Source organism: Ambystoma mexicanum, chromosome 1p (assembly GCF_040938575.1).
Source record: "Ambystoma mexicanum isolate Mex_15411 chromosome 1p, UKY_AmexF1_1, whole genome shotgun sequence".
Lineage (NCBI taxonomy): Eukaryota > Metazoa > Chordata > Amphibia > Caudata > Ambystomatidae > Ambystoma > Ambystoma mexicanum.
In genome coordinates, this window is record NC_090921.1 from 334,289,300 (window position 1) to 334,577,657 (window position 288,358).

A 288,358-nucleotide genomic window follows, 5' to 3' on the forward strand; every position below is an offset into this window, starting at 1 on the left:
ACAGCTGCCATAGCAGCAGTTTCTGATGATGAGGAGGATGATCAGCTGCATGTTGCAACTCCCGCCACAGGCCCCCTGCATTCCCCACAACTGTCCCCATGCAGCATGCATGACAGCAGAATGCACGGGCTGTCTCCGGTTCATTCATGGCCTGCAACTCCCAGCACCACGCCAACTGTGTCCGAGGAACATAGCATGTCGGTAACCCCTCCAACATCCACCGCAGCCCCAACCACCCAAGAGGGGATCCGGGATATTCAGAGGCGCCACGAGGAGCTCACAGGCCTGTTGACGCAGCATATAAACGGAATGTGGGAGGGCAAGGGATGACAGTCGGGAATGTGCTGCATCCTTGAAATCAGCTATTGAGTCATCCTCGAAGGACATTTGTGCCGAATTGGCAGCAGTGCGGTACGTCCTCTCTGAAATGGTGGCAGCAATGTAGACCATGCGTCCACCACAGTTGCCAGAACAACCGGGAACATCTTCGACTGCTAGTTCAACCAGGAACAGCCACGTGCGTAGGTCTGGCAGGAACCTGCGCAGATCGGACAGGGGTGCACCTGGTGCTGGAAGAGGGGGAGGGCAGTAGGCACAGCCATGCATACTGGTGCCATGTGGACTACTGGTGCACGCTACTGCACACCATGTGTGGGGAAGTCAAGGGGTGAGGGGGGAGAGGGTGTTTGTGGGAGTTGAGGGGGAGGGAGGAGAGGGTGTGTGGGGGAGTTGAGTGGGGAGGGGGGACAGGGTGTGTGGGGGAGTTGAGGGGGGAGGGGCGAGAGGGTGTGTGGGATGGAGAGCTTGTTCACTTTGTTATAATTCTTTAATACACATTTTGGTAACTTGCTTGTTGCGTACGTGTGTTTTATTGGTGAACAGTCTACAGTGTCCATGTCCCTGACACACCCAGTGCCCCGAGTGCCACCTCCATGTCACACTCCCCGTACATGTGTGCTAGAAACATTGGTTGATCAGAGTCTGACGCATGGCACGTCCCTCCTGTGCATCGCTGCCTCCCTGAGGTGCTGCCCCATCCCCACCCTCCTCATCCTCATCATCAGGTGGTTGCAGTTCAGCGTCAGGGGGCAGGGGCACATTCCGTCTGATGCACATATTGTGTAGCATGACACATGCCATGACGATCTTAGCCACCTTCTCATGGCGGTACAGGAGTGCCCCACCAGACCTGCTGAGGCAGCGAAACTGTGCCTTCAAGAGGCCAAATGTCTGCTCAATCACCACACGGGTACGTGTATGTGCACGATTGTAGTCCTCCTCGTGCCTGTTCTGTGGGTTCCGGACTGTGGTAAGGAGCCACCTCTTCAAGGGATAGCCTGCATCACCTGCATGTGGGCAACAATGTATATGTGTAAGTCATCACATCATATGGGACCTCGATCAATGACACCATAGCATGGTGATTGCAACCTCATTCCCATGCATGAATGGAGACACACGATGTGACTGCTATGTGTGTATTCCTGTTATGGACTGGTGTGCGTGCCATCAACTAGTGGGCGCAGGGGGGTCCAGTTCCTTGTGAGTGCTCATGCACTGTGTTAGTCCACGCCGGTTGTTTCCATGATCTGGCTGATGTCCAGTAATTTGTATGCTTTCATTCTGGCACCGTTGATGTCAGCCTCATGATGATCTCACAATACACAAAATATGGTGACATGCAATTTTGTTGGACCTCTGTGTCAGTGTAGTGGTGTATTAATGTATTTGGCCCTCATGTGACTCCTTTGTACACAGTAATGGGGGACTGTCCTTTCAGCTGATGGTATTTGGTGCTGTGTATTGACCATAGTAATTGCTTGTAGCTGCATTGTGTTGAGGGGGATACGGTCTGATTAGGTGCAGTGCACATGTAGATGGCTATGGAATGGTTGTGACACTGCATCATTTACATGGTAGGGCAGGTTTCATCTTGCATTATGTGGTCAGGTGTCAGGTCCAGTCTGGGCTGCTTTGGGGTATGAGCATGGTCCATTCTCTCAGGCACTCACAGCCAGGTGAAGTATGCATTCCCCCCCCATCTCAGCCAGGTGAAGTATGCATCTCTCTCCCCCATCTCAGCCAGGTGAAGTATGCATCTCTCCCCCCCATCTCAGCCAGGTGAAGTATGCATCTCCCCCCCCATCTCAGCCAGGTGAAGTATGCATCTCTCCCCCCCCATCTCAGCCAGGTGAAGTATGCATCTCCCCCTCCCATCTCAGCCAGGTGAAGTATGCATCTCTCCCCCCACCATCTCAGCCAGGTGAAGTATGCATCCCCCCCCATCTCAGCCAGGTGAAGTATGCATCCCCCCCCCCCATCTCAGCCAGCTGAAGTATGCATCTCTCCCCCATCTCAGCCAGGTGAAGTATGCATCTCTACCCCAATCACCTACCCACATCACATTTCCATGAGCCTAACACGCGACTCACCGAGAAGCCAGGATCTCTGCCCTGCATGTCGCTCCATGTAGCGTGGTATCGTGGAGTTCCGCAGGACCATTGAATCATGGGTTGATCCGGGGTATCGGGCACAGCAATGTGTGATGATCTTGTTTGAGTCACATACCATTTGCACGTTGATTGAGTGGTATAGCTTACGGTTGCGGTACGCTACATCCATGGCATGTGGGACCACCAATTCCACATGGGTGCAGTCGATTGCGCCAATGCACCAGGGATGCCGGTCAGTGAATGGAAACCAACTTTGGTGTTTGAGATCTCCTGGGCAGACTGTGGTAAGGAAATGTGGTCGCCTGTGTGCTTCAGGAGGGCATCAAGCACTTGGTTCAGCGTACGTGAGAATAATGTTTGTGATATGCCATGTGTGTGCCCCACTGTGTGCTGGTAGGTGCCTGTGGCCAGGAAGTGGAGCACAGACACTACCTTCAGTAGGGGTGGGATGGCGGTGCGTGATTCAATCAGGCTGACAATGTCGTCCTGGATCATATCCACAATGGTGGTGATGGTGTCCCGGTCCAGACGGTACAGGGTGTGGATCTGCTCAGGGGTTAGGTTGAATGGACTGGCTCTGATGCAAGGGATTGTGGGCTGCCTGCGTGGTGCCACTGGCTGCACTGGTGGGGCATGCTGGCACTGCCTCACCCTCCTTCTCCTCCTGCGTCTCCTCTGTGCTGCCTGTTGTTGTTGCTGTTGTTGTTGTTGTTGCAGCAGTTCCACTGCAATAATGTCCTCCTGCCCCAGCATTGCTAGTAGTATTGGAATCATTGTGGAGTGTGACTGGGTGTGGGAAGGGGTGGGGTGTGCTCCTTTTGTGCTGGCCCAGTCTGTATTGTCTCCACCTGTGCTGATTGTGTGCACCTGTGGCAGTTGGGAACACTGCACATGGCCGTTTACAGGTGGTCCGCGATGCCGGAATTAGCTCCATGCCGGTAAGGTACTTTTCGGCCTTCAGTAGGGCGTTATTTGCATGTCCGCCTGACTTGTGATGATCCCCTGTTTGCGCCATGCCGGTATTGGCGGCATGGATGGTCGCGTGCCCGCGCTCCTGGCGCTATTAACGGCACCATTAATTACGGTGCCGCTGATAGCGGGTTATCGTGTCCTAATCGGCCGGAGCGGTAAGCTATGCCAGTAATCCTTCACCGGCATCGTTATTCACTTACCGCCCGGGTCGTAATGAGGCCCCACACCACCCAGTGCTGCTGACTTAAGCCTCCATTGTGGTCGGATAGGCTCTTGGTCTAGTCGAAAAGACCACAACATCGGGGAATGATCAGAGAGCGTTCTGGGAAGCATCACACCGTCCTCTGTCCGTGCATGAGGTATTGGCAGGCAAGGATATAATCCAACCGGGATGCGGTATTATGGGCTGTGGAATGGTGCGAGAATTCTACCCCCTCTGGCCTTAAAAGCCTCCACACATCACCTCAGCAGCCTTGGATCTTCTCCTCCCTCCCCCCTCTAGTCTGTCCCTTCTCGGGTCCAAGACCACGTTGAGGTTCCCCGGCCAAGACAATGTTGGTATCTGCATACTTCTGGCTAATTCGCGTTACACTACGGAAGAAATTGGGGTCGTCAACGTTCGGGCCATACAGGTAGACGAATGAAAATGGTGCATTCCCCCAACATCCAGAGAGTATAACATACCTCCCCTTTGGGTCAATATGCGTGCTTTTAGTTCGAAACTCCAGTGATTTATGCACTAATGTCATCACACCTGCTGAGTAGGCGGAGTAAAAAGTGTAGTATCTGCTGCCCCCCCAGCTTTTTGCGACTTCCTCATTCCCTTTACGCAGAAGATGAGTTTCCTGCAGCATGACAACCTTTGCCCCATGCCGGTCACAATATTGCACCACCTTTCAGGATTTTCGCGGGTTGTTAAGCTCCCGCACATTCCAGCTGATGACCCTATGTGCCATTTCTAAGGTGTGATCTATATTCAGGGGCGGCATCTTCCTGCCAAACTGATTTACAGGATGACCATCTTTCTGTCTCTTCCACAAGGTACGAATCGTTTTGGTATAACTGGAACTTGAAACCCCAACTTGTCCCCCCCCTTCTCCACCATCAAGTAACAAATCCCCATTTCTCTCATCCCCCCTCGCATCTCCCACACTGTCCTCCCGCAACCTGCATTGATCGGATCCCCCCATTTACCATTGACAGGGGAGGCAGGACACCGCTGCCAAGGTGACCACGCCCGCTCCCCACTACCGGGAGGACTTAAACATCTTAACTAAACATACATTAAGCAGCTGGTACTATTTGTTACATTACTGGCCATGGATTACCACTGCCCATCTGGGGTACCTTGCAAAGTTTGCATAAATTGCTAGGGGCTACCCTATAATGAGTCTCAGGTGCCTGTAGCGACTGCTACTCCCCCACTGATCTCCGTCTGGTTTAAACACGGGGAGCCACCTGTCTTACTTCTGCAGGGCTTCCAGGAAGTCATGAACTGCTCCAGGGTCTGTGAAGAAGTGGGTCTGGCCGTTGTGTTGTACTGTTAGTTTGGAGGGGTATTGCATGGAGTATTTTATCTCATAGTCCCCGAGTGCCCTCTTCGCTGCCGTGAAGGACATGCAGGCCTTCTGGACTGCTAGGGTGAAGTCCAGGTAAAAGGACACTCTTGTGTTCTCGTAGGTAAGATCCCAGAGTATGGCATCTCGACCTAGATAATTTAGGACGCGAGCGATGATCGGGCATGGGTTTTGACCCGGTCTCGGTGCAACCTGCAATATCCGGTGTGCCCTTTCCACCAGGAATTGTGATGAAAGAGAGGGACCCTGCAACACTTCCTTGATGAAGTTCTCCATGAAGACCTCCATGTTTCTCTGTGCAGCTGTTTCTGGTACCCCCACTACCCTCGAGGTCCTCATTGTTGTCTCTGATGGATTTCACTTCCCTCCGGAGCTCTCCGATTGCCTGCTTCATGTCATTGCTGGTGTCCTCAGGCGCACTGACTCGGGATTCGACCTCCGTCACCCTGCTGCTCTCCTTATCAATATGCTCCTGCATTCTGTCCACCTTATACGTCAGATCTCATTTGCAGTAGCACTTGGCTTAGTTCCGATGGGGGTTCTGATGTGCTCCCGCAAGTCTCCTCTGCAAGCTGTGGCTCCATGATCTGTCCCCCATGTGCTCCTTGGGGTTCTGTGAACTTGTTAGTGCTCTTACTAAGCCCCTCCTTTGGGTAAATTGCAGGCGCAATTGCCCCTTGTTCCTCTTCACCATGTAGCTTATAGCTGGGCCTGTAGAAGCCACTCCCTTTCTCGGGGGTCTGGTTGCAGGCTATGTCGCCTACACAGTTGTCCGTGTTGCTACTGAGTACTGCCCTGGCTGTACTGCTGGTCTGCTCCCCCTGAGGAGGAACTGCTATGGGTATATATAACTATCGCACCTTCATACGCTAGTGTAACTCCAGCAGGGGGCTACTGCATGCCCCTGGCAGCGGGCTTGATCAGGCGTGTATTCTCCTGAGGTGTCTCAGCCCTCCTTCCCTTCCAGCTCCCCTGTTCGCCAGTCGTTGTTATGTTGTGCGAACTGGTATGCCCTCGTGCAGCTCTGCTATTCACTCAACTGTGCCCGCCTTTGTCGTCAACCGAGCTCGTGGTGATGGGCTGCCTGCGTTGACAAGTGTCCAGGGTTTCCCCCCTCTCACATCCAGGGGATGATGTAATCCGATGTGCTACCTTGATGTTGCCAGACCCCCTTCTCCAGAATCTTATGCTTCACTTGCCCAGCCTTTGGGATCTTAGTAAGTGTCCAGAAACGTGCCTTCTTATGCCTGCAAGCACTCAGTGACCTGGAGGCTGGAGCAGTGTGGAGCCATCTGCAAGTCTATGGGCCGTATATCTGCCTCCGCACTGGTGTAGGGGCCCCGCCAGCACATGTCTAAAAATAAGAATGTTTTTTTCACAAAAAAACACTTTTTGATTTCACTCTGCATTCATAAAGAAATTATTTCTGTAATAGAAATAATTTCTTTATGAAGGCAGAGTGACTACAAAAAGAAACTTTCTTTTTGAAGACCGAGGGCTGTGCCCTTCCCATGGCATAGAAGACCCTAGGCTGGAGGCCTCCATGTCATGGGGTGGGGGGAGCCCTATGACTTCAAAAAGAAATAGTTTATTTTTGAAGTCACTCTGCCTTCACAAAGAAATTATTTCCATTATGATTCGGTCCTTAACGGAAATGATTTCTTTATGAAGTCAGAGTGACTTCAAAAAGAAACAATGGGCCTCATTACAGGTTTGGCGGTAACCGGGCCAGTGCAACCAGCAGGTTGCCGCCGGACCTGTAATGATTTACTGGCACCGACTTTGCGGTCACACCGTCACACCGGGGAATTACAACCCCGGCGGTCTGGGAAGTTAGGCGCCAGCAAATGCTAAGTGACCATTTCCATAAAGTCCTATCAGACTCTATGGGAATGGGGACCACAGAAGCACTGGCACCGTTAATAACGGTACCAGTGCTTCTGTGAAAACTATGTGGGTGGGTTCAGGTCTGACCTGCCGGGCAGCACGGCATCCGCCCGCAGAGCTGTAATATGCCGGCCTGGAAACAACGGTGCCAGTAAGCTTACCAGCACCGTTGCTTCCATTCCAGCATAGTTATAATGAGGCCCAATTTCTTTTTGAAGTGTTAGGGCTCCCCTTGACCCCATGATGTGTGTGAGTGTATGTTGAAAGGTGCACACTTAAATGTATAGGTGGCTGCCTGTATGAGTGTATGGTGAAAGGGTGCACACTTTAATGTACGGGTGGTGGCCTGGGTGTGCCTGTATGGTGAAAGGGTGCACAGGTTAATGTATAGGTGGCTGCCTGGTTGTGCCAGCATGGTGAAAGAATGCACACTTAAATGTATGGATGGCTGGGTGTGTGTATATGGTGAATGGTGTGTGTGCTTGCGTTCAGGGGCGCAACAAAACCTACATTTCAGGGGCTAACCCTTCAAATGTTGGGAGAGGCGTCAACTTCATGGGCAGTGGGGAAGGGGCGCACTTATTTGTTTGGGCCAGCCAATTTCTTTACGCATTTTAATGAGACTATTTCTACTGCACCTTCAATGTTACAAGCAGTTAACTCTCGCCTTTAAGGTTGAAAGCACCCACTTATGGACTGCTGCGAGAATGAGTAGTCTCCTGTTCCCTCTCTACCCTTCCAATCACTCCCATGGCATACAAGTATTAAACCCACATCACAATTTCAATTGCCTAAAAAGTTTGGCATTTGAATGCAGGTAATAACAGTGAGATGCTTTATGTTAGTAATTGCTGGCTTCTTGTTAACACCAAAACCCAGGTACTGTTTAACATCTGTGTCCTGTTCTGTCTGGCAACTGCTCTGAAGGTCAGCCAGGTCGAGTCAACATAGCCCAACATTTCAGGGGGCCGGAAGGAGTGCTGAATCCCAGTCAATTCAATGGTGTTGCACCAATACTGTTTAATGCCTGGATTACTTGTTGGTAATCTTCATTACTTCTAGCCCTATCCTTCCTCGTCCCAGTGTGCATGAGACAGTACTTGTGTTTAAGGCACTCTGCCTCACAAACAAGTACTGGGATGAGGTAGAGGTACATGGAGATAATACCTGACTTAGCTACTGGTAATCTTCATTACTCCTAGTCCCACTCTTCCTCATCCCAGTACTTACGTATCTCCTGATCCCAGTACTTACGTATGAGGCAAGGAACCTCAACCGTAAGCTCTGGGGCAAGGAAGAGGGATGTGGAGGTGAATCTAGGCCAAGAAGCTGATTTTGGAGGTTGGGGTGGGAGGGAGAGAGGATGTGTGTGGGGGCAGGATTGTACGACAAATCATAATGGCTGTCCATGTCCAGGCTAAGCAGGCATGATATGTGGTATTAGTGGCTAGAGAGGCTTTTGGTGCAGCCCGTCTAGTCATTCCTCAGTTTGGTATGAATTTCTTTTAACTGGCATTTCTGATAAAGCAGTCCTGCTAAGTGAATTAACTGGCTAGACTGGTATTTGGGTGCTTCCAGTCTAGCCGTTTCTTACTGCGGCATTGTATATTTTTCTGGGCATCTGTGATCAAATGATATGATATAAGTCATTTATAACGCGCCTGCACACAAGTGTTTCTAGGCGCGACAAGACAAGGGAGGGAAGATAGAGGGAGGACAAGACAAGCGATCTTACTAGGCCTTGTGTCATTCATATCGTGCAAGTGCGAGAACGAGAGGTGCAAGGGGAAAGGGAGAGGAGAAGTTCAAAGGAGAGGGGAGGGAAAAACAGTCACAATGCTCTGAGTAAGTGCAGCCAGGGCAGCGCAGCTCTGGGTAGTGCAAGGAGAACAAGGGACTGTAGGGTTACAGTTACAGCCCCTAAGTGGATGGTAGGCCCAGAGGCAGTGCAAGGGTGACTGATCAAGAAAGAGCCTGGACTCAGTGACACTCTGAGTGTAGCCAAGCAACCAGTCTGTACAGCAGACAGGTAGGTCAGGTAGGGCAGCGGGGGAGGGAGAGAGAGAAAGCAGAGGAGAAGAGGAAGGTTTAGTGCTGCTTCCAGAATTTCAGGTGGTCCAGCTCAAGTTTGAGAGGGGCAGGGAAGCTATTCCAGAGGGGGGGCACCTGCAGAGGAGAGAGATCTACTCCAGACTCTCTGCCTGGAGAAGTGTCTAACCCTTAGAGAGTTGTAGGTAGCTGAGCGAAGGGCTCGAGAAAGAAGATATTTTGGGAGAGAGTGTTGGATGTAGGGCGGGCCCTGGGCTCAGAAAGCCTTGTGGACAATGCAAAGGGTCTTGAACTTGATACTTGCAGCAACTGGGAGTCAATGGAGAGATTTCAGGTTTGGGGAGATATGATCCCTGGGCTTGAGGCCAAGGATAAGTCTCTCAGTCCTGTTCTGGGTTAATTGCAGAGGCTGGAGAGTAGAGGAAGACAGATTGAGAAAGAGGATGTTGCAGTAGTCCAGACTAGAGAGAACCAGGGCTCTCGAGACACTGAACTTCTGGGGGAAAGTGAGAAAGGGAAGAGCCCCTTTGAGGAGGAGTAGCTGGTAGTGGGACTTCATGGTGATGTCCGAGATGTGAGGAGAGAAAGAGAGAGTGGAGTGAAAGATGACAGGGTTGTTTGCCTCACAGGAAGGCAAAGGAAGAGGACCCAAGGTGGGCAGCCAGAGTGAGAGAGGGAAAGCAGGGGCAGGAGTCCAAATGAGAAGGATCTCCATCTCACTGACATTAAAGCAGAGATCATTGGAGGCACACCAATCCTGAATTGCGGATGGACAGTTGGGAATGAGCGAGAGAGGAGAGGAGCCTGAGGGGAGCCTGAAGGAAAATGGAGTGTCGTCCACATAACACGGAACGTTAGAGGGGAATGTAGAGATCAGGTGGGCCAAAGAGGCCATGTAGAGTTTGAAAAACCAGAGTGAGAGGATGGAGCAGAGAGAAAGGGACCAAGTTGGACCTGGGAGGGGCAGTCCAAGAGGAAGGAGGTCAGCCACTCAAGGGCTTGATCCGTGATGCCCAGATTCTCATGGAGTCGATTGATCAGAATGGCATGGTTGACCGTGTCGAAAGCAGAGGAAAGATCAAGTAGGATGAGGACAGAAGGAATGCTGTAATCAAGGTTAGAGAGCATATCTTCACAGGTGTTCAGGACAGCAGTTTCTGTGCCTCTGGCAGCTCGGAAGCCAGACTGATGGTCATGGAGAAAACCAACAGCTCCGTGTGGAGAGTAAACTGGGAGATAGCCAGCTTTTCCAACAGTTTTCCCAGGAAAGGGGTGATGTAGTTTGGGTGATAGTTTGCCAGGCAGGCAGGATTGGCAGACGGCTTCTTGAGGAGTGGGTGCATAAGGGAGTGCTTAACGGGAGAGGGGAACGTTCCAGCGGCGAAAGAGTGATTACGGAAATCGGTCAAGGCTAGAGCGAGGGTGTCAATATGGTTCTTGATGGTTCTGGTGGAGCAGGAGAGCACATGTTTGGATGACACTTTCATAGATCGGACTTGTCCAGAAACCTCGTCAGGTGTTGTCAGAGAGAAAGAGGAGAAAGGAGGAAGAGAGGTAGAGATGGCCAAAGGGGGGCCGAGAGAGGAAGAGGGAGAGGAAGAGGAGATGGAGGACAGGATGTCCTGAGATTTAGCAAAGAAGTGAGATGACAGAGCCATGCAGAGGGCCTGGGAGGGAACAGGAGAGGTAAAGACCGCAACAGGATTTATCAGTTCATTTCAGATTTTAAAGAGTTTGGACGTGTTGTTAGAGGCCACAGAGACACAGGCGTGAATGTGTGTTCTCATCTTGAAGAGTGTTGGACATGTTTTCATTGTGGCAAAGCATTAATGTCCGTTTGTACTGTTGGTGACTTGCATCTATTGGATTGGTGGTACCCTACAAAACAATTGCAAACACTCTGGCTTTTGAGCCAATTTTTCTCAGAAAGTGTGCTCTATATTATATTAAAACACATATTTATATCTTTCTCCTAGTGCAGTGTGCGGCATATCCCTTCAGAAGCATGTTTGTGGTATTGCGCAAGTGTGATAATCTAGGCCGGCCCAGAGTGTGGCGCGACTCTTGATTTGTTGCCAAGTTTGGGGAGCCCCTTCAGCTTGGCTCGGAGGGGGGCACCCGCATTTTGTGTTATGCCACTGCACCTCCGAGTTCTTCCACTCCTCCCTCCCAGTTATTCCAGTGTATGTACGCCTACGTCTGGGGTGGTTATGATCTGTAGTGGGGCGGCTCGGATGTCACAGTGGTCGGTTATCACTGCCGTCAGGGTGCCGAGTGCTTCATCTCTGCTGATGGCCCTTGGGTCCCCAGTGCACTATTGACCTCACAGGTTGTTTGCGGGCCGGCCTCATGCCCGTATCTTTAGGGCTGGGGGCCCCGGCGGCTGGATTCAGGGCCTCCTCCTCACCTGCTTCAGAGTCGGTCACTCGTCACTGCACCACTGCCCTGGTCCATACGCCAGCAGGCCTTCTGACCTGGGCGCCTCCTGGGTCAGGGCTATCTTCTCACTGCTCCAGTCGTGTTGCCGGGTACTGCAGCAGTGCTCCAGGGTCTGGCAACAGCTTGAGGGTGCGGGACTCCTCTTCTCAGCTCTCCGGTCGAGTCCTGCTGTTGGTAGCCCCTTGTCCGGCAGCGCACAGGCACTCACGCAGTTTAGCCGCAAGCTGCGCTCCCGGACCCATGCCCTCATGGCATTGCAGGCTCGTTCGGTCAGGGAGGAGTCCCAGTGCACTCGCCAAGTCCCGGTCCTGGGGTCCTCTCTCCTCACCTCCCCCTCTCAGGGTGTGCACGGATACTCAAGGGTTTCCCGCCACTGGTTCCTCGCTCTGGGTGTCGGTGCCGTGGCATAACAGGGCACCTAGCCATTTTCTCGAGTCTCCGGTACCGAATCGCCTCCGAAAAGCATCCCTCAGTCGCTGATGTTGCTCACTCAGCTGACAGCATTAGGCTCAGATGGGCCCCGATGGGTTGCTAGTTTGCCACCCTGCAGGTGGAATCTACGTGGAACTCAGGACTTTGCGGCCATTTTAGTCGCGGGCTCTCGAGCGCCCCCCAATTCCTCACATGTTGTGGGCCCAGGTGGACCGAGCAAAAGAAATCTGGAATCAAAGATAGGCTTGTCTCATTACTTAGACAGGGTGCCAGCACCAGTGTGGCACAATTCAGGAAATAGAAAACAGTAAGGGTAAGAGTCTAGAGCTTAGCGGGCTCCGAATCAAAATCCAAAATACTATCCCTCGGACAGTGCATGCATCAGGGATTTCAATTCACTAGCATCGCAGGGAAAGGGGCGGTGGCCTTACATCGCCAATGACAACACAGGACCTTTGGCACCAATAATGTCACAGGAACGGATATTACATGATCTTTGGCCCTGCTGATATCACAGGGATCACTGGAGTTATATAGATTAGATTTGGCGTCATCACTGCCGCGCCCTGAGTTCAATTCCTGCTCAGTGAGTATTTCTTTAGTGTTCATGCGTTTTATCTGGGTATTTTATCACTATCAGAAATAGCACAGTAGAGAGTAATGAGTTAGCGTGTGGAGGTACACCATTCTCATGACAGCTCACGTGCTATTCATTTCTGTCACTGAGATATTCAGACCTGTAAATCTTACTTTCAATGTTTCATGTTTTGTTCTGATAATTTAGATGTCCTCACCTGCAAGAATGTGTTAAAACTTAAATTATGTCGAGTGCAATACTATTTGATTTATCTTTTAATGTCATACTAATAGTTAACACTAGCCAAGAATTGTTTGAGGATACACCATGAAGTGGAAATAACAATAAGTGCCACAAACAATTGGGGAAATAAATGGATATCACTTGGATGGAGAGGGGGGAGGGAACTAAAGAGCAAGATTGGATTCAATTCAGTGTGGAACAGATTTTTAGAAATATGTAAGAGACTGTTTACAGGTGAATTAGAAGGCAAGACTGATACTGCTGTTTTGGGGGAGCAATTGTGGTGAATAATTGCTGCTGCAGTGACGCTTGTGTGTGAAAGCACATTCATGTGGTTGTGCACTGAAGAGATCAAGTAATTATCGCACACAATAAAATTGTTTTGGTCGTTTATTGTTCATAACCACATATAAAAGGAAAGCAGTGTCATTTTTTTTTTTGAGAGGTGGCTTTTCTGGCGCCAGTGTTTGCAACATAACTGGTGGTATAAAAGCACAAACACACAATTGAAATTTGACGCAAAAAGAACACTATTGTATAATCATCGCACAGTTCGTCAACGTTGAGTGATTATTAAGAGTGATGACAATGTCTGCCAAAGGACAGAGTGGACATCTAATGAATCACGTGATGCTTAGATGGCGGCAGTACGGACAGAGGAATTGCACACGCGTTGGACCAATGAAAGGCTGTGTAGGTGGAGGGAGATGAGGGGGGATTTAGAATTAAGGGAGATCAGGAAGGAAGGAATGGACGCCTGCTAAGGCTGCTTTTCCTTCTCGCCTCCAAAAACAAAGTGTGATTACACCCAAAAAAGTGGTCGTCGTGATTCTCTTCCCAAGTAAACTAAGTGACCCGGAGGAGGTAATTGTGCAGGCTTCCCCACACGAAATGTGTTCTTCCCATTGCCAGTGAGCGCCGGGCAGGGCAGTTTCAAGAAAATGTGGTGCCCAGGGCAAACAACAAATATTGCAATTTGCAACCCCCTCATGCGTTTGCGGCTCACCCTTAACACAACGAAAAACATAATTTGGAAGGTGCTAATTGGCAAATGGGCATCCATACACATCAGTCGTGTGCCATTATTGTCTCCTCTTATATGTTTCGGGCTTTGTGATCTACTGAACAAATGGATAGTCTGTGTGTACATTAGTTGCAATTGGTTGCCTGCGCTGGCAGTCTAATGAAGAGCTCTAGATGTCCAAGGCTTGGCAGACTAGGGTTTGTTTAGCTCCACTTTTTTTGTTTGACGATTGTGCCTGTTTTGTGTTAAAAATGATAAATGTGTGTTTTCACTTGGTAATAGTGTAAGCATTGTTGCTGTGCTTTAGTAATCACTTAAAGGTTATTGTTTTTTTTTGTTTGATTTAACTGAATGTTATCTGGTAACGCACTCCTGATGCATAACTGAGAGTTTAGCTGAGCAGGATCTGCCTATGCCAACAGTAAAATCGGTTCAGAGTGTAATACTTGTTGTTGGAAGGGTTGTATTAGTAAGCAGTGCTTTAGTGAACACAAAGCACTCAATAAATGAAAATATTAATGATAAAGTCCATCTTGCAGGTGGGTATCTATACCAGGAAAATTATATCTTTAGTGGGGCATTTGAGGGTTGGTGTAGCATATGTTGGCAGCACCTGGACATGTGGCGTTATGCCTTTAATATGGGGACTATGCAAACCTTGTGCTGGCATTAAGACATTAGAGGCTGGCATTAGCCCATGATGGCACCTTCTGTGAAGGTACACATTACGTATGGGGACCTACTACGCCATGTTAAGACCTTACTGGGGAGTTCAAGGCTGCACTTTGCATTGTGATGTCAGATGCAAAGGTGGGGTTATACCATAGACTATGGTGGCATTATTTAGGGAGTTTGAGGCTGCACGTGACCCATGTCCGACAAAGCCTATTGACTTTGCATTAGCTTGTTTTGTTGATGCTGTGCACAACTCCAATATCCACACTTGCACACTTGCATAAAGCAGGGCCAGCTTTGGTTTTAAAAGTGGTGTTAACCATCCAGTCCAGAGATGCGCCACACGCCATGTAAACTACCTGTATGGTTACATTAAGCAAATTAAACAGGGGTTTGCAGCCTGTGGCTCTCCGGATGCTTTTGATGGCAACTCCCATGAGCCATCACCATTCACTATGCTGGCTAGCTGATGGGATTTGAAGTCCAGAGCTAAAGCAGTTTTGTAAAAAAGGAAACTCTCGACAGTCAAGGTGGCGGAACCCTGAATTATAAATAATGATTAATAATAATGTGAATTGTTTTATATAGCGCTTTAATCTAAAGCGCTTTACATAGGACATATATACATGCATTATTATTATTACCCAATTGAAATTGGTACTCAACTATTGACCTTGGAAGGATGAGAGGCTGAGTTGGCCTTGTTGGGATTTGAAACTGCGACCTGCAGATCAAAAACAGATCACAGCAACAAGTGTTTAACCCTCTGAGCCATCTTCCACCTTTTGATTATTTGCAGGGGTTTGTATGATCACAACAGCACACCACCATGGTGTGTCGTGACCTGGCAGGCTCCAGAGGTTCAACATTAAGGCTTGCGTACTGCCCACTCTCTATTAAAGCACAAGAGACCTACTCTAAAGCTGCATAACGCAGCACCTTGCGTCATCGGGGCTCTTCCACTAGTACTCGTCACAGGGTCTCTAGAAACAACTGTCTGCTAACAGTGGCAAATGCAAGGACGTCACTGTAAGCCCACAAGATCTACAGTAATTAAACCCATCAGTAAAGTGTTGGAAAGGTGACAGTCCTCCCACACCTCCAAGCGCTTCAGAATAAAACAAAGACCGTGGAAGGTAATGTAAGAGACCAGGGGAGAGGTGGGTACCCCTTAAGGGCTTCTATACAATCATATTATATCATGCTTTATGAATGTAGTGCATATGCGGGAACAAACACCATCTTAGATATTAGCAGCCATATTGGAATATAAAGTCTAAATGCAGCGCAGCAGCCAGCATCCCGGGCACGATTGAGAAAGGAAGGTGAGTAGATCTGACTTGCAGTGCGCTAGGTGTCCTCAAATGGGGTAAGACTTGCTGCAACACCAGACCTATGAGGCTCCACTCACAACCTCAGACAGACACACATACAAACAGATTTGGGTATAGGTATGATTGGTTGTGCTAGCCTATGATATACATTGACACACTTCACTTGTGTTTTGCCTATGATCAATTCAAATGTCCAAGACTGCTTGGTGAGTAATAATTTAATCGTAGAGAATGTTTCCTTCATTTTTCAGCCTACACGTGTTTCGACACACAGGTGTCTTTATAAAGGCAAGATGTTTTCCAGGTGATATCCTGTTTGATAGGACTAGTGACTCTCATAACATGACAGGTAGTAATCTTAAATAAGCAATTTGATCAGTAGTTCGATAAATTCAGGGCAGTGGCAGAGAAGTAGTCTTGTTATTGCAAGCTCAGTGGCTCTTTCTCGTTATATAACCCTTAATAGGGCATCGACAGCCGCATTCACCATTTGTTTGCCGCTGTTGTCCCGACAGGGACGCAGACAGAGAGTTGGGGGGAGATGAATGGGACGCTGTGGATGAGATTGAGGATGATGAAAGGGATACACAAGGTGCCAGAAGTTAAGCTGCGTTGGAAAGTTTGGGGGACCACGTTTAAGGAATAGGTTGGGCCGGGTGGCACTTGCAAGGAAAAAGGGAAGTGCTTAACGTAAAGAAGGGAGGAACACAGGCACCCTGATGCCGCTATTGCATAGAGCTCTAGGCAGGATGCACTATGTGCCTTGGGCACAAATGGATAAAAATGTAAGCTGCTCCTGCCCCTTACTTCCGGGCTGGAAAATGGATTTATGCTTTTGAAAAACAGACAGCCGGCATTTCCTTAGCCATGGGGGCCATGAAAAGCTTGCTTGTCGCAATTGTGGGGGATCAGGGTCAAGATGTGTGGGTTAGAGCAGGATATCCAGGAGTAAAATTGGATGATGACGCACACAATGGCGCGCTCTTTAACAATATCAGGGTGCTGGTGTGGGACGTGCTGCAGCAAACATACCCCGACACACCAGGCCTGCAGTTTATCATACAGTATACCATGGTGGCGATGAAGACCCTGCGCAATACATTATTCAGGTTCAGTAGCTGCGGCAAATAGAGAATAGGGACCAGTGGGGACCGATCAGTTCCTCCTTTTATTTCATTATTAAAAGGGGTTTACCAAAGGAAATGCAGAAGGCACTTGACAAAATAGTGGGCATTGAAAAATACGGGTGGGCTGAGATTCAAACCATAATAATAAACCATTGTAAGAGAACAAAGAAGTGAGAGAAGGAAATGGCCCAAAGGCTGAAGGCTGAGGAAGCAAAACTTTCACAGAAAAAAATAGCAAAGTAGCAGTTGAAGGGACAGTATCCTCAAATGTGCTTCAAACGGAGGTGGCAGAGCAGACCTCAGCACCTCCGGATGTGAGAATTTGGCCAGTAGGGGGGCAAGGACAGTTGGGAGGTAGACCATAGCACCCCTACCCAGAGTGGCAACAAGGAGGTCAGCCACGCAGGGTGGGTTCAGAGGGGGATTTGAAGGTAGGGAGCAGGCATGCGTCCCTCACACTGCTGGAGCTGTGGGAAGTAGGGATACTTTGCAAGAGAGTGAAGGAGCAGGCTGGGGTGGGATACAACCCATATAGCAACTACTGCCCACTGCTCCAACCCCAACCACAGGTACAAACACTGAGGCCAACTTCCATACCCTATGAAATATATCAGTCCTACATTCATCTACCACCACAGCCCCAGGTGCGCATGGGCAGAACCCCCAGATTGTTAGTCCCAAATCTGGGCTACTGAGAATAATCGAAGACACACCAGTCACGAAACAAATATATAACAATAGTTTATTATTATTGCTTAAGCGGACCCATATTCATCCATGTCTGTGTACAGCCATAGAGAAGATGGGCCAAAGTATGGGGGAGCACACATGTCTTATACATTTTCGGAACCTTTCAAATTTGTTCCAGTTCATTTTGTGCTCATAGCTCATGGTCTGTGAAACATGGGCACTTTGCTATGGCACCATGTGCTGCAGCGCTCTGCTTCATCCCTCAGATAATTTACTGTCTGGGAGCAGAGCACAGTGGGGTGTAGGGGAATATCTTGTCCCTAGCACAAGGTAACATTCCTCGCGCTCCATTATCTTTATGTTATTCTTAACTAAAAGGTCATTCCGCATTTCAACTCAGTAGTTTAGGCTTTCAGAAATACTCATGGCAAGAATATTGCTCCTTTTAATCATCTAGTCGCACAATTGGCCACAGAGTCTCAGGAGACAGGAAGACAGGAAGGCATGTAAACTACCGATTATCTACGTTCGTGCCAGCTCTTCAAGGTCCTAAATTAAAGACAAACAATGTGCTCAGCATTTTTTGCATTTCTGTGCAGGGACATGTAAAAGAGCTTTCTGAGTGGTGAATCTGTGAACTTTTACTGCATGTGGAATGAAAACCCAGGAAAGTGAGCAAAATGGCCAAGACGAAGTTCGAATGGTGCGATTCAATGTGTGCGCTAAGGCCAACATAATACAGACCGAATGTACTTTTACAAACCCTCCTTTTGGCCTAAGCCAACACATTGAGGTAATACATCATCATCAGAATCATCTGAGTCATATACATTGATAGCCATAAATTGTTTGATCGCAACATCCTGCATGATCAAGGCATTAGTCATATTAACAGGAGGATGAGGACCAGGTTTCAATTTCATCAAAGATCTAGAACCGCAATTACCTAGCACAGAACCTAGAACAGGCAAACAATGTATACAGCAACAGCAGAATAGCATTGGCCCAATGATAATAGCGAGTCCGGAGAACATTTTCCATCCCCAAGTTCTAAGTATTTTCCAATCCATGTTCAGGGACGTGAACTACACAGCGCAGCGTATGTAACCTTTTGACAGCCTGAAACACAGTAGAGGAGCAGTCAGGTACGTACACGTAACACGCAAACCCAACCATTTTGCATATACCACAACGCTCAGCTAACATGATGTCTAAAACCATTCTATTCTGAAGAGCTACTAATCTAATGGTTCTTTGTTCTAATGTAATGTTAAACAGTATGTCAGTTGTTTCATTGATATGTTCTCCAACATTCTAGCCAATCAAGTAATATCTCTAAAGTTCATTTTTCACCCCAAAAAGGAACCATGGATTTTGCTATATCCTCTAATACCTGAAGAGGTGTGTCATCATTGATCCCCCTCCTAGGGCGATGTTTCAGTATTTCTGCAGTGGACGTGACACATACACCTAGCAATAGTATCCCCAGATAACAAGTTCCTTTCGAATCTTTAGGTAACCATGGATAAGCTTCCTTGCCACAGATAAAGTAAATAGATCCCCCAATGTATAAGGGCATATTCTCGTTTACCAAAACTACAGTATTCACACATTTGTCATACAAGCCAATATTCCGGGAACCGTCTTTACGTAAGCAGAATGGTACTTTGTCAGGATCATGATTAATGGTGTAGGATGCTGGAATCACTTCCCTATTTCCTACTGGTGACATTCGGAATGAGATCATAGATTGCTAAGGTCTAGAATTCTTAACAGTATTTTTGGTCTAGCTTTTATTTGAAAAGACAGAACACCCTACATGTAACAGGACTAGTCAGTCAAATTCATTAATGTTTGTCCCATCAAAATTACCGGTGGCACTATCATTCCATTTCCCAAAAAATAGAGGTCTATAATGCATAGCAAGAAGTTGATAGTGGAAGTGGATATATGTACCAGCCTATACCTTTCTCACCGTGTTTTAGTAGATGAGAACATATCCAGCAGTTTGTTTCATTCAAAAATCGCCATGAGTGGTATTCATGATCTGTAGGAGTGTGTTGTTATGATATCCTTCTCTCTGTTCGAGATCCAGAGGGCAAAGAGTATGCAAGTGTACATAGAAAGGAGACAAAGTGGTTATACTGACGGTAGGCAGTAATATACTTAGTGGATGTGAACTCTCCAAATACCATAACACAGTTATTAATGTGATTGCTACACATGCAATAATTGCTATTATTATAAACTTGTCCCTAGTGGACCATATCCCTTTAGATACAGGCTGTCCAGTGTTAATGCTTTCCATGTTCTCGTTTCTATGTGTCCCAAATATAGGCATAGTTTTCAGTGTCCATTAAGAAGCCTCACTGAAACAGAAGTTCATCTGTGTGTGGCACTTGACCATGTGGCCGATCTTGCTTGTAGTCTTCTTCTTAACCTGCCCCCCTCTGCAACTCCTTGATGCGCTTTTAGGTGGATTGGAGGAAAGGCCGTTGGTTTCTTGTGGGTGCAGTAATCATACTACACTTTCCTATTCTATGAAATGTAATTCCCTAGCTATTTCCGTGGTCAAAGATTGTACCTTGTTGCTCCAGGCATGCAGTAGTCCGTCAACAAAGGATCAGTATCTGAAGAAAGTGATGAATTCTCAAGTTGTTTGGGCTCAGAATTATGCTCCGGATCAGAATGGGTGCCCTCACTGAAAGGCACACACTTGGTTTCAAGATCATCAACCCCTTCCTTAGCCAACTTGTCATAGGGCAAAGGCAAGGGCACTCATTTCAGGTGCGCCTTATGTATCCAGTGTTTCTTTCCTTCTACTCGAACAGCCGTCTGAGTGGCCAGCAGTACCTGATAGGGACCTTTCCAGTGAGCTGCAAGATTTGATTTCCTGTCAAGATCCTTGATCAGCACAAAGTCACCAGGTCGAATGCGGTGACCAGGTCCCTCATATTTTTCGGGCAAAGCTGTTCAAACCTGTTGATGAATCAAATGTAGGTTTTGAGTCAATTGGTCACAATAATCAGTTAATAGCGGGTACTCAATGTCAGATATCTTTCTAGGTCTAGGTGCATTCCATATATTAGCAGGTCTCCCCATTAATATTTCATAGGAAGAAAGCCCCGTTCTTGTCTGGGCCGCAGTTCTCATACACAGTAATGCTAATGACAAGGCTACAGGTTATTTCAGTTTGCTATGTGCACACACCTTAGCTAGTTTGTTCTTAAGGATACAGTTATGGCGTTCCACCAAACCGGCACTCTGAGGATGTCTCACGGAATTAAACCGTTAATCAATCTGTAGGGCCTCGCATACCTGTAGTATGACGGCAGCTATGTGAGGTCCATTTTCTGACTAAATTACTCTAGGTAATCGAATCTAGGGAAGTACTCTTTCAGCATGACTTCTGCAGTGGATATGGCAGTGTTATCCTTCAAAGGGAAAGGCTCAACCCATTTACTACTAACACATATCTGTAGTAATCGCATCGCTCCATCTTTATGAAGTCAAAGTGAATCACTTCAAACGGCATGGAAGGAGGTCTGAAACTAACCTTGGGTGCTGGTGTTCCCTTATCAATGTTGTGTCGTAAACAAATCATACAATCATACAGTTCTGAACAAGTCGTTCTGCGATTTTTGGAATGTTGTCATTATTCCATACTGGGTCTAAATGTTTACAAATACTCTTTGCACTGATGTGGGCTGGCCCATAAGCCACAGTAACTACAGCGGTTACATATGAGTTGAGCAGCATCCACCTTAGTTTCTCATGGTAAAATCATTAACCCTCACTATCCAATCCTGCAGGTCTTCTCTGCGTCTGTCGCTGCTGTTCACGACACAAAATAACTTGATATCAAAACAGGAGGAAAGATGGTGCATGCACCTCTGTTGTATTGAGAGCTCCCCAAAAAATGTGTTGGGGCGATACCTGTTCAGAAAATTGAATATGGCTGTCTCCTTCAAAGACCCACGGAATAGTGTGTGCCACCCTAGGCATGTATACCATAAGGGTGATGATTATAATACATGCAAGGGGAGGAGAGGCAGTGGTCTGCGGTATTCCTGCCAAACCCAATTTGTTTGTGTATGGCATGATAGTGCTTCCAGTGGCAGTGCTCCAGATTGGCAAGGCTTGTTGCCGAGTGCCATCTGACTTCATTTTTCAGCCTGTGTTAACACCCGAATTGGTGGCAGGAACAAATACTGTCCCTGGACTTACAGGGCCTGGTGGTGTCAGCTAAAAGAATTGTTGTAATTGGGACCGACTCAGAAGGGTGCGAATAGTGCACAGTGTTGTGTATTGACTCTACAGTGCCTCCCAGAGAAATTACTGAGGATCGACCAGATGATGGCGAGATTGTTCTAGCGATTATTTATCCCTTGTACATTATAGTGCAGTATCGAAAATCGCAATGTCCCTTGATGGCTCTTGTAGCCCTACCCCCTTTTACTGAGACAGACTTAGAGCAGGTCCTTGAAAGGCTCTGGACTACAAATGCCCATGACATAGGGTTCCTACAAGGAGTGACCCCAGTATGAATAACACTCAAGCCAGGCGCCATGCTGCCCCGGGTAAGAGAGCACCCTTTATCAAGAGAGGCAGAGGAGGGGATACGAAACACTATTGTTGCCCTACTAAATCAGGGGATAATTATGCCATCCACCTTCCCATGCAACACGGCTATATGCCCGATAAAGAAAGTAAAAGGATGGAGCTGAAGAATGGTTGAGGATTTGCAAAGACAGAATTTCCAGTGGTCCCAAACCCTACAATAAGGCTTTGTAACATCCCAAAAGAATCTACCCACTTTACAGTGGTAGATCTTAAAAACGCCTTCTTCTCTGTTCCCGTGCACACCGACTCACAATACCTCACTACATTTACTCATGGGGGATGTGCTTTGAATACACAAGATTGCCTCAAGGGTACTGTGAAAGCCCCAGCATCTTCAACAGGATATTACACACCGATTTAGGAAATGTTCAGCTGACTAGCACAATTATTCAGTATGTGGATGATTTACTAGTGTGCAGTGTCAGCAAGCACCAGTGCAGGAAGGACTCCATAACACTCCATCAGCTCTTGACCCACAAGGGATACAAGGTTGATAAGGCCAAATTACAATATTGCCTCCAGGAGGAACTGTACTTGGGTCAGTTGATTTCAGTGAATTGCAAAAGAATAATCTTTTTTATTTATTTTTTATTGGTATTGTGTAGTTAAATTAATAACCTTTTAATATATCTCATATAAAAATAAAAAGGAGAACATTCACCGAGATCCATATATCACATTGCACAGTTGGTTCATGCTTCAATTGCTGCTATTATCTCACAAATGTTGTGGCATAACCTAGAAAATAGAATTATACATCCCTCGTGTTTTCCAGACATGTATAAATCCCAGAGCTCATTGGGATTTACTATCATCATAAGTCCAGAGGCCATGATTGCTTTCCGCCGAAGGGCCACCATTGCACGACAATCAAAAAGTAGGTGTCACAAAGATTGTATGATCGGTTCGCCACAAAACCGACAAAGTCTAAGATTCCTTTCAAGTTTGTTCCAGCGGCCAGTAATCTCAAGTGTTTTCACTGCATTGAATTTAATATGTAGATAGACCCATACCAGATGGTTTCCAATACAGTTCTGGATGTAGTTTGGAATTAACTGTCTTTCCAGTATGTATGGAAAAAAGCACTCGGCAGTAGATTTCGAGGCCAAGTCAACTATCATCTTGTCTCGGATATGTACGTCCAACATCATACTCATAGTTCTTATATATTGGCCAAGATTCATCAAGTGGGTCCATTCTTAGTCTCCGAAACCATAACTCAGACAGACGTTTAAGAGTTCCCAATAATGAATATTTCCTGTAATCCAGTTTGGTATGGTACACCTTGTACAGCAAACCCATGAGTATTACTCGCAGCATGGGCAAGCTTCCAGTAGAAGATTAAACTCACCTACATGATACGTTTGCTTAGAGGCATTAGGCCAAATTCCAATAGGAGCATTTCAACTGGACGGCGGTAATAATAGCCATTTGAGGGTCATCGACTTAATTCTATAAGTCACCTCCATTGACTCAATAGCCCATGTCTCAGCAGCATACCAAATGATAGGTGCAATCTTCAAGGAGTACAATTTGACAACAGATCCCACTGAGTATCACCCGCCCTTGGAAGCAAGTGCATGAATGACACCTAAAGTTTGAGCACTGCAAACTTTAAGCTTACTCAAATGGGAGGAACCCACTAATTTAGCATCAAATACAATGCCCAAATAGGTGTCAGGATCCACCCATGGAAGCTATGGCAGAAGTGGAGGATTACGCTGCGGAGAACCTTCTGCTAGCGGGCCAGTCCTCATCCAACATGGCCGCCATCATTATTTAAGCAAGCCACACCCCCTCTCGGCGCGTTGTATCTGTGTTATTCCTTCGTGATACCAGCGCTCGACTAACTCTGTTTATCCAACTCCTGTGCCTTCTGCAGTACTCTCCCTCGCCCGCGTACCCTTGCGCTTGCTGGCTTTGCTTTCAACCCCTTTCCCTTTCACAGCGCTAGTCCGTTTCACTTTCTTTAACTTTTCTTTGCTCTGCGTCTTGTCATTCACACTAGCGGCCAGCCGCCATTCTCGCGTTTCTACGTGTTCCTCCCTGTGCATTTCGTGGATCTTGCCGTATCTGGTAAGTGGGGACTTTTCAGCTTTCTTCCTATCTGTACCATTTCTTCTGGGTGCGGAACGTTTCCCCGTTCTGGAGTTACCCCTCTTCACTTTTCTCACGAAGCTCCTCTCATTATCTGCTTACCTTACGTCCTGCCTATTATCCCACGGATCGGATCCTGCCTCCTTTCCTCAAGCCGTATCCATATTGGAGGACGATCAGTCTTACCTGATCCACGATTTCCTGGTTCACTCCGGATCACGAACAGCCACATCCACCATTGGAGAGCATAATATTCGCCACGATCTCCGGAAGACTACACAGGGTTTTTTACTGTCCATCAGTCTTTTCCCTGTTGCGGGACCTTGGCTCCTCGGGGCCCCCCCGAGACAGGTCCCACTCCGTGTCAAGGTGGCCTCCGAGGGAGCCAGGCCCTACTTGCACGACAGAAAGTCCAGAGACAAGCCCGCAAATGAAGACACCAGGAGTCCCTGAAGGCCTTCCAAGCACTCCAAGGATAAACAAGAGGAAGCCACAGGTGAGGAGAAGGGTGGTGAGGTTCAACAGTCTGACAGAATACAACGCCCAGACAGACACATGGCTTCCCTTGAGCAGTATCAAGAGCTGGTTGCAGCATTACAGGGACCAACCCTAGAAGTCCAATCCTTGAAGACCGAAAACGCAGCTTTGCGCCAGCAAGTGGTCCTAAACAGGGACGACCAAGGAGACCTACCACCCATGCCTCTATCTTTTGGAAAATATGATGGCTACCCGGGCGGACTAAAGGAGTATTTAGACGCCTGCCACGTATATTTCGCCTTTCGCCCTCACGCCTTCGAAACTGCCAGAGCCAAGGTGGGGTTCCTCATAGCCAATCTCACAGGGAATGCCTTGGCCTGGGCCACCCCATTGGTGACAAGAAACGATCCAGCACTGGCTAATTATGACTTATTTGTGGACCTTTTCAAGAGCAGATTCGATCGACCTGAAGTTCTGTACACCTCTTTTGAAGCAATACTAGACGTCAAACAGGGAAACACAGATGTACAGACCTATATATCTCGCTTCCTAAGACTAGCGGCGAAGACCGACTGGCCGGAATTTGCGAAACAGACGATATTCCAGAGGGGACTTCAGGATGAATTGAAGGACGAATTAGCCAGGGTTGCTCGACCTTCGTCATTTCAGGATCTCATGTCTCTCACTCTACAGTTAGAATACCGTCTCAACGAGCGTCGCCAGGAAAGGAGAAGACCTTGTCCCAGTCAATCCTCATCCAGCCTGACTCCTCACCCTACCAGGGAACATTCCACCCAAGAGGAACCAATGCAGATTGGGGCAGCCCCAGGCCCTCTCACGCCTGCGGAACGCAAAAGACGCAGGGATTCGGGTCTCTGCATGTATTGCGGCTCTTCAAAACACCTCCTCAGAGACTGCCCTGAAGTTCCTCCAAGAAGGAAGGAAAACTTCCACCCTCGGTCCTTTGCAAGGGAGGTCTCGGGGGAACAAGACACAGTCCTTGCAACCTTACCAGACCAACAGAACTAAAAGAAGATAACAGCTTGATGGTGTTTAGAGTCAAACTTTGGACGACTGGAACCTCATGTGTAGAGGTGTTTGCCATGCTGGATTGCGGTGCCGCAGGGACTTTTATGGATGAAGGATGGGCTCGAGAGCGACAGATCCCTTTTAGGCAAAAGGAAAGGCCCATTCCGGTTGAAGGAGTCGATGGTACCCCCCCTGTCCTCAGGCCCGATCCTATCTGAAACGTTGCCCGTACGTTTGGATCTGGGAGAACATCAGGAACTACTGGTATTCAACCTCATAAGAGCAGACCACTTTCCCTTGGTGATAGGGATACCCTGGCTTAGAAGACACAATCCGCAGATAAACTGGTCTACCAACTGCGTGCGTTTTGATTCTCCCTACTGTGAACAACATTGCAGATCGACCCATCAAGTCAAAGAAGACAAGGACAAAGGAACCCCCCTCCTCAAGGTGGTCTTGTCGGTTCCCCGTCAGTACCAAGAATATGCCGAGGTCTTCAAAGACACTACACCCAAACTCCTGCCTCCTCATCGACCAGAGGATTGCGCCATAGAACTGACCCCAGAGTCCACTATTCCATTTGGCAGGATGTTTCCTCTGTCCCTTTCTGAAAGACAGGGCTTGAGAAGATATCTGGATGACAACCTGCAGAATGGTCTTATACAGGAATCAAGGTCTTCAGGGGGGGCTTCTCTGTTTTTCATTCCAAAAAAGGACACCGCCAAGCTACGTCCTTGTATAGACTACAGAGGACTAAATCGGATTACTGTCCGCGATCGCTACCCCATGCCACTCATAAGGGACATCCTAGAAGCCGTCAGAGGGGCTTCTTATTTCACTAAACTGAACCTAGAGGGGCCTACCATCTCCTCAGGGTGAGGAGGGGAGACGAGTGGAAGACCGCATTTCGGACCCCCTTCGGCTTGTACGAATACAGGGTTATGCCCTTCGGCCGGGTAAACGCTCCTGCTGTCTTTCAGAGGTTCATTGACAAAATCTTCTCAGACATGCTGTTTGTTTCAGTGGTCGTTTACCTAGACGACATATTGATCTATTCTCAAGAGCTACGGGACCATTGTGAACAAGTCAAAAGAGTATTACATCGACTCCGAGCAAACCATCTCCTGGTAAAACCAGAGAAATGCCAATTTGAAGTGACCTCAGTCTCTTATCTAGGTTATGTCCTCTCGAAGGAAGGGATCAAGATGGAACCAGGAAAGATAAAGGCTATTCTGGACTGCAAGGAGCCAAGAAGTGTTAAAGAGGTCCAGTCTTTCCTCGGGCTGGCTAACTTCTATCGCCAGTTCATCCCCAACTTCTCTAACTTGATGTTACCCGTCACAGGTCTCCTTAAGAAGGGGGTTCAGTACTCCTTTGGTCCGGAACAAAGAAGAGCCTTCTTACAGCTCAAGGAGCTGTTTACTTCCGCTCCCATATTGGTACAGCCGGATCAAGCTAAGCGTTCCTTATGGAAACGGATGCCTCAGGGGGAGCAGTGGGAGCCATTCTTTTGCAAGAAGCAGAAGACGGTCTCACACATCCCGTGGCGTATTATTCCAAAACCCTGACCAAAAGCGAGCAGAATTACTCCGTTCTTGAAAGAGAACTACTAGCCATCAAATTGGCATGTCAAGAGTGGAGACACTTGTTACAAGGAGCAGCACACCCATTTCAGGTACGAACGGATCACCGCAACCTTAGAGTGTTACAACAGATGGAGTGTACCAACGCCCGACATGCCAGATGGGCATACTTCTTCTCTCAATATGAATTTCACATCTCTTATATACCAGGATCAGAGAACAGGATGGCAGATGCTCTCTCCAGATGTCAAGGAGAAGAAGCCAACCATAATCGAGATCACGATCTCTTGTTTCCCAACCTTAAGATCATGGCAGGTGTCTCACTCTTTTTACAAGAACTCACCACCCAATACGGTTCGCTAGCTACCGTGCCACCCACAGTCAATCTGGCCAATGATGGTTTGTACTACCATGGTACTGGGTTGTTTCTCCCGTCTAAAGGACTTCAGGAACAGATCCTCTCCTGGTGTCATGATGCCCCCCTCGCTGGACACCCCGGTATCAAGAAGACACAGGACCTCATAAGCCGAATATTCTGGTAGCCAGAACTCCACAAGGACGTTAAGAGATATGTTTCAGCCTGTCCGATTTGTGCCACCAACAAATACCAAACAGGCAAACCATTAGGTAAATTACAACAACCCATCCTACCCACCCAGCCTTGGGAACACGTGTCCACAGATTTCATTGTTGACCTACCGAAGTCAGAGGGAATGACCGCAATCATGGTAACCATTGATTCACATAGTAAACTGGCCCATTTCTCTGCATTGGAGGGACTTCTGTCAGCTCCAAAAACGGCTTCTGTCTTCCTCCGGGATATAGTATGCTTGCATGGACTGCCTCGAACTATAGTTTCTGACAGAGGTACCCAATTTACCTCCAGGTTCTGGACTTCGTTGTGTCAACAGTTGGGAATACATCGAGCACTGTCGTCCGGCTTTCACCCCCAAAGCAACGGTCAGACAGAGAGACTCAATGCCGGTCTTGAGCAGTACTTAAGATGTTTTTGCAGCAACAGACAAGAGAGCTGGTCTTCCTATCTCGCACAGGCTGAATTCGCCTACAACAACAACTACCACACCTCCACGAGAATGAGTCCTTTCTATTGCACTTATGGGTACCATCCTCAGCAGATGCCTTGGTCCGGAATACAACCCACCAAATCCCCCGCCATAGATGACCGGTTATCAGAACTAAAGAAGGTACATAAGTTGGCGAGAGAAGCATTAGAGGACAGCCAACGTTCACAAAAGAAGTGGGCCGACAGGAGTAGAAGACCCAATCCCGAATGGAAGCCCGGACAAAGGGTCTGGTTATCCACAAGATATTTACCCAAATGGATACACACCGGCAAGTTTGCACCACAATATCTGGGTCCTTACCCTATCCTAAGACAAATAAACCCAGTTGCCTACGAAATTCACCTGCCTAAGCACCTCCAGAGGGTTCACCCAGTTTTTCACACCTCACTACTAAAAGAGTATAAGGAGGATCCCTTCTCACGGAAGCTCCGGAAGACCAAGAGTCCGACCACGGTAGAACCACAGGAGTATGAGGTGGAATACCTGGTGGATTCCCGATATCGCCAGGGCAGTCTACAGTATCTCGTCCATTGGAGGGGTTTATCCTCTGAAGAAAGAACCTGGGAACCCAGGCACCATCTGCATGCCCCAAGATTACTGAGAGAATTCCACCTGAGATATCCGGGAAAACCAGGGGGTTTTCGGAGAGGGAAGGGTTATACTGTCAGGATCCACCCATGGAAGCTATGGCAGAAGTGGAAGATTACGCCGCAGAGAACCTTCTGCTAGCGGGCCAGTCCTCATCCAACATGACCGCCTTCATTATTTAAGCAAGCCACGCCCCCCTCTCGGCGCGTTGTATCTGTGTTATTCCTTCGTGATACCAGCGCTCGACTAACTCTATCCAACTCCTGTGCCTTCTGCAGTACTCTCCCTCGCCCGCGTACCCTTGCGCTTGCTGGCTTTGCTTTCAACCCCTTTCCCTTTCACGGCGCTCGTCCGTTTCACTTTCTTTAACTTTTCTTCACTCGGCGTCTTGTCATTCACACTAGCGGCCAGCCGCCATTCTCGCGTTTCTACGCGTTCCTCCCTGTGCATTTCGTGGATCTTGCCGTATCTGGTAAGTGGGGACTTTTCAGCTTTCTTCCTATCTGTACCATTTCTTCTGGGTTCGGAACGTTTCCCCGTTCCGGGGTTACCCCTCTTCTCTTTTCTCACGAAGCTCCTCTCATTATCTGCTTACCTTACGTCCTGCCTATTATCCCACGGATCGGATCCTGCCTCCTTTCCTCAAGCCGTATCCATATTGGAGGACGATCAGTCTTACCTGATCCACGGTTTCCTGGTTCACTCCGGATCACGGACAGCCACATCCACCATTGGAGAGCATAATATTCGCTACGATCTCCGGAAGACTACACAGGGTTTTTTACTGTCCATCAGTCTTTTCCCTGTTGCGGGACCTTGGCTCCTCGGGGCCCCCCGAGACAGGTCCCACTCCCTGTCGAGGTGGCCTCCGAGGGAGCCAGGCCCTACTTGCACGACAGGAAGTCCAGAGACAAGCCCGCAAAGAAAGACACCAGGAGTCCCCGAAGGCCTTCCAAGCACTCCAAGGATAAACAAGAGGAAGCCACAGGTGAGGAGAAGGGTGGTGAGGTTCAACAGTCTGACAATAGGTGTATTCATTCACAACTTCAATAGAGGCCCCTTTAAGGTTCCAAGCAACATATACCACTTTTTGTGTGATGGCTTAAACACCATCATTTTAGTTTTTGTGGTGTTTATTCTTAGGGAGTTGGCTTCAGAGAAGGAAGGGAGGTTGTGTAATGCAAGTCGTAAGCCACAGGGTGTAAGATCGAGGACGACGATATTGTCAGCATAGCCAAACCACTGTACTTCTTGGTTACACAAACAACATGGTAGACATTTGGAGTTAGTTAGTGCTTGCCCCAAGCTGTAGAGATATAGGTTGAATAGCAGAGCAGCCAATGTACAGCCCTGTTTCAGTCCCAGTTTTGTGTTTATCCAACAATATGTGCCACCATTGCTCTCGAGCAGCACTGTAACTTTCATAATTATTTTCAGTAGGCCTGAGGGGATCCCCCAAATAGACAGCTTTCCCCATAGTCTTCCATGGTCGACTGTGTCAAAAGCGGCACTGTAATCAACAAATGCCACATATATTGGGCTGCTCTGAATTTGCCAAGCCTGTTGAATTATAGTTGAGAGTGCTAGTACCTTGACTGAGGTGGAGCATCCTTCGCGGAACCCGGTTTGGATCCATGGTATCATTGCAGTCATCTCAGCCCAGGTAGTCAGTTTTTCAAGCAAAATGTTTGCAAATATTTTAAAAGGGACACCCAACATAACCAGGAGTCCATAGCTACGTGTATCAGTGTGCAAGTCCTTCTTTAATACTGGGATCAAGATACTGTCTCACCATGATTGCTGGAGCGATTGAGTAGTAGCAATGCTGGAAAATAGTTGATGCAGGACATTGGTCCACAGTTCAACATCATTTTTATCAAGAGGTTGCACAGCCCATTGGGGCCCGGAGCCTGTGAAGATTTACTCTGGCTAATCAATCTGGCCACTTCTTGTTTGCTTTAACTAAATTGCCACATTCCAGACTGTGCTGGAATTATTGATTGATCCATGTTGTTTCCTCTGAGCATGTCATTGATATAAGCAATCCAGCCAGCCTCCGGAACACCATTAATTGTGGATGAGCTGTGCTGAATCTTTTTGTTGATGATTGTCCTGAATTTTCTAGAGTTGTTGGTTTGTACACTTTAAACTAGGTGCTTCCATTTTTCGCATTCTCATGTCAGACGATGTTGACGTAACTACTTGGTATAATTTGCCCTTATTGATCTCTGATCAGGGGCATATTCATTGTGTTTAGCTTTGTGTATAGCCAAGCTACACAGCTCTCTGTGCATGGCTTTTCTTTTATCACTAATTAGGTAGCAATACTTATGGTTTTTCCCCAATGCCAGAGGCCCGTCTCTTGTTACTCGCTTTTTTGGGGAAGATTGCCTGGTTTATGGCTCGAACACACTCCTCATATTTGGGCACTAAAAAAATTGCCATTTGGCACTTCAGAATCTCGTTGCTTGATAGTACTAAATTGGCTGAATATTTTTAATGTGCTAGCACTGAGGCAGCTTAAAGTTTAGTGGAGGACCATTTTATGCTAGTCATGGCATTGTTAAAAGTGACTGGGCCTCATTACAAGTTCGACGGTAGCCTTGCCGGTAAAACCAGCAAGCTGCCGCCGAACTTGCAAATTTCACTGGCGTCCGGAAATGGGCAATTACCGGGTCATTAAGGCCCAGTCAGACGTGGTATTTGTCCATTCCGAACGGTTCTGGTGCATCCGACATGCTCTGCTCGTGGGTACAGGGCCTCCCGCCAAGTCCAACCTGGCAGGCGAAAAGGCACCCGCGAGCAGAACTCATAGATTGCCGGTCCGGTAACTACAATACTGGTAAGCTTACCGGTACCATAGTTAATGAACCGACAAACTTGGAATGAGGCCCACTGTCCCTGTGATTCCATTGACAATTTTATGTTGTTCTATGTTGAGGCTCAGCACGATGGGCAGATGATCGCTCTCATGGCATTGGATTATAGCCAGATCTATAATCCCTAATGAAGTATTTGTAGCAAAAACATAGTCAATGATACTAGAGCTAGTAGCAGTAGACCTCGTGAACTGCGGGGAGGAATCAGACGGTCATGCTCCATTCATCATAGTGAAACCTCAAGAGTCTAACTAACAGGGTTGCCCAATCAATACCAGGGGGACATATATGTTTGAGCCTGGTTCTTCCCACCGGACCAGAGAAAGGTAGTTCATTTGACATCTCATCTTGGTAATCATGACTCGGGATACGAGAGTTAAAGTCATCACACAAGATTATGAGGTGGTAATAGTGGCAACTTCAATCCATTCATCGAGCTCTTTAAGGACTGCTACATGGACTGCAGGGTACGGAGGATCATGTATTATAATTATGTAAATTTCTTTCTGCTCAGCAGCATTCGTGAGAGTCATCTTACTGACCAAGATATATTCAAAGAAAGGCAATGAACTTCCATAAACAAATGTTTTTTTTGTTTTTGTTTTACACCAATTAGTAGGCCGCCCCTTCCCATTATCCCTTTAGAGGCTGGTTTTTGAATAATAGTCCAGCCATCCATAAATAATATATAAACCATCCATGTGTCCTGCAGTGCTATTTTATGAAACCCATCAACATGGTCAAACAGTCCAGCCTGATCATACAGATGGGTATGGCCCTGGTGTTCCAGCTCAACGTAAGAAAGATATTATTACATTGTTGGTACCGCTGCTGTATCAGACCAGCAAGCCACTCCCAGCGATCTGTGTCGTTACCAGGGCCATGGGCAACTCCCCCCAGGCCGCTGGGTTCCTAGTGATAGCCTCGACATCCAAAACATCGAATACAAAAGCCTGGAAAAGAAATGCATCAAAAAAATGAATTAAAAAAAAAAAAAAAGAATGTAAAACGGGGGGGACGCCCCAACCCCTGTTTTTTACCCCTTAAACCCCATTTTAATAAAACAAAAAAAAAACTTTACCTACTAAAAAAAATGCATTTTTTTGAGGCTTTTGCATTTGATGCTTTTGCATTTGATGCTTTGTATTCGAGGGAATCACTGGATACCTTCAGAAGTTGTTAGCAGCAGGAACTGCCTGAGCCCTTGAAGAATAATCCCTGATCGCGCCGCCTCTGTGCGTGCCAGCCCACAGCCCAAAACAGTGAAAGAAATGCAAACATTCTTGGGACTCTGCAATTATTGCAGGGCATGGATACTTAACCAAGCATCATACACCAGGCCCCTTTTACAGGCCCTCAAGGAAGCACACAAGTGGGACAACAAAATAGAGTGGATGGGGGACATGCTCACAAATTTCAATGACCTTAATGAGGTCATATCGACAGCACCAGTGCTAGCAATCCCAGACTACACACAAGAGGTCTATTTATTTTTCTACTCCAAGGGGCAACTGATGAATGCTGTGCTCTCACAGATGAGCACCATGGGCCGCAAGCCATTGGCCTATTACAGTGGTATACTAGACTTGGTAATTCAGGGGCAATTTGAATGTGAACAAGCACTTGCTGCTGCGATACTCGCCATTGAGAAGAGTTCTACTATCATTATGGGATGCTCTGTAATGTTGTAGGTCAAACATGCAGTTTTTGCAATTTTAGAGTGCTCGAAATCCACACCGATGATGCAGCGTGCATCTACATACAAGATTATTTTGTCAAGCACAAACAGTCACATTGTACGATGCAAAACAGTCAACCCTGCTACCCTTCTGACAGAAATGTGCTCTGATGAAGATATAGCAAACCACTACTGTGTGACTTTTGAGGAAGATGGTATTCCAAAAGTACATGATAGATCACTTGAGGGGAGGGTCCTCTTCGTTGATGGCACAGCAACAATTGACCAGGACAGAGGCTTGCAGCACACTGATGCAGCAGTGGTCCGCATAGTGGATGGGGAATGTGAAACACTAGTGCAGAAGAGATTACATTTTTCATCACAAGTAACAGAACTTGTAGCGCTTATTGAAGCACTACAAGCATCCCATGGGTGCCACATAATGATTTACTCACTGCATACATCACCACCAGAGTGCATGCAGGCCTCGCACAATGGAAGAGGAGAGGGTTCAGGAGAGCTAATGGGTCTCCCATTGAACATGCTGCATTATTGGATAAACTCATTCACACACTGACCCAATCATCTGTCGTGGCAGTCATAAAATGCACCGCCCACACTTATAACACAGATGAGGTCTCACTTGGTTACGCTGCTGCGTATGCAGTGGCAGAAATGGCAGAATAATTGTAGTTTTTTTGGACCTTCCAGTGCCACAGGTCTCAGAATATCCTGTATTGGCATACAGCACCAAACAGTTGCCAACACCGTACAATGCATTACTAATTGCACAGATAGATAATTAGTTAAGAGTTACAGGGACAAACACCACAAGAGGAAAAAAACTTTGGGTGAAAAGAGGATGTTAACAGTCCCCAATCGATCTGTGTGGAGGTAAGAGATATCCAGGAAAGCGATTATGCCACATGAGTTATTACTGGTCGCATTCGAGCAGTTACATCATTCATCACACGATTATAAGCGGCATATTGCAGCAGACATACAGGAGGACTGATTTGTCCCCAAACTAAAGGAGAACTTCACTAAGGTGGCCATACATTGCACCATGTGTCAAAGTTACAATACTGGGCTCACATTAACAACTATCAGAGGCACATTGCCCTGCCCTACTGTGCCCTTCTGCGAATTGCATAATGATTATGCAGACATGGGGAAAGGTGCAATGGATCTTGTTACCTCATTGTGGTCATGTGTCCCTTCTCACGATGGGTGGAGGCAGGACCTTGTGCACATCCATTTGCCAAGTGCACGGCTAAACTTTTAGTGCACGATTTTTCCTCAATGAGGCGTGTGCGATGTATTAAGGTCAGATAATGGCACGCATTTCTTCAAGGAACATTTCAATGATGTTTCGTATTACTGGGTATCAACCATCGAATGTGCACCATTTACAACCCACAGGCCAACAGAGTTGTGGAATGGAATCAATGGCCTGTTGACAAGCAAGCTGTTGAAACTGTGCACCATAGCAAAGAAAAACTGGCTGCACTGTTTGCCACTCGCCTTATTCAGTTTGCACACACAGCCCTGCAAAGACCACAATGTATTACCCCACGAGGTGGTAACTGGGGGCGCCATATGCATACACACTATCTCCTGTTAGGCAAGCGTCAGACGCTCACAGGGCAGCATCCATCTTGGGGGAGGGATTTAGCAGCTATATATTCTCCCTAAGGAAGGCCATAAAAATGTGTCTCCCAACAGATTGTGCCACTCGGGCAGAAGAAGCAACTAGCACTGCAACAGCCACGCCAGAAACCTCACCCCCTCTGCAGTTGTTCCCAGGTAACTGCATATACATTAAGAAAACGTTGCCTGCCGGTGGTCAGTGCCCAGATATAACAACCTATTCCAAGTGATATACATCACTCCCCTTGTGGTTAAGGAACTACTTCAGGGATGGTGGGGTCAAAGCAGTGGTGAATGCCGAGGATACATGAAGCAGCAGGGGACAGACACTGACGCCTCAGATGTCCAGGCTTTTTCCCACGCAAATGCAGCCCCCAACTACCTGGGAGCAACTGTCATGGCATGCAGTCGTCAGTGGCATGAGTTCACAGTGCCAACCACTTGTTATGTTAAGAGTTCTTTATACTGCACCAGTCACCACATCGAGTCCCGACAGCATTGAGGCATGTCTGGAGACTGGTGTATTTTGCTTCCACCAGGGGTATGCAGATCATGGTCTGAGCAAGAGGGGAAAAGGCTGAGAATACAAGATGTGTAAGGCTACTAAAGGGAATGAGGAGTAAGAGTGGAGTTTGTTATAGTCTGCATGCCTGTCGAGTCTCTGTCGAATTATCGAAACAGCGCTGCCAGAGAAGCGCAACTTCCTAATGTTCTGGCAAACGGGCACATACCCATGAATATACACCCTCACTCAGTGTTGGACTGGGGCATAAAATTGACTCGGGCACCAATGAAAAAGTGGCCCACAGTTGCAAATGGTAATTCATTCCTTTGGTGACAAACTGTTTGAGTAGTGGGGTGTTTTATGATAAACTGTGATTCAAATTGTGCATTTTAAAGAATATTTATTCAGTAACACTAGCCGCATGCTGCAGTAAATTATAAAACTGGCCCAAAAAAGTGACCCACTTTGACCAATAAAACTGGCCCACACCAGCATTTGTGTTTTTGGTTGGGTATTGCCCTATTGGCCAGTCTGAGGCTGCCCTCTCTAGCTCATACTTTACTAGACCCAATTATTGGGATGCAGACATCACAATATAACACCTACTAGAAGTTCAAACTTTCACTAATGCGGACATGGCAATTAATCCTGGATCGTGGGCAAGGAAGCTTGCAGTCTAATTGGTTTGGACTATTGCCATCATCTTTGGCTCGTACATGCTCCTTTCTTAAAAGTCCACTCTTAATGCAAATGTGACAGGCAGCAGAATCTAGGGCAGGCCCAGGACCTTGCACCTGGGTCGTTTAATGGGGATGGCAAACATACCCAGTGTGCACAGGCCTCCATAGTGTTAAGGGGAATGCTTGAGAACATCTCTAGTTCATTACACATCCATGCATTCACTACCTTCAATAGTAATTAGAGCTGCCACTTTACCAATATGCTCCGGTGGGTATCGAGTGGTTTTGTCGACCATAGTTGTGAGTGGACATTTAGTTTGATGCAAAAATGATATGTATGTATATGTAGAAGAGTATAGGAGTGGGCCTATAGAGGATGATGGGGGACACCTCCCCCCCATTTATAAAAAGGGGAAAACAGTATCGACCTAGCAACAACAGGTAAAACTAAATTTTCACTCACAAACTGTGTACGACAAAACCACATAGAACCACTCCAATGTATATCAGTGCTAGTCTCTCCATACCACTCTGACTTCCTCTTTCTTCAGCCAGCACTTCACGCAACTCGACGCATGCACACCCAAGTGAACACTGCCACATCTTCCTTCTTTCCCCAATGAATTCCCATGTGTTGTGTACAGAAACCCCTCAACGCTCACACCAGAAAAAAATACAACCACTAGGGAAAAAAGGCCCAGCACACCTCTTGCAAGGAGAACTAAGTTTTAATTCCACAAAAAAAAGAAATGCGCCAGCAAAGAGCTCGCTGCCACAGAACGTTCTGCCAGAATTGGTACAAGCAACACTAAAGCGTCATCAGTGACATTATATACAGTACTGTTAAGATGGATTTCTGAACTCTGACTTGGTGGGTAGAGGTTCAGAAGGCCTAGTTTCTTGTAACAGGGTAACTTTCTGGACAAGCCAGACCAATCACGGTAGCATTGGAGACGGTCAAGACTAGGTCTCAAGAGGGGTGAGGGTGATCGAAAGCCCACAATGAGCACATACAGTAAACGAAACAACAAATTACTCTCAGTCAGGTGTATATAAAAAATATATATACATTTATTAAAGGCCTTTTAAGTCAAACATTAAGTAAATATTCAGCAGTAATAACAAAACAAACACAACACTAATCTAGCAAACATATATACATTAACCAATGGCGTAAAGGAATAGCACACAATATTGATCCACAACCTGCAAAGAAAGGGGTCACACAGTGTGAATATCATTTAGGCCTATCTTCACAATTCAAACCATAACTAAGAGGCAGTCCAGTCCCTAAGATGAGTGGAGCCTTGAGCTCGAAAGTACTTTTGGTGCTGGTGCACGCGATTGTGCGGTTGGAGTCAAAACAGGGTCTCCTCAAGGGGTTGTAGCGACTCAGGAAGGTGGGTGAGGTAGTGAAGAATAAGTTCTCACTATTCGAGGAGGGTTTCCCCAAGAGGGCAGAACAGGTTCCAAGAATTGGGAATAGATTGGTAGCACAGGCTACCTTGATAAAGAAGAGTGGCCCACAGGGGACACTGGTCCGTAAAAATGGATGGATGGATGGATGGATGGATGGATGGATGGATGGATGGATGGATGGATGGATGGATGCGCCATGGGCCACCGGTAAGGGTTGCAAGTACTCACCAACCCTCAGCGCACTTCGGACCAAACTTTGGCAGTCGAGTCCACTTCGGTCGCAGGTTCAAATCCTGCAGTTGCTTGGCTCTGAGGCTTTCGGGGCTGTGTTCCAGGGATGATTCTGTGGCAGGACAGTGGCGAGTTCTCCACTCCTGATAAAGGATCAGACAAATTCCACTGCAGTGAATCTGAGGACACGGGGGGGGGGGGGACAGCAGCAAGGCACCCATGAAGTACGTCACCACGGCTGGGCGACACAGTGACCGCGTATGCTTGGGTTCAGGCGTACTCTCCTAATTCCAGACCTAGGCATGCTAGGTGTATCGTACTCAGCAGGAGAGTGCCTTATAACCAGAGCTTACAGCCTCCAAAGTCTCAAGTGTCACCTCGAGACGGCAAGGGTTCCAGGACAAAGTTCCCGTACAAGCTGGTCAGTTCACTGGGCGGTCCAGGAACACTTCCGAAAAGGCTCGCTTACAGGTTACCTTGGAGGTGCGGAGAATAGTTGGTCCCACTATGCCAATGCACTGGCGGGCCTTCTATGTTTGATCAGAAACAGGGGGTCCAATGGGACAACAGCGGGCTCAGGGTGCCAAACCTTCCAGCGGGCCACCAGCGGTTCCATGGATAGGCTTCATTGATCCGGGATACTTGGCTCCTTTACTAAGTTTAGTGTGAACTCTATCGACTTGGAAGGGGTGTAAAATGCCTTCCGTTATCCAAAATCCCAAAACAAAGAAAGCAATGAAAGATCTGCTTACATACAGGCATCCCAGACGTGGACCAATCATGGACCACAGTGGTCCCAGTCATCCCAGCACAACAGACATCCTGTCACCCACATCCTGGAGGTGCACACACACAAGGCCTGCCAAAGGTTCGGTTTGCGCGGGGGTCTGCATGACCAAATAAGGAATTGCCCGGGTCTCGACCTTGGGAAGGCAAAGGGACAAGATGGCTAAAGGACAGAACAAAGGACCTTGTGGCCTGGCACTGGCCACTGTCCATGGCCAGATGCAGTAAAGGCGGTATGGACCAGTGAAAAGAGTTGAAAATACACAAAAAGTAACAGCTGACACCAGCTCTGTCCAAGGCAGATCTGTACATTCACAGAAATAATCCTTTGAGGGTATCTAGGGCCTTGGAAAAGGGACCCCAGCGCACTGTACTGGAAGGTACATTATGCACTGATAAAATGTTGCTAAGAACTAGCAACACAAGTCTCCCAGTACTAACTGCCTTAAGGGCATGCCAATTTCCCCATAACAAAATGAGTAAAAGCCCAGCGGAGTACAGCAAAAGGTTGGGCTCCACAGGCAAAAGTCAAACAACAGCAAAATGTTGGGGGTGTTCACAACTGGGGGGAAAATTACCCACAACTGGAAATCTTTACTAATAATTACAATCCCAAATGGCTGGTTGGCGCAACCCTATACTTAGTCTACCTGCTCCATGCTAGACCATTGGTCCCAGTCCCATCTGGGGTCCTCCTCACACGTCAGCAGGCATGAAGTTACAATTAATTGCTCGTTAGGCAAAGGAAAACAATGCATTCTCTATCTCTAACCGAATCTGCACCTGGTACTGCAGACATGGGCTTAGAAGAGATCTTGAGGCCATTGCTTGTAGGGCGCATTTGTTCTGGGATAACAAATGTTAGCAAAATGAGACAATGGAGGGTCCATGAATCTCTGCAGCTCTGGCCTTGCTCACAAGTGCCCGATTAACAAACCTATTTCTGCATGCATCTGTTTTATTTCTATGTGTCTGACTCTGGCCTGCAGCCCTGGCTTTAGCACAGAACTCGGCCTCAATTCCACTATGGCTGCTACTGTCCAAGATGGCGTTGGGTTCCCCATTATACCAAAGTAAAATGTACACCCTCCTCCCCACATAATAGCCCCTAACAATTCCCCCCAGCCCCTGTACCCTCCCCAAACCCCCACTGCACACAACCAGGCCTCTGCCTCATCCAAAAGCACTGGAGGGCCTGGGACGAGCGTCTATCCTTCCCAGCATTCCAATACTACATTAACAAAACTCCCATGTAAGTCTGTTGCCCTTTTTACCCCTACTTTCCCTTTCCAATCTTTCAGCTTCGAAATATAGAGGTGATCATTCCTTTGGTACCCATGCCCTGCACGCCTTTCGCAAACTCTTCCCTACTTGTGCATATTTCTCAGGAGTACATGTCATGTAAATACACCCTCCAATATAGCCAATACTCTGTGTAATGCATGGGGTCCGGTGGGGAAATGTAGTGGTGCCTGCGGGAGTCAAGGGGTTGTTCTACAGCGACCATGCACAGCATGTTTGGGTCATCCATTTGTACCCCGAGGTGCCTCTTTTACCCCATTTGAGACCATCATTATTGCCATGCCATGCACTGATTTGGTACAACATCGAAGTCCCAGCTGGCAGGTGTGGAATATGACCAATATGAACATGAGCACATGAACTAACATCTACGCCAGTCAGCCTGCTTCTGTTTGCATGTGAATGCCGAGGACGTGCAGGGTCCTTATTATGTTTTCAAGGGGCCATTTTCTGCAGGAGGTACATAGTGAATCACCAATCTTCTTGCAGATCACAACCTCCCTTTTTTGTGAAGAGGTCCAGCACATAACGATTCTGCAAGGTCATCAACTGGGTTACACACATTTCCATCTTGATTGCATGGAGTCCTTGTTCTGTGTCATTGGCCAGCTGAATCACATCCCAGCGCACGATGTTCAACCAGTTTGCATTCACAGCTGCCTGCACCTCTGGTAGCAATGTGATGCAAAAACATCTGTTCCTTGCTGTAAAGTTTATACTCGTCTGGCATTTCTTTTAGTAGTTCTGAGGAATACTTTGATAGATAGTTTGATCTTCTCTTCCTCCGCAATTTTTATTTCTTCCCCTTCTCAGCTAGGATGCAGAGTATATTCTTTTTCGGTAGCACTGTGGTGATGCTGTCGGGCCTTAGTGTAGTTGTTGGAGCGGCCAACCCTCCTGGTATCACTATCAATTGTTCTTCAGGGACCACCAGGAGCGCTGAGGTCAACGAGGCCCGCAAGCAGGTGCCTCTCCATGATGGTGGGAGGTGCAGACACTCCTGCTGGCTGCACACCCAGTAATTATCCATCACGTTAGCTGTCACTTTCTTGAGATCCGGGTTGTATAAAGTCTTGTTGCACCTACCATTGGCCCCACAGGGATGCTTCCTTCATTGTAAAAGTACAGTACATATTCTTCCTGCTTTTGCACTTTCACTGGTTTCCCTAGCGCTTCTAACCATGCGTGTTTTGCTACTTGCTCATTCCAGTACATGCTGTTCATTTAGCCTATTACTACTTCTCCGAATCCTACCAATCCTTCTGCCATGCAGCTCATTGTGGTTTCTTGCCATCTGTTTGCCACCTTCCAGCTGTAGATCTGTCCTTTGCAGGCACTGCACACTCTTGGGGTTTTGGGCACATTTGATCAGGGTCTGCCACTTCTAGTCGCACGCTTTGTGCCTGGAAAGTGCTTTGCAGCCTACACAATGTCAGATGCAGTAAGCGTTGTTTCTCCACAATAGGGAATTCCTGTGGCATTAATACCTTGGGGCTCCCGACACGTGTGTAATCAAGGAACAGACATAACAAATTCCATTAACTATTGTTTTTCCCATTGAACTCAGACCTGTGCACCACGGGTTACTCAAATCTGGATGGTGCACATCTTCTACCATATCTAACCCAAGTCCTTTATACATATATCAATATTTTCTGATTTGTCTTTTAAAAGTTTTGACCCAACAAAATGTAAAATCCCAGGTAATGAGGTGTCATTTGCAGCAGCGTTAGAAAACAAACTAGGAAAGAATGAAAAGATAAGCATATTTGTAAACTTCCCTGCATGTTTGTGTAAGAAGGGTATCATAAACAGAAGCATCGGGCTGTGCATCAACAAGTGAATCATGTGTTGTGGCCGCAGTATTATTTGTTTCAGTTACATTTGCAGTCAAATTTGCACCATTGTTATAGCTAAAAAATTCTCATGAGCCATTAGTAAGTGATCTGCTACTACTTGTTTAATTTCCCATCCCCCCTTTTATATCGCTACTCACTATTTTGAGAATAGTGTATGTGTATATCATTCCTATTGATCACTGGCTATTGATTAATTTGTGTGACTGATTAGATGATCTAGCATTTACATTTTGCAAATGTATGATATTTTAAATTTGGTATCTTATATTTTATATTATTCTGATGAAATGTATAATTGGATGTCTTTAATATTCATGTAATGTGAAAGGTTTACTTGTAAAACACTTTAAATAAATAATAATATCACTACTCCATATAAAACTGCACCCTAAATAAATCCCTAAATATAGCAAAGACCTTCTACACAGTGCATAACACAAGTGTACATGAAGGAATACACTGTTATGAGACAATACTCATACCACTGAGAGGTTTTTTTTACAAACGGAGTTGTTTCACCCCTGCATTTTCATTGTAAAAAGGAGAAAAAAAGAGAAAGAGAGCAGTCTTTTTGTGTAAACAGTAAATAGCAGATTTGTATTAGTTACTGAGGTAGTTTGTTTGTTGACGTTTTCTTCTTATGGGCAAAAATCAGGAAGGCAGTAAGTGCAGTATTTAACGTGCACAGGCAATATTTCACTGAGCTTGGGCATTAGGTATAGCCTGGGGTGCCTTGCGAACATCAGATAGATGCATCTACTATCGTAATTCACAAACTTTCACTGCAAGAAGAGTAGCATAGACAACCTCAAAGGGGCCATTGAATCGAGGCTCATTCCACCAGTGCACAAAATATTTGACAAAAATAAAAAAATTAAAATTGACTGCGAACAGCTGGAGATGGGGTGATGTGAGCTGAGCATCAGGTGCAGCACTGGTCAGTTCCTAAGTCCTTGGCAGTGCAATCTATTGGGAGATGCATTTTATTGATTTTGTCAAGGCATGCAAATAACTTCCAAATTCTTCCCCCAAAAAAGACGCAGCACTTTGAACATCAGATGCTCTTCTGAGTTGATATATGGGAGTGTGCATTCACCGCTCCGTTATCACCTAGTCAGGTGATAAATGATGATCCTTACAGGGTTGCGTACACATGCTGAACAGATCATGGGGCAAGCAGTGCACCCAGTTCTTCTTCAACGTGGTGCAAAGCTTGGACAATTTGCTTTTGAGGAGTCCATTGATCCTCTCCACAGCCCTGTTGGCATGAGAGTGGTAGATTACCACATTATAAGGCATCAGATGTGTACAATCACTTTAAAGAGCTCATTAAAAAAGTGCGTGCCGTTGAAAGCTTTGCACACACCCCATTGAGGAAAAACCTCCCTGACCAGAAATGTGGCTGCACGTTTGCATCAGGGTGCGCACAAGGATCAGCCTCCACCCACTGTGAGTAGGGACACACAACAACTATCAAGTATCGTGAACCATTACACCTTTTGTCCATGGTCGCTTAGTCAATATGCAACTTACAGAATGGCCCAGTAAGGTGGGGCAGTGTGCCTCAAATTGTTCTTAAGGTGAGACTAGTACTATAATGTGATACAGCCATCAATCATTTTAGTTATCACCTCCTTTAGGTTTGGAACAAATCAGTCCTCCTGTATATATGCAGCAATATGCGGTTTGGACACACGAGATTGATGATGCAGTTGGTCGAAAGCGACCTTGTAGTAATGTTTGCGAATTAACTGCATTGCCAGATGTTTCTTGTCACCAATGTAGGTCTGTAGGGTACTGCTTGCACCCCCTTTTTAACTACAAGTATTTTTGCTCATGTGGATTCTGTGCCTGCAATTCAATTTGTTGTGCAATAGGTAAAAAAGTGTATGAATCTGGCAGTTCTTTGCTCTGTGCGACCACCGGGTATTCGGAGACACTCGGCATTAGTAGGTATGCTGCTCGTTTGGCTGCCACGTCTACTGCAGCCTTACCGAATAAGACCCAGTCTGTATCGTTGGTGTGGCAAGTGCATTTTGCCACTGCTGTCAGGGAGGGCTGCAAGAGTGTGTCAAGGAGTTGGTCTAACAGCAAAGCATGTTGTACAGGGGACCCATCTGCTCTCCTAAATCCCCTCCTCTTCCATCATGCCAGAACCGCGTGCACCGTAGGGGTGATGAAAGTAGAATCAGAATAAATGGTGGAATGACACCCTTGAGACACCGGAAGCGCCTTGATGAGGGCTATACATTCTGCTGTTTAGGCCGAATAGTGCATGGGTAATCTTTTTTTCACTAATAACTCATGCACCCCATCTACTAGGCAGACCTCTGCTGCCCTAGTATGCCTAAAACCTGTGCTCTGGTCGATAGATGCTGACCCATCAACAAAATGTACCTCTCCCCCCTCGAGAGGGCGGTCTTTAGACTTTGGGATGTCATCGTTCATGCCTTCAAATGTTACACAACTGTGTGCTGCAAGGTCTTCCTTTGTACACTGTTCAGTCAAGAATGTGGCAGGATTTACAGTTTTAACCTTACAATATGGATGTTTGGGCTGGACAGAATGTGGACACCCGGTGTGTGTGGCAGGGTGAAATTAAATATCTGATACTCAGGTAAGGGAAGTGAACTTCTTTACTAAGTTCCATTGACAAGGTATATATACACATCAGGTATGTTGCAGGGTAAGTAAAAAGGAAAGTACACAGGAGACATCCACCGGCTTCCTCTATCACAGGCTGCTTCCCTCAAACTGACCTTCATGGAGCTTTCAGGGGTACTCACACCACAACATTCCATAGGCATACGATTCCATCAGGCATTCTCTCAAGCAAGCATTCATGCACGACCAAGGCAGGGAACACAAGACACAACAGTGTGTTGTCATTTTTCATTTGGAATGCTCTAAAATGGCAAACACTGCATGCTTCACATACAATGTTATGGAGCACCCCATGATAATTGTGGAGGATTCGCAATCGTAAATGTAGCTGCAGCAAGTGCTTGTTCACAAGCAAACTGGCCTTGCATCACAGAATCTAGCAGTCCGCTGTAGTATGCCAATGACGTGTGGCCCATAGTGATTTTTTATGTTACTACAACAGTCATCAATTGCCCATTGGAATGTGAAAAAAATATATATCTCTTGGGTGGCTAACACGTCGGCATTGGAAATGACCTCTTTCAAATCATTTAAGCTTTTGAGCACGTCTTCAGTCCATGTGAGCGTGTGGTTTTTTTCTTAAACTCCCTGAGGCCTTGCAATAGGGGCTTCGTGTATGCAGTGTAATCTAAGTTCCACACTCGACAGTAGTTACACAACCCTAGAAACAACTGCATCTCTTTGACATTTTTTAGACTGGAGGGTGCTGCGCACTAAGGCGGCACGATCGGTATGGTTTTCTTCCTGCGGACGGACATCAACTGGGGCCAAATTGAGCACTTCTTGAAGGCAATATTGCAGCTTCACCTCATCCACCTTTTACCTCTTGTAGGACAGTAGTTGCAGGAGGATGATGGAATCCTTCCTGCACTGCTGTTCACTACCACTACACACTAGCGAATTGTCAACATACTGAATGATGGTACTGGGCGCTTGGATATTCCCAAAGTCAGCATGTAAAATTCTGTTGAAGATGCTGGGGGACTCGCATTACCCCTGAGGCAATCGTGTGTGCTCAAAACAAATTCCCCCATGCATAAATACAGTGAGGTACTGAGAATCGGGATGCATCAGTGTTAAAAAAAGATTTCCCCTGGGTACAATTTTCCATCCATTTGTGAACCCCCCCCAAACATTTTGCTTTTGTTTAGCTTACATAACCTGACTTTTTCCAGTGGAGCACAGCCTTCAGCTGCACCCCTCTGGGCTTTCGCTCATTTGTTATGGGGAAACTGACACGTTCTTCTGGCTGTCAGTACTAGGAAACTAGGTTTCCCTTAGTCTTCGACTATGTTGCCATTTCTTGGTAACATTTTATCTATGTGCCAAGTACCAGTGGCGTAACAAAAGATCTGGGGGCCCCCCCAACTCGGCAACAAATCACGAGTCGCGCCACTCTCTGGGATGGCCTAGATACCACGCTTGCGCAATACTCACAAACGTGTTGCTGAAGGGGTATGCCACACACTGCACTAGGAGAAAGATTAAATGTGTGTTTTAATGCAATATACAACACACTTTATGAGATACATGGGCTGAAAAGCACAACGCTATTGTTGTGTAGGGTAACACCAATCCAATACATGCAAGTCACCAACAGTGCACATGGACATTAATGCTTTGCTATTAAAAACACCAGGCCAAAATGAAAACATGTCCAACTGGCTGCACAATGTAGACCAGTGTAGACACATAATAACATTACAGTAAAGCATGCCAGGCCACATTAGGACATACCTAGACTGGTTGCACCAAAATGCCAGTCGAAGCAATGAGACTCCTCAAGAAGAGAGCACACATTCATGCCTGTGTCTCTGCGGCCTCTAACAAAACAGCCAAACTCTTTGAAATCTGCAAGGAACTGGCCAATCCTGTTGTGTTTCTAACTCTCCTGTTTCCTCAACAGGCCCTCTGTACTTTGGCCTCTCGCTTCTCCGTTAAAACTCAGGACATCCTGTCCACTATTTCCTAATCCTCTCCCTCTCTCGGCCCACTTTGGCCATCTCTCCCTCTCCTCCTCCTTTCTCCTCTTTCTCTCTAGCACCTGACAAGGTTTCTAGGCAAGGCCCATCTATGGAAGTGTCTTTGATTAGGTGCTCGCCTGCGCCTCCAGAACCATCAAGGACCACATTGACACCCTTGATCCAGCCTTGGCTGATTTCTGTAATCATTCTTTTGCCACTGGAACTTCCCTTCTCCCAAACTCTTGGAAAAGCTGGCCAACTGCCATCTGAATCTGTTGGTTGTCTCCATGACCATTAGTCTGGCTTAAGAGCTGCCAGAGGCACGGAAACTGCTCTCCTAAATACCTCTGAAGATCTGATCTCTAACCTTGATTCCAGCATTCCTTCTGTCCTCATCCTCATGGAACTTTCCTCTGCTTTCGACACGGTCAACCACACCATCTTGATCAATTGACTCTGTGAGAACCTGGGCATCCTGGATCAGGCACTGGAGTGGCTGACCTCCTTCCTCTTGGACCGCCCCTCCCAGGTCCAACTTGGTCCCTTTCACTCTGCCACCTCTCTCTACATGTGCTGTTCACCAGGACTCTATATTCTTACCGTGGTTTTTCAACCACCTACTTTGCCTCTTTGGCCCACCTGATATCTACCTTTTCCTCTAATTTACGGTGTTATGCGGATGACACTCAGCTTTCCTTCAGGCTCCCCTCAGCCTACTCTCCTCTCTCGTTCATTCCTGGTGTCATCTTCAACTCCACTCTCGCTTTCTCTCCTCACATCTCAGACGTTGCCAAGAAGTCCCACTACCAGCTGTACCGCCTTAAAGGGACTCTTCCTTTTCTTACTTTCCCCCAGAAGCTCACTGTCTCCAGAGCTCTGGTTCTCTCTATGCTGGAGTACTGCAACAGCCACTTTCTCAATCTGCCTTCCTCTACTCTCTGCCCTCTGAAACTAATCCAGAACAGGACTGCAAGACTTTTCCTTGGCCTCAAGCCCAGGGACCATAACTCTCCAGCCATGAAATCTCTCCACTGGCTCTCGGTAGCTGCAAGGATCAAGTTCAAGACCCTTTACATTGTTCACAAGGCTTTCTGGGGCTGGGATCCGCACTACATCCAATGCTCTCTTCCGAAATACTTTCCTTCTCGAGCCTGAAGGGTTAGATGCTTCTCCAGGCAGAGAGTGGCGGGAATATCCTTCTCCCCTGCAGATGCTTCCCTCGAGAATGGCCTCCCTGCCCCTCCAAAACTTGAACCGGACCACCTGATGTTCCGGAAGCAGCTCAAAATGTTTCTCTTCTCCTCTGCTTGCTCTCTCTCTCCCTCCCCTGCTGACCTACCTGTCCGCTGTACCATCTGGTTGCTTGGCTACCCTCAGTCTCACTGAGTCCAGGCTCTTTCTTGATCAGTCACCCTTGCACTGCCTACGGGCCAACCACGCAGTCAGGGGATGTAACTTTAACCCTACAGTCCCTTGTTCTCCTTGCACTACCCAGAGCCGTGCTGCCCTGGCTGCACTTACTCAGAGCATTGCTGCCCTGTTTTCCCCTCCCTCTCCCTTGCACTCCTCCCCTCCCTTTCCCCTTGCATTTCTCGTTCTCGCACTTGCACGATCTGATTGACACAAGGCTTAGTAAGATCATGCGTCTTGTCCTCCCTCTGTTTTCCTTCCATTGTCTTGTCGTGCCTAAAAACACTTGTGTACAGGTGCGTTATATATGACTTATCATATCATATATCATATCATAATATTTCATCACAGATGCCCAGAAAAATATACATTGCCGCAGTAAGAAATTGCTAGACTGGCAGAACCCAACTGGCAGTCTAGCCAGGTAATTACACTTAGCAGGACTGCTTTATCAGAAATGCCCAATTAAAAAAAAGTCATTCCAAACTGAGGAATGTCTGCACCAAAATGCCTCTCTAGCCACTAATACCACATATCATGCCTGCTTAGCATGGACATGGACGACCATTATGATTTATTGCACATCCCTACATCCCTTCCCCCTCCCATTCCATACCCCAACCTCCAAAATCAGCTAATTGGCCCAGAATTACCTCCACGTCCCTCTTCCTTTTCCTAGTGCTTCCGTATGAGGTTCCTTGGCTCACTGGTAAGTACTGGGATGAGGAAGAGTGGGACTAGGAGTAATGATGTTTGCATGTAGTTAACTCAGGCATTACCTTCATGTACCTCTACCTTATCCCAGTACTTGTGTATGAGGCAAAGTGCCTCATACACAAGTACTGCCTCATACACAAGTACTGGAATGAGAAAGAATAGGGCTAGGTGTAATGAGGATTACCAATAAGCAATCAAGCATTAAACACAAGTAGTGGTGCAACACCATTGAGCTGACTGGGCTTCAGCACTCCTTCCTCACCCCCACTGAAATTGTGGGCTATGTTGACTTGGCCTGGCTGACCTACAGAGCAGTTGCCCACAGAAAAGGACACAGATGTTAAACAGCACCTGGGTTTCGTTGTTAACAAGGGTCAGGCCCAGCAATTACTAATTTACAGCATTTCACTGTTAGTACCTACATTCAAATGCCCAATTTTTTAAGCAATTGGAATTGTGATGTGGGTTTAGTACTTGCATGCCAGGGGAGTAATTGGAAGGGTAGAGAGGGAACAGGCGTCCAATCATTCTCACAGCAGTCCATAAGTGGGTGCTTTCAGACTTAAAGGAGAGAGTTGCTTGTAACATTGAAGCAGCACTAGCATAGTCTCATTAAAATACCTAAAGAAGTTAGATGCCCCCAGACAAATAAGTTCGCTCCTCCCCACCACAGGTGAAGTTAGCGCCTCTCCCAACCTTTGAAGGGTTAGCCCCCTGAAAAGTAGGTTTTGTTGCGCCCCTGAACACAAGCACACACACACACCATTCACCATATATACACACGCACACCCAGCCATCCATATATTTAATAGTGCACCCTTTCACCATACAGGCACACCCAGCCACCTATACATTTGTGTGTACCCTATCACCATACACTCACGCAGGCAGCCACCTATACATTTAAGTGTGCACCCTTTCACCATACCCTCACACAGTCACCTACACATTTAAGCGTGGACACTTTCACCATACAGGCACACCCAGGCAGCCACCCATACATTTAGGTGTGCATCCTTTCACCGTACACGCACAAACGCATACCCAGCCACCCATACATTTGTGTGCACTCTTTCACCATACACTCACACACGCACACGTCATGGGGTTGAGGGGAGCCATAATATTCCAAAAATAAATTGTTTCTTTTTGTAGTCACTCTGACTACATAAATAAATTCTTTCCGTTAAGGACTGAACCATAGCGGAAATAATTTCTTTATGAAGGCAGAGTGACCTTAAAAATAAGCTATTTATTTTTGAAGCCATAGGGCTTCCCCCACCCCATGACATGGAGGCCTCCAGCCTAGGGTCTTCATGTCATGGGTTGGGGGTAGCCCCCGGACTTCAAAAAGACATTTTCTTTTTGTATTTACTCTTCCTTCATAAAGAAATTATTTCTGTTACAGAAATAATTTCTTATAAATGCAGAGTGAATTCAAAAAGAAAATGTAAAAAAATAAAAAGTTGAAAAAAATAAAATCTTTTTTTTTTTACTCTTAGTGGGACCACCTCCCAGAACATGTGTTTGTGGGGCCCCCCACACCGCAGGGGCTGCGGGGGCCCCTGTTACACCAGTGCCAAGTACCTTACAGTACCGTGCATAGGGGTCCTTTTTGTTTTATGGTTCTAGTCACTGTGGGAAACCTGAGGGCGCGCTAAAGAAAGGAACGGAAAAGAAAGCGGCAGCCATTTTGGAAATCACGATCCACCACAAATCACAGCCCCTGGAAGCCACCTGCACCCGAAAATGCCTCAGGAGCATGTCAGGGGCAAGCCTGCCCTGGACAGGGTGCGTAAACTCAGGTTTTCAGACTCTGAACTGGGAATACTGGTGGAGGAGGTAATTGCCCACCAGGATGAGCTCTATGCCCATAGCAGAAAGAGACGGGCTCACAGTGGTGCACCCAGATCTGGACATCCATCAGGCAGAAGGTGACAGCGGCGGTCCATGTCCCCATGGATGGGGAGGACATCTGCAAGCGCTTCAAGGACCTGCGGGTCCGTGTCCAGGGACTCCTGGCCCAGCACAGGAGTGAGTCCATGGCAACTGGCCGAGGGCCACCACCACGGGAGTTGACACCATGGGAGGAGCAAAGCACTACCCTCATCGACATGGCTTCGATTGAGTGAGTGGGAGGAGCGGAGGCAGGTACTGACACCCAGGAGGTTGCGCATGAGTCCCCCTGCACGTGAGTCTCCCCATCTTCCAAATTGCACTGTGACTGGTCCACCCGTCCATTCCCGGTGTGAATGTCTGACATCCGGACACTGATTGGGAGCAGTGCGTGTGGCATACCACAGCCACCCACGACTGGACCCTTGTACCAGTGCACCCAAGCAACCCCAGGTATCCAGACTAATCAGTAGCGCGTCCAATTTACAAATGTAAGCACCATGGCACACACATCCATGGCCTGGGCACAGCAACCTCAGGTGTGCATATGTATTACCAACCACCCCTCACTGACAGCATCATGCCAGATGTGCATTCACATCAGACAAAAATTTCATCCCAAAAAGTCAGAACTGTGTTCCCCCCCACGTAGTATGCTCCGGAAATCCCAACATTGTGAATACCAAACAGGTTATGTTGAAGCATGATAGAAACTGTCCAATCACTCCCAGTAAACCATGAAATGCATGAAACTAATTTTAGTTGCCATGGCCTCATACCATACCTTATGTACCCCACAGGCACGCAGGCATCATCGGAAGGCAATGTGGATGATGGCAGACCATCATGAAATCCACCCAGATGCGCCTCCACCAGCACCACCAACCCGCGATGGGCCGGGCACGATACGCCAAGGCGGAGGACACACCCCACCGAAGCACTGTCTCACTACCTCAACGGCCCCAAGCCACCAGAAGGTCACCATTGCAATGGCCCCAAGCCACCACAGGTTCCCCACCGCAATGGCCCCAAGCCACCACAGGGTCACAGGTTGCCACCAGTGCAACCACTCCAGAGGACAGCAACTCATCCTGTGAGGAACAGCATGGTGTACCTGTGTTGTCACCAATTTACAGTCTGGGCACCAAATGGCCATACCCTAAGGGACCCCGGAGCACGTGCTTAGTCCAAGCCACAATCCGTAGGTTTCGTATGTTTCTACATGGCGCTGTCACGTCCACACACCAGTGGCGGATGAGGACACACCATCGTATGGGTCAGCTGCTGGCAGCCCTGCATCCATGGCAGCCCTACCAGACAGGCCACCATGACAAGCAACAGCACCCCCACCAACCTGCGTACACCTGCCAGGCAGATCAGCCCGACACGTAACAGAGCCACAGTTCTGGACACAGCAGTCATGGCATGTCTGGACGTGATTGATGCACGTCAGATGCGTATTAAGGGCATGGCGGTAGAACACAACGGCCACATCAAGGCAATCAGTGCTGTAATTTGGGGGGGGCAGCAAAAACCATGCAACGAGACAAAGCCTGCACCCGCAAAGTGGTGGAGGCATGTACTGCAGCTCTCACAGGGTTTGGGCAGAGAGTCTGTGAACTATGCAAGGTGCAATATGTGCATGCAGAGCAAATGCATGAGAAAACCTCCTCCACAAGCAGCTGCAGTTGGCTGCATTGCTGCCATCAACCTCTACATCCCCCACCGAGGGATCCCTACAGGGTTCACCCAGGCGTTGTTCCCTGCACCTTTTCCAATGGCGCTCACGTGAGGGCGGAGAACGTGGAAAGCAACAACGTCCTTCCTAGATCGACTTTGCACTGCTGGCCTGAGTGCCGGGCACATGGACCCATATGCACTGTGTTGGGCAGGGGAAATGTGTGCTGGGGAGTTGGTGGGGTGAGGAGGGGTGTGCGGGGGAGTTGTTGGGGGGTTCATTCCACATTAATTAAAGCCCGTTGAGATAGACAGAAAGCTTGGACATTCATGATTGTGTTCAAGTGCAGTTTATTTGACAAGTGATCTTCGTGACACGTAACCATCCACCAGATCAAAAGAAATTGTCGATCAACGCCTGTCTGGCCAGCCTCCCCTCCCTCACCCCATCTCTGTGTCCACTGGCCATGGCAGAGTGCACATGGCCATCGTCACTCCCATCCCCTGCCTGTTAGGCTTCAGCATCAGGGGGCAGTACAATTTTCCCAACTTTATCTGGAGCTTACATCAGTGCCCCTCTGGTACAGTGTAGGCACCGAAAACGTGCTTTCAACACATATGTGGGTACGACTGTAGGCATTGTTATATAACAGCTCTACAGGACTTTGTGGATTCCAAACAGGGATCATCAGCCATGTGAAATGCGGGTATCCAGAATCACCTGCAAGGGATGATATGTGTCCATTAGGCCAAGGTTGATTCAGTGGGTGTGCAAAGGATACGCAACAATTCACTATGCACTATGGTTATCTATGTGTGCATTGGGTACATGCTACGTCATTCGTATATTGGTATACATCCATCATCTTTATGCACATGAATGATCAGAACCCGACATGCAGTCTGAGTCCATGAGTAAGGTGTTCTGTGGCCGGTTACATTTGCATGCACTTGGCCTGAACGGACTTGCAGCAGTGTATGATGGAATATGTGTATGGAGATGTGTGTAACATTAATGCTGAACACGTAACATCATGTTTCCACTTGGACTTGGATTGTGGTGTCTTCATGTGCCCCATGTTTACTTTGTAATGTGCATCATGCCCTTTGTGGACATCTATCAACATGCTTGTTTGATTGGCACAGTGCTGCATCCATGGCTTCAGGATCAGGCTCTCGTCATGTCTGCCTGTTCACAGACAATGTTTATTGCTAATGGGTTGTGGCTGTCTCTGTGGCTGGTGTGGCGTTTGCAACAGGGCACATTATATTGGATGTAGCATGCATGAAAATGGACATTCAGAGATCATTCTAACTTGGATGTTCATGGACGTGTACTTTCCAGCACATCTACAGTGGTTTTTCGGATGGATTTTGCATTGATCTTACTTAGCATTCCTGTGTGGTGCACTGGGTGCGGTTGCTCTTGGATGTCCAGGTGAGAAGCAGCACTGCAACACAGACAAGTTGCATTGTGGTTGTTGTGTTTCCATATGTAATGGTGAATCCACAAGTCTGTGCCCATCACCTTCTGTGGGTTCTGGTATGTGGGACGTATGCAGGTGTCCACAAAGGAGCATATTTACCCCAGATTATGCTTGAAAGAAACTACTTTGTTCAAAAGAATTTATTTAATGTACATATTTAATTCAACTTGTGTATGGTGTCCAATAATACACAAATTTGATTTATTGAAAAATTGAAAGACTGCATCTTTTTGAGTTATTTAATTGAATTGGAATATTCTGTAAATTGAGAGAAGTGATTGCAATATATATTGTCTGTTGCTGTGCCCCAGTTTATTCACTGTGATTTTACAGTGAATCTTTCCAGCTCACATATTTTTCAGTAAAGATAGCACTTTACTTTCTGGGAGCACCTTAAGTAGTTATTTAATAATCATTTATCTTTCTATTGATTGCTAATCGAACACACTGGAATTATATAACAGGAGTGCATCTCTACGGTATCCAGTCATAATTTCGAATACAATATATTCGAAAGTAAAAATGTCGAAAATATTTAGTGGAAAAACAAAAATGTCGAAAAAGGAAAATGTCGACTTTTTTCGATTTTATGTGTTAATAATAAATATTTTATTAAACTTTTTTTTAGAAATAATTAAAGGTATTTCCATGGGGGGTGGGGGTGATGGGGAGGATGGGGGGGGGGGTTGGGGATAGGGGTTTGGGATGGTTTTTTAAATAATTAATTATTTAATATTATATTAAAGATTTTTTTTAAATAATTAAAGGTATATCTATGGGGGGTGGGGGGGTGGAGAGGAGGGGGGGTTGGGGTAGGGGTTTGGGATGGGGGGACCCCCCCCATAATAAATGTTACTATCTGGGTAAAAAAAAAAAAGTGTTTTGGGTTTTCGATTTTTTTTGACATTTTTTTTTTCGAAATTATGACTTTTCCTATTATATGTATGTTTTTTCGACTTTTTTACATTCGACATTTTTTTTCGACATTTTTGCTATTCGACATTATGTTTTCGACTTTTTGACTATAAACCTATCTCTACCCCTTCCCTTTCGGTTATATCTCTTGTTGCTATATCTACTCTAGAGATTGCACCCGAACGAACACAAGGTATGTCATTCTCAAAAATTGGTTCGACAACCACAAATAGAGCTGAAACACTAGCTTTTTCTGAGGAAGAAGCTTCAAAGATTCTAAAATTAATCAAAGACACTGAACATGATTTGGGTGCTACAGCCAAACCTGAGGAACTAATATACCAACTGGAGCGATTACTCAGGTGAGAAATTAGTCAAAGACTTCATGCTACCACATTATCACAATATTACAAATCCCAACGTATACCTCGAGGACTCAGAATAGACTTGGAACCAACTCTCTGCAAAGAGAACCCCGAATTTGTGAAAAGGTGGAGACTTATTTTAAATAAGTGTTCATTAGATCTCATCATTTTGACTATAGAGGAATTATCCAAATCCCTCACAACTATTGAGGGCGACCTAGAAAACACCAAAAAATCCTTGGCAACGTTGATGACTAAAGACAAACTCACATCATTACTGGCAGAAGTGGATAATAAACTTGATACATATAAAAGGGAAATTGAATCAAAAAAGATTAGAAAATTCAGAAGGGACACGTTAGATTATAAATTAGATATAATCTATACGTGGAAAGCTTATTATCAAGAAAAAGATAATCAAAGAGGATCTAGACCAGCCTGGCACAAGAATAAGAAACCACCAAACGCAGGGTCAGCACCGACATCATCAGACGCCTCGAGTGGCGAAACGGATACCCCTGAAGTGCCAACAGAAGTTGAGCCAGAAAAGAGAAGAGAAGAAAGAAGAGATATGAGAGGAACAAGCCAGATTCCAAGTGGCTCAAAAACTCCAATTGAACCAACCCCTATTACATACTCTTTTTTAGACAGAATAAGACACCAAGAGGGAAAAAGAAAAAAAATCCAGCGAGAAAAGTAAATCATCCAGCCAAGAAAACTTAGTAGTTAACATCTCAGCATACAGATTATCAGCATTTGAGTGTGAAACATTGCAGAAAGGTATCTCATTTGTACCTCAATACAATTCTACTCTGTTGAAAGAAAAAATAGCGTTTTTCAAATTGATGAGAAAATGAAATTGAAACTGTTCTTTGATGTTATTGAGATTCCAGAGAACACCCAAAGCTCGACATACTTGGAAATTAAACCAAAAAGTACATTCATACCACCTGTACAGAATTCCACTTTAGAAGCTTTCCAAAAATTGGTGCTTAAAGTCTTAAAGAAACTTAAATTTCAGAACAGACGGAAAGGCAATTTAACTCACAGAAAGAAACAAATATTGGAACAACTGTGGCAAAATCCTGATATCATTCTTAACCCAGCAGATAAAGGGGGTGCCCTTGTTATTATGGACACCGTGAAATACAAGATCGAAGTACTAAGACAATTGGAAGATCATGACACTTACCTTGAAGTATTTGGGGATCCAACAGAAATTGTCAGAACAATAATCAACAAAACTTTGGACGAAGCATTAGACTCTGATATTATTTCAGAAAAAATGAAAAGATTTTTGAACAATTTATATCCAGTCATGCCGGTAATTTATATATTACCCAAGATTCGCAAGAATCTGATGAATCCGCCTGGCCGGCCCATTATAGCAGCAAACAACAGCCTGCTGGAACCCATAGCACAGTACGTAGACAAGATTATCCAGCCATTGGCACGGAACTGTAGCACGTACATTCAAGATACCTATGACTTCTTAAGAAGATTGAATACCATCACTTTCAATCCTGAAACAGACTTACTATTTACCATGGATGTAACTAGCTTATACACCAACATCGTACATCATGCAGGACTGGAGGCCATGGAATGGATGTTATTGAAAAGTGGAGAATTGGTGAAGAGTGATCCTTTGTTTATTCTCACGTTACTGAGTATTGTATTAGAGAATAATTTCTTTTCCTTTGAAGACAGATACTTTATTCAAATCTCTGGCACCTAAATGGGTGCAGCGATGGCCCCAGGTTGTGCCAATATATATATGGCATACCTTGAGGAAACAAGAGTCATAAAAAACCCAAGATGGAGGGACAAGTTGAAATGCCTTATGAGGTTCATTGATGATCTATTCGGAGTTTGGCAAGAGACCAAAGAGGAAATCTTAGAGTTCTTTGAATATATGAACACATTAGCACCAAGGATAAAGTTTACTCACAAGATCAGCAAGACAGACATTGACTTCTTGGATGTCAAAGTATATTGGAAGACTGAATGATTGGCAACGACAGTGTATACGAAGGAGACAGACAGAAATAGTTTATTTTTAGCCACAAGCTTTCATCCAAGGAAAACTATTACGAGCATACCTCTGAGTCAATTCTTACGATATAAGAGGATTATATCTGAAGAAGAGGAAATTGTCACTAAATCAAGTGAATTGAAAGGTAAATTCATTAAGAGAGGATACAGTGAACAAGTTTTGTCTGAATATTACTTGACAGTGAGAGATATTCCCAGATCAGAGGCATTGAAACCAAAAGTCAAATCTAAAGAAGAAGAGATGGTATATGTTACCACGTATTCCCAACAGAGTAGCAAAATCAAAAATATAATTAAGAAAAATTGGGAAGTATTAGCATTGGACCCGACATTAGAGAAACTATTTCCAAACCCTCCACTGTTTGCTTACAGCAAAAGCAGGTTGTTGAAAGATTTCCTAATCAAATCTGATTTTACAAAAAAACACAGATGAAAAAGGTACACTTACATGTAACAATTGCAATTGTTGCAATAATGTATTGAAAGGAGACTTTATATACCATCCACACAATGGCAAAAAAATCCCGTTATTGCATACTTCAACTTGTGACACAAAAAATGTGATATATGGCATAAAATGCCCTTGTGGCATATATTATGTAGGATTTACCAGCGGTAAAGCCAAAGTTAGATGGGGGGAACATAAGTCAAATATCAGGAATCTCCCCATAAAATCACCTGTTGCGCAAAATTTTATTGCAGAAAGACACACTATTGCACAAATGAAATTTGTCATTCTTGAATCTGTCAAACTTCCCAGAAGGGGTGGTAATCTTATAAAACTGTTACAGCAGAGAGAGATCTATTGGATCGAAAAATTGGACACTATGTATCCTCGGGGAATGAATCTTGAGTGGGATTTGAATTGTTTTTTATGAAATGTATTGTTTAAAATGTGACAGTCAATGTGAGTTGGTTAGAAACTTGTTTATATGAAATGTGATTCTAATTTTGAAACAACTATGATGGTATTGTTCACTTATCTATACAAGGTCTATTTATGTTTAATTTCTGAGTATACATCAAATGAAGGAGTGACTTTTTATGTCATGTAATCAACACCGAGTTACCCACAATCAGTATCCTTGCGAGTATAACTTAATGCATTGCACAGCAGGACACGTGTATTGTTGTGATATAGGACAAAGTTTTTAATGAACAGTAACATGCATTAGTATTCAGACATCGTATCAATGTCAGAGATATCAGTACAAAAACAAAGGAGCAATTAAAACAATTTTCTTGCTGTATACTGTACCAAATAGAGATCATCAGTCGCACGATTGACTTTGTGATTACGACAAAAAGAACATATTGAATACAAGATATTCGAGCGTTAGTCATTGAGCTCTAATACAGAACGAGATTTATTTACCATCTACAATAGCGACTTAGGCCAATCTAAGATGGCGCCCACGGTGGAGGCAGCACGAACACAATAGAAGGACTAATAGGAGCTAGTGATCTCGCGTTAAATCACCTGTGATAGTGGAGAAAGTTTGACGGAGTAAGGGCTTTTTCGAGCAGTGTGGAGATTGTAGACAGGATTTCAGGTAAATCCGCCGTAGGGACATTACAGCATTAGAGTTATTATCTATAGGATAGACACACATCTGAATCATTTTGATTATTTAACAGAAATCTGACTGTCAACACGCTTGTTAGCGGGTTATCGACTGTCAATTGAAAAGGCTTCGGATACAACATATGCAGAAGTTAACCGGTCACCACAGGTAGGCAGCCGCATTATGAACAAGGAATATAGTGGATATTATTTAGCTTTAGTTTTGACCTAATTATACGCTCAACATATTGTTTGCAGGACAGCACCGCCATAACTTGTCCAGAAGACGTGAACTGACTGGTTACTTGTCATTGACTCGTATAGTGTTACAACCATCACGTATTTTTTAGGCAAGCATAGATGTTTTTCGGTGGCTAGGAATAAGACCCAATGAAACTTGTGTGGCTGCAGGAGGACCCAGCACTATGATCTGGCGCTTGCTCCCCCTGAGCCACACTTTCTATTTCGTTTGATTGACATTTGATGCCTATACATATATTTTTTAGGGATTACCTTATCAATCTGAAAACTCAGATCCGGACTACACTCCAAGTCCGACATAAAGGTTAGTGCTATATAGTACCTGAATGTTGTTTCGTAATTGAATTCGATGACATAAACTCCTAAATACTTATCTAAGTTTTTCTTTATAATTAAATTGCAGGTGAATTAGAAAGGACAGTCACCCAATATTCAAAACCTGAAGAAGGGCGTTAAACGCCCGAACGCGTAGTTAAGAAGAGGGCACTACAATAACATTAACATCCTACAACTTGTGTCAAATATTGGGACTTATTTAGGAATATTGACAATCCCATATGGTTATTGGAAATGTTGTATACACAAATGAGCATATTTACCCCAGATTATGCTTGAAATAAACTACTTTGTTCAAAAGAATTTATTTAATGTACATAATTAATTCAACTTGTGTATGGTGTTCAATAATACACAAATTTGATGTATTGAAAAATAGAAAGACTGCATCTTTTTGAGTTATTTAATTGAATTGGAATATTCTGTAAATTGAGAGAAGTGATTGCAATATATATTGCCTGGTGCTGTGCCCCAGTTTATTCACCGTGATTTTACAGTGAATCTTTCCAGCACACATATTTTTCAGTAAAGGTAGCACTTTACTTTCTGGGAGCACCTCAAGGAGTTATTTAATAATCATTTATCTTTCTATTGATTGCTAATCGAACACACTGGAATTATATAACAGGAGTGCATCTCTACCCCTTCCCTTTCAGGTGCCCATGTGTGCCACACATGCAAGGGACTTGTGCTGTGATGGTGCTGACTGTGTCTCCTATGTGGCATGCAAGGATTCCTGTGTGTCTGCCCCCCCTCTACATTTGGTGTGCTTTGGCATGCATTTCTGGCAGGATTTGTACTCACCCACTAGCCATGTGCGGGGCCTCGGTGCTCAGTACCATAGAGTCATAGGTGGATCCAGGTTAGCGGGCACAGCAGTGGGTGATAGTCAGGTCATCTGCACATTGAGAGAATGGAAATGCTTCCGATTCCTCTAGGCTGCCTCATGGTCCCGGTGTGCTACCAGTGCAACTTGTGTGCAGTCTAGGGCTGCAATCACATTCGGGACTTGAGCAATGGCATAAAACTTTGATTTCAAGTCGTTCACCTGTGCCTGGGTGGCGGGCAGTGCTATGTGTTCATTCACATGGCGCAGCAGTGCATCCAGCATATGTCCCAGCATGGCACTGAATGTGGACTGGGCCATACCATGCATCAAGGCAACTGTGTGTTGGAAGCTGCCAGTTCCGAGGTATTGTAGGACTGACACAAGCTTCACGAGTGTGGGCACAGCGGTGCTGATGGCAATCCCGCTAGCTTTGTCACCTTGGATTGAGTCCAGCAACTGGGTGATGGTTGCCCTGTCCAGCCTGTACTCAGATATCAACTGACCATCAATCAATCGGGGCTCCTGGCGCAGCGTGTAGTCGTCCACATCAAGGCTCCTGGCTCCAAATGGCAACCTGGTGTTGGGAAGGGTGTTTGGGGCATGGGTGGGTCTTTTGTAGGCCTCGTGTGTGCGTTATTTCCACCTGGGGCATTGTTAATGTCACATGTGGTCTTTTACCTCCAGCATTTGGCCGGGGTTAGTTGCAGCGGTATTAGCGCTGGTTATCCGGCGCTAATAGCGCCAACCCTGTACTTGTGATAGGTCTACAATATCGCATTTGTTTGTCAGCGCTATTACAGCCGGTGCCATTACAGCTGGCTTTAATAGCGCTCGACTGTAATAGCGCGGCTGGATTACAGTCGTGATCCGGTGGACCAGTATTGTCGGCACTAATACCATTACGCCCGGTTTTAAGGGCTACTGCCCAACTCATGATGCGGCTCTAAGATATTAAGAAAGTAAGAAAAGACATAGTGAACCCAAAGGAGGGAGGCTAACGTCTGAAAGAATCCTGCATGGTGAAATCTGTATATGAACTCCGCTCCGTAAATTTTGGCAAGAGTGAACCCGGCAGATGGATGCTAACAAGAAGGGGCGAAGTCTAAAGTCCCATAAAGAACTGTTGGTAAAGGCTGGCAAGAGTGAACCCGGCAGAGTGAAGCCGACAACCAGAATAGTGGTTGAAGGAAGTGAACCTGACCACGGGGTTTGCACAGTGAACTGTCTGTAAATGTTGGCGAGATTGAACAGAGAAGAGAGAAGCCGACAACCAGGGACAAATATTGATGAACTGTTTAAAAAGACATTAATAATGCAAGAGAAGCCATTTGTGAACCCGAAGGCAGGAGGCTAACATTTGAAATGGGGTCCGAATCCAAATCCAAAAAAAAGAGGGAGATCTAGGGGTGGAAAGTCATCACCCAAAGTTCATTGAGAAAGGTACTGATCAATTGATTTGTTGAATACGACTGGTAAAGGGTCTGCACTCAGAAGAGGGGGGCCCAGGGGAGAGGCTGTCACCCAAAGTACATGTGGAACCAAACTTTGTGTTTGTTGAATGTATCAGGCCCTCGAAGGAAAGACTTTTCTTGAAAAGAGGCAACCATCGAATAACCTGACAACTACACTAGAACTGTTTCCTCGTGCTGGGAAAGATCGAGAGTGCGCTGTGCCCAGGAGATCCACCTTGTCCTGTGCTCAAAACGTGGGGAAGGGAGACCAGTGGCAATCACATCCTGACTTATTATTTGTGGACAATTCTTTCTTTATTGAAAACCCTATCCCACACTCTTTCTGTAATTAGTTGTAAGGAATTGGCAATATGCTAAAAACCTTGGTGTCATCTTCGACTCCACCCTCTCCTCACATCTCTGACAAGTCAAACTATCAGCTGCATCTCTTCAGAGATATTATTCCTTTTCTCGCTTTACCCCAGATGCTCACTGCCTCTCTAGGCTGGACTATTGCAATAGCCTCTTTCTAAATATTCCTGCCTCTACTCTTTGACCTTTACAACTAATCCAGAACAGGACTGTGAGACTTGTCCTTGGCCTAAAGCCTAAGGGTCGTATCTCTCCAGCTCTGAAATATCTTCACTGGCTCCCCGTGGCTACAAGGATCAATTTCAAGACCATCTGCATTGTCCTCAAGATTTTTGGGGCCTGAGACCGCTCTACCTCCAACTTTCTCTTCCAAAACATCTTCCTTCTCGAGCTCTCCGCCCATCCACCTCCAACTCTCTGAGGGTCAGACGCTTCTCCAAGCAGAGAGTTGGGGACAGATCTATCTCCTCGGCTGGGGCCTCCCTCTGGAAATGTCTCCCTGCCTCTCTCAAACTTGAGCAGAACCACCTCTGGTTCTGGAACCAACTCAAGACCTTCCTTTTCGCTTCTGCTTTCTCTCTTCCTCTCCCCTGCTGATGCACCGGACTCTACGCGCGCCGGTCACCTGCTCACCCTCTGAACACGGGCCCAGGCTCCTGCATGTCCAGTTGCCCTTGCACTGCCTCCGGGCTCCCCAACAGTTAAGGGTCTGAATCGGCAACCCTACAGTCCCTACTCTCTGCACTTGTGAGACACTCGCTGGCTGCACTTGTGAGTTAACTGCACTTCCCCCTTCCCCTCCCCACTGGCGCTTTTCCCCTTCCCTCTTACCCACACTTGCACGATCTGAATGATACAAGGTCTAATAAAATAACAAGGGGTATAGAGAAGAAGGCATGTTTAAGGTCTACCACAGTGAAGTGGGTCGCCTACTTGGGTATGCTACATAGTATCATTGCAGGATTTGGTACAACAGGAAATTCTGCCTGGACAATGTCATTTAGAGGATCAAGGTCCTGGATCTTCCTCCAACTCCCCTCTTTTGCCTTTTTTATCATATGAATCACTGTGTTGCATAGGGATGTGGGGGGGGGGGGAACTATTACTCCCCGATTCAGGATGGCCACAATGGTGTCCCCTGTGCCCTCCTCTGCCTCTTTGGACAATGGGTACGGTTTAGCTCACAGTAACACTGTGCATGGTTGGAGTGTTCCCTGTAAGAGTCCTACATCATGAGCATTAGTTATCCATGATCTCTCTGGGACCTGCTCTAAATCTGTTTCAGTGAAAGGGGGCAGGCCACAAGGGCCATCAAAGAACATTGCACTTTGCGGTATTGTACCATAATCTCACTGGGGATACAAATGGCTAACACAACCTCCCCATCGTCAACCCGATCTTCAAACAAGTCTGCATCTGAGACCTCTTTAAGGGGCACTGTTAGTTCAATGCACAGTACAGTATGCCACTCAAATCCATCAGATGCTGTGCCCACTAGAACGATCCTTTTATCTGACACAACCAGGCCCTGTAACTCTAGTGAGAATATCGTGCCTGCCACAAGTTCTGGGGTCACCAATCACCAAAAGATAAAATCAGATGATACTTACATGCCTTATCAATTTGGGGCACAGCGTCAAGCAATATTGTAATCCCAAACGGGAACATGACAAGGTCCATGGGGATGGCACAAACCACCACCTCCCTTCCTCAGGCCTGTATGATCACAATTGCCCTGAAGTCACACATGGCGGGGGTGACGCTTACTAGCCCACTGTCCGTGAAAGAAATGGTCATGTTCGGTTTGCTCAACAAGTCACGTCCCAACAAATTTACCAGGGAGGACTCAGAATACAGTAGGGGTGCACACACCACTCTTCCTCCTATTTTAATAGATAACTCTTTCGTGTAGGGAACCATTGTGACAGCCCAAGACAATCCCTGCGTGTCAAGATCACCCGATTCTGGAACGTCTCCCTCACTAATGCATGATTTAGTGGCACCTGTGTCGACGATAAAGATGAACTGCTTATTACCCATCTCAGCCCTCACCAAGGGTTCCTCGTCAGGGTGGGTAGTCATAGATGGAGCTGGGCATGCAAGAGCTTTCTGTGGGTTGTCCTAATCAGGGTAGGTATTGATGCATGGGAACGTGTAGCATTGGGCTTGCATTGGTGTACAGAATGCAAGCCATAGAATGCTAGCTGGCCTGGAACACTGTCAACTCAAGGTTCCAGGAGTGATGGTTGGGACACACAGGATGGGAGATGAACATAGAAGAATGTATTTACCATAGCTCTTACCTCCCTTCTTACTAAAGCCCTGTAACTTAATAAAGACCATTCATATTTGTACTTACCGGCTTCCAGAGTCTTTCCTGCTTATATGTGTGAACTTCAGATACTACAGAACATGAAAGGGTTTCCTCCCATAACACTGACCAATCGATAATGAGCTACCATCCCATTTGGTATTGCATTGGATGCAGGCATTGCTCCTCTTCACAAAGTATTCTGCTGGGCAGCTTGTGGCTGTGTGTTAGGTGGTGCTTGTGTCTGCATGTGATGCGGTCCTGGTGACAATTGGGTGTCGGGCTGATGTATTTCAGGGTTGGGAAGGTACCTGGCTGTGGTGGGGCAGGAGGATGTTGGCTTTACGGGTTATGGCCCGTCCCCTGCCTACTTCTACAATCCCTTGCAAAATGGCCACACTTCCCCCAGCTCCAGCACTGGGACAGCCCCATACTACCACAGGGTCTTATTCCCCCAAACCCCCCGTCCCTGAACCCACCTCTTCCCTGCTGCCGACCTCCTTGGTGCCATTCACTGTATTGTTGGGGAGGTCCTGTCGAAAGAGAAAGTATATCGTGACTCCTATTGTAATAAATATATTAATATTGGCCTACGCCAAGCTGCTCGAAAGTCGCTTGCGAAAGAAATCCGTGTTGCAAGGTCCTGAACTTAAATCCATGTAAGCCGCCATTTTAGGTGAAACCGCCATTTTAGGCTTCGCCTTGTAAAAGTCACCCTGTGAGTTAAAATGGTGGAGGATGTCATTCCAGAATACAACACGGCCGTCTTGACCTCTGTACATAGCTAATGTGTAACTTGCCTGCAGGCCACTTGTTGATGTCGTGAAGTGAGACCTTGTTTTTCGTTGACCCATGTGTAGAAGGATTACTTGTGCAATGAAACTAATCCACGAGCACATGTTTAGACAATGTATTCAAATACTGAACGAAGAACATCTGTTTAACTACATTGTATTAAAGTTTGAGAAGGCCTGCATGGAAAATCTAAGAATACACAGTTATTGCATAGGCTTGTTGATACATGTATTAAAGGCAAACCAGTTATATGCGGTTGTTTGAGACTTGGCACGGCCCTAGGTCGGTGATGTATTAAAAGAAATATTAACCCGGAGTGGGGCTGGACATCGTGCCCACCAAATGTATAAAAAGCAAATGCATTCTAATGTACAACGTTTCTCACTGAACACACTGAACCACGCTGGAGTTCGTTGTGTTGTACTGAGGGCCGATAGCTACCTGATTTTGCTCTGTTTATGTAACTGGATTCAGTATAAAATAAAGTACTTTGTATGTTCCTTTGTAACCCGTGTTCGGCGTATTTCCTTTTGGGGTACTCAGCCTCGATATTTTGATTATGTTTTCACAGTTGGCGCCCGAATAGGGACCCTCAAGATTGATGCCGGATTGTTGAAGGTCGATGCACGCTATCGGATCGGACGGTGTGACATAAGGGGCCCCCTGAACGAGGTGTAACACCTCAGCAGCACTGCACTGCAGAGGAAAGTGATACAGGTAATGGTAGAGGACCTGCAGGATGAGTGTTTAAAAAGGAAGATTAGTTGTCCCACAGAGTTATTGAGCATTTATAAGAGAGCTTTTTTACTTGACACTTCTTCGACTGCTTTAGCGCTCGACTTGGCTCTGTTGCTTAGTAAGCGTTCGGAGTCACCTACTTCTCAGTTGCCTATGAGAGAGGTTCCTCCGACATTTGTCCCAAAGGTTGAGATTGCGGCCGATGTTGCACGGAATATAGTCGCTGTGGACATTCCTGCGCATTATGTTTCGCAGTTTGTTCACGTCCCGTTCTCAAGACAGGAAGTGAATACTATTAGGCAATCTATTCCTGATATTAGGAAAAATTCGAAAGGTTCTATAAAGAGATAGAATCCGTTTTGCAGTCCTCAGTGTTCACCCTAGGTGACATTGATTTGTTGTTTCCTGTACTCCTGCCCGTAGATTTATGGAAACAAGTTACTATTGACGACGTACCCAGGTTGGGAGATACATGGGTGAATATAACTAGACTCGATGGGGAAAGGCCAGCTGGCGAAAGAGCGCCTCAGGTGATATTAACTTTGCCTGACAGAATCGTTGCTAAATTAAAAACCATAATTCCCGGATAGAGAATTATTTGGGACAAGCTTACGGCCTGTGTCCAAGGAAAGTCGGAGGGTGCTACCGAGTTCTTTAATCGGTTCGAACAGGTATTCTCGGATTTCAGTGGACAAGACTTACGCAGGGATACTGGGAAACGATTATTTGTGGACAAATTTGCACGTGGATTGCTTCCTGACATCCAGTCACAAATGATGTCTTCTGAGCGCACTTGGCAGGCAAAATCACAATCAGAAGTACTGCACATGGCTCAGTACTACGGGACCGTGTCAATAATGAAAAATATAGAATTGAAAAACGGAAAGGCGATTTAAAAACTAAAGTGCTATTGCAGCAAATGGTTAGGGGCACCAGAGGGGGTAGTTCTCAAGTTAGAGGTCAGCATGTCCCGCAGGGGAATGTGCCCTTGGGTCCTGTGAACATTAACCAGTGCGCTTATTGTCGTCAAGAGGGTCATTGGCAAGCACAATGCCCCGTCCTTCAACAAAGGTCAAATAATACATTTGGTAATATGGGTAGGCGATCCAGAGTTCACCCGGGTGCAGGGGCCTTGCTAGAGGTCAGTTTACACAGGACCCTCAGCAACCTTTCTCGCAGGACAATCAGGCTCTGAATGTGGACACCAGGACATATTTGATCATCCTTCCGCTGCATATTCATCTGAAGAGCTTCCTTTTGATGATATTCGGTTTCGTTAGGATTGCCTGAAGCAGGGTTTGGAACCTACACCTATTCCCGTCAACCAGAAAGGTCCCTACGTTGAAATGGTGGTGGGAAATAGGAAACATCCGTTTTTGATAGACACTGGAGCACAGAAGTGTTCCATTGATCATTCACAGGTTCCAAACATTCCAATGTTTCTGTAGGGTTTTCTGGTACACTAGTTGTTTGTCCGGTTTCTATGCCGGTACCTATTTCTTTGGGTCCCTTTATGGACCATTGTCCATTTCTGTTGACTTCGGATTGCGGAGAGAACTTGCTGGGGTTGAATCTGTTAAAAGAATTAAATGCAGTGATTTATTGTTCTTCTGATGGAGTGCGTTTGACGATTTCACCACTGCAATTTTCTGCCTCGCAATACTTGACTAGACCTTTTCCTCCAGAATTAATTAATGTACTAGAGAGCTTGTGGGCTGTCGACGACAATGATGTCAGTGTTTTACAGATTGAGCCTGTCAAGATAGTTTTGAAACATGGAATTGAGCTGCCACACATTCCCCAGTATAAGATTTCGGTTGAGGGCGAGCGAGCTTTGAAATGTATTGTTTCCGATTTTGTGCATCGTGGGGTGACTGAAGAAATTTCATGAAGTTTGTGTAACAGTCCGATTTTACCTGTGTACAAGAAAGGCGATAATGCAATTCCATTCCGTTTCATAATTGATTTACGTGCCATTAATAAAGTTGTGGCACCACAATTTCCAATTGTGCCTGATGTAACGACAATCCTAACCATGATTCCAGCTACAGCTACTTACTTTAGTGTTGTGGACCTGAAGAATGCTTTCTTTAGTATTCCTATACACAAGGATAGTAGATATTTGTTTGCGTTCACCTTAGGGGGACGCTCGTTCACATTTACTCGTGCACCTCAAGGGTACACAGAGAGTCCTAGCATTTACAGTAGGGTTTTGAAAGAACAGCTTGATACCCTTGAATTGCCCTCTACCTGTACTTTGCTTCAGTACGTTGACGATTTGCTTCTAGCTGCTGACTGTGTGCCTGTAAGGAGGGCACTGTGTCATTACTTATTCATCTAGCTAAGCATGGTCACAAAGCTTTGCTTAAAAAATGTCAATACTGTTGTCAGGAGGTCGCCTATTTAGGCTATCTCCTGTCAAAGGAGGGAAGAAGATTGACACCTGAAAGAATAAAACACATTTCTGTCATGTCTGTCCCAAATACTCAGAAGGAAGTTAGGGCCTTGATAGTTATGGCTTCTTACTGTAGGTTGTGGATCCCGAATTCTTCACTAGTGATCAAACCGATGTTGGCTTTGACGAAGAAGGGCATTTCTTCGCCATTGCCATGGAACGCGGTACACCAGCAGTCGTTTGACTTGCTTAAGACTGCATTATGCTCTGCACCAGTTTTGGGCACACCAAACTATGAAAAGGCCTTTGTGTTGTTTGTGCATGAATGTGATGGATGTGCTTTGGCTGTATTAACGCAGGAACATGGAGGGAAGAATAAGCTGTGCGGTTACTTTTCTTCCGCCCTTGATCCTGTAGCATGCGCTTTGCCAAGATATTTGCGAGCTGTCGCTGCTGCTGCCGCGTCTGTAAAACAGTGAGGGAATGGTCCTAGGCCATGATCTAACCCTGATGGTGCCTCACTCTGTAGATGTTCTACTGAACCGAACTCAAACGCAACACCTCACATCTGCACGGTTGACAAGATATGAATTGATCTTGTTTGCTCCTCACATTCAAATTAAGAGGTGTTGTGTTCTTAATCCGGCTGAACTCCTTCCTTTCCCGCAAGATACTACTTGCGGCGATGAAGTGCCACATGATTGTCTGTATACGACCAAACAAGAGACAAAGGGTAGAATTGATTTGAAGGATACTCCCTTGGATAATCCGCAAGGAGAGCTGTTTTGTGACGGCTCCTGCTTCAAACTTCCGGATGGTACATCCACAGCTGTTTATACGATCACTACATTGAGCATGGTTGTGGAAACTAAGAGAATCACGCATAATTCTGCGCAGACCGCAGAGATTATAGCATTGACCCAAGCTATGAACTTTCCGAAGGGCTTGCAGTAGATATATATACTGATAGTCAGTATGCCTTTGGGGTGGTCCACAACTTTGGGAGACTGGTCAGAGAGAGGGTTCCTAACTTCGCATGGCACCAAAATTCAACATGGCTCCCTAATAGTACAACTACTCTCAGCGCTTGCGCTCCCTACTCAGTTAGCAGTTATGAAATGTGCAGCACATCGAATGATTACAGATGATATAGGGAAAGGGAATGCTTTCGCTGATCAGATAGCTAGGCAAACTGCTGCTGATCTCCTTACGGAGATGTATGTTTCAAGGGAATCTGTAGATGCTTATGCAATAGATGAGGGTGTTGGGTCTGTACGGGATATCCAAGCTGATGCCACGTTAGAAGAATCCAAAAGGTGGGCTGAAGGCTTGGGGAAACTTGATGATGATGGGTGTTGGGTGGACATAGTAGAAGGGAAATGGCTATTCCCTGATGCATACGTCATGAAGATGGTCATCATGGCTCATGGTCCTACGCATGTATGTGCCCAGAAAATTACAAAAATGTTAGAGTAAGTTTGGGTAAATGACAAAATTTCAAAAATTGCCCAGCGTTACGTCCGGGAGTGCATGATTTGCCTGCAACACAACGTGGGAAAGCTGACAGTAACTCCAAGGGGTCGTTTTGGGCCACCCTCTGTCCACTTTGAAGTGATCCACTTGATTTCATTGAAATGGAACGATGCGATAATAAGAAATATGTACTGGTGGTTATCTGTGCTTTTAGTAAATGGGTTGAGGCTTTCCCCGTTAAAGATGCTACAGCTATGACTACTGCAAAAAACATGTTAAAAGAATACTTCCCGCGGTTCGGTTTGCCAAGAGTTATCTGGTCGGACAATGGTCCACATTTTGTCGCCGCTGTAATTCTGCAGATATGTACAGCATTACGAATTGACAAACGGTTCCATTCGGCCAGACATGCTCAGAGTGCCGGACTAGTAGAAAGACACAACCAGTATCATCAAGAACAAGCTTGCTAAAACGTGTGCCGGCACCAAACTAAAATGGCCGGACGCCTTACCGATCGTGTTGTTATCCATTCGCACAACCCCTCAAACTAAAACTGGGCTCTCTCCATTTGAGGTGGTAATGGGGACACCTGCCAATATTTGGAACCTTCCTAAATGTAACTCGTTAAGAAATGTTGAAAATGTACTACTTTCAGATTATTGTAGCCAATTGACTAAAAACCTGTATTTGATTTATCACCAGGTACGAGAAGCTTTACCTGTACGATACGAGGGCCCGGGCCACAGCATACGGCCTGGAAGTTGGGTGCTCGTCAAATCCTTTGAACGCTCCTCTTGTCTTGCGCCTCGCTGGCGTGGGCCATTCCAAGTGCTGTTGGTCACCCAGACAGCAGTGCGGGTCGCTGGGAGAAAGAACTGATACACGCGTCCCACATCAAGAAACTTCCTCACCCTGTGCCACACGTTACAGAAGAAACAGAACCCCTTGCTGACACTGCAACCAATGATCCCAAAGCAGTAAGTGTCACTGAGAGTGTGTCTGAGAATTTCTCCGAGGCTTGGGGAAGCTGCCATTTTGTCTCCACACTCTCCACAAATTTTGCATCCGGAAAACTGCTATTTCGAATTCAGTACCTTCACTTGCTTCCGACACGTTGCTTCCAGCAGGAAGTGATGACATCTTGTTTCCGGATCAATCAGTACCGGGAAAAGTACGATATAATCTACGACCACGAAGATAGACTTACGGCACGGTTTTGCTGTGCAATTGATAGAGTTACGGCACAGTTCGGCTGTGCATTCAGAGAAGGAAAAGAGCCATCGAGGGCTTGCTTTTTGCCCGAATTTGAGAAAGGGGATTCTCTTGGCTAGGGTTGTGGAAGGACTAAGAAGTCGCTCGACCGGGAGGTCGCCAGCAACAAACTTTGGATTATCCGTTTGAAGACTACGATGCCCGCCACCGCTACTGCTCGTATGGGACTTGTAAATAAGGGGGTGACCAACCAGGACAATGGACAAAATGCCTGGGCCCCGAAAATGTACTGCTGTATTTTTATAATGATATTTGGGTTTTTAATAGTCGCTGCCTTAGGATTGTGGTACCTCGAGGAAACTCACTCTTTAGAACTTTTGTTGCTTACTGAAAGTGCACCTATTGTTCCTACTCCCTTTGTACATTTGCATACTCTATGCCCTAGGGATTCTCAGCACAGACAAAGGTACCACAATAACACTTTACTGCTTATCATGAATGCTACACATGCCATTTTGAATAAATCTAACTGTTGGGTCTGCTCACATTTACCGCAACACGGGGATAACGGGCTAGGTTGGTATATTCATCCTTTACCGTTGACAACTGCTTGCTATGCTTCTCTTAGAGCACTGTTCTTTGGCCGATGGAATGATAGCATCTCAGGGAACTTTGATGGCACCAATTTGAATAGTTTTGAGAAACGTGTTTTGACTCTCCTGGGATGCTCACTTTTGCAAATAGGAGTAAACCGAATGTTGCTTCTATTAGGCCTTCTGATAAACTGTCTTGTCCTTTCCAATCTTTGATTTCCTTTAAGATGGCGCCAATAGGCAATAAGGATGCCATGCCTCCTTCTTACACTGTTAACCATAGCCCCGATTCAGTTTCTTTTTGTATACAGAGAAATGGAACTCGGTCAAATGGGAAATTTTCTAGGTTGTGCCAACGTTGCAAATTTGACCTGGAAAAACAGACCTTTGTATGTAGGCGAACCTGTCTACTTTGTCTGCGGTAACGTAGCATTCCCATGGTTGCCCAGGGATTGGCAGGGAACCTGTTATTTAGGGATCCTGTTAGCTAGGGTGTTTATAGCTAGTACAAAAGAAGTTTCGAAGGCTCATCTATGGCGGGACGAGAATGGTGACACCCCAGCACAAATCTTGGGAGATATAGCTAAATCAGTTGTGCCATTTTGGGGGAAGATAGCGAATTCAGAAGATATCAGAAAACTAGCGAGAGTACTGGAGAGAACCTTCAACCGGACCACGGACATACTCTATAATATGACGTTAGAACAAAAGGTGATAAGATTAGTAGCACTTAGATGTCATTCTAGCTGAGCATGGTGGAGTGTGCAAATTAGTGGGGTCCGCTTGCTGTGTTTTTGTACCAGATTCCTCCCCAACTATCTTCAGGGCAATACAGAATCTGCACACCCTTAGTTCCAAAGTGCATGTTCCAGAGGGAAATTGGGATCTAAACGCTTGGTTCTGGGACTTCTTTTGCGATCTTGGGGTTGGAAGGTACTTTCGGTCTTACTAATTATTACAATCCCTTGCAAAATGGCCACACTTCCCCCAGCTCCAGCACCGAGACAGCCCCATACTACCACAGGGTCTTATTCCCCCAAATCCCCCGTCCCTGAACCTGCCTCTTCCCTGCTGCCGACCTTCTTGGTGCCATTCACGGTATTGTTGGGGAGGTCCTGTCGAAAGAGAAAGTATATCGTGCCTCCTATTGTAATAAATATATTAATATTGGCCTACGCCAAGTTGCTCGAAAGTCGCTTGCGAAAGAAATCTGTGTTGCAAGGTCCTGACCTTAAATCCATATAAGCCGCCATTTTAGGTCAAACCGCCATTTTAGGCTTCGCTTTGTAAAAGTCACCCTGTGAGTTAAAATGGTGGATGATGTCATTCCAGAATACAACATGGCCGTCTTGACCTCTGTACATAGCTAATGTGTAACTTGCCTGCAGACCACTTGTTGAGGTTGTGAACTGAGACCTTGTTTTTCGTTGACCTATGTGTAGAAGGATTACTCGTGCAATGAAACTAATCCACGAGCATATGTTGAGACAATGTATTCAAATACTGAACGAAGAACATCTGTTTAACTACATTGTATTAATGTTTGAGAAGGCATGCATGGAAAATCTTAGAATACACAGTTATTGCATAGGCTTGTTGATACATGTATTAAAGGCAAACCAAGTATATGCGGTTGTTTGAGACTTGGCACGAACCCTAGATCGGTGATGTATTAAAAGGAATATTAACCCGAAGTGGGGCTGGACATCATGCCCACCAAATGTATAAAAAGCGAATGCATTCTAATGTACAACGTCTCTCACTGAACACACTAAACCACGCTGGAGTTCGTTGTGTTGTACTGAGGGCCGATAGCTATCTGATTTTGCTCTGTTTTTGTAACTGGATTCAGTATAAAATAAAGTAATTTGTATGTTCCTTTGTAACCCGTGTTCGGTGTATTTCCTTTTGGGGTACTCAGCCTTTTGATTCTGTTTTCACAGTCCGCAGCCCCACTGCTCCTGTCCTCCTCCTGGCAAAAACCCTTCTATCCTGACATATGCAAGTGTGACTGCCTGTTCTGCCGAATCAGTCTCTATGGCTGCTGTTACTGCCCCTACAAGTGCTATTTCTGCAAAGTTTTTATGCACCAGTTTCACTTCCTCAGCTTGCAACCTCTCTGCCGTTTCCATTTCTTGTTATTTAAAACTTTTACACTGGTGTAGAATGATGGTTTGAATTTCGGCCACTGCTACGTCTCCACTCCCACTATCTGGTTGAGTGCTTTCTGAACTTCCTTAGGTAATCCCCTTTTCAAAACAAAATAGAAAAGAGAAACTGATCAGTCCCACTGGTCAACCAACTCCGCTCTCCACTTCTCCTGAACTTTTAAAATTTATCTCACAGAATCTTCATCGTCCCCCATAGTGTACTGCATTATGGACTGCAAATCCGGTGTATTGGGGTATGCCTGTCGAAGTGCAGCCCACGCTGGTGTCCTAATATTGTTAATAAGGGGCCCGTCATGTGCATCATCATCTAACTTCACCCCTGGGCCCCCGGCCTTAACCGACACGCCACCCTGATCTCCCACAATTGCGACAAGTAAACTTTTCATGTCTCCCACTGCCAAAGGTATTCCAACTGTCTGTTTCTCAAATGCATATATCCACTTTCCAGCCCTGGTACTAAGAGGTGGTAGTGTTTTAATCAAATGATTGTTATCTATCTGTGCCCATGTCATATAATGTGACCTTCGGGGTCCCTTGGGCAATAACTGCAGTTGTGTGCTCACTCCACACCTTGCCTTTCGTCCATCACGTCCCTTTTTCCTTGCTACTGCTACCTGCCCAAACTTGCTCCTCAATCGCTCGCCCCACAAATGTTCTATCCTTGTCATAATCTCTGGAGCCCCCTATGCCTCACCTTCTTTGTCCTCGAATTATTCCACACTATCCCAGGCTGCATCCTGCACCCCTTGGCGTGCCACCCTGTCCAGCATCACTGTCCCATAACCTGCACTTTCTGCCACTCTATCTCCATACCATGCTTCTTGACCCGCACATTCTGATGGTCGTGCTATCCAATCCAAACAAAATGTTCTCACCCCTCCACTCATCGAAATCACAACCTGGTTTGCCCTCCCCTCTTTTTATTGCCCTCAAATGGGCCAATTAGGTTTGTGTTGCCACTAATGCCTGCTCCAACTCTTTCTGTGATTTGGTCTCCTGCTGTATAATGCTGGTTGGGGTTGGTCGATATGGGGGGGGCGGCAGTGGCTGTGTGGGCACATAGGTCAGGTTAGTGTATGCTGTGGCCGGCCGGACAGCGAGTGGGTAAAGCCGCTCCCTAGGCACGGACTGCAGTGCTTTGTTTGGAGCTGTCGAATTAACTTTATTTTTTAGCGGGGTCACTATTTTCACGCCTATGTGGTCACCCAACAGTATCCTCTGCGTCTTCTATAATTTTCCACAAATCAAAAATCTCATTTAGTTTCTGAAGCCGTTTATCTTTATATTTAGCTGTTAGGAACGTGCTCAAGTGCTCTAATATCTCTCTGTTGTGCGTGCCCTGTTCTGGCCATGGGGGGGGCATCCCCCCTTGAGTCTCTGTCACTCACTGCTTGTGATAATTCTGTATCTTCTCCTTGTACAACAGTAACTTAATATACATGTACTCCAGAGGAGTCCTTACCCCCATATTGACACTAGTTATGTTTTCCCCAAAAACCTTTTAATTATGCATTGCACACAATGCTGTTATGCTTATCACTATCAGTGCAGGGTACCGTCCTGCCCGTCGACCCCTGTCCACAACCCTACCCTCGCACACTCTATGCCCTCTCGCACACCCCCTCTGGTCCCTTACCTACCACACAACAAATAACCACAATAAAACAAACTTAAACAACAAGCCAAAATAACAACCACTGCTTTTCCTCCTCCCCCATCTGAAAGATATTGGTCACAGGATCCGAGCTCTCCAATTATACAGAGCTCCTCCTACTTCTTGTATCCTCCTTGTCACAATAACAAATGGCACCACCTTCTCCCCTCACTCTGGGAGGTCCCCACACTCTTGTTTTCCTCCTTAATAAGAGTATTATTATTAAAAACTACAAAATATGCCATGTGGCCTTTCATGCTCTGCCATTACACACACACGCACACACTGTGTTGTTGCTCATGAGATATGTACTTACATATGCATGTTCACCCGAGCTCCTCCGTCACGGAGTCTCAACAACGACATGCGCCCTCCTAGGAGCTGCGCCCCGCTTCAAAGAGCGGAGAGGAATTATCTAATAATGGCCTCTGTACACCACTGCGGGTTGCACGCTTGGGACTGGTCATTGTAGGTGGGTGCGGCCCCTCTAGAGGTATTGTCTTGAAGATGGCACCACCTGGAAAACTGACCTAGCACCAGGGCATTTGATAGATTGCCATTTGCCAGGGATTGTTAATACCTATACATAAGTGCAAGGAACAGATAAAATCAAGTGGCTGAAAGCACACTGGGTTAAGATATTGTTATACACAAGTAGCCGATTTTACAGCTGCAATTCTGTAACCACAAAACTTCTTAACGCCTCAAGGCCCTTCCTATTGCCAGATAGCTCCCCGAAGATCGCTCGCGCTGTGGTGGGCGCTAGATTAGACTATTGTAATGCTCCATTTGCCGGCAACTCATCCTACAATCTAAAAAAAAAAACTGCAAGTCATACAAAATAATGCCCTAAGAGCTGCCCTCAACCTCCCCAAAACCAAACACATAGCTGCCCGCAGGAAGGTACACTGGCTCCCTATCTGGGAAAGAATTCTCTTCAAGACCCTAACCATTACCCATAGATGCATATCCAAGTCAGCGGCACCCTACCTGTCCCAAAGATTCTCCAAACCGCAATCAACCAGACCCATCAGAAGCCCCTATGCACAAAAGGCTAGTTCAACCCACCTTCAAACGTGCCAAATCCTAGGGGCGCAAGCTTCCCTCTCATTGCAGCCACGCAATGGAACTCCCTCCCACTCAATCTCAGATCAGAAGGCTTATACTGGGCTTCCCGTAAAGGCCTCAAACCCTGGCTCTTCAGCTAACTCGAAGGTCTTTGGCCTCCCACCTTTTCCAGACCCTTGCAGCAATATCTATGCACTGTTTATAGCTTAGATGTCTTTATGCAACAATATAACCAATACTTTTTTTTTCTTCCTTTTTATTGAATGTTATTGTTTATTACAAACTTTTTCACTCAAAGAACATGTTTCTTACAAAGTTTACACGGTCAGCAGAAAAAGAAGAGAAAGAGAAAAGGGGCAAAAGGAACAGATCCTAAAGTTCGAATGACACCTTGGTGTTACACATGCATCCTTCGATAGACAGTTTGTTGTCAGAGACTGGCGTTACTTCATATCAGTTGTTGTGATTCAATGTTCAGAAGTTCCCAGAATCGTATGATCATAATTGTTAGTTCCTTGTCCTTTCAACTCAGGATTTGCGCCCATCTTTCAGCTGTATCTAGTGAGGGGGGTGGAGACAACCATCTTGCGCTGAGCAAGTTTCTTTGATCTTGGAGTGCAATACACTCCATGATCAGATAATATAATGTTTCTGGTTGCATGGGGTCTTCACAGAATCGGCAAAATGTTAGTTCATTGGATAATTTCATGGTGATTCCTAGGCGCTGGCGTGTTGGCAAGAGATTAAGCCGTAGCCTCAGAAAGGTATCTCTAATCGTAACCAATACACCAATGTAACCTGTAACCGCCTTCTGGCCTGAGTGGCCTCATGTAACCTGTTTATTCACAATGCCCTGATGCCTGAGAGCTTGCGCGTGCTATACAAAATGCAAAAATAAATAAACTAATAGAGTAGGCCGTTAACTCTCAGCAGATTGCTTAGCAATAACATTGGTAGAGCAAATTCTGATGATACTGCTTTGAAAGCGCTAACCCAAAAAGATCCCAGGAGGCTGTTTTTTTTGGGGCATGAAGGGACAGGTATTGGCTGGGAATATAGGAATTAGCATGGCCATGGACAGCCAGTGGGTGGGTAACTAACCAAAAACAAAACACAAACTGTGTGTCTGTTTTCACAAACTATCTCCCTATTAACTGCTCCAATGCAAAAGTTTTGGTTTGTAGGTACTTCTTAAGCACCATGCATCTTATGGCCAAAACTATAAGCATGGTTTCAAAGAGGGTTCCAGACCACCTGCTACAAGACACGTCATAATAAAAAGGATACATATCCTTGGACCCCACCAACTAAAGTGAAAAGTGGTAAACTGTAGGGGGCCTACTTCCCGCCCAGACAGGTTACCTTACATTTCTCAATGTCGCCAGAGATTTAAAGGGTTCTGAGGGTACCACGGCCAATCCTCCTTGAACAAATAACAGGCAGTGCATGATAAAAGCTGCATGAAACCTGTTCTCGTGCAGCTACAAGTTTGGGCGAACCCAGTCTCCCCCACCCCTCTCTTTCCATCTGTGTTTGCTTCTCTACCATTTAAGAATGTCCCTTTTCCTCGTCCACATTTGTTACATGTATATTACTTCTCGTTTCCTTTACTCGCACGTAAACTTCAAATTCGATGTGAGAGAAATCCACAAAGATCTGCTTTTCTCGGAATTCTGGGACTTGTAGTTTTGTCTGTATTAAATGTAGCATTACAAATCCTAAAAATCCATGAAAAAACAGGCTGGTGGTTCTCACACGTGGAATTGGGAATAGCGCGAGTTCTGCTTCAAGCTTACCAATGTCTCCTTCTACTGCGCATTATCTGGTGCCATCCTTTTCGTGTCCGTCTCCTTTCTCCGGTTCTCCCCTCGGTATTGTACCCTATTAGTACGCATGTTAACGTCCTCTTTCCCATCTACTATTCCTCTGTTTTCTCTCCCTGATCTCCTACTCTCTCTTTTGTTCTAATGGTCTCCTCTTTAGCGCTAAGAGGACGACACAAACAGAAGATGCGCTATCCAAGATAACTTTACATTTCAACCTCGGCTATCCGCGCTCCCTTCGCCCCTTCTTTCTCTCGTCTTCTCGGTGTGTCCCCAAGTTCCCCTTTGTTTCCTCTCTATGCACCTTTCGTTAATCGTCCTATTGCCTCCCCCTCTGATCCCGTTCACCCGCCTCCGTGTTGCCGTCTTCTCATTTGTTCCGTCCTCCCTTCCCTTTTGCCACGACACCTCCCGTGTAGCCCCCTCCCTCCACTTTCTCCCCATCCTCTCCCTTGTCTCCTCCCTCTGTTTCTCACATTCCCTTCATCTCTGCTCCTTCCTCTCTGCATTGCCCGGTTTGGCAGGACCTCTCCTCCCTCACACATTCGCTACTTTCCCCTACAGCACACCTCCTCCCCTCTCGTATTACCTCCCTCCCCTCCACTCCCCTTTCTCACCTCAGCCTGCTATTTCCCAGGCACAGTTCGCCTCCCCTTCGCCCGTACTTCCTTTACCTCCTGCCTTTCTTCCCTCCTCATATATACCCGTTCTCCCCTCCCTCGCTTTCTTCTTTTCCTCTTCTCACTCCCTCCTCCCCTGGGGTGGTACCGGGGGGCGGGCCGAGGGCTGGGTTCGGTTCTCCCGGGCTCTCCCCTTCAGTCCGTCCGGAAGAACAAGTTCCACCGGTCCTGGAGCCTCCAGCAGCCGAGAGCTGCAGAAGGAGCGGGGGAGGCGAGCTGGGGAGAGGCCGGGGGGGAGCGAGGGGGCCGGGGAGCGCGACCAGCGGGTGCACTAGGGCGAGAGGAGAAGGGTAACGGGGGAAGAGAAGCCGCGGAGAGAGAACAGTGGACCCTGAGAACTCACTAAAAGAAGCCAGAGTAGAGAACCGCCTTGCAGGTAAAATATCACGTTCCCGGGGCACCTAGGGGTGAGATGCTCGAGTGACCACGTCCAGGTGAGACGGCGCTGGCCAGCATAACCGGGGCACTATAGCAAAACAGAGCACCCAGCGAAGGGTACCCCGGCCACAGCGCCCGAAGGACCGATCCTGCACCCGTGCTCCAAGAGTGAGATCTCCCCCCCCCCCCCAGCCGTCGGAGGAGGGAGCACCCAAAGAAGAGACCCGTTCCACAGAGCACCCTGGGGAAGAGTCTCTGCCAGTGATGGGGATGAGCCCCCAGGTGGACAGCCCCCCAGGCGGCGTGATATGATCCCGGGAGTGGACAGGCTGTGACAATCTGAGGACTGTGGAAAACTGGCCAAGGACACTTTCGGCTAACATCGAGGTACTCTCCCGCAAAAGGATCTCCCGGTATGATCAGAGGAGCCATGATGTTGGAGAAGAGGAAAGTGTTTGTGCTGCTGGACGTCCTCTGTGTGGTGATCGGTGAGTTTCCTGAGCTCCTGTTCTCTCCTGCCCTACTCCTACACTCTTTTGAACGCACCAGACCATACCCTGTTGGTTCTTTTGCCTACTCTGTCCTGCAGGGTTTCCTGTTCGATTCTACCCTGTCATTTCTTCCGTCTGAGTCTCTTCTGTTGGATTTCTTGTCTCGCTCTGCCTTGTAGGTTTTTCTGCGCACCTCTGCCCTATCGGTTCTTGTGCACGGCTCGATCCTGTTGGATTTCCTGTCTGTCTCTACCCTGTCAGTACTTCTGCCGGAGTTTACCCTGCTCGTGCTTCTGTCTGACTGTACCCTGTCGCCTCCCTTGCCTGACTGTACTCTGCCCTGTCTGTTCCTCGTTCCCCGCCTGCTCTTCCTATCTGACTGTACTCTCCAGATGGATTTGGCTCGACCAACCAACCCTCTTTCCATTCTGATATATTAAGCTCCTAGCTGAGCACCCCCTTTTCCCATCTACCATCACCTCTGTGCTGCTTCCTGAAGTCTTTGCTCTCTTCAGCTTCGGCGGTTGTAAGAGGATTGGGGCTTCCACGCCCTGTCACTTAAGATTGCTCTTCTGCCATCTTTGTGCATTTGTCAAAACTCCCTGGGAACCCCAGCTACTCTGTCTCGTATTCTCCAAGTACCTCCTAAGGGAATGTCCGTACCACCCAATATTGTGTTATTGTTTTATTTGTTTTAGGAAATTGACACGTGTGTTTCTGTTTTGGCCCTGGGCCTCCCATTAGCCGCACCTGGGCTCTGGCATCCCCAGGTCATTGGGGCTACGATTGCTGCTATCAACTTCAATAAACGCTATACCCTTAGTGCATGGCAAGTGCTAAAACTTTAGGCATTTGGTAGCCACCAGGAGTGGCCCAGATGATCTCCAATTGTTTGAAGCATTGTTTCTCCCTGTAACGTTAGTCTAAAAAATAAAGCACCTTCGATAACAGCAATAGCATCGAAATACACCCCTGTTGGGGATTGTGTTCTCTACAAACGAACCCGGTGTTCTATGATATATAGAATCCAATGGTTAACCCAGAATCACAACGTATCGTTGAGAGCTTAGAGGGGGAACCTAAAGCTGAAGATGATTACATTGGGGAAATGTGAGTGAACCTGGCAAAATGACCTCTGACCCACTGCATTTTCCCTCACTCCAAACCCAGACACCATGCACCTGACCTTCATGGTGTGTATGGAGGGGACGTTTCCCACTAACAACACAAACGATATCTGTAGAAGTCTGGATTCCCTGAAACAGAGAAAATTGTTCTCGCCCAAGATGGCAGCCTGGTTCTACTTTTTCTTCAATATGTCTAAACTAGGGAGTAGGTTGAACGGTTGTTGGAAGCAATCTTCTCTGGTGCATCGTAGATAAAGTCACTTTAGCTTTGGGCCTTCCATAAAGCTTTGCCGGGAAGATATTCCAGGTGGCACCAGCCACCAGCAGCTGTGCAGTGTAGCTACATAAAGTCTCGGGCGGCTGCTGCCACCTGTAGGCAAGGAACTGCACTGGGGCAAGAAGTGTGAGAATGCGTGCCGTGCCTGAACTTCATACTTCCTGGTTAGAGAAACACAAAGTTGTGTGGCAGGCAACTGTAGAATATACCACGTAAAAAGGCAGAGTCGTGTGTACAGTGTTCCCTACCAGTCGAGGCACATGTCACAATGGCAATCGTTTTCCCCTGCAGCGCTTCCATTGGCTACCTAAGCATACATGCCAGTGTTATCCATTTTATTGGGGAAGAACTTGCCTAGTCCTGATTTTGACCTTGAATTCTGGGACTTGAAGTCTTACTTGTTCACTGCCAGCACATCTTTCAATGTACACCACTGCTTTATAGAAACCATACCTGCTTCTGCTCTCCCTCCCTCCAACCCCCTCAGTCCTGTGTGCCGTCATTGGCTCAGACGCCTCTGCCTGCGTACCTAAGGCCTTGTTATGAAGAGTATTTCACTAGTTCCTCCCTGTCCGTCCATGCTCCTGGCTCCCTGTTCTCTACTGTTCCCTGCCCTCTTTGTTCTTATTTTGAGTGGTTTTCCCTCTGTATTCTCATTGGGTCCATTTCCACCTCCAATGGGATTTTGCGTTCATGCCTCTTCTACACCAACCACCTCCCTACCCCACCCGTGTTTCTGATTCCTCTCTTTCACGCTCTGATCTCTATCGCCAGACTATCCTGGCCTGCATCCCAAATTCTACTGTATTCTGATATTCCTTCCCTTCCGCCTAACCATCCTGCCCTGCTCTCTCAGCTAAGGTTTCTTTGGGCCTTTTTCATGGAACGTTTTCCTATGAGATTGCGCCATTATAAAACAATCCATGAATCAGGCCCTTTGTCTCCTTAAACTCTGTTTTATCTTTCCAAACTGCGTGTTTTTTTTTATGGGTTTACCTTTCAGTTTGCTCCTCTGTCTTATGTGTTTATTGGCACCCTTCTGGCCTCCTTCCGCTCTGCTCTTTGCACCCCGAGTAACTCTCATTGGCACCCTTCTGGCCTCCTCCCGCTCTGCTCTTTGCATCCCGAGTAACCCTCATTGGCACCCTTCTGGCCTCCTCCCACTCTGCTCTTTGCATCCCGAGTAACCCTCATTGGCATCCTTCTGGCCTCCTCCCGCTCTGCTCTTTGCACCTTAAGTAACGCTCCTTTCCATGGGGTTACTGTCTTTCACTCGTTTCTTCTGTTATCAATGTGCTCCCTAGCAGTCTTCGTCCCTCTCTCTAAAGTTCTGCTTCTTTCTACTCCTAAATCATTGTTCTGTGCTGTCTTTGGCTATCCTGTCCCTGCCCCGCATTTTGGTGTTGCGTTTTCATATACCTACTATAGCAGAAGAAAGGTAACCACCGAAATGTAACATCGGAGTGTTGGTGGTAAATATGGTTCCATGTGATAATATCGCCGCAAAAATATCGCCATACAAAAATTTCGCCATATTTTTTTTGCAGCGATATTACCCCATGGAACCTGCAGGGGACACCCCCGCAACCCCCCCATCCATTTACCCCATAAATTATCCACACCAAAAATATTGCCTATGGCCGTTCCCTACGACCATATGTACGGGGATAATATTACCTGATACCGTAAATATCTAGTGGTCATTGCTCTTCATCCTAAATGGGCAAGTGTTAGACAGGAATTTGGTGCATAATGGGCCCTCCTACCGAGACATCACCACCACACCAGATGAGGGAGGGGGGCACATTTCCCACCAAGTCCTCCATTAATCTGCTTGCACTAACATTCTCTGCCTCTATACCTACCAACTGAGCCACTCGCACACAGCAATTGAATAGCCCTTCCAAAAGGCGTCAAAAAACCCCTCTACAATTATTGAAGATCACAGACCCGGCCAAATACCCAAACCCCATGGTAACATGGTGCTCGCCTCTGGACATACATGCTTTTGTGACGCGCAGAAACCCACCCACGCCCAGAGCTCGGGCTACATCCGGTCTCCACGGATTGGCGCAGTTGCAAGGCGATCTTGCATTTTCCCTCCCTCCCAATTAGCCTAGCCGCAAGCCCCTTTCAGATTGGATGGTGCACCATGGGGCTGTTCAAATGGCAGCCGTTGCGCTGTAGAATCCCTGTAGCGTAACACTAGATAGTAGGGGGCGTGTCGAGATTTCAAAGGAGATGCAAGCTCTGCCTCTGCTTGTAAGGCATTGGCCTGACCCACTTTAATGCATCTCTGGTAGCCATTCCACCACTGATATCAGGATGGGTAAGGCCACGTGTTCCAATTGAGGCCTGCTCTTGGTTCTCCACGTGGAGTCGGAGCGGGTGTGGCAGGCGCGCTGCTCGTGGGTGTTTGGAGGATTGCATTAGAGGAGTAGCTGGGCGGGAACCCTACCCACGTGCGAGAGTCAGAGATTTGGGTCAGGATGTGGGTGGTGACTCATGGATGGATAAACAGATGCAGGTGGAGGGAGTGAGCGCCTTCCTGGTTGGCGTACACCCCGCTGCCCATCCTATTTGTAGGAGGCAGCGCCACCCCCAGCTGTGGTTGTCCACTAACCACAACAGCAAAGGGCAGAGTACCAGACCTGTCCTGCCAGTTGGTGCACCACCCATACACCCCCATCCTGTTCCAGAGCTCAGCAAAGTTCAGGCCCCGTGTGGATTGCAGGACTGGGCTTCATGGGTGCCTTTGCCATTTTTGTTACAAAAACAATGTCTAAATCTCTTCTTGGGGTGTATAGCAGGGGTATAAACTTCCAGTTGCAAGCTACTAGCGAGGTATCAAAAACACACCATTCTCCACATGAGCCCAACATGCCATTTCTTCTTACTCGCCAAGGATCCATTATCGCCCACTAAGTGTGTAGGTTCCTTCTGGTCTTGCGGCGATGCTGCTGCGAGAGATTACGCCATAGAGTGCGCTCTTTCCTGGGGCAGCTGTGGTGTGTGGTGTGTAGGTTGGGTTGCGCTCGTGCTCTTGCAAGCGTCGGGGTGTGCTGGTAGGATGAGTTCTGGGTGTCCTAAATGATGGCTCGGTTCTCCCAGACAGGTGTTGTTGCATGTGCTCGGGTTGAGGTGTCCCCCGAGGCATGGTTTTTGTGTTTGTCCAGACACCTGGCCTGTGAGTGTTTTGGTTGTGAGATGTAGCTGGGTGGTGTTGGGTGTGCTGATGGTGGTCAGGGTTGGACTGGGATATAGAATCGGTCCAGGCACCAATGAAAAGTGGCACACGATTACACTTTACAATTCGTTACTTTTTAGAACAGACCGAGTACTACCCAATGGCAAATGATGCATATGAAGGCATATTTGTTTGGTAGCATTGTTTAAAATGTGTAGTGATTTCTTAAACTGGCCCTCTGGCCAATAAAGTAGCCCACTCTGGTCAAAATAAGTGCCCCATGCTAGAATCATGGGCTGGCATTCGGGCATTGCCCCGTAGGGCAGTCCGAGCCTTGTGGTGATGTGTATATGGTAACTTATGGAAGGTATGCCCCTTCCCCCTTCAACACCGGGACAATGGAAACTAATGGAAAAAAACGAGGTTGGGACTGAAGGGATGAATTTAACAAACTTATAATAGAGGTATTCTGATTTTTAGAAAGTTTAGGATGCTCAACAAGCTATGCTGGTAAAAGATAAATCGCCCAAAAAGTACATATACGAGAAATGTACACAATATATCCTCTTCAAAAAATGTATTATTTTTTTTTGCACAATATATACAGTACAAAATTGGAACTAACACATTAGTAAAATAATGCGACGCATAAAGTGCTTGGTGCGTAATAACATCCCCCTTTAAACATCCCAAAAGCGCAAACCATTCTGAAGTGCAAAAAATGCAAGAGAATTCTATCGCAACAATTGAGGTTGTTGTACACAGACATTGTTGCCCACAAGCGTGCATGCACTTTAATGTCATCGGTTGTAGCTGACGACTTCCTGTTTGGTTGATCAACCATTTAATTCCATGTCTGACGTAACAGAACCGCGTCGCAGGTCTGGCGTCCCAGACGCATGGGTTTTTGTATGTTCCTGGCACAGGGGCGTGCAGGTGTTTTGACAGTGATGTTTAGCTAGGTGGTGTTGGACGTGCTGATGGTGATGTCTCTTAAGTAGTGGCCATGGGCATGCTGACGGTTAGATGTGACTTAGATGGGCTTTTTGGTTTGCTGAATGTGATATGGTTTAGTATAGGTGCATGCGTGTGTTGGTGGGAACCGTGGCGTGGCCTGGAGTGGCACGTGTAACCCCTGGAATCTAATTGGCCACCCCATTATCCTAAACTGTGATCATTAAACTCTAACCACAGGAATGTAAGACACTAATGTTTGTAATTAAAGTAGATATGGGTAGTGGAGACAAGTGGTAGAATGCTATTCAGTCAGACATGTGTGTGTGCACTCGTACTTATGCCACCCCTGCATAAGTCAGTGCGCCACTTGGGCCACCCCAATCAAGAGTGCTGGGGAGAGGCCGGGGGGGAGCGAGGGGGCCGGGCAGCGCGACCAGCAGGTGCACTAGGGCGAGAGGAGAAATGCCACCGGGTGGGAAGGTGAATCCATGTGCAGTACCCAGTGGGGTCCGTGTCGGTCCCGTGCCACTGCAGGATCCTGTGAGGAGGGTGCTGGCCCAGCAAACTCTGTACATGGATTCACAAAAGGAAACTCAATCCGGGGTCACGTGTCCATAATGCCACCCAGCACTGGCCCTCGGTTGCGCTGCTACTGCTTTATGCAGCGGCCTAGCTCCTAACCCTGTCTTGGCATTCCAGAAGCGCTTCAGAATCCAGATGCGCATGAAAGTAACCATAAGCGGGGAAAGTGAACCTTAACAAAGAAATCCATGAAAAACATCGGCATTTCTGGAAAATGTCTCTCCAAAGGGTGGAAGTACATCTGGATCTTATGGAAGAAGAGCTCTGATTTCTTGCACCTAATGGTATATGGTTACTTATTAGGTGGCCCTCCAGGTGTTTTAGACTGCAACTCCCATGATCCGTGACCACTGACTGTGCAGACTAGAGAGAGTGGGAGTTGAGGGCCCCATAATGAGTGGAGTAACCATGCTTGGTCAATCACAAATCTGCAATGCGTTTCTCCTCTGTCATCTATAAAGTCCCCCAAGTCTCCCATATTCCCTGCCCCGCCTTCCTCCCCTCCACTGACTGGTCATCTTCAGAGGAGATGGACCACCTGGTGCGCCACTTCCCATATTTCGCCCCAGCTTCCACGGCCAATTTGGTTAGAGGTTTCCAGGGTTCTGTATAACCTTCGAGACCGGCGTATCTCAGATCCTCATCTGGGGTCTCTACTAATCTGTCCACGTGAAAGTATTTGGAATTTCCATAGATTGCCACCATGCTCGCAGCATTGCAAGTCAACGTAAGCGCTACATTGTTAGCTGTGCATTGCCTACACAACAGCACCGAATTTAATGGTGTTTCCACTCTCCAATTTCTCAGCCAGTCCAACTCCACACCCCTTCTCTCTGCCTTCCCGTAGATGTCTCTAAATCCTCCTTCTTGACTTGCACTGATAATATATTCTTTTTATTAATCTACATGAATTGGTGCCCGCCATTTAAAAAAAAAAAACCTGGGTTCGCACAGACTACAAAAACAGTGCACTTTTTTGGGGAAAATATGTACATGTCGATTAAACTATTTGTCATCTGACCCTCTATATTAATTAACTCTCAAATACCATAAAGTGGCTTTTTAAAGGTGGAAATACTTTTCGTCGCAGACAGAATAAAAAAGAAAGACTACTCTCGATTTTTGGGGGGGGGTCGTTTTTATAATCTCTGGATTTTCTGTTTGTTTTGCGTTCGTTTGTTCCCAACGGAAAATAAAGTGGAATCCGCCTGCGTGTATCTATCTTTCATTGCTCTGCCGCAGATATTTCCCGTAGGCCTGTTCGACGTTAAACTCGTGCGATGGAAGAGTCTCGGTCTCCCGACGCGCTCTGCAATGCGCGCGCACTCCAGCTCTTTTCAGTCAAAACAACTTTTTCCCCAGCCCTTAAAATAACACTTAAAAAAAATAAAAAGGAAAAATAGACGAACGTTTTGATCCTGGCTGAGCCCAAAAGCCAATGGGGTGACCTGAATATGCCCAGAACCTGCCCGGAGGAGGCCTCCCACCGCCTCCTTTCTATTAGGCTGACTGGCTACCGTTGCCATTTTAATCCTCTGTGGCTGGCGCGAGCGCGGCAGGTGGGTTTGTGTGGTCGCGAGCTCCACATCCGGACCCAAAAAAAGAAATCGGAAAAAAGAAATAAGAAAAAAAAAAAGACTGCGTGTTCGACGCATTTATATACTGGCAAGGAAGCGTGTGTGGGGAAAGGCTGTGGTTTGTGCCTGGGCGGGACTCTGTGGGGTTTGGATCCTAGCCAAAAGAAGCTGGGACTTTGGACCTTTTGATACCTGAAACCTGCACGGATAATGGGACAGAGTGGGGACTCTGTATAGACGCAGTGCTGCTAAGTGATACATTGTCATGTGCGACCCCCATCAACCACCTGAAGATTTTTATCCAACACCACTTTGCTTCCTGGGATTTGTAGTTTTGCTTTCTCTATTCTTTGTATGTCCATATACAGCCCAGAATGCAACCAGGGCTGGTTTTACAGCACGGGCAATTCTATGATGCTGGCTAGGGTGCCATCACCTTGGAGTAGCATTGGGAATTGCCCCTACACACATCAGATCTGGGCCCATTGCAATGGAGGGGGTGCGCCACAATGGCTCTTGGGTTAATCACACATCCTTGTACCAGCCATGCAGGTAGTGAGCTGCTGGTTAACAGGCCAGGTGTAGCTGAAGGTGTTGCTGATAATATTCGACTACCTGGCAGCTGTGTAGATCCAGCTGCGGGAAGGCTGTCTAGCTTTCTGAAAGCTTAACGGCATAGTATGAGATTTAGTGGAGATCGAGTCTGTCATGTGCCCAACTCTATCCAACAACACTCCTAAGGCTACATACAACCATGTGATGTTTCTGTTTGCCAGGCACCTCTGCATAGTTGTCTGGCAGCCGGGCAATCTGTTGCAGGATCCAAGCCTCTGGCACCCTGCCTGCTCACACACGTCCGAACCATACCTTCTCTTCAGTACATGTCTCTGGGTGTTGCTGCTCCCTTATTTCTGTTCCGTGCCTGGTGTTATATTATCAGTTTATTCCCCCCTCTCCCACCTCCTCCTCATCTTACTGGGGACACCCAAGTTAATGCACTCGTCATGATCACCATGAAAGCCTTATGCTGCTCCTCAGCCTCTCTTCTCTAGCCACTGCAAGTCCTATTTCTATGCAGAGTTGACTGTACAGTGAAGCCGGTTACCCGAGAGATCCTCTGATGTTACCAGAGGAAATGTCCCCCTTTGCACTCTTTATTTATTTTCTAATGCAAATCTCCACCAATCTGGGTTGTTGTTAAATTTGGAAAAGATCCGGGACTGTGTTAATGTCAGGATTTTCAGGACTCTGGGCTAGCTAGCCTTTTGGTTGTAGCGCCAAACCCGTCGGTATCTGGGTGCTGGAAAACAGGTAACCAGGGCTACAACCAAAAGACCAGGGGCTATAGCCCACCACAGGCCCCCGTAACCCTGTGTGCCAAGGGAGCCTGCCCCAACCCATGATCAAGTCCTCGCAAACACACTTCATCATATCTTAAATGAGTTTCAACTTGGTTGTTTCTGCAGGCTTTGTTCAGCGCTGAGCTTGTATAGACAGTTCGCTGGAGGGCTGAGGACGATTTGCAAAGACCTCCTGTACACAAAGCTTGTGAGAGCCTCAGGAAATCTGCATGCACACACAGCATGGACATTCCATGGGGCCTCCTCTGCAATGAAAACTGTCCGGTTGGACTAGTTCTCGCTTTTCTGGCAGAAGGAGAAGTCCAGGCAGGGGGAAGGAGGGCAGAGGAGGAGTCCAGGCTTTAAACTGGGTTATTTGGCTAGTGCTGTATGAGGGCCGACTTTTATTTTGACAGTGTAGCTTCAGTAGGGAACCAGATGAATGGTTGAGTTGCTGGAAAAAGAGAAACTTTTCAAATTTGAAGATTTTTTTAGAAATCGCCATAGCTCCTATTTTATTTATTTTCATTGAATTTGTGCTCAGCGGCGCTCATCGGTGAGGGTCTCGAAGCACCGTGCAAGATGGTTCGAGGTGAAACAGAATTTAAACATGTTTTCATCATAGGGTGAGAAGGATTGAGATAAAAAAGGATAGGATGTAGCGGGGGCACTGGAGTGGCTGGACTGGATGTGGGGAGGCAGGTGTGTTTTGAGGCTCTTTCTGGAAGCAGGGCTGGAGGGTGCCATGCAGATGTGAAGAGGTTGGGCGTTCCATGCTCTGGGTGACTGCTTGCTTTTGTGGGCCTGTTGATTTGCAGAGTGGAAAGCTTAGAAGGTGCTGCCTCGCTCGTCTGGTGTTTGTGATGGGGTTCAGTTTGTTGTGTAGGTGAAATGGGGTTGGAGGCGGATGGCTTTGAATACAATGCAGACTCCTTGGAAAGCAATTCTCTGTGTTATGGGCAGACAGTGGGGCTGGGTGAGTGCTGGGGTTACGTATGAATAGTTTGGTACATGGATTGTTGCTGCATTTTGTGTGACTTGCAGGTTGGCATGGTTCCAGTTGGGGATTTTAGTGAGGAGAGCTTTACCGTAGTCCAGTAAGGATTGAACCAGAGCTTGGACTGCAGTGCGGAAGTCATTGTGGGGGACGTGGAAGGTCTTGTGTTGTGTAGGAGGTGTCGTTTTTCCAGACAATCGGAAAGTGTCCATCACTGGAAGAGCTGAAATAAAGGGGTGGGTTTCCCAATGTTGGAACAAGACATTCTTTTGTAAAATGTTTTTTCAAATCTATTTAAGAATTAAAAGAATTCTTCTCATGATTTATCCCCTCCAAACTCCCATTTTAGTTTTTTTTTAATCGTCAGCCTTTTCTGAGTTGGCCCAAACCCGTTCTGGCAGGAAACGGTTGTCATGCATCTGATCTCTGTCCTCCGGTTTATAGTCATAAAGTCGAATGAAATAATATCGAAAGTCATAATGTCTAAATCAAAAAGTCAAGAAAAAAAATGTCTAATTTTTTTTTTTTGTTCGCAATGGGGGGGTTCCCCCTCAACCCCCCTTTTTTTAAAATGTTTTGTTTTACCCCTTTTTTTTACCCCTGGAACCCAAAAAAACCATGTAAAATAAAAAATTCGACATTGTTTAGACATTTTTGCAATTCGATATTATTTTTTCGACATTATGACTGCACACCCTGTCCTCCATAGTTGGACTGATCAAGGCGTTGCGGGCCTGCTGGGAAACCCATCACTCTGAGTCCTGCCCTCCCATGCTTGTTTGGGCCCTCCCTGCACATTCCCCATTTTCTGGCCCCCTCCCTGCATATTCTCCATATTCTCTCGTGAAGTGACCGACCCACGCCTTTTCTTGTTTTGTCCTAGCGAGAGTTGACCCAGGCTATGCCGCATCATGGGGATATTGGTATGCTGGGTTTGATGACTGACCAGAATTTTCGGTGTCTTCTGTTTTTGTTGTTTAAGCAGCAAAACAGGTTTTGGAATCCCCATGTATTTGCCTGGTCTTTCCAGCTTGGTCAGTTCAGTTTCTGCCCTCCAGCAGCGGCAGAAAGTGGAGCAGCCTCTTATGAGGAACCAGTACCTGAAGCATAACGAAGGACCTGCAAGTCCATTAATAAGGAAGGTTCTTTAACTATTACAATTTTAAGAAAATCATTCCAGAAGGCCAAAGAATCCACACCAACTAACTAGTCGTGCCAAGCTGCCTTTCATCAAAGGATCCAGATTCATTTATGTTTTTTCATTTTTATAGCACGCAAAACCCGTAGGCATCGAGGCTCTGTACAATGGTTACAGAGAACACATACAGTAGGCATAAAGAGGACATTGTTGGTCTAGGTAAAGAGGCAGGTTTTTAAACCTTTGTGGAATGACCAGTACGATTGTTCTGCTCTCAGGTTGGGCGGTAGGGTGTTCCACAGTTTAGCTGCAGTGACCGGGAAGCTGGAGCCTCTAGCTTTGGTCAACCTAAATTACGGTAGAGTCAGACGGTTGGTATAGGCAGTTCGGGTTGGTTGGTTGTGGTTGTTCTGGATGCTTGGGTTCTGGAGAACTTGTGGTCTAGATAGTGGGGCAGAGGCAGTCTTGGAGAGGCGTTTGTGGGTGATGGCCAGTGTCTTGAAATTGATCCGTCTTGAATGGGCAGCCAGTGTGCTGCTCTCCTTGTGGCGTAGATTTGCTCCCATTTGGGGTGCTGGCAAATAGAGCGTTGCAGTCTAGCCTTGCTCCTATTACTGATCATGCAATGGTGAGGCGGCTGTCAGTGGAGAGGAAGAGGCTGCAAGCAGTGATCCGTTTGATGGGGTTTGTAGCAGAGGAGGAGTTTGCATGAATTTGGTGGGTGAGAGTGACTGACTGACTGACTGACTGACTGACTGAGACACTCTTGGCGTCTTTACAGATTGTGAGACTGTGATGGTGATGCCCTCTATGGACAAGGAGGTGTATTGGGTGTCCAGTTTTTTGTTTAAGGATTGAAGGTAAGCCGACTATTAGTTCAGTCTTGTCGACCTTTAGACATGGTTTTTTTTTTATTTATTTTTACATTTGTAAAGCGCCACACAGCCCAGAGGCATCGGGGCGCTGTTGCACGAAAATGACTTAGTTGCAGGGAGGGGTAGATCGAGGTTGTTACAGCGAGATCGTGTCTACCCCTAGCCTGGAAAAAAAAGGTTGTTTGCCTTTACAGAGGTTATACAGTTGACAGGGCCCAGGTGGGGTTTATACAAACAGCATAGATTTTATTGCTTTCCTGAAGCCCAGGTGGGATTCGATGCCTCTGATCTTGGCGGGTAATAGGTTCCAGTTGGTGGCAGCGAGGACAGGGAAGCTAGCGCCCCCTGCTCAGGTTCTAATGCTTTTTGGTATTGCTAGGCGGTTAGTGGGGCTCGACCTAGTTGGTCTGTTAGAGGGGGGACCAGAGAATCTCTGAGCAAGGTAGCATGGTGCTGTGTCGTGTCGACATTTGTAGGCGAGTACCAGTTTGAAAATAATCCAAGAGGCTGCACGCATCAACTTACTGCGCCACAACAAATTTTGAGAGAATTTGAGTTGTTGCCAAAAATGTCAAGATTTATTTATTAATAGCCCCTTATTTGATGACACGTGTTTCGGCACGATTCATGTGCCTTCCTCAGATCAGGGCAATATCCATCAACTTATTTCTCAGCTACACATTAACGTAGTTTTCAAATGAGTCCCATCAGACTCTATTCTTCTTCTGAAAGTGTCAGAATTCCCGCATCACGACACTCCGACGCGTGATGCGGGAATTCTGACACTTTAAGAAGAAGAATAGAGTCTGATGGGACTCACTTGAAAACTACGTTAATGTGTAGCTGAGAAATAAGTTGATGGATATTGCCCTGATCTGAGGAAGGCACATGGATCGTGCCGAAACACGTGTCATCAAATAAGGGGCTATTAATAAATAAATCTTGACATTTTTGGCAACAACTCAAATTCTCTCAAAATTTGTTGTGGCGCAGTAAGTTGATGCGTGCAGCCTCTTGGATTATTGTTACAATCGGAGTGGGGGAACTCAGTGTCTCCGGTTTTCCTGCACGCACCATTGCGACACCACCTGAATGGTGATCAGAACTTCAGTCGCGGAGGTCCAAGAGTGATTTGTTTCAAAAAGTTCCCTGTATTTTTATATTACCAGTTTGAAAAGGATCAATTCCTTGACCGGAAGCCAGTGGACAGATTTTCTGGTGGCTGAGATGTGGTCTCTTTTCGAGATTCCTGTGGCTGCTCTGAGGGCATTGTTCTGCAACGTTTGAAGTTTTTTTAATGTTTTTGGCTGAAGCGCCTAGTAGGAGTGCATTGCAGTAGTCTAGGCGGGAGCCGATGATGGCTCTTGCGATGGTGAGGGAGTTTTTACTGTGAGAGGAAGGGCCTTGCAGCAGTGATGAGTTTTGAGTGGTAGGCTGCTGCTAAAGAGATTGCGTTGACCTGTGAATCCCGGAATTACCAGGGCATTACGACCCTGGTGTCCCGGGAATTCAGGAGGCGGAATACGGTAAATCCCCATTCCCATTGAGTCCTATAGGACTCAATGGGGAAGTGGAAACCCCTGCACCATCTCGTGATGGTGCTGGTGTTTCCACGTCCGCCTGCAGGCGGGCGGTGTTAAACCCAACAGGTCAGACCTGGCGGGAACGCCACCTCCCGCCTGCAGGACTCGAGATCGGGCGGTCCAGAATTAACAGTGGCGGCCGGTTTGCCGCCGCTGTTATTTCTGGACCGCCCAACCTGTAATGAGGCCCATGGTTTCATATACTTAAGAATGTCTAGAAACAAAACAATAACCTTTTTAGATAAGCCCTCGGCGGTTTGCTCCACTGTTGTTGGGGCTCAAGGGCATCAGCGGTGATGGGTCCTCCAACATCTGCTGGTGGAGGCTTGTCACTAGAATATATTCACTATATTAACTGGCTGCAAGACCTCCACTAAACGTGTTTGGACCCAGATCTGCAACATTCCATGAAGGACAGCAATTGATGTCAGTGCCCTCACCAAGCACCTCTCCGCTTTAAGAGCAGACTCTCTGCAACTCGTCTAGTTAGCGCATTGAAATGAAGCAACATTTCATCCAGATGGACGACCCATTCACACATCCCATGTGTGGCCCCAATGTATGTATCGCGGTAAAGGACTCTACAGCAAAGTCCATTGGAAGCAGGGTGCACCCCATTCTGAATAGTATTTAGCAGCCCAGCGAGGCGCCTGATGTGATGGGAACAGCTCTGCAACAGCAAGGGGTACACCTTCGAAGCTACGCTAGGCAGCTCAGCTGGTTCGGCTCCAATCTGAAAAAGTGCTTGTGATCATCTCAAGTCTGCTTTGTAATTGGTTATGTATGACGCGCTTAAAACCCAGAGGTTTCTAAGCGTGGAACCGGAAATCTAACCTGTGTTGGTCTGCGTTGTTTTGCATCCTCTGCGAGCGCGTTGCCCCTAAGCTATCCTCCCGAGACTATCCTCTTGTGTGCCAACCGGTGCCATTCGGCACCAAAACCTTGCTGGCTGAGACTTGCTCCGAGCCCACAGTCCCTGCTACTAAGGATGGCTCGGAGAAGCAGGTGATGTGTCTTCCACGTGGAATAAGAGGAGCTCGCTTAACATGTGCACTTAGGCAAAAGTGGAGATCATTTCCCAAGTGGGTCCTCACTGGCGGGAACTGTTTCTTATGAACCCAGCCTGTCCTGACGCATCCATTATAGCCTTGAATCTATCTGCCATTCGTACGGGGTGGGCGCTGTGGACATTGTGGTCAGCTTGAAGACGGGGAAGGAATTTGGCCAGGACAAGACGGGGCTGCGCTCCATCAACAATTGTCTTGTGGGAGCACCATTCAATGTAGACCCGAGGCCCAAACCCCAGAACCCCCAAATGAGGAAGCTCTCTGTGCCCGACTGCCGCAAATCTCATAAACGCTGTGCGTGTGGAGACGCCATGCGAGTGGCGATATGTAACTGACTTCGCAAACTATATCTGAAAGTCGTCCTTTGCTCACCAGGACAGCCCAAACTCAAACAATGAAACCTTCCAAAGCCGTATTATATGCAGGGCTCGATCCCCCCCAGGGGTATTTTAGAGGCCATGTGTAAAACAAGACACTTTGACTGTCTTTTTTGAAATTATGAGGTTAAGTGCGGACTGTGGTCACCGGGTTAATAGGTTGGGCACTTCACCACTACACCATATAACCTGGTGAAAAACAACGAGCGACTAAGGGTTAGAGGTCACATGCACTCCCCAGGGAAAACTTTGTCAAGGATTCCTGGGCTTTGAAACGTGAATACTGTTTAACATTTTCAAATCCTATTGGAAGAAAATATCCTCACTTGTTGTTTTGTGTGGTTGATTTTTATTAAAGGCAAATACTTGTCCTGTGAAATTTGTGTGATTACGCAAAGCCAATTGAATGAAATTTGCATATTTCGCCAACATATGCTACTTTCTGGTGACGTCACATCCCATCTGGTATGTTAAGGTTTCCCATTTTTTTTGGACTTGACCCCAGGTATATGCCTCATGCTTTGCACACATTTTACTGTCATGGTGACTATTCTGATAGACGAAATCTGCATCTTACAAAGTGTGCATTGCATGCTAAGAAGGAATTCACATTTGAATTACTATCACAGCCATATTTTGATTGGTGGTGATTTTTATGTTCCCAAAATGCACTTTGGTTTTATGTAAAGCAGCCCGCATCCTATATTCAGAGCACCCACATTTCACACCCAGCTCTGCCCCTCCGTCCTGCCCACACTGTTCATAATCCACCTGACGCCTTCCCTCCCCAACACTCCACACAGGACGGGTGGGTGGGAATGGAGTTCTCCCAGTACATTTTCTCCATTTCCACCACTCCCTAGAGAGGACTGAATTGTGGTTTATCTTGTCTGCGGGGCCTTTACACATTAGTGGGATGCATAGTATGAAAGTCTGCCTATGCAACAATCGGTGAGAGTTTGCTTTTCTGCGCTTGCTGTGGGAGTCGCTCAGTTTGGGAATGATCTAATGCCAAAGTATGATGTTTACTTTGGGTGGGGAGAGTGGGCTTGTAGTCGCATGAAGTATCCTGTTCACCGTGTGTGTCTGTCTGGTTTTGTAGCCTCATGTGGAGTCTCCCAGCAGTTTGGACTCAGCTGCCCTTTTTGGGGTGAGATCAAGCCTGGTGTGCATGTGATGTGGTCTTTCTGATTCTGTAATGGCTTGCCGGGCTTAAAAACATTGGCCGGCTCTAGTGGGTTGCCCAGAGCAATGCCTGAGGTTCTAATTAATTTAAAACCTTCCAGCTGCTGCACTTCTTTTAGTCTCGTGTACACTGCTTTAAGTGGGATGATAAATCGAGGGGTGGCTGTAACCAGGGAGTGTGACCTAAGTGGGCGTTGCTGGACGCTTGCTGGGCATGTGGGTGCAAGGTGTGGAAGCTCTTCGAGCTCCTCCCTTAGGGTCAGTTGTTTTTCAAAGAAATGAGCTGGGGGTAGATCTTTGTCATCGGCTGGGGCCTCCCTCTGGAACAGCCTCCTTGTCTCTGAAACTTGAGGAAAACCACTGTCTGTTCCGGAAGCACCTTAAGACCTTCCTCTTTACTTCTGCCTTCACCCCTTCTCTCCCCTGCTGATCTGCTCTTCTGGCACTGTGCACCTGGCCTACCTTGTGATTTCTGAGCCCAGGTACCAGCTCGCCGTGCCACCCACCCTGCCTCCGGGCAATCCCTTGCACTGGGGCCTGTATCTGTAACCATACAGCCCGCCCTCCTCCCCCCTTATTTTCCTTCAGCACTTACCAGACTCACCCTGTCTGTTGCCTTTAACCAGCACTTGCCACCTGTTGGCTGCACTTCCAATGTTTGTTGCTTGTTATTTATTATTTATTTATTTATTGTTTACTATTTGTTTTTCGTTTGCACTGCACTTTCCACTGCTCTCCCCCATTCCTTTGCACTTCTCCCCTTTTCCCTTTCCCATGCACTTGCACGTTCTCAATGTCACTGGGCCTAGTAGTTTGTTGTTTTGTTTCTCCCTTGTACCCCTCCCTTGCCTTGTCGCGCTCTGGAAAACATGTGTATGAGCGCAATATAAATTCAATTCGTTGCTAAAACATCATTTAAAAATGTTTTTAGTGTCTTTTAAACGGGCGGCACTGAGCTCAGGCAAACATGACACCATGTTTATCCCTAAGGCCTCTCTTCATGCCGCAGCTCAGTGCTGTCTTTAAATCTGGCAGGGCTCGGGTTCCAAGAAGCCTGCTACTGGTAGTCCATGACTAATCCTTACCCTGTAACAACTAACAAAATACTTTAAGAAGAAAGATGGATTTGGGCACTAGGTCATTTGTCTTCAATGTTTTTGTTTCTCTTGTGTGGTGCCGCTGTCCTGTGACTCGCGGGGAGTATCTGTGCTTCGCCCCTTTCAATGCTTGTAAATTATCTTCGCTCACATTTTCAGGATCCTATGGCGTGAAGGCGGATCATTAAGCAACATCTTTAGGGGCGGTTAGGAGTCTGAAAGTGTGAAAGATGATCATTTACAAGCCGCTTTTACTGCTTGTAAATGACCCTCCTTCGTACTTTCAGACTCTGGAGCACATGGGTGGAAATTGCCTGGGATGGTTCTTGTGGTGGGAGGCCTGGCAGAGCCCCAGCCCCGGAGAAGTTTTTGGAGCCAGTCCAGGCTGTGCGCTGGCCCTCTTAAAGCCCTCCTCATGTACACCAGGATTGTGGGGCTTTGTAGCCTCGGGTGAAGTCTAGTGCATATGTGGACGTTGAGTTCGTGTGGTCACTTATGGAGCCTCCAGTACAATTTGAGGGTGCAATGTTTTCTCCTCACAGAGAGCGTCATGTACACCTTAAGGGTGAAGTATATTCTGATCTCGCATGGAGTCACATGTACAGCATGAGGGTGATGCGTTGGAGCCTAGACTGAGGCCCCATGATATGATATGATATGATAAGGCATTTATAACACGCCTATACACAAGTGTATCAAGAGGCTTGGGGGAGGGAGTTTTGTGATGATTGAACTTCACACAGTCTCGTGTAAATCATGAAGGGAGTGTGTTCTCTTCCTCAGAGGGTCTCCTTTACATCATGAGGGTGTGGTGCTGGTACTTCAGGTGGAGTCTCATTAGCTCATCGAGGTTGAAGTCTTGCTGTGCTGTGGGCACCGCTGACACCTCGTGCACACCTGGAGGGTGAGATATATGTGCATAGATGGAGTCTGATGTCCTTAATTAGGATGGGGCATAGCCTGACATCCTTCGTGAGGTTTGGGTATTGGAGCACAGATGGTGCATGTCCCTCATTGGGGCAAGGGGGTGTTGTAGCACAGATGGAGTCTTAGGATCCTTGTGAGATTTGGGTGTTCTAGCACAGGTGGGGGTCTCACGCAGGGGCGTTGCTAGGGGGGGCTAAGGGGGCTATAGCCCCGGATAGAATCTCAGGAGCTACAGCCAAAAGACTAGCTAGCCCCCAGTCCCAACAGTTCCGACATCAGCTTAGCCCCGGGTCTTTTCCAGACCTAGCAACTCCCCTGATCTCACGTCCATCATGAGGGTGGGTATTGCTGCACCTTATGTTGTTGGTGATTTCAATAGTGCTCCATTCCGTTCTCCTCTAGCTTCTACCGGGCATCGCACCCATGTTGCATGGCATCGTCCTGTTCCCAAGGAGAGCACACTGTCCCCCGAGCTTTCCTTCGAGCATCGCACTGCAATCTAAGAAGGGGCCAGTAATATTACGGCAGGCGCAGTCGGCTTTTACACAAGGCCCCCTATCTAGGGCCCATACCTGTTTTGGCCTGTCGGGCATGGAAGGCACCCATCCACTATGCACCACCTCTCCCATGTCCTCTAACTCGCTCCAGATCCCACACTACCTCACCAACGTCAAATTTTTTTTTTCGAGATTTTTTTTCGACCTTATTGTCATTCGAGATTTTTTTTTCGAGATTTTTTTTCAACCTTATTGTCATTCGAGATTTTTTTTTCGAGATTTTTTTTCGACCTTATTGTCATTCGAGATTTTGACCGACCTCCCTCACCAACGTATCTAAACCTGGACCCAGTCCTTCTGCACCATCAACTGGCCTCATCACCGTTCCAACTTGACTCTGCATGAACACTGCTCACCACCTGCAACATACTGCCTCGGGTAAGCGCTCTGCTGCCTTGGCTTGCTGCAGAATGCAATGTTTGCACACACCCAGAAGCCCATCAACCTGCCCCCCACACATTTCCTACCCCAGTCTCCTATTTAACCACCGACCTGTCCCTGGTAAGCACTAGCTATGCTCTCTGTGCGCCCCAACTAAATTCCAGCAATTGGCCTGGAGATGGCACACGCTGTCCACCGGCTACCGACTTCCTCCCGACTTCCTCCCCACCACTATTCCACACCCCCACTAAATCCCTAGCAGCCATAGTCCTATCCAAAATCATGTGATCTGCTAGCCACACTATCCAGTATCCTCCCACATCAGCCAAACCAGTCCTTGGCACTAAAGCGGACAAAAACAAAAGCATACGCTAGATGCCCGCCACCTTTCAAACCTTACACCACTCTGAATCTTCTGCCATTGACCCTACAGGACAGTTTAGCTAGTGAATTGCCATAACATACTAGAGCAATTAGCCACTGCATCACACACCGCACAACCCTGCCAGTTATTCCTCCATCCCCCCCCACCAATCATCAGAAACAAGTTCCTTCGTATTCACACCTGCACAACCCTCACTACCCCCCAAGACTCAAACTGCCATGGCATCACACACCCCACCCACAACCACCACCACAATCTGAAACACACAGTGAACACACCATCCTGTCGCCCAACCCACCACTTGCATGCGCTTTGGTCAATACCAGATCTATCCTACCTCATGCTACAGACATCAACCTAATCACTACCAACAACCTTGACTTACTTGCAATCACAGAAACCTGGCTCCATCCGGCAGCAGGTACCGTACTATGGATCCAAATCCCCCCCTGGCTATTCTGTCCTCTCCAACAACAATAACAACAACAAAGGAGGAGGAGGGGTAGCCCTAATCTACAAAGATACCATTGCCATCAGAGCGACTGACACAGGCCCGCCATCAAATAGTGAGATTTTTGTGGATAATAGCTCACAATCTCCCAATGCAACCATTAGACTCCATCTCATCTACCGGCCTCCAGGTCCTCTCTACCCCCACTCCTTTGGAGATGACCTCCTATAACTCCTAACACAGAAACTCGCCCCAAAATTCAAATGCCTGCTCCTAGGAGACCACAACCTTGGCCTAAAAGACCCTGCAGACCAGAACTCCACAGACCTAGCCCCGGCCCTCATCCACCTAGGCTTCGCACACAGAATATCTGCACCCACTCGCATCCTCAGACTAACCATAGATTGGTTAGCCGATCTAAATTGCTGCACCTCCATTCCAACAGTCGCTCCTCACCCAGGACTGATCATTAGTTCATCACCTTTACCATCACTATATTCAAACACCATGCCACCACCCCACGCAGCTCTACCTGAAGCCTTCTCCCGCTGCACATAAAATATCAACACCACCTCCTACCACTGCTCTCTGTTCTCATGAAAACACCTAGACCGGCATCTGATCCAGATACCCATGTGGACACCTACAACAGCGCAATCTTAGAAGCAATAAACATCCCAGCTCCCCTTAAACTACGTAAAGGCAAACCATCGACTCTTGTATAAACCTTTTGGTTCAGCCCCGACCACCTCATCCGCACTAAAATGCACCGCAGAAGCAACGTAACTAAAAACACCATCGGACGCAAACAAATAACTCTTCGCAATCTGGGCTAAAGACTTTTGAAAGGCAATACATGCAGCCACTAACAACTCCAGAATAGCGTACGCCAAATCTGATACATGAAACCTTTTGACCATCCTTGAGAAATAGAATCTCCATCCTCACCCCCCGTTGACCTCTCAAAAGACGATGCCTGGTGCACCGAGGTACAGGAATCCCTGTCCCTCATTGATATTTCAAAAGATGATGCTTGGTGCACTGAGGTACAAGAAGCCTTGTGTAGAAAAATCAACACTGCAGATTGAAATCTGTGCCCTACAACTCGCCCTTCTCTTCAAACCGAAGTACACCACCTGCCCTCTACCTGAACCACCTTCTCACCACACTTTCCCCTCATTGAACTCCCACCCAGTAAATGTGCAGGAAGCAACCAACATAATAAAAAGCGTAAAACCCTTGCGCTGCAAGGGAGACTCCTGCCCCATGCCTGTTATCAAAGATTGCGCTGAAGCACTCGCGCCCCTCTTCGTCACAATCATCAATACTTCATTTCCACAAGTCGAGTTCTGGCCAGCCTGAAAGATGCCTGGATCCTCCCACTGCTCAAGAAACCCTCTCTAGACCCAGCCAACTACTGCCACCTCACCACTGTGCCTTTCATCTTAAAAGTCTTAGACCGAGCCGCCTACCTCCAGATCCAACACTACTTAGAAGAAAACCTTTTCCTTTTACTCCAACTATCAGGCTTCCACCCAAAACATGGACCAGAAACTGTGCGGTTTGACCTAAAAAACAGGTTGATGTTATCGGGGACTCCCTAAAACTATCTCTCCTCCTCATGCTGGACCTCTCTGCGGCCTTTGACCGCATCAACCACCAAATCCTCTAACACCTAACCACAACCGCCAACTTTTCACATGCTGCCACCAACTGGGTCGCCTCCTTCCTTGCTGAAAGAACCACCTTCATCTTCACCGATGTCCATGCAGCCCCTCATCCTTGCAGTTTATGGTGTTTCGTAAGGATCCTGCACATCCCGCTCTCTACAACATATGCACTAAATACCCTCTTTGACACCTTGATACTCTTGGCATATCATTCACAAACTACACGAATGACACCCAATTCCTCCTCCCACTCTCGGGCAACTACCAACAAGACTCCATAACTATCAATTCCATCTATGAAATCATACAAGAATGAATGTCTTCTCAATGTTGACGAGACAGAAATCCTCCTTGTCGGCACACAGGCCACTATCCACAGATTTGATCCAGCCTACAAAGCCTACACCATTGGCGGGAACTCTATCCCAATCTCAGCCACTGTCAAACCATGGGCATCTACCGAGATGCTACCCTGAACATGTCATGCCAAATCAATGCCATTGTCTCCTCTGCCGAACAGCCTACCAAACTCCTAAATGCCAGTAAACCCTTCCTTTCCATGGACTTCACCTCACTACAGCCAGAGCCGTCATTGCAGCGAACTTGCAATGCTTTCTTAGCAGACCCCTCCGAACGTAACCTTTGCAAACTCCAAATCATCCAAAATAATGCCCTCTGCTCTGTTCTAGGGCTATCCAAATACTACCACATCTCTGAAGCTAGAAATTTGCACTGCCTGCAATCCGCAATTGAATCAAATGTAAGACTCTCTCCATCGTCCACCATTGTCTCACCAACACGGCACCAGCCTACCCATCTCCACGCATTGAAAAATACCACCCCTTTCGCATCACGCGGTCTTCGAATGCACACGTCATCCAAATGCCTTGCTTCAAACGCACTAGAGCCGGAGGCACCAGTTTCCCCAGTCACAGCCATTAAACTCTGGAATGATCTTCCCCCCCCTGACGATCAGAAATGAACCCTCATACTAGGCATTGAGAGAGACCCTAAAAGCCTGGCTCTTGGCCTAAGGCATTTCTGATTCTATTGACTTTTGAGCATCCGCTTACTGTCCTCAATTACCTTGCAACCGGCGCCTAGATGCCTGTGAACTTAGTGGGCCGTTTGTAAATGCAAAAATAAATAAATAAATCAGGTGGCACCCAGAGGCGTAGACAGGGTAGGGCCTGAGAGGGCAAGGCCCACCCAAAATGTATAAATGCCCAATCAGCAGCACTGTGTGGGCATTTACAGATGTCATAGTCACTGCGGTGGGCCCAACTATATCGGCTTCAGGCCCCCCTTGTTAGACAATCCTGACTACGCCTCTGGTGGCACCCCCTCGGGGACTGGGCATTGTCCCCTCCGATGGTGACATGAACATCACGAAGCGTGGGATATGCTATATCATCCTCTGGTGGCCTCTCATACTTCTGAGAGTGGGCACGCACGGTACAGGATCAGGTGGTGGCCCTTACCTTTGTCCCTGCAGCTTTCTCAGCGGGTTGGGTGTCTTGCCTCCAGGTTTTTTATGGCAGGCTGAATGGACTCTGGGATCTGCGCCTGCCACGGGTGCCTGACCGAGGGAGGCCCAGAGGCTTCTCCCACTTTGTGTAGAGAGGGAGGGTCCGCGCTTCAGAGCACCCATTGTCCCCTGGCTTGCGCAGTTCCAACACAAAGCGGGTGTGTTTGCTTCCAATGTGGCCGGGAGACAAAAGGCCCGAGAGCGAGGAGAGTGGGGTGGATTAAGGTGGTGCTGGAGTGGGGTGGGGCAGGCTGTTTACTCACCGACAAACGTGTTTTCTGACTGCCTTCTACTATTAACCGCCAAGTGGCCCCATGTCATGTGACGCCTCCCGGCAATGCTGAGTTTGCACGTTGAATGCCGGGACTTGCAGGCAGTGCTTTAAGTGGCGTAAGAAATTGAGGGGCTGGGGGGGGGGCTCATTCGGGGGCGTAGCTTGCCTGATGGGAATAGCCTAAAACTTAAGGATGTGGCCTAAAGTGCATGTAAAAATGAACAGGGGTGGTCTCGTCTACATAACTAAGCGCATACTGCAACACTGCTGGTACAACCAAAACGTGTGCTCTTAGGCAAATCATTTAATTGCACTGTTGAGGGTGAGGCTTTTTAAAAAGAGAACGTTGACTGCTTTTAATATAAAATACAAGCAGTCCTTGCATTCGGGGAGGGGGGGTCTACCAACAACTTTTTTACTGGGAGGTGGGGGGGGGGCTCGACATAAACAAGTTTGTATACCACTGCCATAGCCCAATGCGGCCAGCGCATGGTTGCAGAGCCCAGCTCCTGCACGCGGGTGTGCTGTGACAGGGTAAAGCTGACAGGTGGACGATGTTGGCTACGAAAGTTCTTTCTTTCTTTTTTTTCTTTCTTTCTCCTCTGCCTCTCATTCCCTCCTCCGTTCACTTGAGTGAACTCCTCTGCCTCCTCAGATGGCCTCCCCGCATTCCCTCACCCCTCACTCCAGCCTGTACTTATTTTGATATCTGTCACTGTCCCCCTAACCGACTCTACTCCACAGCTGCCTCCACTGAAGCCACATCCGGTGAAATGTCAGTGCAGTGGGCGAAGTGGGCTGGAGCTGCTCAACTTTTTTTAAAAATTTTGTTTGACTGTTCCCATACTTTTATAAAAACGAACCGTTCCCTTGCATGCACATTTGTTTGGGGGTTTGTATAATGCACAGTCGGGGTGGGGCGTGGCAATGCAGTTTGTGGGGAGTGGAGCAGGTCAGCGGGGAGCATAGTTCCACTACTTCTTTGCATACACTTGGACCACTGGTTGGGTGAAGCGACTTGAGAGTATTGCTCTCTGCAGCACCACAGCAGCGAACTGAGCAACGAGGTGTAAAAAACAAAAGGCCATTTTGCATTGCAGCGCTGTGGTGCAAATGGCCTCTCGTAATATCCGGGGCATGCGCTTTCTAGGTTGTAAAACAATTAGATTAAATAGCTAGAGCTGTCGCACTTACCCTGGCCTACACCGTGTATTTCTTCCTCACTCCTGGCCTACTCTAAGCTCTTCCAATGCTAGCCTTTAGATTGCCTCTCTTCCAGGACTGGCACCACCGCCGGGCTCTTAACATGCTCCTCAATGAAGGCCTGCATTACACCATGGCCAGTGTGCATCCGTTGATTTGACAGGTGCTATGCCATTCCAGCCGGATGCAACCAAAGAGATCATTCAGAGCACCTAAGACTTTACCTGATGAGTGCACTGCTAATGCAACCCCAGAGTTGATGGATTCCCAGAGGTCTCGCAGTGCCCCACCAAATCCACCTGGTGTGTGTGTGCACTGCCATCCGAGCTCTGATACAGCCACAGTGGTCTCGCAATGCACCAATAACCGCACCTGCTGTGTGAATAGCCCCCGGTCTAGGTATCCGGGTCACTTTGCTACTAAGTATAGCGCGATGATGGGTCAAGGGTTTCTGGAATGTCGTGTGAACAGCAAGTGGGAGACGTGTAGAGTTTGGATGGCGTGCAGAGGGGGAAGAGGGTTGCACTAGCTGGTGTCACCTGTGGTTTGTGAGCGGCTAGTTCATCTGTGTGGTATGAGGTGGACGGTAAAATGCTGTGAGGGCCACCATCAATTAGCTCCATGTAGCAAAGCATGAAAAGACACAGCACAACGAGGCATGAAAAGGCACAGGACACAGGCATGGAACGACACAGCACGAAAAGGCTTGGAAAGACGGAGCACAACAAGGCATGAAAAGAAACGGCACAACAAGGCATGAAAAAACAAAGCACAACAAGACATGAAAAGACACTAGACAAAAAGGCATGAAAAGATACCTCATGGCGAGGCATGAAAGCTACGTCATGGCAAGGCACGGAAAGACACAGCATGATTAGCCTGGGTGTCCAGGTGGCTAACTATGCGGACGATACTCAGGTGATCGTAAAACTCTCTGGTTCATACATTGAGGACGCAGCTAATCTGAACATCATTTATAAGTCCATCCACTTGTGGATGGCAGTCAACTCCCTGGCTCTCAATGCCAGTAAAAAGGAGGTTTCAATTGTAGCTTCCACCATCAAGTTGCGGTCACCCCCAGCAGAGTATTAACATGTTTCACTTCTGGGCACGTTGATCCCGGTGGCCGAGAAGGTAACGGCTCTGGGGGTGGACCTGGACGCTGAATTGTCCATGTCTCATCATGTGGCCCTCATCGGATCTTCCTGTGGGTTGATCTCTAAGCTCCTGTGTAATATTCGTCATTTCGGATCTTGCTAAACGAGCCCATGTCACGGCGGCCAGGTGGGGCTTATAGTGGCTGCCTGGTGAACTTAGAATCGGGCATAAAATCTTAACCCTCTCACACAAATGTGTGGCGAACACGGCACCCCAGTATCTTATATTGCGCCTTCAACCTCATGCTTCATCCCGCTCTCCTAGACCCCAACACCGCCATAAACTGGTTAAATCCTGATTTAGGTTAGTGAAGTCCGGTGGGCACACTTTCAGTGTGCAAGTCCCCAATTTCTGGAACCTGTTAGCTCTGAACTTTAGAGCTGTCGAGACAACAGCTTAGTTGAAAAAAGAGCTAAAGACGCTTCTCTTCAATCTTCCGTTTGATTAGGACGTTTCAACATTATGAGTTTTCATCTGGATTCTGAGTTTCGCCCCTGGTTTTTCACCTCGCAACGCCTCTAATGATTTTTGTGCGGATCGTTCGTCCTGTGGTCTTATGTGTGCGCGCTCTGAGGGCCATGGGCATGTGGCGAGATGTTATAAGAATTTTTAATAAATAATAAATAAAAGTCATGGCGTACAGCATTACCCAAAGGCAGGTAATGTCGAGGGATATGGCAGACACGACCGCCTTGGCCCAGAGAAAGAGCTGCCTTGCAGCTCATTTCCCCTTCCTTTGTAGATTGGTTGGCAGGCTGAGAGCCCTCTCAAAGCTCACACTCATACTTGGGTGTCTGATGGAACTTGTGCCCGCCATGGAAATGCCCATCTGGTGAAGCACAGTGTTGCATCAGGTGATGGGCACATGGGTCAGAAACCCTTGTCGTTTCTCTCGGAACCCTACACAAGTGTCTCTGAATAGACCCCAGTCACAGGCCTGAACGCATGGGCGTAATTTTAGGGGGTTTTGGGGGGGAGGGGGGTATGGATGGCATTGCAGTATGCGGATGCTGGTGTCTATGCCGGCTGTCATGTGTGAGGGCCAGTGATTTGCTCTGATGCCATAGTTGCATTTATGTTGCACCTTCTTATGCACACACATGTAGCGGGTCTAGTGCGGGAAGTGGGCAGTAAGGGCATGCAGCATAGTTCGCTCACGTAGGTGCATGGGTGGGAGGGTGTGATGTGTCATGCACGGTTCCGCTCATGGCGCTGCTTTCGTGTCGCTGTGTTCTAAACATGCCTCCATTGGCAACAGTTTGGACTTTGGTGTGCCTTAGGATGGGCATTTGCTAGGCACTGCCAACCAGGACTGTATGCCCATTAGACGGCAACAGCTGGAACATGGAGTGATTACATGGGCAGATGATAGCAGTTCCAAGTAAACGCTGATTCAATGTCTGTATACAAGCCAAAACATTTGCCTTTGTCAATACTTGTTTGAAATTTTATTCAAGTACCATCAAACGGCCTGACCATACGCTGTTAAAATATTTTTTATTACACCAGTAGCTGCTTTACAGCTGCAATTAAACCATTAAATCTCAGCAGACTGTTTAGAAATTACACTGTTAATCCACAGTTTGATGTTACTGCGTGATTGAGCTAGCTCAAATAGATTCCAGGAGGATGAATGTTGGTCTGGGAGGGACAGGTAGTATGTGGGACTGGCCATAGGGATTGACATGGCCATGGGCAGTTAAATGGGTAAATGATCAATTAGCACCCACACTCCGTGCCCATTCTCGCATGTCTTCTCCCTCCTAGCTGTACTCCAGTTTAATACTGTCAGCTGTCGGTGGCGCTTAAGCACCACACCAGAGGTAAAACTAAAGAACATGGTGTTCTGGGACTGCTGTCCAGTTCTTTTCAGTTAAGATGTAACAACTATGAGAGATTTGGGGTGGAGAGGGTCCTGCTGCAAATGATTGGCATTCTTAAGAAAGAACAGAGGAGACAGCCACTTATATTTTACTTTAACTACAAATCCTTGTGAGACGTTATTTATTTATTTCATTTGTGGAGCGCACCTACAGCCCGGAGGCATCGTGGCGCTTGTTACAAGAATTTTTACATGCAGTTTTAATAGGCCAGGATACATGTGACCGCGAGGTCTTTTGGTTCCAGTTAGTCTTCATACATTACTCATTACAAGATTGGCATTACTACTAATACAGTTTATGTATCACAGGAGAAACGGCTGATTAGTTAGATGGATAGTTGTGTTTTGAGTGCTTTACGGAAGGCTGTATGGGATTGAATCATTCTTAGGTTCGGTGGGAGGGCATTCCATGGTGTGGCAGCAATCGTGGGGAAGCTGGATCCTCCTGCACAAGCCTTTTTGGTTTTGGGCACAAGGATAAGGTTGGAGTAGCCTTCCCTAAGAGGTCTTGTGGCAGTGTGTTTGACAATCCTCTGTACAAGGTACGGAGGGGCACCATCATGGAGGCATTTGTGTGCCAAGGAGAGAGTTTTAAAAATGATTCTCTGTTTAACCGGGAGCCAGTGGACCTGTCTCCTGATATCGGAGATGTGCTCTTTCCTAGAGGTCCCCGTGGTTGCTCTCAGGGCATTATTTTGCGCTAGTTGTAGTTTTGAGTAGTTCTTGCATGACGTCCCGCATAGTAAGGCGTTGCAATAGTCTAGTCTGGAGCCTATAATGGCTCTGGCTATGGTGAGACGGGAGTGGAATGGTGTAGAAGCATTAATGATTTTGGCGTAGTAGGCTGAGGAGGTGGAGATGGCATTCCATTGTCTGTCCATGGTGAGGTTCGAGTCCAGGTATACGCCAAGTGTTTTGATATAGTCAGATACTTAGATGGGTGTGTTGTCGATAGTGAAGGAAGAGTATTCCTGACTGAGGTTACCCAGAGTGGTGGGTGAACCGATAAGTAGGAGTTCCGTTTTTCACTGTTTAAACAAAGCCAGTTGTCAGCCATCCAGGATTGGATGGTTGAGTAAATGGCAGAGAGTTTAGACATGTCAGTTTTGTAGTTACCTGTGAGTGGGATTAACACCTGCTTATCATCCGCATAATTGGTGTATGAGATGCCCAAGGAATCCAGGATGCTAAACAGTGGCCTGGTGAAGAGGTTCGAAAGTGTTGGTGCAATGCAGGATCCTTGTGGGACTCCACATTTGGGGATGTTGGGGGTGGCGGAGGCTAATTCAGAAAAGACTTTCATAGCCCTGTCTTGTAGAAAGGAGGTAATCCAGTCCCATGCTTTAGGGGAGAAGTTGGCTGCAGAGGCAAGGTGACGGCACAGGATGTTGTGGTCAACCAGGTCGAAAGCTGCTGATAGGTCAAGGAGCAGGAGGAGTGCAGGTTTGTCTACATCTCTCATGCCATCCATTTGGTTTTTTTAAATCGAGGAGGGCTGATTCCGTGCCATGTCGTGGGCGGAAGCCTGATTGCCGTAGGCCTAAGAGTTGGTTTTCTTCCAGGTACTTTTGTACTTGCACATATGCAGCCTTGTCGAGAATTTTCAACAGGAATGGGACCGTGGTGATGGGCCTGTAGTTCCCGGGAGTGGTGGGATCGAGAGAGGGCTTTTTTATTAATGGGTGTACCCAGGCTTCTTTGAGATCTTTGGGAACAAGACCTGTCCTGAAGGAGGCGTTAATAAAGGCAGTGAGAAAAGGAGCCAATGTAGGTGCAGAGTCTTTGATGAGTTGGGCTGGACGGGCATCACCTTTGCAGTTGGAGGGTTTGATGGATTTGAGCAGGGTGATGACTTTCGATTCCGTGATGTCTTTGAATTCGAAGGGGGGAGGGGGATTCTGCGCCGGTGGTGTGGGCGATTCGCTGTGTTGGCTAGCTATTAGTTTTTCAAGCACTTTTTGGTGGCCAGTGATTTTTGGATTGAAGTGTGTTTAGCTTGTCTAGCATAGCTGACTGAATGCTGTTGCACCAGTCTGCATCCTTAATGAGGGTTTTTCCAATTCTCTGAAGATGCAGAATATTTCTTTGTTGTACAACAGCCCTGCACCTTTCATTTTGCAGTCGTTTCAAGAAAAGTGGTGCAACAGGACCATTTTGTTTTCCCAAAAATTGAATTCAGGAGGAGGGAGCTTCTGGGCTTTTTAAAGGAGCAGAATAATCCCCTCAAATGTGTCCCTCTTCTATATTGGAGATGCTGGGGACGACCCCAACCGAGCCCGGATGTAGCCGTGTTTCTAGGAGCATCGCCCAACCCAGCCCTGGTGTAGCCGTGTTTCTAGGAGCATCGCCCAACCCAGCCCTGGTGTAGCCGTGTTACTAGGAGCATCACCCAACCCAGCCCTGATGTAGCCGTGTTTCTAGGAGCATCGCCCAACCCAGCCCTGGTGTAGCCGTGTTTCTAGGAGCATCACCCAACCCAGCTCTGGTGTAGCCGTGTTTCTAGGAGCATCACCCAACCCAGCCCGGATGTAGCCGTGTTTCTAGGAGCATCGCCACCTGTGTGTCCGCGTGAAAGGAAAAGGTCACATATGAATACCAATGGGATGCAGAGATGATGGAAACGCACTTTTCTTTTCGTTTGACCATCGCGTAGCTTTTGAATAGAAAAACAAATTCATAACGTGGTGACTATGTGCTTCTCCACTTACACCACGCACCTCTCCAAAGAGGAGCATTTGGGCAGCTCAAGCTCCCCCATCAGTCCCCACTGTTATTCACCCAGGCGCCAGATGGCAGTAAAAAGGGTCTTGCATATTGTTTTGCTGCTTATCAGCCAAGCATGAGCCCGAGGGCCGTGGATAGCTTCCAAGGGCTTGTCAAGCTAAAGGAGGTGTTATGCTTTCCTGCCAAAAGAAAATGAAATTCTGGAACTGTAAGCGTAGCTGTGAAAGGTATCAGAATGATTATCAGTAACAAATAAAAGTAGTGGAACTCGGTTCCTGACAGTCCCCACTCCCTTCGACCTCTGACTATGAAGAAAAATTTGAGTCCTGCTGAATGGTTTTTTCTTACCAGCTCTTGTAATAGTTCTCCTGTTGGATATAGAGCGTCTCACTCGCTAGCTTGCATCTTTTCTGAAAAAATAGGAGGATCTGATGTCCAATTCCTTTTTCCCCGCTGCTATCCCCTTAACATGCATTGGCAAAGCCAATGAACTCCAAAGATGCCCAGGCCTCCTCCTGTGTCCCAGGCACAGAGATGAAACGGGAGGCCTGCATGGCCAAAGAAGCACTGCCACAGGAGCGCAGTGCGACGTCGCCCGCCTCCATGTTGCCTTTCTGTGTGCACCCTCTGTTGCATGCCAAAAATGCACACCTCTATGAAAATACCCTGGCTCTGTCATCCTGGTGCAAAAGCAAAACCCAGGAGCTGCATCTCATGGTGACTCGGGAGTGTCACTTGTCAGCCAATATTATGTAACCACACTAGGTGACGCATCTGTGCCGTAACTGAGCCAAAATGAGTAGTATAGCTAACGGGCCACCAATGTGCCCAGCATATATGCCCACTGCTTACAGGAAAGGAGGCATCAGTACTTTGCCAGAAGCTTAAGTATTTCCAAGCAGAAAGACTTCACCGAGCAGACAGTAAGGTACTAATACTCAGCCAATCGTCCAAACCCCCCCTCCCCCCCACCGAGTGTTCCCAGTTCTTCACATCTATAGAATTGCTAAATGGAAATGCAAAGTTTACCATTCTGCAGCCCACTTTTAAACTTCATCTAATAAGTCCTTCTGTGCCTTCTAGTTCGGATGTTTCTCCTCACATGTGTGCCTTTTTCTAGAAGCCAGGGTATCTGCGTTTCTTTTGTAATTGCCCCACCCCCTAAGTCTTTTACAACAAAAACCCTCTATCTTCAGCTGCTCATAACATATTCACGATTGTGATGTTTTTAATGAATGTGAACGCCATTAGCTGTGCAGACTTAAGTGGACACTCGTGGATGGGAGCAACGTCAAATGGCCTGTTACAAACGATACCAGTACCTTTAACCGAACGTGAAGGGGTGGGCTGACTGTGCAAACCTACTCTGCCGTGTCCTGTGTCCCGCCTCACTGGCCCAGGAAGTCTGGCCTCCGAGCGTGCCGGGCCGGAGAAGGGATGTCCTGCCATGAGAATTGATACATTGGCACTGGACTTATAGAATGAGCGGAGGCAAGGTCTAACCACATATCGCTGAGTGGGGCGGGGGGAGTATTGGGCCCCTAGCTCTAGGTGTGACTCGCAGGTGCAGGGTTCGAAATAACTGGGAGCCCTTTAGCTCTTGCTTCTAGCCTCGGAGATCCGGTTAGCTTGACACCAGCAGCTATCATGGGCCACTTTTAGCTCCACAGTCCAACTGTTGCCAATCAAACAGAGCTGTATTGAAAATCTCTCGTGTATTTGGGAACGTTTATACATCGGCATTAGGTCGCAACTAATGCATATTTAAAAGCACAAAGGACAACCTGTCTACACTTGCTTCTCTTGGATTTGCAGCGCTTCTCCTGGGACACTTGGATTTGCAGCGCTTCTCCTGGGACACTTGGATTTGCAGCGCTTCTCCTGGGACACTTGGAATTGCAGCGCTTCTCCTGGGACACTTGGAATTGCAGCGCTTCTCCTGGGACACTTGGAATTGCAGCGCTTCTCCTGGGACACTTGGATCTGCAGCGCTTCTCCTGGGACACTTGGATCTGCAGCGCTTCTCCTGGGACACTTGGATCTGCAGCGCTTCTCCTGGGACACTTGGAATTGCAGCGCTTCTCCTGGGACACTTGGAATTGCAGCGTTTCTCCTGGGACACTTGGAATTGCAGCGCTTCTCCTGGGACACTTGGATCTGCAGCGCTTCTCCTGGGACACTTGGATCTGCAGCGCTTCTCCTGGGACACTTGGATCTTCAGCGCTTCTCCTGGGACACTTGGATCTTCAGCGCTTCTCCTGGGACACTTGGATCTTCAGCGCTTCTCCTGGGACACTGGTTTTAGCTCCTGCTCATCAAATCTCAATGTCGAGCCCTCCGGCTAGGAGAGGGGATGACTATAGACCCCTGGGGTGACTGGTACACAAGTCGTTAAGTGTGTCATACTTGGACACTCGCACAGCATCTCATAGGCTGTTTGCTTCAAAAGGGGAGGGCATGTGGTGCAGCCTTCGTGGCCAGAGGAGCTATCTAGTCATTCTATCCAAAGGAAAGAACATTGTGGGGGGGGGAGGGTGATATGATCCCCCGGCAGAGATATGTGTCCAAGTACAGGTCGTGTTTCCAAAATCCATATGTTCAGACCCTGCCATCCATGCAGGATCGATAAAAAGGAGTACTGTTGAGCTGGGTAATGGTGCCACCTATTAGCACAGTGTTACGACATCATGGGTAGGCATTTTATTATTTTTGGCAGTGTGTGTAGAACTCCCTGCTGCCCTGCAGTGCACTGTCGAGTGCAATATGGTGTGCATAATTGTACTGGCAGGTCTGTGGTCCAGTTTGCTGAGCAGATAATCTGGCCCGGGCATCAGTGTCGCCCGCATGCCAATGGCCTGGGCGTGCAGCCAATCTTGCCCCTGGAGCAGCCTATTACTGTGCACGAGGCAACGCTGATTCGCCTCCCCGCCCCCTCCGTATCTTCTCGGTATTTTATAAATGACCTTGTTCCTCCCGAGTCAGTCCATGCACTTTTTCGGAATCTTCTAGGCTGGGGGATGGGAATATTATGGGGAGCGGGGTCTCTATCTGCTATTCGCCATATTTGAAAGAAGTGTAGATATAGAAACGGTACACTTGGGATTAGAAATGAAATCTTGCCAGTATCTAGAAACCGGCCCCGTGCGCGAGCCCCTGCTATTGGATTAATGGTTGGAATTGCCGGGGTCTCCATAGAGCTCGGCAGCTTCAGAGGGCCGCTTCTGGCGGGACATGAATTACGTTTTTCCAATAAAGCTACATGAAGAGGGTCATTCTTGGAGACCATTCTCTATTTACAAAACTTGGAATTGATGGTAATTTGTTGCGCGTGCCATTTGCCATTACCAACAGACCCGCTGTCAACCTCCAATAGAACCTCTGAAGGTCTTCCAGGAAACTCTCCTGTTGGAAAAACCTGCCATTTCCTACTTGCTTTTTAATAAATGTTTTGTATTAGTTACGGAGAATGGATCTTCATCTTAAATACTCTGAAATGTAATCAGTTGTCAATTGTGGTTTTTGCTAATCAGCCGTGCATTCATCCCCAAGATTTAGTGTTCGTCTCGGGAGGATAGCTCCGGGGCAACGCGCTTGCCTTGGAAGCAAGATGATGCCGAACAACACAGGTTCGATTCCCTGGGTCCGCGCTTAGAAACCTCTGGGTATTAAGTGTGTTATTAATAACCAATCGATCAATCAATCCATAGCCAAATCTGAATCGATGCCATGTTGGTGATGTGCATGCGGCTTGCGCCATTGCAAAGTCGCTTTGCAGCGCGACAAAGGACCAGGAAGGCGGGACGATGGCATAGTAATTATGCCAGAAATGTTGCAACCATTACTTCCAGTGAGAAGGTAAGGGGAGAGGGGGGTGGGGAGAGAGTACAATATGCTGCACAGCACAGATGGCAGTAATCGATGATGGCCTCCTAGCCAGTCAGAATGCTTTGAATGCAGTCAATCTTCCCTGGTATTGACCAGAGACCATTGTACTGCTCTCAAACAACTCCGATACCTAAAAGGCTATTACCACAATGTGCCTTATAGACCTGTGGAGGGGTCATTACCAATATGGATGATTTCCCTGCTCCAATATATGGCTCGGGGCTTTGCTTCTGACTAAAACCTGGAGAGGGGCAGCTAGTCCGCAATAATGAACGCTCCATCAGTTCATTGTGCTTGCTATTTAGTATAGATTTCCGTAATTAGATTTTAAAATTGTTGGGTTCCTGCTCTTTTCACTCAACTTGTATTTTTTGGTCACACATGGCCCTGTGACGTTTTTATATTGAATTGTATGCACACCTATATCCTGTGTATTTAACTTGCACTGTTTAGTCGCCCAGAACCCTCTTGAACACTCCCATAACGATTCCCCATTGCCCCATACCTACCACGCTCCGGTCAATCCTCCTCCTTATTGGTCTTTCCCTTTCTCTCTCTCCTAAGGCCTCAGCCCACCCTTGGCTTCCCTCCACTGCCCCAGCCCCCACCTCCCATCCTTGACTATCCTCCCAGATGCCGTTCAGGCTTCTCCTCTCCCTCCCATCCCATCCACTCCCACCTCATCTACCCTACCAACCGTCTTCAGCAACTGACTCCTCTGCCCAAATCCCCTGCAAAATAACTCTATTTTCAACAATCATTTTTATTTTCATCACCACAGACGTTCGATGATGTCTTTCACTGACAGCTGGAGCCAACCTGCGACACTGACACGCTGGCATCCCTTAAAACTGAGTTTGCATGTTTCTCTCACTCCGCCCATCTCTTCAAAAAAGGCCGTTGCATAGATCTTATGATCAATAAACGTACACCATTGACACTGCTTCTCCTCCATCCTTTGCCTCCCTCCTCCTTTAAGCATCTCTGTCAAGCACTTCGCTCCCCCCACTCACACTATGCTCCTGATATACCACCCAGTGGGCACCCCCAACCTCTTCTCTTGGCCCCTTTCTCGAAAAGCTCCCAGCTGATGTCACTGCTGCAGTATTGGGGAAACCTCAAACTCTTCAATTGCACTCCAGAGCTGCATGGACTTAAATCTCTTTGACAACTCTGACAACTCACTTATCAACCTATATATCCTTCCAACTGTTTTATGGTAATTTCATCTAAAACCATTGCATCTAATGCCATTCCATCGAATGTTTCCATCTAAAAATGTTCCATCTAATGCATTTTTGTTCGTTTTTGAATATTTTTTTTACTTTTTGGGATTGGGCCCCCCCCCAAACCCTGTTTTTTACCATTTAAAATGCACCTGAACACAAATTAACCATTTACCCCCAAATATATGCATTAGATGGACATTTTTTTAGATGCAAACATTTCGATGGAATGGTATTAGATGGAATGGGTTTAGATGAATTGACTAGATACCCTAGGACTATAACCCCCTTTTTCTCGGCTCAACGAACGACAACCTGAACAGACTGCAGATACTCCAAAACAACGCCCGTAGATGCGCCCTGAATCTCCCGTGTAAGGCCCACATCTCTGCCTCCAGGAAAGAACATCACTGGCTCCCCACCCGTGACAGAATTAAACTTCAAGCATTAGTCATCGCACACAAATGCCTTTTTCCTTACAGCCCCACCTATCTAGCAGAGAAATTTACAAGGCCGAACTCTACTAGACCCACCAGATCTCCTTACCTACACCAACTCACCATCCCCAGGTTCAACCTAAAATCAGCAGGGGGAGCTAGCTTCCCTGTGCTAGCAGCTAAAGCCTGGAATGCATTACCGATGACCATCAGAGCAGACACTTCGTTCTAGTCTTTCCGATCCAAGGCAAAGGATCAACTCACTTCCCAGCCATAGACTATCGATGATACCTAGCACGACATCTGTCTTACCTACCTCGTATGTTGCCTGTGTATCAATAGATGTAACTAACTTATGCCTCCACAAGGACCAACTTGTAACCTGGTTGCTCACACTATCCGTATATTCGTCTTCTGCCTCCACATTGTTAGTGCAACCTTCTGTAACTAATGTTTGATCATAATTATAAAGTGCCCAGTTACCCCATGGTTCGGCAGCGCTATACAAATAAACAAACTAAACTAAACCCTTCCAAACCCCACCCAAGGCAACTCTCTTGCTCTCATATTTCCATTTCACACCCTTGACACATCTGCTTTCCCAATTAACCCCTCTTCTTCCCACACTCATTCACTTCACCATCTCTCTTCTTCGCCCCCCTTTACCCGAGCCATCTCCTGGATCTTGAATGCAAACTCGGTTCCTTAATCGCCTACAAAGACCAAGCCAGCCTCCCGCTCCAAGTTATCACTGCTTTGAACTTCCCTTTTACCAAATTCAACTCGGCACTGACACCCCCTTCAATGATCACTATCCTGTCTGCTCCTTCGTCCCCTCTACCCACATGTTCACCTCTGCATCTCGCCAGTCATCCAGCTGATGAGAACAACCATGAGACGCTGCTTACACTGCTGGTGCAACAACCAGTTAAACAAAGAAAATGTATCTCCACCACCCTCCACTCTCCTCCTTGCCTAAAATACTCTGTAACAATCGTAACCACAGCTCTCAACATAGCCATAATACTCCTGTTACAATAATCCTTTCTCTTTCCACTCTCACCCTCACAAACTACCCAAGACCCTCCAGACCATGCTCCCCACTTCCCCAAGAACCCTCCATTCTCTCTGTTGATGACCTTTCATCCTACATCTCCACTAGAATCACCAAAATATGGCACACCCTGTCCACCTTTCTATCTCTCCCATCCTACGCTCCTCCCATCTTGATTGCCCTCTCCTGAACTCTTATTGGCTCCTTTACCCTACAACTTGAGTAACTTGCACCTGTCATCCCTGCTCACTCTGTTTCCTTATTCCACCTTTCTCTCTCAATGGGTCACTTTCCAGCCGATTACAAAAGAGCCAACTTTCCATACCGCTCCTAAAGAAACCAGGTGTTGGCCCAGACAAGCCCTGATTCTAATTTTCCATGTCGCTCCTAAAGAAACCGGGTGTTGGCCCAGACAAGCCCTGATTCTAATTTTCCACACCGCTCCTAAAGAAACCAGGTGCTGGCCCAGACGAGCCCTGATTCTAATTTTCCACACCGCTCCTAAATAAACCAGGTGTTGGCCCAGACAAGACCTAATTCTACGGGCCTGTCTTTCTCCTTCCATACCCCTCTAAAGTCTTCAAGAGGGTTATCCTTTAACTGCATAATCAACTAAAGTGTTTCTCTTTTGTTACCCCCTCCACTTACTATGCCAATCAAAACACTTCACTTATCTACGTTGCCAATTATCTTACCAGTGCCCCTCACTGTCACCATTTCCCCCATCTGCATGCTTGTAGATTTTTGCCCCTGCATTTCACACTGTGGATCATCCCGCACTACTTCAAACTCTTTCCTTACTGGACATCGAAGATGCTGTACTTGCCTGTGTGTCCTAACTCCCTGACTGTTCTCTCTCCATCCCATGGGACTAAAGCACATCTTCAATGACACCCCTCCCTGCTGACATTTCGCAAGGACCAGTTCTAGGCCCAAACTTCTTTACCCTCCACACATCAGGCCTGGGTATACTGATTTTCCCCCTTTTGGCTAGAACAATCCCCACTTTGCTGAATGTACTATGATCTTCTTCGCCTTCTCCCTTCTTCATCCCTTCTATCACCAACTGCATAACTGCCTTCTATCACTGAATGGCAGTGGCCAACTCTTCAAAGATGTGTGTCCTCTCTCTTCCTACCTCAAATCTCCCCCATATATCCCCTAACCTCTTCACACATGGCTCGCAACCATGGGCTGCTCTTTGACAGTGGCCTGAAATGCTTACAGTTCATCATGGACCCCTAGAACCACAGCCCGACTCAAACTCCTAAACAGGAATATCTACCCACACCTCACACGCCACTCATCTAAAACACTTCTCTCGTCTCCAGGGTTCTGCAAACTGGACACTGTGTGAGCTTACTTCTTGTACCAACTCTTCACTCTTTTTTCCCCCCTCAACAAAGTCCTCAACTTTGTGACACACATCCTTTTCAACCTACTCTGACCCTCCCCTGTCACAATGTTGGATGGCTCTCCATGCATAATAACTCTCTTTAAATTCCTGCTACTCTTGTAAAAATCCACCCATTATCTTGTCCCCCATTACCTTACTGACTGCCTCCCACTGTCCTCTCCCTGTAACAAATCCATTTCTGGGGCACCAGTGGTGCAGGGATGAATATCTGTTTCTAAACCATCAATCAGCCCCACACCTCTAGTACATCAGCAGGGATCCGAACAGATTGGAAACGCAAGCAAATTATAAACCTCCTTATCCTATTTTGGCAACGTGGAGGGAACGGCAGTCTCATCTCCACAAGGTCGTAGATCATTGTTTAGTTGTAACACAGCAAAAATACAATTGTGCTCGAGCACCTTGAAGCATCTCTTGTGCTGGATGGGATTACCAATAAAGATCTCAGACCACATAACTGGACAGACTCAAAGAATATGGCAAAATACTACTTTAATCTTCGTTTAATAAAGCAGGGCAAACTGGCAGACAACGGACTGATGCGTGCACACTCACACACAAACTTGATTATAATAGGGGTTTTATACCCCAATATGTGTCCTCTATTGAGTCATTCTACGTGGCAAATGATGCACCCTATTGAGGGGAGGGCATGGTTGGGGGAACATATGGACCTATAGTCTACATAGGTGTTAGTACCTCTTTGGCCGCCTCTTAACTGTAAGGCACACCTCAAACTACCTCTAAATATGTATAAGATTGATTATAGCAGAGAAAATGGCAGCGGATTGGTCTATGCAACATTGTACAGCAGTTTGCCCCTTATACCCTCTGATTGGTTGGCATTCTTACCCAACCTTGGACTTTTTGGCTCGTTAGCAGCATGTAAGTGAAACAAAACCCAGGTGCTTGAGTCACGTCAGATTACTCCCCACTTTCCCCTATTAATCCATCATCTCTCATCAATCTGGCCATGAGCCAAAGTCGTGTCTGTAGTTGACCTTGTAGCCTGCTCACTGTTCTAGAAAATTTAAGGGAGTGTAACACATCACTATCTTCATCCACAGCTTAATGAATAGCCCTTGTCTTCGGCTTCTAACTCGCATGTTAGGAGGCCACCAATGTGTCAATTTCGACCTTCTATTTACTGCTATTTAAAAGTGCTAAAGATGGGTATGCACATCCTTTTTGAATAGACTTGATTAATGCTCAGAAGTTAAGAAGTTAATTATACAATGGATCTTGCTCCTCTTGGCCTCTAGAGACTTGCTCACTCCCTCTTGTATATACTTCATACACTTTTAATTGTCCAATACTTGGCTCTTGCAGTGTTTTCTTCTTCGAAATATGTCTCCGTTCATAGCCTATCCATCTGCCTCCCCTTGTGCCTTGCAATTATTCTTCAAAATAGCCTCATTGATCCCAGGCCAACATGGACGACTCTTCGTTTTGCACACAAAACTATTCTTCACCGTTTCCTGTTTTCTGCAGCCTTGGTCTGTCTCTAAGGTAGCCGGGCTGAAGTTGACACGAGCCGATGTCATGGCCGTCCTTGCCACTCTTTCTCCATAGCATATGGTTCTTCATATGGTTCTTCTACCATGTGTTACTGCGCATCTATATTTATTGGTCAGCAAGTTACTGTATCTTCTTTGTATATACACTTCCTTTATCCTTAAAGTACCTGTTTCTCTTGTTGCTTCGGTTACATCTGCCCTCTTAAAGATTTTCATATTGTTTCGGTATGTCTTCATATATCCTCTTTATAACATCGCTCTACTCTCTTCAGATTTCATTTAATGCTCCATAATGTCCAATGGGCATGCTGACCTACTTCTATACAACATCCTTCCACTCTTTCAGTGCAAGGGTACATTCTATATGGTTATCTGAGTGCATATCGAACACTGGATGAAAGAAAACTGGATGTGCTTAAATGGCTCTAAGACTGAGCTCATGATCTTCGGATCCCCACAAGCCAGAAAGAAATTGAGCCCTGCCTTTAACTCATTCACCATCAAAAACATCCAGATTCCAATATCAGCAAAAGTAAAGACCCTAGGTGTGTATCTTCAAGCTTCTCTTGGCGCTGAAGCACACACAAGCTACCTTAAAAAAAACTGCCAGTACCACCAAATCCTCCTTAAAAAGATCAGGCCACTGTTAGACCAAAAGAACAGCACCATCATTGCTAGGGCCACTATATTATCCAGATTGGACTACGGAAACTCCCTACTCTTGGGAGCCAACAGCAAGTGCCTGAAAAGATGCCAAACCATCCAAAACAACGCCATCAGAACGATCACTGGAAAATCATGGAGAGAACACATCTCCGGAGAAAGGAAAGCCCTCCACTGGTTGGCTATGGAGGAGAGAATCTCTTTGAAGTCTCTCACCATAGTACATCGTTGTCTTTATGGCACAGCCCCGGCCTACCTTATGAAACAGTTTAAATGGTACAAACCATCCAGGAGCCTCAGATCATCAAATATAGGCAATTTACAAACCATTACCACTAAAAAACATGGTCTCGGCAAGGCTTTCCCGACAATAGTCATCGGTAAATGGAATGACCTACCCACTTCACTAAAACTTGAACCTAACTATCTCATCTTCAGGAAAAAACTGAAAACCTTACTTTTTAAGTAAATCCTGGAAACACACTGTACCACGTTGAATTAATCCAGGTCTCTTCCGCCTAGTCCAGTCTTCAATCTTTGTTGTCCTGTCTATATGTAAGCGTTCTGATGCCCGTGGGCTTTAACGCTATATAAACAAATAAATAAATAAATATCGTCTCTCAAACACTCCATGTGGTATAGGGACAATACACGGGGTCCCATTTACAACTCTGCTCCTGCTGTTGCAATATGACAGCGTGAGGGGGTGGGAGCTAGGAAAAACACATCCATCTGCTTCTCTACATAATTATTACCCAATGATAAAAAGGACTGTCCAGTAAAAGTTGTATACAAATATCTACTTTACTATGAAATACAACCCACCCTGTAAAGGAATGCAGTGGACAGACAGTGTCGAAGAAGAAAAAGGGATGCACTCTGCATACTTACAGAAGGGTGAGTCGGTATAATAATTAATCGCAAAAGTTCAAAGATACTTGGCTTCAACACAAAGGGAACAATGTATCGTAAAATGCCACTAGGGGCCTTCGTAGAAAGGACCAAGGGAGGAGGACTACAATGTACCTTGTGCTTGTTGGTGCTCACATGTGTAGAGTCTGTTTCAGGGTGCTTTGCATCTTCTGTGACAGAGTTCAAGATGGGGGGAAAGCTGCATGCATCAGGTGGCAGGCAGTTTGGCGAGCGAAGCTGGATGGGCGGCTGCAGTTTGGCCTACACAGCGGGTCGCAGTCGGGAATCTTTTTCTCAGTGCCGGTTGGCGGTTCTGAAGCACTGGTTGAGTCGTCTGGGATGGCTTTAGCAACTGTGGCATGCAAGTCTGTGACGCAGTCGGTTGCAACTCGAAGGGGCTCGACTGGCTCAAAAATGTCCTTTAACGGGGACGTTGGTAGATGCATGTTGATGCACTCTTAGCTTCTTCGCTGGGCTTGCGTCATCCTTTTTTAGGCAGATGGCCCAAAGCTGCCTTGTCCTTGGTTTGGTTTGGTTCAGAGACTCTCTGGCACTTCCCACCTACGAAGCCTGCTGCAGAGCCTAGCAGGGCACACTCTGTGCTGGCTGGGTACCGGTTCTGGAGCTGCTGTAGGGTCCTCTGGATTCAGTATCTCTCTCTGTTCCATGGGAGATGTTTAGGGGAGGGATCTTGCTTCCCTCTTGGATGCCCTGGCCTTCCTTCACTGGTGGAATATGTAAGCTAGACTGTACCTTCAGCCAGGGTCAAACGCAGAGTTCTTCTTGTTACTACTTGCAAAGTCTTCAGATGATCTGCCCAAAAGAGGGGCGCAGCCCTCTTTTAAAGCCAAATGGGCCCCCGTGATTGGTGTAGGCTAAGCCTACCTTGATGAACAAATCTTGGGTCCCCACGACCGATCTCCTGTATGCATGAGGTCATAACCATAGTGATTTTCAACAGAAAAGGTAAAGGCGAAAAAGTATGTAATACTAAGTCCTACCCATCTTTCTCTTTTGTGGATCAAAGGGTCTCTCTGGTTACTTGAACTCTCTGTGGTTCCTGATTAAAGCAGCAGGGCAGTGAGACCAGATTTTCTGGCTGCTGCAAACCACATTCAGCAGCCCGAATGGGGTCCCGCTGTGGGGATGACTACTGTAAACAGATGTCCCAGACATGATAGGTTACTACCCTTGATACTGAGAGGTGGGAGCTGACTTCAGGTTAACACAGTGCATATCAAAGGCTGTTGTGGTTTCCCATCTCCTTTGGCTCCAAGGCTCTACTACTGAACACAGGTTCGATTATAAATGATGACTGGTGTCAGAAGACTCAGCTTCACCAAGACCGCATCAGAGAAAAGATTGAATCTCAAGGTCTAACTGAGGCACCACTACCTCCGCTTCTGGAACTACAAGATCAAGGGATAAAACCTTTTTCATTCACTAGAATGACAGAAGAAGAGATTTTGGTGATCATCGAAGGACTTATCCCCCTTACATGAAGTGGGTTTATCTTCCCCACTAAGAATTTGCTAACACTCTTACACAGTGGGTTACAGAACTCCTTAATCATTAGTTTTGGTGATGCAATTGTTCCTATTAGCATGCAGGAGGCATGGATTACTCCACTATTAAAGAAGGATAATCTTGACCCCCTGATGCCTGAGAATTATCATCCTATTATTAACATTCCATTTATACTTAAAATATTGGACAAGATAGCCTATATACAGCTACAAAACCTTGTTGAAACCAATAATATTTTGGCTAAGGAACAGTCCGGTTTCATAACTAACCATGGAACCGAGACGGCTCTTAGATTTGAAGGCCAGAGTAACTGAAATCATTGAAGAAGGAAATTCTGCTCTTCTACTCTTGTTGGACCTTTCCTCTGCGTTCGTCTAGGTCGATCATAATCTTTTAGCAGAGACACTTTAGAAAATTGGCCTGTCCTCCCCAAAGCAGTCCTATGGCTTAAATCATTTCTTGTCCCTAGTAGTGCCTGTGTTGCCAAGAGATCCTCAAAGTCTCTGAAAGTTCCTGTCACATGTGGTGTCCCTCAGTGATCATGTTTGTCTCCCTTACTCTTCAACATATATATGAAATGTCTATGCGACTTGCTAAAATCTATGGGCATACAATTTGCCAACTATGCCGATGACACCCAGATAGTTCTTAAACTATCTGGGGTCTATAAAAATGATTTAGCTGCTATAAATTAGATCTATGAGGCAATCCGGAAGTGGATGGCCGTTAACTCCCTCGCTCTTAATAATAAAAAAAACGGAGTTGCTGGTCATCAACACACCTCATAGGATAAAAAACCTGGACTCGTGCTATAAGGCCTTTGTAATAGGTGGCAATAATATTCCAGTACCTGATTATGTGAAGACTTTGGGGGTGTTCTTCGATGCCCATCTAACATTTCAGAAATGTGTGTCCTACCTTAAATCGTCATGCAGCTTCTTTACTTTCCTTCTATGGCAAATAAGTCCCTATCTGTCAGAAGCTAATAGAGTGTCTATTGCAGCGGCAATAGGTAATACCAAATTAGACTACTGCAATACCCTCCTTATAGGTACCTCTAAAGGGAACATCAGAAGTCTTCAAACCATACGAAATGGAGCCGTTCGGGCAGTTTGTGGACTGAGTTGCCAATCTCACATCACTGAACACCATAGAAAATGACACGGGCTCTCTATTGAGCAGCGGCTGGAATTTAAAAGGTTAGTAATAGTCTTCAAATGTCTTTCAGGTAAAGCCCCAGAATATTTGAAATCTAGGACCCAAATAGCCACACCAAAGCATGCATTGCGCTCCAACAGTTTGATGCTATTGGTTCAACCACGCACTTCTTTGAAGAAACTAGGTGAAGCAAGCTTCGCTGCCTGGGCCCCAAAAAGTTGGAGTATGATTCCGCTCTATCTTAAACAATGTACAACATTACAACAGTTTAGGATACGTCTCAAGCCATTTCTTTTTGATGCCTAAAGTCATTCACTAACATATGATAACCCAGCTATTCTTTTTCAGGATTCCGTTAGTCGCTATTTCAAGTGACATCGTCTCTCTCTTACTGAGCTTATTTATTATTCCTGTGTGTTTGTCCTTGTGAGCGCCCTGAGGCCTTTGGGTGAGTGTTGCGCTATATAAAAAATAATTTAGTTCGTTTGTTAGCCTCTGCAGCCAGGCCCCATGTGTGTCTGTTTGAAGTCTTATCTAGTATTATGTTATCACTGACCCCCTTCTCCAGGGCTCAACAAAAGGACCGGGCGGATCTAAGGAGCCTTTGATAGTTCATTATGCTGGCCATGGCAGGAGGAAGGTTTTGCCCTCCCCTTTCTGAGATGACACAGTGGTCTCTTGACTGTCATATCCCAACTAAATGTGATGTACGATGCTTGTAGCCTGTGTATGTCGTGCAGTGAGCTTAGGAAAATGTGTGCCGATTAGCCCCACACGTTTTCCGGAGGTTTTTCTAACATCATTTAATTTCTTATGAAATTATTTTAAAAAACCAGGCAAGCGCACACCCATCGTGCGGATTGTCGAACTCCTCACACTCCTCCCCTTCAAAGTCTCTGCTCCTCTTCTATTCCCAATCTATTAATGGCCTTAACCCCCTCTCTACTCCTTGCCCCATTCAACTAGAATTCTCCCTCCCTGCCCATCAAAACCATCTCTTGAATGGAATTCTTCAGAAAGAAACACAAACTCCATTTGCTAGCAATGGACGGAGATTCCCCAATCTCGTCCACCCTCCTATCCAAACTAACCGCCGACCCACCTATATGGCTACTCAAAATTAATGGCTTCATGCTGTCTGTCCTCCAGTCTCTGTGTCTGGTATGATTCCACTCTTGCCCCTCCCCCCCTCCCGCCCCTCAGTATACCTCATTCAATTCCACAATGCTCTTATGTAAAGGTATTTTGCCCTAGGACTGTCTCTGCTCTCCTTCCTTATGACTCATTTCTGTTGAAAGTGACACCTTGCTATTCAATGAATATGAATACAACTCTTATATGGGACGACTTCTAAAGAATTAAACTTTGCCTTACTGACTGTCATTCATTTTCACAAGTATTCCCTTGGCCAAAGTGCAATACAAGGTGCAGCTTTGAAAGGAACATGTGGCTTATAAAATTCATCTTAGAAAAACATACTGTACTCCTAGGAAATGCACCTAGGGTATCCGTATACCAAAGAAGTGGCCCGTCTTTATTTTAGAAATGTGCGTTTACGTGATCTAGCACAAGTTTTAGATTTCTTTTAAAAACATTTTTAGGGTGGTTAAATATATAGTTTGATGCACCGTCAGATGGATTTTTTAATTGTAATATTTTAGATTGTCTGCCTTTTTAATATGTAATATTTTTAATTGTACATTCATGTTTATTTTAATTTTAAAAAGAGCACCTCTGTGGTACCCTCCAGAACATATCCCATGTCTTAAAGGTGTCTCCCCATCTACTCTACTCTACTCAATCTGAGAAATACTTGTTTAATTGATACATTTCTGAGCATCCACACTACCCTTTGATCCACATCTTTGTATTTCCCCAGTTTTTCCCCTGTCTTTGATCCTCATTCTGTCTCTCCCTGGGACTCCTTTTGTCTTTTATCTGAATCTGACTTCCTAACCTTTTATTATCAGGTCTGAACGACACTTCTTACATTACTGATCTTCTTCCTCTCATCTGTTAAAATCTGTTCCGCTCTTGCTCTCTTCTGTTTGGCTCCCGCTGATTAATGGCTCGTTTGCTAAGAGTTTTCTCTGATTCTTTGAACTGTGGCCAAGTACTCCCCTTGTTGAAGAAAATGGGTAATGATCCAAAGGACTTTGCGAATTACCGTCCCATCACCAATCTTCCCACTCATTTTTGGGGAGTATTAATCAGGCTTCTATCTTTGATGTAGCACTGAGACAGCTATCCTTCACTGGATAATGCTGTGTGTGTGCTGGATTCCGGAGTTGTCCGATCTCTCTGCGGCATTTGACACACAAGGTTTTGATTAATATCTCATGCACACAAATGTATTTGAGTGGTTCTGTTCGGCATGGTTCCCCCCTCCTTTTTATTATACCATACTCAGTTTGTACAAGTGACCTCATCAAGAACAGTCCCCTTACCCCTCTGTTGTGGAGTTCCTCAGGGTTCTATCCAGTCACTAATGTTGTTCAACCTCTACATGGAACCACTGGGTTATCTGTAGACCACCATTGATATCACGCCGACGGCAGTCAATGATATCTAAAAGTGTTGTGTCTGTGTGATATCCTTGCATTATGGACGGCATGAGTGCCTTTGAGGATTGGATGTCCTTGCGTCCTTTCAAACGGTCTGTCTTGAATTATGTGTTTCTTGTGGTTTCTTCCTCTTCTTCACCGGCACTTTTTCGAGAGTGACTTGCTCCACTCCCTTCTTTAGGTATCACCCTCACACAGGAGCCCCCTGTTAAATCTTTTTATTCTAATCTAAATTTAAAAGACCTATATCCTGCCTAGCGCAGTCTTATTTTTGTTCAGTTATTTCTGCTTCATGAACTAAAATAATTAGTTCATGCCTTTGGATTTCCACACAGCCGTTGTGTCTTGGTTATTTGTTCACCTGAATGGTGGAAAGGCTGTCCTTGCTGGCCTCCCAGCACCCGCCTTGGCCTCACCTGAAGGCAGTCTGCCATATATCCACCCATCCCATTACCTGCGTCCGTTAATTCGATCATATTGACCATATTCTGAGTTCTCTACCTTCTCTTCCTCTTCACTGTTGTGCTCTTTCCAAGATTCGCTGCTTTATTTACCAGGCAGTGGACCTGGGCATGGGGCAGTCCCCTTAACACGCTGTGCGTTTACCGGGGTCTGAGAGACCAGGATTACTGATATTTTGTGTTTGGAAAAGTCACTTTTCAAGGATTACTGTTATCGGCTCAAGCTTTATTATCTGATGCTCCTCGAGCTTTGAATTCTGTGCCCTTACAAATCCATGTGCCTTCTCTCCTAGAGTTCAGAAAAGCTCTCAACATCTAGCTGTTTAAATCTGTTTATTTTTAAATTTCAGTCTCTCCATAACTTGAGTTAAGTAAAGATGTTGCCGTTTTATACAGTGATTTGTGTTCTATTGTGAACTATTTACTACCAGTTTATATTACCGCGCTTTTCTGACGTCTGATTATGGTATTGGCGCTTTATAAATTCAAAAAGAAATACGTTACTCCCTATACATTTGCGTATTTCTGTAGAGGATCGGAATTTCACAAGATCTAATTTCTTTTTTATTTTTATTTTGTTATTTGAATACTCTGGCTTAATCCATCTCCAAGAGCCTAGGCCTCGGTGTATGTGACATATTTCAGATTAAGAACAAAATGGCGGCTAAAGTCCTGCACGCTCGGCGGTACCTGCCCAAGGCGGCTCGCGCTCGGATAATGAGGAGCTTCTCAGCCAGCACTGAGTGGGAGGACGCCTATTTCAGTTAGAACCACAAAGCTATAAAGAGCTGGTTAGCTTCCATAAATGCCCTAACATTTTGAAAGAAGCCGAGACAAGGAGGCTGTGGTCAGGAAAAGTATGTACTTTTCTCACTACGTTGCTTTTTTTGTGTGTAAAAATATAACACTGGGCGCGACCATGTCTCCTTTTAGCAACAGGTAGGTGCAAGTCCTTATTAACGTATATCCGCTGAGGATGTGGATAACGTGTGTGTTTATGCAGCCCTAGGAACGTTATAGCTACCAAAACTCATTCTTAACCCCTCTCCCCCCAACCCCCACAACTCCTTTACAGCCGCGGGTTCCTCTAGTAACGGCTGATAGTGGTGCTGTTTGACCTACCTGTCTTGAGAGCATAGTAATAACACGCTACCAATGGGGAAATGCAACACTGGCCCCGGGTTGGACTGGAATAAAGCAATAGTGCTTGGCAGCACACAAAAAAAGTCTGTCCCATATATTTTTTTAGGACGGCGAGTTCTTTCTGAGAGTGGCATTTTTTGTAAAGATTCGTGGCAAATGGTGCTTTTTGGAGCATCTTGGTGTTGTAATATTTAAAACTACGAGCTGCACTGGCATCAGGTTTTGGAATTGCCTTGTTGCCCTATGGGCCAGTTGGAGCCTGCACCGAACTCCACAGACTCGTGTACTGTTCTTCAATTGAACCACTCAAAAGGCCTCTAGGTAGGGTGACCAGATTAAAAAAGTGAAAAACCGGGACAGGGCAACTAACATAAAAGTAGGACTAACTCTTGAAAGTGGTTGTCAAGGCACTACACTTCAGCAGCGGTTGGAGAGAAGGGGGTTTAAGTGTTAGTGTCCAAATAAACACATATTATAATTAATTTATCACAAACTAACACTATCTTAAATTGTAAAATGCAGCATTTCTTCTGTGCGAGATTGTGCATTCATTCATGCATGTTTGTCAGCTATGAAGAGCAACTACCAAAAAACCGGGACCACTGCAATTTGCAATGGAAACATAATCTTGAGAAAGGGGACAGAGCAGCAAAAACTGGGACAGTCCCGGGAAAACCGGGACGTCTGGTCACCCTACCTCTAGGTAGAGATGCCTGTGGTCCATCCTCGCACACTGACTGTCTCGGCACTTTTTTGAATCCTTTATTGGCCACTTCATTCGGACCAAGTATTTGCTGCATTCTTGTTCGGCCTCCGGGCCTGTGGTTGGTATTCAGTGATTTTAATAATTGCTATGAAGACCAGGTTATCCCGGCCATCGCTAATCTCGGAAGCCACCGTAATATGATTAATCTCCGTCAACATGACTCGTGCCCAACGCCTATACGCAAGCACACATTGGACCTTATTTGCTCTGCTTCTGATTCTGAAACTGTTAATGATGGAGCACTCCTCCTCAGCGACCATTCATAAAGCTCTCCTCCGTGACCCTTCATAAAGCGGCTTGTCTTGACTCGTTCAGTAACGTACTCCTGACTACCTCCAGGAACTTGGGCGTCAACATTCCTCCTCTGCACAAGTTGTGGCTTGTGTATAGGTACCAGATAAGCATTTGCCAGGGACTGCTGTCATATGCCCAGGTACTCCCACCATTTTCCGGCTGATGACATCTTCTGGCTTGATAGTACTATTATGGCAGTGCCTGATATATGCGTACACAAAAGCCAAAGCGGTTGGCTTTGCTGATGCGTCTTGTTTCTCTGACAAAATTATCAAAATGTATACACCGATTGCTGCTAACACATTCCGTTCTAATTCCAACTCGGAGGAAAAAGCAAAAGTTGCGCCACTGCTTTAGAGTCTGTACCTCTGGCCCGATTCCCGTGAATGCCCTCTTCCTAGGGCCAGATAAGTAGTGGCCCTGGTGACAGTTGGGTGTGGGTGGGCATCAATTTGGAAGTTTTAATATTGAGTGCTGTGATCTGTGCCTGCTCTCTCATAATGCCACCCCTAGTGACGGGTGCCTTTGAGGATTGATGTACTGATGTAATTCCTTTATTTTATTTATGTATTTATTTAATTTATTTATTGATGGCTGTGGTTTGCAAACCTACGTATGGGCACTACCATCATTCACCATCCGCCTGCTTACTGATATATTACTTTTGAATTTTCTTCATTATTTTTCCTTTTTTAGACACATTTTTTAATTGATTAAACAAAAGACATTGACTTGTCAATTCAAGTTAACACATTTTATTATTCAAACCAATAGCCTTAGAAAAGGGTGATGAGTTACCTGAAAGGGGACGAGAGAGAGAAAGAGAGCAAAAGACACATATTCTAATTGTGAAATGAAAATCTGTTCCTCTGAGCAATAGCAAATGTTCCTACATTGGCGGATCCCTGGATCCTCTGTTGGTGGTTGCAGATGTCCTTCAGATGGTGCTCTCTTGGCAGAGGCGTTGCTAGGGGGGGGTGGGTAAGGGGGCTATAGCCCCTGGTCTTTTGGTTGTAGCCCCGGATAGAATCTCGGGAGCTACAACCAAAAGGCTAGCTAGCCCCCAGTCCCGACAGTTCTGACATCAGCGTAGCCCCGGGTCTTTGTCTGACCTAGTAACACCCCTGTCTCTTGGTCTTCCTCAGATAGGTAAACAATTCACCAAAGGAATGCAGCATGTCTGGCCCACCTTGTTGTTCAGCATTTGCCTGGCCCCTGTGCTTATGCTGATGACGGATGAGCCAGGGGGCTGTAGGGTAAATCTCTGGTTGGTCTAATCCCAAAATTAAGGCTCATAGCTGGTCCTCGCTCCTTCACTTGGCAAAAAGATTTCCCAAAAGGATTTCTCCACACAGGAAATCTGATACAGGCTTCTGGTTGCTCTTGCAGTGAAGCTTTTCTCCTGTACGATATGATAAGTCATATATAGCACCCCTTTACACAAGTGTTTCTAGGTGCAACAAGAAAAGGGGAGGGGGGGGACAAGGGCGGGCAAAACAACGATCTTACTAGGCCTTGTGCCATTCAGATCATGCAAGTGTAAGGAGGTGAGAGGGGGAGAAGTGCCGGGGGGAATAGATCTAGCCCCACTCTGCTTAGAGAAGCATCTGACCCTCAGAGAGTTGGAGGTGGGTGAGTGGATGGCTCGAGAAGGATGATGTTTAGGAAGAGAAAGTTGGTGGTAGTGTCACGACCCTCACCCCGAAGCTCCCCTGGCCTACCCATGGGCCAGGTGAAGCCTTGACCCCAGTCCCCACTAAATCCCAACCTAGGCCTTCTTGGGGCCAGTCCTGGTGCCTTTGGCGCCAGGCTCATAATTAATGAGTTTGTGCTTGGGAACTACTTTTTGTTACTGTCATTCAATGTGGAAGCATCCACAGAATCCGGCTTCTTGGAACCTGGCTTGCAGAAGGATGGTTTGGGTGTGGCACCTTGGAACTCTTTTTACCTGGAGTTCTTTCTTGAAGCTATTTAAACCACGCCGACTGGACTGACACGCTTCGCGTTAGTTTGCAATTCTGCAACGTGACGCTCACTGCGTTCAGCTTCAGCCACGAACCTCGGATGAACAGCATCTGCAGAAAAAGAAGGAAGACATCGTTAGAAAAGGTTGCAGCTTACCCGAATTCCATCATTAGCGGTCCTCAGCTCTTCCGACCGGCATCCTGGAACCAGCGCTTCTTCGGATCGACGGACCTGCAGAAAGGGAAAGACAAGGCATTAGACATTGTGCACAATTAACGAACTCCGCCAAAAGGCTTACCTTGCCGCTTGCACTTCATTCAGCAACATCTCCGGAATTCTACACTCCAGCGGAGCACCGCGACCTGTGAAGACAAAAGATAACAGGTTAGCAAAGGCAAGGCACCTTAGCGCTGTGTTAAGCAGCGCCTACTCGCCGCGTCTAGGCGCTCCAAAAAACGCTAATACTTACCAGCGACCCCCGAATCCAATCTTCGCCACTAATTGGACTTCCACGTACCTAAGGAATAGAAAAAAGACATTGTAAATTCCAGAAAGGCATGCTAGGACAGCAAAACACCATAGCAATAAGACCTACCTGAAAGACTCTCGTCGGGCCGGCATCAGTGAAGTAACTCGACCGCCATAGCCCGCAAAGCACCACGCACCCCTGCCGAGACAGCAGGACGGACAACCCGCCAACATCAAGAACAAGGATTCTTCCGCTGGTCACTACTGGGCATCGCAGGGAGGGATACCTGGACACCGACTGCTGGGTGGCGCCCCCGTGGAACCAGGTGAGCGTAACAGGTAGTGTGGTCCCTGTCCCCAGGAAGTCTTGTGGATGATGCAAAGGGTCTTCAGCTTCATCCTTGTAGCCACAGGGAGCCAGTGGAGAGATTTCAGAGCTGGAGAGATATAATTCCTGGGCTTGAAGCCAAGGACAAGTCTTGAAGTCCTGTTCTGGATAAATTGTAAAGTTCGAAGAGTAGAGACGGGTAGATTTAGAAAGAGGCTGTTGCAATAGTCTAGCCTAGAGAGGACCATGGCTCTGGAGACAGTGAGCTCCTGGGGGAAAGTGAGAAAAAGCAGAATACCTCTGAGGAGGTGCAGCTGATAGTGTGACTTCTTGGAGATGTACGAGATGTGAAGAGAGAATGAGAGGGTGGAGTCGAAGATGACACCAAGATTCTTAACCTCACAGGAAGGAGGAGGAAGAGGGCCCAGAGTGGGCGGTCAGAGAGAGAGAGGAAAGGAGGGCACAGGTGCCCCCAATGGGGAGGATCTCAGTCCCACTGGGATTAAGGCAGAGATCCTTGGCGGCACACCATTCCTGAATTGTGGCTAGACCGTTTGGTAGGAGTGAAGGAGCAAAGGTGGCTAAGGGGAGCCTGAAGGGGAGCTGGGTGTCATCTGCATAACATGGAAAGTTAGAGTAGAATGTAGCGATGCAGTGGGCAAGTGGTGCCAGGTAGTGTTTGAAAAGCCAGGGAGAAAGGTTATACCGCTGATGAACACCACAAGTAGAAATAGAGATCGAAGAGAGGAAAGACCCAAGTTGGACCTGGGAGGGTCAGTCAGTGTGAAAGGAGGTCAACCAGGCAAGGGCTTGACCAGAGATACCCAGGTTGTCGTGGAGGCGATTGAGCAGGATGGCGTGGTTTACCATGTTGAAAGCACACGATAGATCGAGCAGAAGGAGTACAGAAGGAAGGTTATAGTCAAGATTAGTGAGCAAGTCTTCACAGGTGTTCAGGAGAGCAGTTGCTGTGCTTCTGGATGCTCTGAAGCCAGACTGGTGGTCGTGGAGACAACCAACAGATTCAGTGTGAAGATTAAGCTGGAAGATGGCCAGCTTTCCCAGGCGTTTGACCAGAAAAGGAGTGATGGAGATTGGTGATAGTTTGTCAGACAGGAAGGATCGGCAGAGGGCTTCTTTGGAAGGGAGTGTACAATGGGGTGCTGAAGGGGGACGGGAAGGTCCCAGTGGCAAAAGAGCGATTGTAGAAATCGGCCAACGCTGGAGCAAGAGTGTCGATGTGGTCCTTGATGGTTCTGGATGAGCAGGGGAAAACTTGTTTTGGCAAGACTTTCATAGCTCAGACTTGTCTACAAATATCATCAGGGGTGAACAAAGGAAAGGTGGAGAAAGTAGGAGGAGAAACAGCCGAAGAGTGGCAAGGTGTGGTAGAGGAGGAAGAGGAAAGGTAGAGAAAGAGAGAGTGGACAGGATGTTTTGCATTTTATTGGTGAAATGAGATGAGAAGCCAGAGCCATGCAGAGGGCCTGGGAGGAAACAGGAGCGGTAGAGCCTGCAACAGGGTTGGCCAGCTCCTTGAAGATTTTGAAAAGTTCGGCTGAGTTGTTAGAGGCCACAGAGATGCGGGCTTTGATGTAGGCTCTGTTCTTGGAGAGGACAGAGAGCCTGTACTGCCTTTGGAACCGGCGGCAGGCCAGTTTGTCAGAGGGTACGCTTGACTCCCTCCACTTACTCTCAATTGTCCTACACTTGCATTTAAGGGTGGCAAGGTCAGAATTGTACCAAGTGTTGCACTTGGCTACGGGCTTTGAACGGATCCTCATGACAGGGGCAAGGACGTCAAGAGTGTTGGCGATAGAGAGATGAAGGTTAGAGAGGGTTGTGTAAGAGTGTAAGTCGGCCAAAGGTGTAGGAGGAGGAGAGAAAGTAGCGGCGAAAGCCTCAACTGACACACGCTTCATGGGACAGATGACCGACAAGGTGGGTGATGTTGCTCCAGGTGATTGTGGTACTGCTATCTTACTGCAGCTGAATGATGTTCTTGAGCCATAATCGGTGCCCCACGTAAATCAAATGCTTATATTGGACCCATCAAAGGCCTTAAGTCACGATCTGCACCTTCAGGGAACCTTGAAACCATTGATATCACTTAAATGTGACACCAAACAAGGTTGGTTTCTGTGAAGTGTGAAAGGGCAGAGGGTGTTCAACTACCAAGACCCCAGGGATCCCTTAGTCAGGTGGCCAGGGCATGGCCATCACCTTTGGATCCAGGTCCTGGGGGTGGACATGTTTGGGAGGATCATCTGAGTGATGGGTCCTCGGGGAGTGGTGGAAGAGACACCCGATGGTGAGATGCAGTATGCCCCTTTTCCAATACTCTTAGCGAATCCTATTTTATAGGATATTCCAACTTCCCAAACCCCCCCACTTTCCTAAACAAACACAGTGCTGAGGAAAAGGAGGTGTAAGGCTGAAAGGATTACCACCCATGCAATACGATGGACATGTCCCTCTAACGTGATCAGGCAGGGTCAGGCACTTGACTTTAATCACGCACAACTAATACCGATTAACTCTCCCTATATGGTTAAAAGGTGGAACTTTGAGACATACTTTGAGCAAGGTGATGCACGAGAAGGTGCAATTCTTCCAGGGCTATGGCAAACCAGGGGAAGGAGAGAAAAAAACTGAACCAAAGGGGCAAGAATCCAGAGCAGCAAGAGATTATTTCTCAAAGGCCGTGAGGATTGCGCACAACAGCCCAGCTGGAAGGGAGAAAGAGTCTTCCAAGTGCGACAAAGTTACCAGCCACCCTCCTGCGTGAACGGCAGAGTTTGGGAGGCACAGAAGCGGCAGTGGTCTTAGACGGAAAGCATCTTAACATGACCGGTGAGTTGAGGGAAGCAAAGATAGCCCGGTCTGTGTTTAATTGAAATGCTTGTGACTGTATTTGTGGTTATGCGAGCGCCAATAAACTGCAAGAGAATGTGAATCCATTGTTCAGAACTAGAAATACAAACTAATGAGATTGCCCAATCGAAAGTCTCTGTGAAATGTTTTAAAGGCAGTGGGAAGCCAGAGAAAGAAAGTAACCACAAAACTGCATGAAAGAAAAGTTTGAAAGACTTGATCTAGGAGAATGTATATGAAAGCAAGTCATACGTAGCATGTACATTTTCCAAGAGACATTGGAACGGAACGAAAATATGTAAAATCGAAGTAAAGAAAGAAAAGAGGGTCCGAGCACGGCTGAGGGAGACCTGTGGGAGAAGTCAAAGTTAAAGGTTTGAGCCCGAATAAGGTGAACCTATAGTGAACTGCGACCAAATACTATACTTAGAAACATTTTGTAGAAACTGTGAAGAAGCTTGAAGGGTTGACCTGGACTTGGGTGATGGGAACCTGAGAGGTTAAACCTGTGAACTTGTGACTCCGACTTGAACAGCCAAGAAGGTTCTGGAGGGCAGATCCACCCTCCTAATTGTGTTTGCAAGCCACAGTGTGTTCATCCATCAAGTGTTCCATTTAACCCTGTGCTGTATAACATGGGGACGAGAATTAATACTGATTTATATTGCCATTCTGACATTTCGTTTGGCCACTGATTATTTTCCTTTTTTTTTAGATACATATTGCTATGTCACATTAGTTTGCATTAGAGTGAGGGCAGATATTGAGTTTTTGTTAGTAAAGGTCTTTGTGTGAATAAGTCTGACTAGGACTTTTTCTTTATTATTTGATGGTCGAGATTACTCCCATTTTAGTTATAGGGTCAGATAGAATTTCCAACCCCCTTCAATCGTACAAATAAAAGTTTTAAAACGTACAACTCTTGTGTCGGTGTCTACTTGTGATACCATGCCTCCCTTACATAAGTGTATACTCTAGTCTGTCTTGATCCCAGGCCTGCAGTGAAAGAGCGGACACATTTTAGAAAAGGAGCAAAGGCCAGGGGTGCTTCTAGGAACAGAAGGTCCTTGACGGGGTGTAGGTGACCCTCTCCCCACCGTAACCCCAAGGCATGCAAAAACTATGCCGCTGGTTGCCCACTCTGCAGGTCACCATCACACAGTGCAAAATGCAGGACCCATTGGCAGAGAAGTCAGTAGAACAAGGTGGGTAAAGCTTACCAGTGAGTGAACCACACAATTACGCATGAGGGTTGCTGAATTCCAGAACCGCACCATCCAGGTCACCTAGCCACACTGGCTTTTGGGTTTATAGTCCATAAATAGGGGTGAATGGCTCCTTCCACACCAAGGTCAAAAGGACACCAAAAAAGGAACACACCTGGGCGTACCTGGCAGGAAGATGGATTTCTCAATTATTGTTTCGGTTAAGGAACAAGCGGGTAATGCCGTGACTCACAGCAAGTACCAGCTGACACTTAGTAGAGTCCTGATAACCGAGATTGGGTGCTGTGCAGTTGCTTCCTTGTTTAGGTGCCAAAGTCCGGCGATGAGGCTGTGGTGTGGGCAAGGCCTCTGGGGAATCATTTTATGGCTGCAATTTTCTGCATGATGCTGTAGTTGGCGAGATATGTGGTTAAAGTTTGATAGACATGGGTTATCTTTTACCAGAGTATATGGCCCTGATCACATGTTCTGGGAGCCCACCTGGACCTGGAGCGCACATGACCTTGCAAGAAGCAGAAGGCACTATATTGTGCATGCCTGCACGATCATCGGCAGAATCTTGGGCAGTGCCATGCTGGACGACTGGAAAAAATGGACATTATATTGGCCCTAAAACCAGCAAATGTGACCCCCGTTTCCAGGGAATCGATGGTGCCACAATGTTCGATTGTGTAGAGCCCAAAAACACTTGCACTAGCCCTGTGGCCCCCCGGGGTTTAGATGTCCCCAGGTTTAGGAGCCCATGATATGATATAGGTCATTAATAATGCACCTGTACACAAGTGGTTCTAGGCGCGAGAAGACAAATGATCTTACTAGGCCTTGTGTCATTCACATCGTGCAAGTGCGACAACGCCAAGTGCAGGGGCAAGAAGGAAGTACAATCAGGGCAGCAATGCTGTAAGTGCAGCCGGGTCAGCGCGGCTTTGGGTAAGTGCAGGAGGAATGAGGTAGTGTATGGAGGGGCCATGTATGGAGTTCCTTCTGGTACGGGTGTTTGCTGTGTTGCTGGGACCTGCGGACTGAAGAAGCCTAAGAAATGTAGGAGTGCGTAGGACCATAGACCACGAGTTGTAGGAGCCTGCAAGACGTAGGCCTACACGGAGTTATAGGAACTAGCTGGGTGTAGGAAGCGGGGGGTGGGGGTGTGTGTGTGTGTGTGTGTGTGTAGGTAGGTAGGTAGATAGGTAGCCGAGTATCGGAGGATGTTGTGTATAAGAGCTTGCAAAATACTGGAGCAGTGTTATAGGAGCCTGCGAGATGCAGGAGCCTACAGATCATAGAATGCCATGTGGGTAGGAGCCTGCACGGGCCTGAGGGTAATAATAGGCCAGGAGGGTAGGAGCCCGCAGGGCTGCAGGGGCCTCAGGGCAATAAAATGCCATGTAGGTAGGAGCCCGGAGTCCATAGGGCTGCAGAGACCTACAGGTAGCAATAGCCCACAGCTACTGGATGCCAGGGTGTTGTTGGTGCCCGCGGGTTACAGGAACCTGGGGGAAGTCGTAGGTCACAGCTGTTGGGACCCAGGGGATGCAGGGACCCGAGGGCAGTAGTAGCACACAGCTGCCTTAGTCCTAGGGACTGAAGAAACCCGTAGGGCTTCCAGAGCCTGAGGGCAGTAGTAGTCCACAGCTGTCGGTGCCCAGTGCACAGCTGCTGGAGTCATGGGTGCTTTGGATAAACCCCCACACAGCTGTTGGGGGGCCGGGAGCCTGTGGGATACGAGTGTAGCAGAACTCCAGTAGAAGGAACATGCAGGTGAATGCCCTGTCTAGTGAGAGCCGTGTCCGGATTCGAACCCAGGTCGCGCAGTTGAGAGACATGAAATGTAGGCGCGAGACAGGAAACTGTCCTATGACACTTCTATTGACTTTTTGCTGTACAGGATTTTGGATGACAAAATGCGGGCACCTTTTCTATTTAGCAAGCGATGTTTTAAGAAAACATGTTATCTTGGCAAAAATGCAAATTTCGTTCACTGACTGTGACGTCACGTCCCACTCTGTACGTCCCCCCACTTATTTGTCTTTTCAGGGCTCGAGCCCTGGAGTGCAGCAACGTGTACCATTGCCTTCATGCACTCTCGGGATGACCGTGTCCTGCCCATTCTTGGGGCAGGCACAGACCCCGCCCTGCTCCATCGTGACGGCGGTGAGATTTTCACTTGGTGTTCATATGCAAACGACAGCTTTCACACACTGATTACAAAATGCTGCTCGAACTGAAACCACGTGTGTGTGTCAGGAATGCCTTCCTTCTCCCGAGCTCTCCAAACACTGAGGCCTCGCAAACGCAATAGTCCTTGTGTGCCTCTCTTGTAGACACAGAGCGGGGTGCCGATGAGGTATGGGGTAGTGGTATTGATGTGTGCAATAAAGCTGTGTAAACATCGAAACTCGCGTCTGTTCTGCTGGGGAGTGCAAGATGGTGTGGTCAGGGCAATGATGGTTTTAACGGCCTAAATATGCTGCTTCTGTTTTGGTGTTATAAGGAGGTTCTTCTAGTGGGGGTTGCCTCTAATTTGAGGTTATGCTGAAATGTATCTTTGGGAGGTTGCTTCTGTTCTGGAAATATGCCGAGGTTCATCTTGTGGAGGCTGCTTCTGTTCTAGAGTTATGGTGTGGTTTATCTTGTTAGCTTCAGTTCTGGAATTATGCCAAGGTGTATCTTGCGGAGTCATATTATGCCTCCATTCCTCCTTGTGTTTGTAGCATCTATTTCCCTCTTTCCCATGCACTTATCTTACCCTCGCTCATTTTCTCCAGCAGGCTAAGGTCTTAATGCGTCTGACGAATCAACTTCCGGGGCACCAGTAGTCCAGGGATGAATATCGGTTTCTAAACCATCAATCAACCCCACACCTCCAGTACACCAGAATGGATCCAAATAGATTGGAATACAAGTAAATTATAAGACCTCCATGTCCAATTATGGTAATGTGGACGGAATGGCAGGCTTATCGCTGCAAGGTCGTGGATCGTTGGTTAGTTGCAACACAGCGAAAATACAATTATTACCCAATGATTAAAGGGACTGTCCAGTAGTGGTTGTATAAAAATATCTACTATAACAGACAGTTCTAGCACACTACAATTACAACCCCCATTGTAAATGAACACAGAGGGCAGGCAGTTTCACAAAGGAAATGGATGCACCCTGGATACTGATGGTAGAGTAGTTGGTAAAGTAATCCGTATTATAGTTCAAGATTATTTGGTTTCAACACCTAAGGGGCAAAGGGTCGTAACTGTCTCTAGGGGCCTTCAGAGAAGGACCAGAAGGGCAGATCCACAATATACCTGGTGCTGAAGAAGTTCTTGGCACTCGTCAGCGTCGAGGCGGTTCCAGGGTGCTTCTCAGCTAGTGAGACAATTAGAATTGGCAGCGGGAGACAGCTGCAGGTACCAGGCAGCAAGCAGTTCTGCAAGCAAGGCTGGGCGGACATCTGCAGGCTGTCCGGTGCGGCAGCTTACGGCCAAAAATCGTTTTTTCTGTGCTGGTTGGCGGATCTGGAATGCTGGTCGAGGCGCCTCGGATGGCTCTGGCGACTGTGATGTGACAACAGTCAGCAGTGCAGCCGCATGTGGTTCGGGGACTGGACTGTCGTCCTTAAAAAGATGGACGTTGGATGATGCTTGTGTGGCACACCTCCTAGCTTCTTCGCAGGGTTCAGGTCCTTTCAAGGCGGACGACCCAAAGCTTTGCAGGGTGTAGCAGGCACCGCCCTTGTCCTTTGCCCAGATACTCTCTGGCACTTCCCACCTAGGAAGCTTGCTGTTGGAACCTAGCAGAGCACGCGGTGTGCTGGCTGGATACCGGTTCTGGAGCTGCTGGATGGGTCCTCGGAGTCCGGTATCTCCCTCTGCTTAATGGGAGATTTTAGGGGATGGAATATTGCTTCCCTGTTGGAACTCCTGGTCATCATTCACTGGCAGAAGAAGTAAGGTAGACTACCTTCTGCTTGGGTTCAAATGAGGAGTCCTCCTTCAGATGATCGGATCAGTGAGGGGCTCAGCCCCCTTTTAAAGCCAAATGGGCCCCATTGATTGGTGCAGGCTAAACCCACATTAGTGAACCAATCCTGGGTACCCACCAACAATCTTCAGTGATGCTTCAGGTCAGAATCGGAGCACTTGGCAACAGACAGGGGAAGGATGACAACATATACTTCTAGTCCCAGCCATCTTCCTGTCTGCTGTACATCAAAGGCTCTCTCTAAATAACTGAGCCCTATGCTGCGCTTGTTCACAACATGGGCCTCCTTTGAAGTAGGGGGTTGCAGGCAGACCTTCTCCTACAATTCACTTACTTCCCTGCTCCTGCTCTCAAAGTTGTGGTTCCAGACAGGACATTCACTGCCCTTTCATGCCAAGGGGTGTTGGTACCAAGTTAACACATTTCATTACAAAGAAGTGTTGGTCTCGGATCTCCATTGTCACTTCCTGCACCCAGGCCTCCGTGAGGTCTGCTAATTAACATTCTTCAGTATTCGCCACCACCAGCAAGGTGTAACAATGGAGATGCAAATCCATGGGGCCTTGAATGCTAATCAGGCTGACCACAGCCAGAGGCTTTTGATGTACCCATAGTTGTCAGATGTCAGCTACACATGACAGTGGAGGGCAGCGCTGGTAAGATGTGTCCTCCCAGAGTACATGACTATTTTTCTGCTCTGTGGTGAGTGTGGAAAATATGTGCGGGAATGGCCGCACATATTTTCCAGAGGGTTATCTCCCATCCTTCATTCTTTTAAAGTAAACAAAAATCAAAATGCTCAGGCAAGCGCACACTCCCTGTGAGGATGGTCGAATTCCTCACAGGGACACAGTACGCCCCACCAAGGACAAGCCTAGGTGCTCTGATACTACTGTGGTGGTGATTTGGCACAGTATAAAGCAGTTCAACATAACATATGCTGGTGCATCTTGTTGGCAGGGGGGCAGCATTTCTATTCTGAAGTCCTACTTTTGTGTGATATGGGAGGCTGCTTCTGGAGGCTGATTCTGCTCTGGAGTCTTGTTGAGACATTTTCTTCGGGTGGCTTCTTCTGCTTGGGAGCCATGTTGAGACCTGCTTGGGGAGGCTGCCTCTGTTCTCTAGTCATGTCACCTGGGAGACTGCCTTTGATCTGGACTCCTGCTAAGATCTAACTTGGGCTGCTGATCCTATTCTGGAGTCCTTCCGAATCATGTTGTGTGGGTGGCAGGACGGGGGGGACAGCTCTTATTCTGCAGTCCTGCTGAGCTATGACTAAGGAGCTGCTGATTTCTCCGGTAATGCCTAGTTGTTTTGTTGGAGGTCAGTTCTTTTCTGTATGATATTCTCATGTTAAGTGTATTGGGGAGGGAGCCTTTGTTCTGGGTCCACAGAGTCTTGCTCTCCTGAGTAGCCCGGCCCCTCTTGGCCTCCTCCCATAATAGTTCCTTTCCACCAGTCCTTGTCTTTTAGCTGATGGCACTCTGCCAGACTGGACTGGTAGGTCCACAATTATTATGGAAGAAGTTAAACTACTAGACCCAGTATCTAAAGCGTGGTAGTCTAAAAATCCAGGGTGGGTGTATTTTCTGTATTGCAGGCAGTTTAACTTTTGTACAGTGGGTGCTCCTGCTATTCTGTTGTATATTGAAGCATGTCCATCAGTGCATATTCCTATTCTGGACTCTCCTGAAGATTTGTCCTTTGTTGACTGCTTCAGTTCTGGAGCAATGTCATCTTCTGTAGTGGTGGTGTGCTCTAGCACCTTGTTTCTTGTGCTGGGTGGGATTACCAATAAAGATTTAAGACCAAATAACTGGACTGACTCAAAGAATATGGCAAAATACCACTTTATTCTTTAGTTTAATAAAGCGGGGCAAACTGGCAGAAATCAGACTGATGCTTGCACACTCGCACACAAACTTGATTATACAGGGGTTGTATACCCCAATATGCATCATCTATGATGTAATTCTACATGGCAAATTATAAAACCTATTGAGGGGAGGGATTGGTTAAGGGAACATATGTACCGATGGTATACATCGAGGATAGTACACCATTGGCTGCCTCTTATCTGTAGGGTATGCCTCGAACTACCTCTAAATACTTGATTATAGCAGAGAAAGTGGCAGCGGATTGGTCTATGCAACATTGTATAGCAGGTTGCCCCATAGACCCTCTTCTGATTGGTTAGCATTCTCACCCAACCGTGGTACCATAATGAGGCTTGCAGTGTGGTTGGTGGTCATTCTTGCTCTGGTACCATAAGGAAGCTTGCTGTGTGGTGGTCCATTCTGCTCCAGTACCATAATGAAAATTGCAGTATGGTGGTTGTCTCTGCTATGGTACCATAATGAAGCTTGTCCGTGGTAGCAGTTTCTGTACCAGAATCCCATTCAAGCTTGTTAAGCTGTGCCAGCTTCTGTTCTGGTCCTGCAGTGCTACTCGCCCATTGGTTTCTGCTTCTGTTCTGGATCCCTGCTATGCCCTTTCCTGCATTGGCCTCTTAAAATATATTATAACTTCGCTCTCCCTGGATGAATCCTCACCAAACTTTGCAAAAAAAGTATTTGGGTCACTCTGAATTTTTTTGCGTTTGGTGAGGGTTCGTCCAGGGGGGCAAAGTTATAGGGGGGGTCCCAAAACTTTTTTTTTCCCATAGACATAATGGGGAAAAAACTTTGCTCACTCCTACAGCCCAAACCGCTGGGCGGATTTGCTCCAAATTTGCAGCAGGAGCGGCGGCTTGGTCACGAAAGCGTGCTTTGATTTATTTGGTGTAAATCCGTCCAGTAGTTTTTAAAAAAAATGACAAAATGTAAGTGGAACAAATTAGTGATATCTGTGTTCGCTTCGCGGACACACTTCCTTGTTCGCTCCGCGGACAGGACGGTGATTGGGCAAGCAGCTTGCGTGATGTCCGCGGACATCTGACGTGCTCTCTCATTGAATGCGTGAAAGCGTGCAGTGCGTCTGGCTTCAGAGATGCCTGCCATCTTTGTTCCTTGCATGAGAGGCTTTGTATCCCGCCTGCACAGTAGGTCCCCCACCCCCGCTCATGCCCGTGTCTGTCTCCTGTTCCTCCCACTCCCCTGCTCATGCCCCGTGTGTCCTTCTTGTCACCCCTACTCATGCTCCGTGTCTTCCCTTTTCCTCCAGCCCCCCCGTCCACGCCATCGACACACAGTGGCCAGCGGAGGGCCGAGGAGCAGAATCTGCCACCTGCACACGAACGCTGTGTGTCTTCCTCCCGCCCACCCCACAAGCTCATGTCCATGTGTCTTTCTCCCTCCTGCCCACCCCCCGTTCAGGTCCGTGTGTCTTTCTCCCTCCCGCCCACCCCCCACTCATGCCCTGCTCGTCTCTCCCACCCGCCCACCCCCCGCTCATGTCCCGTGTGTCTCTCACCCTCCGTGTGTCTCTCCCACCCCCCGCTTATGTCTGTGCGTCTCTCCCCACCCGCCGCCCAACCCCCGCTCATGTCCGTGCGTCTCTCCCCACTCGCCGCCCACCCCCGCTCATGCCCCGTGTCTCTCCCCCTCCCGCCCACCCCCCGCTCATGCCCCGTGTCTGTCTCCTGTTCCCCCCACTCATTCCCCGTGTCTCTCACCTGTTGCCCCCCACCCCCCGCTCATGCCCCGTGTCTCTCTCATTTTGCACCCCCCCCGCTCTCATGCCCCGTGTCTGTCTCCTGTTGCCCCCCACCCCCCGCTCATGCCCCGTGTCTGTTCTCCCCACCCCCCGCTCATGCCCCATGTCTGTTGTTCCCCCACCACCCCTCATGCCCTGTGTCTGTCTCCTGTTGCCCCCACCCCACCGCTCATGCCCGGTGTCTGTTCTCCCCACCCCCGCTCAGGCCCCATGTCTGTTGTTCCCCCACCCCCCCTCATGCCCCGTGTCTTTCTCCTATTGCCCCCCACCCCCTGCTCATGCCCCGTGTCTCTCCTGTTGCACCCCACCCCCTGCTCATGCCCCGTGTCTGTCTCCTGTTGCCCCCCACCCCCCGCTCATGCCCCGTGTCTGTTCTCCCCACCCCCTGCTCATGCCCCGTGTCTGTTCTCCCCACCCCCCATGTCTGTTGTTCCCCCACCCCCCTCATGCCCTGTGTCTGTCTCCTGTTGCCCCCCACCCCACCGCTCATGCCCCGTGTCTGTCTCCTGTACCCCCCACACCCCGCTCATGCCCCGTGTCTCTCTCATTTTGCCTCCCACCCCCCGCTCATGCCCCGTGTCTGTTGTTCCCCCACCCCCCTCATGCCCCGTGTCTGTCTCCTGTTGCCCCCCACTCCACCGCTCATGCCCGTGTCTCTCTCCTGTGCCCCCCACCCCCCGCTCATGCCACGTGTCTGCCTACTGTTGCCCCCCGCTCATGCCCCGTGTCTGTCTCCTGTACCACCCACCCCCCGCTCATGCCCCGTGTCTGTCTCCTATACCCCCACCCCCGCTCATGCCACATGTCTGTCTACTGTTGCCCCCCCGCTCATGCCCTGTGTCTCTCCTGTTACCCCCCACCCCCCGCTCATGCCCCATGTCTGTCTCCTGTACCCCCCAATCCCTGCTCATGCCCCGTGTTGTCTCCTGTACCCCCACCCCCGCTCATGCCCAGTGTCTCTCTCCTGTTGCCCCCCCACTCCCCCGCTCATGCCCCGTGTCTCCCTCGTGTTCTCCCCACCCCCCGCTCATGCCCCGTGTTTCCCTCGTGTCCCCCCACCGCCCGCTCATGCCCCTTGTCTCTCTCCTTTCCCCCCCACCCCCGCTCATGTCCCGTGTGTGCCCTGTACCCCCCCGCTCATGCCCCGTGTCTCCCTCGTGTTCCTCCCCACCCCCGCTCATACCCCGTGTCTCCCTCGTGTTCCTCCCCACCCGCTGCTCTTGCCCCGTGTCTCTCTCGTGTTCCCCCCACCACCGCTCATGCCCCGTGTTTCCTTCCTTTCCCCCACCCCCTGCTCATGCCCCGTTTGTACCCTGTTCCCCTCTCACCCCCGCTCATGCCCATGTGTCTCCCCTGTTCCCCCCCCCAACCCCCTGCTCATGCCCTGTTGTGTTCTTTATGCACCCCGCCTTCCCTTTCCATGGTGGCCATCTTGGTAAAAGATTTTCCTTCCTACACCGGGACGCCTGCGGAAGGAAAATCTTTTAATTTTTATTTTTTTTTACCACCCGGTGTTCCCACTTTGAGGACATAAGATGTTAGTGGTCTTCATCTATTGAAAAGGATGTTATGGTGACGTTGCTCTAATAAAAACCTTTAAAATTTAGTAAAAACAAACATTTTTTTACAGGGACGTATGGTTAAGTTGCACTAATAAAAACCTATGAAATTTAATGAAAAAACTTTGTTAAAGGGACGTTATGACATTTGTGATGTCATCTTTGATGTCCTGGGTGTTAGTCTTAGCAGTGCACGGTGGTGGTGCGAGTTATGGTTGCTTAGCTTACCATAACTGGCGAATTTCAAGGGTTTTTCGGTTTTACTTTGCACCATAACGTCCCTTTGACAACATTTTTTCACTGAAATATATAAATATATATATATATGGCCCAAAAGTACCTCTAGCACTTGCAGCATCCACAACCAAAAGAGGAACAGATGGCGGTATTCTTCTGGAGTGCCACCTCAAAGAAAGGATACATTGTTTACATTGTTCATGATTTTTATAATTATTGTCAAAAAGATTGTTATTCCAATCTGTCGGTGCTTAGTTTTCCTATAACGCACAACATTTCCTGGTGTATAGACGAAATGCTTTATATGTTCCATCGATCAATCGTTGTACAAGTCCTTTATCGGGATCTTGTATTCCATATTACAAAATCAAAACCTAAGGTTCCTTTATCAACCACTATCAAAAGACCATTTGCATAATGTTATCTCACCTTACCCTAAACTAAGTAACCAGATAATGAAGATTATCTGCTGTAATATGAAGATATTAACTAATGACTGCAAAATCCCTAAATCTGTTTCGGGCAACATGGGAATTGGTATATCGTCAACGTCTAGTATTCTACATTTCTGGTGAAGGCTGACCGCTCATTAAAAACAAGGTAGCTAGAACATTACCATACCTGACCTGCAATACCAATATCAAACAAACTACATTAACCATCTATACAATAGCAGATGCATTCCCTTGATCCAGTTTGCAATCTGTACCTCTCTGTTGCATAAAATGCCCACGTAGCTTGAGCATGCAGGAAACACTTAGCAATTTCAGTGGCATGACACCACTCAAGCGCCCGTAAACCATGATCTCCTGGCAAGGCTCCTCCAATGGAAAATACACAGGGTTTCTTAATTGTAATATGAAATCCTGGAAGCTGTCCACCTCTAATCCCCAGGGAGGCAACCACAGACGCGCATTTGCAACTTGAAGCTTTTTAGATGGAGAGGCTGAGTGCTTTGGCGTCTGTCTGGATCAACGAGGAACTAGATTTCACTTCTTGTTATGGTTAGGTGGCATCGAAGTGTATTAAGGAACGCGGGAAGTGTGGCTCCAGAATCTTCGAGCACTGGGCGAAAATGGTTTCCAAGACACACAAACTGCAATGGATGTCAGAGAAACATAAATGATTTTGGAAGACCGTTCAAAGCCACCTTTTTGTGTAATGAGAAGATCTTTGCAGGGGTTTGACGTGTCCTGTGATGTTCATTGTGCATGTCTTCCTCACTGCAAGTGTTCTGTCCTTGCAGACATCTAAGACGGCCAGCTTTGGAGCCATGCAGCACAGGATGCTTTTAAAACAGGAGCTGCTAGAGCACGTGTCAATGACTCTTTCTGAGTGATGTACCCCCCTCTACCTACGTAAAGGAAAATCTTTTGGCAAGCACTGCATGCTTCCCATCCACTATCTCCCTCAGGAGCGAGATTTGACAGTACAAGCTCATGTGAACTGAACTGAATTGCAAGGGTTGCACTTTGAGACAATCAAATCGCCTCAGAATGTCTTTTAAATTATTGGTAGGTACTAAACAAAAAGAATGATCAGGTCAAGCTCGAATACATTAAGACTCCAGAAAAAACGTTTTAAATGAGTTTTACTAGTAGATTAGTTAGAAAATGGACATCACAATTCAATATGTCATCTTAGTGTGTAAGGTATACATTTAACAATGGTATAAACCAAATGTGTCACAGGACAGAGAAAATTAATAATAGAAACCAAAAATCCATTGTTGACCTAGTGTAATTGAACATGTAAGGACACAATTATAAACCTATATCATTGCAATAGTAGGAGGGTCCCATTACATTCATTGGGAACCACCGGTCATTCTATTTGCTGAGAAAAACAGCTTCGTAAACAGTATGAACAATCAATACTGTGTGGGGAAAAGTCAACACAGTTGTGTTTCGGCCTCATGAAGCAGTTTAAAGATGCTGCTAGCAGGTCGGCCTTCATCAGGACGGAAAAAATGATGGATGATCAATTAATGGAAATTCCTGTGTGTATCGTGCACTAAACACACGCCCCAGCTACTCCCAGCCACATAATCAATCCCCTCATGTCACGGCAGCGAATGCGCTGAGGAGGGAGCCACATGCTGTCAGACATGGCTTTCCCCCGGGAAGGGAACTGATAAACAACAAATCTTGGTATTTGCTAGGATCACAAGCAAACCTGGCTTTGCGCAGACAGCAGGAGCAGGCACATACACTGAGTCTGATTTTGAGGCGTAGTGAAAACGTACAGTAACTTAAGTTAACATTATGACATTATGACATGGCGGTGGAGGTGTTGGATCCTCTTGGAGGACTCTCGAACTGCTGGCGGTGGCGCCCCTAGAGACTGGCACGTCAGGCAGCCGCCTGCACTGCCTGATGCAAAGACTGGCTCTGGACACACATGTGCATCTACTTCTTACTCTGCAAAGGCTTCCTGCAAAATCTAAACTTTTATTTTTGGAGGAATGTTCATATTGCTTTTTACAAACAAGATGAGCATTGTAGTATCACAATGTGAGGTCTTTTTTCTTTATTTTCATTAATTTACTGCTGACTCTTCACTATGGTAATCCTACTTTTAGCTATCCCTCATATGTTGAACACATATCACTGTCCTATTTTAATTCAAAAGTTATGGATTATTTAATTTCTGTTGTTTGATGCTTAGAAACTTCAAACATGGTGACCGTCTACACAGCATGGATTGTTGCAAATTGTTTTCCTAATTACTTCTTTCGTTGCCATTTCATGAGGTTATACTACAACTATGGGGTTCATTTCTCCGCGAGACGTCCTGGTTTTAAACTTCTTTTTTCTTGCTTTGGCAGTTATTGCTACACTGTAAATAATAGAAATGTAATGTTTACTGTTAGTTTTCTTAATATTTGTATGATCTTGAAAAAAGTTTGTTTTGATTTTGTTATACAGATACATGCAACCGATGAAGGGTTCAGCCTGAAATATGCATGGCAATTCTTTCATGAAATATGAAGTGCAATTCATTTATTTTAGAAGTATAACATGCATGTATAGCAGATACATTGCTACATTCCTTAAGTTATCTGAAAATGTATTCATTTCAACGGTATCGGCTCGCCTTTTGGTTTAAAATAATCTTCTAGCCATTAAACAATTTTGATTCACATGAAAAAGTGAAGCTATTACTGAAGGGTATTGATGGTGACTGCATGGGTGGACTATATTAGATTTTAGAACAAGAAGCTCTGCCACGCTACCCTATAGGGTACGTGTGGATGTCCTGGAAGCAGTGAATGCTGGGTATCCTAAGGCACGCAGCCTCTACCTAGTGTGCCGGAGCTTAAAAGGAAAGTAGAGCAGAAACCAGTGGAGGATCCCTGCGCACCAGCAACGGTATTTGTATTTATGACATGCTAGTCTCCTAGTGTCTTTCCATGCCCCTATTTATGGGTATCGTTTTTATTTTAAATTGCTGTTGGTGATGGGACAATAAAGCAGATGGAGCCCACACGTGTTTCGCACTTCACGCAAGCTTCGTCAAGACTTGATTTGCTCCTGCAGGGATTCCCGAAGGCCCAGGGTAGCTTAACGAGAGTGGTTTCTGTTACCAAGTGGCTCCTGATGAGTTTCGTAGCTTGAATTGCGAAACACGTTTCAGCCGCACCTGCTTCATTGTCATGTGGAAAACGCCAACAAAAACACTGTACCCGAGATATGGCCATGGAAATACTCAATATGATTAAAGCTTGCAGTTTTCTGTTTTTACTGATTTGTACACATAAATACAGACTATCAGTCTGCTTTCTGTCTGTATATGTTCATAAAAATGTAGAATAAAACTGAAACACGGATTTCTATCTGGTTCTCTATGATGTCACTCATACATTGCAGGCCAATCACATTCCAGATTAGCAGTTTGGAGAGTGTAAAAGTTGTATAAACATAGCATTAAAGTTCTTCAAATTGCTGATGGCATATATCTTAAGGCAGCAGCAGTCAAAGGAGCAACCGTTAGTTATGGAAAAAAATTGAGCTAGCATTTCTTTCACATATGGCTGCATGTGAGCATTAAAAATGCATTTTTAAAATTACAATAAACGCAGAAAAATACTGGTTTCGAATTATCTTTTTATATGACAAAAAAAATGTCGATAAATACAGACAAAAAATGGCAGAAAATGAAATACCATAAAAACAAAACATTTAAATATGATTAACGTGTCATAAATTGAAAAACCTCATCTGCGGGCGTATGTGCCCTCTGCTGGGTATGCTCTCTACTTTCAAGCCCACAATATTCTACCACAATATTTCTTAATCATATTCTAGTCTGATGTCGTATTGATGCTCTTCCAGTGGTGACTGATACTTGTCTGACATCGGTGTTGAGTTTTGCCTAGAGGAGGGCTGTTCTGGGCTTGCATTGGCTCCTGTGTAGCAGCATCCATGGATGAGTTTTGGGAAAAAGTAAGAATTTTTGATACTGGGCAATTTATGCTATACTATGGGCAAACTATCCGTACCATCCGGTTGGTGTCATGTTTAGATAGCTTGGCCAAACTGACCTGATCAAGATGCATTTTGGGCAGGACTAGTCAATGCAAAGTAAAGGGAATGAGGCTGGTTACAAACTATAACATTTCTTCATCCGAGACATGAATCCCTGTTTGCTGTTCTGGATAGCTTTATCCCATGAGCACCGCCTAAACAGAACTTGCCAGTCCTCCTCTGCAGTTTACAGAACCATTCAGGAGCGATTGTCCAATAACACATTTTGAAATAATATCGGCATACATTTGGCGGCCGACAACCTGTGCGTCTATTGTCGGTGCGTCCTGATATGAGTGCCTTAACACTGTGGACTTCTAGTATAAGTTATTAACTCGCATAGTTTTTGTAAGGACCTTGCCGGGAACCCGCCACTACTGCTTATGCATCTGATGTTTAATTGAAAAGATATTTTGGATGTAAACTGTCAACAATACACAACTGGATTGGAACCTGTGTCTCTTAAACCTCACTTGCTGGAGCTCTTCCAAACACGCCAGTGATCTTGGCCCCTTGGACAACTCTCCACAAATGTTTCCCCGTTTCCTTTTCCAAACCCTGCGAGTGACTTGGAGACATGATGAATTGCTGCACTAATCAACTTGATAACCAATGCAGTGCCCGCTCAGACTAGATGGTCTGTGTTGTAAAAAAGCTTTAGGTTTCCCAACCCCAGTGCTCCTCAATTGATAAACTTCACAAGAATGAGAGTCGAGTCCACTCTGTTGAGATGCAAGCCTGGATTTGCAGGCTGCACACAGATCTCTGAAGTGTGGTAGCAAACTATTTCATTTTGTTCATTTTTGGCAACACTTTTGTCTATGGAGAGAACGTGCACATTTGCAATCCATGACAGTCATTCAGGACTAGCTCACATTGGAAGTGTAGGGTTTGTCGTCCAATGGAAGCGGGACTTCTGGCTTGTGGGTTCAGCTCGCGGCTGCAGGTAGATCTTCGCATCTGGTAAATGAAGCCGGCCTGGAATGGGGAGGTGGAAGGGGGGTTTGTTCGCATCAGATTAGATTGGTACACAACAAGCATATTCTAATTTGTCAACCCACGTTCCATACTATGTTGATCCATGAATACCTTCCAAAACCAAGTGTGCAGAATTGCACCATTTCAAGCATGTGTTTTTTAGCTGCACACATCCCTCTTCAATTCACAACACCCCCAAGGCGCCCTACTTACCACGCTCTTTTTGCTTTTGTGGGCTTTTTTCAAGTCTGTCCTTAATGTGTTATCTACTATTGCAATTTCTTTTTCTTTTACCTTTTTTAAGATGATAAAGATGTGCTATTTTTGGGATGCAGTATTGAACTCCTAGTCTTCGGTACACGCCAATCAATGAGTTTGCTGCAAAAACCCAGAGAAGTTTGCAATGCTGGGTGCTTGTATGATGCTTGCTTATTCCTTGCATGTTGCTTTTCTATTGTTTGTTGGTTGGTGCTTGCTGGTTGCTTGCATGGCGCTTACTTATTGCTTAAATGTTGCTTTTCTATTGTTTGTTGGTTGGTGCTTGCTGGTTGCTTGTATGGTGCGTACTATTCGCTGGAAGGGTGCTTGCTTGTATAGTGCTTATTCTCCCTCAAAAGCTTTAGAAGAAGAGAAGAAAGGGAATAATTGGTGTTCTGTTGGCAACTATACATAGGATTGATGAAGGTGTGCTGGGAGGATTGTATTTTATTGTGCTGGTGGCATTTTGAGGATCTGTTGGGGAGGGTCAAATGATGGAAATGAGTTTCAGTATGAGTGATTGCTGTTGATGGTATGATGGACAGTTTGGCAAGATGGTAATCTGTTGTTAGCAGTATGAGGGTCTGTTAGTGTCAGCGTGAGGGTTTGTTGATGTCCGTAAGGGGGAACTGTGCGCAGATGTACTGCAGAGTAGTTGGCATAGCTGGTGGTAATACAGGGGTGTTCTCTGGGCTAAACCAGGGTCTGTATAGTCTGAACTCTGCATGAGGGTTATTTTGTATTGATGTGGGGGCCTGTTCTGGGCTACGTGACATTAGATTGGTGGTGGTTGGATATCTTGGAAGCAAGGGTCTGTTGTGAACTTTATGTGGGTATGTTGGGCTATGCAAAGGCCCTTTTGTAGTTCTGTAAGAATCTGTTGGTGGCATTGCCAGGTCTGTTCAGGGTTATGAGGGTCTTTAGGTGGTAGCATATTGAAGGCCTATTCACGCAGTATGACCGTGTGCTGGAGGGTGTGTAAGACTCTCTTGGAAACTAAGGAGATTCTGTGCCAGGCGATGGGCTGTTTGAAGTTATTTGAGGGTCTATTGCGATGTTTGTAGTGCAGAAGCTGGGATCAGAACCCAGATCTCATGAATCCTAAATCAGTAACTTCTCCACTAAATCTCGTCTCCTCTAGCGAGTTGAGTTTGTGATAAAGATGCATGCTGGTGGTCAAAGATGGAGCCTCCCACACTCCTATAGCCTTCCCGATGAAGCTCCTAGCAGGCCTCAAGTACTCCCAGGAAAACTTGGCAAGAGCTTTGCCCCCAGAGAAGCTGCACATCGGAGCCTGTCATCGTGAGGATGCCCATACTACCAACAGAGGGAACCAAAAGTGGCACTCAAAGTATTGCAATGTGCGATAAAGTACATACCGTTTAAGTATTGTTTGTGGGGGCTTCTCCTACAAAAACATTTGAAAAAATGTCTTCAGAAGAGTACATTTGTTCCTATATAGGGATATGAAGAGTAGTTAAACAAACAAGATAACTAGTATATAACATTTTTAAGAGTGAGGAACAACTGACTGGAAGCTTTATGAGAAATGATTCACTTCAAGGCAATAATGTAAATGATTATTTATAACGCGCCTAATACATTTCTAAGCGCAGACCCGGGGATCGAACCTGTGTTGCTCCTGTTGTTTTGCTCCCTAGGCGAGCGTGCTGCCCCTGAGCTATCATCGTGTGTGGGAGGCTGATGAGGAGAAGAAGGAGAAGGACGAGAGACTCTGGTTCCTGCGGCCCACTGGGAAATCACTGGAGTTCCCTGTAGGCCCGCCCATCTCTGACTACCACCCAGCTTTCCTGCCTTTGGAGCTGGACCTTTTGGGGTCTAGAAAGTGAGTCTAGGGGTAATTAACTTTCCCTGCTGGCTGCCCTTCTGGGGTCTGGTAATGCCAGAGCTGGCATGAGGCTACTGGCTCGGTAAGGTTAGGAGAGATCGCACGTTCAGTTGTGGTGAGACTGCCAGCACTGTCGAAGTGCTCCACACACTTACGACGCACGCACTTGTATACGCTCGTACACTTCTACAACGCATGCAGCCGTGTGCAGCGTGGCCTTGATGTACTTCTTTCTTATGCATTTCTCCACTGTTGCCCAATAAGATTAAGCCTGGTCGCTAGGGCGCGTTATGTTGCGCTGTGCAAATATGCGGTAAAATGCCATGCTTTTATTGCTATGCTATATTATGCCTCGTTTTTTTTTTGCTGTGCTAGGTTTGGTATTCTGTGTCATGCAATGGTACGAGTGTGCATTTGTCTCGTGCTATGTTGTGTGTGGTTATGAGATGCTAGTTAACGTTCTGTGGTGTTTAGTATGAATTGTATGCCAGTGAGCAACGTATTTATGCACTACCATTTCTTAATGCATTATTGGATTAGGCCCCACCGGAAATGCAGAATTCTGCAACACTGCACACCCAGACAGCCAACCAATAGCAGACGGGCCCTTTGCAGTGATGGCTGAAAGTAACATCCCCAAGCCAAAAAGGGGCCACCATCCTGGTTGCATGTTGGGGCATGACCTGTGAAGCTCTGTTGTGTGGCTGCTGGGCCTTCTGCTACGAATAATATGCATTTTGTCCATGATCGTGTTGCTGTGTTGGTTCTTTCCTGAGCAGGCTGACTGTCTTATAATGGATATATTTGGAATTCTGTCCTCTCTGTTGTCAGTGCTGCCAGGTAGCTCAAAGGCATGCTCGAGGGCTCCTATAGCCATTCTCCTTAAGCCAATCGCCCTTGATATTCTGGGACTGGCCCTCTAGTAAGATGTTCCCATTATAAAAATGGGCCTACACGCGCATGCATGCTAATGGCTGTTGGAAAAAAAAGCAGGATACGAAAAAGATTTCAAATAAGACCTGCGGATACGTAGTCCCTGCTTTCTCAACTGTCATTTCCTGTGGACCCACCCATATAACTGACCCCCCCTCGACCACACACCCCAGAGCTGAATGGTCTTGCAGCCCCCCTTCAGCTTTGGAATTTATTTTATACATTTATTCATTTATATTTCGCCTTAGGCTCGGGTGCAAACAGGCGCATACACATATTTCGCCTTAGGCTAACGTGCAAATGGGCGCAAATACATATTTCGCCTTAGGCTCGCGTGCAAACGGGCGCAGATACATATTTCGCCTTAGGCTCGCGTGCAAACGGGCGCAGATACATATTTCGCCTTAGGCTCGCATGCAAACGGGCGCAGATACATATTTTGCCTTAGGCTCACGTGCAAACGGGCGCAGATACATATTTTGCCTTAGGCTCACGTGCAAACGGGCGCAGATACATATTTTGCCTTAGGCTCACATGCAAACTGGCGCAGATACATATTTCGCCTTAGGCTCACGTGCAAACGGGCGCAGATACATATTTCGCCTTAGGCTCGCGTGCAAATGGGCGCAAATACATATTTCGCCTTAGGCTCGGGTGCAAACTGGCGCAGATACATATTTTGCCTTAGACTCACGTGCAAACAGGCGCAGATACATATTTCGCCTTGGGCTCACGTGCAAATGGGCGCAAATACATATTTTGCCTTAGGCTCGCGTGCAAACGGGCGCAGATACAGACAGAAACAGACTAAAAACACTCAGACCAACTTGAAAGGAAAAATGAAAAAAAAAGCTAAAAGTAGAATTTAAAAAAAAGCTAAAAGTAGAATAAAAGCATCAACTAAAAAAATAAACAATTTAGTAAAAAAGAAATTAAACTTAAGTGCGAATAAAAACAGTAGCAAATTTAGGACCAGGCAGACGCTAAAAAGGTCAACTGAAGTATAATGGAACGTCCTCAGGGCTTTCTTCAATGATACAAGAGAAGTATCCAGTCTTAGAATGGGTGGCAATCCATTCCAGAGGGGAGGGGCAATAAAGTCAAAGGAGCACTTACCTGCCCTCCACAGCGTTATCCGGGGCACGGTAAGTAGGTACTGTTTCAGAGGTAATGTGCGCTCTCTGCTTGAGGCGTCCCACAATCCTCACAGCACTGTTCTGCGGCACTTGAAGTTTGGCTATATTCCTCTGTGCTGTGCCCACGAGCAGACTGCCACAATTATCTATTTTAGCACCAATTATTGTCCTAGCAAGCGTGGCACAGTTAACATCAGAAAATGTATGGTCTAGTCCGACTTAACAACTTGGGGTAGTTGGCTGGCTAGTAAATAACCGCATTAACTTGAGTGTCCATGGAAAGTGTGGAGTCAGGATAAACAGCATGAGTTGTAACCTTTGGCAGGACATCAATGGCACAGCCCGCAATAATGAAACCGAGGAGAAAGTTTAGCAAGCCTTTGATGTGTCCCAACCAGAAGAAGTTCTGGATTCATTCAAAAGGAGGCCATTGTGAGTCATCCAACTTTGAACAATTTCAAAGATGCTGTCAATTCTGGCATTATCAGTTTCGTAGTTGCCTGTTGTAACAATTGTAAGGGTGCAGAAGTAAGCCTTGGACACAAACGTGACATTGTTTTGGTCATAAACATTTATTAACCAGTAAAAGGGTTGGAAAAAAGACCTCTCTATCCCTAAAGCCAAGAGGAGTTTCCTTGCCTCATCTATGGAAAATGTCAGGATGTCAAATAAATAGTCTGTCACTGTTGTGTCCAAAAGCCCTCATTCGGACCCCAACGCTATTCATTCTATATAATGTGCAAGGATGCTATATCCTCAATTAACAGGGGTGATGAATCTTCTTTGCCACCGAAAAGTTCCCAATGTCTCAGGATTGTCAATAACCAAAGCAAATGCTCCTTTTCCACAATACAATATTGCAATGAACAGGGATTAGCTCCTTTTCCCTGCATTCCTTCTTGTTCTACTTCACAAGTTAGGAGCTCATCTGCTCCTCAGGAACTTTCCTTGACTTTGCAAAGTAACACAACAGAAAACGTCCTTCAGCCAGTGGATGTGTTTTTCAGACTCTGGCTACTTTTAGGCCTTCACATGTTACAGCACAATGTTCACTCAGTCCGGGGACTTGTCTCCATTTCCCTGGACTTTCCACACTCTACCAATGATGCACAATAAAGGTTTCCAAATTTCCTGTGAACCCCTTTCCTTTGTTTACAGAGGGATTATCCCTGGTTCACTCTCTTGCCAAACATAACCCAGGGACTTATAACTGATAGTCTCTGCAAATCTCTTACTTTTTTCGCCTTGGGTCCCAGACCGCTTTCTTTCTTGAATGAGCTTCACCTTATTCTTAGAATTTCCTGTGGGTGCGGGTCCCAGACTTGCAGTGATGGATTATACCAGCTTGGTGTACTCTCCTGCCAAGCATATGTTTTTTTCTTGACTGTCTCTTTTGATCTCAGGAACCCAGGCCCTCTTATTCTCTGGCTCTCGCATATGTGTGGTCCCAAACTCGCAATGCGTAATTACAACAGCTTGGTTTACTCTCCTGCCAAGCATGTGTTTCTTTTTTGTCGATCTCTTTTACTCTCAGGGTCTCAGAACCTCTTGTTCTCTGGCCGTCGAGGTCCCAGACCCTCTCTTTCTGCTCTTTGCACTTGTTCCCTGGCTTTCCCAGACCTCTAGCCCCTCTCTGTCCTCCTGCATACCTTTTGTGTTTGGTTTGCGTCTTCCGAGCAGCGGGACGTCGGCGTAAGGCTCCAGTAGCGATGGGGGGGTCTCAACTCATCGGTCGTGGCTCTGCTGACTTCAGCGCTTCTCTCGGGGTGGCTTTCCTCTGTGCCGCAGTTCCCGTGATCCTGGGATGCCCAGAGGGTTGATGGGCAGTGAGCCGCGCAGTCCACACACCCTGGACTATGCTCTATCATTCGCCCTCCTCTGTGCACAGGGTTCATCTTTACCACTCTGCGGTAGTCGCTTTGGCGTACCTGACGGTTCCTCTGTGAAGGGTGGATCGCCTTCACCTGGTTTCCCTCCTCCATTTTGTATTGCTTTGGTCCATTTGAATACAGCGGAAAGCTAGACTCACAACAGCTCCCTACAGTAAGAGGCCCGAAATGATGCTTTCTCGAACATTGAAATTGCAGGAACAAGTATAGATGCACATGTCTATAACTTTCGAGACCTCCCTAAAAGAGAAGAGAGGTATCGTAGATGCAGATGTCCATGAGCTAACCGTCGCCACACATAACCACTTGCTCGCAATAGCCTTATTAAGTGTAAAAGGGCCTGTTGTATGTTCACGCACCAATACTGGTCTTTAACAGGCTCTAGAGATTTAACATTGGGCTTTTCGAGCTCTCTCAAAGTATTAAAAAGTTATTTTGAGTTAAAGCTGGCAAGGCTAATACGTAAAACATAATATTCCTTCTTCCCAAGATCAATAGAATTCTTGTACTGTTTAGCTATTGAGTGATTCACATCTTTATCAGAAGGAAGCAAAGAATTTTGCCAGACCATATAGACTTTATTTTTTTGGGCCCGCAAGCTCTGTAGGTCCTCAGTAAAGCAAGACAGCATAGTAGTCTCTGCGTTAATAGATTTGCAGGTCCTGGGCGGAGCAATCTTTTCAATTGCTAAAGATAAATTCAGGTGGTAACATATCGCCACGTCCTCGGGAGAGGCCTGAGTGGGCAGATTGGGCAAGGGCTCCAGAAACGGTGAGAGGGAAAGTTGGGTAATTTAATGTAGACTACGCTTCACTACAGTGACCATCTATGGATAAACAGTTTGGGTCTATTTGACCTAAAACATTTGCTCGAATTTATTTCACCTTTTTTTTCGGTCTAAAATGACCACCTGCAACCTCCCCCACTTCCTCTCAACCTAATGTATACCCTTACCCACCCCATATATATATTTAATTAAATTTGACCCCAAAAAATAGGTCAAAGAAATTCGATCACATTTTTGGGTGAAATGTTTTAGGTCAATTATGCTAATACCGCGATAAACACGTGGCTGTAAGTTAAGGATGGGCAAAGAAAAAAGAATGAAAAAGTGATCAGACCACGGACAGGCAAGATTTCTGGTGAACCCACTGGAATACCCAACGTACAAAGCCAGTCCAAAGTATGGCCATCCGTATGAATAGGAGCACAGATAACCTGCTCAAACCCACCCCAGATCAGACAAGGTCTGATTAACAGAGAGCTAAAATGCCTTGCGGCTCGTCTAACCGAAAGTTGAAATCTCCAACAATCATGTATGAAGATGGTTTCATACGAGTGAAGCAGGGTTATGGTATAAAAATGTTCTGCCATACATTTTCCAGAAATCTACCATCACAATTGGTGCACCCACTAGCGATCTCTGCGGAGAGTCCAAGGATAGAATGGGTGTAGTGCCTGAGTAGCTTTACTGCACAGTGATGGGCAGCGTGAGACTCTGGCGGGCAGTGTAAGGAGCTTGCACTGGAATGCAGGGTTAATGGGTGGCACTGAGAGGTAGTGTGACTCTTTCCTATCCCAAAGGGGTGATGTGTATTCTCCAGCTCCATAGACCAAGGTCTAGTGCCAAGGGGCTCCAAAACCTGTCTTCACGACCAAAATCCACTCCATGTTTTTAGGGAAATTAATGTTTTGACGTCTTTGAATCCAAGTGGGAGCTTTGTACATAGTCGGCGGTTATCCTGAAAAAACGGGTGTGTGGGTCTCATGAGGATCGCATTTGGATGCGCTTAGTGTGGCCCTATTGTGAGTGGGTGAATGTACCATGAAGGCGCTATGAGCTAAGGGATGTGTCCATGTTTGGGGACATTAGGGACACTGGGAGGATGGATTTTCCATGGTAAGGCCTTAGTTCTGCAAAGGGATTTAAGCCATTGGAGCAGGGCCAGCTGAAGAGGTGTGGGGGTCCTGAGGGATCATTTCAACATCCTGGCAGGATGCTCACTTGGCTACAGCTGGGGCAAACCGTCTCAGGCACTCATGGAGGGGTCAGATTTTCATGGAGACGTAGGAATGCGGGGTGGGGGTTAATCGCATCAGATGAGAACAGGGCAGGCAGCCAGTTAGGAGCTGAAACACTTAACGTCTAAAAGCTATTAGAGGCAACAATGTGATGACAATGGTGTAGGGTACTGCAAGGCCGGAGTGAGGTGAAAGGCCAGAGGGATGGACGGACCTGAGGCCGCCGGCAAGGGCGGCGTGTAACATGATTGATTCAAAGCGCACATTTAATGTCCTGAATTAAAACTGTTTTGCCCCTAGAGGCTCGAGGCCAATTTAAATAGAAAAATTTGAGGGGCTCATTTAAACTTAAAAAAAAGTCTGAAAGGCCCAGACGACGCCCTGAATGGGAGAATTACTTAGCAAGACACTTGTACTAGGAGTTCATTAAGAAAATATGTGGAGGCTTATGTGGGAGCACCTTTTAACAGCCATTCATCATATGAACACCACCTGTTTTCCCTGACCGTTCCCTTTGGAGCACGCCAACCTGAGTGCCAGAAACTCGCACTGGCGGGCAGTGTGAAAAGCAGTAACAGGTATGCACTATAAATCCTGCTTCTGTGCGGCAGCATGGGTGGGCAGTGTAGGAAGTGGGCACGTTTTGGCTGCCCGAGGACGGGTCCTCGGTGGAGTTTCTGAATGGGTCCATGGTCGGCCGTGTCAGAAGCTCATACTGGTGGGCAGTATGATTACCGTGGCCATTTGGAAGTGTGATAAGTTGACAGTGAGCAGTGCTTTAAGTGGTGTAAGAAATCGAGGGTGGCTGTTACAAGGAGGTGTGGCCAAAATGATGGGCGTGGCTTGAAGCGCACTGTGCAAGGTGTAAAATGCGAACAATATTTTTAAACCTTTGAATACTCGCACATGCACATGAATAAAATACACACTAACAAAATACTGTATGTTCTAAGATATTTTGAAAAATTGAAAGCAAATGAGTTGATGCCCAAATTCATCTACTTAATGGATTTGGGCATTCCTTTCTTTTAATTGCTTTCTATCTCTTTTCTGTTTATGCTTTCGTCCCACCGATCCACTGCCCCTTCCCCCCCAGCCCAACTCCCACCACTTTAATTGTGCCTTATTCGTGTTTTCAGACTCTTAATGACCCCAAAGCAACGCATTTAAGGGTTGTAGGGGGCCTTACAGGCGGCACAGGGTTTATTCGGCAATTGTATTTAGGGCCAGTTAGGAGTCTGAAAGCACGAACGAGGTACGTTTACAAGAAGTGAGAGCACGTGTATTTCACTGCTTCTAAACATTCCTCGTTCGTGCTACATCTGCTGTGATGATTATTGGGTGGTGGGAGCTGAGGGAACCCCGGCAGCCCCACCTGCTGGAGGAAGAGTTTGGGGACCGGACGGGCAGTGAGAGTAGTCTGAGAAGAAGACCTTTGAGAGTAGAATGAAGCCACGCCCCGCTGGGGCGGCGTTAGGTTCCGCCCGTGTCAATCCAGCACCCATGTTTCCCTGAACGCGTTTGCAGTGTGCGCGCTCTACACACATCCTCGCTCCCGCCATCCTTGCAGTGAACCCTCCTTCTCTGTGCTGTAATACACCATTCACAACACTGGAAAGCGTTCCCATCGTGCCGTGCGTTTAAGTATCAACAAATAGGTCATTTCCGGACGAGACCATCTTGTGAACATATGGAGGGCTTATAAAATGTCTGGGCTAAGCTGGCGGGCATGGATTGTCGGTGCTGAGCATTGCCATGCAGGGTTACTGACTTAAACTCACCTTAACGTTTGAGGTCTGTGCTACATGGTCCCTAGGGGGGAGGGGACAGCAAACTGTAAAATGTCACCAAGTACTAAAAAAATCCTTTTGAAAGCATGTTTGCACCACGACAAACATTTAACTGGTGCAAAAATACATTGAAGCATTTTTTTCCCCACTGTGGCAGGCAGTGGCGTAACACAAAATGTGGGGGCCCCCCTGCGAGCCATGCTGAGGGGGCCCCCCAACTCGGCAACAAATCCATGTTGCGCCACACTCTGGGCCGGCCTAGACTGTCACGCTTGCACAATACGCATGAACGTGCTGCTGAAGGGGTATGCCGCACACTGCACTAGGAAAAAGATATAAATATGTGTTTTAATGCAATATACAGCACACTTTCTGAGATAAATTGTCTATAAAGCCAGAGTGTTTGCAATTGTTTTGTAGGGTAACACAATCCAATACATGCAAGTCACCAACAGTGCACAGGAACATTAATGCTTCCAACTGGCTGCACAATGTAGACCAGTGTAAACACGTAATAACATTATAGTACAGAATGGCAGGCCACATTTAGACATACCTAGACTGTTTTCAGCAAAATGCCAGTCAAAGCAATAACACTCATCAAGAGAGCACACAATAAAGCATGTGTCTCCATGGCCTCGCACAACACGGCCAAACTCTTTAAAATCTGCAAGGAACTGGTCAATCCTGTTGTGGTCTATACCTCTTCTGTTCCCTCCCATGGCCTCTACAGCTCTGGCCTCTCATTTCTCTGCTAAATCTCAGGACATCCTGTCCTCTATGTCCTCTTCCTCTCTCGGCCCATTTTGGCCATCTCTTCTCTCCTCCTCCTTTTTCCTCTTTCTCTCTGACAACACCTGACGAGGTTTCTAGACAAGTCCGATCTATGAAAGTGTCGTCCAAACAGGTGCTCCGCTGCTCCTCCAGAACCATCAAAGCCCATATTGACACCCTCGCTCCAGCCTTGGCCGATTTCTGTAATCACTCTTTCGCCACTGCAATGTTCCCCTCTCCCTTTGAGCACTCCCTTGTGCACCCACTCCTCAAGAAGCAGTCTGCTGATCCTACCTGCTGGAAAACTATCGCTCAATCTCCACCTTTCCTGAGCAAACTCTTGGAAAAGCTTGCCATCTCCCAGCTTACTCTCCACACTGAGTCTGTTGGTTGTCTCCATGACCATCAGTCTGGCTTCAGAGCTGCCAGAGGCATGGAAACTGCTCTCCATAACACCTGTGCTGCTCTCTAACCTTGATTCCAGCATTCCTTCTATTCTCATCCTTCATCTTTCCTCTGCTTTCGACAGGGTCAACATCGCCATCCTGATCAATCGACTCTGTGAGAACCTGGGCATCACAGATCAGACCCTAGAGGGACTGACCTACTTCCACTTGGACCGCCACTCCGCTCCCAGGTCGATCGTGGTCCCATTCTCTCCGCCACCTCGCTCTACCTGTGGCATTCCCCAGGGCTCTATCCTCTCACGCTGGTTTTTCAACCTCTACTTGGCCACTTTGGCCTCCCTGATCTCTACCTTATCCTCTAACTTTCAGTGTTGTGCGGATGATTCAGCTTTCCTTCAGGCTCCCCTCATCCTCCTCTCCTCTCTTGCTCATTCCTGACTGTCTATCCACGATTCAGGATTGGTGCGCCTCCAACAATCTCTGCCTTAATGCCAGTAAAACAGAGATCCTTCTCATTGGGACCCTTGCCACTGTGTTTCCTCTCTCACTATAGCAGACCACCTTGGGCCCTCTTCCTTTGCCTTCCTGCGAGGCAAAAAACCTTGGTGTCATCTTCAATGCCACACTCTCTTTCTCTCCTAACATCTCGGACATCACCAAGAAGTCCCACTACCAGCTGCTCCTCCTCAAAGGGACTCTTCCCTTTCTCACTCTCCACCAGAAGCTCACTGTCTCTAAGCTGGACTACTGCAACAGCCACTTTCTCAATCTGTCTTCCTCTAGTCTCCTTCATATGCAAATAATCCAGAACAGGACTGCAAGACTTAGCCTTGGCCTCAAGCCCTGGGATTGTATTTCTCCAGCCCTGAAATCTCTCCACTGGCTGCAAGGATCAAGTTCAAGAACCTTTGCATTGCCCACAAGGCTTTCTGAGGCCAGTGCCAACACTAAATCCAATGCCCTCTTCCAAAAAACCTTCTTTCTCTAACCCTTCACTCAGCTACCTCCAACTCTCTAAGGCTTAGACATTTCTCCAGGCAGAGAGTGGGGGTAGACCTCTCTCCTCTGCTGGTGCCTCCAACTGGAATGGCCTCCCTGCCCCTCTCAAACTTGAGGCGGACAACCTGAAGTTTCGGAAGCAGCTAAAAGCTTTACTCTTCTCTGCTGCTTTCGCTCTCTCTCCCCCCCCTGCTGACCTACCTGACCTACATGTCTGCTGTACTGACTGGCTGCTTGGCTACCCTCAGAGTCTCTCTGAGTCCAGGCTCTTTCTTGATTGGTCACCCTTGCACTGCCTCCGGGCCTACCATGCACCTGCAGTCCATTGTTCTCCTTGCACAACCAATAGCTGCTCTGCCCTGGTTGCACTTACTGAGAGCATTGCTGCCCTGTTTTCCCCTCCCCTCTCACTTGCACTTCCCTGCTCCCTTTTCCCTTGCACTTCTCGTTCTCACAATGACACAAGGCCTAATGAGATTGTTTGACGTGTCCTCCCTCTATCATCCCTCCCTTGTGTACACTTGTGTACAGGCGCATTATAAATGACTTCAATCACATCATATCATTTTATCACAGATGCCCAGAAAAATATACAATGCCGCAGTAAGAAATGGCTAGACTGGCAGCACCCAAATGCCAATCTAGCCAGGTAATTAAAGTTAGCAGGACTACTTTATCAGAAATGTCCAGTTAAAAGAAAGTCATACCAAACTGGGGAATGACTAGACTGGCTAAATCAAAATGCCTCTCTAGCCACTAATACCACATATCATGCCTGCTTAGCCTGGACATGGACAACCATTATGATTTATCACACAATCCTGCCCCCCCACACATCCACTCTCCCTCCCACCCACCACCCCAACCTCCACAATCAGCTCCTTGGCCCAGAATTACCTCTGCGTCCCTCTTCCTTGTCCCAGAGCTTTCGTATGAGGCTCCTTGCCTCATAGGTAAGTACTGGGATGAGGAACAGTGGGACTAGGAGTGATGAAGATTACAGGTAGCTAAATCAGGCATTACCTCCATGTACCTCTACCTCTTCCCAGTACTTTTGTATGAGGCAGAGTGCCTCGAACACACGTACTGCCTCGTATATAAGTACTGGGACGAGGAAGAATAGGGCTAGGAGTAAGCAAGGCATTAAACACAAGTAGTAGCGCAACACCATTGAGTTGACTGGGCTTCAGCACTACCCCCCTGACATTTTGGGCTATATTGACTCAACTTGGCTAACCTTTAGAGCAGTTGCCAGACCGAACAGGACACAGATTTTAAACGGCACCTGGTTTTTGCTGTTAACAAGAACCCAGCAATTACCAACGTAAAGCATTTCACTGTTAGTACCTGCATTCAAATTCCACATTGTTTAGGCGATTGAAATCGTGATGTGGGTTTAGTACTTGCATGCCAGGGGAGTGATTGGAAGGGTAGAGAGGGAACAGGAGACTTATAGGAGAGAGTTAACTGCTTGTAACATTGAATCTGCACTAGAATAGTCTCATTAAAATGCGTAAATAATTTGGATGCGCCCACACAAATAAGTTTCCCCCTCCCCACCGCATGTGAAGTTAGCACCTCTCCCAACATTTGAAGGGTTAGCCCCCCCCGAAATGAAGGTTTTCTTGTGCCCCTGTACACAAGCACACACACCATTCACCTTATACACACCCAGTCATCCACACATTTAAGTGTGCACCCTTTCACCATACACTCACACAGGTAGCCACCTATACATTTATGTGTGCACCCTTTCACCATGCAGGCACACCCCCACAGCCACCCATACATTTAAGTGTGCACCCTTTCACCATAGACTCATAAACGCACACCTCATGGAGTTGAGGGGGGGCCCTATTACTTAAAAAAGAAATTGGGGCTCATTACGGGTCCAGCGGTAACCGTGCCGGTGCTACCGGCGGGTTGCCGCCAGACCCATAAAAAATTATTTCGTTAAATTTCGTTAAACCCCAGACTCCACGGGAATGGGGACACAGAAGCACCTGCCCCATTGTTAACGGTGCCGGTGCTTCCGTGACAGGTCTGCCTACCGTGGCTGCTGTGCCTGGCAGGGTCAGACCTGTCGGGCACGGCAGCCCCACCAGGCAGACCTGTAATATGCCGGTCCGGAAAAAACAGTGCCTGTAATCTTACCAGCACCGTTGTTTCCGGACCGGCATGGTCAGAATGAGCCCCATTGTTTCTTTTTTAAGTCACTATAACTTCATTAAGAAATTATTTCAGTTAAGGACCGAACCATAATCAAAATAATTTCTTTATGATGGCTGAGTGGCTACAAAAACAAACAATTTCTTTTTGAAGGCATAGGGTTCCCCACCCCCCCCACCCCATGACATGGAGGCCTCCAGCCTAGGGTCTTCCATGTCATGGGGTACGGGGGCCCTCAGACTTCAAAAAGAAAGTTTCTTTTTGTAGTCATTCTGCCTTCATAAAGAAATTATTTCTGTTACAGAAATGTTCTTTATGAATGCAGAGTGAATTTCAAAAGAAACTTTTTTTTTTTTAGAAAAAAATATTTTTTTTTTATTTTATTTTTTTTTTTTTTTACTTGGGCCCCCTCCCAGCCATGTGCTGGTGGGGCCCCCGCACCGCGGGGGCTGCGGGGGCCCCTGTTACGCCAGTGGTTGCAGGGCAATGCATACTTTGGCACTCCAGATGTTTTTGACTGCAACTCCCATGAGCCCTAGTTAGCATGGTCTATGGTGAAGGTTCATGGGAGTTGTAGTCCAAAACACCTGGAGCTCCACAAGTTGCAGACTCTAGCACTAGGGCAATTATCATATTAGTACACAGCGGGAATGTGATTGCAGCCTCCCAGCCAATCGTGAGGCTCACAACAGGTTTTTACCACCTGCTTTTTTCGTCGGTGGAGGCTCGAGGAGAAGCCTTGAGCCGGCACCACCTCCCCGGTGAACCGTGAGCTGCAGGAGCAGCATTTTGCTGCATATCTCAACGAAGGTAGGCCCAGTGGGGCTTAGTTGCTGGCTGGGGAGGGCAAAATTCCTAATTATGTATTCTTTCTGGCGAGCGTACATCATACTCTGAAATGCATCAGAAGTCGCATTATTGTGGCAAAACATAGCGCTAGCGTTGTGAGGCAATTTGTGAAGGGATTTTCTTTTGTGGGATTTTGCAATGCACCAGCATTGTTCACCTGCATCTTCACAACACCTCCAAGATGGCCACCACCACATATGGGCTCTGAGCCTTTGTCTGCCTTGTTGCTGCCCCCAGCGGGATTGTTTGCCCTTTTCCCTACAACAACCAGTGAGAGGCGCCAGCAGGCGGAAGCCGGCCCCTCCAGCTAAGGGCGAGTCTGAGCCTATCTTGGCCGACGAGGGCCTGGAGGTCACTCTCCTTCTTGCCCCCCTTCTCAAACTATGATTCAGCCTCAATACTTATATACTGCTACTCCATGTTCTTGGACCCATGGATCCTGCAGATCTGCCAGTGAGTGATGGCTGAACTCTCCCATTGCCTCCTCCTCTAACTGTCTGACCCTAGTATGCTCTGCCTTTCTTGCCTCAACTAACCTACTTCTTCTCTGACTGCATTTGTGCCACTATTTTAGAAAATCGAATACAGGTGTGTGTGCCTTTACATCTGTGCACCTCTTTCACCGCTTTGCATTGCATTTGTACCCCTTGTTTTATTGACATTCTATTTCATTTCATTTTGTGACTACTCGGCACCTGGTGAGTTTAGTTAGAACTGTGCTGTGCAGCCACCCTTCTTTCCTCTATTAACCTCTGCCGCCCCTATGGCTCTCACTATCCCACCCATCTTCTCTAACTGCTACGCTATCACCTTTCCGCCCTCTCGCACGAAATCCAGAAGGAAAAAGAACAAAAAAGACATCCTGAGTGCAAAACCTAGCCTTCCCATTGCAGACACCTATGTCAGCGCCTCTTCCAGAGATGTATTCACTGTTATCCTCTTCTCTGTCCTCTCTCCAGATCAATGGACCCCTCATCTTGTCTCTACTCTCTCTCTTCTTCCACAGCCTCTCCCATTAACGGTGGTACCAAGTCCTCTTAGCCGGCTTTTCATCTTCACGTTGCTTCATTAATATCTACCAGGCAGGCATTATATTGGTCCGGGGTTCTCAACCCAAACTCCTTCTCATTGACTGGATCCTGCCGTCTCTCATTAACTTCCTTCCTTCTCCTGCCTCCACTCGCTATCCCTCCCCTTCCTACAGGTGTACCACGCCCCTGTAGCCCACCTCAGAAAACGTTCAAAGGCAGAGACTTCCTTCATCTAACGACTATTGACGTCTGCTCAGCCAACAAACACTCCGCCATTGACCTCAATATTCTTGCTCTTACTGAGACCTGGTTTAATGCCTGCTCAGTCATTGCTTTTGATTCCCTCCTCCCTGATGGCTTCAAGATCATTTCCAAGCCTCAACCTCACAGTGCTGGGGGTGAGGTTGCCTTAATCCTCCTTGAGTGGGTTCATTCTTCCATCTTACCCACCCAGCCCCCTACTCTTCCCTGAAGCGCCTTGTGTACAGCCTTGTCTGCAAGTTGGTCATCTCGCCCTCCTCCACCCTGACCATTGCTACCATTTACCAGCCTCCGGGCACTACCACCCTGCTCCTATCTGAATGGGAGGATTTCTGGAGGTGGATGAAAGTAAGGAAGAACAGTCTCCTCCGGGGTAATTTCAACATCCTACTGGACTCCTCTGTCACAGCATCCACTCTTTTCATTGACCTCTGCACCTCTCTATCCCTCTCCATTCTTTCTCCCAGTCCAATCCACTCAGCTGGATTCTCTTTCTTTCTCTTTCTCCCTCGTCATCCCTCTCTCTTGGTCAGACCATTTTCTCCTCACCTTGGTCCCTTTGGCCTTCTGACCGAACCCCCAAAAGCCCTGTCAACCTTGTTGGCTATCATCCTCCTGATAAAACGAGTGCCACCTGCTGCCTTTGCTTCCACCTTCACCCCTCTTTACCCCCACCTCAGATTCTGACTCTGCTCACAGCAACCTCCACTTGTCCATCACCAATACTCTTGACATTCTTACCCCAGTCATGAGGATCCGCCTGAAACTTGCCTCCAAGCATAACACCTGGTACAACTCCAAACATGCGGCCCTGAAACAATAGTGCAGAGCAGGGAACAGAAGTGGCAAACCTTAGGCTCATCCTCTAACAAACTGGCCTGCCACCTGCTCCAAAGGCAATACAGACTCTCCACCTGTGCCAAGAAACGAGCCCACATACATGTACAGGTTTCTGGTGTATCCAACAACATGACTGAACTTTTCAAGATCTGCAGGGAACTAGCCAACCCTTCTGCACTCTACTCCTTCCCTTCCCAGGCCCTCTGCAACACACTGGCCACTCACTTCACCACCAAAACTTGTGACATCCTGGACACCCTTGTATTGTAACTCATCTTCCCAACCCATTCCACCCCAGCTGGCCTCCCTTGCCCCCTCGCCCTCTTCCATCCTCCCTCTCCCCTGTCGCACCTGAAGACTTCCCCTTCTGAAGTGCAGAGTAGTCTGCTCCATGAAGGTCTCTTCTAAATAGGATTCCCCCTTCCTCATCCAGAACCATCAAGGACAACATTGGCTCTCCCTGCAATAGGCAGACTTTCTTTTGCCACTGGATCTTTTCCCCTTCCTCTCTCAAGCACTCCCTTGTGCGTCCCTACTGAAAAAACCTTCAGCAGACCCTACCTGTCCCGCCAATTACCACCCTATTTCCATCCCCCACTTCCTGGAGAAACTGCTGGAGAAGTTGGCCTTATCCCAACCCAACTTGCATCCAGAGGCACAGAAACTGCACTTCTGAACACCTGTGAAGAGCTGGTTGCATCTCTGGACTCGAACTCCCCAGCTATCCTCATCCTACTTGGTCACTCCTCTGCCTTTTACACGGTCAACCATTGCATCCTCATACAAAGTTTCTATGATGCCCTTGGTATCTTGGAATGGGCACTGGACTGGCTGACATCCTTCCACTCATCAAAAGTCAACCCGGGCACTTTCTCCTCTCCTACTTCCTTCTCCACCTGTGGTGTCCCCCAGGGTTCTATTTTCTCCCCTTGGTTCTTTAACATCTACCTTGCTCAGCTGGCATGCCTCACCTCCTCCTTTTCCCCCCAACTTCCAATGTTATGCAGATGACGCACTCTTTTTCAAACTTCCTGGTGACCCTCTTGCACCTTCCTTCATCCCTGACTGCCTATCTGTCATCCAGACCTGGTGCACCTCTAAGCGATCTCTGCCGCAACGCCTGTAAAATTGAGCTACTTCCCATCGAGACCCTTGCTCCTTCCTTCTTCCCTTAACTCTGGCCTTCCTCCATGGGCTCTCCCCTTACTCCTTCCTTTGAAGCCAGAAACCTTTCAGTCATCCTCGACTCCTGTCTCCTTCCTCCCTCATACTCAGGACATTGCAAAAAGTCCCACTTTCAGCTCTTCCTTCTCAAAGGAATTCTCCCTTTTCTCAATTTCCCCCAGAGGCTCAATGTTACCCAAGCTCTGGTTCTCTCTAGACATGACTATTGCAATAGCCTCCTCCTGAATCTTCCTTCGTCCACTCTGCGACCCCCTCCAGCTAATCCAGAATAGGGCAGCGAGATTTAACCTTGGCCGTAAGCCCAGCGACCGCATCTCTCCTGCCTAAAAAGCCTCTGCTGGCTTCCAGTTGCTGCACAGATTCAATTCAAATCCCTGTGCATCCCACAAGGCTGTCTGAGCCCTTCACCACACTATCTTCAACTTTATATCACTAAAAACTCTCCCTCTAGACCTCTACGTTCCTCTGCCACCAACTATTTGTGTGTGAAGTGTTTTGCCAAACCAAGGGTAGGAAGGGTGAATCACTTTCCTCAACTGGCTCCCTGCTCTGGAACAGCCTCCTTCTCCCTCTGTGCCTTGAGCAGGACTTTCTTAAATTCCAGAAGCTCTTCAAGAGTTTCCACTTTACCTCCTCCTTCCCTTCTTTTCTCCTCTGCTAATTTCATGGTTGCTGTGATTGGTGCCTTGGGCCCTTATGCATTCTCTGGGCCCCTGACCTCCAGCACCCAATCACCCCAGCTCGTGCTTGCCATCAGCACTTTCCGTGGCCCACCCTCTGCCTTGCAGGCTCGCACTTACATTCACCACGACCACAGGCTGTGTAGCACTCAGCATACCATGCACTTCAACCATGCACTTCATCTCTGACTCACCCACGAGCACGGACACTCCATCACTTACCCCCTCTGCACTCTTTATTGCTGCACTTGCGCATTCTGAATACTCACAAGGCATAGTATGCTCGTACTTCTTTCCTTTTCCCTCCACTGTTTTTAATATTTTTGTGTGTTTTTAATGTGTTGTCTCCCTTGTTCCCTCCCTTTGCCCTGTGGGCGCTTTGAAACAGTATTTACTTGCTGTACAAGCATCTAACAAGCAATCAATAAATAAATCCACTTAACCGAGGTAAGTGTGCCTGTGCGCCCCTTTATCCCCTTCCCCTAGCCCCATTTTCCACCCATTTACCTGGCCCGTTAATGCCCCTGCCTGGAATTTATTGCTGATGTGTTTAATGAAGTGGCTCATGTGGACATTTTCTGTAATACCGTCAGCGCTTGTCACTGGACTGGAATTATCTGGGTCAGAGATGCAGCAAAAAATGTCTCTCCGTGTTTCCGACCCAGTAAAAGTATTTGTGCCCATTGCTGTAAATGAATCCCTGTTTGTTCCAGAGACCAGGATTCAAACTCTGATCATGTGACTTAAGCACTATTCTACCGGTACTTCTGAAAAGACCGCATGTGAATATCCCTGTCAGGATTGTACTCTGCAGAAAATACTTAAGAGAAACATTGTACATCTAAAAGATGTGCATCTTTTCTAGTTTACTTGCAACATTATTAATGAATCCCCTGAAACATAAATGTGATATGATAAGTCATTTAAAACGCGCCTGTACACAAGTGTTTGTAGGCGTGTCAAGACTAGGGTGGGTACAGGGAGGACAAAACGGTGATCTTACTAGGCCTTGTGTCATTTAGATTTCTCATGCGCGTGGAGGAGGAAGGGATAGAAGTGCCAGAGGTGGGGGATGGAGAGAAGTGCAGGTAACTCAATAAGTGCTGCCAGAGGGTGGCTCATAAATGCAGAGAGACAGGGGACTGTAGGGTTGCAGATGCAGGTTCTCCTGATAAGGAGGAGATCAGTCTTACTGGCATTAAGGCAGAGATCATTGGCGGCACACCATTCATGAATTGCGGCCAGACAGTCTGGTATGAGAGAAGGAGCAGAGGTGGCTGAGGGGAGCCTGAAGGAGAGCTGGGCGTCATCCGCATAACACTGAAGGTGAGAGCAGAATGTAGCGATGCGGTGGGCAAGATGTGCCAGGTAGTGGTTGAAAAGACATGGAGAAAGGTTAGACCCCTGGGGACTCCACTATTAGTAAGAGAGAGAGAGAGAACAGAGGAATGACTCAAGTTGGACCTTAGAGGGTCAGTGAGGAAAGAGGTCAACCAGGCCAGGACGTGATCAGAGATTCACAGGTTGTCTTGGAGTTGATTGAGCAGAATGGCATGGTTGACCATGTCAGTCATAAGCAGAGGATAGATCGAGGAGAATGAGGACAGAGGGCAGGTTAGAGTCAAGATTAGAGAGCACATTTTCAGAGGTGTTAAGGAGAGTTTCCGTGCTCTGGCAGCTCTGAAGCCAGATTGGTAGTTGGGGAGACAACCAACAGATTCAGTATGTAGATTTAGCTGGGAGATGGCCAGTTTTTCGATCAGGAAAGGAGTGATGGAGATCGGGCGATAATTTGCCGGAGAGGAAGGATTAGGCAGGGGGCTTCTAAAGAAGAGGGTGCACAAGGGAGTGCTTAATGGGGGAAGGGAATGTTCCAGTGGCAAAAGAGTGATTATGGAAATCGGCCAAGGCTGGAGCAACGGTGTCGATCTGCTCCTTAATGGTACCGGATGAGCAGGAGGGGAATCTGCTTTGACAAGACTTTCATAGATCGGACTTGTCTAGAAACATCATCAGGGACGAACAGGGGAAATGAGGAGAAATGAGGAGGAGAAACGGCCAAAGAGTGGGCCAGGAAGTTTATTCATGGGGAGTGCTTAGAACAATGGTGTGCGGTTCTCTTACAACTCCCCCCATGTGCGTGCTCCTAAACAACCCCTACACTCTGCATACCCATCCTCGTTCCAACCCCCACCCCGTTGCTGGTGTGTTCCCACAGTTAATAATTGCCAATTCCAGCACTGAATACCGCCCATGGTGATGACCAGTGACACCTCCGCACTCGCTAGCCATTACAACATTGCTGTTTCTGTTACCCCTCGGTGTAGACCACAGGAAAGTATGTGTGGAGATTTCTTGTGTATGTGTAATGCCCACAGAGGCAAATGATGGATCCACAGGGCATGGTTCTCCTGCGTTTTTATTTATGTACCCACGTGTCAAGAGGGCCACAAAATGGCAGCCATTGCAACATCTTAGATCATATACACAACATATAGTGAAGCACACCTGGGTGGTCCAGAGTTGTGGGAGCTAAAATCCATCACCATTGCTCCAAAACTGACTGACTTTCTAACATCCAGGCACTGGATTACATTTCAAAATGTATCTTAAAATCCAACACCACTCTTGTGCCCTTCGAATAACAAAACTCCACCATGCTCCAACACACAGATCCTCGCCCAGGGTGGAAAAGCTCTAACACGGCCCAGCTCCTGGGAGGCACCATGATCCAACACACAGACCTGCGCTCCACATATCAAATCTCAACCTATGTTAAAACACCAAAAACCAACCTGTTCCTATACCCAGTTCTGGTGTTAAGTGTCAACACTCATCCTATTTTACGCTTCAGTTCCCAAACATTGCATGAAATTCCAAACATGGTAAAACACCACAAAACCTGGACCTGACATCAAACACCAATACTCAGCCTGTGCTGCAACAGCCAGACCTTAGTCTAAACACAATCGACCCAGACTGTGACAACCAAAACTTGCTTCAAATCCCACAACTAGACATAACCCAACACTGAGGTGCTCACCGCACTCTAAAGTCTAACGCGCAACCGAACACTCAAACCTTAATTCAAATGGCAAGGTGCACTCCACCAAAACTGAAGTCTAATACAAGCAATCATCGGATGCTCCAAACGCGCAGGCCCATTTTGAAATGTTAACCATTACCAACACTCCAGTACTCCAACCGAGCTTCAAATACTAAAGTTCAGTCTACGCGCCAACACCAGATGGTAAGTCCAATACCAACCACCCTCCAACCCAAATGCTATAAGGGAGCCTACAAACAAATGCATCGAACGTCCTGCCGAAACCAAAACTCAACTACATTCCAGCAATTCTAAATCCTGTGCAAGCCGCAATACTTTTGGAACCTAATGTTGACCAAGAATTGGAAAAAATGCATTGTGACTTAATCTCACTATTATAATTTAGAAAATCATCCAGGAAACACCAGTTTCTCAATGTTATATCAGTGTCTGGGGTCTCCTTGGGTGTCTGTGAGCAGTTAATGCTCGGGGATATATTGAAATATGAAGTGGTCTCGGATCGCATAAGTCTGCCACCGTGGTGACCTCGCTGCGCGTGGCCTCGCAAGAACAGAGGGCTTGGGCTTGTTAATGGGATCGAGGTGAGGAAGAAGCAGATGTGACCTTGACGTTTGCAGACCGGAAGTACCGAGCCCCCACGGAAGATGTGACGCTAGGTGGTAGGTAGTGGCTGAAAGGGCTACTGAGAATGGGGACAGCATGGCCTACTCGCCCGTGGCCTTCTATGCTGGAAGAGTATTTGACCTTCTATTTTGCAAACTTCTATACCACACCTATCGTGGTTTCAAAGATTGGCCTCACCTGTCAGGGGCCTCCATCTGATGGGTAGCATGTTTCTGTGGCAGCATAATGATTTGGTCATCCCTGCTAGCAAAATGCAGGGTACTGAGATGCCCAAGTTTATGAAAAATGTACCTTGGCCATTTGACTTGGCATGTCAGTGCCCACTCATTTCTATTGTTATGGTGTGTCTCTGAGAGCGCGTACCCTGGGCAAGACAATGCACACATAATGCAGCCTGATGTATTGCTGCGTAGCGGCGCGCTGTGATAGACTGTTGCGGGTTGTGTTGATAGTGAAGAGAGTGTGCTTTTGGAATACTGTCCATGCATGTCCATGCATAAGCAGGCAGCATAGCATGCGCGGTGTGCACCACCGAGGCCCTGATACCAAGGTTGCAGTTGTGTGCTAGGGTTGCCCACAAAGGTGGTGTGTAAGCAACTAAGTGCTGCCTGGCCATAAAAATACATGCAATGCATGAGCCCAGTATTTAAAGTGGTTTGACCAACTTTGAAAATAAATATTGGTGCAAAATATATATACTTCTACTTGGACAACTAGCATCCACTGTCATTGTAGGGTTATTGTGGGGCTGACTTAATCCAGCCACTCTTATGAACAATTGTTTCATACATGACTTATAGTATGTTAAATTTGTAAGTGGCAGGACTTTTTTCATTTCCTATTGAGGCAGCACAGCGTGCTAGGGTGGCCCACAAAGGTATTGTGTAAGCAACTAGGTGCAGCCTGGCCATAGAAATGCATGCAGTGCATGAGCCCGGTGACGCGCAACAGATGCAGCCCGCAGGCCACATGGGTAAATAGAATCACCAGATGTCCCAGTTTTGCCGGGACTGACTGGAATTGAGACCACTGTTCCCCTACCAACCTGAGGTCTTTTTTGAAACTTTTAAAAACCCCATCCTTTTTATTTAAAAACCCCATCCTTGTTTTGTGGAAGGACGGTGACCACTGGCGCAATCCCAGCTGGGCTGCCGGGAACGATTACATCTTCAAAATCCAACAATTATAAATAATTTCAGAATTTGCCAGCATTGCTTTAGCCAGAACTCTGGCATCCGGGAAGCGATGCAGTGCCCAACATTTCAGGGACGAGCCACATGCATTCACTTATGTTCCTGCACAGATCGGTTCGGAAATGAGCAAGGCCTGCCATATCAATGTATATGCAGGGCAGTGCTGGAAATACCTGTGGGATCCCACTGGCGTCGGAGGAGATTGGGGGGTGGTTGGTTTGTAGCTGAGGGAGAGAAGGGTAGTGGCAGAGGTCGAAGTGGGCGGGAGCGGTTGGAAGCAGTGCTCCTATACTTTTTAATTTTAAGTTTCACCATTCCTATACTTTTATTTTATAAAGAAACCGTTCTGGAATGGTTTAGTTTTAAAATAAAAGTGTAGACCGAAGTTAAAGCTTGCACTTCAGTGCAGTGCACTGAATATTCTCATAAAGAGCAGGTGTGTTTGTTTGGGGGTTTGGATTGTGTCGGTGGGTGTGTGGTGATGGGGTTTGTGGAGAGCGGGGGCGAGGCCAGCAGGGAACATAGTTCCACTACTTCTTTTCGTACACTTCGACCACTGGGTAGTGGTACTTGTATGTTTGTGCCCAGCCCCAGTTTTTTTATTTTGGAAATCGCAACCCCCTATTCCCGTCGGGATATTTGACACAGGAGAAAAGATGCAGAGCAAGACAGCACTGTAAAAACCATATTGAAGCTGCAGCCTGTGCATAGTAGTTGGGAGACACTCGTGCAAACGAAATGAGCAATGCTTTGCAGCCACTTGAATCTCACTGATGAGGCCTGAGATTAACATTTAGGTACCCGGAAATAACCTGCCACTTTTGTTAAAATAGGAAACTGCTGAACCCGAGGAGACAGAACAGCAGGTTAAAGAAAGAAAAACAATATTTAATGTTGCTGTGTTTTTGGGAAAATGTCAAAACAAGGGGACAGGAAAATTCACATTAAAAGTTGCAATTGGGAAAAGATACCAACTTTAGATGGAGCCAGCACTGAATTCTGACATTATAGAATCTTTTCAACTTGTGAAGACATGCCCCCTCAACCCCAGCATACCGGATGGGAAGACAGATATGTTTCCTTCTCACGCTAATAAACTCTTTGAAGCCAGCTCACTGCAGTTAAGGATCCTTTTAACTTGTTTGTGCTTGAGAACAGTGCTGTTGCAGTTGACATTCTAGAATTGCCAAATTAGAATTGCTAAACTTTTATCATGCTTGCTGTTTTTAAAACGAGAAGTGCATCTGTTTCATTCATTTTACTGTGCTTAGACTGGGGGAACTATGCCTCCCAGTGGGCTTTGCTGCAGCCTTCTTTTTTGCCGGCGCATTATTGCCGACGCCTTCAGACTGGTTTGTGCTGGTTAGTGTCTGGGTGCGGTGCTGCGTGCACAGGAATCTTTAGGTAGGCTACTTATTTTTGTGTTTATCTGCATTGTCTTTTAGAATATTGTATGCATACTGATGTGGCTGCTCCTCTAGGTTCTGCCCCCTATGTTTAGTTGAGAAACCAACTCTGTTTGAAATGGAACCAAGTCAAAAAAAGTGGATAGTGTGCTACAATGGTTCTTTCTCAACATGGGTGGCAGCATAGTGTAGTTGATGGGGAACGTGGTAGGGCAGCCCAGAGGGAGAAGACCGAGCTGGGCGCTGCTTCGCAGGAGGCTAATCTGAGTGGCCCATTTGGAGATTCACCTTCTGTACGAAAAGGGGAAAGTTAAGTGGGTTGGACTCGCAAGTGCTATTTCTTATTGTGACGGAATAGAATGTGGCTGGTCAAATCTTATAACTTGACAATGCTACTGATCAGAAGTACATTTCGTAAGTTACGACTGAGCAGAAACCTGCTGCTCTACAACAGGGTGTGGAGTTTAGTCTTAGTACCCGTGAGGCTGATCCATGTTTGAATTTAGATGCATCTTCCCTTGGATCAGCACCTGTTACTGCGGAGATGTGGGTTTCAGGCAGAGGTGAGGAGGGCTGTAGTGTTGGACCCCTTTTTGATGCAGTGATGGTGGCTCTCTGTGGGCCTAACCACCTGAAATGTGTGTTACTTATTACAAGGTCACTGATAAAACACGCCACAGAAGTGGCAGATTATAATTTAGCCCATCAAACTGATATATGTGAAATCTTGGCTACCTGCGGCAGCTTGCCCTACCCTCTCACTGGCCATTCTTAAGGGTTATGGTATTTTCTGTGTTCATAGGATAAATGGTATGGGGGGGTTGCCCTCATCTGTAAATCATTGCTGAATGTGCATGAAGTTGAAATACAGTGACCAAATGACTGTGACATTAGTTAGATCAAGATTCTAACTTGCCAAAATAGCACATTTAATCTTTTGCTTTTTATGCAGGCCACCTACAACTATGCCAGATTACTCGGAACAGTTTTCAAGCATCTTGCCGCCTGTGCCTAGAATCCAAAATTCTTTTTGTGGGCGATTTTAATTTATGATTATCCAAGAGCACTAATGATGTTGTACTCTGGGTGGACTCTGCTCTTCGGGACTTGGGTTTTCTCAACAGGTACTTGAGCCTACTCGTATTAAGGGTAATATCATCATACCTTGTGCCTGGTCAGACCATAGTTTTTTTGTTTATTTTGACATGTTATTACCATCAGGGATGAAGAGGAGTAAACCAGTAAGGACTGCCAGTAAGGACTGCAATTGTGACCAGAAATACTCGCAATCTTACTTTGGAAGTTACAGGTCCTTTTATTTCTTCTCTTGGTTGGGACATGTCAAACTTAGATTCTGAAGATGATCTTGCCCAAAGTAATCAGAAAACTCTCTCTGATGCTGCTAATCTTCTTGCCCCCTTGAAAATGTGATCTTTGCTGCTTGAAATCCATGAACTGAAGATCATCAAAAGGAAATGCTTCAGTAAGTGGTTTAAATCTAGATGAGTTGAAGTCTATGCTCCTTCTACTTGTAGGGTGTCCTGACCCACGTTTAAGCTACCCTGCTACAACATTTGGTGCTGTGGGCTTAGGAAATTCAAGATGGCGGAAAACCCACATGTGCGCCGAAATCCAGGAAAGCTGCGCAGTTGTGCGCACACCAAAATGGTTACCTAACTTGCCACCCACCAGGGTAAAGAAAGGTCTTTGTTAACAAAATCCGCTTTTACTGATGTCAAAAAGTTGCTGAAATCGTGACTCATTGGACCACTTTAAAGATTCAACCCTTTTTGTGGGGTTCCACATAACCATTTTACTGTAAGGAGCCCCATCAAAACAATGTTAAGCAAGGATTTACTACCATGTAAGAACCATTCCTGTTTAGAATGCATTAATCCAAGAAAATCCCAAAAATGGGTGCAGTACCAGTACTCACCACTATCCAAAAGCCGGCGTTTTAAAACCCACTGTGTGTTTTTCTGAAGGCAAGCAAAATGCCTATTTCAAACCTTGCAACATGTGCAAAATATTCACTGAACACCAGCAGACATTTGGCAGAATGGAGTTTTGTGTGCCTACAAAATCTGGGAAATGAAGAGCCCAAAAACAATGCTTATAACAAAAATGCTATGGAGTCAGCAGCTTAAGCCTAACTGCAACTGGATTTAAAACCACCAAAATCGAAAATGTTAAATTAAATGAGTGACCTATGTTTGGTGTCACATGCCTTTGTAACTGTTGAAATGTCATAGTTTTGCACTTAGAATCAGCATTCTAGCTGCATGTGTAAAATTACAAGTTATTTTAAAAGCAACAAAAAGTTAGCTGAAGGTCTGGCTTAAGGAACTTGATTTTGCCTAGCAACGGATCCCATCAGGAGTGAAACTTGAGTCACAACTATGTTCCCAGGCCAATGTTCCTTTTGCTGCCCACACTAAGGATATGCCATCTATCTGATAATTGAATTTCCTGTGCTCTGCCAGAGAGTGAACAAAGCCCTCTCCACTCAGGCAAAGGTTTTTATTACAGACGTCGTAAAAAGTGGCTTCCTCCTGGAGAAGCTGGGAGGGGCACTGCCTGTGAGAAGCAAGCTGGCTTGGCAGAAACTGGAAAGACTGGTTTCTGTACCATGTGACCTGAAAAGACACACCCCTGCAGCAAGGATATGGTTTTATAAAAAGGGGGATAATTCATAGTGCGGACATGTGAAAATTTTATAAATGATACCATAATTCTTGTGATTTTTCTGCCCACAGTTTAAGACGTGGTAGGAACCGGTGGTATGTTCAGGGGGGTTTTAGCGGAAAAGTGGATATTACTCTAAATGTGTGCATGTTAAAAATCTGAAACTTCATCAGTTAATGTCCCTACCCCCTGCACACATGTATGTAAAGTTGGGTCCATGTCGGAAATTGAAAAAGCAGTTAAAAAGTCAATTATGTACACTCTTTGAATGCAAGCTCCGAGAATGAGCAGATTTGGACATAGACATGGCTAAATTCAGCCACACCATGTATATGTAATTTCAAACAACTGTGTAACTCTGAAGTATGGATTTTGATCATATATATATTTGGGTGCACAGATGATAAGGGAGGATGTTTCAAGAGATCATAAAATGACATCAATCTGACTCACAGTTCAGTTTGCCAATCAAGCGGAGGAATGGAAGCCTGACCAATGACGAATGAGAGGGGCAAGTCTAGTGATGCAACACACACACCCATTCTCAAGAAACAGATAAAAGCAGAGAGTCAGGACACATAGAGACATTCAATTTCATCTGCCGCTGGAAGCCCTGCCGGAAAAATCCATACTTACCTCCATCAAACTCCAGAAAGCCAAACTAGAGACTTCAATCTATCCAGAGCAGAGACCAGACCAGAGAGAAAGCAGTGCTGTGCCTAGCAGAGACCAGACCAGAGAGAAAGCAGTGCTGTGCCTAGCAGAGACCAGACCAGAGAGAAAGCAGTGCTGTGCCTAGCCGAGACCAGACCAGGCGCTGTGAGCAGAATCCGGAAAGACCTGACCAGACTGAAGATCGTGACCAAGTCGCTTTCCTGTTCAAAATCTCTTGTGAGTACTTAGCAAAACTGTACCAAACCAATCTCTTAGTTTAAATTCATCTAATTCAATCTATTTAACCTAAGTAGAACTGCCTCCTATCTGTCACCTGTCAATTCTAGTAAAATTTGTCACTTGTCAAAGTGTGCGTTTAAAATTGGCAAAACCAAAAACGACCTTTACTAAATTGCTCATATCTCCGCAACCGTTTGGGCTAGAGACTTGCAATAACTTTCATTTGGAACCTGAGATCCTAGGCTTTCCTAGGACCCCAAAACGGTAGAGATAGTCCTTGCGGTTCCTCTGTAATAGCGCTCGGCGCATCCGCGAATTTTGCCGCGATTTGCAATTTCTTCACATGTAAAAAAACTGCTGCTGCCTGATTTCATTTGCCAGAAATTCGTTTAACCTGCTAACTATCCCTGCATCATTGCTAGTGTGAGCCTGGACTAATATTAACTAGATACCACTCATCCTGAACCTCTAAAAGGGAATTAAGAGCGTTTCCAGCATATTTCTCATTCATTGCTAGCACCTATCAAAGCATTTGCCTGTGTTTTCAAACTTCTGTTTAAGCTTGCTGGATTGAACTGAATTACAGTTGATTGCATTTCTGAGAACTGTGTGTTTTCCTTCCATTTCCTTGCCTTGCATCAAGGGGGGGAGGGGAGTAGCCAGAGAAAAGTTATTACATTGTTTGGTTGAAATCATATTGCGTATTTTCTGTACTGCATTCATTGAATATTGCATCCACCTGAGCCTACATAAAGCATCCTCTACCACATTATACTTTTGTTCCTATTTACCAGTGTGCTACCTTATCCATTTCATGTCAACTCATTAGTGATTAAAGAAGTGTGCTAGTGCCAGATTCTCCGTTGTTAATATTTACCATATCAGATTAAGTGTGATATTCAATTATTAATTTATTAAAAAGTGTGATATATATTTTAATTTATCAAATAAACCTTTTAAACTTGCAAAACAGAATTACTTCTTGGCTCAGTGGGGTCAGGGGGATTCCAAGAGAGGGGTGTTATACAAGGGTAGTCATCCAGAACGCATGAACTGGACCTAAAGATATATCAATAAGGGTTTTCATTCAGTATTCTAGACTAGGCGTTAACTTGGCTGTAGTGCTGAATTGAATCCTCTTACAAAGTGGGGGCTCGAGCCGAGACGTTGGGTTAGATTTACCAGTTGTGCAGCTTAATACAGTGTGCTAACTGACGGGATACATACACCCGGTCGGATCACCACGCTGCATTACGCTGTGAAGCATTCCTCAAAAGGGACACTCCAAGAAAAGTTCTGTTCTGCAAAAATAAAATACTAACTTCTGTAAGTCAGGACAGAGACCAATCTCTAGAATGACGACCTTAGTAGACATGAAAATAGCCAGAGAGCACCTCTTGCATAAGCTATTTGTGAGAGGTGAATGGACCGAACAGGGCCAGGATGTGTGGTTGCAGGCCATCACACAACAGGTCACTGAAACAGGGTCAGATATATATAGAGATCAGGGTCCCTTACATGTGGCCCTGAGTGAACTATATATGGCTCCTAAAGCCAAAGAGGAACACAATAAGATCGCCAGGATAGCAGCATACCTGTACCTATATATGGGAGACATGCAGGATAGATGTGCTGAAAGCCAAAATCTGGCAAATAGGCAACAGATGGCATTACAGAAGGTCCAATCTGATCTGGACTCTTCTGAGCAGAGGCTGCAGAGGAGCCAGGAGTCAGAAAATGACAGCAGACTGTACATTACTAAAATAAAGGAGGATATGGATGTGCTGCAAAAGGAAAAGTCAGAACAGGATACTAGATTTCTGGCCCTGCAGAAGGAGCACCAAGACAGTTTGGACTCCTTACTGCAGAGCCAGAAAAAGCTGGAGCAACAGATCAATTTCAACAGGGCATGCACAGAGCAGGTAGCCACCCTGCAAATCCAACTAGACAGAGAGAAAGAGGAGAGCAATAAACTGATCCTGAAACACCTGGATACCCAGACAGAGTTTGATCAGGAGCGCCAGAAAGCTGGTGCCTTCCAAAGGCAAAGGGACGACCTGGCGGCACAAATGCAGGCTCTTAGTCAGGAAAGAGACGCCTTAGGCCAGGAAGTCTGCCATTTAAAAAGGAAAATGGAAGAAAATCACCTGGCCCACCAGGGACTGGGTGACCTCCAAAAAGAAAACCAGAACTTGCTAGAGCACACCAGGAGGGTGGAGGATGCTCTAGCAAGAAAGGAGCAGGCCAATAGGGACACAGCTCAGGAGGTAACCCTCCTGCAGCAAAGACTGGCCCAGTTCTCCAGGACCAACCAGGAAGCACAGAGGGAAAATGAGGCCCTCTGTCAACACAATGATAGGCTCCAACAGCAGGTAGCGATGCAGGAGAGACTGATAGAGTCGAGTAAGGCCTTAACTGAGGAACTGAAGGCACAAATGCAGGCTCTTGCATTGCAACAGGGAGCAGGGGCGGATAGAGATGAGGTTCGCTGGGAAATGGAAACTCCGGAGCATAACCTCAGGAGCCCTAGTACCAGAGGCCCTCATACCTCTCAGTCCCTGGACTCTGCCACCCCCATGTCCCCTGGCGCACATGAGCACAGGGCCACAGGGATGGCAGATTACTATCCAGCCAGAAGCATGGGGCTCATAGGCCAGTACCATCCAGGAATGGAGGGGTGGGCATCCGGGTATGGGCACCCAAGTACAATACAGTTCAGTGGGGAACCCCAGGAGAGTAGGCCCATTAAGGGCATCCTGAAAACCTCTGCCCAGTTAGGTCAGTGGAGGGGGTACCCATCAAATCCTGACAGCAAGGAGGAATCTGAAGACTCCTCTGAACTGCGCAGGACACAGGAGACCAGGTCCCCACATTCTGCCAGCCATTCCCAGGCTCGCAGAATCCGGGAAAACCTGGAAGAACAGACGGGAACCTCTGGGAGCAGTGCCTCTGAGTCCGACGAAGAATGGACAAGGGTTACCCGAACCAAAAAGGCCAATAAGGCAAAAAGGGCCTTGCTCAAGGACCCCTTAAAGCAGATTAAGGCGATCAGGAGCGTCATCACGCCTTACCATAAGAACGCTAAGTATTCTGTTTGGGAGCACTTAGAGTTGTTTGAACAAATGATGGAGACTTTCCATTTGAAGGACAGCCAAAGCTGCATTCAATATGTAAAGTGGACCTTCTCCCCGGAATACTCCAGTTTCTTTGCGGGGCTGGAGGACCAAAATCATTTAAGATGGTCCACCTATAAGGCGGCCATCCTGAAACATTTTTCTGTTCACAGAAATCCTCAAGAGGCTCGCAAGGCAGCCTACAATTTGCAATGTGGGGAGGATCAGGCCCCACAAGAATTTGTGCAGGAGTTAAAGCGGGCTTTTGCACAGACCACAAGAAGGGTGCGCACGGATAGCCGTGAATTTATAAACACGTTTTTCCATGCCTTGCCCAAATATATCATGACCCAGCTCGTGAGGGATTTTCACGAGAAAAGATCTTTAGACTGGGTCATTGAACAGGCTACCCGCATCTATGAGGTGCAGAAGCCCATAGAAAATAAAAGCAATGCCCAGAAAAACCCCAAAGCCAACAGCACCCCTGCTGCTGCCAAGGTGGCAGAGGTAAAGGTCACCCCCGTTTTGGATTTGGAGATGGGGGGGCCTAAAAACCTACCTGCACCTAATAATGCTAGGCCCAGAAGGTCCTCGGGCCAGTCGCAGACAGGGAGCCAGGGAGGCAGCCCCACAAATGGGGTCCCTCGCTCTCCTGACTATGTAAGTCCTCGCTACAAAGGTAACAGACCCATCCTGGGTTATGTGTGGACTCCTCCGGCCCAAGGGGGGGGATCCAGCCAAGCACCTAACCCAGGGAACTTCCCTCCAAACTTCCCACAGGAGGGCAGAAATTTACCAAACCCTGGGCAGAACTTTTTCCCCAGATATCCACCCGATTTCCAACCCCAAAATCATCCATCCTTCTTTCCTCAATTCCCTGAGCCCAGACCACTGAATCCGGGAGAGGGGAGGCCAAGGGTGGAGGGGTACCAAAATCTTCCCAACCAGGGGTACTACCAGAGGAGGGACAGCTACCCTTCCCGGGATCAGCCCAGGGGAGAAAACAGGGCCCCGTATCAGCCTGAGCGGGTTTCCCAGTTAGAGCGCCAGGTTCAAAACATGGCGCGGGATATGGGTCATATACTGAGGGCACAGCAGAACCCTCAGATCAGCATGCCGGCGCAGAACGCACCCAACTCTGGACCTGGTGCTCCAGAACAATGACGGGGGCAGCACCCCGATAAATCACCGGTTCCCAGGGAGGAGGCACAAAGGGAAGGGGGGTGTAAAGCCTTGGAGGAAGCTTCCTTCCTCACTTGTAAACAGCCCCTGGAAACCCAGGAACCGGAAACAAAATCTCTTGCCCCTGAAAGTCTGCCTCCTAAGGAGCAGAGGGGGGGTAGGAGAAACAAAAGACCCAAACAGACTCAGTTTGAGGAGGAGGTACAGATCTTCCAATTTGAGGGAGAGGGATCCTCAGAGGATCCTGGGAAAAGGATCTTCTCCTTCAGAGAGGGGGGAACTCCTCCCAAAGAAAAATGGGTCCCTAGGGATGCAAATCCAGACTGGGGAGATGTGGAGACTGAGCTACCGCCGCCCACCATCTCATCCCAGAACCAACAGCAAGAAAATCCCCTGGTTCAAACCCATCCTGGCGACTGCCTCCAAAAAGGGGGGGGCGGCCCAGAAACGGAGCCAGGGGAACCCACAATGGCTCTGATCTCCAGTTGCAAATTTTTTCTTTCAGATTCCCAAGACTCTCCACAGAATTCTGCCCAAATCTCCTCGCTAGCGATGTCCAAAACCAGAAAATTAGCCCACCAGTTGTCCAAAAATGTACATTATCTGTGCCCCCTTGAGGAGAAGGAGGGAAGATATTATGCCCCGGTACAAGTACAGGGGCAGGGTACAATCTCGGCACTGGTGGACACGGGATCTCAAGCTACCCTTCTGTCCAGAAGGGCCTTTGACGAACTGAATGCAGGAAGGGGAGAGAATTATCAAATTCCTCTCACCTCTCTTCCTGGACAACTGCAGAACTTTGACGGGAAGGAAATTCCCGTCGAGGGGACGGCAGACTTGGACATTAAGATCGGGCGACATAAGTTGAAACACCCGGTCATAGTTGTGACCCCAGAGGGCACCCCTTGTTTACTAGGGAATGACCTCCTGAGAAGGTTGTCACCCCTAATAGATTGCGTAAACAAGGTCCTCTGGACTCAGACTAGCCGACCCATAAAATTAAAACAGAGTGTCAACCATGTTAGTTTAAACGGCACATGCCACATGGTTGAACAAAAATCTGACCAAGTAGAATTTCACTTCCAGAACAACCAAATTCCAGACGTGACGGTAATAGCAGTAGGACAACAGACTGGTGATGGGGGGTCCTCTCTATTTCTGAAAATCAACCTTCCTTCCAGTCTAAAGTGGTATTCCACGCTGGAAGGAAACACTCTGAAATTCTATACTAATCCACAATCAGAAACCCCCACTCCTATAGTCCAGAAAGATGTGAAATCAGCTCAAAGCCTGGCTGATATTCAGCAAATTGGAGAGCAGTTGTTCATCCCTGTTCAGTTAAATGATGGGAAGGACTCTGTTCTCGCTCGAGTGTGTGTGAACAACGGTAAGAGCTTCATCAGCGAAGCCATGTTCCGCCAACTCCCAAAAGATCCAGCCATTCCCACCTTCAAACTGATGGACAAATGGGAAATGGACCTGGAAGCACCTGACTCCAAACATCTCCTGCCAAGCAGGTGTATGCTCAAAATCTCCATTGGCAACAAGAGCATAGTCCATAATTGTTGGGTCGTGCGAGACGTCACTGCCGCCTTTTACTTAGGCAGTGACATTCTCAATCGCTTTGCCATTAGTTTGGACCTAATAAACTTCAAAGCTTGGTCCCGATTAGCGGATAATCCCATGGGCTTTGATGATCCAGAAAAAGCATTTAGGTCAGCTCAATTGCTACCTTATGCAGTTGAAATTCAGGTTAAAGAGGAAGTCACCATCCCAGAAAGGACCCGACAATTCTCCCTGGAAGTGAAAGTTAAAAGGGGACAAGAGTTGAAAAACCCTGATGCTTACATACATCTAAATGCTTCTCTCCAACAGCAAGGGTTGGGGGTAAACCCAACACCATTAGTCAACATAGAACATGACACCATTCCAATAGAGGTGGATAACAGCGACTTAAAGAGTATTACTCTGGCCGCAGGCACCATTATTGGAATGGCGGTTGATGACCGACATTTTTCCATCGACTTAGTAAATGAACTGTTAGGACCAATCCCCAAGGACTGTTTTGACAGTGACAGTGATGACAATACAACACCAGACAGGATCTTTACCCGGCACGGGGGGAACTTCCTGGTGTACACTTCCTGCCCCTATGGTAAGGAAGATGTGACTTGTGACTTCAGGAGGGATGAGGTGATTTTCCAGGTCCATGAGGGCTGCCTTTCCCACCTGAAGCCTCCGGTCCAAATCAGCACTCTGACCAGGGACTTCTCCACCCAGCTGGAGGAGGCCGCTGAAATAGCCAAACCAGAAGTCTTTCCAGGCTTCAGGCAGATGGTGGAAGAGAGAGTCAACCTAGCTGATGCCTGTGTGACTCTGGAACAAAAGCAAAAGTTGAAACAAGTTTTCTTGGATTTCCAAGATCTCTTTGCGGTAGACTCATATGACTGTGGTCGCACTGACATCCACACAACAACAATCCCCACGGACCCTGGCATGACTCCAGTGTTTGTGAAGCAATATCGCTTGCCTCTCGCATCAATGGAGTCCCTTACTGAAATAATTAAGAACCTTGAGTCCCGGGGAATAATCCGTCCAGTCCACAGCACCTTCAATAATCCGGTGCTGGGAATATTGAAGCCAAACGGCCAGTGGAGACTCTGCGCCGACCTCAGGGAGCTCAACAAACGGGTCCATACTTCCCGATGGCCTCTGCCCTACATTGACCAAGGGCTGGCCCAGATCCAGGGGTCACAGGTATTCACTGCAATAGACCTGACCAATGGATACTGGACTGTGCCTGTCAGTAGGGAGGACCAATACAAGCTGGCTTTTACCTTTGGGGGCCAGCAGTACACATGGACCCGGACTCCCTTCGGATACCTTAACTCCGGTAATGAGTTCAATATTTTCCTACATAAGGCCATGCCCGACCTGGGTGCAAGGGGTAACCTGGCTTATGTAGATGATGTCCTCATCAAAAGTTCATCTGTGGAGGAACACATAGCAGAGATCCGTTATGTTCTGACACAGTTGAGGGCCGCCGGAGCAAAACTTTCCTTTCAGAAAGCACAGTGGTGTAAAACCCGTGTTAACTTCTTGGGGCATGAGATTACTCCTCAGGGTCTTTGTCCCCAGGAAAAGAAAGTGGAAGCACTTCAGAAACTGAAAGACCCCACAACTCTGCGGGAACTAAGGAGCCTCCTTGGACTGACTAATTACAGCAGAAAGTTCATTGAGGGCTACGCAGAGATCACCAGACCCCTGATTCATCTCCTGAAGGGGGGGGTCAAGTGGGAATGGGGTCCAGAACAAGCCGAGGCAGTAAAACAACTCAAAAGAAGCCTCTCACAAGCGCCTTGCCTAGCTTACCCGGTCAGAAACAAGGAGTTCTTCCTGGAGACGGGGTTCTCTGATACGTGCTTGACGGCAGTATTATACCAAAAGCATGACAAGGTCAATAAAGTAATCTCCTATGCGAGCAAAACTTTATCCTCTGTGGAGGAAAAATTCAACGATTGTGAGAAGGCACTCCTGGCAACGGTGTGGGCATTGAAGAATTACCGCCCGTTTATCCAGGGGGAACACATCATAGTGGAGACTCCACACCAGCCTCTGCAATATCTCCAAAGTGACAGAATCCGGGCCGGAAATGTGAGTAATTCCCGAATTACTTCCTGGATTCTGTCAATGCAAGGCTTTCCTGTGGAGGTCAGATATGGCCAAAACAAGAAGAGTCCCCTCGCGCAAGGTCTGGCTGACTTGCATGATTGTGCCAGAGAAAACTGTCTCGAGGACGAAAGTCTAAAAATCAAGGACAACACGGAGGCATACCTTAATTCCCCACACAAAGTCTTTGAAGAGGACAAGTGTGAGGGAATGCCCACTGTCTATGTGGATGGATGCTCTTACCATGTTGACAACAACGGGGAGAAAGAACTGGTGGCCGGCGTAGGGAATGCATGGGTGAATGAGTCCCCAGAACCCTCCGCTGGATACAAAATTGGTCCCCGAAGTAGTCAGGTGGCAGAATTGATGGCTGTGCATCAGGCCCTCCTCACTGCTGTCCAGCATCAACTCCACGAACTGGTCATAATCACAGATTCGGATTATGTACGGAACGGGTTCGTGGAGCACCTGGTTAATTGGAAAACCAGAGGCATGTTATGTGCTAACAACAAACCCTTGAAACATGGGAAGTTGATCCAAAACATTGATGATCTGGTCACATCGAATGGGATGACCATCTATTGGAAGAAGATTAAGGGTCATTCCAAAGTAGAGGGACCAGACAAAACTGGAAACGACTTAGCTGATCAGCTGGCCAAAACCGGAGCCATCCAAGGGGATCTAATTGAGATTGAGTCCCTGTTGGGGGAAATCCAGGTCACCGCTATCACTAGGTCCCAGACAAATGCTCACAACGACCTCTCAATTGCACAATGGAGTAAGGAGACCCCTGATGCTGATTTGATTACCGCTCAGAAGGGGGATCCAATTATTGGTAAATTTTACCAGCACCTTGAGGACCCTGAGAACTTTCCCCTGACGGATACCGATTACATTGGGAAAGAGGACCTAAGAGTGTTGATGAAATGTCCAAAAATGTTCCGGATCCAAGACGGTTTGCTGGTAAGGAAATCCAAAGCTGGCCACGATCAGTGGGTGGTTCCTACCTCATTCCGAAGCCTGATGTTAAGTCACGCCCATGATGCGGCCACCGCCGGTCATAGGGGGTTTCACACAACACTGGAAATCTTAAGAGAGGTTGCATACTGGCCACACATGGGCCAGGACCTCAACCAATATTTGAAGGGTTGTCTTGTGTGTGCACAATTTCAGCCGACATCCCTCACACACCGGGCGCCTTTACAAAAGAGGGGAATGACACTGCCATGGTCAGATTTACAAATCGACTTTGTAGGCCCTGTGATTCGCTCGGCTAGGGGGAATAAGTACATGTTGACTGTGACATGCTTGTTTACCAAGTGGGTGGAATGTCTCCCAGCCCCAAATTGCAAGGCAGAAACTGCAGCTGCCTTGATGATTAACCACATCTTTTCCCGTTTTGGTCTACCTCAAAGGATTGAGTCAGACAGAGGCAGCCACTTCACCAGTGAGGTAATGACAAAGATGTGGGAGATACTGGGGGTCAAGAGAAAGCTGCATATTGCTTACCGGCCAGCTTCTTCTGGGGCAGTAGAGAGATATAACCGGACAATTGTGAGCATATTAAAGAAGTTTGTGGCAGATTCTGGGCCAAGTTGGGATATCCGATTACCTCTGGTCCTAATGGCCATCAGATCTACCCCTTCATCTGCAACCAAAATGTCACCATTTGAGTTGATGACTGGGCGCAAGATGGTGCTTCCGCAGCATTTGCTCTACAGGACCCAAGAGCAGACACTGATAAATGCCTCCACTACTCATGAGTATGTAGAGAATTTAAGGAAACACCTCCAACATGCTTTTGCTTATGCTCAGCGGAATCTAGAAAGATCGACTGATAGCATGAAGACCCATTATGACCTGAAAACTTCCAGGAAGGAATATCAGGTGGGAGACCGGGTCTATCTATACAACTTCCAAAGGAACCAGGCCAAGCAGCGCAAATTTTTGCCTACATGGAAGGGACCCTTTGAGATCGTCGATAAGATCTCCCCTGTGGCCTACAAGATCCGCATCCCCAAAGGTGGTTCGGCAGAGGGGGAAGACAAGTGGGTCCACATAAACCAGTTGAAATGTTGCCATCCCAGGCACACTCTGCAACAACTGGAGGAATCCTCTGGAATCCTAGCGGGTACTGTATCAGACTAATTCAGTTCCAATCATAAAACCTACCACATCTAGTCTCTAAAATATTGTGATTTACATGAAACTGTCTCTAGTGATGCTGTTTTTTTTTTCAAAATAAGAATGTAATATTTCGTTACGATGAAATGCATATGCCGCCCCACTATCTCAACAGTGGTGGAAAAAAAAATCGTCTGAGTAGATATTGCCGCTCTTCCTTTATCATCCTAGGAGAGATGAAACCATGAAGGATGACCAAGAAGGACGATCCGGAGACCGGGAGCAAAGACACAACGGGCCCGGGGTACCGCCCAATCTTCCCATCAGGACCGGCGAGGAGAACTGATCGATCTGACCGGATGGAGAAGAAGATGCTGAACTGTGCCATCTACAGAAGAGGAAGAAGATTATGCGGACAGACCGGTGCGTGGGTCAAAACCCTTGGGCACGCGACTCCCCATCGACCCAAACTCAAAGTGCAGTCACGTGGGGGGGCTTGTAGGGTGTCCTGACCCACGTTTAAGCTACCCTGCTACAACATTTGGTGCTGTGGGCTTAGGAAATTCAAGATGGCGGAAAACCCACATGTGCGCCGAAATCCAGGAAAGCTGCGCAGTTGTGCGCACACCAAAATGGTTACCTAACTTGCCACCCACCAGGGTAAAGAAAGGTCTTTGTTAACAAAATCCACTTTTACTGATGTCAAAAAGTTGCTGAAATCGTGACTCATTGGACCACTTTAAAGATTCAACCCTTTTTGTGGGGTTCCACATAACCATCTTACTGTAAGGAGCCCCATCAAAACAATGTTAAGCAAGGATTTACTACCATGTAAGAACCATTCCTGTTTAGAATGCATTAATCCCAAAAATGGGTGCAGTACCAGTACTCACCACTATCCAAAAGCCGGCGTTTTAAAACCCACTGTGTGTTTTTCTGAAGGCAAGCAAAATGCCTATTTCAAACCTTGCAACATGTGCAAAATATTCACTGAACACCAGCAGACATTTGGCAGAATGGAGTTTTGTGTGCCTACAAAATCTGGGAAATGAAGAGCCCAAAAACAATGCTTATAACAAAAATGCTATGGAGTCAGCAGCTTAAGCCTAACTGCAACTGGATTTAAAACCACCAAAATCGAAAATGTTAAATTAAATGAGTGACCTATGTTTGGTGTCACATGCCTTTGTAACTGTTGAAATGTCATAGTTTTGCACTTAGAATCAGCATTCTAGCTGCATGTGTAAAATTACAAGTTATTTTAAAAGCAACAAAAAGTTAGCTGAAGGTCTGGCTTAAGGAACTTGATTTTGCCTAGCAACGGATCCCATCAGGAGTGAAACTTGAGTCACAACTATGTTCCCAGGCCAATGTTCCTTTTGCTGCCCACACTAAGGATATGCCATCTATCTGATAATTGAATTTCCTGTGCTCTGCCAGAGAGTGAACAAAGCCCTCTCCACTCAGGCAAAGGTTTTTATTACAGACGTCGTAAAAAGTGGCTTCCTCCTGGAGAAGCTGGGAGGGGCACTGCCTGTGAGAAGCAAGCTGGCTTGGCAGAAACTGGAAAGACTGGTTTCTGTACCATGTGACCTGAAAAGACACACCCCTGCAGCAAGGATATGGTTTTATAAAAAGGGGGATAATTCATAGTGCGGACATGTGAAAATTTTATAAATGATACCATAATTCTTGTGATTTTTCTGCCCACAGTTTAAGACGTGGTAGGAACCGGTGGTATGTTCAGGGGGGTTTTAGCGGAAAAGTGGATATTACTCTAAATGTGTGCATGTTAAAAATCTGAAACTTCATCAGTTAATGTCCCTACCCCCTGCACACATGTATGTAAAGTTGGGTCCATGTCGGAAATTGAAAAAGCAGTTAAAAAGTCAATTATGTACACTCTTTGAATGCAAGCTCCGAGAATGAGCAGATTTGGACATAGACATGGCTAAATTCAGCCACACCATGTATATGTAATTTCAAACAACTGTGTAACTCTGAAGTATGGATTTTGATCATATATATATTTGGGTGCACAGATGATAAGGGAGGATGTTTCAAGAGATCATAAAATGACATCAATCTGACTCACAGTTCAGTTTGCCAATCAAGCGGAGGAATGGAAGCCTGACCAATGACGAATGAGAGGGGCAAGTCTAGTGATGCAACACACACACCCATTCTCAAGAAACAGATAAAAGCAGAGAGTCAGGACACATAGAGACATTCAATTTCATCTGCCGCTGGAACCCCTCCGGAAAAATCCATACTTACCTCCATCAAACTCCAGAAAGCCAAACTAGAGACTTCAATCTATCCAGAGCAGAGACCAGACCAGAGAGAAAGCAGTGCTGTGCCTAGCAGAGACCAGACCAGAGAGAAAGCAGTGCTGTGCCTAGCAGAGACCAGACCAGAGAGAAAGCAGTGCTGTGCCTAGCCGAGACCAGACCAGGCGCTGTGAGCAGAATCCGGAAAGACCTGACCAGACTGAAGATCGTGACCAAGTCGCTTTCCTGTTCAAAATCTCTTGTGAGTACTTAGCAAAACTGTACCAAACCAATCTCTTAGTTTAAATTCATCTAATTCAATCTATTTAACCTAAGTAGAACTGCCTCCTAGCTGTCACTTGTCAATTCTAGTAAAATTTGTCACTTGTCAAAGTGTGCGTTTAAAATTGGCAAAACCAAAAACGACCTTTACTAAATTGCTCATATCTCTGCAACCGTTTGGGCTAGAGACTTGCAATAACTTTCATTTGGAACCTGAGATCCTAGGCTTTCCTAGGACCCCAAAACGGTAGAGATAGTCCTTGCGGTTCCTCTGTAATAGCGCTCGGCGCATCCGCGAATTTTGCCGCGATTTGCAATTTCTTCACATGTAAAAAAACTGCTGCTGCCTGATTTCATTTGCCAGAAATTCGTTTAACCTGCTAACTATCCCTGCATCATTGCTAGTGTGAGCCTGGACTAATATTAACTAGATACCACTCATCCTGAACCTCTAAAAGGGAATTAAGAGCGTTATCAAAGCATTTGCCTGTGTTTTCAAACTTCTGTTTAAGCTTGCTGGATTGAACTGAATTACAGTTGATTGCATTTCTGAGAACTGTGTGTTTTCCTTCCATTTCCTTGCCTTGCATCAAGGGGGGGAGGGGAGTAGCCAGAGAAAAGTTATTACATTGTTTGGTTGAAATCATATTGCGTATTTTCTGTACTGCATTCATTGAATATTGCATCCACCTGAGCCTACATAAAGCATCCTCTACCACATTATACTTTTGTTCCTATTTACCAGTGTGCTACCTTATCCATTTCATGTCAACTCATTAGTGATTAAAGAAGTGTGCTAGTGCCAGATTCTCCGTTGTTAATATTTACCATATCAGATTAAGTGTGATATTCAATTATTAATTTATTAAAAAGTGTGATATATATTTTAATTTATCAAATAAACCTTTTAAACTTGCAAAACAGAATTACTTCTTGGCTCAGTGGGGTCAGGGGGATTCCAAGAGAGGGGTGTTATACAAGGGTAGTCATCCAGAACGCATGAACTGGACCTAAAGATATATCAATAAGGGTTTTCATTCAGTATTCTAGACTAGGCGTTAACTTGGCTGTAGTGCTGAATTGAATCCTCTTACATACTATAGCAGCAAAAAAACATAGTGACAATTATTAATGCCAAAAAGTCTGAATACAATGCCAGAATTCTGAATGCTGGATCTAATACCTGGGAACTATTCAGAATTCTAAAAGAGCTTGAGAATCCCTGTTCTAGTGAGCCAAATAAAATTGTTAAGCATAGTGTGCGGTGTACCTCTATCCATGATGCCATATTTGGGCAAACTGCTTGGTATTAGAGAGAGCATTATGCCAAAGAGAGATTGAGTGAAGATGAGGCACCGTTCAGTGACATTGGATCAACAAATACAGCTGGTTTACCACTCTTGGAGCAAGTTCAGATTCCTTTTGAATTTAGACCTATCTAAGAGGCTGAAATGCTAGACCTTATCACGCAGCTTAAGCCAACCAGTTGTAAGGGTGACGTTTGCCCAGGTGTAGTAGTTAAGGATTGTTTCCCATCATTAATACCACTGATGACAAAATGTGTTAATCAATTGTTTGCTAAATACCATGTCCCTTAATGCATTAAGCAATCATGGATATCCCCACTGCTGAAAAAAAATATTCTAAGCTTGATCCTACAGTGCCAACCAAATATAGGCCAATTACCAACATGCTCTTCCTCCTCAAGATCTTGGACAAGACTGCCTATTTGCAGGTTCAAGATTACCTGAGCCCTAATCATATCTCAGGTAAATGCAGTCAGGGTTTTGAGCAGCACATGGTACTGTATGCATTATTAGATTTTAAATCTAACATCCTGCGTTGCATGGATAAGGGACAAGCTGTACAGTTGATGTTAGACCTTTCCACTGCATTCGATCGCGTTGATCATGCTCTCCTTACTGATAGGCTTTCACAGGTATTTGCTTTTTCACCATCAGCTTCAGCATGGGTTAATTCCTTTCATATGAGTCGTTCAGTGAGAGTATACAGCGGGGAAGTGGCTGTGGATCCAGTTAAAATCCAGCATGGTGTTCCTCAGGGTTCCGGTTTAGCGCCCACATTAGATAATGTTTATGCTATGCCTCTGTTTCAGTTACTAGATGGCAGAGGGATTAGTTATACCATCTATGCTGATGATACGCAGTGTCTAATCCCTCTGTCTAGTGTATAGCTTAAAGATATTGAGGTGATGAATACCATCTACTCTTTGATACAGCATTGGATGATGTCAAATGGCCTGGCACTAAATGATTCAAAAACCGAATTTATGGCCATAGGTGCAGCTGCTAAATTGAAAAAGCTGGGTCCTGAGTATCAACTTTTTCGACACTGAAGGCTGCAAATTGAACACTCTGTCAAAAGTAAAAATTTTGGGGGTCTTTTTTGACCAGCATCTGAATATGAGACTTCAGGTCAACTATCTAATTTCTTAAACAGCCTACTACATCATATTGCTAACCGAAATCTGGCCATTTTTCACCCGGCAGAACTGTGCTATCATTGCTAGGCCATCATTGAAACAAAGATAGACTATTGTGGTAGTCTTTTTCAAGGCATTTGCAAGGGCGAAACCAACATGCTTCAGGTACTACAGAACAGCGCTGTATGTGCAGTAGTAGGGTTGAGTAGGCAAGATCACATGTCGCAAGCCAGAAGAGAATTACACTGGCTCCCGTGGCTCCTAGGATTTCATTTTGTCTCTTGACCATGACCCATAAATGTTTGTTTGGTACTAGCCCAGCATATCTGAAAGCCTTCTAGGCTCCCAAATCGAAGGACATTTCGTTCTAACAATAGCAGCCTCTTAGTGGTACCTAGACGTTGGACCTGGTCACCAAAGGTATTTTTTATGCCACTGTTGCCACGCAGTGGAACTCTTTGCATCTTGATTTGAGGGACATTTCATCATTCGATACTTTTAAATGGTCCCTAAAAACTGATCTGGGTCTTTCTGTTTCTGCCCTGATACTGAATTGGTGTATATTATTGTTTTGGATTTGTATTGTTTCTGCGCACCTATGCCTACGGGCCTGGTTTTGGTGCAATATAAATTAATACAATTTATTAATTTATCAAACGGGTGAAGCAAATGAGGCTGCAACATAGTTTGTGTCGAATTGTATTACTTGCCAAGTGTGTATTTTAGGCCTGTACATTTAAACAAATAATTTAAATTCTGTTGAATTGGTTGTCCTCTTGCGTTTTATCTATTCACACCATCTCGCAGGACTTCCTGATGGGAAAAATTTAACAGTTGACCCGACTGCATGTCTGGAAACCTTTTGAGGAGACGGAAGTCACACTAAATCCACATATGTTCAGATTACAAAGGCTCTTTTCATCAGCAAGGCCCAAGCCATCAAGTCCATGTGAACAGGCCTGAGTAACCACAGCAGATTTCCAGCCTGACTCAATATAAAATTACCATGTTACGTGCATTGTATCTAGGCAGAAGAATGGTAATTGTAATGCCATATTTTTGTATCAAACAAAATGTCCTTTAAACTGCTCATTTAATTGTTTATATCACCTGTTTCTCTGAAACGGCATTGAGAACTCTTTTAGGTGTCAAAATGTTCAGCCGAAAATCCTTTTTTTAGATGGACCCAAAACAATTTTGTTTAAATGTAGTTTCACGATGCATATTTGGTGAATTTGCAATTTGTCACAAAGAAAGGGTGAACAATAAAATAGTGTGTCATATGTCCCCACGTTCGCAGTGGCGAGCCCATTATGTTGAGTTAGAAAAATGATTTGAATATAAATTTAAAAGTGAGTAAATGGTAAACGTTTATCACTCAGAAATTATTCATGTTATGATAAAACTTGCATCAATTGATTTGTGCCAGAGAGAGCAATCTGATGCACTGATTTGTGAAGTCATCACATAGTTGGAATGTAACATTTTAGAATGTGGCAATATTTAATGCAACAAATCCCTGAGATGACATCTCATTAATTGGGGGGCGGGGAGGTAGCTGGGTGTAGAAGCTACACCCATCAGATTGCGCTCTTCATTAATCTTCCTAATGATTGCGAAGGGTATGTCTACTTCTGATGTCACTTTGGAACCCTGTTCAATCATAAACATTGACCAATTTGATTGGGGAAAGTATGCACACCTAAAAGGTAAAATGCAGGAGACACTCACTCGTGGACACTTACTGAAGAAACCTTCTCACTCACTCGATGACTGATGGAGAGATAGAAGAATTGATAAGACCAGGAAGGAGGAGGAATACATTGCTGTCCTTTGGCCCCTTGGATGTATTATCGGTAGAGACTGAAAGTGAGGCCTACAAGGAGTTGAAGTCTCAGGCCTTCTTCAGAGGTAGTGAAAGCACGCAGGCTGCGGAGAAAACCTGATCTCTTACTGGCTGTTGCCCACCTGTTCCTAGAGGGGTAGAATTTAACCAGTCCTTAAGTGGGTGTGCCCACATGTCTGTGATTCAGCCAAAAGAAATCATGTTGCAAGTATCATTTAAAAGGGAAGTAATTGTGCGAGGAGTGATCCTATCAAGGGAATTGGAGTAAATCCCGGTCCCTATAATTTGTTACTACTGAGGGGTGGGGATAGATACATTAATTCTGCATCCCGAGAAGTTGGGGAACCTTTCAGAAGTGTATGTGCTTCTGGAAAAAGATATATTTGATAGATTAGGTCCCATGGTGTGTCTACAGTGAGATCCCCTCACTCTCTGTGTAACGAGGTCTATCGTGGAAGAATTATCAGGGAGTTAAATGGACATCTTACTGTGTGCATACTTAGAAAAAGAGCCATTCTTTGTATTTCAAGCAGAACATTGATATTACTGCAGGGTTGCCCAAGATAAAAGGGCGAGGGTGATTATTCGCTGTCAATTTCTTTTTGCTGAGCAAGTTGCTCATTGAAATGGAGAAAGGTACATTTTACATGGTAACAGAATAAAAACCTCAGTGAAGACCATTTTGCCAACATACTGCAGAACACACGTTTTTTTTTGTTTGCAAGTAATTCAAATACCCAATGGCCCATTTGTTTGTTACAATTAAGTTGAAACTCTGATCTGTCTGAGTAAAGGAGGGTGGTAGTTTGAATAATGTGGGAGTAGTGAGAAGTATTTTAACTCATTAGTTTTTTTTTCACAAATGAAAAATCCTCCTGCGTGCCTAAGGTGAATTACATGCATAGATATTTATGGTGAACTGTGTATTACTAAAGTTTCTATTTCCATATCTGTGGCATTATTGTTATTATGCATTGAAAACTAAAGTGATTAGTGTGTTGATTATTCCTTTTATCATTTTCATATTTTTTAAAGAAGTAAATTTGTTTATCTGTAATCTTATTCAATTATTTCTATTTGGTTAATAAATAGACCTTATGTGCAACCCTGCACGTTTCTTGTTCCAAAAGGGGGGGAAGCTATGGGCAATCAATTCTATTAAATTGGGGGTCCCAGGCCTATAAAAAGAACCTTTTTAAAAAAAGTAGAATTGTGCCAATTGAGGTGGGTGTAAATTATGCTGAACTAGATATCGCCCTGTTAAAACATCCTACAATCCACAGACTGAGCATTACGGGGGCACGCTACTGTGTTATCACTGATACCAGATACTAGAATCAGAATTTAAGCATCAAAGTTGAAGGACCCCTGAGTATGTGATCATCTTTCCAGTGTGTGGGGAAAGTCGTCCGGCCAGCACCTGATTTGGATTGCATAATTTAATCTTGTGTATTCGTAAACAAGCTTGAGCAAATCAAATAGAATATGAGAGATAATTATATATGCGAAAGTAGATCCCAGATCTCATCTCTGCCATCAAACCCATACCCATACATCCTCCAGTCCATTGTGCAAGGCTGTGCCTCCAGTAACTGCTGTAATGCCTCCCCTTTTTTGTGTCTTGCAGCGGCCCTGCCATTCGCTATTCTGTGCTTGGTGAACTCTCCCTACAAGCGTGGCTTCTACTGCAGCGATGACAGCATCCAGTACCCGTACCGCGAGGACACCATCACCCACGCCATGATGGCTGGGGTCACCATCCCCAGCGTGGTCATCATAGTAAGTCCTGCTTTATCAATGCCTAATCGACCATCATTTTGGGTCCTTGTCCCCAGGGAAGGAATTGGAATGGAACAGGGCGGAGGCTGTAACATGCCCCTCCCATTGAGTTTCTCCTATGCCTCCTCAATGCTTCCTGTGGCCACAGGTTGCCAACCTACCTTGGTCCTTCCCTCCAGAGTTTTGGCACTTTACCTTGCTTTCTTCCGACCTGGCCAGGAAGGCCTTCGCAACCCTTTGTTTTTGTCTGGCACAGTGCCCACTGATCTCGCTACACCCTATCTGTCATGCATGTCTTCTTGCGATTGTACCAGTCAGTCCAGCGCAATGGAACTAGCGTGCACTGTCCTTATCCCCGATATTTGCGGAGGTTTCACACCTTCTCCCTCATTGATTTATCACTCTTCGTTCTTTCTTCTGTTTGTTTTGTCTCCTGCCAAGCTTCCGAGCCGCCTTCCTCATTGCTAAAAGTATTTCTGCATGCCCAAGTTATTTGTTGCTCCCTGCCTGAGTGTTCCCTATGTCAATGACTGTCTATTTTTTTCCCCTGGTGGGGACCATACCGCCTTATTCCTTTCTTTTGTCTTGCACCCATCCCACCCCCAGCTCCCTATTCTGGTTTGTGCAACTGTGCCCTACCTTCTGGTACCCTTCCTCTCAGGGGCCCTTTGCCCGGTATCAGGCAGTTTTGCTTCCTAGGGCCCACAGCATTTTAACCGCTTCTTCAATGTCTGCTTCTATTGGAGCACCATCTCATGATCCCATCATTTCTGATTCCTGGGCTAAAAGTGCCTATGGTTTGGTTCCGCAGCCTGCTAATTGACAAGCGAGGAAGACGGTGATGCATCCACTGGGTCCCATGCTACTGCCATATGCAAGGGTCAAGTACTAAAACAAATTAGGGGGACTCTTTAAAATACCAATTTACTGTCGCGTCACCAGAAATTACCATATCGAGGTGCCCACTGAAACAAATGGGGGGTGAGGGGGAGACTCCGTCCACCCATGTGTACCCTCGACTTGAGCCCTGGCCTATGGCCCAAGACCCAAGAAGAGGAGGGGGGGGGGCGTTTGTGCTTTTCCCTAGAGCTTGGCTGAGTCACGGGAGTCTCTCATGTGCTCTTTATGTCCTATGGGCTGGGAGGATAGCTCCTGGGCAATGTGTTTGTCATGGAAGCAAGACAAAGCATAGTGTCATGGGTTCCAATCCCGGATCCGCGCTTAGACGCTGGTGTCTGGCTTGAAAGATGATATAACATCTCTATTTTCTTTTAAATGAAAGTCTGACAATATGCGGTTCATCTAATGCCATATTTGTTCGTTCATATCAGGTGTATGTTCAGAAACTGAGATCCGTGCCTGAGCACCAATTCTTTCCTCGGGCAGAGCAGTATTGTTTGTTACGTTCACACCAAATAATCTGCCAACTGTCGACATGCAAATTATCCCAAAGATTAGGGAATAGAAAAAAGGGTGACATTTCCTACAAAGTGCCTGTACGTTTTGTGACACAGCAACGTGTTTGGGCATTTTGTAACATTGGCTCCCCAAGAAATGTAATATAGTCCTGCCTCTTTATGGCTTGTTTACCTGCTGCATCCCGCCTTGTCAGATGATACTGCTTTCCTGCATGACGAAACGTGCAAGCAGATATGGTGAGTCAATCTGTCTGTCCAGAAAATGCTGAAACATGGCAATAATCACTGAGCTTTGCTTCAAAACCAAGCCTCTGAAGAGAAATAAATTGGCATTTTGCCAAAAGGTGCCTGCAAGAAAAGCATGAGTCTTCTTCAGTGAACGTTTGCATAAACATTCTAAATGATTTGTTGACAATGTACCAGGCCATCAGGGCTCGTTTAAATACCTGAAGTTCATCTAATGCCATATTTGTTAGTTCAGATCAGCTGTATGTACAAAAACTATGACATCCGTGTCTGCGCACACATTTCTTTCCTCGGGCAGAGCGGTATTATTTGGGCACAACTGGTGCTTTCCCTCTCTCCTCAAGCACTCCCTTGTGCACTCCCTCCTCTTCTGCCAATCCTACCTGCCCGGCTAACTATTGCCTGATCTCCATCACTCCTTTCCTGGGCAAACTTCTGGAAAGGCTGGCCATCTCCCAGCTCACTCTGCACACTGAAACTGTTGGCTGTCTCTATGACCACCAGTCTGGCTTCAGAGCAGCAAGAGGCATGGAAACTGCTCTCCTAAACACCTGTGAAGATCTGCTCTCCAATCTCGACACCAGCACCCCTTCTGTCCCCATCCTCCTTGACTTTTTCTCTGCTTTCGACAAAGTCAATCACACCATCCTGATCAAACGACTGCATGAGAACCTGGGCATCACTGATCAGGCCCTGGAGTGGCTGACCTCTTTCCTCCTGGACTGACCCTCACAGGTCAACTTGAGTCCTTTCTCTCCACCACCTCTCTCTCCACATGTGGTGTTCCACAGGGCTCTAACCTCTCACCCTGCCCCTTCAATCTCTGTGTCCCCTCTGGCCCACCTTATCTCCAACTTCTGCCCTAACTTTCAGTGTTATGCTGATGACATGCAGCTCTATTTCCGGCTCGCTACAGCCTCCTCTCTTGCACATTCCAGACTTTCTATCTGTGAATCAGGATTGGTGCACCTCCAACGATCTCTGCCTTAATGCCAGCAGGACAGAGATCCTTCTCATCGGGGACCCTGCTCCCCCTTTTCCTCTCTCACTCTGGCTGCCGCCCATGGGCCCTCTTACTTCGCCTTCCGGTGAGGCAAAAAACCTTGGTGACATCTTCGACTCCACTCTGTCCTTCTTGCCTCACATCACAGACCTTTCCAAGAAGGCCCACTACAAGTTGCACCTCCTCAGAGGTACTCTTCCTTTTCTCACTTTCCCCCAGAAGCTTTCTCTCCAGAGCCCTGGTTCTCTCTAGGTTGGACTACCATAACAGCCTCTTTCTCAATCTGCCTTCCTCTACTCTCTGTCCTCTGCAACTAATCCAGAACAGGGCTGCAAGTCTTATCCTTGGCCTGAAGCCCAGGGACCATATCCTGCAGCCCTGAAATCTCTCCACTGACTCCTGGGTGGCTGCAAGGATCAAGTTTAAGATCATCTGCATCGTCCACAAGGCTTTCTGGGGCCGGGGCACGCACTACATTCAACGCTCTCTTCATAAATACCTTCCTTCTGAAGCCCTTCGCTCTTCTGCCTCCAACTCTCTGAGGGTCAGGCGCTTCTTCAGGCAGAGAGTTGGGGGCAGATCACTTTCCTCTGCAGGTACCTCCCTCTGGAACGGACTCCCTTCCTCTCTCAAATTTGCGCCGGACCACCTGAAGTTCCAGAAGCAGTTAAAAACCTTCCTTTTATCCTCTGCTTTCTCTCCCTCCCTCCCCAGCTGACCTTCCTGTCAGCTGCACCGACTGGTTGCTTGGTTACCCTCAGAGTCACACTGGGTACCTGGCTCGAGGTCTCCCCACACTGCCTCTGGGCCTCTCGCGCACTAGCGGCTCTAACTGTAACCTCTACAATCCCCCGTCTTGTTGAGCTTACCCAGAGCCGCGCTGTCTTGGCTGCACTTACTCAGAGCAATGCTGCCCTGATTGCACTTTCCCCTCCCCCGCCCCCTTGCACTACCCTTGTCCCCATCCCCTGCAATTTGCGTTACCGCACTTGCACGATCTGAATGACGCAAGGCCTAGTAAGATCGTTGTATTGTCCACCCTTTGTACCCTCCATTGTCTTGTCACGCTTAGAAACACGTCTACAGGAGCATAATAAATGACTTATCCTTTCATACCTATCAATACGGTATGTCCCTATTGAGCTCTCTGCGGCATGCTAGGTTTCGCTCCTTCTTATTTTCATGCCTTAACGTCTTTCATGTGCTGTGAGCTGAGATGTATGTGTTGGCTCTTGCAGATCACCACTGGGGAGGCCTACTTGGTGTATGCCAAGCGACTGCATTCCAAGTCGGAGTTCAACAATTACCTCGCCGCTGTGTACAAAGTGGTGGGCACCTTCCTTTTCGGGGCCTCAGCCAGCCAGTCCCTCACCGAGTTGGCCAAGTACATGATCGGCCGACCACGGCCCAACTTCTTGGCCGTCTGCAACCCCGACTGGTCCAAGGTCAACTGCACAGGGTACGTGTTGGAGGACGTGTGCACTGGAACCAAAGCAAATGTCACTGAATCTCGGTAAGTGCCATCACACTATTTCTGCCACTGTGGGAAAAAAACGCAGTACGGAAGATTCTTTTGTGCATTTAGGCGGCGGGGAGAGTTTGTACAATGCCAACTCTGTTATGGCTTCCGTGTGCAAAAGTGGTGTGGATGAATTCTCTATAGGATGCTTTCAATGCACCCCTTGGGGTTTCAAAATCCATTTTGACAAAACACATCCTAGTGGTAAAAATATTGCTTCGAGTTCAAGGCCTTATCAAGGGAGAAGCGGCTTGTTAAAAAGTGTTGTCTCATGAGTGGTAGCAAAGTAAAGGATTTAATAAAAAAGACTTTGTGTTGAAGGGGACACTGTGAATTGGGGCACACGCAGAGTTGGTAAAAGCAGTACACTAGAGGTGGCTACGGGCTGTAAGAAATTGTTGGTTATCGAATGTAAGTAACACTGTAGAAACTCCCAGGGGCGGCTTCCACAAGAGAAAGCATTGCTGCCTCTCTACCTCTATACCAGAAGTCTGCCTGTCTTGGGCGGTATTGAAGTTCTGAGCAGGAGCCGGGTTGTTGTGTGTGCATATTTTAGTGCGTGTACAGACCTGCCACACTTCACCTCCCGTACGTACATGAATTCTAGTTGTGTTTCAGAACAGGCGCCTCCAGACGTGCAGTCACTGAGATGAGGTTACTGCCTTCGGCTGGGAGTGTCTTTGTGCGCCAAAACGTGTGATGGGAGGGCGGCAGTGGGTTTAAAACGGCCCCTGTCAACACCTGCCATGAATGGACAGCTGTCCTAAGGCTGTTTTCTTGGTCCTGGTGCGGGATTTCGGGGAAAGTAAGATGAGTCTAACAAGGGAAGCATCACTTTTGTAGCAGGTCAGCAAGAACTCTGGGTGGAGTATGTTCTACACCCATCAGCAGTGCCTCTTTGGGTAGTTTAGTAACGCTGCACGAGGAATCTGGGGGCCAGGAAGTAGGCAGGACTACAGGCGGTGGAGTATCTGTGTAAGACCTACTGATTGTGGGAGGGATGGCTGCTTGACTACCCACCTGTGTGTATCCAAGGGGACGAGGAATCTGGGGGCCAGGAAGTAGGCAGGACTACAGGTGGTGGAGTAACTGTGTAAGGCCTACTGATTGTGGGAGAGATGGCTGCTTGACTACCCACCTGTGTGTATCCAAGGGGACGAGGAATCTGGGGGCCAGGAATAGGCATGACTACAGGCGGTGGAGTATCTGTGTAAGGCCTACTGATTGTGGGAAGGATGGCTGCTTGACTACCCACCTGTGTGTATCCAAGGGGTTTAAAGGAGTTGCCCTCTGGTGCAGAAGGTTGATGGCAGTCTAATTAGGGGAACGCCTGGCTGGAATATGGGAATTCTGCGAGTATGGTATACAAGGATAGGCAAGGCGATCGATTATTGACATGTCAATAATGCCTACTCTGGAACTCCTTACCTGTGCTTAGCTGTAATGTGTGTGGGAGTTGCACTGCAGGGAGGATGTGGAAGGGCGCCAGTAAACCCATCAACAGGACCTCTGGCTGTTGTCCGAGAATATTATGAGGAGTGTGCATAGAGTGGGAACTGGAACGGGTGATAATCCTGCGATTGCTATATTTGACTTGGGTCTTCTGACTGTGGGCAATGTGCCAGTAACGATGTACCTGTGAAGAATGAGGGTGTCCTGCAAGAAGAAGGCTGGTGGCGGTCGATCAGCAGCGGTGGCTGCTGGCAGTCCAAGCACACTGTAAAATGAGTGTTTAGTAGCACTCCACTCGTTCATTGATGTGTAATTCATGCTTCCTGGTGGTTGAGGATTCCCCGGTGTGCCTGTGTGTATCCTGAATGCATTTGACCTTTATATGAGAGGCTGGTGGCAGCAAGGTGGGGCGCGTACGTGTGGACATCTGTTGATGGAGATGTTGCTTCATTGTCTGCAGGTTGTCCTTCTACTCCGGTCACTCTTCCTTTGGGATGTACTGCATGTTGTTCCTGGCTGTGAGTAACCCTTCTTCTCTTTTTGCATGTTTTGTCTTGTTTTTGGGGTATATGTTTCCAACATGCCCTAAATGACATTCCCCATTCATCGATTATGGCTGACACACCAAGTTATTTTTAGAGTAGCCTCCTGTGTGAGGTTGGTTGTGTCTGCTCTTCAGAAGACAATCCTCAAAGCAATGGTCACAGAATGAGTGCATCAGTGTTGCAATGGTGGCCCCTGCACAGCAGTAGATTGGACATGGCGCTGTAGCAGATGAGTACCGGGATGGCTCTTAGCTTATGGCAGGGAGTTGGTCGCAATGATCAAGGGGCTACTCGTGATTACCACAGTGATGGTACCGGCTCCAGGCTCATGTGTCACGACAATGGGGAGCTCTAGTGATGCAGGGGGTGTTAGGAGTCTCATATAGCGCTAGCTCCTGCACCATCGTAGGTGGTTGACATGATTCTTCCTGAGCTCACACTGACGATTCCAGCGCCATTGCAGGGGGTTGGGCATGATGGTACCTGGTGTCCCAGTGCATCAGTTGAGTGATGGCTCCTCCGGCATAACCTGTGGTTGTACACAGTAGCCCTGCCCGGGGCAGATCTATTATTTATGTAATCCGACCCTGTTTGCAGCTAATAGATAAAACCCCGGTCCTACCCACTCCTAACCCCCCCGCCCCACCCATCGGCCTGGCCACCAGAAGACTGGCACTATAGTGAACCCTTGTGGCTCTGAGACCGGTTCTCTAGAAATGCGGTTCACTGAATAGCCAGTAGGGCTGGGTCACTGCTCCATGGGAGATGGGTGTCTATCCACTCTAGTATATGAACCAATTGCATAGTCTGATTGGATAGTTGGGGGTGAGGGGCTTTATTCTTTCGACAAGAATTGGTAATCCTAGGCCAGACCAGACCAGCATCTGTCCCAGTTGAGGGTGTGGGGTGATATATCAGTTTCTGATAACTCTATAGGCCTAAATGGGAGCCGGGAGAGTGTGCGGGGACAGTGGGCAGGGAATGGTGCATGTCCCCCATTCGAAAGAGAGCCGAAAAAGGGGTGCCCGCTCTTCCCTCTTCTGTTTCTGCTGGCAGTGGAACCCTTAGCGGCTGTGATCAGGGTGGACCCTGGGGTCAAGGGTTTTAAGTGGGTAGAGGAACGGGAGGATCGGGTGTCCATTTACGCGGACGATATCCTGGTGTACCTGAGGGAGCCCAGGGCTTCCGGCCCGATCGTGATGGACATAATAGAAGAATTTGGGGACTACAGCAGCCTCCACTTTAACTGGGGCAAGTCGGATCTACTGCTGGTGAAAGGGGGGATGGTAGCACTCCTGGTGAGGTGCCCCCTAAAGGTGGCTTATGGGACGGTCAAATATCTGGGGATTCACATTGGCTCGGACAAGCACAGTTTCCTTGGGCACAACCTCAGTCCTATTTTGGAGAGAGTCAAGGCAGACATTGGGCTGTCCTCCCATTCTCGCTCATGGGGTGTGCCCACCTGTTCTAGATGGTGACGCTACCCAGGGTGCTGTATGTTCTCCAGAATACCCCAGTAAAAATCCCCCCTGTGGGTGTTCCGTACCATTGAGGGCCTACAGAAGAAAGCAGTTTGAGGTACAAAGGTCCAGAGAATAGCTTTATGTACACTGACGAGGTCGGTGTGGGAGGGAGGACTGGGCTTTTTTCGACGTCAGAAAATATTATTGGGCATTCCTCCTAGTGGCTGTGAACGAGTGGCTCTACGAGAGCGGGTGAGGGCTACCATATCAAGCTGGAAAGACACATGATGGAGGACCTCTTTCCCCCCCTACCCCTGATATGTATGATTTATAGACAACCTCGGAGAGTCCAACTGCCGCAGCCCGGGACGACGCACAATAGAAGCATGGTCTTCAGCCATTAGCACAATGGAACGGAAGGAGGTAGCGACCTCGGAGGTGTATATTTAGGGTAACCGTGACCTGTGGGCAGTGGTAAACTTCTGCATAGAGCATACTACACCAGGGTTCGCCTACATCCCATGTAGGCGAACCCTGGTGTAGTATGCTCTATGCAGAAGTTGGGGCGAGCGGCGGACTCAAACTGTTAGAGATGTGGGACGACAGAGGGTACCTTCCTTCACACTATGTGGGGTTGCCCCGTCAGAGATGACGTTTCTGGGGTCTCAGTGAAGTCGGTGCCGGACTGCCCCAAACCGCCTGCTGCACGTGTGGGGTGACATAGACTTCTCCCGCTAGGAACAGTGTGTGGTTAAAAACAGCGCTGGTGGTGGCCAGGAAATGGGGAGGGGTTGGCAGCTTCAAGGATTGGACCTGGCATGAGGGAATGGATTACTGCTGCAATCTGGAGGCCCGTGTGTACAGACGCATGGGCTGTCCCCAGAAACATAACCACATCTGGGATAAATGGCTAGAGCAAAGTGAGGCGGAGTCCATCAGTGAGGCGGGAACACAGCATCGTCATGAGCTGTTGGGGTGAAATATATGGAAGGTGGCGGGAGATTGTGGGTACGGACTAGGATGCAACGGAGGGGGGGTGGAGGGATGCCCGTGAGCATGGACTGGGTTGTTTTTCTGTGCATTTCCATGAGTTGTTGTCTTCCTTTCTGTTCAGAAAACCTAATAAACATGGTTTATAAACATTTTAAAAAGTCTAATCTGTTTGAATGGTTCTGCTGAGGTGCCATTGTGATGTCCCTGCATATGGTGGGGGGAGGGTTAGTGGGAACGCGCTCACTCAGAGTGAGCTGGGATTTCTCATGAATGCCCCTGTCCTTCTCCAGTTATCAAGCCTGTAGTAACTCTCTTTTGTTTCCCCTCAGCTCTACGTACAGGCCCGGTTAGCGGGCAAGTGGGCAAGGCTGCTGCGTCCCACCATCCAGTTCTTCCTGGTGTCTTTCGCCATTTACGTTGGATACACACGGGTCTCCGACTTCAAGCACCACTGGAGTGATGTCCTTGTGGGGCTGGCACAGGGGGCCCTCGTGGCAGTGATTATAGTAAGTTTTTTTTTCTTTTTTTCTTTTACTTTATATTTAATTGCATTAGCAATTTTTACAAAACTCTTGATGCTCGTCTCTAAAGAGCCACATAATAGAAAATAACGAAACAACAAGCGCAGTTGTCACACAGTAATCGGCGAGAGTTTGCAAGGAGAGGTGTGCCACTGCCAGTCTCTTGTTAAGGTGACACACTGACGCCTTGATCTTAAGAATTGATCGCCAAAGAGGATCGTAGGGTGATCATTTCAAAAGCGCTTTCCAAGTGTTTTTCCAAGTCCCAGGCTTGGACTGATCCATAGGGCAACGCCTGAAGGGCCAGCCAGACGGGCCAGGGAGCACCACTTTTATCGGCCATTGTACAGGGATGCTGTTCCTTTTAAACACTCTTAAAGGACCAAAGTATTTTAAAATGCATCATTTCCACCAAATTGTTTCCCACAAAATATGCCCCATATACAGTAGTACGCATAGTACTCAGTTGGCCGTGACAAGTCATGAACTGCGATTCGTGAATGTGGCCCAATTTGGTCACCGGGATTCATTTTTCCCCAGTCTGATCCTGGCTTCCTCCTAGAAGCACCCACTCGTGGATCTATTAATTCCCTATATGGTTATATGGTGGGTTGATAGAAATAAAATAGACATTGGTAAGTTTGGCTAACCTCATTTTGGTAGTCAACCTAAAATAGATCTATAATAGCTTTAGGCACCTGCGATGGCGAGGCTGGCTTGTTAATGGCCTGCTTGCCCAAACCATTGGGGGCACGAGCAAAGCAAGGCCATAGGGCCATTTGCTGCCAAACGTGCACCCCCCCAACCCTCCTACCAGGTGCTTATCACAATTAGCACCCCGGGTCTTCCTCCAGGTTACTATAGTGTTTTGTTTTCAGAGGGAATCGGCGTGTGATCACAAGCAGCCCAGTTCCCATTGGTAAATAAAACAAGGCGGCCACAACGCAGTTTAGAAAGGGACGTGCGTCCCTTTTCTATGTTGCTGGTGTTAGGCCTCAACTAGACCCCCAAGAATGGACATGGGAACCATGTAGCTTTCTCAACCTTTCTTTATTCCTTCTCGTTACAACTTCCCTTTCTTCCCTTGGCACTCCTCTTCCTCCCTCCTCCTGCCTCCCTCTCCCAGTCCCTGCTCCTTAAAGGATCCCTTCTCCACCACAGCACCCCCTCTTGCTTATCATGGAAGTTCAGTGATCACATTTGCTCTATCAGAAATAAGGGTCTTGTTTTGGGTCGCTGGGGGTGCCCAGGTGACTCGCGGGTCTCCCATGACCTTTCCACGCTTCGTTTCTCGGCTCTTCCTCTTCTGCTGTTGTCTCCTCCATCAGTTCAGGCTCATGGAGATTTAACTTGCGGAAGAACGAGGCATTCCGGGTTATCTCACACCTGCATCCTGTTCTGCATCCTGTTCTGGCGTGTAGTCTTCTACTCGTGGGAGACGAGTGCAAGGTTTATACTTTATCATTAGTTCCAGTGGCGTCCATCCTTTTGCTTGGTGTTGTGTATTTCTGTAGCTCCTCAGCATTTGGCGTATTGCTTGGGGTAGCGACGTTTGATCGGCGGTTGCCTTTTATCGGGTTCGTTTAATGGTGGTCATGAACTGTTCCACCATCCCATTGGCCTTTGGCCATGACAGTGTGATTCTCTGATGGTGGAATCCTAGATGGGCAGTGAGTTTTCGAAAGTCTTGTCTTTGAAATGGTGTGCCGTTATCTGTCTTTACGGTGTTAGGGATTCCCCATTCACTGAATAGTTCATCGATCACTCCCGCTACTTCGTGGAATGCGATGGATTTTACATGTTTTATTAGGGGGAATCGGGAGTACTCCTCCATTAACACAAGTAGATGACCTCTTTCCCCTATTGGGCCAAAACCAAAGAAAATCCATGGCTATTCTTTGCCAGGGTCCATCTGGTAGTGGTACTATCTGTAGTGGGCATGGGGGACTCTTCACCACTGTCTTTTGTCACGGTCTACAGTTGGTCAAAGTGTCTTCAACAATTGCGTCCATGTACGGGAACCACACTTGGTTTTGCAGTATCTTCTTTGTGTTTGCGGCCCCCTCAGTGTCCCTCATGGTTTATGGTCATGAGTGCTTTCCTCAGGCATTTGTAGACCACTAGGCGGTTGCCTCGTAGCAGTATCCCTTGTTCCGTTGTGGCGAGTTCATTTTGTATTTTCGCCATCCTTTCCAGTTCTTTCTTGTCCACTTCCCTGTCCACAAATCTTTCTGTGCTGAGGTGTTGGCACTTGTTTGCATTGGTGAGTTTGCATTGGTGAGGCGGGCCGCCGCTTGTATAGTGGGGGCTGTCCTGCTTTTGGCAGCAATGCCTCTGTCGCGATAGCAGTGGGAAGAGCGTTGTGCGACAGGTAGGAATGTAGTCTTCTGCCTCCAGCATCATGGAGACCTCTGTTTTCCATTCTGGGTGTCTGGATAGATAGTCTGCAGGGTTGGCGTCTCCCCGGGGTTTGTGGACGATCAGGTGGTCCTACTCCTGGAGTCTGATGCCCCACCTTTCGATGCGTGGAGGCATTTTGGTTTTGGGGTTGCCAAACAAGGAGAGCAGTGCCTGGTGATCAGTGATGAGGGTGAATCTTCTGCCAATAACAAAGTGATTCAATTTCTCGTAGGCCCATACCACTGCTAGGCTCTCTCGCTCAGCTTGGGAATACACCTGCTCAGTGAGCAACTGGGCTCTGCTGACAAATGCAACGATTTCACACTTGTGGTGCCCACTGGGGTCTGTCTGGGCAAGTATGGCCCACAAGCCAAGAGGGCTGGCATCAGCTGTGAGTTCTGTCTCCCTTCCCGGGTTAAAGTAGGCATGGCGACGATTGTTGGCAAGTTCCTCTTTTATAGTGTGGAACGCTTCCTGGCAGCGCGTTCGAACGGGGAGTCTTTTTTTTGTTTTTTTGTTTATTTAAGGAGTTTTCAGAGTGGGTCTGTGAGCGTGTCATAGTTCGGCAGGTAGCTGGCGCAGTAGCCTGTAATCCCTAGGAATGATCGTAGGTCGGTGACTCCTGTGGGGGAGGTTAGGCCAAAGATGGCACTGATTTTGTCGGGTCGGCTGTGATGCCCTGGTCTGAAAATAAATGGTTAAAGAATCATAGGCTATGTTTGTTAATGGTGCACTTTGGTCCATTGAGGGTGACCCCCAGCCTTGTGTATGATGTCGCACTCCGCTTTCAGTGCACAGTCATGCTGGTCGTGATACCATAGACCAGAATGTCATCACTGCAGTTGAGAGCGTTGAGCACTGGGGATATCAGTCTGCAAATTATCTCTTGAAATATCTCATCAACCGAGGATATCCCAAAATTGAGCCGCTTGTGGCAGAACAGCCCTTTGTGCATTGCAAACGTGGTTATAGGTCTGGAGGCAGGTTCAATCACCAGCTTGTGGTACCCTTGGTTCAGGCCTAGTTTGGAGAAAAGAGTGGCCTGGTTGAGCCTCACTAGCATGACCTTAATGTTGGGTCCTGGGTGCCTCTCTTTGAATTGCAGTGTTCGGTATGAACATGTTTACGCTGAGGCGCAGGTGACAGTTCTCTTTTGGGATGAAAACTAGAGGGGACACCCATGGGGTGGGGCCGTTCACTCTCTCGATGTCATTGTCGAGGAGTAGTTGCAGTTTGTGCATGACTGGGGCCTGTAGGTGGAATCCGACCCTGCAAGGGTGTTGAGGCACCAGGTTGACTTTTGGGTCAATTTGGAGGGATATGACTGTGTCTTTTAAAATGCCCACCCCTTCGAATAGCTTAGGGAATAGGAATTTAAGTTCCTCAATGTTCATTTCTTGACAGGATATTGAGCGCAGGATCTGTGCCCCTGGCGGGAGGCCCTGGATGACTTCGGATTGGTCATACTGGATGTCGATCAAGGCCAGAGCCCTGGCACTCCAGTAGCTCAGAAGACATCATCCTGTTGTAGGGCTACGGATGATGTGAATGGTGGTGGGCACCCTTCGCCCTTTATGAAATGGGCCACATTGGAATTGTCCTTTCCATTGGAGTGGTTGGGCTGTGCCCCACTGGAATATGCGAGCTTGGGATGGACATAATGGGTAGGCGTCTTCTATGGTGTGGTGGAGGAACTCATTCATGACATTGACTGTTACTCCGGTGTCCACGATGAATTGGTTGCTTAGGCGGCTGATTTGGATGGCAATCTTCGGAACTGGGCTGTCGTCCAAGGTGTCGTTGATGAGTCTGACATATTCTTTGCTGTACCCGTCATGAGTGTAGTATTGGTCATCTGTTTGTTCTATCGCTCCATCTGATGTTGGGTTCTGCCCGTAGTATGGTGCTGGGTACGTGCTCACGTCAGGTCCTTGGTTGTGTACTTGGTTGAGGGCGTAGCCTGTCGGTGGGTTGGGCGAGTAGTTGTATGCATTTGAGTAATGCATTGGCTGGTCCATGTTGAGATCTTCCATCGCCCATATTGCTCCTATTTAGGCTGGAAATGTCAGCATGTTTCTGTCTTGGTTTGTTCTCGTGATGTCCCGGTCATGGTATCGTCTGGGTTCGGGGCCTCTCGGCTGCTCAAATCTCCTGACCGGCCTGACAGTGGGGCCAGTCTGTAGGCGGGATGCGTTGGGTATTTATTCCCTGCACATCACCTGAAAGTGGTTTTCCTGGCCACACCTCAAGCACATTTGACCTGTGGCCAGGCATTGACCTTGGTGAGGGAATTCAAATCTGCACCTATTACTTGTCTTCTCTGTGTCATTGGTGCATGCCTGAGTTGCGCGCATACCCGTGAGGTCCAGTGGCCATTGCTGCAATGGTGTCACCGTTCTTTGGGTTCTCCATGGCTGCCACTTGCACGTCAACTCGTTCATATACTCTGGCTAGGTCGATGATCTCTTGTAGTGAGAAGGGATTTTTTAGTAGGTGCTTTCTAAAGCGTGAGGAGGTGCATCCCTCAATTACCCTGAGTCTGATCGTTTTGTCGAGGTTGAAATTGGTGAAGTCACAGTAGGTGATTTTTCTCTGGAGTCTGATGATGAATTCCCCTATGGTCTTGTGCGGTAGTTGTACACATTGATTGAATGCATATCTCTCGTAGTCTATGTTGGGTAGTATGATTAGTTTCCTGTTGACAGCAGAAATTAGGCGTGTATAAGTAGTTTTCTCTTGCGCCGGGATTGTCTTTAGGATCCCCTTGATCTCCTTCCCAGCTAGGTTGGCAAAATGTCTTTTTTGTTGGGTGAGTCTTGGTCTCCTATGGCTCTCATAAAATCCTCGAATTCCTCTATCCATTCTTCCCACCTCTGTCCCTGGTCATGGTGTGGTTGTAGTGTGAATGGGTTGGGTCGCCTTAGGAAGGCCGCTCTGGAGGCCGGTCCTGTTCCGATGACGACCTGGGTCCCTGCTCCTAGTCATGCCTCATCTGTCATTTCTGAGGTTTATGGGTGTGCTTGCTTGCCCCTTGGGCAATATACTTTTGTGCAGTCTTTGCTTTCGGGCACATCTATGTAACTGTGCTTGCTCTGGGGTCTCTCACCCTTTCCTGTTCCTTGAACGTGATGGTGTTTGTGCAGGTGACTGTCCACACCCTGTCTCAAGTCAACTTCTCCTCAGTGGTCACTAAGTGGTGTGATGCAGAGTATTTTTTAAGTGTGTGCTTCTTTCTTTTGGTGTGTTACTTTATTATCATTTTTTTTTTTATTTGGATGATCGCTCCCTGGTGGTGTAGTGTATTGACCACGTGTGTTGCTACATCCGTACCTGAGTGCTTACGCTCTCCCTTTTGACTCTGGTGTGGGCTGTGTCCTCTGACTGCACACGCCGCTCTCATAGTGCGTTTCACCAACTCCTTTGAGGTGCACGCAGTGCACGTGTCCCTCTGCTTGCTTCCGCTGTTGTGCGCAGCTTACTGTTGTCCGTGCCGGGTCCTCCTCACCATCTTGCGGCTCTCCACTGGCTCATGCCAGTTACTCCTGCTCATGTCGGCTGTCTCCTGTGCCGGTCCTTCTGCGAGGCTCTCCACGCCCGCACTTCCTCCTGGATGGCTCTTTGCCATCCTCAACTTTCCTGCTGGGTACTCCTCACCCGCAGTTGCCCCCACACAGTCCTGTGTCCCGGCACCCGGTGGCATTGTCCAACAGCATGGGGACAGATCACTTCGTCGCCAATTGTTGGGCCCCAACTGGACTCCCAAGAATGTACACAGGAGCCATGTAGCTTTCTCGACCTTTCTTTATTCCTTCTCATAACAACTGCCCTCCCTTCCCTTGTACCCTCCCCTTCCTTCCTCCTCCCGCCTCTCTCTTCCGTGCCCCAGTCTCTTCTCCTTAAAGGAGCCCTCCTCCATTTTTCCACCACAACAGCTGGCAGCCTTCGTTTCAGGAACAGAGTGGCAGATGGGAGCCAGTAAGTGGATTAAGGGTTGGTGGAGGGCACGCGAGGGAGAGAGATTCACCCTGGGGAACAGGAGAGGAAAGGAAAGTAAAGGAGAGGGGAGGAGGTGGAGACAGAGGGGGGGGGGAGCGGGGACAGGCCCGAGGGGAAAACAACTAATATATATGGTATATATATGGTGTAACCCCGGGAGTGGCTCCGGAGGCTACAGAGGAATGTAGGCTTATACCCTAGGTGCAAGCCTGCGTACCTAGTCTCCGGATTGACAGCATATACATATGGATAGAGTGAGGGATGCGGTGGCACGGGTTGGGGGCAGGGTAGTATATGGGGGAGCCCCCAGAAAATAGAAGAAAAAAGTCAAACAACCAAAATTAGGTCGACCAAACTTGCACTTAAAAAATTGTTCGCACGATACCATATATAACCAATTGCAAGTGATGTTATCTCTCTGACAACAAAAATATAAGGGAAAAAACGTTGAAGAAAAAACGTTGGCTAGAATGACGTTACTAGGGGGGCAACCCCATGTTTCACTCTTTTCCCCATGCACGGTTTGGCCCTAAACGGAGTCTGGATTTGAATTAAGATCTCGTAAAGAATTGTAGCCACTCTTAGTTCATAGAGGCTCCTAACCTTAGTACGTGTAATTCCAATAGTGAGGTATTAGTTTTAGTTAAATTAATTTTGGTGAGCTTTACATTTTGTAAGCAAAGTTTCAGCAGGTTTTCCTTCTTTAAAATGACATCATCCACCTCCCCCTATGGTAGCACTTCACTGGCTTTGAGCTTTTCCCTCCCCCTTTTTTTCATCTGATTAAATCTATTGTCTTCTTGCCCCTTCCAGGTCAAGTACGTCTCCGATTTCTTCAAGGTGAGACCAACTCTCAAGTGCGAGGGGGACGCCATGGAGAGCAAGCCCAGTTTGCAGCTCAGCGACACGGACCAGAACCACTTTGGTTACCGAGCTCCCTGAAAAGTCCAAACCCTTCCTGGCAAACCAAGGAGACTTCAGGCAGTGCACTGCCACCGACCTGGCGCAACAGGCATTGACCATAGACTGAATTGTATGCACAGTTACTTTGTGAATGCTAGACACATTAACCAACTCACCAGTATCCAGAACCCAACTGGGCCCTCCAGCGCAGTCCATCTGTTGGGAGCTTTATGGCCACTGTGCACCAGACTCGGACTGAAATGGATTGATAACACTAGCCAGTGCCCTTAAGCTCAACTTGTGCCAAGATGAGGATCCGTGGATGGGTCTTTGCCAAGTGGGGCCAGTGCTGTTTCTTTGCACCCAGCAAAAATATTTTTTTAAAATTTTATTTCTAGGCTCTAGTCCAACCTACTCCATGAAATATGAGCAGGGCGCACATGCTTGCATGTTGCACTTGTATGCTATTTTGCAATCCGGAAAAGCCAGTTCGCCCAGCTCTGCACATGCTGCAAGGTCTGACGCAGCGTTACATAAAGTAGTTGTTTACCTGAATCCCGACGTACGCCACGATGGTTCTCCCGTTGCAGTGCGTGGCTGTCTTTTTGCACAGGCCTACCCCAGCCCTGCAGGGATCCCTTAACCCAGAAGCACTGCCCCAGGGCGGCTGTTCATCCCCCTTTCCTGCGGCCAGAACATTGCGGTCTGTCTTCTACCGCAGCCACTTGTTGTGCCCTCCAGTGTCTGGGTGGTTGTGTTGCGGTGCTATTTTTCCTCTGCACGCCATCTTAGAGGTAAGCAAAAAGTAGGGCGCTTACCAAAGTTCGCAGAGTCTGCACATTGCAGCCAAGGCGGCAAAGCCACGATCCCACACCATTAGAAGAGGTTTGAAAGTGGTGTCCCTGGCTGGCTGGCGCATGGTCTGTCCGTGGCGTAGAGGAACATGCAGTGAAACGCTGCAAAAGAAGGGTGGGGTGTTTGGGACTATTCTGTACACGTTTGGGAAAAGATATTGTTTGCCTTGAGAGGGTGGGCACTGTTTTCCGAGCAGCACCTGTGCCACTCGAGTGTGATGCACCATAGAGAGAACACTGGGGAGACGAGCATCTCTTGTTTTTCACGCGCGTTTGTGGGTTAAAGTGAAACTAGTTCCTTTTTGTCTCCTCTGCCACCAAGCATGCAGGACAGTCCCCCTCCCTAGCCCCTATGACGCCTCTGCTGGTAGTTTTATCATTATATTATGTGACAAAAATGACAACCGAATACTCGATGGGCATCAGCCGGAAACATTTAGTAGCCGAGAGTCACTGAAAATAATGCTTGTGTAGGGGAGGGAGAGAGACTTTAAATACAATCTCTGACTCTTCCCACATCCGGTTAGTTGACAGGTAGTAGGTGTGAGGGAGCGGGAAGGGAACTGTAAAAGGTGATCCCAAGCAGCAGCCCCATGACCTAAGGCGGACCCCCAGATCATAAAAAGGTGGTTTGTGACCTTTCACCTGGAAGCATTTCTGACACTAAACCCTGCTTAGTCCTGCGTTTGAAAGCCTGATTGGCCACAGCTGAGGTTTCATAGCCAATGTAAAATGGAGAGGAGGAAGGTTGAGTTGCAACAATATGGAGGGAATTAAAACAGTATGTGGGTTGGGTAATATAGATGTGCACAGATGAGCCCTTGAGGCCCCACACTTTCTCTTTCACCTTAATCCACCTGGATCTTATCACTTCAGCCGTGTGGAATTCTGGGAGTCGAACTTTTTTCTACATTCATTCCCTTGACCTTTGTCACTAGGTTAATTTTCTTTTGTTTTTTTGTGCTGATTACAATGGGGGCAGTTATTTCCTTCACCAACGGGTGCCAAGGAGCAGATACCGAGAACCCACACATTTTATGAAACTTGCCATTTAGTATACAGCAAACCTTCCTCATTTCTAGAGAAGACTCAGGCTAGTGGTCCATAGACGTCGACGCTGCTCGAAGCCCAGTGCTGGTGGCCGAAGATGGCCGCTCTGACTGCAAACTTCAAGACAGTTCAGTGGACACCACCGCAGCGGATCTACAGTGGACAGGTTTTTCAGTTTTAGAATGCATGCTGCCTACTTTCTGAGGGCTAACGGAACATTGCAGTACTCTACTTGCATCGGGCGGACAACCCTTCACAAGGATAGTTAGAATTCTTCTCATCGTATAAGAGTCCTGGACACCTCGCTGGCCACTGCAGTGCAGATTTCCTAGCACTGTAAAGTGGGGTGTGTTCTTCTGCAGATCGTGAATAGGATGTGCTCGGACAACTGAGGGGACCGGTAAGAGGATGGCTTCTGAAATGGGTGCTTGGTGCGCTCTACAATGTCCAAAGTAGCGAGTGGTTCCACGTGTGAACAAGCGAGGTGTGAGCCGATCACACATGGTGTATTGTGGTTAGGGAATTTCTCCATTTGCCCCCTCCACCAAATCTTTCAAGACTAGGAGCAGTGACACTTCAGGGGTCTCTTCCATGTGGCTGCCCATACAGGCTAAAACCATCGCTTCTTACCAATCGCAGGGTGGGAAGCCCCTTGCACCCCCTGCAGCAGTGCCTCACAATGTGGTTGGATGAGGAGATGAGAAGCTATGGTGGGCAGGAGGCCACGAAGTGGAATCCATTGGGTGTTACCACTTACACATGAAACGGACTGACGTCGATGGCTAAAATATGAGATGTTGTGATTTTGTAATTAAAAAAAACGTATCTGGTTGCTTATTTTTGGATACATACATAAAATTAATTTTTTCCATGTAGGAATCTTAAATATTCCGTGTGTCACATGTGGTTTCATTTTTTTTCCAGGCATGATATCTGCTGTTATAAATAAGGGATTTGGCATGCTTGATCCGAGAGGGCAGGAACCGCTGCGTGTGCATTCCTTTAATATTCCTGGCGCAGAAACTGCTCACTCAGGAATGAAAATGGATCGCCCCGGAGAGTCGTTCCCTGGAAAGGATTCCCATGGGGCTATTCCCACGGATGGAATCCCTGTTGCAAGAGCAACTCTGCACGACCACATGTTGGCCCTCTACTATGGCAGTACTAACCACTTACCTTGACCCCCCTCCCTGCCCTCCCACCCCCACGAAATCACCTCCCTAGCCCTAGTTTGTCACTGCCATCGAAGTAATTCTATTTTTGGCGCACGGTTTTGATTTGTGAGGTGTCGTGTCACTAGACCAAACTTTTCACTTGTTGTAGTTGTCCTAGTTTCCCCAGTGGTAAGGTCTTGTGGAGCTGGGGGTCGGCAGAGAGCTCTCCTGTAAGTGTTCAGTGGTAATGTCTCATCTTAGTGGTCCGTTGAGGTAAGGTGACTTCAACATTTTAGCTAGGTGTAACACAGCGTTTATGTGAGTGGAGTTGGGCTCCGCTGCGTTTAGTAGCGTAATGTAGGTAGAGGGTAATTTTTGGTCGATTGTGGCTTTGTGTTTTGGTAACTGATGATGAGATAAATGAATAAGGAAGACCACGCCAGGTCCGTTTCTCCTTCGTCGCCAATGCTATGATGAAAGCAGCGCTTTCCCTATCATATGGCGGTAATGCCGTGACTCCAATCACTCGCATTCAATAAGGAGGCCCACACGGTTGCTGCTGGCCTCAACTCCCAACTTTTAATTAAAAAATGCCCCAGCTTCCCTTTCTGCTCTTCCCTTCCCTTGCTTCCCGTCCCCACCCTCCACATAACGATGTGGGTTGCGTTAACTGAACAGGACAGTAACTCGAACTTTATAACTCAGTGGGCTTGAGTTCAATATGTTTTGAGTAGCTAGCGACTCACGGGTTGACACCAGTCGCATATTCTTAATGTGATGCACGGATCATGGAGGCGCTGCTTCTGTGAGTAGTAGGGCTGCAGCCCTTTCTATTCATAGGCAGTACACAGGTCGCAACTGCAACCCCTGAGGTCTCCTTTGCTACCCCTGTGGTCTCCCTTGCTACCCCAAGGAAAAAAAAGGAAAAAAAATAAGTGTCTTTTAAAAAAAAAAAACAAATGTCTTTCTTATTTAATGCAAGCTCTTGAGCTGTGGCCAGCACCATGTGGTTCTGGAGTGGCTGATTTTCTTGTTCAGCTCTCTTAAAATAAAATGAACAGGGGTTCCACAAGTGTAACACTTTGAGCAGTGACCCTAAATAAGAAAGAATAGGAATACCAACTAATGTGTCTTTCTGGAATACTATACAATAATTGCTAGACTCATTAAAGATTTATTTCAGGCACACTTTAGGGGGCGAGTCACTGATTTAGTCTGTTCTCAATCGCCTCAACTCAGCCTTTCATCCTTCTGAGGTCGATAAATGAGTACCAACACAGGTTAGTGATATTGGGTGTATATTTTTTCTATATAAAGGACTTAAGCGTAAGTGCTATAGAAGAACACATCATTATCATTTGGCCTTGGACATGATTGCATTCACAATTTGGTAACATGGCTTATACACACTGATCTTACCGATACATATGGCGATCCATTCTTGTATGAAATGTATATCACATTATAGTGATATCGTAACCCAATTCTATGTGATACCACTTCCTGTTTTGGGAAGGGATGAAAGGTCGCATTACTTTGCTTCCCACGATATCACTTTGGGGTGGGGTCAAATGACATCACTTCCTGTGATGTCATCAGAGGTCAAGGGTCATGTGATGTCACTTCTGGTACCCCTGGCATTTTGATGAAATGACGTCCCTGCATCGATAAGGAGAAAGAGTTAAACGCAGCACAATATGCACTGGCCCTTTGACCATCCAGTGTGGGGAATATGTGTGAGCTTTACTTCTCCACACAAGAACGATAAAGTTGAGTTCCACGTGGCCGGCATTATTGCTATAAATCGCCATGAGCAAGTGTTATTTACATGCATATTCAATTGCATGTGCTTCTGATATGCTTGTTTCCCCTTTTCCATAGGTGTTTCAGTGCTCTTTGAATCGTTGCAGGTTCCGTATTATGTTATATCCAGGATCAGAGAAGCATTGCCATATTCAGGCAGTGAGTATGCACGCTGTATGAGCATCTCTGGGTTGTCTAAATCCGGGCCTTGAGAGCTGGAATCGTGATGGGTTTTCAGGATATCCCTCATTATTATTCATGAGGAAAAATGTGCATACATTTTGAATCATTGTATACAAATGTATCCAATGAATATTAATGAGATATCCTGAAAACCTAACATGGATCCTGCGCTCGAGACCTGGAGTTGAACAACCCTGAATTGCTTGGGCTTTCAGACTCACGTATTTGAGCCTCTGAACCTTGACGTTTGTTTTCTGTGATTACAGCTGAGCGATCGCCAGCGTTAGTCACACATTTACGTAGTACATCGAGGATTGAAAATATGGGAACTTTAGGATTTCTTGGAATCTTGTGGCATATAAATGGATTTTGTTTATTTTTGTTCATATTTGCTTGAGGCGCATGGGGTGTCGGACTACTGCGACACGTTCTGGCGGTGCCAGTATCGTTGGGCATGTGCACCTACAAGGATAGAGAGAGTTTGTGGCGCACAGGCTTACACTGAGCTATGGCTCAGTGTAAAATATATATGAATTAAACTCATACCTCAGTGTGAAGTTAAAAAATTGGTACCAGGGGGTGTGGTTAGTTGACGTCTGTGATCTACATACATTTTATTTTTGGTTTTGCAGCTGCTTCGACCTCCTGATGAAGATTAGAATATCTGCCATTTAGATGTTTCTCAAACCAGTGCTGATTTGGAGAGTTGGGACCCGAGCACAGCTGGGACGCACCACACTAGCTGGGTTGGCTACTATACTGACGGTTGTGTGTCAGGACCATGTGCCATTATCTACAGCTGAAACCGAGACTAGCGAGGCACTGAGAGCGTGCAGACACATTTATACGATGGGCCAACAGTTTTGTTAACACACATGCATGTCGGTTGTAAAGTACTGTAGGTCTTAACCCAGTGTAGAAACAAATTATTTGGGAGTACGAGATTGACTTAGTTGAGCATGTTTTTCAGTCTCAAGTTGTTTGACTTTAGCTTATGCACAATGTAGTCTTTAGCATGAATTTATTCCAGGGGAGTCAGTTGCATATAGTGCTCTATTTTGGATGTGCGATTAAATATTATTACATCACAGACCGAGACTTTCTGAGGCTTATTGAAGCAGATTTAATCCAATATTGCAGAGTCTTTATATTTATCCTACGTGTTAGACTACACATAGTTTGGTTTCATGGTAGTGCTCAGCGGTAAATCGGTGGATCAATGCTCGGTGCTGAATTCTCTTGTTGGCACCCAGCATCAACCCACAGACTAACTGCCGAGGCCTAACATTGCTTCGTAGAGCTCAGCAGCAAGTCTGCAGATTGATGCTCAGTGGTAAGGTCTCTTGTTATTATTCAGCAGTAAGTCTGTGGTTCGATGATCTGTGATATCGTCCCTGGTTCGAGCACAGCCGTAAATCTCTATCAAAACTTGGTGCGGAAGTGTCATGTTGTTCGTGGTCAGCAGAGAGGTCTGTTTGTAAGCAGTGGTAATGTCTCATCTTAGTACTCAGCAGTCAATCCGGGCAGTAAGGTCTTTGGTTGGCGCTCATCAGTAAGCCTTTGTATCAAAGCTTTGTGGTACCGTCTAGTGTTAGTGCTCAGAAGTAAATCTGTAGATCAATGCTCTGTGTTAAGGTCTCTTTTATGCCTCAGGAGTCAGCATTTTGTGGATTGAGGTTTGGAGATAACACCTCTTGGAGCTCAGCAGTAAGTCTGTGGTTTGATGCTTGGTGGTAGGTTTTATATTAAGGATCAGCAGTAAAGTATTTTGTTTGTTCCCAGCAGTACATTCTCTTCCAGTTGGTGCTCAGGGCTAGCAGTATGGTATTTTCTAAAATGCAGTAGACTGCTCAGCAGAAAGGCCTCTTATTTTTGTTCCCCCCTACAGTAATCTGGCCTGGCACTTCGCAAGGAACTCTGAGCAACCCACCAACAGCTAATCAACACAGCCAAGGCCTCCTTCTATCAGAACACTTTAGCAGAGACCGACAACAAAGGTGGCGCCCTCTTCAAATGAATGTACATTAAAAAAATCATATACTGAAATTCTTCCTTTGCAACTTTATATGGTATTGACGGGTCACAGCAGATGTGGTGCAATGTTGTGCAAGTTGTGAGGTGCGGGGGCAGGAATGTTTGCAAGGGGTGTGACCTGGTTTTGGACTTTAGGAATAGTGGTGTAGGTGTAAGTGTCTTCCATTTCACCCAATCATTGATTGTATCTCTTTTTCCATAGGGTAACTTTGGAACCGTGGCCGGGCAGGAATTGCTGCATGTACCTTTCAATCATGGACGGTGTGATGAATTGTGGATCACATCACTTCTCCCCATGGGAGAGCCCTTCCCTGTGAGGCTAGGGAGGGGAGGCCACTGCCTGATGTTCCCCCTAGGGGTGGTACAAAGCGGGAGGACCTCACTGGACGGGGCTTCCCTCATTTGGACGTGGATCCCATTCCATGTTGGAACTCCCTAAACCTCTTACTGCTGAGTCCCCGAAATCCCTAAGACCTTGAAGAAAAGCCTCTGACAGCACCACTCTGTTATTGTCACGTTTCTTCTTTTCTTCCTATAAAACCTAATTCAGTGGCTTATGGAAATACTGCAAAGAACAATGTTACAGGAGTTATATGAATTATTCTTTCGTGTGACTTCGAGAGTACTGGGAAGATGTGGCCCAGAGGAGGCCTAAAGAGTGCATCATCGATACAGACAAGGGACGTTGACATTGTGCTGAGAAGGTCCCAAATACTGACCATGAACACAGACAAAGGGCTGCATGAAAGGGAACCAGGGAAACCAGAGAGAATCCAGCATGAGTACACACCTGCCCGGGAAGGTCAAACCCGGCAATGAAGATGCAAGACAGAAAAAATGGTCCTTGGTCTAGAGGATGTGGCTGGAAGGTTGGAGGAAGCCTCGGGAGCTGGAGGGAGGCCCGACCATTGCCAAAATTGTAATCATGTGAATGGTGGCATGACCTCAGTGATGTGGACATGTGGGTCGCTTAACAATGCTGATACCACTGAACTGAAGGCTCTGCAGAACAGAAGTGGGGTAGAGAGAAGTGATGAAAGAGCGGCAATGGACGACGAATGCAGAAGAGCAGTCCCAACGTCCTAGGAAGAACTGGTGACATAGCCACAGGAACAAAGAGGTAACCGGAACCAGGATAGTCCCAGTAGGGAGCAGATAATGAAAGCCTCAAGAGGGATCTCCCTCGTCTCAGTAAATGTTGTAAAGCTGATCAAAGCATTAGAAGGGATCTCCCTCATCGCAGCGTTTGGTGGAGAAGTATCAGGAGTGACATTGTCAGTGAGAAATGCATCAGGAGTGATCTCCTTCGTCTCAGTAATTGCGGTAAAGCTGATATAAGCATATGGAGTGATTGTATTGCCACCCACCGGGTGCCTGCATGCAGAGGTCCGGGTGCCCTCCTGAAAGCTGTACCCGCATTGCAAATGGCTCCTTGCACAGGGAGTCCGATGCGATGGGCACCGCCATAGCTGTGGATCTGAGCATGCGCGGGAGGACACATTTCGATGTTTCACGGATGCGCAGTCCAACAAGCTCTCCAGGCTGCTGGGAAACTGCAATTGGTATCCACCAGCTTCCATCTCGCATGGAAGCCTACAAAGGCAGTGATGAGACTCTCTTCTGCATGTCTCAACGTGGATTGGATTCTGCCCGTGTCTTCGCTCCCTGAACTAGCCTTCTGCCAGTTCTGCCAAGATAGCAAGTTCCCTTATTGTGGGTCCCTACCACCCACACCCCCACCCCCTGTTCTCTGGCCTTGCCCCTTCCTGCATTCTTGGGACCCTGTCTGGCTGTCATTATCCTCTCTTTAGCGACCCTTGTTTTAGCCTTGTATCTTGGCTTCCTTGGTTCCTTGGCCTTCCCTTGTTTGGCTGACCTGTCTTATTGGTCTCTTGTTATCTTGCAGTAGTCCTGCTGCCATGACTATTACTGTCTCATGTTGCATCGCCTCCACACTGTCAAGCTGCATCTAGTCAGACTACCATTCAGCACATCGCAGTCCTGTATTGCATTTTGAATATCTGGATGCTGAGTGGCCCTCCCTGTCACTGCCCTGTACTGTCCATGCATCACACTAATCGGGGAAGTGCTTTGCTGTCCCATGGTGTGGGGATCTGATTCAGCTTTCTCCTGTGCATTAGGGTTGTCTTGGGTTGGTTTCCCATATCACGCAGTCTTCAGCTGGCGTCTTTAAGGCAGACTGGCCTCCTCATCCCAACAACACCAAAGGAAAGCCGGAATGCATCTCCAGCAAGACACTTTGACAGAGATCTCCCTGGTCTCAGTAATTGTGGTAAAGCTAACAAAAGTCTTGGGAGTAATCTCCCTCATCTCAGTAACTGTTGTGAAGATAACCAAAGCCTCTGGAGTAATCTCTCTGATTTCACGGAATGTAGCAAAGTCAACCAAAGTGAAGTGAACCTCGTGAGTGATCTCCCTCGTCCCAATACCTGGTACAAAGTTTGTCAAAGTGTCATTAAAGCACGGAAACCAGGAGGATGTGGAACATTTAAACTAAATATGAGGGAAGCCTGGAGAGACGCTTTAGGCTTAATAAGAGCGGTTACCAGACATCTAAGTGAAGCAGGAGAGGGGAGACATTCTCCTGGTTATATTACACAGTTTGTTCAATAACGGGCAAGAACAGAGCCTGTAAAGAAGTATAAGGTTTAATAAGAAGTTGATTCAGAAACTAGGGCAAAGGTTGCCAAAGATATTGTCAGGCACCTACTATTTAACAAGTAGGAGGAAAAAATCCACCAGGTATTCTATATCCTGGTATTCTTTATTTTTGTGCAATGTGAACTCTTATTTAAGACTTTTAACACAATCCCCAAGGTGGATACCAGTGAACCAGGAGAAGGGAGTCATTCTCCTGGTGTTCTGTATGTTGTTTGTGTGTATAGTGGTAGGGCTAGAGTTCGGTAGATTTGGACAGAGGAGAGGACCTTTGCATTTGGACAACGACCCTGATGATGACTACCCTTTAGAATATGGAGAGTTGTCCCTTCTTGCTTATTGTTATTGTTTGATAAAGAAGCATTCATACCACGCCATCCCTTTGTCTGACTCCTTCCTCTAGTATGCCACAACAGTGAAGAGACAGGTAGCCGGAGCAGGGAGAGGTAAGGTGTGAAATGGTGCGGGGGAGGCAGGGTTTCTTGGGAGAGGGCACAGGCACTGGGAGGAAGGGGGGGTGGACGGGTGTGTGGAGACCGAGCGGGTCCTGGAATGAGATTAGGGGGTCCTGGAATGATATTAGGGTTGCAGGGGTGTGCCCACAAATGATGGAGTGGGTGTAGGAGGGAGGAGATGATGGATGGAGACATCCCGCTTTGCAGGAAGATAGTTGGGTGGGGTGCAGGGGCATAGAAGCAAATTGCCCTCAGCACCAAAAACGAACACAGGAAAGCGCATGTGAGCGAAGGTGGCCTGCAGGTAATTTCCATGGAACAGTCTTCCTTACTCATGGTATAGCAGATCTATCTCATTTAATCTCAGGGATTTCATTAAATCTCATTGCCCCACAATTCTTTTAGCGCATTTCACTGTCGGGGAGAAACACCCCTCCAGCCCCTTCTGCCCCCTGGTCACACACCCATATTTCTAAACAACTAAGCCCCCCTTCATTTACATATTTGTAGTAAAAGACTTGTGGTAAAAACTGGATGTGATGAGACTGGCCTGAGATGCAAAGTGGTCCTTCGGGGACAGGATACCACCGGAGGTGGATTCTGTGAAGTCAATACCACTTGCTCATCCTGTGACCATGCCATGAGGCACAGTGATACTATCTCTGCCCCCTCCCATTATTCCCACATACCTCCAGCCAAGTTGCCATTACTCAGTCCTGCTGCTGTCTTTAAGCCTGGTGTTGAAACAGTTGTCTTTGGATGGGAGACTCAGATTGAATTGCACCAAATGATTTAGTTTGATGCCACCTTCTAATCGTTACTTTGAATTAGTCCTGAGAAAATAAGGTGGATTCACATTTCTTTCAATTTCTTGAAGGGCAAATGCGTTTTTTACAATATAATTATGTTCCTGTTAGTCTTTTTTTTTCTATTGTCTTTTTTTGTAGCGGGCAACTTTTTTTCCAAAATGTTTTAAGTAATTTTCTTCCATTTTGTGACCTGCTTTCAAGCCCTTAAAGAGGAAGTGACATCAGAGAAGGAGAGGAAGTGCAGTCATTCTTGCTAGTCCCACTTCCATTGGTAGCAGCACTATTACCGGTAGTGCCGATATAACTACCAATACTTAAACTACTGCCAGTGTTAATGTGTTAATTATGGAGAGCTTTCACTGAAGCACTTCATATAATCTTCTAAAGAAATTGGTACTCATTTATAGGGGAAGTTCACTCAAAAATATAATTGTTTAAAAATATTGCCCATAATCAAAAATGTATGTTAGCATATATATATCTTTTAACTTCCTATGAAAAATAATCTGCAAAATGTGCCTCCAAATCCTGCTTTTCAATGACTTGGAGGCCTCTATTTTGCATACAGAAACATTTACATCTGTTTATTTAAATTCTATGCTCTTGCGGCAGTAATCGAGCAGGAACCCGCTCCTGGCAGCTTAAGTTTGTTGATGCCAGAGAGCAGCGAATTAAAAAACACGTTCACAGGACAGTCGGTCCTATGAATGCCAATCCTAATACAACAAACACGTTTCAAATCTGGAAAGCGTTTGTTATCTGTATTGAGATGGCATCCGGACGCCAATCTGTCCTGTGAACGTGTGAGCGAGGCAAACGTGCCCTGTTTATTTAACAGGGTGTGTTTGGCACACTGGTTCCAAAGGACTCCTGTGGTCCTTTGGGCATGGTTTACCCTTTTCAACCATGCGACCTGCGTTTAGTCCCTGCCTCTGTTAAAAAAACAATGTTTGAAGCACCAGAAAAAAAGGCAGGAACTCCAATCCAGTCAGTGTGTCTGACAGAGCAAGCCTTTCCTAGCTGGGCCACTGAGTCCCTGCTAATCACAAGTGCTCATTGCTGTGCTGTTGCAGCACGGCATCGAGCACTATAATTGCTATCTCAGAGCTAAGGAAATAGACTACACAAGTCCCCTTGTGTAGTCTAATTTCTTATCTGCTTTCATGGCGCTGTTTGTCATGCTTCAAAACAACACAGCAAAGAGAGCTTCGATGAGACTCTTGTGGTCCAGTGGTGAAGGGTTACCCCTTTTACCACTGGACCTGAGTTCGAGTGCCAACCTGTCTTTTTTTAGGGTGCATCAAATACTGTTTTTGTTTGAAAACAATGGCATCCCCGAGGGGAAACAATCTGGCACCTGGAAAATGAAAACTTGCTAGAAGTAACATTAATTGTGTACTTGCGGATGGGGGTGTATCAACACAGCCCAAATAGACCTCCCTCATGAACGCATGCTGAGAAACAAAACCAAATCCTTATCTTCCCAAGGAAAATGGAGCCTAAGGAAATGTGTGACATTTTCCATTACAACAGCCCTAACGATATATAAAGCAAAGGTAGTGCCTATAGACACGTATGGAGCAGAAACAAATTCCTGGCTCTACCTTCCAACATTTGGAACCATCTGGAAAGCATCTACTGGAAGAGCCTGTTGAATCTCCCAAAATGTCTCCCAGTGGCAGTAGTAAGGCAAGAGTTGGGCTTAATCTCGCTCCAAGCGCACGTTACCTGGCAAAATCGTGTTTTCTTACGGAAAGTTACAGCAATTGACCCCGCAAGAGGATTCATGACACTGAAGAGGTCTCTACTGGGAGGAGGAGACCGCTCCCGCTCACTTTTATCACTGCCGCTGTAGGGAGCTGTGATCCTCTACTGTTTTAAATTAAGTTTTACTGTTCCTATACTTTTATTTTCAAAAGTAGCTGTTCTGGAATGGTTTCGTTTTAAAATAAAAGTGGGAAGAAGTTGAAACTTGCACTTTCAGTGCACTGCACTGAACCTTCCCTTAAACAGCAGGTGCATGTGTTTGGGGGTTTGTATTGTGTGTGGGAGGGGGTTTGGTGATGGGGTTTGTGGGGAGTGGGTGCAGGCCAGTCGAAACATAGTTCCACTACTTCTTTTCGTACACTTCCACCACTGGATCGCGAGATGCAGGATTGGAAGAGCACCTGTATGGGGGCCTTGGACCCGATCACAGCAACTGAAGAGCAATTGATGACCAACCCAGACTCAGTGAAAACTAGAATCTGGTGACGGGATTGGATCCTGATGCTGGAGAAAGCCAGCAAAGCAAAAATATTCCTCCAGGGGGGGTGTAACAAGGGGCCCCTACAACATATATTACCTGAATACCTGTTAAGGGGCCATAGTTATGTAACGAGAACAAAATGTATGAGGTTCCAGCTGAACTTCTATCCAACACAGGAGGTCTTGGCCTCTAGAGACAAGGGAACAAAGAGGCCCACTGGCTGTAGACTATGTAAACTGAAAGAGGAGAGAGAAACTTTAAAACACCTGGTCCTATTCTGCAAGGCACTCGCAACTTCAAGAACGCGAGTAGTGGGTGGTTTCTTTAAGGAAAGCAAGACCTTCACTGCAGATGAGCAATGACGACCTTCCTGGGTGTGATTTTTAAGAGAGCCAGAGACCACCAGGGACATGATGGAGTAAGATGGCCCTGGCTTGCCTAGTACTGCCTATTACTTATCTCAACTGACGTAATTTGTAATGGAGTTACCATTCCCTTTATTCTTTCCATTCTTCTTTCTCTCTTTCTTTTATTTACCTTTTGTTGAAGTGGTGAAGAAGGAAGGTATAAAACGTTCTAAACTGAAAGTATTTGTATTGTGTAAATAAATTAAAAAAACAAAATTGGATGCACCATAAAAAAGACAGGTTGGGATTCGAACTCGGGTCGAGTGGTTCAAAGGGTTAGCCCATTCTCAAGAGGAAGGCAAACCCGCCCTGTTAAATAAACAGGATGTGTTTGCCTTGTACACACATTCACAGGGAAGGCATTGATAAGAATGCCATCCTAGTACAGTGAACAGATGCTTTTCAGATTTTTCTGAAAAGCGTTTGTTGTATTAGGATGGGCATTCATTTGAATGCCTGCCCTCCAGACGCTTTTCATTCTCTGCTCTCCAATACTAACAGCTCTCAGTAAGGGGCTTCTGCTCGATTACTGCCACGAAAGCCGGGAATTCAAATTACAATTAAAAGTGTTTCTGCTCACAAAATGGATGCCTCCAAGTAAGAATTTCATGGCACGTTTTGAAGCTTATTTATCATAGGAAGTTGACGTCTATTTTTAATTGTGGGAAATATTCGTAAACAATAACAATGTTGAGTGAACTTCCCCTTTCAGAGATGGGTAAAAGGCTGTGTCGGCCTTGCTGATATTCCAACCAGAGCACATGCAATTCTTCACAGCAAGCCCTTAACCCGATGAGCTATCGGCACTAGTATCGCTACTATCAGGAGCAGTAACACTAGTACTGCGACTACTTTGTATTATATCTTGGGTTAGGAAATAAAGGTTCTGCTGGAAAGTAGTAAAAGGGTTAGGAGCTACAGGTTATCATTTTTCAGAGCCTCTCTCTCTCTCTCTCTCTCTCTCTCTGTCACTCTCTCTCCCTCTCTCTTTCATTGCACGCAGCCATTGCTAGTCACAAAGACAGCTCTTAGGAAATGGATCACTCCAGCCATGTCCATCACAGTGTACAGTGGCAGGTAACCGAGAGGCTTGAGCTTATTTTTCGCCTTCTGATGTGTCTGCATTTGGGAAAAGATGTATTTTAAGCCCGTTTATTGTCTTTGTCTGGAAGGATAATATGTCAACAGACGGGATGCTCCTATCAGATGGATCTGCCAGTGTCGATGACACAAACGCAGCGAAATGGAGGAAGCACCCCGATAACCCGGGCAGTGTCCTCCCTGGGGATCCCTGGCTCCCCCCCACCTTTGTGGGAGGAGGGCGAGGAGCTGGGGCAAAGTGGTGGCAATGGAAGAGAAAGACCGCGAAAAGGAGAGCGCTGCAAAACCAGAAGAAAGCCCGCGAAGCAAAAAGCGCGGCAGAATCCAGGAAAAGCCTGCGAAGGGCTAACAAAAGAAAGGGGAGGGGTTTCCCCCTTTATAGCGAGCGGGGTCCGCACGGAAGACAGCATCATCCAGATGCACCCGGGGGACCCTCGCTCGTGGTACAGCAGAAGGAGGTTCTCGTTTTCCCACCCACCAACCCTACGAACAGAACGAGCATGAGCACCTGGTCGTCAGCGTCGCAGGACGACTAGGCGGTGTGGCAGTGTTTGGTCGGACAAACACAGGAGACAGACTCCGGAGGAGTTGAGGGAAAGCAGGAAGGGTCTTCGCTCTTCTCAGACCCAGCGCCCCTTGGGAGCCTAAGCACAGGGGTGTTGGGGAGGAACAATTACGGCTCAGCTTCCCCCAAGGAAACGGCACTCTCCCCGCCCAGGAGCGCCTGCAGGGGCAGGAGAGGCTCGGACACCAAGGTGGGGAGAGTTGGGCCTACTAAGGGACTCTTGGGAAAGAAAAGGGGAAGCAGGTTCTTGGGACACGGAGCAGTCGTCGCATCTGGCGAATTTTCCACAAATGTGTGCAGTTTGGTTTTTGTAATTGTGGAATAAATCCTGCGGCCTTTTTATGCCAACAAACAAAACAGGTCTCATTCTACGCTTTCTTGGGGAAAGGGGAATGAGCATGGGTATGTGTTGGTTACCAATGAACGGATGCCAGGGTTATATCGGCCCCTGCCAGATAATCATCGCAACAATTGTGTGGTGTGTGTGGGTGTCCATGTGGCGGGAGGGAAAGGGTGAGGTTATTGTGCTCGTGTGAGTCTTAAGAAAGCCTTCCTTCTCTGTGTGGTTGTCTCAAGTCTTACGGGCGTGTATGTTCCTCCTGAATGCCCAAAGGAACTCATTGTGGGCTCCTCCCACTCACGCAGTTTAATTTCCAAAGGTCCCAGAGCTAGGAAGCATTCAGAAGCCCAGTGCGGCGCCATCTTGGAGAACTTGATGATGTATTGTGGGGTAACAGCAGTGACACCCAAAAGAGATCTTTGGGATACACCTTTGTACCAATGAACCTGTGCAAAGCTTGACCGGGTGTTTAACAGGCAAAGCTTTCAGTGGTGCGGCGCCACAACATAATCCAAAAACAGCCCCACCCCCAACCCCCAGCATGAGAGTTGCCAGGGTTCTGGCACCCCTTAATAGACAGCTGCTGTGATTTCTCCTGTAAACGTCTGGAGTCTGAAAGCCCATCGGCGTCTGCCCGCGTGTTTCAGCGTGCCTCGCGCAGGTGGACCAAGTGATGAGTTTACAAGCTGTGAGAGGAATGCATTTCGGGATATTCGGCATTAGCATACGCAGAGCGGCCAAAACCCCGCCCAGTAAACAGAGACTGTTCCATTGAGTATACATGCCTTGTGTTTTGCAGACGTTTTACTGTGATGACGATCACTGGGACCGTTGAAATGTGCACCAAGACCAGTGCACCATGCATTATGTGCCCAGAAAGGGTACACGCTTGAATCTCTGTCAATGGTATACTTGTCAGATATAAAAATCTATGTTCTTAATTTTCCCAAAATGCTCTTTGATTTTAAGCAAAAATGTCAGAAATACACATTGGTGCTATTTGTCCCCCTCCCCCTTTGCATAGGTGATTTACTTACTGGTTTATCAAGGCGTGCGGTTGTGCTCATTTAACGTCTGTTCTAGGTGCAATAGGGTTACACACCTAAAAGGATCACCGCAGGGGATTCTATTTAAAAATGCCTGAGTGCGAGAGGCAATTGTTTGGGTGTGCGGGTGGCTCTTGCCTGGTTCGGGTACCTCATGTCCAACTCTCATGTGTTCCTTCTGTCATCTGTTCAGAGGCGCGGGTGAAAGGGTTTGGCTGAACTCTGGACAAGTCGCAGTAGTCCATTGTGGACTTAACACTTTCACCGCTGTCCCCCCTTTTAAGAACACCATCCAATGAGGTGACGGATTGAGTGGGCAGTGAACAAGGAGTCTGGAGAGTCTAGTGCTTGGATTGATTGGACGTTTTACAACGTGCTGCATGTTTACTGAAGACTTCGAGGAAAGGACAGGGGAACAATCGCAGGGACCCAAACTCATGGTTTGTGCATGCATCAGAGTATCTGTGATGATGATTCAGCCGCCGCCGCCGTCGCCAGAGAGGCCAGTATGTGAATGGGCAAGTTCAACTTCTGTAGCTATGACACTTCATTCACAAAATGAAAGCATAAGTTCGTTTCTCTCAGCATATTTTCATATATGTTGTTTTTACAGGGTGGTGGGGGGAGAACAAGGTCGCCTCGCCTCCTTGTCCGGCAGTTTGTTCATCTCTCAATGCCCAGGACCTCATTCTGGGCCCCTCTTCCGAGCGTCTGCTGGCTCTTGGCATCTATTAAAAGAGGCTGGTCTCTGGTCCGTTCTCTGCCACTTCCAGGGACCTGCTGGCCTCCCCTCAGTATTCCAGGAAACCGGCTGGGTCCTGGGACCCCTTCTGGCTGCAGCTCTGCCTTTGGCTTCAGTCCCGGGAATTCTGATGGATTCTGAACTTTCTCCCACTGAAATAACTATCCTTTGTTCACACGGCTTCGGGGGAGCATGCAGCCCGCGGACCACGTGTCGTCGCTGTTCCTCTGAAAGCGAGTTTACGCATCTACTTGTGGACATTGACATCTGTCCAGTGCCATGGAATGTGGGCAGCTATGGAGCTCAAGGGCACATTCCCTCAAGCTAGGGGAGCTCCCCCCCCCGTACTGAGGGGGAAGGAGAGGGAAAGGTGACAGAACGGCACGCCGCCCCCTTGCCCCCTTTTCTGTCCTGCTGCTCCCTCTCAGGCATAGCGGTGTCAGCCCCCATTAGCCCCCCACCCCTTTTCTGTCGGGGGCGGGGGGAACCATAGACCAACCCTTACTACCCCAATAATAGGCCAACAATAGTTCTACATTTGGAAACAAAAGGTCACATTTTATTGGAGCATAACAACAAAAAAGGGGTCAGCCCCAGCCCTAAACACATCATGGTTCACGACCATATCCTTTTAAAGATGGCCCAAAAGCAGGGCAATGTTATAGTTCTGAATGTTCACGGTGTCCCTTTGCCGCCCACGGCTTTCGCAAGGCGCCGGACGTACGCTCCAGATTGTACGGGAAGCAGTACTTCCTCCTCGGGCCACTGAATCTTGCAAGTGAGGAATCTCATGTGTCCCTAAGTGTCCGAATTTGGCTCGAGTGTGGCCATTGGGAATCTTGCCCACGGTTCAAACCACAGCGTCTCTCTCATCCTCGACTACTCTCATCCCTGACTAGTCCTGCCCCGAACTCCGCCTGTGACATAAATTTAACAATTAATACATGGTAAAGGCAAAACAAGCAAACAGTAATTAACGACTTACACCTCGAAATCCTCTGAAACAAAATGTAACAAATGCACACATCTTGATCCAATTCAATTCTGTAACGCTACCCATGCCAAAGCAATAAATCGTACTCCTGCCCTGCGGGGTCCTTGTCTGCTCTGAATTAGTCAAGAAGGGTGAGGGTGGGTGGACCTTCAGGTGGGGGGGTCTGGAAAGAGACTGAGCACCCGTCTCCCGCCTTATATGCTGTCCCCAGGGTGCGCCGAATGTTCCACCCTGGAGATGCCCCTTCCTCCCAGAGGAAAGGTGGGAAATGCCTACCGAGACTGAGCACCCGTCTCCCGCCTTATATGCTGTCCCCAGGGTGCGCCGAATGTTCCACCCTGGAGATGCCCCTTCCTCCCAGAGGAAAGGTGGGAAATGCCTACCGAGACTGAGCACCCGTCTCCCGCCTTATATGCTGTCCCCAGTGTGCGCCGAATGTTCCACCCTGGAGATGCCCCTTCCTCCCAGAGGAAAGGTGGGAAATGCCTACCGAGGGGAGGGGGTGGCCAGAGGGGCGTCCGCTATGCAGGCTGTCCCTCTAGCACCCCCTTCAGGGGCTTGGAAATCCCCTTAGCGGTATCGGACCCCATTTCCCCCCACCCCTTTTCCCTGGTGGGGGGACAGACCATAGACCAACCCTTACCACCCCAATAATAGGCTGACAATAGTTCTACATTTGGAAACAAAAGGTCACAATTTGTTGGTGCATAACAACAAAAAGGGGGCAGTCGCAGCCCTAAGCACATCATGGACCATACACTTTAAAGGAGGCCCAAAAGCAGGGCAATGTTATAGTTCTGAATGTTCACGGTGTCCCTTTGCCGCCCACGGCTTTCGCAAGGCACTGGACATACGCTCCAGATTGTACTGGAAGCAGTACTTCCTCCTCGAGCCACTGAATCTTGCAAGTGAGGAATCTCAAGTGTCCCTAAGAGACTCCGTGCCCATCGTCTGAATTTGGGTCGAGTGCATCCATCAGGAAACCTGCCAACGGTTTAAACCGCAGCGTCACTCTTCTCTCTGGCTAGGACTGCCCTGAACTCCTCCACGCTTTGGGGTGTCCCCCCGCTCACCCCAATAGCCCACTGAAACTTACCATTGTTCTAGCTACAACCGGCCTTCAAGCGGGCCCCCAGAATGGCTGTGAGGAACAGGTCATTCCCTTTATCTGACAGATGCACCCCGTCTGCCATATCGTTGGAAGGGAGCGAATTTAGGCAGGTGTGTCTTACAAAATCAAAGCCATCAGGCTTTGTACATTTTTCGATCCCTCTGTTGAGCCTGTGCCTGGACTTCTCCATGCCCCTGTGCAACGCCGTCCTGCGCCATTGCAACTTGGGCACCACCTCCGACCAGATGATGTCGGTACCAGGTAATTCTTGTGCCAGTGCGCGCAGACCCACTTGGATCTGAGCCCATAATCGGCCCCTTCCCATGATGGCCAGAGCATTGCCACCCAAATGCACCATCAGCACCCTGGGCGCAGGCCTCCACTGCAGCCGTCTGTGCATTGCTGGTAAGAATGAGAGCCACCTCATGCCTGATGGCCCCAACCAGGCAACCCTGTTCTTTTCCAATCCTAGGTTGGGGTCCATTTGCCATCGCTGAGCCGCAACCTCAGCCCGCGTTATAAATGAATGGCCTACAATCCATAGAGCCTCATCTGTTGATACAAAATATTGGGTTTGAGAAAAAAATATTGAGAAACATCAAGTCAGACCACCATCAAATGAGTCTGTTCTGACATGCAGGGAAACACCCCCTACGTCGCACCTGTCACAGACTCTGTTGTCTCTTGTGGCCTTACATAAAGCTGAAAGCGGTTTGACTACCATATCCCTAGCCTTTGAATTGTCAGTGCTGGCATGCCCTGCAAAAAAGCAGCTGTGGCAGCGCCGATGCGGAAACTGTGGGAGGACCATTCCCTCCCCTTAATCCCCACTGCCCCCAGGGTGGTTGACAGAATCTTCCTAGTAGTTGGTGAGTGGTGTCCCACTTAAATGCACCAGGAGGGGGCCTGGCTGCTGGGATCTCAAAGTCAAGTACCCTTTTAACAAAGCGACCGGACAGCTGCTGCTGTGGCTGCATTGGTGGAGCCCCACCAACTTCCCTTTTTCCCCTTGGTAGGTCTTACACACGTGCAATTTAATTGTCAAAACCTCCCTGTCCGCTTCTGGACTGAACCGTACATCACCCAAAGCTAGCGCCCTACCAGAGAGATCCCCTTTGCCCGCCGCCACCAATTCGCTGATCCTAAAGGCCCCAAAGAATGCAAATGAAAATGCAGCCCTGAGCAGTGCCACCTCAAAAGCATTAAAGCATATCCCTGGCAATGCGCCCAGCAGTTTCTCCAGCAATTCGAAGTCGATGGGCTTCCGAGTGTCCTGCTTGGGTCCCTCCCCCAGCCCCATCCCTTGAAAGCCATGCCTACCAAAAGCCCTTTGGTTGGGTCCCCCAACCCCTTCAACTTGCACTGGACGCCAGGTGACCCACCGCACAACTCCTGCTCTTACCATTACCGTGTGCCCATACAACAAATGCCCACACTTGTTTCCCCAATGAACCTCCAGATATTTCCTTTGTCTGAATCATGCTGACAAACTTACCGTAGCCCTGCCGATACTGGGATCTAATGCCTGGTGTGAGCGATCGCTCCCCCAAGTCACAGAGCGCCTGGTCCACGTCACCAACTGCCTCCACTCGCTCTTGAACACCACCCCCTCCTTCCTTGCATTAGGGTGTGCCGCCCAGAACTTGCGCCACTGAAAACGAGAAAGAGCATCAGCCGCCACATTCACCACACCTTGTACATACTGTGCCCTGAATTCGATATTACCTCTTAGGCACACCTCAACCAACCTTCTCAGCACACTCAATACTGCCAGGCAAGAGGCTGACTGCAGGTTAATGGCCTGAACCGCAGCCTTATTGTCGCACTAGAAGCACGCACTCCTGTTACGCAGAACATTGGGCCATATTCTGAGCACCAGGACAATGGGAAATAACTCGAATGCCATTATATTCTTTGTCCTGCCTTTCTTGTGCCACTGCCCTGGCCATTTCTGGGTGCACCTTTCCTGTGCCAGTATGACCCCAAAACCTTCACTCTCTGAAGCGTCAGAGTATAACTGCAGTTCTTCACTGGTCTGCCAAGGGCCCCTCCATAACAGTACCCCATTGAACTTGCAGAGAAATGCCCGCCACATGCGCAAATCCTCCTTTAAACCCACCCCTAGGCGGATGTCATGGGCGCTACTCCCGAGGGGCCAGGACTGGCCCAGCCCCCTCGGAAGCAGACCCGTCTTCCACTACTCCGGACCCAGCAGACCCCTACAGGGGCCCTTTGGACCGTGTCCTGGCGCCAAAGGCGCCAGGCTCATGAAGGGTTTCAGTCCCGGCGCCATGGGCGCCGGGCTCATATTGATAAACAGTGTAATAATGCTTGGGTGGACTTACCTGAAGCAGACCATGCTGCATACTTACCCAGAACAATCCAGTCTGGTTGAAGTCCCCAGCCATCAGGGTTGGGAGGAACTATTCCCTCCATTCAGGAACTCTTTTCTTACCTGGGTGGAACCGGTGGAAGAACACACACTGGAAGCACTTCTCTGCTATTTAAACCACACCCGATGGAAAACACGAGCTTCGCGTTATTCTGCAGCAGCAGCAGGACGCTCACCGAGTCGGCTCCTGCATTCCAGGCCCAGAGTCATCTTCAGCTTCTGCGCAGCAACCTGTGGATGAAGAAAGACACAGAACAATACTTACCAGATCCCGGAATCCAGTCACCGGCAAAACCTGCAAAGAATAAACATAAGGTTAGAAAAGTGCAACTCGCTCGCAGCCGCGCCCGCTTACCTGATCCATCCGTGATTGCAACGGAGCTAACCGCAGCCTTCTCTTCGGCAGCTTCTCTCCTGAAAGGCAAAGGACATAATTAAAAAGGGGTTCGGGTGAAGGCAGTCGCATTCATCTTAACTTACCAGTTTTTGCACGCGCAGAAGCGGCCGCATCAACCGCAGCATCCCGGCACCTGAAAACTAGAAAAAGGACATTATTATAGGTGCCATTAAAAGCGGACAACGATCATTATACTTACGTGCATCGGCACGTGTAGTGGCAACGGATATAAAGCCAGCAGCATCCCGGCACCTGAAAACTAGAAAAAGGACATTATTAGAGGTGCCATTAAAAGCGGCCAACGAACATTATACTTGCGTGCATCGGCACGTGCAGCGGCAACGGAAAACTACGCCCACCGCATCCCGAGGCCTGAAACAAAGGAAAAGGGACATTATTGAGGTGCCCATCTTTTAAAGCCTAAAGACTGCAGTATACTTACAGGCATCCGCTCGTGCAGTAACGGCGGCATCGCTCTTCGGCATCCCAGCACCAGTGCCACAATTAAGGCCGCAAAAGACTTGAGCCTCAACACTGAACTCATCCAGTGACGTAACTGGAATCCACGCACCCCTGCACCAGACGCAGGATGGAGAGCTCAGCATTTATACGCCTAAGGTGAGAGCTCGCCGAGACAAGTGGAAAGCTAGGCTGTGGGAGAAACTGGTGATTGGTGGGAGAAGGAATCCCATCAAACGGGGCCGAACCGCAGCTGGTTCAGAGTGGCACACCGGACAAAATACTGCAAGCACCCTGCCCGCATCAACACAGAGCCTCTCTTGATTAAATTTGGTACTGCCCGGTTCGACAACTACCACCCATGAAGCAAATAGCGCGGGTCAACCAACCCTGCGCATGCACAAGATACCGCAATCACCGTGTTTTTCACATATTTATGCCATCATGCTACGAAGAATACATGAGAGCAGCAAAAATAAGGCACAATGGTAAGATATCTTAGTGACTATCTCTGACCACCACACACGCCAAAATTGTGCATCATCACTCTGCGTTCGCAGAACATCCTTTCTTTTGTCTTTTGCTTAAGGGAAGCTGCATTCAGTACACTTGAGCTTTAGCGATCGGAACGGTACTCGCAGGCTGCTCACAGATCAGCAAAGCAGCTTTTTCCTCATACATCTCGATGCACGGCTAGACCCCCGACCACTACAGTGCACATGCATTCTAAATAAACAGGAGGTCCGGCCAGGTTTTAATGGAAGCAGTTTCCAGTGGCCGTTACAAACGTGGAGTGAGGATGGGGAGGCGAAACATCATGCTTCCCCCGGTGTGTCGGAAGAGAGAGCAGCAACATCAAGGACGAGCATGATCCAGGGCCCGGGCCGCATGAAATGCGGGACGATAGAGGGTCTGGGAGTTTAGGCGCGGGATGGGGGGAAAACGGCGTGAAGGCGTAGGGAGGGGCGTCCGAATGGCGCCACAAGAAACAAAAGCCCAGGAAGGGCAGAAAACGGCACCTGGGAAGGTGCGAAATATAACAACAAGCGGTCAGGGGGTAACCCGGCCACCCCCAGGAAGGAGCAAAAGGCCAGGGGGGTATAAGTAAGCCTGGGAAAAGGAGAGGCGGCACAAACCAGGTAAGAGCTCACCTCTCTCGGGTAGGCTCTTGGTACCTGGAGAAGGGAAAGTAGAAACGTTTGCTCTTGCGGGCTCACACGCTTTCTACCCTTCTATAAACTGAGCTCTTGCGGGTTCACGCATTTTCTACATCGCTAGACGCTTGAGCTACCACGGCAACCGAAACGGCACCGGAGCGAGCGAGAGGGATACTCTGTGCATTGGCCAAACGGAAGCGTGACCGACAGAATTCAGACACGAAGGATGGCGGATGGAAGAGCGGAGAGGGCCCGAGAATTCTCAGAATGGGCAAGAAAGGCGGAGAAGAAGTATGGAGCTCAATGGGTGCTGGAAGTAATGCAGAAAGAAGAAAGAGTGAAGGCAACATCCCCGCTGCTGTTCATCGAACACAGCAGCAGCGAAGGCGAAGACGAAGTGCCACAAGGACAGCAGAGAGGGAGAGCGGAATCAGGAAGAACAGAGGAAAAGACGACGACGACCAAGAGAAAGAGGAAAGATAAAAAGAAAGGTACTGTGAATAATAATATTGGGAATAAAATAGTAAAGATGTTAAAAAATTGCGTCAGGGTTTCGGGTAAGTCGCCCAGAACCAACGACAAGAAGAGCAGGCGGGGGAAGAAAAGCAGGGAAGAATGGCTGGGAGATTCATCAGAAGAATCCAGCAGTGAGGACGAAGAAAGAGATCACCTAAAGGCTTGGGTAAAATGGAGAGGAGTGGTGAGCAAAGAAAAGCGGAGTGGGGTAGGGGGGCAGGGATAGAACCCAGAGAGGCCCCGGTCCCTACCCCACAGGGGGCACCAGATGAACCCAAGGAAGTTCCGGTCTCGACACCGCAAGGGATACCAGTAGTCCGGTGCCCCAAGGAGCGCCAATTGTAGCGACACTACAAAGTGCGACCGTAGGGCCAAACATAGGGGCAGGGGCCACGCCGCTGGTGGCAGCGTTAGAAAATGAGGCACCACTCATTACGAAATATGGCAGGCCAACCATGGGTAAAGACGCACAGGGCAGGTCAATGAAAGCGATGGCCTGGTACATAAATGACAAAGTAAAGGAAAAAATTTGGAGAAAAGGGGTGATCGATATATTTACATTATTAGATTGCCAAAAAAGGGGGATGAATTTAGCAGTCAAAGACATGAAAGAGGATGAAAAAAGTTTACTAAAAAAGGGGCCAGTAGTAAGGAACTTCGATAATTGGATGTCGGCCTTCACCATAATGTCGACAATCATATTAAAGAAATTTCCGGAAGACGGGGTAGCGTTAGTTGCTTATCAACAGAGGGTACTGAACGTCCACGCAGCATTCGGGGGGGGCGCATGGCTGGAGTACGACCATGAGTTCAGAAAGGAGATGGACTGCTTTCCGGATATGGGCTGGGACGAGGAAACCTTTAACCTATACATTTTTAATGTGCTGAAAGAAAAATGGGATTCCAAGGAGCGGAACACAGGGGGACAGCAGAGAAGGCAGTACTGGCATAACAATAACAAGACAGATTATAGATCGAGTAGCAGAAGGTACGACTCCAGCTACGACAGGAATAGGGAACAGAGCTTTCGGAGCAGAAATAACGGGCCGCAGAGAGGATGACAGAGCAGCCTGCCCCCGACAACACAGGGTGGGGGCAGTGGGAGCACGGGCACGGCTCGAGCGGAACCAGGGCAATGCAGGAGCTTTGAAAAGGGAGTACCATGCAGCTGGGGATGGAAGTGCAAATTCAGCCACAAGTGCGAGAGATGCAAAGGTGACCACAGCAACTCCAAGTGCACAATGGCCGCAGCTCCGAGCGGCAGAAGAGACGAGACATGGAAATAAGAACTGGGGCAGGAAAGGGGCCACGCCGGTAAAGATCGAGAGAATGGAAAGGTGGCTCCGAAAATACCCCGACCAAGAAGCAGCAGAACAGATTAGGCAAGGCGTTAAGGAGGGTTTTAACATCCCGTTCACCCGGCAAGGAGCACAAGACATTCCTAGGAATCTAAAATCATCAATCGAAAACAGGGAGATAGTGACCAATAAGATCAGGAAGGAAGTAGAACTGGGGAGGGTGGAGGGCCCATTCATGGCCCTACCATTCGAAGAATTCTTGTGCTCCCCGCTAGGGCTGGTGCCGAAAAAAGAAGAGGGGGAATACAGGTTGATACACCACCTTTCCTACCCTCCGGGGGCCTCGGTGAACGACGGCATCGCTCAGAGCGAAGCAACAGTAACATATACAGATTTCGAAGAGGCAGTGGAATTGGTCAGAAAAGCAGGGGAAGGGGCATGGATGGCGAAAGCAGACATTAAATCGGCATTTTGCCTGTTGCCAGTCAACAGCAGATCACAAAAATGGCTATGTATGCATTGGGAGGGGGAATACTTCATCGACAAATGCCTCCCAATGGGGTGTGCCATCTCATGCGCATATTTCGAGAGGGTGAGTTCATTTTTACAATGGGCAGTGGCACAAGAGATGAGGGAGTCCATGATGGTGCATTACCTAGACGATTTTTTATTTGTCTGCCGCAAAGGGGCGGACATGTGCAAGTCAACACTGGACAAATTCGTAGAAATAACGAGTGAGTGGGGCATTCCTCTGGCAAAGGAGAAAACGACGGGACCAACACAGGTTATCCAATTTCTAAGTATAGAGATCGACTCGAACAAGGGGAGGTGTCGGATCCCAGAGGACAAAGTGACGGAGCTACTCAAGACAATACAGGAACTACAAGGAAGAACCAAAGCAACAGTGGGGGAATTGCAAGCGCTGGCAGGAAAACTGAACTTCGCAGGAAGAGTCATACCGCAGGGGAAGGTGTTCCAGAGAAGGATTGAGCTGAAGACAAGGGGTGCTACCAAAGGGCACCACAGGGTCAGGCTAGGAGGGGGAATCAGGAGAGATCTAGAAGTATGGGCAGACTTTCTGGAGAACTTCAGGGGAACAGTGATATGGCGCTCACCAGTGAACAAGGAAGGTAAAAGAGTGTTGTTCACTGACGCAGCCGGTGGCTTTGGTTTTGGAGCAATACTGGGGAAAAAATGGTGAGCAGATAAGTGGCCTAAATCATGGCAGGAGGCGGAATGGACAAAGAACATAACGCTACTGGAGCTCTTCCCGATATGGGTCGCGTTATGCGCATGGGGGAAGGAGCTAGGCAACAAGGAGTTGGCGGTATGGTCAGATAACATGGCAGTAGTGCATGTGTTAAACAAGGGAAGTGCTCAATGCAGTATAGTATTGGAATTGATGAGGGCAATCACACTGGAAAGCCTAAAAATAAATACATGCATTAAGGCGAGGCATATCGCAGGGGAGGAAAATGTGGTGGCTGATGCAATCTCTCGTTTTCAGTGGGAGAGATTCAGCGAGCAGAGACCGGACGCTGACAAGGAAAAAACACCCACGCTGTGGAAGGCATGGGTCCCATTGGAGGCACTAGAAAGGAAAGCACGGTTGGCCTCAAGGTCGACTCAAAATAGGTGGGAGAAGAGCGGAAAAAGGAAAGGGTCATCGACAAGCTGACCAGAAATGCCCTGACATACAAGACGGGTAAGCAGTACGCAAAGCATGTAAAAGATGTGTTGTTGGAAACAGGTGTAAAAGTGGTGGAAAAAATATCAACGGAAAAAATCTGTGAATTTCTGGAAGGGGCATTTGCCAAAGGTAAAAAGAAAAGCTGGGCAGCAGCGCACCTGGCGGCGGTGGCATATACCACAAAAGTGGCGGGCATACCTGAACCCGACTGACAGCGATAAGATAAAATATGCGATGAGGGGATGGGCGAAGTTAGAGGGGAAGAAGCCTGATAGCAGAAGGCCGGTCAATTTTGGGAAGTTGATCATTTTACTGAAAGTGCTGCAAGATACATGCAGCAGCACATACGAAACTGCGCTGTTCAGGGCAGCATGTGCGCTAGCTTATTATGGGGCTTTCAGAATAGGGGAACTGGTGGCCAGGAATACGGTGGCAGGAGACGGCCTGGCAAGGAAAGACACTAGTATATGCAGCAAAGGGATGTCGATAATGCTAAGGAAATCTAAGACAGACCAAATGGGGAGGGGGAGAGCGATAGATCTCAATTGCATCAAAGAGAAGGACCACTGTCCCAGATGCATCACCAAGGAATTTTTAGATCTGCGACCAGAAATCGACAGGCAGTTATTGATACATAGGGACGGCAGCGCGCTCAGTAGGTACCAGTTTCAGGCGGTATTGAAGCAAGAGGTGGCGAAAGCGGGATGGGATCCAACCGAGTTTGGGACACACTTTTTCATGATAGGGGCAGCAACCTCCGCGTGGGTGGGGGGCCTGGGAGCAAAGGGGGTGAGACGAATTGGGGGATGGAAGTCACAATGTTTTAAGAGATACATAAGGGAGGAACTGATAAGACATTTATCTCCCCCGTTTCCACAGAGGTCGGACCCTACAAATCGGCCTGGATAGTGGGGCACTCTTTTGTGACCCGGGCAGGCAGGTGGCTGGAAGAGGTGAACCAAGGATTACATTTCAGGAACACAATTACGTCATGGTGGGGCCTCCCGGGGATGCACTGGGTGGACATCCACGACAGGCTATCGGACCTAATAGGTTTCAGGGAACCCCCCGAGTACCTGGTTATACATTTAGGGGGGAACGATCTGGTGAGCACGAACAGGGGCAAATTGCAAAGAAAGATCTGTGAGTCACTGCATAGCATAGCCCGCAGCTGGTGGAAGAGAGAGATTGTTATGTCAGAAATAATACCTAGAAGGATCTGGCACGGGGCACAAAAGAGGCACGCAATTGAGATAGCGAGAAAGAAGCTAAATAAATCAGTAGAGAAGTACTACAAGAGTACAGGACTGCATTTCATAAGACATGGCTTACACCGGAACAACCCGGACATGTTTCACCAAGATGGAGTGCACCTATCAAAGGTTGGGATGGGGTTTTTTTCCGACAACATTTTTAGGGCACTTCAGGCAAGAGGCTGTAGGTAGGGGGCTTTTGGGGGGACCTGAGCGGGCGTAAGGAACACCCACTCAGGTGTGGCGGCATGTGCCCAGGAACGAAGGCTCAGGGATAACAAGGACTCGGAAGGAGCCTTGAGCTGCTTCGGAACTGGACACAATGTGCCCAAAAGCATATGGCTATATAATTATTTTGTTATGTTGGATTTTCTGTAAGAAAATAAAATGCCTACGGCCTACAATTTTTCCATACACATAAGTTGTCTGTAATTTATTACTTAGGTGGGATCTGGTAAGAGCAGCAAAGTGAACCCGCACTACTCAGCCTATGACCTAGGCCCCGGGCCGCATGAAATGCGGGACGATAGAGGGTCTGGGAGTTTAGGCGCGGCGTGGGGGGAAAACGGCGCAAAAGCGTAGGGAGGGGCGTCCGAATGGCGCCACAAGAAACAAAAGCCCAGGAAGGGCAGGAAACGGCACCTGGGAAGGTGCGAAATATAACAAGAAGAGGTCAGGGGGTAACCCGGCCACCCCCAGGAAGGAACAAAAGGCCGGGGGGGTATAAGTAAGCCTGGGAAAAGGAGAGGCGGCACAAACCAGTTAAGCGCTCACCTCTCTCGGGTAGGCTCTTGGTACCTGGAGAAGGGAAAGGAAAAACGTTGCCACCCAACCCACCCTACAAGAGAAACGGAAGAGGTGGGGGTGCAGGCAGGAGCCAGGACGCCGAGTACTCCCTCGGTACACGGTACAAAAAGAGGGAGCAAAGCGGAAGTAAGAACGCCGAGTACTCTTTCGGTACACGGTCCAAGAAAAGAAGGAGCAGGCAGAAGAAAAGAACGCCGAGTACTCTTTCGATACACGGTCCAAGAAACGTCGTAGGCGGCATGTGCCCAGGAACGAAGGCTCAGGGATAACAAGGACTCAGAAGGAGCGTTGAGCTGCTTCGGAACTGGACACAATGTGCCCAAAAGCATATGGCTATATAATTATTTTGTTATGTTGGATTTTCTGTAAGAAAATAAAATGCCTACGGCCTACAATTTTTCCATACACATAAGTTGTCTGTAATTTATTACTTAGGTAGGGATCTAGTAAGAGCAGCAAAGTGAACCCACACTACTCAGCCTATATCACAAAGGGCAGAAACTTGGAAGTCATCGGTGGCTCGAGTGCCCAAGGACGACCGAGGAGGATCAAGGACAGGAGCATACCTGCCTAACCTCTGGATTTTCCCCAGAGGTTTTGTTCACCAGTTATGCCACATGCTGAAGAGATTAACTCGAAATGTATTGTCACCTACGCACAAACATGTCTCTATAACATCCATACCACCAGAATGGGCCTGATTTACAAAGCGTTTTTCAATGCTCCCACTGAAAAAAAGCTTTGCAAATCAGGCCCAATACTTTAATATCTTGTAAAACAATGTTAATTCAAACCCCGACCCCTGACCCCCCCCCATGGGTCGCCATCTTGTTTACATTCTATGACACATACTTGACAGATTTATGGGCATGGTGACAATCCCGGAAGTATACCTTCCTTGAGCACATGCGCCGTTGAGTGCATGATTGCTAAAATGTGAAAGGGAAACGTGCTTCAAGTAGCAGAACTGCAAGCAAGGACATGAACGTGACCTGGGGAAATAAAGCGAAACTGGCGAAAGCACATGGGAAACATGGCAAAGAGCTGCCAGAATGATAATGGTGGAGGTCAAGGGAAGGTCAGGGGGAGAGTTTGGTATGGAATGCTGGGATCAGGAAAGGATAAGGGCAGCTTTAAAAGGGAGATGGGTGGACGGCTTAAATAGGGAGCAGAGATAATTCCAGCGAAAGGATAGAGTGAAACAGGAGTTTGGGGGGTAAAAATACGCAAGATGGAAAAAAAAGATGGCAATGAGAAGTGGATATTGAGCAGTTGCGTACCGAGAGGGGGATCTATTGAGAGCCTGACTGGGATTTTTGTCAGTTGGACACCTCTCCCGTTCGGCACCTCAACGAGGGTACCCAACGGGAAAGGTGTCCCAATGCCAGGACAATGTGTAGTGAGCAATTCCTGCTCAGCACACGCGTTGTCCTGGCAGCAGGACACCTTACCCTGTCCGAACGGGAGAGGTGTCCAACTGCCAGGACAATGCCCCAAGGAGCTCTGGACATCAGAGGGACTTTCACGTTGCTCCATGTAAACAGAGAATTAGAATGCGTGCCATTAGGCACTGATGGGAAGAGGGGATCAGGGGGGCTATTAGCAGGGACCTTCTCCATCTAGAAGTGTGCATGGGAGGGAGATATCAGTGAGAAGAGTGCGTAATGCTATAATGCTGCAGGCCTTATAAAATAATGACTATTGCTTTAAAACCCAAGGCGGATTTGTTAGGCTAACATTAATCTGCACAATACTATTGTGACTGCATGCAGAATGGGGAGAATAAAACTAAAGCCATTTCTTATTGATCAATATATCCCTATGATCTATATACTGTAAAGTTAATTATGAAAGGATAGTTTTCGTATGTAATGTGCTTTGCTTCAAAGGCATCAGAGGCGTTGCTGGGGCGAATGGGTGGCTAAATGGGGCTATAGCCCCGGGTCTTTTGGTTGTAGCCCCGGATAGAAGCTCAGGGGCTACAAGTTCTGGCATTAGCATAGCCCCGGATCTTTTCCAACATTAGCACAGCCCCGGATCTTTTCCAGTCTTAGCGACACCCCTGCAAGGCATTGCTCTGAATAAAGTATTATTTAAGCACATTAAATGCAAAGGGAAACCTTAATAAATATCTATATCAACTAAACCTGTGCAGATGTGCTCCGTTGCTTAAATTATCCACATCCCGGTTTCACCATTTAACGAAAGTTTGTGATCCTGGGTCGATCATTTAACCACACTGTGTCTTATCTGCAGCTCTGTAAGTTATTCACTTCAGAGCTTATGTTAATATATGCTGTTATTTAAAAAAAAAATCCTGACTATATAGTAGCTCCATAAATAAAAATAGTGCAAGTTGGGTATTTTGCACCACAAAGTTATTTGCCACGTGGCTTACTTATGGCAACTTATTCTAAAGTCACTGTCATGGTGCCTCCAAGTATCAAAGACTCATGATGTTCCATGCGATGTCCTTTTCTATGAAGTCATTTCTGGTGATCCATCTGCAATTTAGGAGGTTTGTATGTATTTTGCCCAAGAGCACCTGGACAGAGCTCTAATAACTGAGTTCCCTGCATTTGTAATGATTCAGAGGATGTCCCAGCCCCCGTAGGGTGCGCTAGGGTGCGCTTGAGGGACATCTCACATAGCGGGATGCCCCTCTGACTGCCCCCTCCCCTCGACAGGATCCATCTCCCCACCCCTTCCCCCTGAAGGCGGGGAGCGTCCACGGACAGGCACTTCCGGCACGCCCGGGGGCCCACATATAAAGCAGGGAGGGACTGGAGCACACTCTCTTTCCAGTCCCCCCCACCGGAAACACCAACCCTCCCACACTCTTATTGGCTTGCTTATAGCAGGCTGGACCTCGCGGGGAATGTTTACTAGGATAGCTCTAGATTAGGCAATTGGAGAAGATGTGTAATATGTTTAAATTGGTTTCAGCGGATTTTCGAGGTGTAAGTTGGTTAATACTGAGCACGGTTTTCATTTACTGTACCAGATGTAAAGACGTTCAAAATGTACAATTGTTTATCTTGTTTGGTGGATTTCGAGGTGTAAGTGAAGATGTGATGTTGGTTTATTGTTCCTGTATTTTGTATTAATTGATCCATTTCTGTCACAGGCGGAGTTCTGGGCAGTCCCAGCCGGGAAGGAGAGTAACGCTGCGGCTTGATTTCCCGATGGCCGCACTCGAGCCAAACTCGGACGACGGGCACACTGAGTCCCTTATGGACACTTGCCCCAAACAACCCCCCCTTCCGCCCTCCCGACTCTTGCATTGCTGAATACTCCCCTGGCAGGGAGACTGCAAACACTGTTACTGGGATTAAGTGACAGATCGACAGGACAGGGGCAGTGCATGATGAGCAAAGGAAGGGGATGTTGGAAGTACAGCGACAGGCACGATGCCTGGTGTATGACAGGAAGGGGGAAGCCGTTAAGAGAGATTAGTAAATGGGTGGGGAAGGTGTATGGCTAGAGCGAAGGAGGAACAGTGAAAATGAGCAAGGTGTAGTTGCAACGAGTTAAGAAATGGGGATCTCTGAAATGACGAAAAAGTGGGAGACTAACAAGTGTCTTGATCCATAGCAAGGAAGCGCACATTGCATGGGTAGAGAAAAATATACATCCGAAATTAAAGACAACTCACTGCGAGAAAAAAACGAGGGAAGAGAAGCACATATGAAAAGAATCATCTCAAAAAAGCAGAGTATGAAAATACATGGATGGGGACAATATTTCGGGTGGAAAATGCTTAATGTGAGAATGCGGAAACTTCAAGGACCGCGGCAGGGACAAGTACTGGGGAGTGGGGTGAGAAGCCTAGCAGAGTATGAAGGTGCAACAAGAGGCAGCAAGGAAAGCGAAATGGGAAACAGGTGCATGCAGGCAGCAAAAGAGAGGCAGGACAACTAGGAAGTCATTAATGTGGATCACTACAGACATTATTGATATTGCTTCATGCCTTTGCATCCATGGACAAAGGAAAGTGTGTAGGCCCTCTCTCCCAGCGGTGGGCCTGTGACGGGGACTGCGTGTCTTGACTGTCGGTCTTTCTGGTAAGAATTAAACCATTTCCTACTGTGCCCCTCAGCCTGCAAAGCTATGTTTCTACTTACCAACTTCGGAGTCGGATATCAAGCAAAGCCACTCTGCGCATGTGCCTCTGCTGGAAGTCATACCGAACACTGCACATGAGTGCGGTACAAACATCCCGATCCCCATTACTGCGCCCAAGTGGAGGAGGGGTTGCCGGGGTGTCCCACGCTATCCTTGGATACAGTAACGGGGGTTGCCCGTGTGTCCCCCGCTTACCATTACAGTAAGTGAGGGGCATGATTTTTTGTGTGAAAACCCTGTGGCATCAGCACTGCCCCAGATAAGTGGGAGGAACTGAAGCTGCAGGAGCACAAGGCCATTGGCGGCACAGACAGAAGTGCACCACAGTAAAGGTAAGTGGGGGTGGGGAGGTGTGGGTTTAAGGATTGCTGGCAGGGTTGCAGACAGGCAACAGTGATCTAGCTGATCACTGCATTGCACTGTAATTGTAGATCAGCATTTTCATCCGTGGAATTACGGGCAGCACAGTGATCACACAGATTACCTCTGCTGCTATATGCTCTGGCTCAGGCAGCTAGGCCGACCACGTCTTGGCTCTGTGCTGAAGACCCTGAAGAACTTTGAAAAGGTGGCCATACGTGCGTGTGTGCCCCTCACCCCACCCACACTATGAAGAATTTCACTGGCTGATGGACAATAAAAATTCTTAAAATCTGTTACTATGCTGTATGGAAGAGCTGTGGGATACATTTACCCACTCAGCAGTACTTCTCCACATCACCAAGCTGCACTTCAGCAGTTAACAGCAGAATGGCTGTGCTGGCTCCTTTAAGCACAATTGCCCTGCATCAAAACTGTGTTTGCAGCTACAAAATGATGGCTGCACCGTTTTGCCAAGCGCCTATTGGGCAGGATGGAACAAGGGGGCACACTGAGAAAGCCTGCCAGTGTGTTTCTTACATGCACCAAGAAGAAAATTGAGAAGCAGCACTGCTTTGCTGCTAGATCCACATTCCCCCTTAAAAAAGGAAATATTTGGCCGTTATAATGATGGCGCCCTGATGCGCTTTCTCATCTGTTCAACCTGGTACAGTTCGGATCCTGGGAGATCTAGCTGTGCCCACCCACATTCAGATTGTGCCAGCAAAAGAGAGCATTATCCCTGAATAACAGGCTGTGGCAGACCAGATCCAGGAAATTAATAGAAGCTTTACTTTGAGCTGCACGGAAAAACACTTGACGTTTGGGCTACAAAATGTCAAAAATCAATGCTTCAAAAAGAAACCCTAGCTCTAAGGGCATATGTCAATTTCAGTGGGCCTGTGTCTTATACAGATTGCTGTATAAGTGAAACTGACCAGAGCTACAAAACAATGTTGAAGTCCAGATGGGAGAGAAAAACGAATTTGAAAGAGTTATCCCAGCAGCATTCACCACATGTCCAAATATGTTTTTGCAAAACAAGAAAAATGCCTGTTTTAAAAGTACAATGTTGAATAAAGCCCTTTCCTTGCCTAGAAATGTCAGGGGGTTGTGTGTGAAAACCTAGATGGGATGTTTTGTTTCAACAGACATGATTCTGATGCAGATACATAAAATAACTAAGGTATTGGCTGCATTGTGGATCTAGCCAAACATGTTTGCTGCTTGGGGGGTTGCTAGCAACAGGAAAAGCCTCCCCTCCAAAAGAAGCCACAATAGATTCTGGGACACCAACATGTTAACTGTTGCCTTGAAAACTTTGAATGGACCAAGAGAAAGAAATGTCATACGCTCGTCAGACTTCTGTCTGGGCTTCAGCTTGGGACAATAGATCTGGGACACCTACGTGCGACTTTTGGAAGTGACAACCACCAGTCACTCAAGCTGGGGAAACTCCAGGAGAACCCTGGGCTAAACAGACAATTTGGTTGAAGGGCAAAGGCCACCCCATTTTGTCTCAAAAGACTATTTTATTAATAAACTTTTAAGACTTTTATCTCTGCAACAGGACTTCGCAGGAAAGTAAAAAGTTAACAGGTTAAATGTAATTTTTGGGGCTTTTAAACAGACGTGGTAGTCTTCACTGCCATATTGCGGACAGAAATGGCAGAGAATTGGATACTCTGAGGAAAGTGTACATGATGCCACTTTGAAATTCAATACTTACCTGCCTTTTGATCATATATACACATATATAAAGTTATAGAATTTTAGGCAAAATAATTTCATTGAAAATGACGAAAAACTACGAACTTCCTAGAAACATGAGAATTGGACAACCTTGCTCTGTGTGAAATATGTAACCTGCTTATGTCATTTTCCAAAAGGCCATTACTGTACAAATGCGTGCTTTATGTTAAGATTGATTTTTGGCAAAAAGGACTGTGGGATGGCTTTTCACCTCATAAAACACAACCCCCTAAAATGAGTCTCCTCCTTGAGAAGGCAATTAACTTAGGCTGACCTATCCGATTTTTGGGGATAAGTCTAGCTTAGTTCTGCCCAACAATATACCCGGTGATGTCACCCGCTTTATAAAAGGGGTGGGCGCTCACAGGGACAGGACACTCTCTCCTGAATTTCCAGCGCCTGCGTATCCAGACATTCCAGATCCATCTTTGCAATATTCCAGACTCTACTGCCAGGCCCAAGCATAGCTGACCCTATCCCAGCAAGGCCATTGATCCAGAAACCCCACTAAAATCCCACTAACAAGGGGGAAAATCTGTTGTACCCTTTTAGGAGCATCCTGTGACCAAACCAGCTTTTTGCCCACTACCTGCATGCCTGCTGTACCCTTGCCATCCAGTGACCAGACTTGCCCAGCTGTTTGCTGTGAGGGGCGCCCGCCGTGTGGTGACCAGAGTTTTTGAGTACAGAACCCAGTTGACTGTCCCCAAATTCCAAACTCCAGCGCTGATTGTGAGCATCCCCCCATCCCATAACAACACATAGCCTACCCTATCTTGATACCTTGTCTTGGTTCTACCTTCTAAGTAATCATATTCATACCCCGGTAACTTGTTTAAGACTGTTAGAATTCGCTGTGCCTCTGTCCTTGAATTCCTAATGTTAGCGCCATTCTTTCATTCACCCCATCTTGTAACTCCTTAGCAATTTTTCCTACAGAAAAGTGGTACACTGCATGACGGGTTACAACTGCAGCGGAACTTTTATATTCATGGGTGGCGTTCCTCTTTTCTAGCCATTAAATCTAGTGTAAGTGAAATTTGTCTTTTATTTTAAACCGATTTTCTCTCCTTAATTGCCTTATTTTACAAAAAACTGAACGCCCTTTCACCTTGAAAATCTCATCCAATTATCCAGCTATAGTCACTCTTTCTCTTCTATGTTGTCCCTGTGATGTGCATCTATCACCCCGCCGAAAAACTGCATTCTGATTCTATGTATTTCACCCCTTCTTTTTAAAAATCGTTTTGACATTTAAAACTGCAAATGTGTAAAGTGCAACTTTTCAACGTATGAATTTGGCAGCACTGTGTTTTCATTTCAAGTTGTTTTTTGAACTGTATGCCTTGTGTGATACCTTACCTTATAGTTGCTAGTGACATAACATCCCTGATACTCTGATAAAACATATGTACATCATTATTTAAACACACATATAATTAATTATTTGTCAAAATCCGAGCGTCATTTATGCCATTGCAAAGGGCTTTAAAATCTGTTTGCTGACTCATATCCCTGATTCCCCGCTGCTTCTTTCTGTCCACTCAGAATTTGATTAATTGGGGTTTGAGGGAACATTGCAGGGGGAAATCTTAACTCGGGTGCTATCTATCTTAATAGAAAAAGTGCTCCTATTCATTTGTGCTTTGTGTATGTTCTTGTAGAAGGTTACCCACGTGTATTTCAGTAGTTTTCATTGTAATTATCACCCCATTGGTGATTACTACCCAATATAAAAATGGTGTGCTCTCCTTTGAAATTAAAATAAATAAATATAGTATTCCTGCCAACCGGCCTGGTTCATGGTCCATTGTGACCCGGGGCATTTGTTAAAAGCGGTGTGAGACGGGTTGGGTATCGGCTCAATTCAAATTCATAGAAAATAAAGAGAAAGTATTCTAATTGAGCGCTACATGATATGATATGATATAGGTATTTATATTGCGCTTAATACCCAGAGGTTTCTAAGCGCAGACCCGGGGATCGAACCTGTGTTGGTCCATGGTGTCTTGCTTCTAAGGTACGTTGCCAATGAGCTATCCTCCCGAGACATCCTCGGCTAAGCGTAAGAGTCCTGATCCAGTGTGTGACGCCCGGTTAGAATCCTTCACAGAGCCTACAGACATTGCACTGTTTGCGCGCGGCATGCCTCTAAATCCACCTACCCATAAACACCAAAAACACAAAGAGGGAGAAAAACAGAGCCCTTGTTCTTGAAATTCAAGGAAGCACATCTCGATTTCAAGCGGTTAATTCACCCCTTTACTGCATATTCGGGGATTATGATGCGTACCATATACATTTGTCTGTGCCACCACCGGGGAAGAAACCCTTTGAAATCTCAATCTGCAGAGCCACGTGGGCAATTGTAGAGTGCACCAGTGCACAGAGGAACAAACCCAATATTCAGGTATCCATTCAGAGTGGGGTAGCATGTGAACCACAGCTGAGCAAGATTTGGTACACGCGGCACGCGGACATAAAAGGCGAGTGCGCTGGTATATAAAACAATGACTGCAGAACAAGACAGGTTGTAGGGGTGTTGAGGGAGGAGTGTGAGCAGCAGGTGCAGGGTGCGAACGAGAGGGGCCCACAGAGCTGAACCATCAGGAGGGCGGTAGGGAGAGTGGCAGCAGTAGGGAGAGAAAAAAGGCAAGCGAATGGTGGGAGGAGGACAAAATCAAATAGTCCTGGAAAGGAAGTGAACAAGTGAGAGAGGGCAAACTGTATGGGAGGAGAACAGAGCTGGAGGAGGAGAAGAGAGCCCCAGAAAGGAAATAATTCAGAAAAGGATGTTGATTGTAGCAATGCCAGCAGAGGGCAGCAGCGAGTGGACGTGGGACATAGGTAGAGAGTATGGGCAGTAGCAGAGGCAGCTTTTGGTGCTAGGGGGGCAGCTGATATAATGAGCCAGCAGGATGCTGGGGGCGCACTGGGCACCGAGGGTGGGTGGGGGGATGCCGCCCCCCTGCTCCCTTCATGGCTCCTCCACTGAGAATAGGGAAGCAGTGGGAGAAGGAGCAAATCTAGTGGTATGGTAAATTCCAAATAACCCAGTGCAAATGAGAAGCTGGGGCAGGGCATGAAGAGGGCCTGATATCCGTGGGGTGGTGCAGAGTCAAAGAACAGAGAGTTCAATTAGGGTGGTTAGACCAGGAGGGTGACAAGGAGAATACGGATGTATCACAGAGAGATCCCTTGCCCATCTTCTGCTGGCAATGACTTTGTCAGAATCAAAGTCCAGTAGACCAGGATGCCTACCAGTGAGATCTGAAACCCTGACCCATTCCTGGACACCACGTGTCCGGCACGTGGCAAGGACCACTTGGACAATTGTCAGCATCGTGACAACTTGGCTTGGCTAAAGATGGGTTGGGCCCATTTCAACATGATGGTTGGTGCCACCCCTTGATTAGAGCAAAGAACAGTCTGAGGCGCCCGTGGTGTGCATACCTTATAACAGAGACAAAGAAATACAGCCGGGGGTTATTAGCCCCCGATTGTCAGGAGACGGCCAGCCTGCTAGGAGATTTAACATGAAATGCTCACTTAGAATCTATATATCCTTCTTTGCCAGTAAGTGGTATATCCTGATGGCCGGAAAGGCGCCAGAAAACACAGCTTGTAAGGCGAGTGTAGAAAGGCACTCATTTTAAACCTCAGAAAGAAACTAATATAGATAGGAATATATTGCCGTATTATAAGACAACTGACTGGCAACATGGGAAAAGTTGATGAGGACCCCTTTCAACTGAAAATACTGAAAGGCACTGATGCCTTACCTGCTGACAGTGAAAGCAGCATCAGCCACCCGAAGAAAGCAGTGGTGCAGGGTCCCTACTGCAGACACCATCAATAGTGAGTTGACTTTCTGTTTGATAGCCAGGCGGCAGAGCGCAGGGAATGCACGTGACAGACTGATGCACTACAGTCCTCAAACAAGCAGAACATGCTGTCTTTTGATGTGCGAGAACCATTCCCACGTTCATCTATACAACCACTGGCCGGGGCCCATTTATACTTGACAAATAAACATGCTTATTCCTTGAGTCCTGCATTATCTATCACACCCTCTGCATCTGCAGGGTGCAGCCCTCGATCTGCAGCCTGCTAAACTAAGCAGTGTGTAATAAGGAAGCGTACACCGTAGGTAAGTGAAGATCCTTTAATAGCAACCAGCCTGAGCCCAGCAGTGCTCAGCCTACATTACAGCTCTCCACTTAAACTCATAACCGTTGTTCTTGGAATGTGGACCGTTAAACAAATGCAAGCATGCCATCAGAACAAAAGTGGAATTCTACGAGGTAGAATTCCACTCAAGAACCATTATACATTAAAACACTTCCCCCCTTACTCAACAAAAGAAACAACCCTGTTAAAGCCACACACATGCACACTCACACACCCACACACACACCACAGGCAATCATGCACAACGACACACGTAACCAGCTAAACACCAGCCCCAACTAAAGCTACAGAGCCCTCAGAAGTAAGAAAACATCAAACTGTGCTAACGAGTGATAGCACCCAAAACATAATCTTTATATTTGGAGGGAACCTTCCTCTCCCTGACAGAATGAGCATGAGTTAGAGCAGGGTCGGCCACCCCAGAAGTGGACACCTCACGTTCATCAACCGGAACATTTCCAACATCGGAATCATGCGCAGAAATAGGAATGGAATGTTCCTCAACCTCCCGGAGATCTACAGCCGCCCCTCTAACCATGGGCTGCAAGTTAACTAGTTCCTCATTGTCTTTCCGGATCGTAGAGCCCTCTAAGGGGGAATCACACCCTAAACCAGCATCTCCTGAAACGCCCCTAGGCCCACAAGAATCACCACCTGTAGAAACTACTTTCTCTTGGTCCACCACCACCACCACACGCCTGAGACTCCATGTAGATCCGTCATCAAGTTTTACATACCCACGACCACGCTTGACCACTTTGCGTGGGTTTAAGTACCTGCTGAGACCTTTGGCTACAAATCTGGGATTCTTGATCGGAACCCAATCACCAATCTTCACCGAAAGGGGCTTCCTACTGGCCAGTTGCTCACTCAAAAATTGCCTTTGCTTACAGCGAACTCGATCCAAAACTCCCTGCATAGCCACCTGTGACTGGACACCCCCGCCCAGGGCTGGCACTCTCAATTTGGAGCCCGGTTTCCTCCCCCGCATAAGTTCAAAAGGAGAATGCCCAGTGACAATAGAGGGAGTCAGCCTGTAAGCTTTTCAGAGATTCCGACACCACCTTTCCCCACGGAAGACCATTAGCAAGAGCCAACTGGATGGCCCCCTTGATAAAACGATTCATACGTTCCACTAGACCGTTGGCTTGAGGATTACATAGAGCAACCTTATGATGACGAATGCCCAGATCATCCAGAAACTTTTGCATATAATCTGACACAAACTGAGACCCATTGTCGGTCACCAATCCAGCAGGCACACCCTCCCTGTCAAACACTGCAGAGAGAAACCCCACAATCTTCTCAGCAGTAACCATAGATAAGGCAGTGGCCTCGACCCATCTCGACATATAGTCCACCATAACTACATTGAATCTCAAGTCCCCTCCTAACGAATCTACGGGTCCCATTATGTCCAGCACTACTTTGGACCAGACTTGGCGGGGGACTTCAACAGGATAGACTGGTTGGGGAACTGTAACCTTGCTTTTATCACTGTTGGAACATGCTGCACAATCTTTTACCACATCCTCCACGTCTGTGTCCATACCGGGCCACCAATAATCCTCTCTAAGTCTCCTCTTGGTCATAGACCTGCCCAAATGCCCTTTGTGTGCTAACTCAACAAGTTTCCCTCTAAGGGAACAAGGGGGGACTAACCTCAGACCTCTGGCCACGCCCCATGGACCTTCGTACAATTCTTGCGAAACATGCCCATACAGCTTGGACAACTGACAAAACCACCTCTAAGTGCTGCTCTTAATTCGACCAACTCGGGATCCTCTGTACACTCAGCACTCCATTCTGGTTCCGACACAGTGGGCACTACACTAGCCACCAAGGAACATTCATCCCCCACCACACCTGGAGACTCTTCATCACTGCTAGAATTCTGAAAACGTGACAGGCAATCAGCTACCGCATTCCTCACACCAGGGACATACTCCACTTTGAAATTAAATTCTGTCATATCGGCCATCCATCTCATGATCCTGGTAGACGCATGAGACAACCCCTTCGTTGTCAATACATGAACCAACGGCTTGTGGTCAGTACGAAGGGTGTACTCAATTCCCCACAGAAAGGTTCGAAAATATTTAGAAACCCACACAGCTGCAAGAGCTTCCCTTTCTATGACAGCATACCTGCCCTCAGCTTATCTGAGCACTCTTGATGCAAAGGCTATGGGACGAAGTTCTCCCTCAACCCTTTGTTCCAGTACAGCACCTATGCCATACTCACTCGCATCCACAGTTAGAAACGTTTTTCTGACAGGGGAAAATGAACTCAAGGATGGAGCTTGCTCAATTTCTTCTTTCAACTTGAGAAATTTCGCCTGGCACTGATCAGACCACACAAAATGCACGTCCTTCTTTAATAATGACCTCATACCTACTGTCTTATCGGCATAAGAAGGTACACACCTGCTGTAATATTCGGCGAGCCCCATGAACGATCTCAACTGCTCTTTATTAGCCGGGGATGATGCATCGCTCAATGCCCTCACTAACTCAATCTTAGGGTGAATACCCTTGGCATCCAGAGAGTGTCCCAAATAAGTCACGCTGGGGACACCCACCTTACATTTGCTAAGTTTGACCGTGAGACCACAATTTTTCAGGACATTCATCACCTCAAGATCTCTGCGATCATGCTCAACCTGAGACTCACGGCACACTAGAATATCATCTTGAAAACATTCCACTCCGCGTATAACTGCAAAGAGTTTCTGCATTGTCTTCTGAAAAACAGCGGCAGCAGATGCCAAACCAAAGGGCATTCTACAAAAACAGAATGCGCCAAAGGGAGTGACGAAAGATGTAAGGGGGCGGGAGTCAACATGCAGATCTATTTCATGATATGTGGATGATAGGTCAAAAGTCGAAAAGCAGGATGTACCACACACCAAGGAAAGCATTTCATTAATATTGGGCAGAGGGTGTCTGTCAACCCATATGCATGAATTAAGGTCCCTAAGGTCTACGCACATTCTCATGCCTCCATCACTCTTACGTGCCAGGACCACCGGGGCCAACCATTCCGAACGTTCTACTTCCTCTGTAACTCCCGACTCTTTGAGTTTATTAAGTTCGTCCTTCAAGGCAACACAAGCCATGATAGGAACCCTCCTGACTTTATAGACAACCGGCACAGAACCCCTCTTGAGAATTATTTTGTGCGCAAAACCCTTCAATTTGCCCAACGTTTGAGTAAAAACAGAAGGAAATCTGTTTTCCAGCACTTCTGCCGTGAGTCTCTCATGCAACTCAGCTCCATCACTCTCTCCCCTCACACACATCACCGGGACGGCTTTCCCTGGTCTTATTTCTAGTTCTAGAGCAGCTTGCTCGTCCCACCCTATCACAGGGTCACCTTTGTGAGCCACATATAACATTCCTTTCGCCACCCGTCCTTCAAACTCTATATCAGCCCACTCATAGCCAAGAACCTTGAAGGGTACTCGCCCATAAGCACACAGGTTTATGTCCGAACACAACAAATCAGACACCCTCTTGTGGAATTTAGATTCATACAGTTCAGGGGATATCATCGTGTATGGTGACCCCGTGTCCACCATCATTTTCATTGGAACTCTGTTGACCATGAGCGTTGCCCACGCTCTCTTCTTGCAACGGCCCACACTTAACAAAGATTCTTCAGGTGTGCTACCATTGTCTTTGTCGGAACATCCCATGTACCCCACAATTGTCACACCTTCCTCATCATCATTGGTGTCCACCAACTTCACCGATTCTTTAACCAATGCAACACCTCTGCACATGCGGGCATAATGACCCTTAATTTTGCATCTCCTACATTCCACGTTGGCAGATGGACATTCTTTTGCGCCTGCCACATGTCCCCGCCAACCGCATCTCCTGCACAGTTCCCTTGACGAGCGTATCGGCTTACTGTCCTTGTTCTTTGCTCTGGCATCAAGTGATTTACGGGGAATCACAGCGTGCACCGTTTCTCCCTTATCGGACATCTCTCTGACGCTCTTCCTGGACTCCTCAATGGCACGAGCTATCTCAATGACCTTCTCCAGGGGTGGATCTTTTTCTATCCACAACCTTTCTCTAATGCGCACATCACATGTCCGCATCATCACCTGATCCCGGATGTACTCGTCAATGGTACCGGTAAACTTGCATGTCACTATCAAAGTGTGCAGGGCAGTTACATAAGCATCTATGCCTTCATTAGAGCCTTGAGCCCTCGAGAAGAAGTGGTACCTTTCGAGCACCACATTGGCCCTCTTGCCAAATCGTGCCTTCAATTTGCCCAAGGCTGTTTCGTAAGCTAACACTACTCCTGGTACGGCATCACCCCCATCACTCCCTTTTGTGCGTGCAGTAGGAGAAGCCTGCACATTGGGGCCAGGGAGATCTCTGAACAGCCTTAGACCCTCAGTTCCCAAACAGTTGAGCAAGGCTGTTTCCTTGTCATCGTCCGTGAACTTGGCACCCCCTGCTGCCCTAAGATATACTTTGAAGGTGTCGACCCATAAATCCCACACAATTGCTGGTTCACCCGGACTGGCCAGAAATGCAGGAGGCAGACGTGCTCTGTTATGCTGCATGTTGAGTAGGGTTTGGGTATTGGCAATGTAGGTCTATAACTTCACGTTGGTGCCAGGCAAAGAAGTCAACTTAAATTGTCACTAATCACAGAATACTGCAGATCTTAGGCATCTGAAGGTTAACAGTCACAAACTCTTGAATTGTTCACACGGGGTTAACCTTTCAACAGGATCCAGCGGGAACGCCCGTTGATGCGAGCTGCTACGTCACGCGTTACCCTCTCGACACGCCGGATGAAGATACCGACGCGTGTAAGCTTACAGCTTCTTGCCCCCTGTGCTCCCCCCTTATTCTTTGCCTCCTTTCTAGGACCCCCGTTCACAATGGGAGGCCCACGCTTGACTTCGGCCACAGACACGCGCGGGGGCAGCCCTCCACCTCCTCACCTGCACTTCAGTTACTGCAGCGGGGCCGCGCTCGACCAGGACCGGGGAGCGCAGGCTGGGCGCGCAGGGGCTGCCCTCCTCCTCCTCACCAGCACTCCAGCACCTGCTGCGGGGGCGCTGCGCTCGATCCCGGATGGGGAGCACTGGCCAGGTACGCTGGTTGCGGTTGTCTGCGTGCGTGCGAAGGCCTCCTCTCACCTTCCTTCTCCTAGACTCCTGATGAGACACCGCGCTCGACCCTGTCTGGGGAGTGCAGGCCAGGCTGAAGTGGACGTGCAGGGAGATGCTCCTCTACCGTCGGAGGGCTCGCTCGACGCGGGCAGCGTCGGCCGGAGAACTCTTCCCTTAACGGGCCTGGGCAGCACTTTGGAAATGGACCGGCCTCAGGGAAGGGAATGTAGGCAACTGCTGGGCCACGAGTGGCTACGTGGGTTGGAGGCTGGTTGCTCTCGTCGCCAGTGTAATAAGGAATCGTACACCGTAGGTAAGTGAAGATCCTTTAATAGCAACCAGCCTGAGCCCAGCAGTGCTCAGCCTACATAACAGCTCTCCACTTAAACTCATAACCGTTGTTTTTGCAATTCGGAACATTAAACAAATGCAAGCATGACATCAGAACAAGAGTGGAATTCTACGAGGTAGAATTCTACTCAAGAGCCATTATACGTTATAACACTGTGCACACATGTTCTCCCAGCCTGAGGGCGCTGATGACTTTATGGAGAAGGTGAAAGGCGGACACAACAGCACAGTCTAAGAGACCTTCCTTTTAATCAATGCTTACTCCCTTGACTGAGTTGTTTGGTCAGACTGCGGAAAGGCCCTTTGGTGGGAGCCCCACAGTGCCGTATGCTTGCTTAGTGGGGCTTCCAGACCCCAATGTGCCAGAACAGATAGGTCCTCTATTCACCAGACTGGCATCTAGAGTTGGACTGGCCCATCGCCCTCCCGCTTCCTCGCCCTTTACTGTTGGAGCCCCCTTCTCCTTGTGATCAAGACGATTGGTATGGCTCAGTCCTACAGTCCTTCTTTAAAACAGCACCACCCCTCGCCTGAGGGGGCACCGGAGCCTACTGGTGCATCGCCCCACTAGGCCTCCACCTAACCGCACATCATTATTTTTAAAGCGCTCACACAGCCCGGGGGCATCGAGGAGCTGTTACAGGAATATGTCTCTTAGTTCTGTATTTATAACGTGCTTCATACCTGTTCATACCTGTTTTTTTTTTTTAAGCGCAGACCCGGTGATCCAAACTGTGTTGCTTTGTGTTTGCAAGGCACGAGCTTGTTGCCGCTGAGCTATCCTCCTGGGACTTATACCTGTTGCACCCTGACTGTGCTCTCCACATCACCCCCTCCACCTGGTTTGTGTGACCGCTTATCGTTGTGCTTTTACTGTTGAAGCACCCAGGGATTGGTGTGCTTGGAGAACTGCTGTTCTAGTGATTGTATCCCTTTCTCCTTATTGTCCAAGAAATGCAAAATACAAGATCAGAGCCCCCACCCTCCTTCCAGGCTCAGTTTTGTTCTTGTCTGATTTTCATCCTGCCAGCTGTTTAGAACCCCCTTTGACACAGAACCCTTTCTGCAGAGAACCCTTCATTCTTACAGCGGTATTCAGTTGCATAAGGGGGGGAGCTGAAGTCTCAGTGTCCCCCCAACCCTCACCTTGTGTCAAAGAAGATCAGTAGTGGCTTCTGGAAGCGGAGAGCACGGATCACCGCCTTGCGGTTTTCTGGGTACAGGCAAAAGGGAGTGATAATCCTGGAGATCTGCTCCACTGATCACCCAGCATGCAATGAAGGACCTACTCCCAGGAGATGTGTTGGCCCAATCCGTTGCCCCCTTACTGGTAAGAAAAGCGGCACGATAGTAGACTCATACCAAGAGGAAAGGACTAGAACACAAATTATATTGATACAAAGAATGTACAGGGTCAAGATGTTATTTAGACGCAAGGATAATGTAGTTGAGTACACTGGAAAAGCTTCTTAAGCTGTGGGAATCGTACTAAAATGTCGCACTCACAATTACGATGGCCGAAAATGCCGCCTTTTCTTTTACCTCCTTACACCACATATTTATGTAGGGGGTATAGAATATAATATCAATATGGGGGAGGCTTTAAAGGGGTTAAAAGAAAGTCAGCATTTTTGGCCGTCGCAATAATCACATAGATCCACGCTTTGGCAATGACTGACTAATTGGAGGGTTTACGGCTCATGGGGGGGGTGATGCTTTCTTTAACATGGTTACTGCAGATCCCTCACCCCCTGCCTCTTTCCTTTGACCTTCCCATCCATTTGCACCTGCCCTTTTTCTTGCCACTCCCCTCCCCCATAGACCTAAGAAGAGCTGCTAGGTTAACGTTCATTCTCATCATTCCTGATTGTTTACCATATGAATTATAGAACAGATGGCAGCATGCAATATAGGCACAAAAGTACGTGCGTGATATTCTCATTACAGGTCTAGACTTTTAAGAAGAATCACGTCAGTGCGCTTATTACAGTTGAGTTGTGACATCACAATGGCTGCTGCCAGGGGTAGCACAGTGTGTGAAAGTCAGCTCTCAGCAGAATTCCAACAGCCACTTAAATACTTAATTAAATACATGACACACTTGTCAGATTCCTTTCTTTTGAATGCATTTTTGCTGTCACAGCAATTAGCTGATAATTACAGAGCCCTTGATGGTAGTATATTTATTTTGCAACCATGGAATTGCCATTAGCCAATCAACTGGCCGGAACAATAAACGAGAATATACGTTTTTCCAGCCACCCGAGTCCCTTCCCCCAAGTGGCACAATTTATGTATTTTCTTTCGAAGGTGGTGAGGCAACAGGGAGCGTCTCTCTGTTGCCTCCCCACCCCTATGTGACCGTGTATTGTAAGGTATAAAATACTCCTTGCTGCACATTGAGTTTGTTGCAGGTCACCACAGAGTTCTGTGGCCCCGAAAAGGATGTATTCCTCTGTTTAGTCACAACTCATTGATGATGTGCAATGCGCAGTAGGGGCTACCTTACAACATATCTGTGTCTGTCTATCTTGAGGAAGAGAGGCGGCATCCCCCCACTCCCTCTTGGTGCCCTGTGCACCCCCCAGGTGTTGTGGAGGGGGTGAGAGGGTTTCTGTGCCATGAAACGGGAATCGGGTTTTTCTCAGGTGCTGTAATCCTTCAGCCTGACCCTGCCTTTCATCATCTCCTCTTTATTCTGCAACACTCAAGGGGATGTGTTAGCTGCCTATGAAGGTTCAGTCTCCTCGGCTAAGAAGGCACCCCAACTCTGGGATGTTCCACACAGCTTCAATCTATTCTCATCAAGCCAACCCTTTCACCAGTCCCAAGCACCTTTTGCTACATTTGGGACAGCTAGGCAAGACACAAGACTCGAGCAGGTGGAGCAAGCTACCAATCTCAACAGTGTAAGAAGTCTCAGGGGGTTCCTTCTGACAAATCCTATTCTGCCCTGCAGTCGTACAAGGATGAGTAGAGGAGAACAATTCCCACTCAACCCTCACACTGCTAAAAACCAAGAGCCAACACAACCATAAAGGTAAGGCAGGCACAGTTGAGAGATACACCTCCTTTGCCTTTTGTGGTGACATGGGCTAGGGGAAGGCTATGCTCTTAGGAGGGCTGTGAATGCGATTCAGTAGCGACCCAAACAATGCATAACAGTCCAAAATAATGGAAATGTCCAATCAATTTTCTATAAAAATAGATATACTTTAATAAAACAGACCATCTGCAAAATAACTAAATAGAAAAACACTACAGAAAACCCACCCCGGCAGTGGAAATAACAGAGAATAAGCAAAGTTAGCACAGTGCAGCACTCAGAGTAATGAATCAGGGGTGTAAATCAAGTAAAAAATACACTGTCTTTTTGAAAAGTTTGGTTCTTGGTTGCAAACAGAGCCCCTGGGGCCCAGTACTGGAACAGAGGGACAGCTAATAGTCAGTAGTACCTTTTTCCAGTTCTTGGCGGTTCGACGGGCTCGAACATGGCTTTGAGCAGTGATGAAAGTGAATCGAACTCAGTTTTGGTACGTTGGATCATGTGTGCCCAAGCAAAAAGCAGGCGCTGAGCAGTTTCAAATGTGGCAGTTCTCCGCAGTTCGGATGTAGCATTCAATGAAGCAGGTCGGGGTGCTCCCCAGGATCAGTTCGAAGTGGTACCAGGTCAAGTCAGCTTCTAACCGAAGGATCGACAAGTGATGCTCAAATGGTGCGACTCGGTGGTCCACGATGATTTGAATCAGTGATCCTGTTGCTTCGGTGTGTGGCACGGCAAAGTGGCAGTTTAAAGGCAAGTTAGGTTAACCTGTGGTGTAACACCTGGTTCGAGTCAGCAAATGACTCTCTAGCAGTTGAGTCGGGTCCCTCTGATGAGCCTAGGAGGTGAGAGGCTTAGTGAGGCCACAATGCAGCATCAAGCTGGTTTGTGATGCGGGCAATGCAGTTTGAATAATTGAAGGTGTGCCAGAGGCAGCACTGTTTGATAACAGTTGGACCAGTTCGGTGCAGCAGACCTGGGGCACTTAGCTGATCTGGTCCTCCAGATGCTGTGTGAATCACTCCAGGGACTCTAGGACAGGATTAATCTTTTCAGGATCTGCTATCCCAGCATTGGGAGATTCTGATTGAGGGTGGCAGGTCCGGGTCCACAGCAAGACTCACCCCCAATGTGTCCTGGGAATGGGTAGGAGGAAGAGCTTTCCTCTGCCTTGGACTGTTCCTTCTTCATCTTTAGAAAGTACAACTGTCCCAAAAGAGGTGCAGTGAATCCTTCTGAGGTGTTGTTCTAGAACGAATCAAAGAAGTGGTGGGAGACCTCTTCTGTTAAAGTTAAAAGTCTGCAGGTGATGGGACTAAAGCTTGCTTGCCTTAGTGGTCCAATCCCCTTTCTTGAAAGAGGTGGACCTTGACCTTCTGACATTACACCCACTGTGCTTTGCCCTAGAGGAAGTGTAGGGAATGGCTGGCTCTGGTGGAGGGTATTACATACCCTCACAAAGAGATCAAAGAAGAAGCATGGCCATTCAGGTTCTTGTCTGTCATTTGGCAGGCTCAGCCCATCTGGCCAGAATACGCATCTCCTTCCATAGGTGTGCTGACTCACAAGAGCGGACACATGTGTGATATCTAATTTGATGTGGCTGCAATGATCATAAGAAGTGGTGCCATTCACCATGCCGTAACTCTGGCATACCTTTGTTCTCAGAGTTTATCCTGCCACCACCACGGGCTATTTATGATCATCATAATTTGGGTACAGGGGTGCATATCTTAAATGCAGCCCCTGCAGTGTCAAATGGGCAACTCTGGCTTCTAAACCTGCTCTGTACCAGTGGTAGAGCAGGTTATGCAGATCAGGATACTTATGCAGCAGGGCACCAGTACACACAATGCTTTTGGCATGGAGCTGATGAAAGGGGAATCTGATCCGCAGATTTCCCTTTCAGGTATGGAGTTACCCGCATCATGTTATTAATTTAATGAAAATCAAAAAACCTGGCTTCTACACCCTTGCCAAATGGCAATCTGCCACTTCCTTGTCCTCCTTGATCCAGGGGCGGTCAACAAGGGTATGGCAACTTCTTGAGAGGACCTTGGGGTAGAGGGGGCAATTGATGCAGGTGGCAAGTGATGCAGCTACAGCCTAAGCACTTTTATCAGACACAGACACTGTGAGCTAATGCTGGATAGTTCTGTAGGAGTGGACTTTGGTGTGCCACACTGTCTTCAGTGTCGGGTTGAATTGCTTGATGCAGATTATACCACAATAAATCGCAGTGGAGTGAAGTAGTTGGACTCAGCTTCATTCTTACTAAAGTACTGCCTGGTAGGTCCTCACCTTGCAGTAGGGATTGTGACAAGGAAGCTGGATTTGGAGGTAATACCACGATTACTTGCGGTAACCTTCATTACTCCAAGTCCACGGCTTCTTCATCACATCCCCCATTCCCGCCCATCTGCCACACTCCAACTGCAAGACTGGCTGGTACGCACAGAAGCCGCTGCGGAAGGGTGGAGTAGTAATGGGTTAAAGAGTAAAACTTTTTATAGAGGAAGGAACAGGACTTGGGTCTCTAGACTGTCTTCTCTCATAAAGTTGAAAAGTGTGATGGGTATGGTAAGGCTGGAGGCAGAAGCCTCAAGTAAGTGAGGACTGTGACATGGGAGGTCTGGTCTTTGAGCATTGAGATTACCCTTAAATAAGTAGATCACTGATCTTGTTCATACTGATTTCCCTACAGAAATGTCTGCTTGTGTAATGAGCTTGACTCGCTGAGTCCCTCTGGGGGGCTCTTGGAAAGATTTCAGAGCATTTATGTTGAACAATCCCTTGTAAGTGTTCTCTATTCGACTCCTTTGAGTAAATGATTTAAGGGATTTGTTGCCCCATATAGACTACTTTTGATGCTTTTGTTTTTGTACGGTCAATATATTTATTTTCTCCTTTTTTGATTTGAGTGATTTTCAGTGGCAGTTAGTTGTTCCAATTTGTATATTTCGATCGAAACTTTGGTGTGAACCATATTAACCATTTTTAGCGCTGCATTGATTTTTGAATTTGTGGTGACTGCATTCCATCGCATCTCTTTCAGAGTTTACGTTTTTGAGATCAGCCTACACTACTAAAAGGTGTGCCAAAAGGTACGTCGAGGAGACTCCTGTCTTGCCTGCCTGCAAATCACTGATGCTGTGGGAATTAAGCTCATGCTTGTTTGTTTGTTTGTTTATTTATAGGGCGCCAGAAAACCCTTGGGTAGCTGGACGCGCAGAATAACAAGAATACTTAGAACTTGGTTACAGGTTACAGGGTTATCACATGTTGGTATTATATGTTATATACAGTAATTACATTATATACATTCTTTACTTTACATATAGGTACATATTATAAACAGGAGATGCATTATGTACATTTTACATGATAGAGTGGATAGGTGCGTATGGTATCAATACACAATGCACAAGGTCTCAGGTTTCAAAGGTCATTACGACGGAGCCAGGTGCGGGTATGGTGCCTGAAGCTGTTGTAGGACTGATCCCGTTTTAGTTCAACTGCACATTAAGCCTGTAGCAACCCACCCAGTCCAGTTCTCCCAGTCCCTTTCCTTACACAGGTTAGCAAAACCTTGCATTTATAGGGCGTTCATTTAAGGCAATTGATGTTCATCCATGAGCGTGTTGATTAAAGACAGTTTTTTCGGGTATCCTACTGTGGAATCAAGTTCACAGTTTAAAAAAAGGCACGAGAACTGAGCATCTACTACTTAGGTCAAAATAGAAGCTCGAGAACAAATGTTGGAGTTAATCAATGGCTACGGATGGGGAGCCGTTCTATTAGACAGATTATTTTAGACAGCCAAGGATTTTTCCATGATACAAAAGTTATCCAGACACTGAAAAGCGATCGGAGGAAAAGTCCTGCCCTGCAAAAGTCCAGATGCCACCACCGTTAATTTCCAGCCTCAGATAATACAAAATAATAATTGTTGACGATTCTGTACCATGACAAGGCTAGAAACCCCGTCTGAGCTTGGACCTGAATCGCATTTGATGCCACATAAAGCTGCAATGGTTGCGCCAACGTGTGTGTTGATAGCTTGTACCAGAAAACCAAAAAAAGGGAAGTATAAAGAGATTTTTTAAAAAAATAAAGGGAAGTAGACAAACATTTGCTGGATCCTTAGGATTCAGGGTGGTGTCTTCAAAAGGTTTACGAGTAGGAGGCACCCAATCAGGAGACCAAGAGCTGGAAGGCCTGTGCTATGCGGCATTGTTATGCTATGACTTTTAGAAGCACCCAAGACACATCTCCCGGTACCTGAAACCATGTTACCCTGTTTGTATCCTGGGAATCCCTTCCCCCTTGTCAAATATTTTACTATTCGGTGATGCTATGCCATCCTGAGATCAAATCACTTTATTTTGGTTGTTTGAACACCGAAGAAGAATTGCTACGCCTATTTGTACAAATAACAGTAAATAAACCAGTCTTGAAAAGTCAAGGAAAATCCATAGCGCGCCCAAAAAAAGAGTGGCCATGAACTTAACTTAAAAGCTTTGGGTTTTCATGGCTCCAGTGCCGTGCTGCAGCATTTGGCAGGAGTTTATGGAGCTGTTTGGGACTGGTGTGATGGTGTAGTGGGACCAGGAGATTGTGTAGCTGTTTGGGACTGGAGTGAGGGCGAAGTGGGACCAGGAGTTTATGGAGCTGTTTGGGACTGGTGTGAGGGTGTAGTGGGACCAGGAGTGTGTGGAGCTGTTTTGGACTGATGTGAGGGCAGAGTGTGACCATGAGTTTGTGGAGCTGTTTGGGACTGGTTTGAGGGCGATGTGGGACCAGGAGTTTGTGGAGCTGTTTGGGAATGGAGTGAGGGTGAAGTGGGTCCAGGAGTTTGTGGAGCTGTTTGGGACTGGAGTGAGGGTGAAGTGGGACCAGGAGTTTATGGAGCTGTTTTGGACTGATGTGAGGGCAGAGCGGGACCAGGAGTTTGTGCAGCTGTTTGGGACTGGTTTGAGGGCGATGTGGGACCAGCAGTTTGTGGAGCTGTTTGGGACTGGAGTGAGGATGAAGTGGGACCAGGAGTTTATGGAGCTTTTTGGGACTGGTGTGAGGGTGTAGTGGGACCAGGTGTTTGTGGAGCTGTTTTGCACTGGTGTGACGGTGGAGTGGGGCCAGGAGTTTGTGGAGCTTGCGGTAGACACTTGTCAGAATGAGAGAAGGATTCACAACTACAAGACGGTGAACAGGAGCATCCGCTGTTCCTTAAAGCAGGCTCAGGTCTTTGCAGGGGTAGTACAATACCGTCATAAATGGAGCCAAATGTGATAAAAGAAGGGGGCAGTGTATGGGCTGTTTGGACCGCTGCAAGAGGCTCTATGCAGAAGGGACAGGCCAGGGCTGCCGAACCTCAGTATACAAGTCCACACGGTGGTGTTGCAGTTATTCAGTTTCAGGGACCGATATAATGCCGCTGATGCATGCTAGGCACTTTCGTACAGCCCCATAGACTCTCTATCGAGTCCCATATCTTCGCAAGGACCGTTTTCAGGTCAATACCAATCTTGGGGAACTGCCTACCTAGCTATAATACTCAGTAGCTCAGATGAGTTGGTGAGCAGGTGCAAGTGAATCTAGGTCACGTGACCTAAGCCCCAACCACCATTCAATGACTGCTAAACTGTTGGTGCCTTCCTGTTTTGCTGCCCTTTTCCCTACCTAAGCAGCACTCCAGACTCTTTTCCTTTGCAGTTGGTGAGAGCTGCAAATGGATCTAGGTCACGTGGCCTACGCTCCACCCACCTTCTTAGCCCTGCCTCTTCCTTTCTGCTGTTAACTCTTAGATCATGGGTGTCTCTGGCCCAGACATCTGAAATGAAGGCCAGGAGAAGAAAAAGGCAAACGAAGAAAAGGGCAGGCGAAGGAAAGGGCAGGTGAAGAAAAGGGAAGGCGAATAAAAGGGGAGACAAAGAAAGGGCTGACAAAGAAAAGGGCAGACAAAGAAAAGGGCAGAAAAAGAAAAGGGCAGACAAAGAAAAGGGCAATTCCTGTTTGGACCTGTTCGGACCAGGAGGACCCAGGGCCCGAACCACTGATCAGACAACAGGTAAGCACGCGCTAACATGTGTTTTCTCCCTCTTTCCCCACAGGCCATCCCCACCATCACCAGACAAAGTGAACGACACCCCCCTCCTCTAAGGCATGGACTCCACAATGCAGCAACCTCACTCATATCAGCCTCAAGCCCATCAGCACCCCCTCACCCTCCACAACACGGAAGTTGATGCTTGCCAACATCTGCTCAACTATCACCCTTGCAGTAGACATAGCCGGCCTCATCACTGCACACAACCTTGATGTCATCTTCATCGCCGAGACCTGTCTGACACCCACATCCTAGACGTCATTGTTCCAGACAGCTACAGCATTCAACACAGAGACCAGCTGAAGAAGACAGACGGAAGCCTCACAGTCATCCAGAAGACCTTGTGGCCATGCACCAGACTTGATGCCGACAACATTGGCTCCTTCAAAGTCCTCTCCTGCTACTTCCCAATCTCCCGGAAGGACACAGTCACCTTCCATCTCTTCTACAGACAACCCAAACCCAACACCGCCTTCATCTGAGACTTCACCGACCTGGTCACCACCATTTTCCTCACGCACGCCAACATGTTCTTAGGTGACCTCAACCTCCCTTGCAACAAGGCCACCAAACCGATGAAGGAAGCTCTCCTTCTCAACACCCTCAGCCTCACACAGCACACAAAAGACCTAATGCATGAGAAAGGTAATATCCTTGACCTAATCATCACTGCACTGCCTTCCCTCAACTAGAGCTCTCCTCTCCCGCTTGACTGGTCTGACCACATAGCCGTGTCGTTTAACATCCTGCACACCACCCCAGTCAAGCACTCTCAGCAGAAACTGAGCAGATAAATCCTCAGGTCCTTCTAGAACTTCCCGGTGGAAGCCGTCATGGGAGACCTTGCCAACCTCCACCTCACATGGCTCAAACATGCCCAACCAAACTGCGACTCTCTACTGGAAGCACTCAACGCCACCCTCTCAGCCTCCATCGACTGACACATGCCTCTGAAACACGCACCTCCAAACCAAAACTCTCAGCACCCTGGTACACGCAAGAACTCAACCTCAGCAATAGAGTCCTCAGGAAACAAAAGAATACCTGGCGCTGCTCCAGGACCGCATCTGACCTGGCGCTCCTCAAGGAACTCTGACCAACCTGTCAACAACTAATCAACACAGCCAAGGCCTCCTACTATCAGAACACAATAGCAAAAGCGCACAAAAAAATCAGAGTCCTCTTCAAAGCGATCAAGCACTGCATCAATCCGACACCCGTCCCTGCCATACCACACTCCATCAAAAAATCCACCACCATCAACACCTTCTTCATTGACAAAATCAGCATGATACGCCAGCACAAAGACACCAGCTCTGCATCCGCAGACCCACCTCCTGTCCCTCCTCGCGAAATCTCCACACCCTGGACAACATGCAAGACACTTTCTACAGAGGACCTGGTAGAAACCCTGGCTGCCCTCAAAGCCACATTTTAAACAGACAACATCCTCCCAGCATTCATCCTCAAGATGCTCCCCGCAGAAACTCTCCTTCCTTACCTGGAGATCATCAACAGCTCCCTAACTCTACACACCCTCTCATTGACCCTAAAGACAGGACAAATCCTCCCTCTACTAAAGACACCCACCGTGGATCCCAACAACTAAGGTAACAATTGTCTCATCACCCATTTTCCCTTTCTAGGTAAGAACATCGAAAAAGTGGTAACTGCACAGCTGCAGCAACACATCAACACCAACAATCTCCTCCAAACCTACCAATCCGGGTTCAAACCCAGATGCATCACAGAGACGGCCTCCATACAATGGTTGATGACGCCGTCAACATCCTTCATGACGGCCACCCTTGCCTTCTTGTTCTACTCGACCTCTCAGCTGCTTTCGGCACAGTAAACCACCAAGTGCTCACAGACACCCTTTCTTTAGTTCATGGGGATCAGCAACCTTGCCCTACGCTGGTTCGAATCCTACCTCGCCAACCACCAGCAGTTTGTTCAGATGGACTAATCTAGATCACCAATGCTACCCATTACCTGTGGAGTTCCTGAGGGTGCCCTCAAAGCCACACACAACATCCACATCCACTATTACACCGAAGACACACAGCTATACCTCAAGATCGACTCCATCAAGGACATACACAGGCTCAAAACCTGCCTCTTGTTGATCCAGACTTGGATGTCCAGTGCATACTTGAAGCTCAACCTCTCCAATACCAAATTCTTACTTCTCACCAACAACACTGAACACCCAGACATACAGACCTGGCTATCAACCATCAACCCTGAGGGCTTCACACCCAGGCTCACTTCCTGCGCCAAGTCCCTCAGGTTCCACATTGACAAAAACCTTTCTTTCATAGCTAACAAAACTCATACAGGTTGGTATCAGCTCTGCCTCCTGCAGCAAGTCAAGCCATTCCTCCCTCAGGGCACCTTTGGATCCACTGTTCAAGGAATGGTCCTATGCCACCTGGATGTGTCAATGCCCTCTTTGAAGGCCTCCCATTGTCCTCCCTTGTGCCACTAAGAAGTGTCCTACACACAACTGTATGCCTCATCAATAGTCTCCATAGATATGACCACATCACCCGAGCCCTCCTCGACCTTCACTGTCTCCCTCTGCACGCACAAATCACCTTCAAGTCTTGCTGCAACATCTATAAGGCAGTCACCCTCAATTCAACCAGCTACCTAGCGGAAAAACAGACGCCAGAACACGTGCAGACTTGAAATCCGCTGCTGCAAAAAGGAAAGGACCAGAAACCAGCCTTCTGTGCCTATGGCCTAAGACTATGGAACCTCCTCCCAGTCACATCAGATTCGCCCACACGCTCCTACAATTCAGAAAAGAACTCGAGACCAACCTCTTCAAGGAGTCTCTCCTCCTCAACACATAGGTCATCATGTCGCTCCCCCCCCATACCACCGGCTTCACTAGACGCCTTCCACCCCTCTCTTCCCCACCACCCTGTACACCTCCTGTGTGCCCTCCTGTATCCTACACCCATGCTGTATATCTATAAGGCACTCCTGTGTGTATCTATTCTGTTGTATACCTCTGTAAAGTGCTCTGTTGCTTCTCAAAGCTATGTCCCAGCTCAATAAATGTAATAATAATAATAATAATAATAATAATAATGAGTTGTTGCCCTCCTCCAGGAGCCATGCCCTCACTAGGCTTGAGTCAAAGCTGGCACACAAGAAACAAAGTAGGAACCAGTGCTTCCCTTGCTCCACCCCTGCCTACTGGAACACCATCCTGGTGCCAATTGGGGTTGTGCAAGTCAGGAAGGAACTCAATACCTTATTATTTAGTCAAGATGTATTGCAACCTAGGCTCCTTGCGTTCCTGCATCACATCCCACCCCCGCCCCTTGGCCGGATCATACCTTGCCACATATTGTAATCCCCAGTCCTTACCTCATAGCTTACCCTCAACAACATGTACAACGCTCTGTTGCTTCCTAGCTAGGTTTGCATTATATAAAATATAAATACATGGAGCGAGAGGATCATCCTCAAGGAGAAACAAAGTGACACTTAGTACAAGCTGAGTCCCCAAAATACTGTGCAATGGTGCCCACTCCAAAACACACAAGAAGTTTGGATGCTCATCAGTCTTGAAGTGATTACAATGAGATAACATTTTAAGTCGTGTCAAGAAATGTCATTTCTTCCCCCGAGAAGGTAGAAATAGAACTCAGGATGGGGCCTGGGGGTGTTTATCAATTGAAGGGAGTTGTCTGGATTCTAGAAAGTAGACAGGTAGATTATGGAGTGTGATGAGTCTGACGATATCATCACTCTTTTCCTGGGAAAGGCTGCCTGAGCGAGGACCATGTGGGGGGAGACAACCTTTGTGGGAGGCAAGGAGACTTACTAGGAGGAACAAGGTATCCCCCTTTCAATCAGGGTATGACATTAACCCCTTTTAATTCCCAATCCTATTGTAAAATAGAAACCGACCATCCAATTTACACTGACACTAATATTCTTTCCTATATCTTTAATAAAAGGAATGGCACGAAGAAGAGCATGAGAGTAATGATGAGCGCTGAAGCCACTAGTGCCGTCTATGGGCATTTGCACTTGCTGGGGCTGGCAGAACAAAGACCCACTGGAGTTGGGTACAGGCTCTTTTTTAAAGTGCACAATTTGAATCCTTGATTGACCACCTCCTCACAGGCATCTCTGAGCTACTCCCAGGAATTCTCCTCCCTTTGCCATTCATTCATTCATTCATTCATTCATTCATTCATTCATTTCAGAATCAACACTTCTGTCTGGTAGGCAAGGTTCGCATTAAGCAAGGCCCAGTAAAGGGTGTCCTGTGCAGTGAATGCTACCAAAAGTTGACCACATCAAGGCCATTCGTAGAGACTGGATAGGTGAGTGGTGATTTTCAACAAGAGGACCCTAAAAATAAATGTAATGTGTTCTTGTAAAGTGCCCCTCTGGCGGCCTCGCTGTGCATGGCTATGAAAGAAATGTGGGGCATTAGCGGGACAATGGGAGAGGCAAAAGTGAAACGTGTGGTGGTTATGGGTGCAGGTCGAGAGTACCTAGTTCCTGTGTGCCAATCGGCTTTCTATGGGTTTGGCAGAGAAACCTGGGAGCATGTTATCGTACCGGGCCGCCCAAGATCTGATAGACTACAGTGATTTGGGTCTGGTTAGCCGCTGAGTGTGAGTGTGATGGGGCTAAAGAGGAGCGCTTAATCATAGTTTTGTTGGCGTTCATGGCTATGCCTGTGGTGGCTTTCTGGGGGGGGGGTCCAAGGTAGTAGGAGGTCTTAGAGGATAGTCAGTTAGTTGCAGGAAGGTGGGAGTATTCATTACAAGGAAAAACAACCTGCGACCCCGCCCTCCTACCACTGTCCTCTTGCAGGCCGGCGCCATTTTGCTAGCTCATATTGCCAGTGTCAAGCCTCGATACTTTGCGTTCCCTGTGCAACTAAACCAGCATCTACGAGTTGACAGATGAAAGAAGAGGCCAGTGGGGAAACTCCACTCAATTACAATAAACTACATGCTAAAGGTTATGGAGGGCAAGCACATTTGGTTCAGGGAAAGGGCTGCTTGAAATGTGAGTGCCCCAGTCACCCATTTTACCAAGCTTAGTTTGTGGTTGGTAGGCTGAGAGAAGCCTGACATGTCATGCTCAGGTGTGATGCTCAGTGGCCTACTGGGTCTTCTGCCAGTCAGGGAAGGGCTTGTCTTGGGCAAGGCAAGAAGGTGCTTGTATTAATAAAAAAAAACAGACTATGGCCAAAACTCACCAAATTTTGAGGCAACACTTCTGTATCAGAGTGATACTTCAACACTGCATGTAGGACGTTGAAGGCAGTTCTTCACAATGAATGAAAGATCAGAAAAGATGGAAGGTGGAGTTCTCATAAATTCAGCACCTTTGAGTAAAGGGGATGTGGTGAATGCAGGAAGGGGAAGACCAGTGTATGCGTGCAGTGACAGAAAGGGGGTTTGAGTGGGGGATGCACATTGCAGTAACACTGCAGTCCCAAGTTTGCAGTCTCTCTGGAATCTTGCTAGGTACAGGTCTCTGGCCGATGTCCCTGCTAAGCTTTGTGCCACAGCCAAACAATGGAACCAGGGCAAAAACCGCCATGCTGTATTCATCCAGATTGTAAGGATTGTCTTTCTCAAGTAACTGCAACTTTACTCATTCATTTAAAAAGAAACCAATATATAACAAGTCTCTCTGATTTATGTTTAATTGCCATCACCAGCCCGCTGCAAGGGGGGCTGATCGGAGAGTGGATACGCTCTGAGGACGAGAGATATCCTTACATATCTTACTTGTAGTGTCTCTAGATTTTTACAAATGCAACTGCAGAGGTTTCAGACTGTGCTGCTGTATCATATGTGGTTAATCAGCAGATTGTGTTGCAGGCTGCTCAATATTAGTGAAGTTATGCAATTGGATTTGTATTTGTTTTTTAGCCGGCAGTGCAAACGAGCAGCATCTTTTTGCAGGCGCAACTGCATCACCAGCACAGGGGCCTTTGTCTACTTAGAAGAGAAGTGTGCCTTTGGGGAGCCTCCTGAATTGAGCATCATTTTCCTTCGGGGCAGGTCATAGTGGCAGGGAATTCGATAGGGTTGGAGCCAGTGCTGAGAAGGCGCAGCCACCAGATCGCTCCCTCTTCATTCTAGGCGGCATAAGTTGCAGCATTTGAGAAGTCCAGAGGGTGAGCGATGGAGTGTAGTGTTGCACCCGAGTGCTCAGATGTTGGGTAACTTGGTGAGCAATATCCTTGGCGTCATAGACAGGACAGAAAGCTCCACCTGACTGGCTGGTGGCAGCCAATGGAGAGAGGCCAGGGCAGTGGGGAGGTGGCGCCTACTTTCCAGGTGCAGCAGCACTTTAGCTGTGTTCTTCAGCCTTTACGCGTGGTATACCTGATGATGTGGGATGCCCGGCTACATGCCTCTCACGCGATAGAGGTGGGATAGAACTAGAGAGGGGACAGCTTGCACTTGGGGAAAACATGTCAAAAATGAAAGCACACATTGAGTGATTTGGAAATTAACAACCCTCATTCCACTGCAGTTGCAACCTGTTGTCATGGAGAGCTTTGTGACAAATTCCAGCCCCTGGTTCCAAATTACTACCATGGGTTGGGCACATGGACCCCGATTTGCCCGCCATAGGTTCTGAGGTCCCATGTCTCATGGACCCCCCATTATCAGTGCCTCTGTAGTGCAAGCATTCATTTTCAGACTGCCAGGCCCTGTTTATCTGTGGATGGCATGTGGAGAATGGAGAAGTTAAGAATTTGATGAGGTTAGCTTTATTTTAAATGGCAGCTGTGTGTCGCCTGTTTAGTTATGGGGTTGGTTCAAAAAGGAACAATTACTATTATGTGGATAGCTTGGTGAGTTTCAGGCACCTCTTCTTGAGATTTTGTGACTGCGTATGTCACATTCTCAGTCTACACCCCCACACCCTGGATCCTCACAAGCATCCACATCCGCCTCTACACCTCCGCCAACCTCACGTAATTCAGAAAAGAAATCCAGGCCCTTCTCTTCAAGGACCACCTTCTTAACACCCCGTAAGGTGCATCATCTGCTGAACTGGCCATCCCAGCGTCCCTCCTGATGGTCAGCCTCTACAGCCCCCATCCCTGTTCAATCCCCACCTCCCATATTAATACAATACATCTTTACTAGCATAGCTACGAATGTAAACATTGCCTAGCATATGTGAAGTGTCTCTATTAGTTGGACATCATTAACACTCAGAGGGTCAGCACCTGATTGGAACATGTTCTTCTAGGAGCACAACTAAGGCTATAATGACTATTCAGTGCGAGGTCCTTTTGGATGGGTCTGGGCATTGTATTGTGACTAGCACGTTTCCCAAGCCTTTTCACGTCACATGATTTCATGCACGAGGAGTTGTATATTTGCTCACCCTTTATTTAGGGGGAGTTTGTGATTTTCATGTAAAAGGTGCCAGATTAGCACCTCTCTGTTTTTTTAATTTTGGTGTAATGAATGCACAATGGGTCTCCTGTGACTGGCATTGACCACCAGAGCTTTCAGCAGAGAATGACCTGCTATGCAACCGTTGGCTACGATCACACTCAACGCAATGCCGCTTCTTGGCAGCTGCACTGCATTGTGTGCATAATTTGAGGGTGGTTATGCCCCAGAACACAGGGGGATATCCGGAATACATTGAAGACTGGCATTGTCAAAGCCAACCGTTTTGGCTTTTGTTTAGGTATAGGATTTGTTTTTCCAGGCACTGGCATCATTCTACCTGTGTGGCAACTGCTGGCAAAGGGTGTTAGCAGGTGGGCATATTATTGTTGTGCCTGGCAAATATCTATATATGCATTACCTCATGCAGTAATGGCCCGCTGTCTTTGGGGCTTATTGCCATATGTTGGCCCGGGAGGATAGCTCAGGGGCAGCATGTTATGGGTGTGCTGGGACAAGTAAAGGTGGGAATGGCCACAAGGACTAGGATGGACATGGGTGGTCAAAGCATGAGTAAAGAAATACCATACAACACTCACCGGACTTGTGCAACTCCTCACATCCCATTTCTCTCCTACTATTACTTCCCATGGAAATAGTTTAAGAGTTTAGTTACTATGTACAGTGCCAGCTAAAAATCAAAACTGAAACGGTAAACAGTGGGCAAATGTAATCAGGTCAAATGTAAAACAAGAGGCAGCAGAAAGCTAACTGTACTGAACTGGGGATCACCAAAAAAGGGGAGTAACAATAGCAGCTGGAAGCTAGCTAATCTTAGCTGCAGGGTTTTAAAATTCTCTTCAGGGTCTAAAAATACGTAGATATTGAGGCAAGATCAGCTATGGAGGAGTCAAAGAAAAGACCAGGCAAAGAATTTATAAAAGCGCTGCTCACGAAAATCCTTTTCAGTTGGTCCCCTTTGGAACAAAGCCCTAGTTTCACAAAGCACCTGGACTCTCTGAATCCCAAAGTACACATTTAGATTTATCATTATTATTAATATTTTTGGGGAATTTATTGAGTGCTGACACAGCCTCGGGAAGCAACAGAGTTCTTGACAAGTCATAGGGGGAAGGACAGGGTACAAAGGAGCGGGAAGCAAAGAACGGGGGAAGAGGGAAGAATCAGCAAGCAACCAAGAGAGTAAACGCGGGTGAACAGATCACCCAGTCTCAGGTTAGATGAGGAGTGGCAGTTGCATGGACCCACATATTAAGGAAGAGCTAATCCTTGAAGAGGAGGCTCTTGAGCACCTTCCTGAAATAAATGTAGAAGAGAGGGGGTGAGTCTGGTGTTGATGGGAAGGAGGTTCCAGAGTCTGGGGGCATAGGCACAGAAAGCCTCTCTTCAGCTCTGTCCTGCAATGGCAGAGTTGAAGTCTGCACATCTCCTTACTTCTGGTGGATCGTAGGCATCCGGATGTGAAAGAGTTTAGTTGAAAGGAGTAGTCTCCGGGAGACGGGCTTAAGAGGGTGGTGGGTGGAGGCTAGCTTGGCACCTGATGTGTGTTACATTTATGTGCTGTACCCCAGAAGAAGCTTGAAGTTGAAGAGTAGAGTAGAGGTGAGAAAAAACACGAAGAGCTTCCTGCTAGTTGGTGGGAGTTCCCAAAATGCCACCATCTCTGGATATCAGCACACTGTAGAGCTCGATGGGGAGAGAGATATACAGATCAAGCTGTCAGCCGGCTATATTGCTCAAAGGACTGCATTCTGATGAGTGCACAAAAAGCCAAAAACATATGGAAATGTAATGTTTGTATGTTCATACCACAGACATATATTGTCATACATGCAATAAAACATGCAGTATACTCTATGTAGACTTTATTTTCCCAAATTCTGACTGGTCAGGATTTATGCAGTCTGAAAATCATACCGACTATCCTGATTCTGATTACATGACCAAGCAATTGGTTAGAATTTACGCATGGAGTATCTGCATGTGTGCACAATGATGCATGTGAAAAACATGAATGTAGAATCCTCCTGAAATTAGCACCATCTCAAACCAGGCGCAATTTAGGCATGGGTGGGATGCAATGGAGAAGAACATCAACAATGATAACAAGTGAAATGAGCACTGGCCATACATCTGGGCAATGGTGTTAGAATGGTCAAGGAGGGTCACAATTATTACAAGGGATTCATGTTGCGCACACCATATTGATGATGGGGATATGGCAGCAAAATAGGGCAGTGTTACAAATCCAAATGAGTCGAATGGAGTTAATTATCTTCATGCATGTAGATGGATACAATATTAAAACTGGAAATGCAACACTAACACAGTGGTGTTCTTTGCTCCATGGGTAGCTGTTACAGATGAATTCTAAGTAGCAGGGACATTCTTGGCGGAAAGGAGAATGAGTTACCTAGTAAGAAGGTCAGCATATGAACAAGACAAGGTTCACAGACCCGCAAAGGGACACATGTTATCTCACCCTTTGCATGTAAATCTTTTGAGGGGGTTAGTAATTTGCTTGGTGGTAATAAACATGAGGCCTGAGGCCAGGGTCCGGAGGTTAAATGTTTTTCCAGGTCCTCAGTGGTGGTATGTGGCTGCATAAATGAGAAGGTCATTTAGAGGTGCCAGGAGTCTGTGGAATGGAGATCGCAATCTGTAGTTCATAGAAAATTCTGTTTATGCAATCCTTCTCCTATTTGCTAAAATACTTAAGCGGTCCATGCGTAACCATGCTTAAAGTTAAAGGTCTTATGCCAGTTATTGCTAACAATTAATTGTGTTTTCAATACCAATGTTTCACCATGGACTGACGTCATGACCTACTGAGGATGAATCCCAAGAAGAGGTGTGTTTTGAATAGGATCTGAAGATGATAAACAAGATAAGTCTGGCCAATGAAAATGGAAAAATTGGGAAAATATTGGATTCCATTGAAGAGGGTTTGTCCAATCATATTTGGGGGGTGGATTGTAAAAAATATCTGGGAGTGTTTTAAACTGTTGCAAAAAGTATATAATATGCCAACTGATGTTCTATTGTTGAAACCTGGGTTAGTTTGGTCCTACAACACCATCTAACCGCTCCCCGGAGCTTTGTACAGTAAACTTGCTTTATGTGCAACCGTGTACTCGCTTCTTAAGTGGTGGGCCTGTTTTGGGTTAAGGTGATTAAAGGCCCCTCCCAAAAATGGTACATTATAAAATTCCCAAAATGGCCACATTCAGTGCCAGACAGGCCCATGGTGGAAGTACCAGCACACTGCATGTCACCAAGGCAAAGTCCAATACTGATTACAGCCACCTAGTTGCATGAACACCAGGCAGCCATCCCATCAATCAGTCCAGCAGGCATCACAGAAGCATTATTATCAGACGAGGGTAGCACCGTGGGATTACAGGCCCATGTTATCTCCCATCAATTTGAGTGGCTAGAAGGTACTGGACAACAACCAGCTGGACATGGCAACAGTCACTCAATCTTGGATGATATCCAGAATGGCCTCAACCCAACTGAGGGATCAAAATGGCAATAAATCCCATGCTGAAGCTGCTCATTATTTTGCTGGTCCATATAAGTAGCGAATTCCAGTGTCCTGTGGCACTTGCGCATGGCATTACCCATTCATGCTTCCCAAAAATGCTTACACTGGTCTTTGCGCCACGATTCAGTGCTCAGAGCAGCACATATGTATTCCTAGAAACCTAACTGCTATACATTCCATTTAAGCCACACTTATGGCATTGCCAGCTTCCCAATGTGCTTGGGTCCAAGAATGCCCACCCTTAGGCTTGGTACAACCTAAGTCCAAAGAGCAAGTCTTCTGTAAGAGATGTGTGCAGTAGAGTACCAACAGGCATATGGTCTGTGACACAGGCCTACGGATCTCCTGTGTATGTGCACGCGTCCTAGGGTCAACTCATGATTCTATGATCCTGCAGAACAGTATACAGCCCTGCATTATGGTGGGGCTACAGCAACAGTAGACCTGGTAACAAGGTGTGTGTGCATCACAACAGTAATGTACATCAATGCATCTTAATGTACAATCAACAGAATGAATTCCTTACCTGAGGACGCTCCATACATCCTATTTCTTTACACCTCTTGGTGAATGAAAACACACAGGATATATAGCACTTGATGCCACTTGAGCCAAGCACACAGAACCACATTGGTATAATCTGTTACAGATCTGGCTTTCAGGAACCATGGAGACCCTATGTTAAGGCAAAGAAGAAAAAGAAAAGACTCGATAATTAAAGAATCGTGGTTTCCCTTTGTCAAACGTTCTCTTTGGAATGCCAGCACGTGCCCACTGATTCTAACACTTGACAGTTGGCTTCAACTGCCATAGCGGAGCTGGGCTTGCTGATGTATAGACCTAATTGGATTTTGTTATCAAACAACCCTGTATTCATCTTTAATACGTGGCGTAACTTTATTACTTACCACATTATAAGTGGCGAGGTGGATCCGGTTCCCAGGAAGACCCTGTGCGGCATCCAGCGGTGGTATCCAGGCGCCGATGGAAGGGGACGCTGTCCGGATGGTATGGGCCCATCTGAGTAAGGCTCGCGCCTTGTCAGCTGTGTTGCGTTTAACAATTGATAGTGCCGTCGGCCAGTGGAGCTGGAGGGTTAGTCCAAAAAGTAGTGTGCTCTTTGGGTGTGCAAGTCATCTGCTGGACATGCCAGCTCGGGGCAGTGCATTTCTATCGGGGCTGCCCTTGGTGCACATAGGATTAACAAGTCCTGCTGGGGGAGTGCATTTTAACGGGGCTCGGGTCGGGCACCAGGTAAAAATAAAAAAGGAAATCCATAGATAATAAGAAGAAACCAGCTCCTGACAGAGGAAGCTGAATCCTTATTCACCAGCACTATCAGGGCTCGTACAGGGGTCCAGGGTGCGTGTTGGAGATGGGAGGGCCTCTTGACCCCCAGCGCCCTGTATGTAGAGGATTTCTGTTAACACCCTTGTGCTGGATTTCTGAACTCTGACCTGGTGGATAGAGGTTCAGGAGGCCAGCCTAGTTTGTTGGAACAGGGTAACCTTCTGGACAAGCCAGACCAATTAAGGTAGCATTGGCGGCGGTCAAGACTAGGTCTCAGGAGAGGTGAGAGTGACTGAAAGACCTCAATTAGCACACAGAGTAAAGGACACTACAACTCACTCCCAGACAGGTGTATCTATATTAAAAATATAAGTACATTTATTCAAGGCCTTTGAAGTTCAACACAGAGTAATAATCAACAGTAACCCTTTTGAACCAACACAATCCTACTAAAATACATATATACAAGACCAAGTGACGTAAAGTGTTAAACACACAGAATGGGTGCACAAACTGCAAAGGAAGGAAACAGGCAGTGCAAATTATCTTTAGGCAGTTCTGCAGTAATCACAATCCTAACAGAAAGGCAGTCCAGTCCCTAAGAAGAGGGGAGCCTATTGCTCAAATGTACTTGCAATGCTGGCGCACGCGGTAGTGCAGATGGGGGAAAACAGGGTCTCTTGTAGGGTCTGTAGCAGCTCAGAAAGGTGGGTGAGCTGATGCAGAATAAGTTCCCACTATTCGTGGAGGGTCTCCCTGAGAGGGCTAAACAGGTTCCAGGAGTTGGGAAATGGGAATAGTTAGATAGCTCAGGCTATCTGTGGAAAGGAGAGGCAACCTCAGGGGCCACTAGTGCATAAAAATGTATGGATACGCTAGGGGCCACCGGTAAGGGATGCAATTACTCACCGACCCCTGGCACACTCCGAACCAAACTTCAGCAGTCGAGTCCACTTCGGTTGCAGATTCAAATGCAGCAATTGTACGGCTCTGCGGCTTTCAGCTGCAAAATTACAGCACTGAATCCCAAACGGGACAGTGTTGATTTCTCCGCTCCTGGTCGATGGATCAGACCACTTTCACTGTAGCAGGCTTCAGGGCATAGGGGAGCAGAGCAGCAAGGCACCTGCAAAGTTTGTCACCGCGACTGGGCGACATAGAAACCGCGTGCACTCGGGTTTGGGCGCTCTCTCTTTACTTCAAACCTGGGAATGCCAAGTGTTCGAAATTTGGTGTGAGTGTGCCGTGAACAAATAGCTTGCGATGTATGAAGTTTCAAGGGTCTGCTCGAAATGCTGGCGATGTCAGAGCAAATGTCCTGCACAAGCTTGTCAGTCCACTGGTTGGCCCAGGGAAACTTCCAAAAAGGCTTACTTGCAGGGTTTGATGAAGGTGCCGAGAATAGTTAGTCCCACTATTCCAATGGGATGAAGCGCCTTTGCAGACCTTCTAGTTCGATCAGATGTAGAGGGGTCCAGCGACACAACAGCAGGCTCAGGGTGCCAAACCTTCCAGTGGGTCACCAGCGGTTCCTCAACCCAGCTTCTTGGTTTCAGGATACTTGGATCCTATCCTTCGTTCAGTGAGAACTCAAGAGATTGACCTGGTATGGGTGTTTGGAGCCTTCTCTTATCCAGATTCTCCTTTGTGCCAAACCAAAGAGGACCCAATGGGAGATCTGCTGACATACAGGCACACCATACGTGGACCAATCACAGACCACAGTGATCCCAGTCATTCAAAGCACACCAGACTCTCTGGCACCCAGGATGTGTATTGTAATCAGACAGTCCAGCCCACATCCTGGGGGCACACACACAAGACATGCAGAAGCATGCGAAAGCTTGGCGTTTCGTGGGAGAATGCATGCCCAAATAAGGACTGACCCAAGTCGGCTTGACCTGGGGAAGGTGAAGGAGCAAGATGACCAAAGGACAGGACAACAAACCTTTTGGCATGGCCATTTTGGAGCCATGCCACCTTTCTGTGCCAAACGCGGTAAGCGCGGTTTGCATGGTAAGAAAGGGTTAAAAATATATGAAAAGACAAGTTGCCACCAGCCCTGTCCAAGGCACATCCGCACTTCTCCAAAAAATCCTTTGAGGGTGTCTAGGGCCTTTAGAAATGAAAGTGAGATCCAAGTGCACTGTACTGTAAGGTACATTGTGCACTTGCAACATGCTGCAGAAACGTTGCAACATTGACAGGGACTAAGGGAAACAAAGTCTCCCAGTATCTGACTGTCTTTGACAGCATGTCAGTTTCCCCATAATAAAGTGAGCCAAAAGCCGAGGGGAGTGCAGCTGAAGGCTGTGCTCCATTGGCAAGCTCAGAAGTCAGACTACAGTGTTTAAACAGCAGCAAAATGTTGGGGGTACACAACTGGAGAGAAAACTTCACATAAACATTTGATTTCAACATATTGAAGTTGACTGACGACTGACGCTGTGCACTCATTCCGTACGGTGGGTCATCAATTGTGCTTTCATGAGGCATTTCGATTAATATAAATGTCAGAAGGAATACCTTCATTTTTGGACGCAAAATAATCCATGAAACGTTTTTTTTTGGTCCTGCAAAACTGTGGTTAACCTTTCATAGTAGATGAAGTTTTATGGACATAGTATTTCATATACTACGGTTGCTTTATGTTTTTTTGTACAGGTTATATATATATTTTTCTTTCTTCTCTCTCTTCATGTATTTCATCAGAGCCAACGTCCAGTTGAGTTTGCAGTGGTTTGCACACTGCATAGGATTTACTAGTGGGAAGTGTCATTTAGGAAGAATTTAATTGTTCGGTTTTGTTCAGTGTGAATTTCACTGTATTACATTATTGTACATGGGTGTAGGGTGGGCACACTTGTACTGGTGCTTTTTAAGTGTGCTGTATATTATCTTATCTCCTGGGCCTTGGATAATATATTATTAATATTAGCATTCTGGGATTGGGGGGTAGTGTCACCATATTTGTATATTACTATTTATATATTTATTTGCAGTTGTCCATCCTTCCCGGGTTGGGGGGTGGGGTACCTTTATTGTTTCTTGCAATATTAACCATGCAGAATCTAGATCCGCCTCCCAAATCTTTTGCCCCACCACGGGAACCACCAGTTTGATGGGAGGACTGGAAAGATTCCTTCACGTTTTACTTTGTAGCATCCGGATTCAAGAGATTCTCACATGAGAGGAGATTGTTTACTCTCATGTGTTGTGTGGGGGTGGAAGCAGCAGGAGTAATCAAAAAACTCCCGGATAGTCAAAGGGAGGATGGTGAGGATGGAGCGAGTGCGGATGGTGATGGGTTATGTGGGAAAGCGATGAGGGAATTGGAGCCTCAGTACGGAAAATAGGTAAATATTGTTTTGGAAAGGTATATGTTCTTTTTGAGGAAGTAAGTGATTGGTGAGTCCGTGGAGGAGATTGTGGCAGACCTCAGAGGGTTATTGTCTTAGTGTGAATTCACGGGGATGGAGGACGAATATATCCGTGATCAACTAATGATGCACACATCTAATCCCAAAATCCAAGAACGGTTGTGACAGACAAAAAAACTTGTGATTACAGGGGGCTTTAACATTAGCTAGGGGTAGATGTTTGAAGGAGGTGAATGCAAAAAGTCCCAAGGAGTGTGTAAATATGGCAAAGATAGTGGGGGAATAAAGGAGTCTGTTAACGAGGATGGCTGATTTTCTTGCAAAAATGTTCTGCCACACAGGGCCATGTCAGTCAGCCTAAGGGTCAGGTGGTATGGGTGCCGCAGGTGGGATGGGTCTGGTGTCCCCTCATGTATGAGAAGTGCCTGTGATGCCGGAGCATGGCCTACCTACCTGCCTCATGCACCATGTGGGAGACTGCATTATGCCCTGGCCTCAATTGATGAAGTATAGGTGGACTCATGGTGTAGATGGTGGGTTGTGTGGTGGTCCACAATGGGCATAATGAAATTAGGAGGATAACTACACAAAAAGAATATAGGGGTATGTCTACCTTAGTAGCCATCCTTATTAGAACCACAACAATAAAATTACCAGAAATGGTTAAAAAATCATAAAATAGATTGTGGGGATAAACTGTGGAAAAAGATTGATAATTTAGCACTCACTGGCAACTCAATTGGAATATGGCAATTATTACAGAACAACAAGAAACAGGAATTAACAATAAATTGTATCACTGAGGAGCAATGGGGTAATCACATACATGCTACACTGTGTAGAGAAGACCCAAGTGACGTGATTTTCCCTCTACCCAAGGAAAACTGGGCCTATAAGACTCAATTCTAGACATAACGGTGATAATACAAAATCTCAAAAAATCCCGTGCTGCAGGTCCTGACGGGGTATGCAATCTCCTCATGAAAAAGCAACCTGAACTCTGGGCTGCTGCGCTCTACCTATTGTTTAAATAAATGGGTGAAACTGCCGTAATACCGAAATCTTGAAAGTCTAGCCATATCCTCACAGTAAACAAAAAAGGAGCTTGGGATTGTCCTGGCAATTAACGCATGTTATCGATGCTTGATGACTCATCGAAGATATTTTCACGTGTTCTGTTACAAGAATTGAATGTGTGGATAGAGGCTGAGAAAATCTTGCCACCTAATGAAATTGCGTTTAGAGAGCAGTCTAGCACCTTGCATACCCTATTGCTATTGACAACTGCAGTGGAGCACTCCTGGGAAAAACTGAGCTTAGATGTATACTGTGCATACATCGATTTCTCCGCAGCCTTCCATATGGTGCTGAGAAATCGATTATGGTAGAAATCTAGTGCTTGGGGTATCCCCAAAGGCCTTTTGCGAATGCTCATGTTATTACATACTGATACTAATGTGCGTATTCGCATAAATGCAATGGGTATACTCTCAGCATCTATGGACGCGTAGTGGAGTTAAGCAAGGGTGCATGGTAGCAGCAGTGTTATTTAATCTCTATTTAGCAGATCTGAAAGCAGCCTTCAGTTTATGAAATGCTAATCCTGTAAAGATTAATAATGCGATCATCGGGTGGCTTTCTGTCAGGTGAATGGTCTAACTATTAACATTGCAAAAAGTAAAGTGATGGTCTTTTAAAAAAACGCAGACCAAAAAGATATGTATGGACATTAAATAACATGAGAGTCGAACAAGTAAGAACATACAAATACCTTGGAATGAGGTTGATGAAAAGTTACAATGGAACTCTCAATGGTCTTCAATGAAAGCACGATGTCTTGCATCGGTAAATGCATTACGTATTTTTATAGTTCTGAATAGTGGCTATTTGGTATCGGCTGTGCTTACTATCTATATTGCAAAAATAAGAGCGACTTTAATATATGCAATAGCAATATGGGGTCACAAATTTGTTAAACAATTAGAGATCTTTGAAGCTAAAATGTTATTGTTCTTTGAACATATATGTAAACTCGAAACAGATTCGATAATAGTTCCTTATGTAAAGGCATTTCTGAGGTCTGAAGGCAACATACCAGTTGGTACTATGGGCATATTGAAAAACCTTCATATGAAATGGACTGGTATGTTAACGAATACAAGGCAGACTGCAAATGGAGTGAACTACCACTTGAAACGTAAATAGAAAGAAAGTGGGTTTGAACAAAATCTCATTAACTTGGCGACAAAGGTGCAAAGTGCCCCATATTGTCAAGAAAGGATTACCCAATGTATTACACCAAAGTATATTAACGCTCATCCGAGTGTACAAACATTTTGTACTTACCTACTATTGAAATGTAATATCTCAGAGGCGCTGGATACAAAGGGCAAGAGGTTGGCTCTATTACATGATATGCGGATGTGCCGATTATGTGGAAACAATACAACTGAGTCACTTTACCACTTGCTCATGAGTTGTGAAAGTTTGAATGATATGTGTTAGGCAGAATCACATGCAGTACCCTTTGGGAACACTACACATAATTAAGACTACAAGTGTAAGTGCAATTTCACCTTTGGTACAAGCCTTTACTACACAGTAAAGTGGTAGTGATGGCTGAGCAGCCAGACTTATCTCAAGAGTAAAGTGAGCAGCACCACAGGTTACACAAAGGACGAGCAATCACAGTGATTCAAACAAACACTTACTCAAGGTTTTTTGGTAAAAGAATATACATTTATTTACACTATCAGTTGGAAAACATTCCACTAGTAAGAGCAGCTCAATATCACAATCTAATACACTACAATACACAACCAATCAGTTTCTGAACAAGTTCAGCTCCCCTCAAGTGGGAGCAAAATGGCACTTCAGTTACTTTAAAAAGGGGTAAAAACACAAGGTTAAAAGAATCAAAAGCACCAATACATTAAGAGGTAGGGCAAATAGTTTCAGTTCACTACAACC

At 47.1% G+C, this 288,358-nt stretch overlaps 1 protein-coding gene and 1 long non-coding RNA gene across 2 annotated transcripts; one reads left to right on the forward strand and one right to left on the reverse strand.

Moving 5' to 3' along the window:
- Nucleotides 1–17,513: 17,513 nt before the first annotated feature.
- Nucleotides 17,514–78,838, reverse strand: LOC138569809 (uncharacterized). The gene is made up of 2 exons (XR_011303336.1): nt 78,764–78,838; nt 17,514–20,458 (listed from the first exon to the last, which is right to left on the reverse strand). It is a non-coding gene; the product is annotated as an uncharacterized lncRNA (long non-coding RNA).
- Nucleotides 78,839–79,047: 209 nt separating this feature from the next.
- Nucleotides 79,048–217,915, forward strand: PLPP2 (phospholipid phosphatase 2). Its single transcript, XM_069648141.1, has 6 exons — nt 79,048–79,692; nt 198,513–198,664; nt 202,570–202,844; nt 204,763–204,820; nt 207,633–207,809; nt 215,034–217,915. Exons 1-6 carry the CDS (start codon nt 79,620–79,622, stop codon nt 215,160–215,162), a joined length of 864 nt encoding a protein of 287 aa, XP_069504242.1. The 5' UTR covers nt 79,048–79,619; the 3' UTR covers nt 215,163–217,915.
- Nucleotides 217,916–288,358: the final 70,443 nt, after the last annotated feature.

Bases quoted from the DNA above. Each gene is read 5' to 3' on its own strand.
- PLPP2 (XM_069648141.1), top strand. From the start codon at position 79,620: ATGATCAGAGGAGCCATGATGTTGGAGAAGAGGAAAGTGTTTGTGCTG. The intron at 202,845-204,762 runs GTAAGTGCCATC...CATTGTCTGCAG, and splicing joins GCAAATGTCACTGAATCTCG to GTTGTCCTTCTACTCCGGTC. The intron at 204,821-207,632 runs GTGAGTAACCCT...GTTTCCCCTCAG, and splicing joins ACTGCATGTTGTTCCTGGCT to CTCTACGTACAGGCCCGGTT.